Source organism: Phodopus roborovskii, unplaced genomic scaffold, assembly GCF_943737965.1.
Source record: "Phodopus roborovskii unplaced genomic scaffold, PHOROB, whole genome shotgun sequence".
NCBI classification, from domain to species: Eukaryota; Metazoa; Chordata; class Mammalia; order Rodentia; family Cricetidae; genus Phodopus; species Phodopus roborovskii.
The window spans coordinates 41150626-41425000 of record NW_026126517.1 but is presented as its reverse complement, the minus strand read 5'-3'; the positions used below and the strand labels follow the sequence as shown (position 1 = coordinate 41425000).

Here is a 274375-nt window from a genome sequence, read left to right as displayed (position 1 = left end):
CACCTGTGTACATTCACACAGAGGCCAGAGTAAAACTTTGGGTGTCTTTCTCTGTCATTCTTTGCCTCACTGATTCCAGACAGGGTTTCTCACTCAACCAGATCTCATCATTTTGGCTAGGCTGGCCAGCCAGAGAGCTCTCAGGATCTGTCTATTTCTATCCTTAATTCTGGGATCACAAATGTGCATTGCCATGTCCAGCTTTTTATGTGGGTTCTAGGGATTTGATCTCAGGTCATCATGCTCTACAGGTGACCTTAGCTACTAAGTCATAATATTTTTAGAGACAAGATCTTTTACTGACCAAGCAGGCTATGCTGGCTTCCACTAACCCTCAGAAATCCACCTGGTTGGGCCTCCCTGGTGCTGGGGTTGCAAATGTTGTGCCACTATGCCAGGTTTTTCACATGGGTTCTGGAGAGCAGATGCAGTTCCTCATGCTTATGTAGAAAGGCCTATACCTAAGGTGTTTAGGATTTTCACCATGAAGGCATAGATATATTGGATTGTATCGAATACTTGTCAGCAGCTTTTGCTTGCTTGTTTGTTGTTTTTGAGGCAGGGTTTCTCTGCATAGCCCTGGCTGTCTTGGAAATCACTCTGTAGACCAGGCTGTTCTGGAACTCATAGAAACCCACCTGCCTTTGCCTCCTGAGTGCTGGGATTAAAGATGTGCACCACCACTGCCCAGTTCAGCAGCTTTTGAGATAACTGTCTATATTTTGTTCCTAGTGCTGGAGGTTGAACCTCTTACCACTGAGATGTATTTTATAAGGAATTGATTTTTATTCTTCATCCTATTAGATGATTTGCATACACTGAGCCATCCTTCCAACCCTTGGATAAATTCAGCTTGATTGTAGTAAAGGATCTTTCTGTGTGCTGTAGAGCTCAAGTTGCTAGAATTGTATTGCTTTTGTACATATTTTGCATCTGTTCTTTAGGATATTGGTCTAGAGTTCTCTTTTCTGTTGTGAATAGAGATCCCAGAAAAAAAAATGCTTATATCTGCAGCCAACTGGTGACAAAGGCATAACGGAGTACATCAGAGAAAGGACAGAATTTCCAACAAATCAAAAAAGATCAGCTAGTGAAGCCTCTCTAATATGCTGTACAAAAACCAACTCAAAATAGATCAAAGTTCTGTTTTTATTTGTTTGGTTTTTGAGACAGGGTTTTTCTGTAGCTTTGGAGTCTGTTGTGAAACTCTCTCTGTAGACCAGGTGGACCCCGAACTCACAGAGCTCCACCTGCCTCTGTCTCCCCAGTGCTAGGATTAACGTGATGCTTCACCACCACCTGGCCTAGATCAAAGATCTAAATGTAAGATCTAAAACTGTGAAACTCCTAGAATAAACCATTGTTCAAGGTTTTGGTATAGAGCTGGGCATAGTGGCACAAGCCACATGGTTTTTGAAACCTCAAAGCTTGCCCCCAGTGACATATTTCCTCCACAAGGCCATACCTCCTAAAGCTACCCAAACAGTGTCTGTCACCAATTGGGGACAAAGTACTCAGATGCCTGAGAATATGGGGACATGTCATTCAAACCATCACATTCATATACATTAAAATAAGTTAGAAAAACATAAGCAAATAAACAAAAGTAAATGGCCAATAACTTCACAAAAAGAACTCAGTTTAATTAGCTACCAGGGAAAGGCAAAACTATACCATCACTCCAGTCAAATGGATATCAGAGAAAAATGCTGATGGCTATTTGGAGAAGAAATGCCAGAATGCAGCCTGCGGTCAAACTCTACCAACTGAACTATATTCCTAGTCCTCCAGTATTTATCTCTTATTGCCTTCATTTTGCACACATGCATGCATGCGAGTGTGTGCGTGTGTGTACACATATGCTTCTGTGAGTGCAAATGCCACAGTTTGTGTATGGAGGCCGGAGGACAACCTTTGGGAGTTGGCTCTCTCCTTCTACCATGTTAGTCCCCAGTTTGAACTCAGGCCACCTGGCTTGGAGGCAAGGACCAAGTAGCCCATGTATTTATTATCTGGAAAATTCTGGTAGTAAATATCTAGCAGGTGATTCCTACTTGACTTCACAGAAGCCCGAGGAGAAGCCACCTAGCTTAGGAGTGCTATCTTCAGAGCCTGTAACCCAACTAGAGAAAGAAAGTCAGTAGAATAGTATGGCATAAATAAAGCACTGACTCTTGAGTTAACTGTCACTGAATCCCAAAATGCTGCAGCAGGTGCTTTCTGGGCAAGGTCTGTCAAGGAAGGTTTTATCATTGCCATCTCACACCTGGGAAGACAGAGGAAGACTCAGGATATTGTAGAACCATGTCCAAACCCCTAAAACTAGCCGGGAGCAAAGGTGCAGCCAGGCTTGAAAGCTAATATGGGCGCCATTTTGCTTCTCCGCCTCTCTAGGGCAGCAATCACAAACACCATGTAGGCAAAAGTTCTGTTGGAGACTCATGTTATACTGACTGAAAATGGAAAGACTCAAGAGCCCCCACCTGTGCTGAAGAGAGGAAAAATAAAGCCAGGTCAGGTGACACAATTCTTCCCGAGTCACTGCCTCCCACAAGGTCTTGCTATATTGCCCAAGCTTCCTCAAAGTCTTATGCTCTGGCAGCCTCCTGCCTTGGCCTCCTCAGTGGGACCATGGTGTTTATCATCATGTATCTGCCTTTTTGTAAACTTGTGTTGTTGCTGCTGCTATGGAGACAGGTCTTACAGTGTAGCTAGCCTGGTTTCCAAGCTGCAACCTAGTGCTGGGAATAATGGTATGCACCATCATGCCCTGCTCAGATGTTGTTTGCTCCCCTCCCCCTTTTTTGGGATCTATCTATCAATCATCTATCTATCTATCTATCTATCTATCTATCTATCTATCTATCTATCTATCTATCATCTATCTTAAAGACAGGGTTTCTCTGGAAAGCCCTTTATATACCAAGGCCTTGAACTTAAGAGATCCACCTGCCTCTGCCTCTGCCTCCCAAGAGCTGGAATTAAAGGTGTGTGTTACCATTAGGCCCATCTGAATTTACTTATTTATTTTTGTTTTTTTGAGCCAGGGTTTCTCTGTGCAACCACCCTGACCATCTCTGTAGATCAGGCTGGCCTCAAACTCACAGAGGTCTGCCTGCCTCTGCCTCCTGGAATGCTGGGATTAAAGGTGTGTGCCACTATGCTTTTCTGGATTTATTTTTTGATTATGTGTGGGCTTGTCCATGTGAATGCAGGTACCTGAGGAGTAAAGAAGAGCTGAAGTTACAGCTGAAATCAGCTGCCTGATGTGGGGTCTCTGTTGGAGCAGTATATACTCTTAACCACTGAGTCAGCTCTCCATCCCCACTCCCGCCTTTCTTTTGAGGTACAAGGGATTGGGCTTCAGGTATAGTAGACAAGCACTTTATCACTGAGTCACATTCCCAGCCCTCAGTGAGAGGGCTTCATTTTATTTTTGTTAGACAGGGTTTTACTATGTAGCCTGGCTGGCCTTGTGCTAACCCTCCTGCTTCAGCCTGCCAAGTGCTGTGATTACAGTATCCCACACTCCACACCCTCACCAACCTGATAACACTCTTGAACATGAAGTGCAACAGAGATTGGCTTGGGAAGTGGGGCAGTGCTGGGGGTTAAGCCAGAGAGTTTACCACTAAGGATTGGTCCTATAGGAACATTTGTGGGTGGGAGGTGTAGCTTGTCCTGAGATCATACTCCTTCAACTTTTTCATGGCCTAACATAGGCTTGCTAAATATTTGGTGAATGAATGACATGCTTCCTTAAAGTTGCCTGGAGCTCTTTTCTTCATCCCCATCAGACTAGTGGGAGAGCTAATGCAAGTACCCAGCATGAGACAAGACCTCCCCTCTGGCAGGAGTGGTGAAAGGAATGAGGAGGAATGGACTGGAGTGCGGAGACAATTCAAAGCAGTTAACTGGCAAGGGCAACATCACAGAGCATTAGACTGAATCGTACATGGTAAAAGCCCTTTGCAAGTGTGCATGGATTTTTATGACCATGTGCTCCTTAACTAAGCCTACATAGACACCACACTTCACAGAACAGCTACGTGGTTTCAAGAACCAACCGGGCCAAGGAACTTCCTTGCAAAGGATGGCGCCTCCACCTGAGTAGATTGTTAAACAAGACCCCCTAACCAAGCTGCTTCTTCAAGGTGTGTGTGTGTGTGTGTGTGTGTGTGTGTGTGTTTGGCACTTGCTTGGGGCTTGGGTCTACTGTGTCAGTTGTTGCCCTAAATTTCTCTCTCAAGAACTCAAGTCTGGAAGACAGTTTAGAGATGACATGTTTCAGGAAGAACCAAACAGCAACCTTGACAATCCCAGTGCCCATGTCATACTGACACCTGTATTGGTCAGGATGGCTTGTTTTCTGAATGGCAAAGCCAGAGCAACAGATCTGTGTACAGCCAGACTGATGAGCACTTAAATCTCAACAGTTCCTGAAACCCCAGCAGCCCCCAAATGGAGCCACCCTGATGAGAGGATTCTCACATTGCTGTTGCTTTAATTCTGCCTGCTGTATTCAGTGAGTGGGTGGGGTCAGGGCAGAAGCTGTGGCCACCAGATGCCTTTAACACCTCCACTCATGCAGGCTAGTCAGAAGTCAGTCCAGGGTTAACTAAAATAAGGCAGTTTCTGCTGTGGTACCACAAATAGATGACATGCACATTATCACTAAGCTTAGTAACTGGAGTCTGATCCTGAGAACCCACATGTCAAAGACTCAGAACCAACGTCCAGAAGTTGCTCTCTCTCTGTCTCCACATGCACACCCACACAATAAATAAGTAAATGTAATAACAATAAGTTTTCTTTAGGGATGGACTAGGCCTAGCCAGTGACTTCTGGCTACAATCTCAATTCATTATTCAGATTCTGATGTGTCTCATATATATATAAAGACAGGGCTTTTCCAAGACTGAATAGTCCTAACTGGCCTGAAATTCACTATGTAGAGCAGGCTGGCTTCAATCTCACAGAGATATGCCTGCCCCTGTTTTCTGAGTGCTGCGAATATTTGTATTCTTAACTTTTATATACAAAAGATCCTAATATAGTTTACCCCATTTGTTCATGCTTTGTTTTATTCGTAACTACAGAGAAACTCTCTGTTCTGGACTTGCTGTGAAAAATCAGAATTGTTGGCTTGGGGATATAGCTCAGAGGCTGAGGACTTGCCTAATGTGCCATAGGCCCTGGATTTGCATCACAACTGGGAAAATAAGGATGACAAAACCTTCAAAATTGTCAAAGAAAAAAAAAAAATAACACTACACAGGGCTGGGATGGCTCAAAAGGTAAAGCTGTTCGCTGCCACACCTGATAACCTGGGTTCAGTCCCTGAGACTCACATGGTGGAAGGAGAGAAATGACTCCTACAGGTTGTCCTCTGACTTCCACACTCCTGTCATAGCACAAATAAGTATAATTTAAAAATTAAAGCATTATATTAAACTCTCTCAAAATGTTCAGACCCCCTATCAATTACCACTGGTATATTGCAGACACCCCCAGTTGCTCAGGGGTTAGCTGTTACTGCCTGGCTCCAAGCACCCTCAATCCTAGCATCTGGGCTGAGGGTTCCTGGGAACCTCGGGCAGGTACTGAGCAGCCCTCTGCACACCTCCCACTCAGTGCAGATGGTCAGTATTTGTACTGGAACTCCCACATAAGCCTGCACCTCAACCCTAACATCTCCCTTCATTATGAGCACATGACCTTGTGTATCAGTCACTTCACAGTCATGAGTCATCAAAGCAAAGTCTGTACAGATGGGGGAAGGAGACAGGGGGAAGAACACGCAAGTCAGCTCATTTCAGCAGCATCTTTATTGCAACCAAGAACCTGTAATAAAATGCAGCGAAACTAATGCTTAACATCACACGATTAAAAGCCATGGGGCTGAAAATGAGGAGACCCATATGCTTACTGGAGAGAGACATGCAGATCATGTACAGGTCAGCGCTGAAAACAGCAGGCACTTTATGTGCTATAATTAAAGACCCCCCCATTCCAATTTTGCTGAAAACAACCTCAATTTATATTAGGGTTACTTAAAACCAAACATGCAGACACAGCTGCTGTGTCTGCCAGGGACTTTTGTAACAACTGTCTAGAGCTGAGCACCTTCCTTGCACTAGCGGCTGGGAAGGCAGACAAGAGAGGAGGGGTGGGGCTGGAAGGGCAGGGGAGAGGGGGAGTGGGGTAGATGGTGGGTAGTGGGTGGTGGGGTGGCATTTCCAGTTCCCTTCCATCTGCTGGGAGAGGACCAGGCTGTGGCTCTAGTCTCACATCAAGTAGCTGTAAGATGGGCTCCTGGGCCTATGCAAGTACTCTGTGTCCCTATCTCCCATGACACCAAGGAAGACATTTATTGTAATAATTTTAGTTAACTTCAGAATGTTAGACGCTCATCAGAAGTACTGCTTCGTTAATATGCATGCTTAGCGTTGACTTAGGTAAAATTAACCATTTTTATGTGGTTTCCTTTAAAATGTTATATAGGAATATTAATAAATACTTCTTTAAAAAAAAACCCCGCCTTTCTTAAATGTTACATAACTACATCGAGGCAGGCCAAGGGTAGAGCCTGGTTCTGAGTACTAACCAACTGTGGGGTCTGGGGTGTTTTTCTCTCTAGAACAGTCTTCCCCTAGCAAAAGAGAACACTGGATTGGTTACGTTAGAGATTTGATCCAGCTGGGAAATTTATGGTTCTGTAACAATGTGGGCTCTGACTGGAATCATCCCACCTGCAGAGAGAACCCTGTGGTAAAGGCAGGAAACACCTGAACAAAAGCACACACATGCCCTCCGTGGCTCAGAGCTGTAAAGGGCTAGATGTGCATCATGACTGCATCTTCCTGTGTGAGGCTTTGGGAGAGTCAGGAATAGGAAAAGCCATTATCTCCCAGATAGAGTTACTTGCTCCTGCTTCTGCAAGAAGAGGTCAACAGTTATCACAGATGAGCAGTTTTCTTGGCTACTGTTTTGGGTTCTTAACAATCATCTGATGTAAAAGTCAGTCCATTCTTTACAGGACAGTTTCTTAAAGCAGTCTACAGTGACCTGACTAGAAGAACCCAGGAAGCTTCTTTGTCACCCACACAGACACAGCTCATGCTTCTGCAAGCAGGTTCAAGACTTCATTTCCTGATCTCAGGGTCCTGGATGAACCTCAGAGTCCTGCTGCTCTAAATGCTGAGTAGCTCTACCAGCTGCTGTGTGCCCTTGTCACTGAGCCTGTGAAAACCCCACTTAGATGTGTAATGAGTACTTTCTGGCTCCCATCAAACTTTTAGTTTCACGGACTCTTGCCTTTCTCATTGACATCCACAGTTAGAGGACAAACAGTTCTAGAGTGGCTTCTGATTGCTTCAACTAACCGATGTCTTCCACACCACTGTAGCTAAGCAAACCCAGTCAAGCCATCAGTATGCAAGTGAGCAAAGCACTTTCCCCCTTAGAGAAGTAGGATGACATTTAAATGACATGGTCATAAATGCATTCCTATGACAGCAGGAATGAAGGCAAGAAGAATCAAGGATAAGTGGAATTTTCTAAGGTTTGTTTGCATAAAGTAAGAGATGTCTTATTATGAAGCAAACTTAAGTGTGAGAGACTTCAAAAGGGTGGCTGAGAGCTACTTTATGTTACTTCTACTTAGAAAGTAAGAAGCAGCCCTTGGAGGCTAGCTGGTCCAGCAAATACCACCCTCAACAGTCAAGACAGATACTTAAGTCATTCATGAGGGAAATACTTTGTTGGGGATGGAAAGTTACCCAATCAGTTTAATTTAACTTTGAAAAATATAAACAAATTTTGGCACAAGAAAATGTCATAAGCATGAAAGTCAAAATAGATAGACATTAAGAAAAAATGAGGACTCTATCATACAGCATAAATACACAGCCAGCAAATAGCAGTCCTCTCTCCCCAAGGACAGAAGCCCATGGTCACCTGTTATTCCCAGGCTTTCTGAGCCGCCCACCCACCTCTGATGATGACTGTTATCATCCTCACTAACACAGAGTGCTCTTGGGAAAGGACAGGCTGTAGCAGGGAGAAAGAAACACAGCAAGTTTTCTTGGAGTGATTTTATAATTACTGTAACTTCCTAAACACTGAAGTTTGTGATTAAGAAGGGTCAAACCCACAGGTGCCTGACTCCAATGGGACCCACTAATACTGGAAACCCCTCAAGGGCAGATACCAACCAGCACTTGAAAGCTCATGTATTCCCTTCATAGTTAAGCAGGAAGGCTAAACCAGGAGAATGTCATGGCTGATTATAAGTCTGTTGATAGGCTTTCAACACTGACAACACCATGGTTTGTCAGGATTAGTTTACAGCAAAGAAGTGGTCTGGAAACTTTTTATTTTAAGCTAGCAATATTTAAATTACATTAAAATAAAAAGTTAGCTGGGTCATGATGGCGCACACCCCCTTTAATCTCAGCACTCAGAGGCAGAAGCAGGAGGATCTTGGTGAATTGGAGGCCAGCCTGGTCTACAGAGCAAGTTCCAGGACAGGCTCCAAAGCTACATAGAGAAACCCTGTCATGAGAAACCAAACAAAAAACAAACAAACAAACAAAAAAATTGGAGTTTAGATTTGTAAGGTTTCTAAAGTTGAAAGGAAAAATAACAAAAGCTGGAATTATAAAAGTACTCCTTTGAATGCTGACCAAGTAGCTGTGCTGGCAAAGTCTGACTTCCTGATTCTGGCTCCCAGCCACTCAGGGAGTTTACATTTACCTGGTTTTCTCATGAGTATCTCTGCTCAGTTCTTAAGCAGAGCCTCGCTGCCTCCTTTTCCCATCACTCCTTGGCCCAGGGTCTCCCCACTCCCACTGTAATCCTTCTACCTCCTGGAAACTCTGGAACATTTTAGTAAGGAAAGGCCAAATGAAAATGGGTACCATTACATTTTCAGAATACAAATGAATGCATACATTTTCTGCTCCTAAAAGGAGAAAAAAACTTGCCTGCTAATTTTCAAGCTCTTAAATAATTTGATTAAAAAAATTTTTTTTTTGCCTGTAATTGTCAACATTTTGAGACTTGTGATTAAATTCATGCTACATAGTTACTTGCCTTTATGTGAAAGGAAACCCCACTCCATCATATCATCAAAGAAAAAGGAGAATTACTTATACTAGATGCTGTTTAAATTGGTTAAAAACTTGTCAGAGCCCAAGTATCTTAGGAGGCCACTGAGTTATCCTTGAAAAATCATTAATGACTGGGAAAGTCATAAGCTTAATAGTAATTAGTTTGACATGCTGGATATACCCCAAGTAATGAAGCATAAGCTATTCAATTAGACATAAGTGCTATCAAATCCATAACTAGTCAGAGATCCTGGAATTGAACCAAACCAATCACTACTATCATCATATTTTAACAAACTCAGAAGTATACTGTAAAATCCACTAAATAAGTCCAAGAGGCTTATACTGCTAGTAAAAATGAAAGTAGGCTAGTGTGAATATGCAGTGCTGATGCCTTGCTTCTTTCAGTATCCTCATGGTACTGCTCAATCTCTTGGATATACGTCACTCAGTTCTGTATGCATGGTTAAGGTATTAGACTACTATCCATTAACTGCAGATTTCTGCATGGCACCAAATTTACTTTCAGAAGTAGATCTTACATGGCGGGTACCAAAGTACGATCATCCGTTCTTGTTTTCTCTATTGACTAACCCTCCTCGTTTGGTTAGACAGGGTACACCCGAGTTTTCACACATCAGAGTTATATCACTTTCAGAGCAGCAATCCGTGATCCAAGGTTCTCCTGAAGGTAGTGCAACAGGTGCAGTTCATAATGTTCTCCAGACTCGGGGACTCTGATGCTGTGCCTCTCCTGAGGGTAGATCTTCATAAAAAAGAGCAGAGTCAAGAAGACAGAGTTTAGTGATATTCCTCTTCGAAAAACTTTTTGGACATAGTAATGTATTTATTTATTGCTTTTTGAGACTGGCTCTCATGTAGCCCAGCTCAACTAAAATTCACCCTGCAGCCAAGGATAACCTCAAACTCCAGGATCTTCCTGTCTCTAGGCCCATGTGCCAGGATGCTTCCCAGAGATTTCTAACTGGATTATCACTATGGAACATAGTCTCTCTGTGGTACTACATTAATACATATTATCCTGTGGCTCTTCTTATGAATCTTTATACACCTAACCATAAGGATTCTTCAGTGGTTCATTGCCTGTGTGGTCTGTGGGCTTCCAAGAGTCCTTGAAACCCATTTCAAATGCCACACAAGTTCTAAATTACCTTTAACCCAGCATATGGAAGGTGGGAGGTGGAGGCAGGAGGATTATGAAATTAGGGCCAGCCTGACCCTACATCATGAAATCTTGTTTCAAAAAAACTAAAACAAACAACACATAGAAACTACGTTAAAAAATCTGTAGATACTGTTGGCCTTGAGTGTGCTTGTTCACTGGTTTGCTGTGCTGCTCTGACAAAGGAGAATTAATGAATTCAAGTGGTGGTGTCCTAGTGGGGCGTGTGGCAAGGCATTATATTATCCTGGAGCTATAATAGTCTCTAGCATATAGATGCAGTAAAAAAAGAAACATGCCACTTTCATTTAAGTGGTAGTAAAAATCAGAATTTTATAAACTAGAACCTTGAGGTAGACATCCCCCCCACCCCCAGACAAGGTTTCTCTGTGGCTTTGGAGCCTGTCCTGGAACTAGCTCTTTTAGACCAGGCTGGTCTCAAACTCACAGAGATCCTCCTGCCTCTGCCTCCCGAGTGCTGGGATTAAAGGTGTGTGCCACCACCACCTGGCAGGGGTAGACATCTTTTGGACCCTATGCTACATGATGTTTTAACCAGCAGCTACTTCACCTCAGTTGAATGAATTAGAATGTGGGACTATAAAAATATGAGCATGAGGGGCTGTCAAGATAGATAGCTCAGTGGTTAAAGAGCACTGGTTGCTTACTCTTCTGGAGGTTCTGGGTTCAGTTCCCAGCACCCATATGGCACCTCATAACAGTCTGAACTACAGTTTCAGGGGATCTGACACCTTCATACAGACATAAATGTAGGCAAAACACCAAAGCACATAAAATAAGAATAAGTAAGCCAGGTGTTGGTGGCGCACACCTTTAATCCCAGCATTCAGGAGGCAGAGATAGGTAAATCTTCTGTGAGTTCAAGGCCAGCCGGCTCTACAGAGCGAGTTCCAGGACAGGCTCCAAAGCTACAGAGAAACCCTGACTCAAAAAAGAAAGAAAGAAAGGAAAAAAAAAAAAAAAAAAGGCACGGGGCTTGTGACTATAATCCTACCACCCGGAAGGCAGAAACAGATGGATATCAGTGAGTTCATGGACAATCGAGTCTACATAATGAGTTCCAGGTCAGCCAGGGATATGGGGTGGAAGTGTGTGTGGGGTGTGGTAGACAAAAACAAAAACCAAAAATCCCAACTAACCAAATAACCAGCTCACCCCAAATACAATAAAAACAAAAATGTGATATAATAAAGAGTCAGCACTGGGAGTTGCTGATGTGGTATTTCCCATGTATCAATTCAAAACTAAAAATATTCATTTGATGTGTAATACATTAAATTTTTTTTTCAGATATTTTGTCTGGGTGTATGTATATGCAACAGGTGTATGCATGGTGCTTGAGATCAGAGGGCAGCATAAGACTCCCTAGAGCAGTGGTTCTCAACCTTCCTAATGCTATGACCCTTTGATACCGTTCCTCATTTTGTGGTGACCCCTCAACCACAAAATAATAGTAGTAATAATAATAATAACAACTATTATTATTTTCCAGACAGGGTTTCTCTGTGTAACAGTGCTAGCTGTCCTGAAACTTACTCTGTAGACCAGGCTGCCCCCCAAACTCACTGACATCTGCCTGCCTCTGCCTCCCAAGTGCTGGGATGAAAGATGTGTGCCACCACTGCCGGGTCATAAAATTATTTTTGTTGCTGCTCATAACTGTAATTTTGATATTGTTATGAATTGTAATGTAAATATCCGATATTCAGGGTATCTGATATTCAACCTCTCTGAAAGTGTCATTTGACTCCCCAAATGGGTCGTGACCTATACATTGAGAACTGCTGCCCTATAACTAGAGTTACAGATGGTTGTAAGCCATCATGTGGCTGCTGAAGAGTCACAGGTGCTCTAAACCCTGAACCATATCTTTAGCTCAAGGTGCAACAGACTTTAATGTGACAGAGCATGAAAATTTTATAAATATGGCTTTAGCTTTCTACAAAAGCTAGCTTGAGGACTAACTCGTTCTTCTCACTTCTTTACATATACTTACACCAAATTTTCTTCATGTATTTAATTCAAAATCTCTCTCTCTCTGTATGTGTGTGTATGTGCCATGTGTATGGAACTCTATGAGACCAGAAGAGGGTGCCAGATCCCCTGTAGCTTGAGTTACAGGCACTTGTAAGCCGTCTCACATGGTTTCTGGGAAGTGAACTAAGGTCCTTCCTTTGCAAGAGCAGCAAGAGCTCTTAACCACTGAGCCATCTGTCTAGTCTGTTTTCATATACTTTAGTCAAAACAACATAATACATCATACTGAATGCAGAAATGTGACTTCTAAAAAAGAATATTAATAAAAATAAAATAATAGTATTTTTATCAGGAAGTTGTTTTGGAATTTTCCCCCAAGATAAGTGTGATTTGTGTCAACATAATTTATTATTATTATTTCTTTATGTATTTTTTAAGATTTATGAAAATATACATATATATTTCTGCCTGCATGTGTGCCTACATGCCAGAAGAGGACACTGGATGTCATTACAGAGGGTTGTGAGCCACCATGTGGTTGTTGGGAATTAAACTCAGGACTTCTAGAAGAACAGACAGTGCTCTTAACCTCTGAGCTATTTCTCCAGTCCTATTATTGTTCCTTTATACCAAATATTTATCTCAGTTTTAATTCTCTATGAGCATCACCCCTTTTCTGGAACTGCTATGTAGCCCAGGTGAGCCAACTCCTGAATCCCTGCCTCAGCCTGCAAGTGTCACCATGCTCACCAACACCACAGAGAAAACCTACACAACAAGGCTTTGGGTTATGTAAAGGACTTCTGAGATCAAAAAGCTTGAAAACTGCTACTATAGACAAATATCTCACAATTTAACTGGGGAGAAATGTCAACTGAAACATCAAAAGGAAAGGTTGTAATTTCTCATTAACATGTAATCTTAAGGAATAAGGGGGACCAAGTAGCATGCATACTGGCATACCCACACACACTTGTTTTGGGGGGTAATGCATTTCACATAGCCTAGCCTCTAACTTGCTGTGTAGCTTGTGCTCCTGATCCTCCTGTCTCTACCTCCCAGGAGATGGGATTATAGGTATGTGACAGTATACCTGGCAAAAAAGCAGTTTCTCTTGAAACCATAAAAAAAAAAAAAAAAAAAAAAAAAAAAAAAAAAAAAAAATCTTTTTGCCCCCAAGACAAGGTCTTTCTGTATAACAGTCCTGGCTCTCTTGTAACCCACTCTATAAAGAAGGCTGGCCTCAAACTCATAGAGATATCCCTGTCTCTGCCTCCCAAGTGCTGGGATTAAAGGTGTGCACCACCAGAGCCCGACCTCTCAAAAATCTTTATTTATTTATTTATTCATTTATTTATTTATTTATTTATTTATTTAGCACATGGGAGCAATGAAGAAGGGTAATCCATTAGTTTTTATTCACATGACAATGTAAAAGAAAAGAGCAGTAAAAGATCTTGTAATCATGTCTTAAAAAAAAAAAAAAAAAAAAAAAAAAAATTCACCAGGCAGTGGTATTGAACGCCTTTAATCTCAGCACTCAGGAGGCAGAGGCAGAGGCAGAGGCAGAGGCAGATGGATCTCTGTGAGTTCAAGGGCAGCCTGGTCTATACAGTGAGTTCCAGGACAGGTTCCAAAGCACAAAGCAGTAAGAGAAATCCTATCTCAAAAAGCAAAACAAAACAAAACAAAAAGAGGTTTCTTTTGTATGTGTGTTCGTCTAAGTGTGTGTGTGTGTGTTTGTGTTTCCATACAAAAGTTCATGGAGACCAATAGAGGGTGTCAGATCTTCTGGAACTGTAGTTATAGGCAATTGTGAGTTGCTTGACTTGTCACCTCTCCAGCCCCACAATCAAGTCTCTGAAACCTCTTATAACAATAAGATCATGTAATCCCAGCACTCAGGAGGCAGAGGCAGGTAGATCTCTTGTGAGTTCAAGACCAGCGTGGTCTATAGAGTGAGTTCCAGGACAGACTCCAAAGCTACACAGAGAAACCTTATTTGAAAAACACAAAACAAAACAAGATCATGTAATATTTCCTCACCCACTAAAGGAAAGAATGGAAGCAAAAGAAGACAGGGAGTGGGTCCAGTGGCCACTTCCAGGTCTATAGGCTGAACAAACACAGACACATTAGCCATGCAATTGGATAGGCCCATGTTTCAGCCAGCCTTCAGTAGAATCTTAGTTTTTACCAAGACTAGTAACTATTCCTTTTACTTTATTGCTCTTGGGTAGAGTGAAGACATAGCTGGAAATAGCCTTATTCCTCATTTTGTTAGATTTCAGAGTAATCTTTCACTATTTACCACTACATTGAATTTGAAAATGTGAAATAACCCACCTGTAAGTCATATGGCTTTCCAGCCCTCACTAAAAAACTCAGCAATATACTGGTGTGTGCAAAATGAACATTCTCATCCAAGAACCCGTGTAAGAGGAGTAAGCGATTTGGTCTGGAGGAATAAAAATATTAGAAGATTAGGCAAGATAGCGGAAGAGCATTGGGGATGACAACTTAGCTCCTCTAAATTAACGACAGGTAATGTTTCTGTACTGTTAGGATGAGGACTCATTATTTCCAGTACTAAATCAGTAATATAGTAACCAGACACCACATGTAATAAAGAATGAAAAGAAAAGCATGTTCAGCTTCTAATTAGTATTTACTGCATGTTCCTAGAACATGTTTGTGAAAACAGTCACTGACATAGACACAACTACAGCCTTAATTTCTTTCAGTGTGAGCAAGTGCTTCATATATTATTTGTAAAGATAACATAAATAACCATAAAGACATTAAAAAACACTCCTCCTAAATACAGTATCTGAACTAGCTTTTAATTTGACTCTGAGTGACATCCATTCCACTCTAGCAGTTTAGCAGCTAGCGAAAGAACACATGTCTATACAATGGGGGATTTGGGCTAAATCCCCAGTACTGAGGGGGCAGAAATAGGAACTTTTTAAGTACTTATATAACTTTATAACTTATATAACATTAAACTTAGTTTTAGTTTCCAGTATTTAGTTTTTATCATCATTCTTAAAGCATGAACTTACTCTGAGGGAAACTTCTCCGCTTGCATGGCCACAGATCCTAAGTAATAGCCTTGTTCATTCTGGTCAGGGTGACCCATATAACGTTCCGTGTATCCTGTATCATAGAAGATCCACAAAGTGACTGGGGCCCCAGCAATAGCAACCTGCATATGACAAGAAGGATAGTCAGTTGTGTCCCAGAAAAGGCAGCTAGCAGAGAGAATTTCCAACGGCAAATGTATAAGCTAAAATTATCCTTGCAAGGCTCTAGCCCTTACTACTAGGCACACATCTCAGACATGCAGAAACCTGAAATCAGGTGCCAAGGTCACAAGTCTGATACTCTGTGAGTCAGTGAGCTTCATGTACCACAGGTATAACTCCCACCAACTCCTAAACCGGGGACAGTTGAAATACAAACTGTAAGTCTCTTTATCCAAAGAAGATACTGAATGAAAGTGTAAGGATGCCAGTGAGAACCAACCCCCACTGGGAAACAGGTGTGGCAACTGCCAATGCCATATAAAAAAGCTACTGTTTCACATTTTCTCCTTCCTTATTTTTGGATTTTCTCAAAACAGGGTTTCTCTGTGTAATAAATAGTCCTTAGTCCTGGATGTACTAAAATTCACTTTGTAGACCAGGTTGGCCTCAAACTCATTGAGATCTGCCTGCCTCTGCCTCCCAAATACTGCGATTAAAGGCAGATACCACCAACACCCAGTCAGCTTTTTTTTTTTCTTTCAACACAGAATTTAAAAGGATTGGACTATTTTTACGTAAAACATGCCTCATTTAAGGTTCCTACGTAGTTTTATATTTAGATATACTAATTAACTTTATTTTAAAGACAGTGTTTCTATTATGTAGCCCAGGCTTGCCTCAAGCTGGCAATCCTTCTGTTTCTCTGAAGTGGGTCCCAGGACTACATGCGTGTGCTGCCAATCCTGGCTACTTTGTTTCTAAAGATTACTTCTCATGAATAGGGAATGGTAGTGCATGCCTGTAATCCTAGCACTTAGAAGGTAGAGGCAGGAGGAGCAAAATCCAGGACCCTCTTCAGGCACACCAGAAGAGCCAGCAAAGCATGAAACCTTGTCTCAAAACAAAACCCCGAAACAAAAGATTAAAAAATTTCTCATTTAAAATAAAATCATATTACTGACATAAAACTTACTGTTCTTAAGCAGGGTGTGGTGCATACCTTTAGTCTAGCACTTGGGAGACAGAGGAAGAGGCAGGCAGATCTCTGAGTTTGAGACCAGCCTGGTTTACAGTAAGTTCCAGGACAGCCAGGATTGTTACACAGAGAAACCCTGTCTTGAAAGAGTAGGAAAAAAAATTTTTTTTTGTTTTTGTTTTTGTTTTACGAGACAGGATTTCTCTGTGTAGCTTTGGAGGCTGTCCTGTAAACTCACTCTGTAGACCAGGCTAGCCTCAAACTCGAGAGATCAGCCTGCCTCTGCCTCTCGAGTGCTGGGACTAAAGGCATGGGCCACCACCATCCCGTGCTGACAGCAGTTTTAAAAGCTATTTAACACTAAAGATACATTTTGCGTGCTGTAAAACATATAAAGCTGACATTCTACAATATTAACAACACCTGACCCTTCAGAAAATCATTTTCATGTGTCTTAAATTAACAGAGAATTCTGTCCAATTACAAAAACAAATACAATAGTAGCCACATACCCTGAAAATATCCGATCTCTGCATTAATGCCATCAGGGAGAGGTAGCCTCCATAGGACCAGCCATGGATACCGACACGATCCAAGTCAATGAAGTCATACTGAGACGCTAGGTACTGGAGTCCTTCCACTTGATCATCAATTTCTATTTGACCCTGTCAAAAATGGGAGATAGCTCACTGGCTCTTATATATAATAGTCTTAGAGAATTCTTTTAAAGCTGTTTCCGTGTTTCTTTTTTCAGATTAGAGTTTATTAACAACCGATACTCAACAATTTCCCTCAAGAAATTAAAAAAAAAAAAGCATTTATAGGTAAGGGCCTGCTGCTTCTGCTGCTACCCTGCTGTAGGGGGTTTAGTTTCCACATACTCATCAAGTTCTTTCCTGTCACTGCCCATACTGTCCCTATGGCTGCAGGGTGTCTCCCACACCATTTGTTCTGTTGTCTGCTAAGAGGCCAGCAACTTCCTTGTAACAAGCCTTCCTCTATCCAAAGTCAAAAATTCAGCCCCTTTGAGAGATTTATTAATTTTACTTCTCCTTTTAGCACTTAGTGCAATAAAGTGAAGGCCCAAACTTCCTTTCTCCCAGCATGATACTTCTAGCAAAACTCTGGATGTCCTAACCTACCAGTATCACCCAAGGTATCGCTTGGCCTGCCAGTGCACATAGTCTCACTTCACTGAGCCAAAACCAAAAAATAAAACAACAAAAAAACTTACATGAGAATACAACATAAGGTCAAAGAACTGGCTGTGGGAGCCCATCCCATGTCTTACTCAGCATGTCCAACACACTGGCAGGCACAGGACTGCCTACTGTGCAAAAGGAACATCGGACTGTCATCATTTCCCAAAGCAGCAGAAAGGACCTGGGGCATCTCTAAAAGGTAGCATTTAAAGCTTCCTGCAGAGAGAAAGAGGCTTGTCACAAGGAAGGAACTACCCAGTCGGTTTCCCTCTTCACAGAGGACAGAACAAATCTCAGTTATTCCTCAGTAGTATATGGGACTCTACAAACTAAACAAGCTGCCTCATGGCTAAGGTCAAAAATCAAACTGGAAAGGACATTTTTATGGAGAAGTGGCTGTACCTCAGCTCCTGGGAGATAAACAGGTAGATAGGAGTGAGGCTAATGTAAACCAAACGGTACCTCTTTCCCCACTGCTCAGTTGTAATACATTGTCCCTCACTCTGTCACTAAGGTCCTCCCCCAACTCAAACAAAGTGTAAGAAAATGAAAACATATGGAAATGAAAGTGTTCTATGCTCACACACCATTTTATATTTAAAGGCGCCTTCAAATTTAAGCCCTCGGTGACAGGATCCCCTGTTGTCTATCACCACAACCACATAACCCAGGGAGGCCAGGGTGTTCAGGCGGAAATACTTGACTCCTTTAAATCGATTGTTCACCAGCTGCACCTGGAAAAGCAACACATTTTCAGTGAAATTATGTGGCAGCATACAAACCATGAGAGGGACAGACACTGCAAAGGTTAGAAAGCTGAATGCACTTACTACTATCTTGCCTTTAAAATGTAAGTATGAAATGATTACATGTTTAAATTTACTCAAGTTTTTGCATGTTTATGCTGTTCTATGCTTAGTTTTACTCTCAAGCCTTCACAGCAAATACTGCACAACTGTAGACTTCATTCTAGCTTGGATAATTAAGATTTAAGTAAGGTAAGAGAGTTAATCTACCCCACAGAGAAAGTTGCTAAATTATATACTCTGAAGAGATATGCCATTCAAGTATCAGTGAAAAAGACAAATTAAGAACATTTTCCCTCACAACCTGTCTCTTCAGGAGTTGTAGCCAAGTGACAGTGGAAGATATAGATTTTTTGTTTTTGAGACAGCGCTGGCTGTCCTGGAACTTGCTCTGTAGGCCAGGCTGGCCTCAAACTCACAGCCTCTGCCTCTCGAGTGCTGGGATTAAAGGCATGCACCACCACTGCCTGGCAAGATGGAGCGTTTTAATGAACACTGTGATCAGCTCAGCTATCTTTTTCCTGTTAGACAAATTAGTGTAAAAGTATCATAATTTTAAAATTATTTTATCACCCCAGAGACTACACATTAAAGACACCGATGCATTTTGGTGCTTTATTAGAAATGGAGTTGTATCTAGTGAAAAGATGATTCAGTCACACCTAGCAAGTTCATGTTTCATAGCTCAGGGCACTCATGAAATGGTTGTCCCATGGGATCATGATGGAGCTGAGAACCTCCTGTCATCTAATGACAGTGCAGCTGGCGTGACATGGTACATTACTCCTGTGTTTGGGGTAATGTTATATAAACAAGCTACTGCACTGCCAGTGTTATGAAAGAGAGCACATGTAATTACACACTGAACAATGGCTGGTAACAGATGACTAGGTTACTGGTATATGTGTTTGTGTATGTGTATATCTGGCAAATGTGGCCCTGCACATGCTAGGCCTGAGCTACATCCTCAGGTCCCCTTTTACATCTATTTTTAGAGAGAGAGTCACTAAGTTGCCATGGTTGGAGTTGAATTTACTGAGTAGACGAGTCAGGTTTTGAACTTCGAATCCTGTCTCTATTTCCATCTCCCCTAAATCTGGGATTACAGGTGTACACCACCAAGTCCAGTTGATACGATATTGTAATCATTGTTTGTCGTGTCATCTTGCTAATGACAATGAAAAGAGTTTAGGGCCAGGTAGTGGTATGCACTTTTAATACGAGCACTTGGGAGCAGGAGCAGGGAAATCTCTGAATTCCAGGCCTGTTGTGGAATATTATTTTCAGATGTATTACATTTGTTTATGTTGTGGAACATTTATTTTAATGATACAAAGATGTGTTGCATTCTTTTATGCTGCATATGTGTAACTCTGTGAAGCCATGTTACTTTGCCTGTCTAAAACAACTGATTGGTCTAATAAAGAGCTGAACAGCCAGTAACAAGGCAGGAGAAAGGATAGGAGGGGCTGCTAGTCAGAAAGAATAAATAGGAAGAGAAATCTGAGAGGGGCAAGATCTAGGAGTAGGAGGAGAAGAGGACATTAGGGACCTGCCACCCAGCTACACAACAAGCCACAGAATAAGAAGAAAGGTACAGAGGATAAAAGTAAAAGTCCAGAGGCAAAGGGCAGATGGGATAATTTATTTATTCATTTTTAAAGATTTGTTTATTTATTTATTGTGTATGAAGTGTTCTGTCTGCATGTATTCCCTGCAGGCCAGCAGAGGGCACCAGATCTTATTACAGATGTGAGCCACCATATGGCTGCTGGGAATTGAACTCAGGACCTCTGGAAGAAAAATCAATGCTCTTAACCTCTGAGCCATCTCTCCAGCCCCAGATGGGATAATTAAAGTTAAGAAAATCTGGCTAAGCATGGGACTGACTCAGGCCCCCCTGAATATGGGTCTCAGCCAGAAGGACTGAGCAGTCTAAGAGACCTCAGACAGTGGAGCCAGGATGTATCCCTGGTGCACAAAAGGACTTTGCGAACATATCCCCCATGGAGGGATAACTGCCTTAATCTAGAGACAGGAGAGAAGCCCTAGTCCCTACTTCACAGGACCTGTCAGATCTACATGACCCCAACTGGATGGCATTCCCCTACATGTAGAATTGGGGTGGGGGGATGGGAGGGGAGGGTGGTTGGAGTGCATGTGAGAGGGCAGAGAGGGTAAAAGGGAGGGAAGGAGAGAGGGAGGGAAGGAGGGAGGGAGGGTGGAGAGATGGAGGGAGGGAGAGGGAACTGGGATAGACATGTAAAATAATAAATTAAAAACAAAAATGCTTTGACTCCAAAATTTAAGTTGAAGGACAAGTTACTGGGGAAAAGGATTTCTACTTTTGTTTCCACAGAAAATGAAAAGATGTGGATTCCTTCCAGACTAATGTGGTTTGATCACGCCAGACCGCCTGAAACAGAGTACAAGGTGATCCTACATTCAAAACAGCTGGACAAAGCAGCCCTACAGACTACAGCCAGGATTTCTGAATCTTCTTCGAATCCCCCACGACAGCGCCCCTTACCAGCAGGAAGTAGTTTGGAAAGAACGACGCCCAAATTCCCAAATATTGTGTATAAATGTTTGTTTTCATTTAATTGGACTTTGTTATATAAAATAAAATATATATATATATATATATAAAAGAAAAGCTGGCTAGAAACAAGGCAAGCTAAGGTCAGACATTTATAAGAAAGAATAAGCTTCCGGCCTAGGGAAATGTCTCAGCCGTTACAGGCTAGGCTCACAACCAAAATATAAGAAAAAGTTTCCATCTGTATTATTTGGGAGCTGGACGGTAGGCCCCCCAAAGAATAAAAAAACAACAACTACAGAGCAAGTTCCAGGATAGATAGGGTGACACAAAGAAACCTTGTCTTGAAAACAAAACAAACAAGATTTTTAGGGTTATTTGTGTACTTAGTCATGGTCTGAATAATTAGTATGCAGAAAGTCTTGGGCTCAGTGCCCAGGATCATACACACAAGATTCACATATAAAAACAACGTGGTTCCAGTGCAGCAGCCTTACCCATCTCCATGTTTGCTGCATGTCAGCACTGCATGAAGAAGTCCCACCAAGTGTGCCAGATATGTCTGTATAAGCATATACTCTGTGATGCCCGTACAATGATTAAATAGCCCACTGACATTTCCCAGAAAGTTTCTGAGCTGTAAAGCAACATGAGACTGTAATCAGCAGTGCTGAACACTAAGATAGATATTGAAAAGAAGCTCTAATAAAAATGAGAGGGACCCAGGCATGATGGCTCATGCCTTTAATCCCAAAGCTTGGGAGATAGAGGTAGGCAGATCTCTGTGAGTTTCAGGCCATCCTGGTCTATAAATCAAGTTCTAGGCCAGCCAGAGCTACACATTGAGGCCCTATCTTTAAAAAAAAAAAAAAAAAGACAGGGAGTAAGGGGTGGCTCAGTAGGTTAAAAAGCCTGCTGTGCAAGACTGATGACTTAAGTTTGATTTTTTGGAACCCATTAAAGGTAAAGAAAAATTTGTATGAAGTTGTTCTCTGACCTCCATATGCACTGTGGCACCTCCCTATATCATGTATGAACACATATAAATACAAAATAATGAGAGGGGATGGGAAGTTAAAGTGCACTGAGACCTGTAGTCTCAGCCACAGAGGAGGCTGAGGCATGAAGACCAATGGAGCCTGGGAGTTCTGGCTAGCCTGGGTAATAAAGCAAGACCTCCTCTCACAAACTAAAATTTAAAAAGAAGCCCTCAATAAAAGTGTATTTCATAAACCTATGCAACTATTACATTATTTTAAAAACAAACCAGGGAGAACTCTTTACTAAAGCAGCCATGCATTTCCTTGCCCATCATACCAAGGCATTGAGCTGGATTCCCTGGTAACTGTAGAGTCTCTGTATTTTCTCCATCACACAATTGCTACCATGTATCTGTATTTCCTGAAATGTTCATTCAAATCTTTAAAAACTCAGTTGTTAGCACACATAAGCAGCATTAACTGGACGTGGAGTTATTAATAACAAAGAGGATATGAAGTTGTGAAAGAGTCGGGGTGAGGGCACTAGAACAGAGGGGAAGAAGCAATGAGCAGTGGGTGGATATGGCCAAAGTACATTGTATAAATGTCTGGGGTTTTAAAGAAAAACATTATTTAAACAATTCAGTTACCAAGTTCTAAAGTTTCTCTATGCATCCTAAATGCAACTGCTTTACCAGATATAAATATTTACATAAAAGGCTCCAAGTTTTTGTGGAAACCTTAGGCAAGAAAGTTTTTCTTTTTCTTCTTTTTTTTTTTTTTTTTTTTTAGAAATTTTATTTATTTTGATTTTATGTGCACTGGTGGTGTTTTGCCTGCATGTATGTCTGTGTGAGGGTGTTGACCCTGGAACTGGAGTTACAGAAAGTTGTGAGCTGTCATATGGGTGCCTGGAAATGAACTCAGGTCCTCTGCAAAGTCAGAGCTCTTAACCTCTGAGACATCTCTCTAAATCTAGTTTTTTTTCTTTTTTCTTCTTTTTGGTTTTTCAAGACAGGATTTCTCTCTGTATAACTTTGGAGCCTGTCCTGGAATTTGCTCTGTAGACCAGGCTGGCCTCAAATTCAGAGATTCACCTGCTTTTATCCCAAATGTTGGGATTAAAGGCATGTGCCACGACTGTCTGGCTTAGATTCAGTTTTTAATTCTTTAAAAAAAAAAAATCTATTATTACTACTGTGGTGTATGCATGCATATACTAATTATCTGTGAATGCATCTGTGGGGGAAGGGACAATTTTGGGACTTGTTCTTATTCCACTGTGCTCAGGAATCTAACTTGGACTGTCAGGTTTGCATGGGCAGCAAAGTCATTTACCTGCTGATTTCTGGAACATCCCCAGCCCCCTTACCCCCCACCCCCAATTTCACCATGGAGACCAGGCTAGAGATCTACCTGCCAATACCTCCAGAGTGGTGCTGGAATCAAAAGGTATGTGCTGCCACACCAAGGCTATTAAAGGTTTTAAATTTTATGAAGTCTGATTTGCTAGTTTTTCTATTAAAATGCTGGAAAGAGCTGAGCATGGTTAAGTGGTGTGAGAGGGAAAGGGAGGGAGCAAGAGCCCATCCAGCCTATCTGTGTTCTCTGTGTCTTAACACTGCAGCCAAACTGTCCTTCCTGCTTCTAGTCTTACCCTCTATATAGTCTGTCTCTACAGGCAGAAACAGTGGTATTTCCAAAATGTACATGAGGTATGACGCCTGGCTTCTTCCTACTTCTATCATTAGCCTTCACCAAAAAAAATTTTTAAAAGCCAACTGCCACTTTGGCACTGGGGGTTGAACTTAACCTCACAGATGCCAGGCTAGTTTTCCACCAGTAAGCCGAGCCCTAGCCCAAGGTGGCCTCTGTGGCCTTTATGACCTTAGATGACATGGGCCTTGGGTGATCTGAGTCTACTGTGAGCTAAGTCCCATCCTACACCAATAGTATGAAGGGGTTCTTACTCCAGGGCCTTGTTTATTGTTCCTTCTGCCTGGGAAGAAGGCTTAACAGCACTAATTTCTTCTTTGTATATAGTATAGGACCTCTGCTACTATTTTGGGAACGAATGAATACAAAAGTTATTAGAGATCTGACACTCTCTTCTGAACTTTGCAGGTATCAGGCATGCACAGAGATACATGCAGACAAAAACACACATAAAATAAAAACTACCTAAAATATGTGTGTGTGTGTGTGTGTGTGTGTGTGTGTGTGTGTATGTATGTATGTATGTATGTATGTATGTATGTATATACTCACCTGGGGACCACCGTATATGAAGAGCACAGTGGGGTACTTCTTTCCAGGTTGTAGGTCATGAGGCTTATATAACATCCCATACAGTGTAAATCCAGTAGTACTTTCAAAAGAAAAGATTTCTGGAGGGGTATAGTCAGGAAGAGGACCTGTGGGTAGCAACAGAGCCTGTAAAGGAGTTCTCAGAGCATTCTGCAATCTGAAATCAAAGAAGGAAGTACTGAATCTCAGCTCTCCTCCCCAACAACTACTATCCCTCTCTCAGCTTATCAGTTTATTGCTTATCTAAGCAAAAAAAAAAAAAACCAGACATTTTTAAACAGAATAAATGAACCTCAAAATATCTTTTTCAGATTTAGACACATTGAATTTTGAATAATCTTTGGAGCCTAGGAAGTGTTTATACATGCGGAACTAAACAAATATCGAGTGCTAAGTTCAGTTTTCACTTATTGGTGGTTAAAGTACTCACCTGATCAGAAACAGGCATGCATTTCAAAAAAGTTGTGGATAGGGAACAAGAATCTTATATTTAACTTAGTCATTTTAGCCTGCTCACAGCAGGTGCTTAACATACACTTGTTTCTGATCAATTTAGCCACCACTGCCTGGCTAAATCTTCTTTAAAAATGTATTTATTTATTCATTTATTAATTATCTTTTTTGAGGCAGGGTCTTTCTACATTGCCTTGGCTGTCCCAGAACTTGATTTGTAAATTAGGCTGATCGTGAATTCTAGAGATCCACCTGCCTCAGTGCTAAAATTAAAGGGAGGCTAAGACTAAAGGGGGTACACTATGTTGTGTGTGTGTGCAGGTGTGAGTACTCATATTCCTATGCTGTGCACACTTAGGTGACAGCCAAAGAAAGACATCAGGTGTCCTGCCTCACCCATTTCTACCTTGTGGCCTCAAGCACTCCTTGTGTCGGAAGCTTGCACTTCTGCAAGGCTAATTGGTCATAATGTGCCTGGGCTCCACCTATGTCCTCCCCAGTGCTTAGTTACAGGCACACAGCTAACCTGGCTTTTATGTGGATGCCGATGATCTGAACCTAGGACTCCACAGTAGGAAAGTAACACTCTTACCCACAAAGCCATCTCCCCAACTCCACAGTAATCTCTTAGTTGAATAATGAGGAAAATATTTAACATGAAAATAGATCTGAGAATAAAGTGAGTTAAAAGACACCTAAAAAAGATCTACTTTCACATTCAAGAAACTGTAGTGTGGTCAAGCACTCAGGAGGCAGAGACAGGTGGATCTCTGTGAGTTTGAGGCCAGCCTAGTCTACAAAGCTAGTTCCAGGACAGCTAGGGCTGTTACACAGAGAAACACTGTCTCGACAAACCAAAACCAAAACAAAAAGTGGCAGGGGTGGGAGTGGGGATTGGAGAGATGATTTAGGAGCACTGACTTCTTTTCCAGAGGACTCGGGTTCGATTCCCAGTACCCACATGGCAGCTCACAGCTGTTTCTATCTCCAAGATCTGACATCCTCACACAGACATACACGTAGGCAAAATACCAGGGTAATGAATAAAAGTAAATAAATTATAAGAAAGAAAGAAAGAAATTGTAGGGGCTGGAAAGGTGATTCAATGGATAAAAGCACTTGCTACTCTTCTACAAGACCCAAGTTTAATTCCTAGCACCCACATCAGGTACCACAATTGCCTGTAACTCCAGCACCAAGGGATCTAACGTTCTCTTGTAGCCTCTATGGCACACATGTGGCCTTCACACCTACATGGTATGCCCGCGCGCGCGCGCGCGCGCGCACACACACACACACACACACACACACACACACAAATAAAAACTTAAAGAAAGATGGTGATAGATAATCTTGTCAGTTGTAAAAATTAACCTCTGGGCATGTCTGTGAGGGATTTTCTAGATTAGGTTAATTGAGGAAGACCCACTCTAACTGTGGATGATATGTTTTAGGCTTGGGTCCCTAATAGAATAAAAAGGAGAAGTAGACTGAGCTGGAAATCCATCTCTCTTTGCTTCCTGACTGGATGCAATGTGACTTCCTTCATTTTAGACTGTACTGTATACTCTAAGTCACGACAAACCTTTTCATAAGTTGCTTTTGTCAGCTCAACTTATAAAGCAACTAATACAGAAAACAAGCATTAAAAAATAGACCACATGCCTGAAATATTAGCACTTCCAAGGCCAAAGCAGGCTAGTTTGTGTTCCATAGTTAGGTCAAGTCTGGGCTACAGAATGAGAGCCTACTTTTGTACAGTGCTCTTTGCTCTCATGGTGAGGGAGTGAGCAGGCTACTGCAAAGACTTTGAAACTTAAAAGAAAGCAGCCAACTGGTTATTCCCTAAAGGATCATCCTCCATGCTCAAAGGGTCTTACTAAGTTTAGAATATGTTATCTGTTTTTTTGTTTTTTTTTTTAAAGACAGGGTTTCTCTGTATAGCTTTGCATGTCCTGGAACTCACTCTGTAGACCAACCGCCAACCAGGCTCTCCTTGAATTCACAAAGACCTATCTGCCTATGCCTGCTACCACCGCCCAGCTCTTAATCTGCTTTTTAAAAAGGCTTTCTAGACATGCTCCTGCTTAGATGAGAGGAAACCCAGCTCATTCAGCAGTTTATAGAACAGGAAATGACGTCCTCCTGAAGCTCACTAACTCAGGGACAGGCAAGGTTAAGCAATGGGAAGACAGCCTAAGAGACACAGACACAGGACACCAACCAGCACAGTACACTCTGATACCAATCTTAGTTAAGCCTGGGTTCAGGGGAAAGGGATACCTGCTGAATCCAAAATGGTGGCCCAAAATTCCTTTGTTTTATGAACTGGGTCATCTTCAGGACTGGAGAGTTTGTAGAGGGACACGCAGTGTGGATTCTTCTGGTTGCTATACTTACTTATAAAGAAGTCACAATGCTAGAGAAAAGAGAGACAACAACAGCTTTCCATAGGAAAGGCAAGGAAGGCTACCCATGGTTACACACACCAGTGCTGGAACAAGAGGGCAATGGGAATTTGACAACTGATGCAAACATGGTGCTTTTCCTAGACAAGGCTTCTGTGGGTCAATGTCACCACTTTTCACATTACTCAAAGGAATTGATGTGAACACAGGGCTTTTCTATGACAGGGTCTCTCCCAATCAGGAAAAAGTACCTGGCTGAGGCAGCAGGAGTGTGAGTAGCCTCGGTCAGTCAGCCTTACCACTTCACCAGGGTTTGCATAACTGGTCACATACAGGTGATGCTCCAAAGGAGAGTCTTTGGTGCCTTCAAAGTACACCAGCTTTCTGACTTCATCAACCCAGATCTGTAAAAATAACAGCACAAATCAGTACCAGCAGAGTGCTGACAATGCCAGCAACACATACACAGCCCCATCTCATACACAAGAACCTGACTCTTCTGACCAGGGTTTCTTTTGTTTTTACTTTGCTACTGATGACAATGTGATTGGTTTTGCTTATGGCTAATCAAATCTTGTTCAGAAGGTAAAAGGCTGAATCACCCACAATTGGGATAATGCCTTATAAGACTGCATTGTGTACTTCCCTTAAAATAAATAAGAGAATTATTTCCTTATAGTAATAATTCCTCAGGGGGAAATGCCCTATGTCACACCTCATTTTGCCCCTTGGAAGAAGTTAACTATTATTTCTCTCCTGAAGCTAGTGCAGTGTTAGCTTAGTACATTTTTTAGATCTTTTGTATAAATTTGCAATTTATCAGGTTGAGAAAAAACTAGAATCAACCAGCTTCATTAACAGTGTAGTTTATAAATAAGCAAGTGTAAGATTTATTTTAAGCATCAATACTAGATATAATACAGTGTTCACAGCCCTGGATAAGTTCTTTTAAGTTACTATCTAGAACTGAATTCACTTAATATTCTTGCCAAATTATAGTAATATAAATGTTTTTTATTGTTACTTTAAAAATATCCTACTAGCCTACTGAAAATTTTCTAGAATTCCAAATGTTTTATAGAGATTAAAAAAAGATTCTAAAAGTATTATAAATTTCTCTCTCTTTCTTACACACACACACACACACACACACACACACACACACCTTTCATTATTAACTCTTTAAAAGTAGATGCATCTATTCCTAAATGAACACAGTTGCTCTGAAAACAAACATTCAGGAACGTCTCCAGAAGGTCAGGCTGGTTTTACAGCGGAAGCAGCAGGGACGAGGTCTTTCTACACTGTCCTCACTGCCATCTGCAAGGCTCTTTACTTTGTTTCATGTAAGCACTTATATTCAATAGGATTACAGTCTCCAGGGATGCAGACCAGATTGCTGGGTCCTACCACCAGTTTCTGAGAAGAGTGGGTTGAGCGGAACCTGCATTTCTAGCATGGTCCTAAGCAATTTGCATGTTCCACCTGTGGTCTGGAACCACAATGAATATCCCCCTCAACAGTAAGAGTTACATGAGCTTAATTAAGCCTGAGAGCTGTATGTGGTTGTTGCTGTGGGAAGTCTGAGTGGAACAGCGTGACTTGTAAAAGCTGAGGTGAAAAGGGCAACAAAAATACAAAAAACAAAGGAAAGATACAGGAAAGTAGAGGAAGAATTTGAGAGGAACAAACACATCACAAAATTTAGTGTGGCTCAAAACACTCATGCCTATAGGGGTGAATAATAGAGTCATTTAGGTTGCCCAAATAAGGGCCTTTCTGCTTATGTGACTTTGGGATTTATGTCAGTATCATATAGTAGTTCTTAACTCCAATTCACTACAATTCACGGAATTACAAAAAATTTGTTTTGTGCCACAGCATGCATGTGGCAAACAGAGGACCATATGAGGGGGTCACATCTCTCCTTCTACTGTGTAGGTTCTAGGAATGCAACTCTGGCTGTGAGACTCAGCAGCAAGCAACTTTACCTGCTGAGACATCTTGACAGCTCAGGAAACAACATAAATGTGATTTTTGTTATTAGAACCTAGAACTCCACAATGAGATTTCTTCTCTCAGGCACTAGCAGTAGCATCTCAGGCCCAGCCAGAAGTAAAACAAACACACAAATAGTATTTGGATATGTAACTTGATAGCTATGTGAGACCCTAGTGAACTCAGACTTAAAAGGCTGGCTACAGTAAGACTTTATATTAATGTGCAGTTTTAGACTCTAGGATGCAGGCACTCAGGCCTGTGCTGAGGTAGCACATCATAGTGTCTTACCCACATCAGTCTAAGAAAAAATTCTTAGACAAAAAAACGGGGGATCAGAATTTGTGTTTGTGTGTATGCACGTGTTCATGTGTGTGCTCACATATGTTGAGGTGTGTGTTCATAAGTGTAAGCATATATGTTCACTGTGTGTGTGGGTTTAGTTAGAGGTGGGTGTTAGGCAGGCCTAGTATCATCCAGGCTCTGGAGAGTGGATCTTACGTCTTGAGCTTGCACTGCAGTCGCTTCCACAAACCAAGCCTCCGCCTCTTTATTCCACTTCTTTAATCACCTCAGAATCCATCAGTATTTCTAAAGATGTCAGAACATGTAATGCTCCCATAAATTTGATAAAATCATACTCAGTCCACCACTAGATCCTGGTGGCATACATCCATTTAACTGTATGAGCCAGAAGGAAGGGATTTCTAGAGATCAGGTGAAACCAAATGAAAGCAAAGGAAAGGCGCTGGTGAAAGGCAAAGGGTCTTCCGGTTAAGGCCTGCCTACCTGCCTGCTCTACAGAGTAAAGCTCAAGGCCAACCTGGGCAACTTTGCAAGAAAGACCTAGTCACAAGATAAAAATTCAAAAGTAGCTGGGATGTGGCTTAACACTAGAACACTCACCCAGCATTGCAGGCTGAGTCTGATCCCTAGTTTTGGCCAAAAATCTCAATGAATTGTTACAGAAAGCCACATGTTCTGAGCAAAGCTCTTCCCTATTAACTTTAGTTCAAAAAGCTTAAGTCTGTGAAATAAGGAAAAAACAAGTGAATGAAAGAAAATTTCTACCCTCAAGAATGCTAAATATAATTCCCTATGTAAAAACATGAACAGTCTATCAGGCCTAAAAATAATTTTCAGGTATATGCTAACTCACAACTTTTTAAATCCCTAAACATACAAATTGTTTCCTTACTAAATGGCAATAATACATTTGAAAATGGAGATCTTAGGCTGGAGTGATGGCTCAGTGGTTAAGGGCACTGGCTGCTCTTCCATGGTTCAATTCTCATTGAACCATGGCTCATGGCTCTCTTCTAGCTTCCATGGGCACTAGGTATGCATGTGGTGCACAGACATACATGCAGACAAAACAATCAAACACAAAAAATAAAATAAAATAATGGAAAACAGTACTCTTTAGTAACTGGAATGCATCTTATACCCATAAGTGAACTTTGTAATTTAAAATAAGATTTTTAAAAAATTTGTTCTAATTTTTTTTAAAGACAGGGCCTTACAATATAGCCCTCACAGAGATCCACCCTCCTCTGCTTCCCAAGTGCTGGAGGTAAAGGCGTATATCACCATACTCTGATTAAACTAAGATTCTCCCTTTGTAACAACTTGTATTCTTCTAGGCCCTAACTTAATATTGTAAAACACTGGGGTCCTACATACTTATATACATATACACCCCCCCACACCCCCATATATATATATTTTTTTTTTTTCATTTTTTTTTCCTGCACTGTATACACAGAGCAGAGGCTGACCAAACACATCAGTAGAATAAAGAGACATACATTAGATCCATGCCGACCAAGAACTTCCCATTCACCACTGGTAATTGCTATTTCTTCTTTGATAGGACACTTGAAATCACCTGAAGATGAATACAATCAAAATTTACTACTTTATTCCAGATCATAAACAAATGAAACAATGTAGAAAAGTTTTTTAAACTGTCTATTCCAAATAGCTACAATGAACATCAATGTTAGATTTGTGTTAATGAAAATGTTTTGGAACTAGATAAAGACAACAGTTGATAATATTGTACTAAATGGTATTGAGTGACCCAAACTTAGGTTCAATATCAGGATGGCTATTTAAAACAACAACAAAAAACCCACACCTGGGCATAGTGACACACCTTTAATCTCAGCACTTGGAAGGCAGAGACAGGCAGGTCTCAGTGAGTACAAGGCCAGCCTAGTCTACATAGTAAGTTCTCAGACAGCCAGAGCTATATAATGAGACCTTGTCTTCAGAAAATCAAGGAAAAATAATAAAGAAATAAATTCAAAAGTAAGAGCAATAAAACAAAAACATATAAAAGCAAGAAAACAGAAAATAACAAGTATTGTCAAGGATATAAAGAACTAAAACTTGGGGCTGGAGAGATGGCTCAGAGGTTAAGAGCACTGGCTGCTCTCCCAGAGGTCCTGAGTTCAATTTCCAGGAACCTTATGGTGGCTTACAGCCATCTATAATGAGATCTGGTGCACTCTTCTAGCATGCAAGAAAAAAACTAAAACTTGAGCTGGGTGTAGTGGTACATACCTGCAACCTCAGCACCTGGGGACTGAGAAAGGATTGTGGAGAATTGGAAGAAAACATGAACTACAGAGAGAAGCCCTGGCTTTAAGAAAACAAAAAACAAAACCAAAAACAAATCCAGGGGCCAGAGAGATGGCTCAGGCTCAGCAGTTAAGGACACTAGTTTTGCAGAGGACTTGAGTTTAGTTCCAAGAACCTACATGGTGGCTCATAACCACCTGTAACTCCAGTTCTAGGATATCTAACCTCTTCTCCTGATTTCTATAGGCACCAGGCATGCATGTGGTACACAGTCATATATGTAGACAAAATGTTCATACATATACAAATGAAAGAAATAAACCCATCCCCCAAATACAAACAAAAACAGAAAGAAACAAAAATCTTTGCATATTGCTATTAGGAATATAAAAAAGTATAGCCCTTACCACTGGTTTGCTAATGATGAAAAATTAGATAGAACATATGAGTCATGCATTGCACTTCTGGTAGCTATATGTACTTCTATTGGAAAACCAATAGAGGAACATATATAGTCATAGCAGTGTTACTCCACCAAAAGAATGGAAGCAACCCAGGTGTCCATCAAGAAACACTGTATAGGGGGCTGGAGAGATGCTTCAGTGGTTAAGAGAACTGGCTGCTCTTCCAGAGGTTCTGAGTTCAATTCCCAACCACCACATGGTGGCTCACAACCATTTATAGTGGGATCTGATGCCCTCTTTTGGCATCAGATAGAGCATATATAAAAAAAAAAAAAAAAAAATCGATAGAGCACTCATATACATAAAAAAAAAACACTGTACAAACAAATGTGACATATACTACAATGGAATATAGTCTTAAAAGATTTATTTTTATTGTATGTGTATGTGAGAATGCCTTCATGTATGTATCCATATGCATGTCTGATGTCCCTGGAAGACAGAAGGCAACATTGGATCCTCTGGAACTGGAGGTATGCAAGCTGCCATGTGGGTGCTGGGAAAAGAATCTGGGCTTTCTGGAAGAGCAGCAAGTCCTCTTAACCAATGAGCTATCACTCTAGTATTCCCACATAAGTTTTATTTTGCAAAGTTTTAAAAACCTAGTGTAGTGTGCAAATCTGAGGACAGCTAAGTTTGCATAATTAGTTCTTGACTAGCTAAAGCTACATAGGCAAAAGTGTCATAAAAATAGCTATTCCGATCACTCAGAAATTACCCACTATTAATAGCTTATTATGTATTCATTTGTTCAGCTTTTCACACGAAATTTGTATTTCAGTTAATATGTTTATTACATTTATTGAAAAAAGTCCTGGTGCTTATAAAGATTACAATGAAGACTAGTGAGCGTGGGTAAAGGTCCCTAACATCAGATCTGACATCCTGAGTTTGCTTCTTGCATCTTACACAGTGAAAGGACAGAAAAGACTCCCACAAGCTGTACTCTACCTGTATATGCTTGCTCTGGGATCAGTTATGCAAAACAAATAAAATATAAAACCATTAAATACATAAATAAGCAAGGCTTCTTACTTGGGGCAGGCAGTCCACCGCTGGATCGTTTATATTTGCTCTCCTTTAAAATGGATTTGATTTTATACAAATGACGGAAACCTGTTTTGCATTCAGAGGCAAAAATAAACTCTATTTCATCTTCATGAGTTTGAGGGAAAACATGAAAGATATCGTGGATCTGCAAAATGAACAGCTTAGTTTTACTATATGCATTAATAAATATACTACACATAGGCAACCAAATGAGAGAGGGATTACTTGAAACAAAGACAGTGGTTAGTGCTCGGGATATGGAACACTTACAATAATAGGTTTTGCCTGGGCTTTTTACATTTATTTTACTTTAAGACAAAGATTTCACACACTGAGAAGTAAATGTTTCCAAATGGAAGAAAGCAAAAGAACAACATGGCCAAGTCTGCTGCTTTCCAGCTCTGGGATCTCTGGAGCACATAAAACTTATGCGACGGTATAAATCTTATACACAAGGAAGGAAGAACAACATGCTTTACTTTTGTTTTCCAAAGTGAAGTATTCTAACAGTAGAAGACAAACAGATGTTCATCTGTTTTGGGTAAATCACAGGAAGCCTATTTTCAACTACAGAGAGACAGAGAAATGTTATTCTTTTATATCTAATTTTTATGTTAAAATGGAAAATGCAAAACTCAATTATGTGGCTTTGGAGGCTGTCCTGGAACTAGCTCTTGTAGACCAGGCTGGTCTTGAACTCACAGAGATCTGCCAGCCTCTGCCTCCTGAGTGCTGGGATTAATTAAAGGTATGCACCAGGTATAGTTTTTAACTTAAAAGGAAGTTTCTAGACACAGCTCTTGAAAGTTCTCTCAGAAGTGCAGAGGCTGAAGCCAAGGCTGTGGACCCTCTCTACCTGGTGGGTACAGGGCCATAGCTGCAGTTATTAGTGAGCTGTCACTTCAATGATATCTACTTTCTGCTACATATTCTTCATTCTGGAACCATCATTCCAACTCAAAGTGTTCACTGTTCCTTTCAATTTAAGGATGCATTTTGTTAGCTTGCTTTAGAACTTCACCTGCCTGAGTATCCTGAGAAAATACACACTCATGTTCAAGAAAAAGAAATGCATACATTTATCCAGATGTCTGTTGTTTCTTCATAGATGATCAGTGGTGTCACAGAGTCAGGCACTGACTCTATGAGTCTCTGCCTGTCCATGGCATCATCTTCTACTGGGATGAATAACTCAGGGGAGATCAGAACAATCTGTAGGTGAGTCTGGGAACGATCCAGTAGGATGGACCAGGCACTGTTCAAAGGAATAAGAAATCAGGAATGAAGCTAGCTCTCAGAAATGAGTAACCCTCTGTTCTCTCCTTTGTTAGCTATCAATTTTATTTTATATATTGTTTTAGTTTTTCGAGACAGGGTTTCTCTGTATAGCCTTGGTTGTCCTGGAACTCTCTCTGTAGAACAGCCTGGCCTTGAACTCAGAGAACCACCTGCTTCTACCTCCCAAGTACTAGGATTAAAAGGCATGTGCCACCACTACCTGACTTATTTTTCTTTTTAAAAATAGGGTTTCACTATGTGATCCTTGGCTGGCCTCGAACTCACCATGGAGATCAGGCTGACCTTGAACTCACAGAGATTTGTCTGCATCTGTTTGCTGAAAGCTAGGATTAAAGGCAAGAGACACCACACCCAACAATTATTCCTATAATCACAATACAATACACTTATGCGTATAGGACTGCAAATCTGTATGTTCATGGAGTTCAGGGGAAATGTCTGAGTGGAAATAATAGAGTGCCAATTTACTTGGGAAGGCAAAGCCTATAGCAAAGACATTCTAAAGCTCTGGATTCTAAATCAGTGGTAAGAAAGTGACAATTTAACATACGCACTATTTTCCCTCTGGAGTCCATCCAGCTCTGGCAATATATTCAACTCCTTCAAACAGAATCTCAAAAGGTTGAACCAGTTCTTTATCTATGACATCTATAATCTAGTAAGAAGAAAAGGGAATGGTTATAGAAGACAGAGAAAATAACATGCTCATTAATCCACTTATATCATTATCTTTTCAGATATCTTTGTACTTAAAAAGGAACAAAGTTGACAGTAAAGCCAGTAGTCAGTCAGGGTTTTCCTACTGGTACTTTCTACACCCAGGAAAATTCTAGGACAAGCACTGACATGATTTCAAAGTCTTCCTTTATACTAATAGAACCCTTGATATGAATGACAGGCTCAAATTTTGCTCACTTTAGGTCTAGAATCTAGACCTAAGTCCCTCCACTTCAGTCTAAAATATATTTGTGTAATATATGAAAAAAAAAAAAGGACTTGATAGACAAAATTTTTTCCTTTAAAAGTTTAGCAAGCTCAACTCAAAAGAAAAGTAATTTAAAAAAAAAAAAAATGGAGTAGGGCGGTGATGGTTCAGCCCTTTAGTCTCAGCACTCAGGAAGCAGAGGCAGGCAGACCTCTGTTGAGTTTGAGGCCAGCCTAGTCTACATAGCAAGTTCCAGGACATCCAGGGCTACACAAAGAAATCCTGTCTTGAAGCCTGCCCTCACCCCCAAAGGGGTTCTGAATAGGTAGTCCTTCAAAGATAAACATAGGAAGCATTAGCCACAGGGAAATGTACATTAAACTGCAATGCACTACTGCTTCTAAAAGGACAACTGTGACAAACAACATGGATAATCACAGTGCTAGGATGACGTGGAAAAACTAGAAACCTCATATACTGCTAGTGGGAATATAATTTTCAAGGCAGTCTGGTAGCTTCACCAAAGATTAAATAGAGCACTATCACATGACTCAACCACTTCCCAGGTTTACCTCAAAGAAACAAAAACATAAACCCTTACAAACACTTGCATATACATATTCCTAGCAGACTCTCTCCAACCTCTCCTCTTTGCTCCCTCTCAAATGACACAGTCCCATTATAAGAGAAAGCTGGTCTTAAACTTGTGATGCTCCTTGCCTCAGTCTCTATGTGTAGACATTGTTGCAGTAACAGGCATATGTCACTGTCTGGCTTCATGAGAGCTTTTCTGGTTTTTTTTTTTGTTTGTTTGTTTGTTTTGTTTCATTTTTGTCTTTTTCAATACAGGGTTTCTCTGTGTAACCACTCTGGCAGTACTAGAACTCACTTTGTAGACCAGACTGGCCTCAAACTCACAGAGATCCACCTGCCTCTGTCTCCCAAGTGCTGGGATTAAAGGTGTGAGTCAGCACTGCCTGGCAGCAGCTTTCCTTTTAAGAGAAAAAAAAAAAAAAAAATGCAGCAACCCAAATATCCATCAACTGATGAATAGGTATAAAATGTGGTATACTGCACAAAGAAATAAAATTCAGCAATAAAAAGAAAAAGAGGGGGCTGGAGAGATGGTTCAGTCAGTAAAGTGCATGCCTGGCAAACATGAAGATCTGAGTTTGGATTTCCAGTACCCTTATAAATGCCAGTGTACTGTGTACTGTGCTGTTTCAGCAGGAGGAACCCTGTAGCTTTCTGGCTAGCCAGCCAGTCTAGCTAATCAGCGAGTTCCAGGTGCAATGATAGACTATCTCAAAAAATAAAATGGAGGCCAAAGAGATGGCTCCATGGTAAAACAAAACAAAACAAAGCACTGGCTGCTCTTTCTAAGAATCCAGGTTCAATTCCCAGCACCCATGTGACATCATTGTAGCTATAGGATATCCAATGCCCTTTTCTAGCCACCAGGCACACATGTGGTACATAGTCAAACAGAAAAGCAAAATACCCCCACACAAAAAAAATTAAAGTAGGGATTGATCAAGAAAAACACTTGATATTGACCTCTGGTTCCCATGCATATACATTTACTGCCTCCACTCCACCCCAGCATGGGTGGAAGCAATAAATAACTGCAAAATAAATAACAGCAAAAATATCAAGAAATGAAGCACATGGGCCGGACATACAGCTCAGTAGTAGAATGGTAGCAAGATTGGGGCCCTGGGTTAGATCTTTCTAACAACACACACACAAATGCACAAAGTACCAATGCATGATGCAAATAGGTGAACCTTGAAAACATTAAACAAAGGAGCCGGACAACATATTGTATGATTTCATTCATATAAATGCTCAAAACAGGCAAGTCTAGTGTTGCCTAGAACTGGGGGATTATAGCAAAGGGGTGAAGTATTTCTCTTTGAGGTAATGACAAGGCTCTAAAACAGACTCTGGTTCCCCAACTGTGATTACATAAAAAGTGAATGAATTTTAAACTTTAATGAATGAGCTGTATTATACATAAATATTGTACATATCTCAGTAAAGCTGTATTTTTGTTTTTTGTTTGTTTTTTTTTTTTTAGTCTAAAACAAGGCATTAGTGGTATATGCCTTTAATCCCAGCAGTCCACTTGTGAGGCAGGGGCAGGCTAAACTCTGTGAGTGGGATGCCAGCCTGATCTACATAGAGAATTCCAGGACAGTCAAGGCTACGTAGAAAAATCCTGCTTTAGCCAGGCAGTGGTGGCGTACTCCTGTAATCCCAGCATTCAGGAGGCAGAGGCAGACGGATCTCTGTGAGTTCAAGGCCAGCCTGGTTTACAGAACTAGTTCCAGGACAAAAAAAAAAAAAAAAAAAACCTGTTTCAAAAAGAACAAACAACAACAAAACCCAATCAACCAAATAAATGTAAAACAAAACAAAACAAAAACCAACTTTTAAAAGGTCTAGAAAGAAAAATTTGACTTTTAAAAAATATTCAGCTGGGTGGTGGTGGCTCACGCCTTTAGTCCCAGAACTTGGGAGGCAGAGGCAGGCAATCTCTGTGAGTTCAAGACCAGCCTACTCTACAAGAGCTAGTTCCAGGACAGGCCCCAAAGCTACACAGAGAAACCCTGTCTTGAAAAACCAACCAACAAACCAACCAAACAAACTAAAACACTTTATTTAAGATTTATTTTTAGCCACACAGTGGTGGGACAAACATTTAATCCTAGCACTCAGGAGACAGAGGCAGGCAGATCTCTGTGAGTTCAAGGCCAGTCTGATCTACAGAGTGAGTTCCAGGATAGCAGGGCTACATGGAGAAATCCTGTCTCAAAAAACTAAATCCCCAACCCCTGGGGGAAAAAAAAAGACTTATTCTTAGGCATGTGTAATCATGGATCTATATGTGGGTATGTGCACTTGAATGTAGGTACCCATGGAAATCAGAAGAGAACATCAGATCCTCTGGAGATGGAGTTATAGATGGTAGCAAGCCTCCTGATCTAGGTGCCAGGCTTTTTAATGGTTGAGCTGCCCCCAAATCTGCATTTCAACTAATCTTGTGAGCATGTCCAAACGGAAAGCAGCAGTACAAGAGAAATATGGGTTATTCAATCTAGCACAGATGTGATAATGTACATGCAAAACAGAAGGTAAACTACTGTTTTACATTTTGCAAAGAGCAAAAAGTATTTGCATATGTGCAGAGGCCAGATGACTTGTGTTGCTCTTTAGAATTTTTTTCAATAGACAGAGTCTCTCATTGGTCTGGAGTTCAATAAGTAAGCTAGGCTGGTAGGCCGGAGACCCCAGGAATCTGTCTGTTTCCACTGTTGGGAATATAAGCACAAACTACAACAATCAGGTTTTTATGTGGGTTCTGGGGATTTAACACAGGTTCTTATATATCTCTCCCTGAAGGCCTAACATGAGTGTTTTCAAGGAAGAAACTAGATCAACCTGTAAATCATGAAGCACAAATGTCTCAGCAAGTTCAACAAATAGACAAATAAAATGTATCAAAGAGCTTCCTAGACCAGCTAGCCAAGGTACACTTACCCCTCCATCAGCATCGACAAGTATCTCTGACATCTTGAAAGTGACCTTTGGGTTTGCTGTGCCTTTAGAAAAAAGCATAAATGAATAATAATGTTCAGAATTACTCTAACTTCTTCCTTCAGATTGTAGTTAAGTTAGGAATACATTATATAGTTGGGGCTTTATTGTGCAAAAATTTTAGAACCTATCTCAAATTCATATGAGTAGCGAATAGTAAAGAGGCTAAAACTAGAGTCAGTATGAAAATCAAGGGAAGTTGTCTACTACTTCTGTATTGAAATGTTGCAAACAGCAAAAATGGACAAAAAAAAAAAAAAAAAAAAAAAAAAAAAACCAACAACAAACCCTAACCAACCAAACCAAAAAAAAAAAAAAAAAAAAAAAAAACCCATCTACTTAAAAACAAAATCATAAAAGTCTTTACAGGGAGTGATATTTTTTTGCCCATTTCCCAGTTTCCAAAAACAAAGATTCAAAAGCTATATTTAATGAACAAACAATCTCTATGAAAGCTGTTAATGATAAAGCTGACTATACATTTGAATGACTGCAGATTTTATTTTTGTTTTTGAGACAAGATTTCATCTTGTATCTCAGGCTAGCTGGAACTCCTAACAACCCTCCTACTGCCACAGGTTTCCAAGCACTGGGCCTATAAGTATGAGCTACCCCACTACAACTAGAGGAGGAAATGAATAATAAGAACAGTGGAACACAGTACCTGTTTTAGGATAGCGGAATGAATCTGCCCTTCTTGTTTCCAACATGGGGGATGTAACATGAATAATTTCCACCTCAGATTCATCATTTTCTTCATAGAGAATTCTAAGAATTTTACCACCACTAGGAGCTTAAAAGGAATTTAGGTATTGGAAATTTAGAATAATTATCACAGAATACTCATCATTCACTAGTCCCTTTAAAACTAGGTTTTTTACTGAAGGAATAATTCAGGCATACAATAGACCACTATTATGAATTAGTTGTGATGGATATTGAGTTCAGGTCCTTGAACATGATAGCCTAGTACTCTACCACTGGACTGCACTCTCAGACTGTGCTGCCTTCAAAACAAAAAATGTTAACTACATTTATTTATTCACTCTGTGTGTGTGTATGAGTGTGTGTGTGAGAGTACGTATATAGGGGCCTTATCAGTAGTTTACAGCTAAAAGTCTGAATAGTTCTTTAATGGAACATGAAAAATATCTATTTTGAAGTCATGTGAGATTTGGACATTTTATTTTATTTAGTTTTTCTTTTGGTTTTCCAAAACAGAGTTTCTCTGTAGCTTTGGAAACTGTCCTGGAACTAGCTCTTACAGATCAGGCTGGCCTCGAACTCACAGAGATCCACCTGCCTCTGCCTCCTAAGTGCTGGGATTGAAGGTGTGTGCCACCACTACCTGGCCACGGACATTTTATTTTAGAATATATTTTGCCACAATTATACAGAATAAGATTGTGATATAAATCATTCAACACAACCATGTTCTTTAGCATCTTCTAGAAAACATTATAAAGTTAATTGAATAACCCCTTTTTAAGGTGGGATGCATGTGAAGTTAGAGGACAAGTTTGAGAGTCAGTTTCCTCTTATACCATGTGAGTCCCTGGAAACTGAAGTCAGGTCATTGGGCAGGAGCAAGTGCCTTACCTGCTGAGCCAGCTCTATAGACCCAGTGCTACCTATGCATGAAAACTGCCTCATCTCCTCAACTGCAGGGTGACTTCAAATCCCTTTTACTAGGACTTAAAGTTTACCCTTTTGGGAGGAAAAAATATGTGCACATGTTTAAATACACACACACACACACAAACAAGAGAAGCATTTTGAAGGATTTTGACATAATTAAACATAGTATTTCCTATAAAATACTAAGAGTTTAATTGTATTAAATGGTTTATAGCAAAATCTTGTTCTGTATAATTATGGGAAAATGTCTACTTTTTAAAATAAAAGTCCAAATATAAGACATGGATTAAAATAGATATTTTTCATTGTCCTCTAAAGAAATGTTCAGGTCCCAGGTGGTGGTGGCACACGCCTTTAATCCCAACTCTCGGGAGGTAGAGGCATGTGGATCTCTGTAAATTGGAGCCTGGTCTACAGAGTAAATTTCAGGACAGCCAGGGCTACACAGAGAAACCCTGTCCTGCCTGTCTTGAAATCCCCCTTCCCTGCAAAAAAAAAAAAAAAAAAAAAAAAAAAAAAAGACAAAGTTCAGCTTGCTACCTGGCTGTAAACCAATAGCAATAGTGCCAATAGTGATATCATAAGATCTGTTAATGGGTCCTAACCAGCACTTAAGAACACCTGCTGCCCTTCCAGAGGACCCAGCTGGGACTCTAGCACCCATGTAGCATCTCACAACCAACTGTAATTCTACTTTCTAGGATCTGATAAGTTCTTCTGGCCATTGCAGGCTCAGACACACATGGCACACTTACATACATATAGGCAAACACATACACAAAATTAAGAGTAAATAAATCTTAAAGAATAAAAAAGGAGCTGGACAGTAGTAGGGGCAGTAGTAGTGCACGCCTTTAATCCCAGCACTTGGGAGGCAGAGGCAGGTGGATTTCTCTGAGTTTGAGGTTAGCCTGGTCTACAGGGTGAGTTCCAGGACTGGCTCCATAGCTACTGAGAAACCCAGTCTCAAAAAGAGAACAAAAAAGGAAAGAAAGTATTAAAGTACATAACACCTAAGAAATACTACTTCATAAATTGTGTTTCTAAGTTTGTCTATAAAATACATGTATATTTTATATTAGGCCACACGACTGTGAGTTTCTCACTGAGATGTGTTTAGACAGTGTGGGCCGCTGCTTTAAGGTTCTCAGTTACTTGTTCACACATTCTCATCTGTTCATGCAGATGCTACTCAATCATGTCATTATTGTGGACCTTGTTGTAAAGCTACTCAACCTTACATTGGCCAGCTTTCTAGACAAAAACTGGCAAGCAGCACCTGAGATGCTAAGGTAGAAGGGGGCGATAAGGCCTATATTTTCTGACTAGCCCCTAGTACGGTCTAATCTTCATCACTTTTTCATATACTTTCCAGCTTTACAGTCAGTACACTCAGCCAATTGACAGTCACAACCTTTAATACTTCAAGTGACCTGTGACCCACTACTAGAACTTACTTACTTCTTTCAGCTTGTGGACACCACCAGTAGCCTGAGTATCTATCAAATTCTTCTTGAAGAACAAAGGTAGCAACTCCAGCTGATCTGGGATCCTCTTCCATGTTGGCTAGCTCTGTACAAACAAAAAAGGCAAAATTATCCCCCAAACTCTTTTTTCTCAACAATAGACAAAGCAAAATGATTCCATCACTTCTAAAGAAAGGTAGCTTGATGGGGGATGTCCTTCTGTATGCTGTGAATATATGTTCTCTTATTGGTTGATGAATAAAGCTGTTTTAGCCAATACACAGGCAGGAAGTAGCCAGGCAGGAAATACAAGTGGGGTAACCAGACTAGAAGAATTCTAGGAAGAGGAATGCAGAGTCTTCAGGGAGACACCATGTGGATACTGGGAAGGTAGGACACCTGGGCATTACTGGTAAGCCAAGACCATGTGGAGACAAACAGATTAGTAGAAATGGGTTAATAATTGAGAGCTAACCAATAAGAAGCCTGAGCCATTGGCCTAACAGTTATAATTAATATAAGCCTCTGTGTGTTTATTTGGGACTGAACGGCCACGGGACCTGGCAGGACAAAAACTCCCATCTACAATAGCTGATTGTAGTACTCAACTGTGGAGTCAGAGAGATTGAATTCAAATCTGGGCTTCACCAATTACCTATTGTATGACCTTGGGCAAACTGTCTCATTCCATTGTGGCATGTCAGCAGTAGAGCTCAGTATATGTATGCTTGGCTCTAATACCCTCGGCACCTATAACTACCTAAACAAATAAATCACAAAGCCACTATTATGTAAGATTTTATATCATGCTTACAGTATAATTTGAATCATCAATGTTTTGACTTCTGTTAGTACTTAGCTCTTGTTTGTTAAGTAATAGTCCACTGATTCTATGAATTTGTGGGGTTTCTTTTCTTTTTTTTTTTTTTTAAGACAGTGGGGGTGGTTGAATAATAATGGTCCCCATAGGTTCACATTTTTGAATGCTTGGTCCCCAATCAGTGGAACCGTTTGGAAGGATTAGGAGGTATGGTCTTACTGAAGGAGATGTGTCACTGGGAGTGAGCTTCAAAGTTTCCAGATCCACTCCAGGCCCATTCCCTCTCTATCTGCAACTTGTGGATCAGATGTGAGCTCTCAGCTACTGCTCCAACACCATACCTGCCTGTCTTGCCTGTCCCCATATTTCCTTTCATGTTAACCATGCACTCATCCTCTGTAACTATAATTAAATGTTTCCTTTTCTAAGTTGCCTTGGTCATGGTATTTCATCACAGCTATAGAACAGTAACTAAGACAGACTGGGTCTTGCTATATGACAGGCCATGGCTGGCCTAGAACTATGTAGACCAAGCTAGCTTTCATCTCAAGAGACTGGCCTTCCTCTACCTCCTGAGTGCTGGAATTAAAGGTGTAGGCTACATGTTGGGTGATGCTATGCATCTTTCATCTATTCTTCTGCTGACATATGGGCTGGTTTTGGTTACTGTGAATAAAAATGATATGAATATTTATTTTTTTAAGTAAAACATTTATTCTTATTTTATGTGCATTGAACATTTATTCTTATTTTATGTGCATTGATGTGTTTTGCCTGCATGTATGTCTACATGAAAGTGTCAGATCTTAGAGTTACTATTGTGAATCAACATGTGCTGGGAATTGAACTCAGGACCTCTGGAAGAGCAGCCAGTGCTCTTAACCTCTGAGCCATCTCTCCTGTCTGAACATTTATTCTTGCACAATAATTTCCATGGACATGTGCTTTCATTTCTTTTGAGCAAATAACTTGGAATCAAGTGGCTGGTTAGTAGAGTGTGTTTAACTTTGTGGGGATGCATTTCTATTATTTTACACTCTTACCAACAGTTGGTGTTCTCAGTCTTTCTCACTTTTGCTTGTTTACTTACTTGGTGAGCAGTAATACATCACTATGGTTTCATTTTCTTTTTTAAAGACAGGCTCTTGCTATGCTGCCCAGGTTATTCTTAAACTCCAAGTAACCCTCCTATTTCAGCTTTCTAAGTGCTTGGATTATAGGTATATATTACTGTGCCCAGTACAGGTAAGATTTAATTTTCTTTTCTTTCTGTTTTTGTTTTTGCAAGACTGGGTTTCTCTGTGTAGCTTTGGTTGTCCTTGAACTTATTCTGTAGACCAGGCTAGCTTTGATCTGCCTGCCTCTGCCTCCCAAGTAAAGGGATTAAAGGCATGTGCCATTATATCCACTTTAATTTACCATTTTTGATCATCTGTATTCTACATAGTGTGAAGAACCAATACTCCCTTATCCAAAAAACTGAGTCAAGTATTTAGAATTCAGAGACTTTCATATAGTGTACATCTACAATGTATTATGTAACATCACCAGCAGCACAACTGGATAAACTGTAACCTAATACCCCAACATTCCAGCAGCAAACTGAAGGGAAGGCACGCTGAGCAGGGCAAATGTTATAAATACTCTCAAGTCAGTTCAGGTCAGGTTTTGCTACCAAATGAGTTTTAGTACCAAGCTGATGACAACACTGTATTCAGAACTTTCCGAAACATAGAATATTAGTAAAAGAGTCAAGAGCACAGCTGGGTTTCTTAGATCCTTTAACTACTGCAAACTACAATGCCAACTTTCTATCTATTCTGTTCCTTAAATGTGAGGACAGGTACCACTGCCTTGTATCTCTACTACTTATTATAAGTTACTTACTAACTGGATAACTGGTATTCACCTTGTCTTCTCAACAGAGGCTGAGCTTGGGGCTGGAACCAGTACATTTAAAATTCCTCTATCATACTGAGCAGAGAATAAACACACATGTACCCTGACAGATCAAATTCACTTTGGTCTTTCATCACAACCTACCATGACTAACTAACACATTGGCTAACCATGTTCCCTTCCTCCATCCCTTTCTATCAAAACAGACAATTCACAGCCCTTACTATGTATCAGCCACACTCTGAACATTAACTCATTAAGTCTTCCTGAAAATCCTGGAATTATATTCAGTTTGATGAGGTCAGAATTAATGAATGGTAGATCAATCTCAGATAACCTGGTTCTGTATTATTCTATATTCTCTTAACCACTACACTAATATTAGAAATAAAAAACATACCACATACCTACATGAATAGTAAAGAGTAAAAAACTATAACATCCTCCAGTACTTTCTATTTTAAATTTTTCCAATCTTCACAAATTCTCTGTGCCAAACAATTTTACAAAACAAAGAAAGACAGACATAGAGGTGCACACCTTTAATACCAGAACACTTGAGGGGTAGAAGCAGGAAGATTTCTAGAGTTCAAGGCCAGTCTGGTCTACATAGTGAGTTATGGGACAACCAGGGCTACAAAGAGAAAAACAGAGCCTGTCTCAAAAAGAATTTAAAATGCTTTATTTCTGACAGTTTTTGGGAGAGCTTTGCAGTAGCAGTTTCAAATACAGTAAGTGGTATAATGTATAATGTTTAGTGTTTGTTGACAGGATGAAAAGGGGCTTTCAGTTTTCAACAGACTTGTGATTCCAGTGATGGCAGCTACCAATCTTTGGTGTCATGACCTGTAGTATCCAAAACCCTTTATATCCAGTACAAACATAACAACCCAGTTCGACTACTGAAGACTTCCCCATTGACCCTCACCAGTACTAGACAACTGAGCACCTTTCTTGAAAGTACAGTTCCCTTTCTAGAACATTTTGCTAATATACAGACATCAGTTAAGGTCAGTGACATTGAGATCTGGGAAGTCTCCCCAACCACTGCTTCTCTTGATGCTCTATAGTACCCCACATTTGGCCTACTCTGTATTGTTATTATTGTTTATTTAGCTGCTTGATGGCCAGCATCACCTTATTCAATATGTACCCTTGCCATAGTTCTCCTTTACAATCACTTAAAGGTCGGTTCCCTTAAGATCCTGTTCAAATACCACAAGTTGCAAATGCTTAAGTCTCTTTACATAAAACACCATAGTGTTTCTGCAGAACCCAAGTGCATCCTCATGTAGACTTCAATGAGATTACTTGATTACACTCTAGACTATCCACACAATAAATAAATAAACCAATTTAAAATAAAATAAAAGGACAAGAATAGCAAAGATGTATTGTGGTGCTTGAAAAAGGCTGAGAAGTGAGTGGCATTATCTAAGGGGTGTGAACCATGTATTCTCTGTCCTCCATACCTTTCCATTTTTAAACAGAACTTAAAAATAAAGATCACCCAGTTTCCTTTAATTTCAAAATGGAAGCAAATGAAAACCAGCTTTCCACACATGTACCAACAAAGCCAGGCTGTAGAGCTCTGCCTTACCATTGTGCACATAGGTGATCCTCCGTTCTTCCCTGGTTACCAGGTTCGATATCCAGATATCGTTGCTGTGGATAAAAGCTATCCAGTCTGGATCAGCAGGGCATAATTTTGGATCCATCCGTATATTGGGACAACTAGTTTCCACTAAATTGGGTCGTAAAGGTTGTTGCTAGAAAAATAAACAACATTTTAAGGTAAGCTATCAGATTGACAAATACAAATTTGTTTTCCAGCTTCTTTTTTCCTGGAAGATAGATGGAAGTTCTAACTAAATTTACTTTCAGTTGGTTTAACTTATTAAGGACTCTTTTTAAATTAAAAAAAAAAAAAAAAAAAAAAAAAGAATGGAAAAGCTAAGGGTAACAGATAATAAACACTGTATTACACACAAACACAATGTAATAGTATTTTGTGAAGTTTGCAGCTCAGACTGTTTGCTGCTCAGACTGTTGTACAGGGTTTCTTTGTGTAGCCTGGCTGTCCTGAAACTCACTCTGTAGACCACCCTGGCCTCGGATTCATACAGATCTGCTTGCCCCTGCCTCCCCAGTGTTGGGATTAAAGGTGTATGCCACCAATGCCCAACTTACATAATAATAAATCTTTTTAAAAACTATTTTAAAAAGTGTAATGAGGCATGGTAAAATGGCTCAGCAGGTAAAAAGGCTCCTGCTGCTAAGACCAACAACCTGAATTCAGTCCCTGGGTCCTACATGTTAGAATAAGATAACAGAGTACTACTGCAAGTTGTCCTATGACCTATACACACCCTGTGGCATACATATATATACACATACACATCAATCAATCAATGAAATGTTTTTTGTTTTGTTTTGTTTTCAAGACAGGGTTTCTCTGTGGCTTTGGAGCCTATCCTGGAACTAGCTCTTGTAGACCAGGCTAGTCTCAAAACTCAAAGAGATCCGCCTGTCTCTGCCTCCCCAGTGCTGGGATTAAAGGTGTGCACCACCAGTGCCCCGTAAACTATCAACTCTTAAAATTAAAAATTAACATTAATTTCCTAGCTGGTGGGTAAACTGGCCCTTTTGGTTTGTTAATTTCCTTTCTGATTTGGGTACAAATTCTCTTTAGGACACCAAAACAGTTAACACAGAGTAACTGGAAATTACCGTAAATCCGTGTGGGCCTCCATCTTTGATATGGTAAATTCCACTGCCAGCTTGAAACAGGAATGTTCCACTTCCTGGGTGATAATCATAAGCTGCGATTCCAACGGTTCCGATTCGCTTTCTTTCTCTGAGTAGCTCTTCCTCTCGAGAATACATCCCATAGTCTAGTGTCGCCTAAAACAAAAGGAAAATCACCTATTCCAGTCCTCCCAGAACTAGTGTTTGCAGTTCACTGAAACTCTAGCATCTCTCTAGTACTTAAGCTGTACCAAGTCACTCAGAAGTTGCCAGCTACTTTAAGTAGATTAATCTCAGAAACTCTCCTGAAATTTTAAGGAAAGTGCCATTCAATCACTACTGCATACATTAGAAAACAAGAATAAAATCCATCCTCTTAGTCAACCATAGTCTAACCATAATTCAGTAGCTTTGCATGCAGTTAGTTGTAGAGCAGGGAATCGTCTCTCCAGCTGCCTTGGTAGGGACTGAACACAGCAGCTGAGCATATGCTAGACAAGCCCAGAGAATAGACTGCTGTGAGTGTGTGTGGTGGGTACTGGACAGCCTCAAACTTCTGATCTTCTGACATTTTGGCCCCCACACCTCCCAAGTACTAGGATTAAAGGCACAGGCAAGTTTCAGAAGGCAGAGGCAAGAGGATTGCCAGAAGTTTGAGGCCAGCCTGGTTTACATAGAAAGCTTCAAGACTAGTCAGGTATACACAATAAGACAGACCTTGCCTCAAAAATAAACCAAATAGGGCTGAAGAGATGGCTCAGTGTTTAAGAACATTTGTTGTTCTTTCAGAGGACCTGAGTTTGATTCCTGGCACCCACATCAGATGGCTCACAACTATTTGTAACTCCAGTTCCAGGGGATCCAATGCCCTCTTCTGCCACCTATGGGTACCAGTCATGTACATACATGCAGGCAAACATTCATTCCTGCAAACTAAAACATATCTAAAATATTTAAAATAAATGAAACTAAACACAAAACCCTTGAATTATAATATCCTATGGTTTTTAGATACAGGGAATTGGTTAATTTAAGGGTCACACATGTAAAAGTAATGAAATATTTTAATTCCTTTTCATTCACATCTACTTAAAATATAAAGCCTAGATGAATTTTTGCCCTGAAATAAATGAAGAAATATATACCAAATCATAGAATTAAGAATATTTGTTCCAACCTGAAAAAGGTCCAAAAGAGGCTTCCAAGAAAGCATTAAGACTGCTGCTCTGTTGATGGTCTTAGGGATTTCAGAATAAAATAGTGTATTTTCTCTGTTCTCACCAGACATGGCTATAAGAGAAAAAAAAAGCAACCAAAATCCACCACATAGTACTATTTTGTAATATTGTCCTTATTACAATAATCACAAATACATGTCTTCCATATATTACAATCTTTTCTATTCTAAAGGAACCAAAATGATGATATTGAGTAGGGTGTGCACATGCCTTATTCCTTGGAAATTTTCTTGAATAGAAACAATGTTTCAAGCTGGCATGGTAGGAAACACCTGTAATTTCAGAGCTCAGGAGGCAGAGGCAGGAGAATCTCAAGCTTGAGGCCAACCTGGGCTAACTGAAACCTTGTCTCAAAACAAAAACAAACAAACAAACAAAAAAAAAACCTAAGTAAAAAAAAAAAAAAAAAAACAACTAAGTAAGGAAAAGAACAACAAGCTCACCAAAGATTCTGTGGTGTCAAGGCACATATACGCCTACAATTTTAGCTCCCAGGAATGGCAGGATTACAAGTTAGAGTACAATTTGGGCAGATGAACAAAAAAATTAAGCACAACATAAACATAAAAACAGTTCCCCAAAGTGTCACAGAAAAATGCTTCATCCTGATAATAAAACTTTAAGATTTTTATTTGTACAGAGCAATGGTGGCACACACCTTAAATCTCAATACTTGGGAGGCAGAGGAGGCAGACCTCAGTGAGTTCAAGGCCAGCCTGGTCTACAGAGTGAGTTCCAGACTGTTACACAGAGAAACCCTGTCTTGAAAAAACAGAAAACAAAACAAAAAGATTTTTGTGAATGAGCATGCGTGCACACACTCATGCATAAATATGTACCACATGTGTGTAGATGCTCATCAAGATCCCTGGAGCTGAGTTACAGAAGGATGTGAAGTACCTGAAGATGTGGGTACTATGAATTGAACCTGGGTTCTACAGAAGAGCAGCAAGTATTCCTAACCTTACTTAACTCAGATTACTGAGTCACCTCTCCAGTCTTGATAACCAGATCCTAGTTCATGTAAAGACAAAACTTATTAAAGCATGTAAGATAACATAAGAGTTAAGACAACTTGTTTTTTATTTTATTGTTAGTTTTGCTAAATAACAGATGAGACTTCAGTGTAACTTTAGAATAGAAACTTTCTTCTTTCTTAACTTTATTTTCTTATCTAAATTGTACTTAGAAACAAAAAAGTTGAACTTAATTCCAGTTTTTCTTCATTATAAAGTTCTATGACTGTAACAATGTCTTTGGAGTTTCAAATAAAAGCATACTAGGTGGGTGGTGGTGGCCTATACTTTAATCCCAGCACTTGGGAGAGAGAGGCAGGCAGATATCTGTGAGTTTAAGGCCAACCTGGTCTACAGAGTGAGTTCCAGGACACCCAGGACTGTTAAACAGAGAAAAACAAAAAAAGAACCATAAGAGGGGCTGGTGTGGTGACACATGTCTTTAATCCTAGCACTTGGGCGGGAGAGGCAGAAACAGGCAGATCTCTTCAGTTCAAAGCCTGACAGGGAGACTGCACAGTGACACCCTGACAATAACAACAAAAGTACCACAACTGATTCGGTTTAAAACAATGAAAGCTGAATGGACTAAGGATGGGAGTATGCTAAACAGTTTACAGTTTGTCCTCATTTGACCATTCTCAAGGAAAGGCATTTCAAATTAGCTTCAGGAAGAATCAATTCTTGGCTTAACTCTGACTTTGTCAAAAAGATCGTGGTCAATTACCTGCTGCCCACAAGTAAAAATATAGTTAATGAGACGAATCAAAATTAATATAGCCACTGAACAGAAGTTCTTCAAATTAAAAGTGATTTTTTTTTCTTTAAAGGAAACAAGCCACATTTATTGAAATAGAGTCTAAATTACAGTTAGTCCTGACTTGAGGAAATGCCTTCTCTCGGAAAGTGTAACTTCATACTCACCAAGATAGTAGACCCTGTCTGAGTGAGGGCCATCTGGATCAGTTCTCTTCACAAACATAAAGTCATGCGGTGCCTTAGCCATCATGTAGCCATGATATTTTCTGGTATCAGCAAGCAGCTTTTTTAGCTGACTCCAAGAATATCGTTCTACATAAAACGGCTCCAGATTAGGTCGATCCTGTGATTCAATAGATCCTTCCTCACACTCTGCAGTTTCAAATATCTCAACACCCAGCTGTTCTGTTTCCATTGCTGCTGCCATGTTGCATTTTCCTAGAAAAACAAGGCAGAAGAAGCTGTCCACAGGTCTGTCTTGTATTTTACTATCGGGCTGTCTTGTATTTTACTATCGCAATGATAGGGCCAAAAAACCAAATAAATAAATAAACAAATAAACAAGCCACTTGGCGCAGCTGCTTTGAAACCTAATAAGAAAAGCTATACTGGTGTCCTCCACCCCCACCTCTGTGCTCAGTTCCAAAAAGTTTTTAAAAAATTGAGGTCATGTAATTTCACAGTGACTATAAATCCCTCCAGGGAACTTTTTATAAAAGGTTCTCCTTGGGTATCCTCTTGCCAAAATTCCTTTTCCTTTCCCACACTAGAAGGAAACAGGCCATGTGCCAGTTGGCTGCTACATTCTACCCCAGAGCACGTCAATACAGAAACTATGTGCCAAGGGAGGTAAGTGTTTTAGCATTTTAAAAAGTAACACTTTTAACAAATGCTGATTGATGTTTCTAAAATGTAACAAATTAGCATAGTAACAACATTGTTACAATGAACTCATAATTAGGGCAGTAACCTAAGAAAATACATTTGTTTTCTTTTACAGGCAAGGACTTCACAAATAACACTTACAAGCTGATATTCTGAACCTTCGGCTCCTCTGTACACACTATCAAGTACTTGTGGTACTTAGTGTTTTACTGATGATTACATGATCAGTCTTCCTGATTATGTAAGGTCTGTATCATTCAAAAAAGAAAAATATACTATCTTTAAGTGGCTTTATTTAGTTGAAGTAGTTAATGAAGAAAGCATATGGTATTCACATCAGCATTTTATAAGTGAACGCAATTACCAGTTGAATACCATAATTATTTAATAGCTTTGATAACTGATTGTACTTACCAGAAGATACACTTTCCCTCTTGATCTTTCTGATATTTAAACTAACATGAGCATGGTATAAGAGAAAAATAACCACTACAATAAAAATGCTATCATAAAACCATGTAGAGATGAAGCTCAGTGGTGGGTTCAATCCCAGTTCCACAGAAGAAAATAAACTACGCATGTAACCACATTACACATAATCATTAACTCCTCCAACAATCAATACATAGCTGTGTATTTAATGTGTCTTTCTTATAAAGCTCATCTTTGCAGGTTAACATCAATTCATGCAGAAGTATCTGCATCTAGCAAGATACCAGAGGGGGTGGGCTGTCAGTCCATCTAACTTGCATTACTGGAATGCAAAGGTGTTGAACTGTGCACAGGGGACATTTTATCATTTTCTTTATTACAGTGCATGATACTGTCACTTCGAACAGAACAATGACAAAGTAGAGTAGTTCAAATACCATCAGGTATAGTTGTAACACTCTCATCACTGAGCATCCAAGGTTTCATGGACGAAAATCTGGTAGCAAATTCAGCTTTTAGATCAACTGGGACACTGAGTTATCAAGTGGTAGGCAGTATGTGAAAGTGGTGGCTGTTGGCCTACCTGAAAGCTAATGGAGTCCTATTTTCAATCAAGTATATCAAAGGGCCTAGTTTCCTGATAGAGCAATGGACTAAAATTAAAAGAATCTATACTAATCTGACTCAGTTCTCTTCTGAGTGAAATCTCATTTCCCCTCCATCCCTTGCAAGTACAAGGCCGAGGAACAGAAGAGAGCAGCTCTGTGGACTTCCAGAGCCTTACTGCTCAGCTGGAGTCATTACCAACTTTAGAATCTTTCTTTGTAAAAACTTACATCAGTTCCTATTTAAAAACTGGGAATTTCTGAATGGACTGTGCTATTCACCTCCACATATGTACACACTATACAATTCAAATGACATCCTGCCAGTCTGTTCACAGTAAATATTTATTCTGCCCTTTCTACAACAAATATTGTGCAATTTCCAGAATTCCGCAACATTCTATATACAAATACATTCTCAAAATATGTGGCCTGAATTCCCTCAAACACAGTCTTGTCCATTTTCCCAGTACAGTAAACATACCTCACTGCCCCACCAACCTCTTCACCTATGGACCTTCCCTGGTGCCTACCTGATTGTATTTTCATCTGCTCAGACCTCTACTTTCAAAGAGATCATTTTCACCTGGCCCAACTTTAAGCACAGATCTCTCCGTTCATCCTCATCTCTTCTTACAGGAATCTTTCCTTTTCTCACCATCCAATCCTGCTTACCAAATAAGAGATTGTTGATCATTACAATGGACCACACGTGGCCAAAAAAAATCCCAAAATGATTATTTAACTGACAGACTTCTTTTTAGTGTAACATGTAATGACTGAATTATTTTGGATCTCCAACTTATCAAATCCCACGCAGGTCTTGAGTTCTCATTCCTCCTTCAGCCTCCTAAGTGTTAACAATTCCAGCCCTAAAATGACTTTTTTCCAGAAATGTATGGCTCAAATTGAACCTTTAAGTCCTAACAACAATGTAAGTCTTAAGGCCAAGACACATTAAAAAGAAAAATTAAGAGCTTGCACAATTGCAAGAGCTGGAGATGGCTCAGCAATTATAAGCAAGTAATACTGTTGGAGAGGCCCCAAGTTCGGTTCCTTGCACCTACTTCTGGCTGCTCACAATCACCTCTAAGACCAGTTCTAAGGGAGAATCCAACACCTCTGGTCTCTACAGGAATTGCACTTACATGTACATAACCTCACACATACACGCAATTGAAAATAAAGTTGACAATAAGTTGAAAATAAAATAAATGCAATGCCAATTGGAAAGCCTTGAAAGTGGCAGATTAATTTATTTTTAGGGCCAGGGATTTTTTTTAAAAGATAAAAACACCAGGTGGTGGCGAACACCTTTACTCCCAGCTTGAAGGAAGAGGTAGGTGGATCTATGTAAGTTCAAGGCCAGCCTGGTCTACAGAGTGAGTGCCAGGACAGGCTCCAAAGCTACACAGAGAAACCATGTCTTGAAAAACAAACAAACAAAAAGTAAAAGCATGTGTGGCAGAAGCCTGAGGATCCCCTGAAAGCCAGGAAAGTGTTGGCCCACTTGTAAAACCGGCATCCCTAATGCAGAAAGGGAGGGATAGATAGGATTGGCAGAAGTTGGAGGGTCAGCTAATCTGAAGTATGCTGCAACTGAGATTCTGCCTCAACAAAGTGTAGTTTGGGAGAACTGACTCCCAAAAGTTATCCTCCGATTTCCACATGATCCCCAAGACATGTGCCTGTAGAGCCGCGAGCACACACAACACAAAGATATAATTTATTTCTATGTGCCTATGTTCCTTTTACATGATACCATATTGAGTTGGTGAGAGAATTCAGTACAATAAAAAATGTGCATTAAAGGCAGAAAGGGAACCTGAACTTAATCATCTAAATTGTGTTCAATTGTCAGAGACAGGGTATCACTTTGTAGCCAAGGGCGGCCTTGAACTCAAGATCCTCGTCTCAGTCGCCCAAATGCTGGGGTACAGGTATGCACCAGCATATCCAGCTAGAATTTTTGACAAGGTAAAGAATGTCCTCTTCATTTTAAGTGCATTCCTTTTTGCCTTTTCTCTCCATATTACTGAGAATAAGTGAGATGGGTAGCTTTTCTGGAAAAATAATAACTAAGCCTCTTGATAATCTAGTTTAGAAAAAAATTGTGTATGATTACATCTTATTTGTTACCAGTTTAGACTCCAAGCTCCTTATTCCACATAGGTGATGGAAAATTGAGAAAAGCTATGTGGCAACAGGAGGATAGGTAAAAGAAAAAAGACAACAGCAACAGGCTAAGATTCAAGACACCCTCTCAAAGCACAAAGCCCCTCACTCAGAGAATGGTATGTTGGGTTAAAAACAGCTTTGTGATTCTTAAGGGTGTGGTTTACTGAAATGGCATCCTATAATTTTTACGGTAAGGGCCAATTAGACGTTCAAGCTCGGCACACCTCATTGGAGCCTAGCCACTTCACTCTTTGGCGTCTACAACTGAAAAAGTTTATCAGAGGCAAAGAGCTTGAAAGCTATGAATGAGGAAGGAGGAAAGGTGTGGTAAGGAATATGGCGAGGAAGGACAGTAGGAACACCAAGGCTTAGTTAAGAGTATAAGCAAGCTGGACGGGAAGGCCAGGACCGTGGTGCGAATGGATGGGTGGAACAGAATGGCAGCGAGACAGTGAGCGCGGAGGAATGGATCTAGAGTGAAGCAGGAGGGAGGAAGGAACACCGGCTGGGGAAAACCAGCGAGTCCGAAGGAAAATCCCATCCGCCACTGGCGGACCTCAGGCGAACCCCTTCGCCTTTGCAGACTTCCGTTTCCTCCTCGGTAAGCCCGGACCGTCCCCGGCATCCCAACCCGAGCCAGGCTCTATCAAGATAACGGACGTGCGAGTCCGAGCGGGCAGCAGCCAGCGTTCAGGGGCGCCTAGCGAACGTTGGCGGCCTCGCAATCCGAGTGCGCTTCCTCTTCCGGCCAGCGGGGCCCAGCCACCCGCTCGGCCCCACGGGAGCGGCCCGAGGGAGGCCGGCCGGAGCACCGCGGCCTCGCGGGCGCAGGGGCGGGAGAGCGGGCGGATACTGCACCTTCCCCCGGGCCCGCCCGGACCGTCCCGACGCGCTATGGAGCGGGCCTACGCCGCTTCATGCCGCGCCGCCTCCGCTCCCGTCCGGGCCACAGCAGCTTCCTCGGCGGCAGCACCGGCGGCACCCAGGCAGCGGACGAAGGGGCTTAAAGGCGGAGGCGACTGAGACGGCGGCAGAGGCCTCGGAACTTCCGGTTCCTGGAGCCCCGCCCTCCGACGGGGGCGGGGGAGGCTGGCGGCCGGACCAAGAAGGATGGATGACTCTAACCACTGCGCGCGACGGAGCCCAACAGCGCCACCGAGCGCTTGGAGGAGGTGCGCCAAGTAGAATGCCTGACTGGAGGGAAAATCTAAACAGAAAATCTCAAGAGGAATCAACAAGCGTTCACCCCACCTCACAGTTAATATTATCTATATTGTCTACTCAAAGTAGATAAACTCTCTGTTCACGGGCTGAAGAGATGGCTGAGCAGGTACAGGCACTTCTTACCAACTCTGGAGACCTGAGTTCAGTCTCTGGGACCCACAAGATTTCAGAAGAAGAAAACGGGCTCCTTCAGACTGTTATCCAGCCTCTACATAGCATGTCCTGCCTGCCTGCCCCCTCCCCCACTTACATTAAAGCGGGAAGCCCAAAAGCAAAAATTCCTGCCTTTTTGAGATGGCAAAGACAGAGAGGCTATAGCTTTGGAGACATCAGCAATACACAGTAATGGTGGGGGAAAACCTGAATTTGGATAGAGAAATTTAATTTGTCTTTAATGTAAAAGATCTTCAATAGACCATCCAGTCTTTTTTTTTTTTTTTAAGCCAGGATCTACCCTGTAAAATAGGTACAACAACATGTCACTTAGTTGCAATGAAAAGAGAACAATGTCTATAACACTGTTACATTAGAAAGGGAGAAATAAGGCCCAAGGGTAACTGTTATAGTCAGAGACAGATCCCTTGACCAACAATTTCTTTCCTAATCTACACTACATTAGCTAAGGGAAAGGGGTGGAAGTAGTTTAAGGACAGCTGGTAAAGTAGTAGGAGGAGACCAGATCAGAGGAGAGGCTAAACCACCACCCCCTACTCCACCCTCACCCCCATTTCTGTTACTATTGTGTGTGGGAGTTGTGTGTCATTGGGATTACTGTAATAGCACTAATGATCCACAATAGCACAATGTTACTGACCCACTGTAAGGTTAAATGAGTCTCCACTCAAGTTTTTTGATGTTGATCTCCCTGAAAGAAAGGACAGTGGTTTTCTCTAAGTATCCCTTAGAAAATTTCTGACCTCTGAGCAGTTTTAAGACTTTAACTACACACCCAATTCATTATCAAAATACTATGAGATATCTTGTACTTCATTCACACACATGGAGTCTCTATTATGTGCAGATACTATTCTCAATCCTGGACCTGCAAAAAAGGGAGGGAAAGGGACAAATTTCCTGACTTTTGTGCAGTTTGCATCCTCATAGTAAATTAGAAGACAGGCCTGGTACTACAGGCTGGCAACCCCAGTATTCAGAAAGTTGAGGCAGGAGGATTCTAAGTTCAAGACCTGTGTGAGTGACTTAAGTGAGAGTTAAACTCAAGAGTTTTTAGTTTTCAATTTATTTTCTCTCTTCTATACCATGGTTAACAGGAACAAACAAACCCTTACTTGGCTAGGAATGTAGCTCAGTGGTGGAAAGTGTGCTTAGCAGCAGGGTGTGGTGGCTTTCACCTGAAGCTCAACAGTTGGGAATCTTGACAGGAAGACGGCTGTGGATATGAGGCTACAGTGATGAAAGCCAGCCTGGTTTATATAGTGAACGTTAGACCAGAAAAGTGTGCTGCAGAGTGGGACCCTGTCTCATGGTCCTCTTCCTCTCCCCAAAGCAAGGTGCTTAGGCATGCAAACAACCCTCAAATTCTATGGAAGCTGTAGGGCATTGTCTCCTAATACAACATCTTGGCAACATCACTTGCACCCACACAGCTACAGAGCAAAGGGCCTAGCCAAAGCTTATCTGGGTCTTAGTAGAGAGGGTAGGAGGTTTGTAGGGAGTTCCTGGCAGTTTCCCCTGGGAAACTACTCACAAGATACCACCCTCTCCCCCCCCCCCCCCCCCGCAGTTTCCTATGACTTATGTGGCTTTCTTTCTCCCTTGCCACAAATATGAAAAGCATTTAATGCAGTCTAGAATCGGCTCTTCAGGGATGGGGTATCCCATAGCTCACATCTCACTTTTGTTTCAGTGTGCAGGTCAGGAACCCCAAGAAGTACTGGGCATGGTGGCCCACACCTTTAGTGGAAGCACTCAGGAGGCAGAGGCAGATGGATCTAGGTGAAGCTGGCCTGCTCTACAAACTGATTTACAGGACAGCCAGGGCTACAAAGAGAAACCCTGTTTCAAAACAACAACAACAAAACAAAACAAAAAGCCCAAAACAAACCAGAACCCTGAGAAGATGCCTGATACCTTTGTGCACCCTTCATCCAAACATGTGAGAGGCCAAGTCTAAAAGTATCTCATTGTTTTGTCTATTGGCATTGCCAAGTCTTGTTACGTGTGTTGACAAAGCTTAGCTGGCTTTGTGCCCCTGAAATCTTGGCACTGAACAGGAAAAGACAAGTTACCAAGAACATGAGGCATGAATGAGAGCACAGCAGGGAATGGGGGCTGAAGAGGTGGCTCAGCAGTTATGAACACTTAATGCTTTTGCAGAGGACCTGTGTTGGGTTACAATGGCTCCTGTAACTCTAGTTCCAGGGACTCTAATGCCCTCTCCTGGCCTCCATGGGCACCAGGGACTCACATAGTACGTATACATACATGCAGATAAACTCATACACATAAAAAAAAAAAAATCTCCTAAAAAAAAAAAAAAAACTTTAAAGATAGTACAACAGGGCTGGTACAGGTCCAACCCTGTGCAGACTGAAGTAAAGCACCACCTAGCGGGAAGATGTGAGTGGTCAGAATTGAGAGCTCTTCCTGTGGGATATGGGCCTCATCCTGGAGCCAGTGCCTGTTTGATTAAGTCTATCGTCTCGACTTGACAACTTTTCATTCTGGGCCTCTACCAGTGACCAAGATTAAGGAACCAGACTCCTGTAGTGAAGCAGACCTGGCTTCTAATGATGCACAAATTATGATACACGGGATGAGGATAAAATATGGGTTATATATTTTATTCTGGGAGAAGTCACTTACATGAGAAGTCAATGACCTGCAAGTTCCCCCTCCAAGGATCCACACCCAGGCTGCTCTCTGAAACCAGACCAGAACCAAGAGAGTGAGCTGGGGTCCGGGACCTCAGACCTAGCCTCCCACAGGTCACGTCCAAACCTGTGCCCATGCTCCAATGGGCATGGTCAATGCAACAGGTGCAGGCAGGGTGGATATCTCACTACAGGCTTCACATCCATGTTCTCCCTATAACAGTGATGTCAACCCTTTCTCGGTTTTCTCTCCCTCAACTGTAAAATGAGAACAGTAACACCATTCAGATGGACATCACTGAGTGAAATAATACACTGAGAGAATTAGAAATGTTTGTGCACAATGGGTATTCCATGTGTCTTCTGATTTATTAATGAGAGTGATGTGAGTGATACAGTAAAAACTTTTCCTTTGAGAAGGTGGAAATCACAAAGCCAGTCCTAGAGCCTAAACCATCCTCCTTGGAAGACCCTTCTGGATCCTGCACGTGTGTGTGTGTGTGTATTCTATCTTCATATATATATATATATATCAATATCATATATATATCTTCTATCATTCATCTATTATCTGCCTACCTACCTACTGCTTATTATCTATTTATCTGATTATTGTCTTGATTTATCATCTATCTAAAACCAAAACTCACAGAATCAAGGAATTGGAAATGATTTAAGAGATTATTCTGCTTACTTCTTGTTTTCTGTTTTATTTTGGTTCTGGAGATTGAATGAGAGGCCTCACGCATGCCTGACAAGCATACTACCATTAAACCATATCTCTAGCCCTGATATTTGCTTCATTATTTCCCACAAAAGGAAAGTGATCTGCTTAAAGACACAAAGCCACTTATTGGCAGTTTTCTGGTAGAACTCCCAAAATTAACCAACAATGTACAATGATATCAGGAGCTGTGGAATTAAGTTAGTTGGTAAAGTGGTCGCTATGCAAGCCTGGTGACCTGAGTTTGATCCCATGTATCTATATTAAAAAAGCCATGCTTTGGCAGCACACAAATGTAGTCCCAGAATTGGGGAGACAGAGGTAGGAGGATCCCTTGGCTACTCCCAGGTTCACTGGGAGATTCTGTCTGAAAATTAATTAACTGTTAATTAATTTGGTGGAACGCAATTGAGGAAGAGGCCTGATGTCTATCTCTGGCTTTCACATGCATACACTAACATGTGCATACACACTAAACACACACATGTTGCATACACAGTCACATGAACACACACATACTATACTGATCTCTTCCTAGATGTAGAACCCGACCAAGGACAATGCAATATAAAACATTGGGAACCGAGAGGCATGCTATTAGGCCTGCATGCAATCTTTCTAGCAACAAGAGTCAGTCTCCTAATTTGACTTGAGTCTAAACATACCTTCCAGACATAATTAAAAGACATATCAATAAGCTGCTAACCTGCCTATTGTTTTGTATTTGCATGTTATATGTGAGCAGAGAAATGTTTTCAAGCCACATGCATTTAAATTTCTTAGTTTTTCTATAGCTCAACTCAACCTGGACTTACATGACTCACTCATGTAGCAACAGAAAGCATAAATTTGGTCAATCATAGGTAAATCCTGTGCCATGTACATTATATTGGTAAATTTTCACCTGCCATTTGAGCTCCCTGAGAAGTTGACTATAGAAGTAGGGTTAACCCCTTCCCATTTCATAGCTAAACATGTTTATTTCAAAGTTCCTTGTCTGGGGATGGGTTGGCCTCTCTGACTCTGTTCTCAATGGAACAGTGTTTACTCTTGGACTTTTTTGCCCTTTCAGATATTTTGTCTTACACATGAAGTTGAATTTAATAAAAGGAGAATTTGCCATCTCTGCTCTTGGGTCCCACCATTACAACTCCAAAGGAACAACAGCTGCCTCTTACTAGCTCTCCAAATTGGGAAGGAGCAAACCCTCTGGTTCTAGTTTCCTTTCCCATTGCTGTGATAAAATATTCTGACAAAGGCTACTTAGGAGAGAAAGGGTTTAGCTCCCAATTCCAGGTTGCAGCCTGATGTAGCACAGGAAATTGACACAGCCTGTCCTATCACAGCCAAGTCAAGAGCAGAGAGAGATTGGATGCATGCATGCGGTACTCAGTTGGCTCTATCCCGTTCACACTGTCCAGGGCCCAGCCCACGAGGGTGCTGCCCAAATTCAGGGTGGGTCTTCCCACATCACTTAACTCCATTAGAAAAAATCCCACAATCCAGTCTAACACAATCCAGACAATTCCTCATTGGGACTCTCTTTCCCAGCAATTCTGGATTGTGTCAAGTGGACAGTAAAGTTATGTGTCACAGTTATACAGAAAGAAAAACAAACCAAAAGTTACTTCCTAGTGTCTTGCCTCTGTACAACGTCAATAGCATTAAATTTTTCAACAAGCCATAAACACTTTCAGTGTTGCTAGTTTTGAATTTGCTACTTTCCCAGCTATGGCTTTCTGCTAGGATACAGTACTACAACTGGATTGGTATTTTTTTTCCTTAACCTTATATGGTGTTTACAGACATTAGTACATCTTTCTTCCTTGAAATTATTTATTTAGACTAAAATCCACAAAAGGTAACAGTACAGATATTCTGTTTTCCTCAATATATATTGCAATGTTTCTTTGCAAAATGACTCTGCAAATTTAGATTTCCCATAGTTACATTAAGCATGGGTGTGCCAATTTCACCGAAGCTTTTCTAGCACTGGGTACTATTATCATCAACATTTTTTTTCTTTTTATCTGCCAGTAATCTTCAACAAGCATGTTTTAAGTATCTCCTCTCTGAAAGACATCATATTAAATATTTTAAGATGCCAAAGCAGGGCACTATTGGGGGAAATGATCATAAGCAGATAACGCGCACACTGAGAGCTGGCATTTACAGGAAACAGTGGCTACTAGGGACATAGCATGCACCAAACTTCAGTAACAAAACATGGGTTTTTCTCCTGCTTTTCTCTTTATAGTTAAGTTTTTGAATAGGTAACACTGTCATATATTTAAAAAAAATTGAGGAAGCCTGGGAGATGGCTCAATTTTAAAGTGCCTGCTGTACAAATATGTATACCTGAGATTGGACTTCTGGTACCTGCAAAAGCCAGGTGCAGTGGCACACATCTGTAAACTGGGTACTGAGCTAGTGGATGTGGGCAGATCACTGGAGCTTATTGACCAGTCAACATAGTCAGAGCAATGAGCTCCAGATTCAGTGAGAGACCTTGTTTCAAAAGATAAGGTGGAGAGTGGTTGAGGACACATATATGTTAACTTTTAGCCTCCACACAAATGGGAACACAACTCACATATATCTGCCACATTCTCCCTTACATATACCTACCTATATGAACATGTACACACACACACACACACACACACACACACACACACACACCAGCTTTAAGGTACAAAAAGGTATATGGTATCTGGGTGTTGATGGCACATGCCTTTAACCCTGGCACTTGGGAGGCAGAGGCAGGTGGATTTCTATGAGTTTAAGGCCACCCTGGTTTACTGATCGAGTTTCAGGACAGTTAAGGCTATGCAGAGAAACCCTGTTTTGAAAAATCAAAGGGAAAAAAAAGTACATGGTGAAATTTTTCCTCCTTCCTAGTCCATCAGGCATTCAGTTTCCTTCTCACCCCAAACTGAATACTTTCATGTATGTACTTACTAATGTTTTAAGATATGCAAACAGATACATGCCTTTTAGTCTGTATTTTACTCCTACTGCTGCTGCACTATTTATGCACAAATATTTGCTAACTGTCTCTGTTTGGCAATCATATAAGCAGCTAAGCGAACCAGAATTATCAGGTGGGAAGGAGAGAATATAAGGAAAAGGTCACACCCTACATGCAAGGCTGGTATGGACGGAGTCCTGTAGTCAGGTGGTGACAGCTCTATGATTTCCTTTGAACTATAATTGATAAACTGATCTTTCTGGTAAAGACTGGTTGCAGTACTCACCTGTAGGACCCTGCATGGACCCCTCCCCAGGCACCTTGATCAAGCCTGAAGCTGTTGGCTGGAATATCTTGCACCAGAGTAGTTCTTGGTACTCTTCTTGATTTGCTAACACACATCTGCTGGGAGAGGAACTAAGTCTGAGAATGTGCACGCTTGACCCTTGATTGTTTTCCACTGTGCTATAAGTCAGTATATAACCCACTCAGTCTCCTCAATAAATGGCATTTGGCATTCATCATTCCAGCTGCACGAATGACCCAATGTCTTGTCTTTTATTTCCATCTCTAGGCCTTCACCCAATTAGTGGAACAGATTGTAGCATGGGTGCTACAGTCACCCCTCTGGCACAGCTGGGTAGTTGTAGGTATGTGATCTGATTGTTCCCCATTAGATACTGAAGTTAATCCAGACAATTTCTATCCCTTGGTGGTTTAGACAGACAACCCTACTTTTGGTTATGGATACCTGGTTAGATAGTTCATGCATGAGTGAGACCCCAAATGGCTGGATTCAGCAGCTCCCTCAGACCTTCCTTTTTTTACTTCATGGTCTCATGCATCCCAGGCTAGTCTCAAATTCCAAATGTGCCCTTGAACTCCTTTTTTTGTTGTTTTATTTTTCAAGACAGGGTTTCTCTGTATTGCTTTGGAATGTGCTATCCTGGAACTTGCCCTATAGACCAGGCTTGTAGTGAGATATTCACTTTGCACCTGTGGACAAAAAATCCCAATTTTCTCATATACATTTTAATGCTTATTGTTGCCTTTCCCTATATGCATACCTTAAAACTTTAAAATTTTACATTGATGTTGATGTTTAAGTTTTCCACAAGAAATAATAACAATTCCTAACAACAATCTTTGAACTCTCTGGAAAGAAGATGGGGCCCCACTTCGACATTTCCACTTAACTCAACCTGATGCATCTGGACTACAAACATCACCATAAAACCGGTTTGAGACTGTTTTGCTCAAGACAACTCCTGACTAGCTAGCCATAAGGGTGCACCTTCTTATTACACCCTGGCCAGAGTTTCAGATAGAACTCCAGTCAAGCACTTTCTGCCACACAGAGACTAGCTACATATGTCACAGCTAGTCCTGTCCTGAAATTTTATTGCTAAAAATTTTCTTCCTACAGGATCCCATGGAGCAATCATCATCCCATTTCAGCATTAAGTAATCTTATCTTAGGGTTGGTTTTAGTTATTTAGGGTTGGGTATGGGAGTTGATGCTTAGACTCGGGTATCTCTTTTAGACAGGGGTAGGGTAAGATTGGGAAAGGTATGCTTTTAGATGGGATATAGGTAGATTAGCCTATCTTCTTGTGAATTACTTTAGTAATAGTGAGATATTAGTATTATATAGCTTACATTGTTATAGATTCTTATATGGTAACCTATGTAAATTTAAGTTTATATTCCCTTCCTGGAAGAATTGCATATTATATTTTGCAATACTGTGTAAAATCCTTCCATTTATGATGTTTTATGTACATTATCCTTACCATATTTTATGTATGTATACTTTTACTTATGTTCAAGACATTTAGTATTTTGATACAATTTAGGGTATTTTTATCAAGCTGCACTTTATAGTTCTACCTCTGGTCTAGACATTTCTACTCTACCACTGTTTTAGGGATTTATGTGCATAGTTATATTGCTTAGATATTTGTCCCTGCTTCACTCAGTGAAGTTTCAATCAGTCTTATAGCAAGGTTCCTGAGTATTATAGATTGTCTTCACCCATGTTTCCTATACCTATGAGATTAGTCAGACATAGATGCTTAATCTTCAAACACTTCCTAGACCTACAGAACATGGCATTTAACTGTTTTAATATTAGTACTCCATTGACATGAGACATTATTGCTCCTGACAGTACCATGCACTTTCCCGAAAATATAATGATGGACACTGTTGTTGCTCCTTCTGGAGTCCATCCTTGCTTTGGCTAATGGCCTCTTGGGCAAAGAACTGCCCCTACCTCGACCACTGATTTGGACCTGTGGTCCTGTGTGCTTGCAGGAGACAAACTTAGAAGACTGCTGAACCCTGCCAAGTCAAAGTAAGACAGCCTTTCTACCTCCCTGCCTTTGTTGTGGTCTGTTAGGTACTCTTGGCCTTAGCCAAAACTGGCTGTACCAATGCTACTGTGTGACCTTGGATGACTGTTCAGGTAGCCTGCTGTTTCTGTCCTCACTGCACCATGTGGAAGTTGCCCATCCGCACTTCCTGCCAACAGTAGTATTGTTATTTTCCTTCTCAGGTCTTTGATGAGGTTTAAGATTAAATTATCACAACTATTATTCTCTCTTCCTAGTTAGACATATTAGGTACTAGACTTAAGTTTTCCCAGCCTAGGACAACTCTATTGTAAACCCTGTTTTGCCTTCACCCTAGGACTAGACATGTAGGTCTTAAGTTTGTATGTTCTTGATTTTCCTTTTCTTTGAGCACACTTGTTATTCACTGTTTTGTATATAGTTTTGTTTCAAGCCTAAATCTTTTCTTTAGACTAAAAGGAGAATTGTAGTGAGATATTCACTTTATCTGTACCTGTGGCACAGACCACATCCATTGGGGGCGGGGACAGGGGAGGATTTTACCTGGGGGGAACTGAGTCTGAGGAAGAGGCTGGGGGGGGGTGAGGTGGGGAGCTCTCTTGCATGCAGTACAGGGACAGGAGAACATCAGGCATCCTTGGGACCAGGAACCTGCTGGTGTTCATCTGTCTATGTTGTAAGTTATTTCTCCCTGAATAAACATCTATTCGGCCTATCTGTTTTTCCTGATCTTTATTAAACCTCAATACAGGCTGGCTTTGAACTCAGAGATCTGCCTGCCTCTTCAAGGGCTGGGATCAAAGGCGAGGGCCACCAATGCCCGGCTGACCTTAAACTGTGATCCTCTTGTCTCCACCCACCCAAGTGCTAGGATTACATTGTGGTCACTAGGCCTGGGTTATATGGTTCTGGGGATCCAACTGAGGGCTTTGTGTATGCTGGGCAGGTGTTCTACCAAGCCACATCCCCATCTTCACCAGCTCTTTCTTAAAGTCCTTTAAGCATCAGAAGAGTCTGTAAAAAGGTGAACATCAAGGCCAGTCAGGATCTCTTGCCAACAGCAGGAAACTAGGTTTAGGCCTTGGCTTAGCCTTCATCAGTGTCAAGGACAAAATAAAAGCTTCCTGTGGGGTAATGACTGATCTCTGAGAAGAGAGACATGGCCCTAGGCCAAACAGGGATGAGGTGGCTGTGTCTAGAGGACACCCAGTCTTGTTTCTTTTTCATTTGACTGACTTTATCACAAACCCTTCGCCCCACCCCTCCTCAGCTTGTCACTGCCTTCATATTCCCCTCACTCTACCCCACCTCCTTGCATTTCATAGCTACTCTGGATGGTACTCTCTCCTCTATTTTCTTTATCTATATTCGTTTGTTTGCTCAGATTGGCCTTGAACTTAGTATGTAGCCAAGGATGACTCTGGACATCCCAATTGCCAACAAGTGTTCACTACTATTCCTGATTTATGTGGTGCTAGGGGTCAAATTCAGGGCTTTGTGCATGCTAGGCAAAACCTTTACCAACCAAGTTACAATCCTCTCTACTAAGCTGTCTGTCTTTCTCTATTGAATTCCCTGGAGAGATGGGTCCATAACAGCTATGCTTCTTTGCAAAAACAAAAGAAAAAACAAAACAACCATGCCCCAAAACAAACAAACAAAAAAACAAAACAAGCAAGAAACTAGACACAGATAACTATACTGCAGGGAGCTGGGGTTGCAGCAGAGTGCCTGTCTCATGTGTACATGGGTCCTTAGGGTTGAGCTTCAGCTCTGCTGAGATGTAGATGAAGAAATCGGAGGGAGGAAGATGATAATAAGACAGAGAGGAGGAGGAAAAAAATTGAAGAGCAATAAATCCAAGTGTCTTATCTGATGGACACAGAAATTCTGGCCCAGAGGTTATGTTATAGTACACCAGTGGTGGCCAACCCAGGATGACTCTGTGCCTTCCATTCATCCTAGCTTACAAACTAGCTAAAACAAAATGCATTTCATGTTTCAGTAACTTTCATCTTATAGGAAGTGGTCAGCAAATAAGTTTCAGTTTTCAAAAATGCCAAACTTATTGAAAATACCAAAAAAATATGGAGCAGTAGGATTTCCAAACATTTCCAGTAAATGTAAACTTATTGAAACTGTAAAACTGCTCATCAGTGTTTGTTAAACTAACCAGTTACCTTGTGACATAGTAATTCATGCCTCTAGAAGTGGATCTCTGAGTCAGAGGCCAGCCTGAACTACAGATGGAGTTCCATGACAGCCAGGCTGGGCTACACACACACACACACACACACACACACACACACACACACACACACACACCAGTGCTGGGATTAAAGGCATGCTGACCAGCTCCAATACCTTAATTTTAAAGTTCAAAGCTCACAGGATTACTGCTGTCCTTATCTTCTACCTGGCAGATTCAATCAACTGCCAACTAGTTTGCCAACTACCAGTTCCTTGGCAGAGAGAGGTCGCCTCTCTGGGTATGCATTTTATGGCCATGTAGTTGAATAAACTTTCTTGGCTCCTGTATGTCTGTGGGATGCAACCAAAGTACTTCTATGAAGCAAACAAAGAGTTGCCTAATCTAATCTTTGCACTTTTCTACCTCTCTCCTTCATTCCCCAGATCCCTCCACTTTTGCACCTGTACCCTCCCTGTGTTCCCACTGTCCTGCGCACATTGCTGATTCTGGCCATTTCTCCTCCCCTCCACACTTGGGCTCTCAAGGGTGTAACATCACATATCCACGGTTCTGGGTTCTGTTCTGACCTCCTACCTTTGTGAGTTCAGCACATTTGCATATTAACTTCTGTATGTTTTGTGTTATGCACTCACTGAGCTAAATGCTTCCTGGGAACACAGCTCAGCTGGGAAAGCAGCATTTCTGTGGCAACAGATGGAGGGCTGGGGAGATGACAGTTCAACAGGCAAAATGCTTGCCACACAAGCACTAGGACCTGAGCTTAATCCTCAGTACCTTTAAGACCCTGGCAAGGTGGATGCCGAGACAGGTAGATCCTTGGGACTAGCTAATGAGCCAGTCTAGCCTACTTGGCAAGCCCTGAATCAATGAGAGAGCCTGTCTCAAAAATGTGCAGCATGTAATCCCACCCTGGAAGCAGGAGGATCAAAAGTTTACAGCACTCCTCCTCTACAGAGTTTGGAAGAGAGTTTGGGTTAGAAGAGACCCTGCCTGAAAACAAAGACAACGTGGACATTCTTGAGAAATGTCACAGGGCTTGTCCTCTAGCCTACACATGTGTATTTGGATACACATACTCACACACAGGAGATGGGGGGTGGGGAATGTTTTCCATTATGTTTTTGTTGATTTTGGATGCAGATGAGACATTCAAGACATCCATTGGTGTTGTTTTTAGTTCAGGCTTTTTTCTCCCCCCACCCCCCCAGGTAGTCTTACTATGTAGCTCTAGGTACGAAGATCTGCCTACTTCTGACACCAAGCCTGGTCCCAGGCTTCCTGTTCACTGCCCAACAAACAGAATAGCCTTTTGTTATAAATAACTATATCAACTAGTAAGTAAAAGAAAGAAAAGAGGAAAGAAAGAAATCAGTTCCTTAGTCTTGCTAGCCACTTTCTGAGCGTTTAACAGCATCTTGTGACTAGTGGCCAGCAACACATCAAACATTGCTGACAAGTGTTTGTTTCATTAAGACCCAGGGGTCTGTACTGTCTGTGTGTGGCTTTGAAGCTCAGAGAGGGAGTGCACCTGTAATAACTTGGAAGGGTTTCCTGCACATAAGCCTCTTCCTACGCCGATCCGCCCTTTCATTTGTAGATTAGAGCCTCTCACTTTCACGCTCTTGTGTAAGGGCCTTTCCTGAAGGGCCTTAGGCGGTAAGCACAGAGCCACGAAGCCTCAGATCCCAAGGCCGCAGCGCCCGCCGCGGATCACGTGTCATGGCCTCTCGCGCCCCCCCCTTCAGTCCCGCCCCGCGCCCGCACCCTGGGCTCGCACCGCCTCCGCCCCTCCCCCGTCTTCACTGCGCAAGCGCGGGCCGCGAGCGTGGGGCATCTCGAGACAGCCAGGCTGCGGGCTGCGGAGCGTGGAGGTTTGCGGCCTGCGTTCGGCCAGCTCCAGCGGCTCACAGGTCAAAGTAACGAGGCGCAGCAAGCCGAGCCTCCCCGCTCCTCCGACTGCGTGGGCCATGGAGACTCAGGTGCTGACGCCGCACGTCTACTGGGCTCAGCGACACCGTGAGCTGTATCTGCGCGTGGAGCTGAGTGACGTGCAGGTAAAGGCCAGGCTGTGGGCTGCGCGCGGGATCGCGGCCCCTGGTACCCGCCGCCGGTCTTGGTTGTGTGCGCTCCTGCAGTGCGCCAGTGGGAGCCACGAGTGCGGTGTCCGGTCTCCTCCTGGGCTGCAGGTGCCGTCGGGGGTTCCGCGCGTGGCCCCGGCTTCCCCTTTGTTTCTGGCAGGCCCTCTCGGGAGCCGCAGCCAGGTCCTGGGGGCATGGCCGGCAGCTCGCGGGTTGTCCGAGGACCTCTGAGACATGGGATGAGCTCCGTGGGTCTGAGGTGCGGCGTGACAGTGGCCTCTTGGGCCGTGACTGGACGTCAGCACCGGCCTCTGAGGTCCATTCAGGGCGGCCCACTGACGTTCTCCAGGCCCGCCGCTGAGCTGTGGTGGGGGAGGCCAATCCCCCCAACCGTTCAGTGATGGAAATCTACACCCCTACCCCAAGGAAATGATTTCCATCTTGTAGGCTGTGACCTCAGCTTTGCGTAAAGAAATGGTCTTGTTACATTAAGCATAATTTTCATCTCATTTGCCTATTAATGCGAGCAGATCAAATCCCTGGGAACTTCCCTGTCTTTAACCAGATCATCCAGTATTCTGGTCTTCATGGAGCTAGTGGTTTGGGTCTGGAATGTTCTTTCTACAGTCATACTTAACCCTAGTCTCCTTGACATCCATGGTATTCTAACGTCCTTCCTTTCACCGACCGCCTCTTCTCAGAATTAGACACTTGTGTGGATTCATCAATCCAGCTGGCATATTTTCTTTCAGAGTCTAGGTACTGGGTGTTCAGTTGAGTCTAATCTTTGCTTCTGGAATGTAAATTGTTTTCCCTTGTAAGCGATGAATATTGACCAGAATGTCTGAGTAATCAGTAATATTACGTGGTGTGCCATTTAACGTGTTAAACCAACCTGAACTATGCTTTTCTATAATAGGATGAATAATTTTTCTCTTTGCCACAGGATTCTTTGCTAAAATAGAAAAAAATTTAATTTTAAAAAAATATATGTTTATTTTGGAGACAGTCTTGCTACATAGTTCTGGCTGACTTGGAACTCATGTAGACCAGGCTGGTCTTGAACTCAAAGAGATCCACTAGCCTCTGCCTCCTGAGTGCTGGGATTAAAGGCATTCGTCATGCATCACTATGTCCAGAGACACATGTTTGAAATATGTTAACAGTGAAATCTGTGAATGGATAGGAAAAGGTGAAATTTTCTTTTGGAGAACAAAGCCCCTCTTAAGAAATTTTGGGAAGAATAAGTTTCTCACCCCACATGGAGGTTTTATCTTCCTTCTGAGGCACCAATTAATTATTTCTTAAAACAGTCAATACTGTGTGCAAGATACTACAGATGTATGGAGATGAGTCAGACAAGCTCCATTTTTCCCAGGGCACAGGCAACTTTCCCAGGGTATTCCATCTACAAGGAAGCATATTACACAAACAGAAATGTCTACTCATGAGTATGTCTGTTGGTCGTGTTGTGGGTTGGTGTTGAAACAGGCCCCTGGCATTAGAGGAATTCGTTGCCTCTTTGATTGGGTTGGAGATGACTTCCAGAATGAGGTGGCTTGCTGTCTACTTGTTGCTGGGAGAACTTTCCGGAGAGCCCACCTGTAGATAAAGCCAAGTTCATTGTAACTATTCTCTTCAGATTCAGAGGGTGTTAAAACTGATTTTAGGATTTCAGCATTGGGAATGCAGATGGAAGAGGGAGCTCACTATAGCTTAGATGTTGTGGGCAGATCTGGAAAAAAAAAATGAGGGGAGATCAACACAAGAAGTAAACTCTTGAGAAATATCGTTCACTTGGGCCAACAGAGGACGGTGTCTGCTATTTTTTTGGTGGTGATGTGACCAAGTTTTTGTGTTTAGACAGTATTATGCATTAGGCTTTGCCTTACTTTGTTAAGGTTTCAGAGTATTCTTTTCAGAAGTTGTTATTCTGTGAGATAGTAATGTCCAGTAAGAGAATAGCCTGGTCTAGCTGTGGATTTAGTGGCTGTCAGGAGCAGCTTGTTTGTTTGTTTTCAGTTAATCTACTGAAGATGTGTTGAAATGAGCTCTAGCTCAGGGTTTGGCTCAAGATGAAGCAATTCATTTGCTCAGCATGGGCCATTTAAGGATACCCACTCTTGTTAGTCCTTAAGGTAGGTTCTGGGCTCTTGGGCAGCTAATACCTCTTTGCCTCTTACAGCATGTCCTACAGCTGATGAGTGAATTTCAAAGGGTTGAAAACTACATTCTAGTGTGTGTGCTGGGAGTGATCAGTTCTGCCCCTTCCCTCCTAGGACATAGTATCACAGTCCAGTTGTCACAGCAGTCTCTGGAATTGCAGAGTTTGTGACTGTTTAGAACCCACTGCTTTTGTTTTTGTTTGTTTGTTTGTTTTCCAGACACAGTTTCTCTGTGTAACAGCCCTGGCTGTCCTGGAACTAACTGTAGACCAGGCTGGCCTCCAACTCACTGAGATCTGCTTGCCTCTGCCTCCAGAGTGCTGGGATTAAAGGTGAGCACCACCACCATCTGGTTTAGAACCCAGTGCTTTTGTGTACAGTGACATTGTGCTTGAGTAGAGTGGTGGCAAAGAGGCAACAGGGGAATAGTGACTTCAGAATAGTGCTTCAGTTGAAGGGCAGCATTAATGGGCAGGTCTGTCTCCCCACCAGAGTTGTTAAAGCATGTGTTTATTTAACAAGGTTTCAGTTGTATGTGGACAGAATACATAGCTCAGTTTGAAAGACACCATTTTTGTCAGTGTCTGATGAGAAATCATTGAAAGTGTGAGATTAGGCCCCTTCCATTTGCTAGCCTCATTCTCTTCTTTTGCATAAGTGTGAATAATATCTAATTCACAGGGAGGGCCCTTGTGATGTTTGAATTGGGTTTAAAAGTGATTTGTAACCAGGGCCATGGTGGTGCACACCTTTATTCCCAGCATGGGGGAGGCAGAGGCAGGTGGATCTCTGTGAGTTCAAGGCCAGTCTTGTTTACAAATTGAGTTCCAGGACAGCCAGAGCTGTTACACAGAAAAACCCTGTCTTGAAAAATTAAAAACCAAAAAAGAAAAAAAAGAAGTAATTTGTAAGTCCTATTGTGCCACCCAAGCAGGTGAGGTTATATGATTGTGGTACTAATCTTAAACAGACACATAGAGCAGTAAAGCAGAATGTCATCTATTAGCAGACCAGTCCACATATGAAACCTCATCTTGTGGTCAAGATGGCTTTACACATTACTTGGAAAAGAATGAACCATTCAGAAAATTGGATTAGGAGAACTATTAATCCAAATGGGAAAAAGATTCCTATCTGTGTCATTCATAAAAATTATCTTCAAGTGGGTTAATGAACTGTGTAAAGTGCAGCTGCTGAAGAGAACCAGGGAGATTGTAGTATTAGACACGGAAGACCATCCTAAGAAAGAAAACATGTAAACCCTGAAGGAAAAGCTTGGTGAGTAAGGAGATACTTGCTGAAAATACCCTGGCAAATGACGAGCATCTTGTCTAAAGAGCAGAGTAAGAAAACAGATGTATTCTCTAGCAGAAAAAAGAGCAGATAATAAAAGCAGGTTAAAGAATGGCCAGGAACCCTGAAGTGATGCCTAATTTCAGTAATAATCAGGGGCTGTATGATGGGATGGTATTTTTTTCACATGAGATTGGAAAATACAGAAAGTATCTGACATTAGCAGCTGATGCTGTGAATGTTTGGGAGAGAGACATTAAACATTTTTGAGGGAGGGGATGGCTCTGGTGGCACACACCTTTAATTCCAGAATTTGGGGGGGCAGAGGCAGGTGCATATCTGTGAGTCTGAGGTCAGCCTTGCCCACATAGCAAGTTCCAGTTTAGCTAGAGCTACATAGTGAGACCTTGTCTCAAATTAAGAGGAAAAAAAATGTGTGTGTGTATGTGTGTGTGTGTGTAAGTTTGAGACACAGTACACATTTGGAGATCAGAGGACAACTTGCATAGTCAGCTCTCTCCTTCAATCATTTGGGTCTACGGGCCCAAACTTGTGCAATCAGACTTGGCTGAAAGCTTCTTTGCTCACTGAGATTTTATTCTGGCCAAAATGAGACACTTTTTTGTTGTTTTGCCGGCCCTCAGTGAGTCATTTCTAATATAGTTAGTGTGAATATTAATTGATAAAAATAAATTTGGCAATGTCTGGGTCTGGTTGGGTTGAAGATGTAGTTAAGTAATTACAACTGCACCAGTGTCTGTTTTGTTTCTTTTTAATCCACAAATAAAGCAGAATGCCAATGGATATTAGTTATGGATGGCAATGTCTGTTATAATTTTCAGTGTTTGGTTAATTGCTTGAAATATTTCACAGTAAAATTCAGAAACTCTAAACTGCTCATAATTTCAAAACAAAGTGGCAAACTTGGTCATTTGATTGATTCGGGTACAAGGAGGCTATGTACTAGGTATTTGGTGGAAACAGGTGATATAAATGTGGTATCTTCAGGTTGAGGTGAATGGACAGGGTACAGCTTACAAAGTAAAACTTTGGATAAGTGCTATGGAGAAAATACAGAATGCTGAAATTTTTAAATAAAGCAGTCAGGGAAGGCTTCATGGAGGAAATGATGTTTGAGCCAAGAAAAATTGGGAGGATAAAATTAGTTATGCAGGAGGCATGGAATAGGACCGGGTTCGTAGCTCAGAGGAAGAGTGTTCTTTGAATGCTTGCAAAGCCATGGGGTTGATTCCCCCTTGTCATGCATAAAAGTAGATAAATCAGTACAACCTGGGGGGGGGGTGGGGAGGAAGAAGACAGAGGTACAACAGCCTAACAAATGCACAGACTTAAAGACAGGCCTAGGACTTGGAGGGTTCTGGGGGAACAGAAAGGACATTAGTATGTGTGGGGTGTTGTAAGGAAAAGAGGGAAAGGGGATTGGAAGGTTTAAAAATGTAGGTCATGTAAAGTCTTGTTGTCATGGCAAGGAACTTGAATTTCTTTGTGAGAGCAATGGGAACTATTGAAGAGTTTTGAGCAGAAGGTTGACTCCCTCAGATCTGTATTTTGAAAATTACTCAGGGGCTTGCTGGTACCATACAGCAAGGGCCTATGTTTGCATCCAGCACTTTGTGTGTGTGTGTGTGTGTTTGTGTGTGTGTGTGTGTGTGTGTGTGTGTGTGTGTGTGTGTGTGTGTGTGTGTGTTTGTGTGTGTGTGTGTGTGTGTGTGTGTGTGTGTGTGTGTTGGGAGCTCTTTGCATCTGCCATATGGATTATAATGGGATAGATATGAAGTTACAAGGACATTCTCCTTCTTTTACACAGGGTGACATGACATGTAAACCAGGCTAGCCTTGGACTGGCTCCATAGCTGAGGATGACCTATCTTGTGCTTCTTTGCCTCTTGGAACTGGTGGTGGGATGTAAGCTTAGAAGGAAGAACCTGAAGAAGCTTGTAATTCACGAGGACTACTGTAGCCTCAGCAGTCAAGGAACAGCTCAAGGAGATAACACCTGAGCAGAAACCTTTATGTTAAAAAGGAGCATTGGTGACACACACCTTTAGTCCCAGCACTCGGCAGGCAGAGGCAGACAGAGGCAGGTGAATCTTTGTGAGTTTGAGACCAGCCTGGTCTACAGAGCTAGTTCTAGGACAGGCTCCAAAGCTATACAGACAGAGAAACCCTGTCTACAAACAAACAAACAAACAAACAAACAGCCATACAAGACCCAGCACTTGGGGAGCAGAGGCAGGTGGATCTAAGTTTGAGGTCTATAAAGGGAATTCCAGGACAGTCAGGGCTTCATAGAGAACCCCTGTCTCAAAATAACCCCCCCCAAAACAAACAAAACAAAAACCAAACAAACAAGCAAACAAAAACTTGTACAAGGAGGCTGGAGGCTTAGTGGTTAAGGGCACTGACTGCTTTTATAGAGGACTCAGGCTAAATTCCCAGCACTGACATGGTGGCTGTCCTAGTTAGAGTTACTATTTAGCTCACACTTCAGCATTGCTGCTTATTACTGAAGGAAGTCAGGACAGGAACTCAACCAGGGCAGGATACGGTAGGTAGGAACTGATGCAGAGGCCACCGAGGAGTACTGCTCACTGACTTGCTCCACCCAGGTTTCTTAGCCTGCTTTCTTATAGAATCCAGGACCACTAGCCCAGGGATGGCACCATCCACAATGGGCTGGGCCCTCCCCATCAATCAATCAAGAAAATGCCTTACAGCTGATCTGATGGAGGCATTTTTCCCAGTTGAGGCTCCCTCCTCTCAGATAATTCTAGCGTGTGTCAAGTTGACATAAAATTAGCCTGCACTGCAGCTCACAAATTGTGATTTCAGTTCCAAGTTCAGTACCATGTCTACTTCTGGCCTTTGCAGACATTAGAAATGAACATCGTGCATATGCACATACATGCAGGCAAAACACACATACACATAAGTTTTTTCTTTGCTTTTGGTTTTATTGAGACAGGGTTACTCTGTGTAGCCTTAACTATCCTGGAACCCACCAGGCTGGCCTCGAATTTAGAGATCCACCTGTATCAGCCTCCCAAATGCTGGATTAAAGGTGTAAACCACCACTGCCCAGCAAATTTTTAAAATAAGAAGCCATGCAAGGACTGGGGATGTCATACAGTGGTAAAGTACCTGCCCAGCATATTCAAGGTCCTGGGTTCTATTCCTGGCACTGAAAAAAAAAATGACCCTTGTGACATTGTAGGATTACTACACAGAGAGTTGTAGAGTTATTGGTAAATCTTTCCATGGAAAGCAGTAGCTGGTAAAAAATTCAGGACACCTTCTCAAGATGTGGAAGTAAATCTGGAGAGCCTGGACCAAGTCATTTTGGGTGTTCATGTCTCAGATTCCACCTGTATGGGTCCTCACCTCTGTGACTTCCTGCAGAATTGCTTTCTTGTTGCAGCTTCAGGCCTGCTACCTTAACTCTTCTACACAGGTTCTCATCACACACAGGCAAAACTAAATATCAGTGATGTGAGAAGAGAAGCCCTTTGTGTAAAGGCTCACTTAGTAGAGAGCTCATGAGCTGTCTGTGCTGTGTCAGAGGTTATGAAAATAGGTGTGTTGCTTTGCTTTCACTTCCTTGAGAGGGCTTAGGGATTTAGAGCCAAATAACAGGTCTCTGCTGTCAGCAAGGCAAGTCTAGAGGATCAGAGAAGCTACTAAACAATAACTCAAAAATGTGTTGGAACAAAGGTGAATGCTGGAGAGAAGCTGTTGGAGGTGAGGGGAAGAGAGGCATGAAAACCAATGTCCTGCAGGCATGGACACTTAGCTGTTTTAAGAGGAAGAAGCCAGGCAGTAGGGGCACACACCTTTAATCTCAGCACCTAGGAGTTAGAGGCAGGCGGATCTCTTCGAGCTGGAGGCCATCCTGATCTACAGAATGAGTTCCAGGACAGCAAAGGCTCCACAGAGAAACCCTGTCTCATAAAACCGAAAGAGGAGGGAGAGAGCAGTGAGGTTGTGAGCGCTGACTAACGTCAGCGCTCTGTGTATGACCTTCCAGCTAGTTCTCAGAATAATCTTGTTAAACTTTCCCTCCCTCCAGTGTGTGTGTGTGTGTGTGTGTGTGTGTGTGTGTGTGTGTGTGTGTGTGTGTGTGTGCAGGGCACATGTTTGGAGGCCAGGAGATAACCCAAGGAGTTGGTTTTCTCCTTGTACCATGTGGGCTCTAGGGATGAAACTCAGATCTTGGCTGTTAAGTACCCTTACTATAGCCCATGAGAAGTCTTTTTTTCTTTTTCTTTTTTCTGAGACTGGGTTTTTCTTTTTAGTCCTGGCTGTCCAGGAACTTGGTCTCTAGACTAGGCTGGCCTCAAACTCACAGAGATCAGCCTGCTTCCACCTCCTGAGTGCTGGGATTAAAGACTTGCACCACTACACCCAAGTATTCTTTACTATTTTAAAAATTAGAATGGTTGAAGGGTTGTGGATTTGAAGGTGAAAGAGAGAGGCAAATAAAAGTGATCAAAGTAGGTTATGAACCAAGATCTAGCTGATCTTTTGCTACTTTCTCTACCCATGTGTCTCTCATAAGCAAAGGCTTATTCATTTTTTTAGTGCACAAGGGCTGCCTTGTGAAAATTGGCCTTTCTGTTAAAAACAAAATAATCAAAAATATCAAAAACTCTTTGGGGCCAACATGGTCTACATAGCAAGTTCTAGACCACTCAAGGCTCAGTGATGAGACCCTGTGTGTGTGTGTGTGTGTGTGTGTGTGTGTGTGTGTGTGTGTGTTGGTAGTGGTGGTGGTGGTGGTGAACAACAACAAAATTCAAGAAGTCAGTAAATAAGTAGAAGTGGAATTGGAAACTCAGATAAACTCAGATATATATGGCTTTTGCCTTGAGTATGTTTGTATAGCTAAGTGAACTTGAACTTACATGATGGCAGCCCAACAAGGTGCAGGGCATTAGACTTTAAGATCAGAATGTAAAATCTCCCAGAGGCATGGAATGTACTTTCTCCCCTATAAACTGTCCTTTATATTAAAACTGAAGATCCATCAAAATTGTGACATGCCATGGAAGTCTTTCAGTCAGGCTAACTAGAAGTAAACTCACTTTACTTTCCTATCTCCCCAGTTGCCTGAACAGTGAGTAAAGTAGAAGAGAAGTTCTTGAGGAGTTAAAACTTGGCTTATAAAAGGTGATACAGCCCAGATTCACACAGTAAGGCCATCAGGAACATTTTATAACTTATGTTCAAGTAGTCTCAGTAGAGTTCTTCCATCCCTGGAAGAAGTAAGTGCAACAGGGGGTGGTGGCACACATCTTTAATCCCAGCATTTGGGAGACAGAGGCAATCTGATCTCTGTGAGATTGAGGCCAGCTTGATCTTCCAGGACAGCCAGGCCTACATAGACAAATCCTGTCTCAACAAATCAACCACCCACCCAGTCAATAGAGCAGCTCTGCCTAGCTCCTCTGTAGTGTAGCTATGCTGATATCATTTAAAAACCTTTAGGCAAATGTATCAGCTCATGATACAGGTTTCAGTGTACCAGGTAGCTACAACAATATTAAAGTTACATGCACCCAGTAACAGCCTTCTTATATGTAAGTTACATGCTCTAAAATTATTACTGTTACAGAGTCTCCTTTTCTCTCTCTTTCTCTTCCTGTTTTGAATTTTGAATCTGTTTCTGACACAAGCCTTTTAAATTATTATTTATTTGTTTTTTTTGAAATAGGGTTTCACTATGTAGTTGTAGTCCTGGCTGTCCTGGAATTCACTCTGTAGATCACCCAGGCTGGCCTCATACTCCCAGAGATCCACCTGTCTGTGCTTCCTGAGTGCTGGGATTAAAGGTGTGTGCCACCATACCTGGCTATATATGGTTTATGGTGTTTTCTCAGTGTGTATGTCTATGTACCACATGCATACATAGTTCTTGAGGAGGCCAGAAGAGGGTATCAGATCCCCTGGGACTGGAGTTATAGATGGTTGTGAATCACCATGTGAGTGCTGGGGATTGAACCAGGGTCCTCTGGAAGAGCTAGTGCTCCTAACTGCTGAGCCAATTCTCCAAGCCCTGTATAAGACTTTTGTAAACTGAAAGATACTCTTTTATGACCATCATCTTTGGAGAGGTTGAACAGTATGCTGCTGGGCAGGACCTGCTCTATTTTGGCTGAGTTAGCACCTGAAACTTCTGGCTCACAAACATGTTTAGTCACCTACTTAGCTTGGGTATGGCCTGGTATGTCAGCCTTGCTTAGACATATCTGTCTGCCTGAGGAGAAGAAATGAGGCCACCTAAGACTCTTTTGGTTCCCCCCAACCCAAGGGAATTTGGGAATGTGGAACATAAGGAAAGACTTAGTAGAAAAGTTACCTTTTAGGCATCCCAGAACTATATAGCCTCCCATGATAATATTTACATAGAAACCTGGGCTTGGGAATATAGCTCAGTAGTAGAGCACCCCCCATCCAGCATGCACTGTGCTCTGAGTTTGGTCTCTATCACTGAAAAATTCAAATAAAACAAAAAGTGCAAAGCATGCCTGATTCTCTTACTAATGACCCCCATACTCATACCCCAGAAATGTAGCCCCCCAACTTTTCAGTGGTTTGCATGAGAATGCAGTCATCCTTGCCATATTTAATGGAAGAGGTTACACATTTAGTCCAGTTTTTTTCTGGGATAAATATTTCTTTTCTCTCCTTCTCTGTTTTGGAAACACAATACCAGAAGATGAGGGTCCCAATCCCCAACACAGTTCCTACAAGTGAATTCTTGGGAGTGGGTCTGAAATTAGGATAGAGGTTGTTGTTGGTCTTGCATAATTGCAACAAGTCAAGGCAGGGTCATCATGTGTCCTCCGTATTTGGGGTATGTGTACTGAGCAGATACTCTGGTGTAAGCTGGGATCTTACGCTCCACTGTTGAGCTTGTGCCTTCAGATTTTCTGGAGATGTGGAGTACTGGGTACTGAGGGTAGTTGGAAGAGTGGTCAGGGCACAGGAATGCACTCAGGAAGTTGTATCTTGGTGTCCTGGTGCATAACTGCCTGTAGTCCAGTCTTGGATGAGGTTCTTTAGTTCTGTCTGTCCTCCCATCTCAGAGATTGCCCAGACTCTAGCCCCGCTGTGTGAAGTCTTTACTTCTACCCAGGAGGTCAAACCACTAAGGTTTGACATTCACTCAGCTTTCACTGCCCCCTTTTTCTTGCTGCTCTTTGTTCTGCACAAAGCATGCAGGTGCCCATTGATCTGGTGCCCGCTCTCCAGGCTCCTCTTTGCCTTGGTGGTTTTCTTTTATGAGTGACAGTGTACAAATAGCTGAGAATCGAGTAGAAAAGTAGATGTATCAGTTATGATACTTGGACAGAACCACCTCTCACATAGCCACCTTGAATTGTTGGTAGGAGATGGGCTTTTTTATCCACTGGAAAAAAGCTTTAGTTTTACTTTAGAAGGTGTTCATTAAGCACTTTCTGAGGGTAAATGAGAAACTGGAACATTTTGAGCCTGATCCTCTTTTGCAGTTGGAAGCTGAGGGAATGTGGAGCCTGAGGCTGTTAGAACCACAACAGTGTGTTTCGTGTTGACTCTGTTGTGAGCCCAGCCCTGTTGCAATTGTCTTCTTTGTTTCGATACAAGGCTCCCCACCTTGGTGAAAGTGTTCCCAACCACCCTGCTCCCATTGTGTTTGTTCTCTTCTCAACTCAAATAACCCTTAACTGCAGGTCCATTCTCTCAGTCTTGTTCTTTCTCACAGGAAGTGACTCATCTGTTCCACTGGATCAGTGATGCAGCCTCATAGTCTGTCTGTTCCCCCATCTACCTCACATAGCCCCTTGCCTGCCTAGCCATCATCATAATGGACTGATTCATAGTCTGATCATTCTGCAGAGTTAGAGCTTTTCAGAGTCCTTGGAGGAGGCTGCAGACCCAGAAACCTGCAGAGATGTGAACAGATTCCCTCACTCTTAATGGGGAGACACAGAGTAGGAGGCCAGTCTCTAGGAAGAGGGGAGGAAGTCCCTGCTTTATCATAATTTCTCCACATTAAAATGTCTCTTGTGTTGCTGGTCTCTTTTCACAGAACCCTGCCATCAGCATCACGGAAAATGTGCTGCATTTCAAAGGTTAGTACTTTAGACTTTAGACCTCGGTATAAGTCACAAGGCATGGTGGTCGTTCTTCTAAAATTAAAAAAAAATGATTATTTTATCTCTCTATGATTTATTTATTTTGTTTTTGAAACAGGCTCTCTATGTAGATCAGGCTGGCTTTAAACTCAAGAGATCTGCTGCCTACCTCTGCCTCCAGAGTGCTGAGATTAAAGGCATGTGTCACCGCACTTTGCAGACACATTTATATTTTTAAAATTGTGTGTATATGTGTATGTTTCACCATGTAGGCCAGATGAGTGTGCCAAATCCCCTGGAACTGGAGTTACATATGGTTGTGAACAGACATGTGGATGCTTAGAACTGAACACTGTTCCTCTGCAAGAGAAGCAAACGCTATTTATAATTGCTAAGCTGTTTCCCCAGCCCCAGTATTTGTTTTTAAAAATCAGAGGATTTGGACCATCTAGCTGGCTCCTTTATAATCAAGTACTGCCACACATCAGTGATTGCATCTGTGACCCAAGCTGAAATAGAACCATTGACACAGTGCACAGACACACAAGTAGGCAACACTCATAGAATAAGTATTTAAACTTTCAGCTTACTTGGAAAAAAAAAGACAGACAACTTATTTATTACATGTGTGCTGAGTAATGTGGGGATCAATCCCAGGTCCTCCCACATCCTAAGCATGTACCCTGCCACTGAATGGTGCCCTCAGCCCAATAGAACATGTCTTTTCATTTCTTTTTGAGGCATGGTCTTGCTATTTAGTTCAGAATAGCCTTGAACTCTAGATCTTCTTGTCCCCAGACTCCTGGGTGCTGAATTATAGGCCTGAAAATTTCTTGCTGTTCTGATGGTCTCTGTTTCTAAGGATCTAGCCCATGTTTTCTCTATAGCTCTTGAGCAGGCTTCCTGTTGTCCCCAAAGATAATGGGCCTGTGTTCATTGTGTCCATGGGCAGCCAGTGGATGGGTCTCCTTACTTTCTTGCCATTCTAGTTTTCCAGAGTTGTTATTATTATTATTATTTTAAAGATGGCATCTCATGTAGCCTAGGCTGGTTACAAACTTGCTATGTAGTTGAGGATGAATATGAACTTCTGATCCTACTGTCTACCTCTTAAGTGATGTCACTACATATATGAGCCTCCATGCCTGGCTTCCTAGGGTTATTGGAAAATGGAATTTCCATTTTTACCTGCAATTTTACCCACCCACTTTCACAAAGCCAGTCTGGCTTTGTTCTGTTTTTTTTTTTTTTTTTTTTTTTTTTTTCAACAGGCTTTAGGGTTCAGTCTATGAGTTGTTCTTCTTTAAGAAATGTATGGTCTCAGAGTGTAATAGCCACTCACCAAATACGAGGCAGTTGTACTGAAATGGCCTGAGAAGGGAAGAGAAACTTGGAGGGAAGCAAGTAGAGAGCAGAAGGGGAGGGATGTCCCATGGGAGTCCTGGTCTATCTGTCACTGGCTCCTGCTTCATCATGTCCTGGCTCAGGGATGGAGTGGCCACCTCAGGGACTGTGTCCCCTCAGTTCTGCCCATCCTTTGCCCTGTTGCATTTGGGACTGCTAAAGGGCAGGCAGCTTCTGCTTTTATTTTATTATTTTATTTTATTTATTTTATTTAGTTGGTTTTTTAGATTAGCCATCTTTGAGATAGCTTAGCATTTCCACGTATCTGTAATTCTCTCATTCATCTTTCTCTCCCGCCTCTCCCAGTCTCTGCCGGTCTTTCTGCTTCTCCCTCCCTTCCCCTCTCTCTGATTTTGTCTTTGTCTCTGTCCTGGGGCTTGAACCTAGGGCCTGGTGCATGCTGGCATATACCCATGGACTCCGTATCCAAGTCCTGCAGCCTGCCTTGACACGGTCAGCTGGCACACACACCTGATTTCTCTAGCTTTTTCCTTCTTTCCTCCTTCTCTTTTTTTCCCCCCTGTTATTATACTAGGTGTTCTCAGACTGTATTAAGGTAGCATAAATAGTCCAAAACAGACCACAAGTAAACATACAGAATGCAAGTTTGCCTGTGGTTTGGCTTAACCATCTGTGGAGTTGCTCCATCCTCATGTTTCCATGATTCCATACTTTTGATGGAACCGTTGACTTTTACCTTTACTTTTACCTTTTTTTTTTTTTAATTTTGTGGCACTGGTGTTTGTTTGTCTTCATGTATGTTTGGGTGAGGATTTCAGGTCTTGGAGTTACAGACAGTTGTGAGCTGCCATGTGAGTGTTGGGAATTGAACACTGGTCCTCTGGAAGAGCAGTCAGTGAGTGCTCTTAACAACTGAGCCATCTCTCCAGCTCTTTGTCTTCTTTTTCTAAGCAATGTAGCAGGTTGATTTTTGGGTGGCTTTGTTCTGCTCAAATTCACAAACTCCACATTCTTTTCTTTGCAGCCCAGGGACATGGTGCCAAAGGAGACAATGTCTATGAATTTCACCTGGAGTTCTTAGACCTTGTGAAGCCAGAGGTATGCTTTCTGTTTTCTAATAGCCTTTCCATTTAGGAAATACATGCTAGTGTTAGTGAGACAAAGGGCAGGTTCTGAGGAGGAAGAGCAAAGGGGAGCGATACCATTCTATTTGGTTTTAGCTACAGAGGAATGGGAATTCGGGGAATGGGAGGGTGGGCTGGGCGGCATCTGGTTTGGGCCATTATTTGTGATGTGAACTTGCATTTTTTCTCATGTGTTAGAGGAAGGCTCAGTTGAAATCTCTACATCCTTCCCAGTTCTGGTGTTCTCTTATTTAGTGATGGAGAGTAGGATGACAGATGGCTGAAGCTCTCACCATGAATGAGGCTCTCATGAGACTCAGTCACTCTGCAGTAAGAATGAAGTAGCAGAAAGGATGAAGGTAGCTGTTCTTGGAAGAAAATGCTGGGAGTATAAAAGCAGTTTCCTTCTTTTAGCCTCAGAAAACTGATGATTCTGGATTCAGATTTCTTCTTGGGGGCTTGAGTTCATGAATCTCCTTGTGCAGGGGCTTTTTCTGAAAGAGCTCAAGTAGTCAGCCCTGGCATAGGGCCTGAGAACATGTCATGGGCCTGCCATGGAGACAGAGAAGCTAGAACAGAATCAGAAAAAGACACTGGTGCTCTTACCAGCTGTTCCTTGTAGCAGCCCTTGGACTCGAATACTCCCCATGTATCAAGACCCTGCAGAAGCAGAGCAGGAAGAGGGGGAAGCAGCTTCTCCATGGAACCACACCGATATGGTGCAGTCAGTGCATGGAAAAGGAGTTCTCACGCTTTCACCTTTTCTCACCTTCTCTTCTAGCCAGTGTACAGGCTGACCCAGAGGCAGGTGAACATCACAGTCCAGAAGAAGGTGAGTCAGTGGTGGGAGAGGCTCACCAAGCAGGAGAAACGCCCACTGTTTTTGGCCCCTGACTTTGATCGCTGGCTGGATGAATCTGATGCAGAAATGGAGCTGAGAGCCAAGGTGAGTAAGCATGCTAAGCCCTCATTTCTGAAGATGGAACTCATGAGGGTTTACACACTGACTTGGAGGCCTGGCAGCATGATTGTAGAGAACTCATCATGTAAGTGTGGTAGGCTGCTTCACTTAGGGTTTATATGGTGTTCACCCCAGAGCCAGGCTAAGGTGATGGTTTCTGTGGGGAGAGGTGAAATACCATTCTTATCACTGGCAAAGACACACAGAGTAAAAAGGCAGAGCACTGTTGGCCAAGGCAGCGCTCACCAGGGTGCCTCTCCACAGTCTTCACTACTCTTTAGGAGGAGGTCACTACATGGATCACACATGCTTTTAGAATAGGGACACGTGTTTCCATATCATTTGTTTGGGGAAATTTTTCTATGTGAAAAAATTCCTGTTCTCTCCCATTTCTTTATTCAGTCATTATTTTATGCTTAGGATTATAACCTAACACTGTTTCTGTTGATCAAATCATTCCAGCTTTGGTCATTGGAGGCTCTTTCATTTAACCTACTGTGTCTTTCAAAAAGCTTCACCAGTCTATACGGCCATACCACCCTGAACGGGCCCAGTCTCGTCAAAAAGCTTCACCATTGTAGGATTTTTTTCTTTTCTCTTCACTCTTTCTTACTTTCTGGCACTCTATAACCTACCCCAAGTATAGCTTATATATTCTTTGCTTCAGTCCTAGAATCACTATTTCTTTAAGGAGCTGTCCTTTTTTTTTTTTTTTTTGTAATCACTTTATGTGTATTTTGTCTGCATATAGGTCTGTGTGCACAGAGTCCAGAAGAGAGCATCAGATCCCCTGGAACTGGAGTTACAAATGGTTTTGAGTCACTGCATGGGTGCTGGAAATCTAACCCAAGTCCTCTGGAAGAGTAGTCAGTGCTCTTAACTACTGAGCCATCTCTTTAGTCAAAGCTGTGATATTTTTGGAGAGTGATATTAGCAGATCAGCTGACAGTGAGGAAATACAGGTGTGCTTACTCACACATACACATACTTAGAAATACAGCTTTTGTCTGATTGTATATGAAGCTAAACGTAAGTTTACACTGAAGTTGGACATGATCTTAGCTTCTGAAAAAACAAACAAACTCACCTTATACTAGAAATATAGAAGTCTTAAAGGGTGCTGGAGAGATGGCTCAGTGGTTAAAAACAAGTATTGCTCTTGTAGAGGATCTGGGTTCTGTTTCCGGCATCCACATCAGATGGCTAACAACCCCCTCTAACTTCAGCTGGTGCCCTCTTCTGGCCTCCTCTGGCACCTGCATTACATGGACACACACACACACACACACACACACACACACACACACACAGACAGACACACACACACACACACACGTATACCTAATTAAAAGTAAATAAATAAAATGTTAAAAAAAAAAGTCTGAAATGGCATTTCCCACCTTCAGCTGCTGTTCCCTTGGTGCTCTAACAAGTCTACAAAGGGTGTCTTTTACAGATGTAGGGTGTACGATTGCCCCAGGTAGTCTGGAAACTAGCCAATTAGCTATTGGTTGAGTAAGAATCCTGTCCTGACGGTGAAAACTGTGATCTGGGACAGTCTCCTCAGCAGAGCATGGAACACAGTGGGAGGAGATGGCCTGAGGTGTCAGCTCTTTGACAGCACTTAGCTTTTTGTAAGCATACAGAAATTCTAACTTGTATTCTTGGATGTCTAAAATTCTAGGAGGAAGAACGCCTAAATAAACTCAGACTAGAAAGTGAAGGCTCACCTGAAAGTAAGTGCTTGAAGGTGGCTACCAGTTAACTTGTGATGGATTTGGGGGGTGGTGGGGATGGCAGGCCAGGAGAATGGGGAATTCACCCTGATGAATGCTTGGGTGAATCTATGTTTAATTTTAAAGCTATGAACCCACACTAAAGCCTCACCTTAAAGATGTTTCCTTTCTGTTTGGGACTAGCCTTGTCTGAGTAAACCAAGGCTAATGTAGCAGCCAAGAACCTTGGTCTCCTGGACCAACGGACTAGGGGCAGATGGCACCCAAACCTGCAGCCTGGTTTCTCCTTTCACTTGAAGTCTGAAGGGCTGGGCCATAGATGTTTATGGTTATCAGCTCTCAAGATGGAAAGTGTTTGCACGTGTGTCTGTTTACCATGTTGTAGGGTGCCTGAAGAAGGCAGAAGAAGGTATTGTATCCTGAAACTGGAGTTAGAGCTAGTTGTGAGCTTCAGTGTGGGTGCTGGGAACTAAACCAGGGTCCTCTACAATAGTAGCAAGTAGTCTCAACCACTGAGCTGGCTCTCTTCAGAGTTGTTGTTGTCTCACTTTGTAGCCCTAGCTGGCCTGGAATTCAATATTTAGACCTGGCTGGTCTTGAACTCATAGAGATCCGCCTGCCTCTGCCTCCTGAGTGCGCTTGCCTACTGCCTTTTTCCCCTGCCTAACGTACCTTCCCTCCCTCCCTCCTTCCCTCCCTTCCTTTTTGTGCCTGTAAATTTTCAGAAGATGTCCTTCGAAAAGCTGTGGCTTTCCAACCAGTTGTAAGCTCTTAGAGGCATTTATGCTTTCACTGACTTCCTGTCCCCATAATGCTATTTGTGGTGTCTGGCACACTGTTCAGCCAGGACTGGCTACATGAATATATGACCAAATGTCAAAATTATGTTTTTCATTTATTGTTTCTATTATGTGAGCTAGTTTCATCTACACGATCTTAAAAAAAAAAAAAAAAATCCAAAGAAGAGGAACCTGTAGATTATGTTAACTAGAGTAAGAGCTGAAGGGAACTTTATTTCCCTATATTCATTGCCAGGGTTGGTGCTTTTCTGAGCTGACCAAGTCTATGAAAGGAAGCCACACATTGGCTGGCAATGTTCAACATGTTGTCTTTAGAGGCTAGGGAGATGTGGGCCAGACATTTGTGTGGTAACTTAGAACCACCCAGGTGAAAGAAAGGGTTGGAGTTACAGAGCCTCTCTCCGGGTTGTATTGAGTAATTCACTTCCCTACATTGCTTTTTCAGCCCTTACAAGCTTGAAGAAAGGGTACCTGTTCATGTATAACCTTGTGCAGCTTCTGGGCTTCTCCTGGATCTTTGTCAACCTGACAGTACGGTTCTTTATTTTAGGAAAAGGTAAGTATGAAATTTCTGAGGTAGCTGTCTCTGCCTTTGACAGGACTTGTTCTCCCTGCCCTTCCCTGTGAGCCCACAGTGCTCACTTCCCAGTTCCTCGTGAGACAGGCTTACTGGAGCAGCCCTAAAGACTTCACTGCTGCCAATGTGCTCTATGGAGACAAGCTAGGTGACTTCTGATGTGTCATGCATGGCATTAAGTTAGAAATTCCCCACATGTCTTTATCAGTGAGGAATTTCTGTGGAATATTCAGTAGTGTGATATTGTAAAGCATATAGACAGAGTTAACAATAGCATGGAACAACACTTAATGAGACACTAAAATTAATACATAAATTGTTTTTTCTTGTTTGATCATAACCATATAAAAGAGGAAGAAACCAGACCAGCTTGCACACTGGCACACTCAAAAAGATTAGAATGCAGTTTTCCAAGAGCTTGAATGCAGATGGTTTAAAAGTTCAATTTCTTTTGTAAAGTAGGTATGGGGAAAATATAACTATAATAGAAAGTGTAAACTGTTTGAAAAGAAAAATGAATTCTTGTAGAGTATCCTTCTGTTTGGCCCTGGGTTTTCCATCTGTAGTTCATGACAGTCGAGCTGTTTAGCTGGGGAGTCTGTTGAAAGAGGAGGAACTGTGAGTTGTTTTTCCAGCCCCTAACACTGGCCTTTGCATACACAGTGGCAGGCAAGGAAAGCCACATGCCCAAGGGCTTACAGTTGCCTGTGACTGGAGGCCTCTATGAAATCACACCAGAGAATGAAGAAGTCTCAGATCTCTCTGTTATTAGGATGACTTTATCAGAAGCCACAGGGACCTTTAGATACGTAAATGCTTCTTGCCTTGTTCAATCTAAGATGGTGGGTGAATTCTGTGTGTTCTTGGTAAGACTGCTGGTTACATACAGGCCTTGCAAGATGGCTCATAAGGTAAGGGTGCTTACTGCCTATCCTGAAAATCTAGCTCTACTACCAGACAGAGAGAAATGATCTCAGCAATTGTCCTCTGACAATCACATTACATGCCCTGGCATGTGTGCAGCAATACATGACACATGCATGCATGCATGCATGCTAAATGTCAAAGAGTATTTTGTTTGTTTCAAGACAGGGTTTCTCTGTGTATCCCTGGCTGTCCTGGAACTACTCACTCTGTAGACCAGGCTGTCCTCAAACTCAGAGATACTCCTAAGTGCTGGGGATTAAAGGCGTGCTCCACCATTGCCCAGTTCTTTCTTTTCTTTTTTGTTGTTGGGGTTTGGTTTTGGTTTCATTGGGAGCACTTGGAGATATTTGTGTTGTTGCAGTGATTTAGGGGTGCTATGTGTGTTCAGTAGGCAGAGGTCAGGAATCTCCCACTTTCTGCAATATGCAATACAAAGGATGGTTCTGCCTAGAATCAGTGGTGCTTGGTTGAGAAGTGCTACAAGGAAGAATACAGAAACAGCATACCTAGGCAGGGCAGGTATGAAGACAGGCCTCCCAGAAAGTGCTGCCCATGTGCCAGCCTCATGCAAGCACTAGGGGCCATTTTGAATTTTATCACATAATTTACTGGAATGTTCTGTACTCTGAGAATTTAGACTATTTATAGAGAAATGCACTTAGAAATATTTCAGAGGTCAACCTTGTATTAGTAAGACCTTTAAAACCATTGTTTTCTTTTTGTTCTTGTTCCTCTTTTTTTTTTTTTTGGTTTTTCAAGTTAGGGTTTCCCTGGGTAGCTTTGAAGCGTGTCCTGGAACTATCTCTTATAGACCAGGCTGCCCTCAAACTCAGAGAAATTCTTCTGCCTCTGCCCCCCAAGTGCCGGGACTAAAGGCTTATGCCACCAATGGCTGGCCCATTATTTCTTTTTAGTTAGGATAGATTCTCAGGAAGCTAAGAATTATTAAACCTAAAGCTACAAACACAGTTAAGGCTCTTGAAATCTAATTTTAAGGATTTTATTTTTAGGGACTGGAGAAATGACTCAGTGGTTAAGAGCACTGACTGTTCTTCCAGAGGACCTGGGTTTGATGCCCAACAGCCACACAGCAGCTCACAACTGTCTGTAAGTTCAGTTCCAGGTGATCAGATGCCCTCTTCTGGTCTCCTATGGTACCAGGCATACAAGTGATGCACAGACATACATGCAGGCCAAACTACCAAACATTAAGAAATGATAATGATAATAATTAACTTTAAGGTTTCATTTTTAAAAATGTGTATGTGTGCATGCATGTGCACATATGTGCAAGTGAATGTAGGTGCCCTTGGAGGCCAGAAGAGAGAGATGGATCTCCTGGAGTTGGAGTTATAAGTGGTTGTGAGCTTATATGTGTTTCTAACTGCTGAGCCATCGCTGTAGCCTTCTTGAAACCTAATTTTAGTCAATGCTTTTACCTCTGCATCTATGTGTAATTGAAGTTTTCATTGTCTATATAATATGGAAGAGGTAAACAATCTAGAAAGAATGACCATTTTGTCTTGTACATTGCTTTTTTTTTTTTTTTTTTTTTTTTCAATAGATAGTAAAAGAATGAAATCGAGGCATGCTGTTTCCTTTGTTTAACCAGAGGGGCCATGGGGTCTTTGTGTTCACCTTCTAGAGATAGAGGGAGCTCTTTCTTCTGGGAGTCCTGAAGCCTGTCCTGGCTTAGGATAGAAGCATGAACCTGACTCCATGTCTGTTTTCTCTCCCAAGTTCTTTTCCTGTAAGGCATGCTCTAGTTTGAGAACTGCTTCTGCTAGGACTCAACAGTGGACTGACCGGTCATGTATGCTTATGCCCTAGAGTCCTTCTACGACACGTTCCACACTGTGGCTGACATGATGTATTTCTGCCAGATGCTGGCGCTAGTGGAAACCCTCAATGCCGCAATTGGTGTCACAAGTTCCCCAGTGCTGCCTTCTCTCATCCAGGTATTGAAAATTTGAATGTGAGAGTAAGGAACGAAAGCTTTCAGAATGTATCCAGTAGATAGGTCATAATTTGCCGTTTCAGTTATTAAACATATTTATTTACATAGAATGGCACTATTTTATTTCAGCATGCAGGAAAACTTATTTATTTATTTATTTATTTATTTATTTATTTATTTATTTTTAAAGTCAGGGTCTCTCTAGTCCTGGCTGTCCTAAAATATACTATGTCTATTCTTGAACTCAGAGATCCCGGGGAGCAGGGAGGAGTTTCCTTGTTGCTCTTTGAGGAAAGATTAAAGAATGAGGCCCAGTACTTAGCTGAAGTGGTTTGATGGAAAACATTTTCTGTGTAAAGTAATCATGATCACTAGACTTAAATGTGTTTACAAGGCTTTGCAAAAACACTAAAGAGAATTCTTTTTGAGGAAACTTGGCAGATTAGGTGGTGGAGGAACGTGTAGACACAGGAAGGAAATGCCCACTTTGAGGTGAAGCCACTGGAAAATGAAGTGACTTTGGTCATGCGGAGCTGGGCTGGACACACATCTGCAAATCCACAGAACTTAACCACGTCAGTTTTAAGTGTCAGAAGATATAGAGAATGTGAAGTATAGAAGTGAGAGCCCTCATCAGCAGAGACTCCAAAGAAAGCCGCTTGTGTCTGAAGTGTTGGTCCTTCCAGAGGAGGGACTGTTTGTGAGCTGCCCTGGTGGCTCAAGCCTGTAACCCCAGCACTTGGGTGATTAAGGCAGGAGGGTTTGAGGTATAATGCTAGCCTAGAGTGGCTGGTGAGACCTGTCTCAACAAAACAAAAGACCCAGAAGGATCTGTGATAGAAATTCTTGTCTCCTAGCTATTTGCATGATCCTAAGGTTACACACCTTAATGTGACCCCCAACTGCTGCTACCCTCAGACTCCTAAAGAGGCAAACAGACCTCTTCTGTTGAAATTACCTTTGGTTAAGAACATCTTACAGAGGATCTGAGTTTGGTTCTCAGTACCTACACTGGGTTGCCCACCTACCTTTGATTCCAGCTCCAGGGGATCTTGTGCCTCTAGCCTCTGAGAGCACCTTCATTCATATACACATTGTTAAAAATAAAATCAATCTTTAAAAAAGTCTTTGTCAAGCCTCAAAGAATTTACAGATTTGTTTCCAAAAAAATTGAGAGGCTTCCAAACAAAGATTATAAAACCTAAGAAACAAGACATTGTGTGCAAGAAACAGCAGACTATTGGACACAGCCACAGGAACTGCAGCTATGAGAGTTGTTATGTGCAAAATAGAAATTCATATGGCCCAGTATATCTTTAATCCCAGCATTTGGGAGGCAGAGGCAGGTGGATCTCTGAGTTCAAGGCCAGCTTGGTCTACAGAGCTAATTCTAGGACAGCTAAGGCTACATAAGAAAACTCTGTCTTGAAAAATAAAGGAAAAAGAAAACATTCATATATAAAGAGAACTTGGCTACTTGGGCTGGAAGTAAGAAAGTAAAAAATGGAAGGGAAGCAGATTTGAAAAGAAGGTTAATAGAAATTCTATTAATGAAAATGTAGTGGTCAATGGTTATTTAATAATTTTAGAAGTATATTAGACTCAGCTGTAGAGAAAATTAATGAACAAGTTGCATACAGGAAGGAACAGAGGACATAAAGTAGCAGACATAGTTTTATTATAAAACTCAATATTATAAGGATGTTCTCATACTTACTGACACATTAAATTCAGTTCCAATAAAGAATGTTTGGAATGTGCTGAGAAAAAAATTGTAAAGCTTTGTAAAAAGGTGAATCTTAGCATTGTTTATAATAAGGACAAGTGCAGGCATCCTAGATGCCTCTTGATGGCTAAATGGAAAAGGAAAACATGGTGTTTAATTCAGTCTCACAACTAAAGAAAATAGCCCCCATGACAGGGTTTCTCTGTTTAGCCATGGCTGTCCTGGAACTCACTCTGTAGACCAGGCTGACCTTAAACTCACAGAGATCCACCTGCCTCTGCCTCCTGAGTGCTGGGATTAAAGGTGTGTGCACCACCACCTGGGATTCTAAGGGAAATTTTGATATATGCTACAACAGGGGTTGATCATTTTCCTTACATGATATATTTAGAATACTAAAAAAATCAGACAGAAAGTAGAATGCTGGTTGCAAAAGGTTGGAGGGATGGAGGGTCACTGTTTGATGAGTCACAGTGTCAGTTTTACAAATGAAAAGTTCTGGAGATGGACTGTAGCGGTGTGTGTACAACATGGTGAATGTATTTGATACCATTGAAGTGTGTGTGGTTACCATAAGGTCAAGTGTGGTAGCACATGGCTTTATACCACATGGCTTTAGTCCCAGCACTCAGGAGGTAGGGGCAGGTAGGTCTCTGTGAGTTCCAGGCCATCCAGGACTACATAGTATAACCTTGCCATAAACAAACAAACAAACAAATGGTTAAATGTGACTGGGTGTGGTGGTACCTTCTTGTACTTCAGCTACTCTAGAGTTAAAGAGTTTGGGAGATATAGAAGCAAGTTACAGAGTAATACATATAGCACGAATTCTAAAAAGCTAAATGATAGGCTCATGAGGGTGGAAGAGATGGCTCAGAGGTCAGCAGTGCTTGGTTTGGTTTCTAGTACCTATGTTAGGTGGCTCACAACTGTCTGTAACTCTAGCTCTAAAATATTCAATTCTGCCTCTGGCTGCCACAGGCACCCAGATAGAAGTCACACACACACACACACACACACACACACACACACACACACACACACACTGTAAAAATTTCCATGAAATAGCCTATTATGTAGCACACAACACAAGCAGTAGGCTGTATAGACAAGCAATGGGATAATGAGCATGGGACAACATTACATATAATGTAGCAGTTGTGGATTTGTAATGTTCTGTTCCTAACTGTGGGGTTGTGTAAGCACCAATGTTCATTGGCAGAATCCTTTATATTGTGCTTATGTGCATGTGTGTGTGCCTTTAATACTGGAGAAACGGAGAATAACTCAATGTTCTATGGGTCTACTAAACTTGCTTAGGAAATATTAAGTTACACAGAGCAGAATTTAGCTAAAGGAATGCTCCTGGTTCTCTTATCAGGAATAGCATGATTCTGCCAGCCATGCAGGATGACCCTGGGTAACAGCTGTCTAGAAAAGCAGCCCTTATTTGTCTGGACACAACTCTGACAGTATTTTACATTGGAAATCCTTCCTATTTATCCAAACAACAAACTTTGGAATTTCTGTCTCTGTGAGACATGTTTAATTGCTCAAACTGTAACTTGGGTCCCTAAAACTATAAGCTGGTCCCAATGGGTAAAAGCTCCAAGCCTAACAAATTGCATGGTAAGACAAAACTGACTCCTACAAGCATACTCTTTTACACACACACACACACACACACACACACCCACACACACACCCCAAAACATTAAAAAGACTTTAAAAAGGGCCTATCTGTAGGTACATGCATGCACACACTGTAGATATGCAGACAGATACATAGGTATATGCACATACAGATACACACAATATTTAAGTTTTCTCTTTTGGGTCTTTTTAATAGTTTCTTGGAAGAAATTTTATTCTGTTTATCATCTTCGGCACCATGGAAGAAATGCAAAACAAAGCTGTGGTTTTCTTTGTGTTTTATTCATGGAGCACAATTGAAATTTTCAGGTGGGTAGAAATGCTTGCCCTTCTCTGGAGTGGATGTTGTTGCCTTGCTTGGAAGTTTCATTTGGTTTGGGACTAGGATTATACATGTAAGAATTGTAGCTACAACAGCAAGCCCTGCATTGATTAGAGCCCAGGCTGTAGGGAACAAAGAGATCCACAGAATGAAAGACCCATCTGACTACAACTTCAAGGCCTCACTATTGTGTTGGAAAGACCCAAGGCCCATCCACGAGGGAAATACTTGAAAAGGCTGGAGGGGCACAAGGTTGAAGCAGCAATCCAGGTGGATGGGGTTAGTTAAGAAAGCCTTCCTGAGGAGGCATGGTGAGCTCTAACTCAAAAGTACTCAAGTCTTGAGCTTAGCAATTTTTCTTTTCACTCCGAATTGTCAGTAAAAAAATACCCTTTTAGAGAAATTGATGTAATTTCAGTGGCACACACTTGTAATTTCAGAACTCAAAGGCTGAGGCAGGACTGCTACGAATTTAAGATAAAAAACAAAACAAAAATTTATTCACTTGTGTTCCTTTTTTAACCACACCATCCAGTGTTTGCTTTCCCCACTGAATCATGCAGTCAGGCTTTTGCAGATTGCTTCCTCAGCACTAGGTTTGTGTAGTGAGTTTGACAGACTTCATAGTGCAGTAGAAAAGGGCATTGCTGCTTGAACCATTCTGACCTGTGCCTCTGGGTCTGTACCCTCAGGCTTGCTGGATGCGAAGAGTTGAAACAGGCTCAAAGTCCTTGACTTTAAACATTTCCTATTTAGGAAAAGAATGAATTTCTTGTGACATTTCTTTTTTTAAAAAAATTCAGGGTCTTATTACATAGATCAGGCTATCCTTGAACTCAAAAGAGATCTGCTTGCTGCTACCTCCTCTGAGCTGGGACTAAAGGCATGTGCTATCATGACTAGTGTGATGTCTCTTTAAATTTGGGCTGATTCTTGATCAGAGGTTTTTGTATAATTTTTTAGGACCATTCATTTATTCAGAGGCAGAGTTTGGCACTAGGAACATAGTTGAGTACTAGGAATAAAGCCAATTAGGTTCTGAGCATCCAGCATGTAGCTGAACAAAGAGGGTTCCTTGAAGAGTACACTGAGCCTGCCAGTAGAGCTCACATCCTTTGTGGAGTTGGAATAGAGTCTGATGGGAGTTTGTGAATAGCTAACCCAGGATTGTAATTCTGTTCCGAAGCCACAGGCTGCAGGAAGCAAACTCTTTGGTATTTGTGAATGCTTGTCTAGGGTCGAATTCAGAACCTGCAGTGGCTCTTATCACTGAACTTTGTTCTCCATAGGTACCCCTTCTACATGCTTTCCTGCATTGATATGGACTGGAAGGTGCTCACGTGGCTCCGTTACACTGTGTGGATTCCCTTATACCCGCTGGGATGCTTGTCAGAAGGTATTTTTAGAACCTTTGGTCTTATAGTGTAGCTCCCAGCGGTGCCCACAGGATTAAAAGGCTGGTTTTCTGCTTCTGCCAGCCCTGGCCTACTCAGGGTGATGTTAAGACTGTGCAGGGAAATGTCTTTCTGATGTCTTCCACTTTTTGCACTGTTCCAAGACAAGGTTTGGAAGCAGGGTACTCATGTGCTACCTGCTCTTTATTCACACGATATTCTGAGTACTCCAATGTGAGATCTTACTAGTAACTTCATTTTATCCTGACAACCTCCTAATAAGTGGATCTGGCAGGATCATCCCCCCCCCCCCCACATACACACACACACACACACACACACACACACACTATCGGTGAGGAAAAAGTCCAGTGCTAGGCCCCTTCTCATGAGTTTCTATTGGCAGCTTTGGGGCAATGAGAGAGAGGTCAAGAGAAGAGGAAACATGTCCTGAAGCCTCAGGCTGGCTGAGCTGCTGGAGGCCGTTGCTTCATGCACCTGTTGTTCTGTCTTTTTCCAGCTGTAGCAGTGATCCAGTCCATTCCAGTATTCAACGAATCAGGAAGGTTCAGTTTTACTTTGCCATCTCCAGTGAAGATGAAAGTCAGATTTTCCTTCTTCCTTCAGGTTTATCTTGTAATGTTGTTCTTAGGTAAGTAGTGACTATGTAAACACATTTCTGTCTTGTTTTAGACAGGAGAGCCAAGCAGTTCAGTTTTCAGCATCCTTGTTAAAATTCTACTTGAAAAAGTGGTGGGGGGAAAGGGTTTTTCTTTTTGTTTTTTTTTTTTTTTTTAAACCAGGCTGGCCTTGAATTCACAGAGATCCGCCTGCCTCTACCTCCCACGTCCTGGGATTAGAGGCGTGTGCCACACAGGCGATAGGGGAAGGTTTTCTTTGTGAAAAAAAACTGGGTAGGAGAGGATGCCGCATGTGGAGATCTTTTCTCTCAGGTCAACAGTAGCTGAACTGTGACTGTTCTTGGCCACTGGGAGTCTGTCCTAGATATGGATAGCAGGGAAATAGTCTTGATGGGTGGCCAAGGAACTCTTCTAGAGCAATAGGAGACCAAAACTATACTGCCTATATTATGACCTCCTTGGAGGCTAGCAGGGCTGCTTAAGCACAGGAATTTGAGACAAGTTTCAATAAAATATTGAAATAGAGCCCCTGTCACACTTACTTGAGTAGCGCATTAATTCCTCATCCACACATTAAGAGGTGGAAATATAAGTCGGGCAGTAGTGGCAGAGGTGAGAAGATCTCTGAGTTTGAGGCTGTGAGTGAAATCCAAAATTCATAATTTCAGGTCTTAACCAGGTAGTGTATGTTCATAGGTCAAGGAATTTTTTATACCCCATTCTTTCACAGTAAGACTGTGAAGTGTTTTTATCCCTGTTATACAAATGAGGAAACTGAAGTAAGGCTAAGCTGCAGAACTTACGCACTGGTAAAGCAGAACTAAAACTTGACTCTGAAACCATTTCCTCACTTCCAGACTGCTGCTTACTAAACGTGTTCTTAAACAGCCTTGCAGTTTTTGGTTTGGGCATTTATGAACTACATAAGGGGAAAAACAGGCAAAAAAAAAAAAAAAAAAAAAAAAAATCTTGAACTTAATTATTTATGGAGGGATAAACTGTGTTGATGAGCATACCAATATTAAAGTGCCTCAAAAAACGATAGCCAGCCAGCTGAATAGATTATAGGTATGATACAAAGCCCAGAAGTTGTTTACTGTACGGGATTTATTCTGGTCTAAACCTGAATGGCAGAGCATGAGGAATGATGCTGTAAATGCCAGAGGAAGGGTTGGGACACCCAGTAGTGGGCTCTTAAGATGTATCTGAGCAATACATTTAGTGCTGTGAGGCAGGGAACAAACTACGGATACCTCCACTTCTAGTTACAATGACATTTCTAATCAGTGTTTTTTTTTTTTTTCTTTTTGCAGGGTTATATATTAATTTTCGTCACCTTTATAAACAGCGCAGGCGACGATATGGACAAAAAAAGAAAAAGCTCCACTAAAGAGAAATTTGGTAGCTTCATGCTGGTTTGAGCTCAATCTATGATTCTTACTGTTTTACCTTCTTGTACTGATGTAAAAGTTATTATTATTATTATTATTTTTTAAAGTAAGGCTATCTGCTTTCCCCAGTAACATTCCTGAATTTGCTGTATTCTATCTTAGTGTTGTACTTGCATGACATGAATTTCTGGTATCTGACAACAGTTTATTCCTGTGTATTTAATGACAGTGAGCTGGCCCCACCTTCTCCTGTCAGCCCCCTCTTCCCTACAGGTACTGTCCATCTTTGCAGTTAGGACTTGGTCTTTCTGCTATTGCTTGTGAAAAACAAACAAACAAACAAAAAAACAAGACTACATTTCTCCATTGAAGATGTCAAAGGTGACCCAGGCAGGACCTAATATTTATCATACCCAAGGGGTTATTCAAGTAGGGGGTAGAACTGACTTTTTGAAAATCAGGTAAACTTGATCAATGATTAAACATTTTTGAGTTAGAGGAGGGCTGGAGAACACTTTGTATTTGATGTCTTTTGGCCTAAAGACATTCATTATGACAGCACTTACCAACATGGGCATTGAAGAGGCAGAGTGATTTAAAGAAAGAATCAGAACCTGGGAACACCATGAATACTTCACTCCTACTATAAATCAGAACTGTCTGCAACACTGGAGAAAGAGGGAGCATTACTTGCAAAAACACTGACATTTTAAGTTCCAAATGTGAATGAATGGCTGCAGGGTCAGAAAGGGACATAACTTTGGGAGCTAGACAGGAACCAGCTGTTATAATGGAGCCTGTGGCAAATGCAAACAGACACACCTACAAGCTGTCTTGGTCTGTATACACAGTCTACAACTCTTGGACTAGCTCAGTCCATTTACTTATGTATTTCTCTGAGTGATTGGTGACACTACTTTTTTGAACTTCAAATTCCTGTGTTTTTTTTGTTTTTGTTTTTTTAAAACCTGTGTGCAGTAGGAACTTGAGCTAGGAAATCACCTGGATTCCTGCAGGAAACCCCACAAAAGGGGAACTGAACAAAATCTAGACCTTAGGGTTGGCCACTGTATAAGACATTGTCAGTCTCTCTACATTCCATGTAAACTAAGTGACGAGGTAACCCTAGTCACAAGAGCTTAAGGGGTAGCAATGGCTAGATCTGCCACTCCCTATGTTCTTGGGGAAAGGAGACTTGTGTTGTCTCAATAAGCACAAAGTGGATTGGCATTAAACTGGCTTGTTTGACAAACCTCATCTCACTGAAGAGTATTTTCCAGGTCTGCAGCTCTGTCAACGTTTGTTGGTATTGCTTTCTGGCATTCCTTCCACTGACTGTGGGAGTGACCAGGCAGGTCAGATTTGCAGTCAACTGTGCCGCATCTTTGTGCAAAATCCCATGTTCTAGTTGCTGTTAGCATCCCCTTTGTTGCTATCTGAGAAAGTGAAAGATTGTGTATTTCTATTAAAACATTTACAGTCAAAATCCTAATAATTTGTGCTTAAAGATTATTTAATCTAATGGTTTTCAAATGAATAAAGTCTTTGTGTGGGCAAAGTATTGCATAGTACTTCAGCATGCTAAAAAAGTGGCGTTTGTGGTTGAAGCCCAAGGTAGTGCTGAAGGCAGTCACAAAGCAGCTGGGTGAGTACTGCAGAGACAGTGCTCTCTCAGAACCACTGGCCAGAACCAGGCTGAGGTGCAAATCCTGATTATTGACAGGAACTAGGAAGTTAATATGGAACCCAAGAAATGTCAAGACTTGGGAATCTTGACATTTTGGAAGCTGAATTATATTCAAGGGATAAGATAGAGCAAAACAACGTATTTCTGAATGAAATAATTTTATAGAAAATCATTTAATTTTCATTTAAAAACATGAACAGGAGTGATTTTACACAGATGTAGTTACCATCTAAAAATTTGTACCTTGAGATACAGCAGAAGCACCTAAGCATTGCCACTGTATTTTAACAAGTTCTAAGAAAACAATTTGGAACTCAGTGGCATCAGGTTTGTACTTAGGCAAGTTCTAGATGCCTGGATTGCTCATCCTAAGCACAATAGTTTAATAATGTCCTTATTTATAATTGACGTAAACCTGTAAAAAAAGCTGCTTTCTGGACGCGGGAAGGCCCTTGTGGGCAGGCTTCCTGAGGGTGGCAGCGGAGCTCTGTCTTCATCTGTCCAAGCTTCTCAGGAGCTGTACTCAACATGGAACAAAAGCTGTTTCTGGACTTAATGACTGAGCCCCCACACAGCTAATGTTAAAACCCCAGATGACCACTCTTCATATTTTTCTCAGACTGCAGTAGACACATTCAAATGGCAATGCTGTTTCTGAGACAGCTCAAGGTCCTTGGGTGGCTATTTGGAGCTGAATGAGTGGGAAAGGTTTTAACACTAAACCATTTTCAGACAAAATGAACAGAGAAGGAAAGCTCCAGAGGTCAGTGTCACATTCGTTCAGTGCTGCTCCCTGAGAAGTCTGTATGCAGGGGTGTGATGTTGTGGTCATATGCAGCATACTCAGAGGTGCCAGTGCTGGCCAGCTTGAGCTGCTGGGCAGCATGGGTAAGCTGGAATGCGGCATCTGGGTGAGCCGTGTCAGGTAGCAGGGTGCACTCCCTCTCCAGCATGTCTGCCACTCCTTTAAGCAGGTCCAGGAAACCAAAGGCTAAGGCAGCTTTTCGTAACCTGTTCAGCTCCTGAAACAGATGGACAGTTTTCTTCACACAATTCCCAAGCACTCTGCTTAAAGTCACTTCTTTTTGACCCTCAACATGGGAAGAAGCACTTCTTTACACAAGAACCAGGGACAACAGTGTGATGTATAACTGACAAGAGGTGTCTGCAGTGTGCTCAGCAGTTAGAGTAGTCAGCAAGCTGATCACAGTTAATGCTCAGTTATGTCAATCAGAGAAAGCACCTTGCATACAGCATTCATACCGATTCTGGGGACTAGTTTCAGTCTGTTAATCAGGCATGGAAAAGGCTTGTTCCAAGACTCAGGCTCAAAGCCTGGTATCTCTCTGATGTGGACTTGGAGTGTGAGTGACAGCGAATACATTTGCAGGGGACAGACCAGAGAAATACAAAGTGCCTCATTAACCAGTAGGACATGTTGTAGGCAAGCTGGATAGCTGTGGTCTCAGAGGCCTTGTTCATGCAGGGAGGAGACCCCCTTCCTCATCTACTTGAGGAACTGAAGCAGCCAATTGCCAGGAACCCTTTCTATGTCTCAGACATGTACCGGTTATACTGTATCTGGGAAGACGAATGACTACCTCAATATGCTAGCATGCCATCTTGAACAGAATACCAGTCATCATGTATACAAACTTAGAAATGGGCTGCAGCTGTAGAGAGGTCAAGGGCCTACATGGATTACAGTTTTGGGGGGTCTTAAAAGCTTTCTGGTTGAATTCTGATTAAAACTATTTTATCCAATGTCCACAGTTGCTAGTAAGTAGGTTTAAAGACAATAGCAATACAGGCAGTAAGATGATACCCAGACCAGGTAGGGTTGTTCTCCAGAAGAGATGCTCATCTGAGGGTACATGTTTTGGCTACATGTCTGGTGCACTCAGAGGGTGTCAAATCCTCTGGATCCAGAGTTACAGATGGCAATGAGCCACTGGGAGTTGAACCTTGGTCCTTTAGAATAGAAAGTGCTGTTTAACTTCTGAACTATCTCTCCAGCTCTTATATACTTTATTTTAAAATTAACAGGCTAGGGTCCATCTCACACTGCACTTAATCTAATTCAGCCTAGCTCCAAAAGGACAAGGGGTATGTGAGTGAGTCTGACCAGAGCTCTCTGAGTAACAGGCCAGCCTGATCTACATAGCAAGCTATCTAGAGACCCTGTGAGTCTAAATGTCCTCACTCTATCACATTCCTTGTCACTTTAGTCCCTTCTGCAGTGTGGTTCTGGATTAGCTAGGAATGATTATAAAGCACATCCACTTCCTAATACTATGTTGGTTGGTCATTCCTTGGAGGTGTCTGTTGAGCAGTACGAATGTTCTGGGAAAGTTCCTAAGAGTCACATGCAGTGCTTGCCTGGGTTAACCCAGGTCTCTTCAAGCTGCTTGCCTGAGCCACTCACAGCAGCCTCCTACTGCACAGGGCTGGGTCATTTAAGCACTTCAACTGGACTGTGAGAGAGGAACAGATCAGCCACTCTTGATTTCACTGATGGGAAAACAGATGCAGTAGTACCTCACTGAAATTTCGTGGTGCACATTAATACTTCTACCCCCAAAGTATACCACTAATCATTGATGATGGCATATCCCCTCAGTACACCTTTTATTACTAATAGTTCTGCCAGTCTCACCTTATAGAATGTCTGTGTTTTTTCAGGGAGCTTCCTTGCATTTCTTAAGATCTTCTGTACATCTGTCTATGAGGCATAAAAATAATTCAACATTAGAATTCTGTGGCTTTGAAAAACAAATCACCCCAGTAGCTTTAAGTGTTTAGAGGCATGGAAATAAGAATAGACTTAGTGTCAACATAAATGAATATTCCTTCTGAGATGATGTTAGTAGTCTGTTCAACAGTGGCAAAAACATCTTCCTCCTTTAAAAGGCTTGATGGTATTAACTCAATTCTCATAGAAATAGACCCAGTACACCCACATATCTGTGGTTAGATCATTGGTGGGAAATAATAACTGCTGTTGAGATAACTGAATGAGGGCTGGAGAGATGGCTCAGCTGTTAAAGGCTAGGCCATACATACATACATATATACATATATATATGAGATAACTAAGTGAGTGCACAGAGAGAGAGAGAGAGAGAGAGAGAGAGAGAGAGAGAGAGAGAGAGAGAGAGAGACACTCAGCTCTAGATGGGGCTGAAGAGATGGCTCAGTGGTCAAAGCACATGGGTTGCTTGTCTAGAACTCAGGGCTAAAATAAAGCAATTCAGTCAAAGTTCTGAGCCTCCTGACCAGGAGGAAGTGCTTGCTGGGGTCAGAGATAGAGAAGGAAGGATCGAAGGATCTCAGGGAAGAGGCCACAGCCCTCTTACTCAAGGCAGCATTTCTTTGGAAGATCTCAAGGAGCCAACACAGTCAACAGAAGACTCTTCTCAGTGAACCCAGGTTAGAGTAACTTTTACAAGTAAAAAAGGTACCCAAAGGAAAGGGGTTTCCCAAGTGATGTTATGAATAGAAATAAGTCACTGTGTCTGTGGGAAGAGAAAGCCCTGAGTGCCTTGCCTGAATGCAGCATTCCTAGATAGTCATTATAACTCCCTAGGGAACTGATTTGTGAATTATAATGTAATATGGCTGGAGTCACCTGGGAGGGCACAACCATTAGGGGAACTGAGGGACCCTGGCCTTTCTCTGGTCTGTTTTGCCTCTTGGCCAAAAGATAAACAATTTTGCTCCTTCATCAATTTCTGCCATGATAATGCCCCAAACTCTGGAGACTCCCAAACCATGAGCCCAAACAAACCTTTTTTGTTTATAAACTGAACACACACACTCATGGTTTGGGTTTTACTGTAGGGATAAAAGAAATAACCAGAAGATGTAGGCCTTTTTGAACACTGTGGTAGGGAACTTTCTGCTAGGGAACTTTCCCCTGAGAAGCCCCACCCACACTTGGGTCTATCTGATATTTTGTAACTTTTAGAGAAGCCCACACTCATGCTCTTAGGCCTGTATTTCCTTTATGCATACACACCCCTTTCTGTAACCCTCAAGCCTATACTAAAATTATTAAACCCTAACTCCGCTTCACTAAAAAAACAAACAAGCATAACAGCCAGGTAAAGGCCTTTAATCCCAGCAATCAGGAGGCAGAGGCTGGGAGATCTTTATTTTAGGCCAGCTTAGTTTACAGAGCTAGTTCTTGGACAGCTAAGGCTACAAGGAGTAAGACCCTGTCTCACCCTGCACCCCAAGGAAAGAACCCACTGCCTTAGAATGTGAAGACTTTTAAACTAAATCCAAATGCTGGCCCATGAGCCCCCACCCCTAACTATTAGATCTACTAGCAGTTGATCCCCATTTGGTGAGGGAGAATTAGTTTTCTTAAGGGACATGGCCCCAGTAAGTTAGTCATGTTTGGCTACATAGCTCTGCATCCATGTGTGATGTGGGCAGCACCAATTGGATTTGGTAGGTTATATTTTTAAGATAAAAAAAAAAAAAAAGAATTTATAAAGGAGATATGTTGGGGGAGGGCCTGGGAGGAGTTGGAAAGGAAAGGGGTGGGAGTGATCAAAATACATTGTACTGATATTCAAAATTCTCAAAAAATATTTTTAAAAATCCAGTGCTGACAAATGAGGTGTGATGGCTTGTGTCTGTAATCCCAGCATTTAGGAAGTGATGCAGGAGGATTAGCTGTTCAAGGCCAGCCTGGACTGTATGAAACTGTTGCAAAAATACAAAATACAATATAAATAAAAGTAAAATCCAGTGCTGGGAAAATATGCTTCTCTGGAAATGTTGCCATGCTTCCTGTTATTAGACAAGAAAATCCACTTAAGCCATTTGCCACTTTTTTGACCACAGTAGCAGGAAGTTCAGAACCAAAGTCCTCAAATGCAATTACCATTTTGCCTTTGGTTCCAGGCACAACTGTTTCCATTCTTTCTCTGGTTTTGTTATTGCTCTCAACTTGGTAAAGAATGATTTTGTTATATATGTGTCTCACTGTAGGCCATCTAATATCCTTTTGGGAAATAAGGGCAGACATTAGAGGTAAATTAATTACATAGTATCAAAGGAGAGAAAAATCAAACTTCTGCTGCCCCCAGCAGAAAGCAGTGTGAACACTCATTACCTGCAGGCCACTGGGTTTGATCCAGACAGTCACATTCTGGGCATAACTGCGTTTGTTTTTGGGCTGCAGGGGGAATGGGCTCTTGTTGTCATCCTCCCCATAAGGGTTTTCTTTAGCATCTTAAAGAAAAAGACAATTCTGAAAACGACACCTGGCAAACACAATTACATTTCCATTTAGGCAATTAGCTTTTTGAATCACTCCATCATTATTCAAGAAATTACATTAACTTCAGTCACGTTGGGGAACCTGTTCTCAATAGGCAAGTCACTGAACTAGGAGATAGATAATCAGTGGGGGCCCGGCTAAGTGAAAACCAGCTTAATGTCCTTAAAGAAATTAGCTTCACATTCGTTTTACACATAAAAGCCAAGAAGGCAACACAAGCACACACACTGGGAAAATTCATGCAGTTCTATATTTTAGCCAAGAATGCTTTACCCAAACATTCTATGGTTCAGAAACATCTATATCTGTGCTAACATCACAGCAACCAGCCCCTGAACACCTGACTCAGAACTCAAAAAAAAAAATTTTTTTTTTGAGGCAGGGTTTCTCTGTGTAGCCCTGGCTGTCCTGAAACTCACAGAGACCCACCTGCCTCTGCCTCCTGAGTGCTGGGACTAAAGGCATGCACCACCACCGTCAGGCTAGAACTCAATTTTATATGTTCTTTAATTTTAAATTTAAGTAGTCTCGTGTGGCTAGTGGCTATAGAGTCACACAACATATAGTTGAGGCAGGGAAAAAAAATGCTCGAGTCATATAGTGCAAGACCTTGTTTCAAAACACTAACACACACACACAGACATTTTTGACAGCCAAATTCCTTAAAGCCACTGCAGTTCTGTAGTATACAGATCAAAGGGATTTGAGTATTTGGTCCTGCTTCCTGAGGCAATGGAAATGCCACAAATCTACAAAACACACTTATACCTAGACGTTTCCTTTGCCTTTTTTAAAACCATGGTTTGTGCTGGACAGAGCAAGAAATCTTTCCTACCAGTTCTGGAAGCTTAAGTAAGTCTTTTGTCCAAATAATTTGAAAACTGAAATTAGGCCAATTTGTCAAACTGAGCCCAATCCCTTTCCCCCTCCAAGGCAAGGTTTCTCTGTGCAGCCCTGGCTGTCCTGAAACTTGCTCTGAAGACCAGGCTGGCCTCAAACTCAGAGATCTGCCTGTTTCTACCCTCACCCCTCACCAGTTCTAGGATTAAAGGTATGGGCTTCGATGCCCAGCTGAGCCCCAAATTCTTTTCTTTCTTTTTTTAAAAATTCTCTCATATATTACATCCCAATCACAGTTTCCCTTCCCTCTTCTCCCAGTTCCCCTCCATCCCCTGCCCCAACTCCCCTCTCTTCTAGATCTACTCCTCCCGTTTCTCTTCAGAAAAGAGCAGGCCTCCCAGGTATACCAACCAACATGGCATAACAAGTTGCAACAAGACTAGGCATCTCCCCATGTATTAAAGCTGGTTGAGGCAACTAAGTAGGAGGAAAGGGCCCCAAAAACGGGCAAAAAAGTCAGACAACCTCTGCTCCCACTGTGAGCCTCCAATTCTTTATTCCTGATTTGGTCATTAATCAAAATACCTTGCAGGTGAGGTGACTCACACCTGCTAACACAGCACTCTGTAGACTAAAGTAGGACTGCTGTGAACCTCAAAACCAACCAGCCAACTAACCAACACCTTAATACTGGACCACAGTACCTCCATCAACTCTCTTCTACTCTACCAAAAACACCACTCCAACTTTTCAGATGTATTTCCATTAATACTTATCAATATATAAACCCCTTTAAGTCAGGCCAAAGCCCCTTAGTCCTGTCCAACTCAACATCCTTATTTCCAACTCCTTGTCCTCATTCATGATCATTGCCTGCCTTGCACAGAATGCTCTCCTGCGCCCATTTATCATTTATTCATCACCCACAGCCAAGATCTCTGTATATAACACATACTGTGCTAGGAATTGGCAAGTACATGCTTACTGTGTATCATGTACTTTACACAGACTTTTCTGTTGAGGTCTGAAGGGAAATGTTCCCTGGGGAACCTTTTGGACAGGATGAAAAATAAAAAAGTCTGGGTTCTATGGGAATGGGACTTGAGGGTTACAGGCTAATTCTACCAGCTTCAACTCTACTTCCTGACCCTCAGTGCCAAAATGAACTCCAGCTGTCGTAGTTGCTTCATCATCATGGAGTGCATCCTCTAAAACCTAAGCCAGAACAAACCTCCCTTACACTGCTTCTGTCTGGTATTCTATCCGTGATGAAAACTACTACACTGCCTCAACAGCCTTCAAAGTAGGCCTTAATTGTCAGTTGTAACCATACCAATCCCAATCTGACATTATACAGAATAGCTGTTGCTAAAATTCTTTTCTTTGGGGAGCTGTAAACAATGCTTCATTCTGTCCTAAAGTTCCACATAACAGACCAAAGTTCAAATCCACCTAAATTCACCCTGGGTAACTAGTATGTTTACTGATCTTACAGAGTGTAGTGAAGAGGTTACTTATAGGAGCGTAGGAGTTCCCCTGCAGCAAAAGGCCAAACTAGTGTATGTTGGCTTTCACATAGCTACATAGATGAAGCCCCTCCTTTAATCCTTTCCTACTTACATACTCTAGCCCATCCCTGGAGGCCACATGCATAAAACTGGTGTGTGTGTGTGTGTGTTGGGGATCAGGGGGCAGATATTCAGATGAGAGTCCCATGACCTCTCTGCCCCTCATTTCATGAAGGAAGGTCATCAATCACAGTTGGGATGACCTTTTTTCAAGTGGACACAGCTGAACCCCATGAAGATGGTGGCAGTTTGGCTGGGAGAACAGTCCGGTACAACACTAGTTCAATAAATGCTAGGTTTCTTTAGTCCCACTAAAGAGGAGAAAAACCACACCAATACAAAACAACTGAGCTACAGCACCAGCCCTGGAGTGCAAATTTTATTTTTATCTCCTAACTGCTATCCCATTACTCCTCAGCTGTGGCTGCCCAGTATCTGCAGAATAGTCATTTCAGAGAAGGCTTATTAGGCTCTAACCATGGCAATCTCTAACCTACCATCTGCCTGTCCTGCTCTGCTCAGAGTGCTACAGTTTCTTCCCTTCCAACAGGTATTTAACAGCCCTTTCTTTATCTTCAAAACTCAGCCAGTGTGCTTCTGCCCTGTGAAGATTTCCTGAGTCACAAACAGATGATCTGATCACCTTGCTCTCCTGACTGACCTGACCTCATGCTGTCTGTTGAGTCCACTTCCCAACAGACTTTGAAAACTCCTGCTACCTTTTTACCCACATGGCACAGAACTGACAGATGTCTCTGACTTGGAAATGGAATCAACAGGGTCAAGGGTAAGTATACAGTTGGTAGGCTGAGGACAAAGGCTTCAAACAAAAGGAGCAGCAAAGTAGGGAGGAGGAACAGTGTAAGCAGTGAGAAGTAGGAGACAATAGTCTCTGTACATATACTGTGCTTGATGCTGACGACAGCCGAGAACTGGAAATAAAACATGCAAATGTGAGGGACACCAGTTGAGACTTAAGGGACAGATCTGGAGTCTGAACCCACTGTAGATGAAGAAAGAACCAAGAAAAGAGCACAAACAACAGGAGAAAAGAAAGAACATTTTGGAAACTGAGGCAAGAGGAAGACAAGGTGACAAGAAGTAGAAAAGCTGTCAGAAACAAGCCAGACAGAAATCAGCAACACCTCTGAAGTCAAAAGAAAAGCGTTTCCAGAAGGAAAAGGACTCCATGGCCTAAGAGTGACTGATTATACACAAACTATACACAAAGGAAAAGCATGGAGTTTTCCATTCAGAGCAACTAACGAAACTACTTGTCAATATAAATATATATAATATTCAATATAAATATAGACAAAAATACATTAGTCAATATAAATATTTGTTTTCTATGAGCTGAGAAAGTTGGATATGAGCCTCAAACACTTTGAGGCCCTTCATGTATGCACCCAGAATCAGAGAGCTCAGGCATGCTCCAACAACACTCAAAGACATTCAGAACAGCACAGAGACAACAAGTCAAATAAGTATATACACAGTTGGGTTATACCTGAAATGGGACCCAACTGTGCCATTTTCCCCAGCCATGGGAGAGGTTCTGGGCCTGGCTCAAAGAGAGACATCATGAGGTTTGATTTTTTCTTGCTGTCAGCTTGTGAGTAGAGCATTCCATGCCATTCAGGACTAGTTGGAGAGAAGATGGAAGAATGGAATGTCAAACATAGGTCTGTCAAGTTAACGAAGTCTGGGTTCTCCTTTCCTGGAGACACAGATTTAAGTTTTTAAGTCAGGCATATTTCTTAACAAAATCAAATCTTTTTTGTTTGCTTGTTTTTGGAGACAGGGTTTCTCTGTATTGCTTTGGAACCTGTCCTGGAACTCGCTCTGTAGACCACACTCGCCTTAAACTCACAGAGATCCACCTGCCTCTGCCTCCCGAGTGCTGGGATTAAAGGTGTGGGTCACCACTGCCTGGCACCAAAGCCAAATCTTAAACCCCAAACTACACATAGTATTTCCAATTCCCTGAGATACACATTAGTCTGACAAAACTGCAAGAAAAAACTTGCAAAGCACAGGCAGCTCCTGAAAGGGCCCTAGGTGATTCTTTTATTCAGGGTCAACAGTAGCTTGGGTTCTAATAAATAGATCAGGTAGCTATTAAGGGCACCTGTTGCACTTGCCAAGGACCAGGGTTTGGTTCTGAGCACCCATGTTTGGCAGCTCACAACCCCTTGTAACTCCAGTTCCAGGATTTGACCTTCATGGGCACCTACACTCACCTCTACACAAACACATGCACATGTACACAATTAAAAATAAAATAAACCTAAGAAAGAAAATATCTGTATTCTTCCTTTTGGAATTTTCACTCAAGCACAGATGGAGACATGCTTCCTGTGATTGATTTTAACCTTTAACCTTTTGTATCTCAATCCATGACCAAAAGGCTACCTCCTCTTTTCCAATAGGTGATACAGGAAGGGAAGCAGAAAGCTGTGCAGATTTCATGACTACAGAAAACATGAAAGCTAGTTCTTTCCTTACCGGGAAGTAATTCAACAGAGTGGCTGCACTAGTCCTGGATTAAGCATGAGGTTAGAGCTCTGGCTCTTCAGTTTTTGATCTTTGTGACCTTGGGCAATTTCCTCTGTCTCCTTGCCTCATGAAGTGTTGGGATGACATTAATTAACATACATGACATACTCAGGAGGAATGCCTGGCATATGGCAAATGTTCAATGTTAGCAGCATCTTTCTCCCCATTTAGTGCTATCTTCTCATTTATAGACGAGGAACCTGGGTCCTAAGGTATTAAATAAGTTACCAGAGTCCTATAATCAAAACATAGGCAAGCCAGAGAGGATTTAAAAATAGGAAAACTTGACAAGTATGGTTGGTATAGCTGTAGTTCCAGGACTTTGGAGGCTGAGGCAGATGGATCATGGATGTGAGACTAGCTTGGGCCATACAACAAAATCCTCTCTCAAAAAATACAGTAACTATATGAATTAAAAAATTAAGAGGAAAACAGAGAAAGCATATATCATAAAACCAATGTAATTACAAAGGTCATTCACACTTTTAGGGATGATAAAAGAGAAGGTAATAGAGGTAGGAGGGGTATGGCCACGAGAGGAAAAGGTGACCAGGATCTTCCATTTCTTTAATTAATGTCCGTGAAACATTCTACCTGCAGTTCCCTTTGGGTCAACCAAATACAAATGAAAACTTCCTACCCTAGTTGTACAATTGCCACCATTCCTTCTACTTTCAGGCTACCATGGAGCAGTACACAGAAGTTGGGTATTTTGCCAGCGATCTGATTGGCTGAATTTTCATCTTCATTGTCATCAGTGATGCCAGTACCCACCTCATCACCTTCTGTAAAACAGGTGAGTGAGAGATTAGCTACAAAACTCTAAACTCTTGACTGTTTCTTGTCTTGAAGGGAAGAACACATGGAGGTGTAAAAGGAATAACAAGTTAGAAAACCACACTTTTCCATAAATGTTCATATGAAACTTTTCAAATAATATATTAATTCCATGTATATGAAACCATACAGAACAGGCAACCTACCGAGAAAAGGGGTATTAGGATCCATGGTTAAGAGGGTCTCTTTGGTGGACGATAGGAAGGTTCAGAAATGTATAGTGATGATGGCTATGCAAACTCTGTAAATACTCTTTGAAAAGACACTACTTCGGCCAGGTGTGATGCCATACACCTCTAATCCCAGCACTTGGGAGGCAGAGACAGGCAAATCTGTAAATTTGGGGCCAGCCTGGTTTACAAAATAAGTTCTAGGACAGTCAGGGTTGTCACATAGAGAAATCCTGTCTTGAAAAACTAATCAAGGCATTACCTTAACTATATTTTTTCTTTAAAAAAAAAAAAAAAAACACACACACATGTACGTGCCCATGTGCATATGTGCACATCTGTGGAGGCCAGAGGGCAATCTCAAGTGTGATTTTCAGAAATGCATCCACTCTGAGCAGGTTTTTAATTTGCTTGGAGCTCACTAACCAGGCTACAAAGGCTGGCCAATGAGTCTCAGAGCGCCTCCTGTCTTGCTCCTTAGCTTGGAATTACAAGCTTTTGCCACCCCATCTGGATTTTTCTCTTTAAAACATTACTGATTTGTTTATTGAGACTGACCTTCCCCAGGGTAGCTGGCCTGCAAGTTTGTACCCACTCAGCTTTTTTACATAGGAAACTGAACTTAGATCTCCATGCTTGCAAAGCAAGTACTTTATCAACTATACTATAAAGCATTAACAGAACATATGATTCAGGAGGTAGAAATTGGACTTGCTACATATATTTCTTGAAGAGAACTGGTAAATATAAGATAGATGGTCAGCTTAGAACACAGAAAATGAACAATTTCAAAAAGTTTAAGGTTGGCGTATTTCAGAGGGATGCTGAATTTGGGGACACAACTTTATAGTTCTTAGTGAGGCATAATCTGCAATGAAGCCTCACAATGGGAGTCACAATGCATTCAATAACATTCGTATCATATTTCTAACATGGTTGGCAGTAGCAGAACAAAGCAGGTCTGTCCTTGTCCTTTCCCTTTCTTTCTCTGTTCCTATTAGGAAAACCTTGGATGGGGATCCCAGAGCTGTCACCTCTAAAAAGACCTTTCACCATGAGCCCACAAACCAGTGCACAATGTAATTTGTTAAAAGTTTCTAGTGTAAGGCAGCATGTTATCTAGTCTGGGATCTGAGGCAACACTAAAATCTAGTTCATTTCTTTTCCTTTAAATTGTGTAGTGGACCAGCTTATCAAGTAACACTGAAGAATGACTAGAGAACATGATGCTTCGTGTGAACCAAAGGCATGAGGGGAGAACTCACCTTTGTTAAGTGCTATAGGCAAGACCAAATGCCTGGACAAAACTGGGGGGCTTGAAATGTCAGCTATATCAATAAAGCCCACTATTTCCAAATCTATAAGAGAGGAATCAACACAGGATTATTCACAATAGGGCAACTACATTGTTGTTTATGTATTAGAGTCTATAAACATTGTTTTAAGGCAAAGATTTTAAACCTGGGAAAATTGTTAAGCTTTTCTGAGGATCATGAATAATTCCCAATTTAAGTAGCTCAAACAATAATGACTCTTTTACTTAATGAATTCAAGTTTAAAAAAAAAACCCGGTAAACTTTATTTTTATTAGTCTAGTACCTTAACCAGGGCAAAAGCTTAAAGGTCAAATTCCTCTGTTTAATCAAGGGTAGGACATGGGGTGGAAAATAAAGCCATCACTTTAAGAACATTTTGGGATGAGGAGATGGGCCTAGTGGTTATAAGTGCCTAAGCATGAAGACTCCAGTTGGAGTCTTCCCCAGCACTTCCATAAAACTAAAACTAAAACTAACAAACCCAGGGCATAACTGATGTGCCTTTAACTCCTGGATTGGGGGATGTTGCAGAGGGATCCTGGGAGACTGCTGGCCAGCCAGCAGAACCAATGAAATGAAAGCTTCTAGTTTAGTGAGACCCTGTCTCAAGGTATTAGGCAGGGAATGCTAGAGAAGATCCCCAATGTCTTTCTCTGGCCTCTGATACACCAGCATGGGTACATGTCCCTGCATACTTATGTGTATAAACCACACCCACACACAAAAGAACATTTCCTTGAGAAAAAAATCTATTCCATACAAAATCAACATGATAACAATTTCTTCCCTTAATAGTAGCTATACTACAGCCCCAAATTATTTCCTGAAAACCTAAAACAAATAAAAGTTCCTGGTGGTATGGGACTTTAACCCTAGTACCCAGGAAGCAGAGATTGGTGGATATCTGTGAGTTCAAAAGGTAGGTCTGGTTTACGTGGTGAGTTCTAGGCCAGTCAGAACTACTTAGTGATACCCTGTCTCAAAACTAAAATAAAAATAAATAAATAAAATTAACAGAATTTGTTTATTTTGTTTTTCAAGACAGGGTTTCATTGTGTAGCCCTAGCTGCCCTAGAACTCATGTTGTAGATCAAGCTGGTCTCAAACTCGGAGATCTGCCTGTTTCTGCCTCCCAGTGCTAGGATTAAAGACATGGGCCACCTACCACCACTAGCTAAACTGAATTTTTAATAAAATGTTTGATTATATAAGTAATTAACACAAAACTTTGAAAACACTAAAAAGTGTAAAGAAAATAGACTCTCACTATTCTTTATAGAAGAAAACCTCTAACAGTATTTGAGTTGTTTTAGAATTTTTCTTCTATGTTCAGTACAGCCATTTTAGCAAAACAATTTAAAAATATCAGAATCATGCCAAGTAATCACTCCTCTTCTAATACACGAGGCCTACTTCCCTGGAGACCTGCTGTCAGCACCTTCCTAGCTAGGCATCTTATAGCTGACAGCTTTCACTTGAATAGAAAAGGACACTTTAGTGATCTAGGTAGAAATTACACAAGTACCTTAAGAATAAAAGTTTATATTGGAAAAAAAAAACAAATATTCAAATAAAGGGCAGGAAGGAAGTAGAATTTAATTGGTTTGAAGGCAAGAAAACATTAGGTGTGGTTTAATATACTGTCACAATTAACCCACATGGGTATGTTAGGTCCAGACAGCCAAATGCTAAAGGCACAAAAGCAAAAAAGTCTGCTCAAAGGCTTTTATTCTGAAATTTCTATACCCTAAACAACAAACACTCATTTACTACACACTTATTTTTAATCCTTTATTGGCTGGGCAATTACCCATGGAACATTTAGTAAATATTAAACTATATTAGACCAGGTATCCACAAGACTGACAGTGGTAATCTCCATCCCTAAGAGCTTTGGCATGCACTCAACACTCAAGGAGTCCTCCAACCAATGGGAGACAATTCTCTTTCCTGCCTGCCACTTTTTACAATTCAAGGTTGTTAAATTCAGCTAAGCATGGCATCAACAAACATGTACTAATCAAAGCAGTAGGATGCAAAGGCTTTTTGTTTTAGTTGTAATGCTAATCTCATTATTTTTACTAAGAATCATCTCAGGTGGCTAAAATAGCTCAGTTGGGAGAACACTAGACCAAAGAAACACCTTATCATTTTAAGTCAATCTGGCCATTATTTGTAACTCTAGTAACATATAATTATAGGGACCAGAGATTGGAGATTAACTCAAGATCTCACCATAAAAGACAATAACCTGCCACCTCTTAGGTAAGATAAAGATCATAGGAAAATTAAGAAGGAAAGTTTCAAAAAAGTTACCTGTGTTAATGACTTTAGGGATAGGATCAATTTCTTCATCTATAACAAAAGGCTCTGGCCTGGGGAAGACTTGTACATCAGCTGTTAGGTGGCCACACTTGAGAACAGCATGGAAAGGTGTGTATGCCAGATCTATCAGCTTTCTAGAATGTTATAGGAACAGTGATATGACACATATACAAAAAAAATCTTTAAAGATTCAGGTTTTGTTATTCTTTCCCATTGATTGTAAGACCAAACCTGAGTATTTGTGACACAGAATACAAGCTGACATCTGTAATAAGATTTCAGTTCAGAGAAGGCCCAAACAATTTAAACTTTGAAACTGATGAGCCATTATAACAAAGTCAGTTTTGCAAGTATTATAGACTTAGTCATGCCTAACTGAAAAACTAGTGAACTTTTTACTACTTCTAATAATTTTATCTGAAAAACTGGCCCCTGAGGAAAATTAAATCACACAATCAGCAATAATAAAATAGATATTCTTCCTGGCTGTCATGCTACAGTCTGGATTAACTATAAAGGTGAAAAAACTTTACACGTACACTCACCCAAACATAGACTGTACATTTTTCAAACACAAGGGGCCATCAATAGTAAAAATTTGCCCTTCACCATTGTTTAAGTCTATGAGTCGTTCAAGGCATTCCAAGGAATCAGTGCTCTGAAGCTGCAAAGTAAAAGAGATGACCCCTTTAACATGGCACAAATTAACAACCACTCAGTACACCAAGGCTAACACTATCATGACACCAGCAGGAAATGACTAAGATGATTTCTGTAACAGAAAGTGACAAAGAAATAACTAAAATTTAACTCAAAGCTATAAAAGAATAAAGTAATAAAGAAATGATACCAGTAGCACCACTTCAGACAGGAGAATCATAAACCACCCCAAAGAAGCCTGGCTAGCCTTTCCATTAAGGTGTTTCTAACAGTTTGGCAAAAACCATTATCTATAGTTTTCCTTTTGAGACAGATTATGTAGACTATGTAGCCCTGGCTGACCTGGAATTTGCTATGAATACTGGGCTGGCTTCAAACTCAGAGATCCATTTGCCTCTCATTTATATTTTATAATAGAGAAAAAAAAATGGAGAAAAGTGAAATAGCTTTTTCAAATGGCAAAACTAGGGAGTCTAGCATTTAATAAAACACGTCTGAGATTAACATTATTTTACCCAGAAAATTAAAAGCACACACACTCTTTCAACATTTCTGCTGGAATGGATATGAGAATTCCTGGATAAAAGACATAATTAACAACCCCCAAAATCCCTGAATCTTCCCCAACCCACCAGCAAGAAGAAAGACAACCCCAACTCTGTTCCCAAGTTGGGTACCTCTGAATGTCAATGAGCATTTGACATGCAGTCTTTTCAAATTATGACCAGCCTCAGTTGAAACCAGTGGAGACAATGTTACAGTATATATATAGCATTCATCAAATATATCAACCAAGAGATCAAGTCCTAAAGTTTAATCAAACTAAAAAGAGCTGAGTAAAAAATATTACCTCCTCCAAGTTTGCCATGCACATGACATATAACTTAGATGGGAAAGGAAAGGGGAGTGGAAATCTGTTGCTCTCACTTCTTTGATTCTGAGTAGCTAGGGAATGTCGAAGTGAGCCTCTGCCAATGCCAAGACAGCCATCAGTCACCAGAACCACCTGTTTGTAAAGACAGGAGACGTGTACATTAAATATTATATTTATTATTTTCTTCCTTTTTCTTTAAGCAGCTCTACTATTGCTAGAAAGAAGCATGAGAAGGCTCTGTGGGGTGATAGAAACATTGTTTTATACATGAATAAATATCTTTTATTTTTTGAGAGGTTCAGATATATGAGTATTTTGATCATATCCACTCTCTCACTCTCCTCCATTTCTCTCCCGGCTAACCCCAAAACATTCAACTTTATTTTCTCTTTCTCTTCTGTGTTTTTTAAAGTCACCTGTTGAGTACAATTAGTGCTACCTTTATTCATGAGTGGGGGCCACCCCCTAGGGCATAGCAACCTTCAAGGGGCCACACCTCCAAGGAAAAGTTACTTTCCTTCACTCAGTAGTCACCAACTGACAGTATCTCCTCAGCCTCATGTACCCCTCCTTGATACACAATGGAATTTTTACTAGCTTGACCTTGTGCAGGTGACTATAGCCACTGTAAATTCATCAGTGGGATAGCAGGTCATGTCCAGAAAACAGCATTTCACAGCACTCCTCCCTATCTTCCAGCTCTTAACATTCTTTCTTCAGCCTCTCCCCAGAGTTTCCTGAACCTGGAGTGAGAGGTAGGTTGGAAACTTATCTTCATTAAAGTGGTGTTTACATAGGTATATGCATTTGTGAAGTCAATGAAATGTATACCTAAAATGTATATACTTTATTTCATTTAATTATTATTACTTTTTTTTTTTTTTTTTTTAAAGCCAGGGCCTCACATTTTAGCGCTGGCTTGCTTGGAATTCACTATGTAGACCTGCTGGCTTCTAACTCACAGAGATCTGCCAGCCTCTGCCTCCTGTGTATCACATTCAACTCTAATTATTTTTTGAATCTACCTTTGAGCATTTAAAGGAAAAAAGCAATCATAGCTAATTTTCATTTAATAGATAAAGAATTAGTACTTAAGGTATTGGTATAAGAAATGGTAAGACACATTGATATGTGTCCCTAAAGAAACAGTCCCAAACTCTGAATTTTGCTACTTTATTTTAAAGATGATAAATTCTATTACTGGTTAGCTAAAAAGACAACTACTTTATAAACATATCTGATACTGTTATTTGTCCTATTAACTGTAAAAATATTTGCCAGGCCATTTTGACAGCAGCGAACAAAACGCACGTTTAACTTGTAATTTGAAAAGGCCAATAAAATAGATGTGAATATGGTATTTGTTTCCCGGCTGCTTCAGGGTGATAGTGAAACCCTGGTGGACTTCCTAATCATCCCAAAGGAAGACTAATTTGGTTCTCCTTAGCCTGGTATATGGCTGTACCACTTGGAATACCCACACTGGCACTGATTTCTACCATAAACTGCAGAATGGAAGTTCCCTGGATGGATCTCATCTTTTGGGAAGACAGCTGACTACTAACTTCTTCTAGGAACCAACAATGTCTAAATAGTGTGAGTTACTTCCTTATACTAGCTTTTATAGATGCTGTTGTGGGCGTTCATACACATATGCATTACATGTGTATGTGGAGGAGGTCAGAGGACACCTTTATAGCATCCGTTCTTTCTTTTCATCTTTACACGGGTTCTGTGAATTGAACTCAGGTGCCAGGCTTTTAAAGCATAAGCATCTCACCCACTGAGCCATCCTACCAACTGTAGATGCTGTTTTTATGACCAATTACATGCAATGCCAAGATGAAATACTTTACTCAGACAATGAAGGTACAATCCAGCTGTTCAAAAGGTTGGTCAAAAAGTTCCACACTTAAATAAATTATATATTAACTGGTTATAAAATTACCAAAAACTATCATTTCTTATATAGTACTTTGGATCTTATACACTTAGCAAGTCTCAATGAACACAGTTTATCTCCAATTCTGGCTCTACTTTTCCCTCTTAAAAAACAAAACAAAACCTAAACAAAACAAAAGGTATCCATATGGTACAAGGGTCTAGGTATTAAAATCAGTCCTGAGCCTTCTGCTCACAGAACAAATAGAACCTGCTACCAGTTCAGAAGATATTGACAAAAAAACTTCATGTGTTCAGTTTATTAATAGAAAAATCAGATATTCACTTGAATATTCCAGGCATGCACACGGTACACAGACATCCATACAGGCAAAGGAAATGATGCCTGTAAAGTTATTGTCTAACTGTTTTCCTGAAAAGCATTAATCAAAAGGCATTTGTTGTCTTCTTAAAGATTTGTTTTTATTTTTTTATGTGTATGTCTGAGTGTCTACATGTATATACATGCATCACAGGTGTGTCTCATGCCAGAGGAGGATAATAAGAGCGCATCCATCCATTCATCAGATCCCCTGGAGCTTGAGTTACAGACAGTTGTGAGTTGCATTGTGGGTGCCAGAAGCCACACCCAAGACCTCTGCACAAACAGCAAGTGTTTTTAACTGTGCCATCTCACTAGCTCCATTTGCTGTTTTCATTAACAAGTGCTTACTAAAGTTCTTTGACTGAACTGTCTAAAGTAATGGAAGGTTTTTATGAACCTAAGAATTCAAAACAGAGTGGTTTTACACTGCAGTAAAAATTAAAGTTTCTTTAAATTTTATTTATTTATTTGGCTTCTCAAGACAGGGTGTCTGTGTGTAGCTTTGGAGCCTGTCCTGGAACTTGCTTTGTAGAACAGGTTGGCCTCAAACTCACAGTGACTGGCCTGCCTTTTCCCAAATGTTGGGTTTAAAGGAGTGCACCACCACTGCCTGGCTTTTTTTTTTTTTTTTTTTCTTTCTTCAAAGTTTGACTTGATATAATTTTCATGCAGGAAAACTGGTCAGTTTTAGTACACATTCTGAACACTGCATTTAATTATGTAAACATCCCCACAGTCTAGAGATCAGGCACTTCTACATTCTCTTCTAAGTCTTTGCAATCAACTCCTAGCCTTCCTTCACTGCCAAACAACTTTAATAATAACTCTTAATTATTTTTCATTATTTTTTTATTTTATGTGTATGAGTGTTTTGCCTCTATGTATGTCTGTGCATCATATGTATGCCTAGGTGCCCAAGGAAGGCAGAAGAGGGTATCAGATCCCCCAAGACTAGAGTTACAGATGGTGAGGAGCTGTACTGATGTTTACAATTCTACCACTCAAAATTACAATTACCTTTTCCAGGGAGTGCAGTTCTTATACTCCACTGCTAGCCCTTTGTCTCTTCTACAAATGGTACTAGTTTGTACACAGCTGATTTACTTTGCTTTCCTTGAGGCACAGTTCTGTTGCTTCATGAGCACATTAGCACAATGTGGATTACATTAGGGTGGTGAACTAGGGTGATTCAGAGCCTTTTTCAAATAACAATGGTGTAACATATAGTTTCTAGAATGATGAAGCTGTGTCATCTGCTGATGAAATAAGCTAAAAAAAAAAAAAAAAAAAAAATCAAAGCAGGTGATGCTTTTAACTTAAGGTGATGAGAAAGAATAGATCGTTACCTGGCAAGGAATTGCTCCGCCCCATTCTTGCTGGACAATATTGCAAACACCAACTAATGCAGACTCCAAGCAGGTCTTGTCATAATCATCCATGTTACTCAGTGCTTCCTTGTAGAATAAAACATAACAAATGCTTACTGTTCTTTATTGTTATTAGAAAACAAATTATTCAAAGTATATATGCTCCACAGGGTACACTAAGCCTCTGAGAGCCCCAAAGCACAGGTTCTTTAAAGAGAAACAATGAGACAGATTCTTCTCAACTATAAAGAATAATTAAATTAGCTTTCTTTATTCTGTCCTCTTATTAGGTGAAAGTGGGCAGTCCCAAGCCTGTGTTTAAGTGGACTTGGAGGAAAATACTGAAGACAAGAACTAAAACACATCACAAAATGACAACTGTATCAAACATTAACCACATTTTTTGTATGGGGGGGTTTTGGTTTTTTGAGACAAAGTTTTTCTGTGTGCCCCTGGCTGTCCTGGAACTTGCTCTGTAGATCAAGCTGTTCCCGGAGTCAGAGATCCACTTGCCTCTACCTCCCGAGTACTAGGATTAAAGGTGTGCGCCACCACCACCTGGCCATTAATTATAGCTTAAACACCATTTCCAGCACTTATGAACATTTGATCATGATGCCACTGCCTCTTTTAAACAAGGAAATCAAGGTACAGAAAAATTAAGTGACTTTCTCATGATGAGACGTGGCAGAGCCTGCATCTGAATCCAAAAGTCTGACTTCAGGGTCCAGATCTTAATTACAACTTCTCAATTCCATATACAGCAATTCTCTATTTCAGAACTTCTGAATATCAGAATTGTTAAGCTTAATCACTTGTAAGAAGTCAATAAAAGCCAGGCATGGTGGTGCATGCCTGTAATACCAGTACTCAAGAGGCTGAGGAAGATTGAGAATTGGAGGTCTGCCTGAAACAAATTTTCAAATCCCCTCAAAGTAATCTATTACATTTGTAAATAAAACAGAATAAAATAAAATGGGATCTAAAAAAGGAACACCTTAACAAAAATGTTCTCCTTACATATATTCTTAAAATATTCATTTTGTGTGTGTTTGTGTATGTGAATGTGCACCACATACATGCAGGAGCCCTCAGAAGTCAGAAGAGGTGTCAAAGTTCCTGAAACGAGTTAGACAGTTGTGAGCTGCAAGAGCAGTTAAGTGCTATTAAGCACTCTTAACTGCTTAGCTATTTCTCCAGCCTTCTTTCCATACACACGGAATATATATATACATATATATTATTTTTTTTTAAAATTCAAGCTAATTGATCCTTGTTTCCTAACTTGCCTAACTATCATTTAAACTATAATTCTACAAACACAGACTACTCACTGGGGGCAAGGTATTATGGTAAGCATTTCTGGAAATATTAATGATTTAAAGATGTCAGAAAGTAAATTATTTAGCATACAATAGAAAAGCCTTGAAGATAATAGCTACTGGCCAAGGTCTAAAAAGTGTACCTTGGACCTGGCGATGGTGGCACATGCCTTTAATCCTAGCACTCAGGAAGCAGAGGCAGTCAGATCTCTGTTGGTTCAAGGCCAGCCTGGCCTATAGACTGAATTCCAGGACAGCCAGGGCTACACAAAGAAACTCTGTCTCAACTCAAAGGCATTTGTCAGGGAGTAAATTTTTGAATTTTTATAATAATGATTTTTTAAAAAATGAGGATGGACTACTTTTCAGTTCCTTAAGTTTTATGGGAAGGCAGGAAGGTGTGAAGTTTAGACATAAAGATGCTGAATTTTAGTACACAGAGCACTATTGTCAGATTTCAGTAAACCAAGAGAAGAAAATAAAGCATATTTCTATCTCATGGCTCTGCCAGAGGAAAGCTAAGACCTCGTGAATCTTGTTTTCACTTATAGATTGCATCCTTACACACTCATGAAATAATAAAGTTCTAAAGTCAGTCCACAATCACAGTACTATTGCTCTCCCAGTAAATATGGGCTCCGCCAAAATGTACCTACAATTATTGATTTCCTGTGAGTACCTGTAGGGTGTTGTAATCTCTTGTGAAGGGGACCATCAGTTCCCAAAGTGATGAAAAAACCACCAGTGCTGTAAATTCAAGCTTGTAGTTTGTGGCCATGTGTTCAAATAGCATCGTCAAGCCATGGGCAGCCAGGTGCTTCCGCTGGTATTCCTCAGACCCCTCAACAGACACAGGTCGGGTCATGGAAAGGGACACATCCATTACCACCACAGTGGGCATAATGGAACAGAGAGCCAGCTACAAACAGAGAAATGCTGTGGAAACAAATAAGGTCTTGCATATCCTGGGAAGGATATTTTTTTTTCAATGCAATCATCCAATTTCCTAGAAATAAATGGAGGTTAGCCCCTAAAAATTAAAGGAGTAGAGCAAGAAGACTAGTTCAAATCAAAGACATTAAATGCAGCAATACATTAAACTCAGGAAGTCCCTGACTCCACACATTACAGTTTTACACAATTTTTTTCTTTCTTTCTTTCTTTCTTTATATATATATATATATATATATATATATATATATATATATACACACACACACATATATATGTGTATATATATATATATATATTCTTATTTTACATATAGATCCCAGTTCCCTCTCCCTCCCTTCCTCCCATGCCCCCCAACTTCCCAACCTTTCCCATTCCTCCCACAGGGAGGGTGATGCCTTCCAGGAGGGATCATCAAAATCTGTCAAGTAATTTGGAGTAGGGCCTAGGCCCTCCCTTCTGCTTCTAGGCTAAGGGAATATCACTCCATAAGGAATGAGCTCCCAAAGCCTTTTGTACACCAGGGATACATCCTGGTTCCACTGTCAGAGGTCCCTTAGACTTCCCAGGCCTTCTAACCGAGACCCATGTTCAGGGGGTCTGAGTCAGTACAATGCTGGTTTCCCAGCTATCAGTCTGGGGTCCATGAGCTCCCCCTTGTTCAAGTCAGCTGTCTCTGTGGGTTTCTGTAGCTTGGTCTTGACTCCTTTTCTTATCACTCCTCCCTCTCTGCAACTGGATTCCAGGAGTTCGGCTCAGTGTTTAGCTGTGAGTGTCTGTTTCTGTTTCTATCAGCTACTAGATGAGGGCTCTGTGATGGCATTTATCCAAACACCTGAGAGGTAGATTTGTGAGTTCAAGGCCAGTTTGGATTACATAGTGAGTTCCAAAACAGCCAGGGCTATATAGTAAGACTGTGTCTCAAACAATAAAAACTTATAATTACATTGTAAGCCATAGTTGCACATGACTGTAATCCCTGCCTCAGGAGGTGGAGACAGGAAGATCAGAATTCTAAGGTCATTATTAGCTACTAAGGTGTTTGAGCCCAGTCTGAGATATATGAAGAAAATCACATTGTATATATTATACACAATTAGGGAAGACTCAGCAGTTTCAAATTTAGTGTTCACTAATTTAACAGCAGGCTGACTTCCAGTTAGGTACATGCCCAACTATAAATATGTGACATTCTAGAATTCCTTTTGTAAGTAGGGTGCTGGAAAACTCAGCACATACTGGGTCTTGGAAACAATGTTATATGTAAGGGTTAAGGACTCAGAGCAAACAGGAAAAGCCTTTTTATCACATAATGGTCATAGATACATCTCAAATACTGTAACATTTCATGTATCCAATACCAATAAAGTTAATCCAGAGAAAAGAATTACTTTTCCAGACTCTCCTAGGCATCCAAAATGTCAAGACAGTCTGAAAGTATGTTTCTGTGTGAGTGTAAGTAATGTAGGAGCAGGTGCCTGTACAGTCTAGAAGGGGGTGTTGAATTCCCTGGAGCTGGAGTTACAGGTGGTTGTAAGGCAATTAATGTGGGTGCTGAGAACTAAACTCAGGTCCTCCAGAAGTGCTCTTAGCCCATCAATCACTCCAGTCCCTGCTCTCTCTGCCTCATTAAACAATGTGTGTTAAACATATTTGCCCAGCACATCACTGCCTTGCTTTGCAACATACTAGCATTTTTCTAAATCCATACTACAAAACTCTTTTCTGAGAAGAAGCTCCAAGAAAAATGAGTTTAGAACTGTTATCAGTGAGCTAAGGGCTTACTAATGTCTACTCAGAGCTACATTTGGCACATAGTAGGTGCTCAACAAATATCTGACCATAACTAATGAATTACCCCTAATCACAACACATAACATTAATTCCTTGGCAAAATATAATTTTTAGCAAAACACCAGGGATTCCTGCACTTTGTTCAGGTATAGTTTATCCAGCTCTCGTGGTCACATTTATGCATGGAGGCTTTTATGCTTTTTAAAAGTTGAAGATCATGGAGAACACTGCCCTCACCTCTTAAGAGAATGGGAAATGGTTTACTTGGATCAGGTATCAACAAGCACTTCCAGTCCATGAAATCTGATGTTAGCACTGTAATGGGTGACCTTCTCTGAAGACACCTGAGAAGCTGGCTCTTTCTCCTGACTGATAAACTTGTGTCAGGTCCCAAGTGTACGTCCTCAGCTGTGGCCAACTTGTGGCAATCCAATTTTGTACTCTGGTTGTAAGCACGTGATAAACGAAAGAACGGGACGTCCCTGAAGGTTGGTTCTCTCAAATGGTCTGGACCTAGTTAAATATTTTTAAAAAAATTTTATACATACATGTATGTATGTTAAACCTCCCCCCACTAGCGTGGTATTTAGAGACAACACGATGAATTTCCAACTTGGATTGTCTCTCACCTTCAAGTTTTCCCCATCTTTCCAATAGGTAACATTTTACAAAGTTTCGTTTAACTAAGGGTTTTCTCCTGGACAGTCTATTCACGGTGATAACACCCTCGTCACCTGCCTGCTTTAAAAGCTATCAACTATATTTATAGTTCTTCCTTGAAGGGGATAATTAGCCCGTTCACAGTAATTTGATTCTCAGGAGTCTCCCTCCCAAAACGTGATTCCACTTCCCTAAGAGTCCCTCTGAGTTCTTTGAATGAATGGCCCGAAATACAGCATCCTTCATTTGTACTACAACTGGAGAATGGACTTTTATCTTTAAAACGAGCACCAAACAAGTGTTGGGGAAAGTGGAGACGGAACTCTCAGGGGCCAGGGACGGAAGTCTGTCAGGGAAGAGGGAACACGGCAGGCCTGGCCGGGCGCTGAGGACCCGGGCCACACAAGGGAGGCCGGGAGCAGGCCCTGGAGCCTCGCCCAGAGACCGGCCACCCCGCGTAGGCCGCAGCGAAGGCCCGTCGCCCGCCCGCTGCTGTTTCTCCTTCACCCGTCTCCCTTAACCACAACCAACAACGAAACACAACCCTCAACAAGCTGCTTACCCGGAGCTCATCCCCAGCCTCGGTCCGTCCGCTTAAACCTTCCGCCCGCGCGCCGGAACTTAAGGGCGGGGCTTCCAGACCGCGGGAGCCGGGGCTGTAGCACGGCCCGGACGCTAAGGGGCGCGCCTTCCCCGCCCCTTGTCCACAGAACCCAATTCCCGCTGAGGCGGAGCCTTGCAGGTTCCTGGCCCATCCCTCTTCTTACCCCATTCACTGCGTGCTCCCCCTATTTACCCCCACCTCGCTTTCTCTGTATACATCCCTCCACCCCCAGCCAGTCTCTGACACTTTCTGTCTAGACTTTCTCTTCAAAATTCTCAAGCGCCTCCCCTGCACAGTAGACAGAATGCTCTTCCTACTCTTAAAAACTGCAATTCCCGGCTGAGAGCTCAGCCTGTAAGCACCTGGTTGATAAGAGCTGTGACACAGGCTTTGAAAGGTTGAGTGGTTTGGTCATAGAAAGGGGAAGTCACATACTGAGCTGCTCTCAGGACTAGGTTTTAGGGCTCACTGGGAGTTCTAGATAACCAGTTTTCCAGAGGTACTTGTGGAAATGTAGTCTTCTGTACCCTGTGAACTGAATTGGAATTTCATGGTTTGTTCACTACGTTCTCAAGATGAGTTTTTCTTCTACAAAGAGAAGGATAAGTACTAAGTACAGAAAAAGTGAAAAGAAAGGGAGAGGGCCCATTTCTCTTTTCCATTCTTCCCTAGTCTCTCACACATCGGTGCTAGCCCATATCCTTTATCTTCCTTCCAAGTGCCTCTAGCCTGGCCCCAACCCACTTTTATTTTCCAGTAAAAAATAGTATTTTATTCCTCCCCCTCCAACCTACCCCCAGCAACCCCAGTACACTTTCCCCCTCTTATTCCCGCGGCAATGCTACAATCAGAAAAAATTAAGTTTCGGGGGGCAGGAATAGGAGGAGGGAGGGATATGGGTAAAAACAGTCAAATCACAATAGGAATTTCCCTGAATAGGTTAATTCCCCTTAGTCATCCTCTGCGCCCTCATCTTCAGGCTCTCGTTTTCGCTTCTGACTCCTTTCCTCTTCACCAGAATTTTCATCTTCCTCATCATCCACTTCTCCATCATTATAACCTTCTTTATCCTCCTCTTCTCCACTCACGTCCTCTTCCTCCCCTTCTTCCTCCTCATCCTCTTCCAGTAGCTGAGCATATTCATCATTCCTCATCATCCTCATCTTCCTCGTCGTCATCCTTCACGTAGCCTTCAACATTGGAGTCAGGAGCCTCCTTGTCCCTGTAGTAGCCATCGAGGTACGTGACCTGGGGCAGGAGCTTGAACACATTTTCTCTGTAGTTATTCAGGTTGGTCACCTCGCAGTTAAACAGGTCTAGGCTTTTGAGATTCTCTAACTTCTTCAGTGGCTCTATTGTGCTGAGGTCTTTTATTTTGTTGCCACTTAAATTTAGATGCTTAAGGTTCGAACATTTTTCTGCCAATACTTCCAGGTCCCCTGAGATTCTGTTATCGCTTAGTTCAAGCTTCTTGAGTTTCTCAATGAAGGTGAGGCCTATGTTGATTGTACTTAAGAATTCTTCAAAATTATCTGTGAGGCCTTTGATTTTGCCTTCAATTGACCGACAGTTGTCCAGGAAGAGTTCTTTCACATCAGAGGGCATCCTGTTCCGCAGCTCTAAATGAATCCATTTGTTCATATCCATCTCTTACGCTCTCGTTCTCTCGCTCTCTGCAGAGGATTCTGCACCAGTGGAATTCAATCAATAAACCCCGAACCCAGGGCTGCGCGTTTTAGGACTTTGAAGGCTCAACCAGCTCCGCTCGGTTTTCTCCCAACCCACTCTTTAAAAACAAACCTGAACTAAACTATTTAAGAAATTTTCTGGAGGCGGAGATGTAGCTCAAGTGGTAGAGTGCTTGCTTAGTCTGCACAGGAGTCCTGCACAAACTCTTCTGCAATCCCAGCACTCAAGAAACAAAGGCAAGGTGATCAGAAATTCAACTACATATGGACTTCTTTTAGTTTACATGAAAACTCATCTTTAAAAAAATCCGGCATGGTGTTACATACATCTTTAATCTCAGCGCTTGGGGGGCAGAACACACGGATCTCTGGTTTCCAGGACAGCCTAGTCTACACGTTGAGTTCAGGCTAGCCAGGGATACATAGTGAGACTCTCCCCCCAAAAAAGAAAAAGATGAGAGACACACATAAAGATGGAGGAATAGCATAACAAGCCCCCCCCCACCCAGTTTTTACTGTTAGCTTAATCTTCAGTCTCATTTACATCTCAACCTACCTCTTTCCGACATAATACTTTGGTAGAGATTCCAGATATATCATTTAGTTCAGAAACATTTTGGTATCTATCTCTAAAACATAAGAACTTTGTTTCTTATTCTCTCTCTCTCTCTCTCTCTCTCTCTCTCTCTCTCTCTCTCTCTCTCTGTGTGTGTGGTGTGCATGTTTTTATGAGTGTATGTGGAGTTGAGGCCCACAGACGAAGTCAGGAATCTTCCTCAGTTGCTCTCCACTTTATTTATTTATTGTTTTTTGAGGCATAATCTCTCAGTCAAGCACAGAGCTCATCTTTTGCCTAGTCTGCTGAGGCAGCTTGTTCAGGGGGATCCCATCTTGATCTTACAGAGGAGAGGAGGCTGCAGAGGCCAACAGAGGGCGTCAGATCCCGTGGGACTGGCATTACAGATGGTTGTGAGCAACATGTGGATGTTGAGAACCAATGACTGTCCTCTGGAAGACCAACCAGTGTACTTAACCACTGAACCACCTCTCCAGATCCCCCAAAATAAGAACTTAAAAAAAAAAAAAGCACAAGTATACTACTGCTATCAAATTAAAAATAACAATATATCTCTAATATCCTTAAGCCAGCTTTCAAATATTCAGTAATCTCATTCATTTCATTTTTTTAAAATGTTTTGTTTCTTTGGACCATGATCTGATTAATACTAAGCACTGAAATCTCTGTGCGTGTACATGTTTGTGTGTGAGTGCACATATAGGTGGAGGTCAGAGGTTGACTTAGGATATTTCCCTCAGTTGCCCTCCATGTAGTTATTTTGAGATGGTGTCACTCACTGAACCTAGAGCTCACTGGTTGGCAAGACTGGCTGATTAATGAGTTCCCAGAATACATTTACCTGTTGCTGTCTCTCCAGTTTTGGAGTTACAGACTTGAATTATCATTGTGTTTTTATATGGGTGCTGGGGGGTCCAAATCTGGGTCCTCACATTTGTGCAGCAAGCACTTATCTACCCAACCCCCAAACATTGAAATTGTTGCTATGCCTCCGGAGACTCTAAATTCTAGGTTTCCCCTGTGTCTCTTTTCCTGTACAACGTGCTTAACGAAGAAACTGTGGCCTCTTTCTTTTAATTGCTCTCAAATCCTCTTTCAGTCTTTTTCAGAGCATTTGAGAAAGTGACAAAGCTTCTCTCTATTCCAAAGTCATAGAAAGACTCACCGAACAAAGAAAAGCTTTTATACGTTTTTCAGTTCCAATGAACTTCTCTGCTTTGCAAACAGGAGCTTGCCTTATCCACCACTGGATGATGGCTCCATCCCCTCCCCCAGTTTCATGTGATGCTGGATACGGAAAGAAAACAGGCAGGAAGTAGAGGGATCTCTGAGAGGTAAAGTCAAAGGGAAAAGCAGAGAAAATCAGTGGATACCACATTTCTATAAGAAAAAGAACTGAATTTCTTTCCTCAGGACACTCTTTTTTGAAAAATCTTAAAGCCTACATTTTTTTGAACTTTTTTGTTTGTTTTTATTATTTTTTCTTATTTTACATATCATTCCCAGTTCCCTCTCCCTCCCATCCTCCTATGCTCCCCATCCCATTCTCTACCCACTCTCCCAGGAAGGGAGGGACCATCAAAATTTGTCAAGTCATTTGGAGTAGGGCCTAGGCTCTCTCTGGTGTCACTAGGCTAAGGGAGTATCCTTCCATAGGGAATGTGTTCAGGGGTTCTGGGTCAGTTCTATGCTGGTTTCTCAGCTATCAGTCTGGGGTCCATGAGCTCCCCCTTGTTCAGGTCAGCTGTCTCTGTGGATTTCTGCAGCCTGGTCTTGACCCCTTTGGAAATTTGGAGCCCTTCTGGCCTTCTCCAGCACTAACACACTTCAGGAGCCCATTCCCCGTGGAGGGATACTCCTTTAGCTTAAAGACACAGGGGAGGGCCTAGGCTCTGCCCCAAATGATTTGACAGACTTTGATGATCACTAATGGAAGGCTTCACCCTCCTTGGGGAGTGGATGGGGGGATGGGATGGGGGTCTGTGGGGAGGGACATGGGAGGATGGGAGGGAACTGGGATCGATATGTAAAATAAGAAAAAAAGTCTTTAAAAATTTTAAAGCAAAATAAAACTGTTTTTAAAGATTTATTTATTTTATCTTATGTGTATGAGCATTTAGCCTTCATGTATTTGTGCACCAGGAGCCTGCCTGGTACCTCCAGAGGTCAGAAGGGACATCAGATCTTCTGGGACTAGTGGTTTTGAGCCACCATGTGGATGCTGGGAAATGAACCTAGGTTCTTTGCAAGAGCAGCTACAGTTCTTAACCATTGAGCCATCTCTTCAGTCTCTCTATTGTTTGAGGCCATCTCACTATATAGCCTTGGCGGGCCTGCAACTCACTCTGTAGAGCAGGAGGGTCTAGAACTCACAGAGATCTTCCTGCCTCTGCCTCTTGAGTACTGAGATAATAGGTGTAAGCCACCATGCTTGATACTTACGTTTTCTTTTCTGTTTTTAAAGATTTATTTATTGTGCACTGTGTTCTGCCCGCATGTATGTCTCCACCCCAGAAGATGGCATCAGATCTCACTACAGATGATTGTGAGCTACCATGTGGTTGCTGGGGATTTAACTCAGGACCTCTGAAAGAGCAGCCAGTGCTCTTAACCTCTGAGCCATCTCTCCAGCCTGACACCTACTGTTAAAATAATTAATGCCTATGGGGAAAATTTAAAGTTTCAAAATAAATATTCTTAGCAATAACCACACGTGTCTCCCTGCCTCAGGTATGCTGCTGCCACTGACAGAAAGACAATGTGCCCGAGAAGGGTTTACTTTTGTTCATTCTCCATCTGTTCTTATGTAATCTTTGCAAAATTGTCTGTATGTGTGCATGTTTATGTGTGTATTTACACATGACTATATATGAGCACTATGAACAATGCTTTCTAACTAGACAAAACAATGCCATATATACTGTTGTGCACTTTGCATTAATTAATTAATATGTTGGGCACTTGCTTCATTCCTGTTTCTTGCTGAATATAATTGACTGGAAGTTGTAAGTTGTGCTGCCATGTATCTAACCAGATGTCTTCAGATTACAATTACTGTGATGAAACACCATGACAAAAACAACTCAAGGATATGGGTCTCAGCCAGAAGGTCTGAGCAGTCTAAGAGACCTCAGACAGTGGAGCCAGGATGTATCCCTGGTGCACAAAAGGACTTTGCAAACATATCCCCCATGGAGGGATAACTGCCTTATTCTAGAGATAGGAGAGAAGCCCTAGTCCCTACTTCACAGGACCTGTCAGATCTACATGACCCCAACTGGATGGCATTCCCCTACATATTGTATTGTGGTGGGGGGTTGGGAGGGGAGGGTGTTTAGAGTGCATGGGAGAGGGTAGAGAGGGCAAAAGGGAGGGAAGGAGGGAGGGAGGGCTTGGGGGGAGGGAGGGAGGGAGGGAGAGGGAACTGGGATCGACATGTAAAATAAAAAAAAAAAAAAAAAAAAATGCTTTGACTCCAAAATTTAAGTTGAAGAACAAGTTACTGGGGAAAAGTATTTCTATTTTTGTTTCCACAGAAAATGAAAAGATGTGGATTCCTTCCAGACTAATGTGGTTTGATCACACCAGACCGCCTGAAACAGAGTACAAGCTGATCCTACATTCCAAACAGCTGGACAAAACAGCCCTACAGACTACAGCTAGGATATCTGAATCTTCTTCGAATCCCCCAAGACAGCGCCCCTTACCAGCAGGAAGTAGTTTGGAAAGAACGACGCCCAAATTCCCAAATATTGTGTATAAATGTTTGTTTTCATTTAATTGGACTTTGTTATATAAAATTAAATAAAAAATACTCTATATGCAAAAAAAAAAAAAAAAAAAAAAAACAACTCAAGGGGGAAAATGTTTATTTGGCTTACCCTTCCATATCCGTAGCCCTGAAGGCATCTGGAGGCAGGAGCTGATGCAGAGGCCATGGAGGGGTGCTGTTTATTGGCTTGCACCACATGGCTTTCATAGCCTGCTTTCTTATAGAACCCAGGACCACCAGTCCCAGGATGGCCCCACCCACAATGGACTGGGCTCTCCTACATCAATCACTAATTAAGAAAATGCCACACAGGCTTGTCTACAGACCTATTCTGGAGGCATTTTCTCAAACGAGGCTCCCTCTCTAATTTGGTCAAGTTGACACAATACTAGGCAGCACACAATGTTTTTACATTTTAATTTTTGTGGGCTAGTGAGATGGCTCTGTGGGTAAAAGGCTCTTGCCAATAAACCCAGCAACCTGAGTACAATCTTCAGGACCCCCATGGTTGAAAAAGAGAACAGATTCTCACAGTTGCCCTCTGACCTCTACAAATATGCTACAACACTCTTGTGCCCTCACACATACAAACAAATAAATAGATGTATATTAAATTTTTGCATTTTTATTTATTTTAATTATGTGTATGCATATCAATGTGTGGGTACCTGAATGTACCACAAAGGCCAGAGGAGATGCCCCTGGAGCTAGCATTACAGGTAGTCAGTAACCAGTTGCAACATAGCTGCTTGAAATCGAACTCCGGTTCTCTGTGATGACAATACTCTCTCTAAACTGATAAACATCTCTTCATCCCCAATTTTAAATCCCTACATACAATAACATTAAAGAAAAATAATCCAGATGCCCAAGGCACCATGGTCTGACTGATGTGTATGCTTTTCCTTGGCTTCCCTCACTGTAATCTCGGGAATCTTGTCTCCCTGGAACCCCAGGGTGCACGGCTCTAGGAAACTTGTTCTGGTCAGACTCATTACTTTGTTAGTGGGTACACAGTGCCTTTTAATATGTGTGAGTGGTTTGACACTGGGGATCTCTCAGGGTGTCATTCGTCCTCTGGAACACATCCTGGGCAATCTCCACTAATGCTGACTAGAGCTGCTAGAAGTCATTTTTATCGTCCAGGCTTAAAGGCATTTGAAATTGCAGCTCTTGATAAACTGTGTCCACTCCCCACAGGGTGATTGATTATACAGTTGGGAATCTGTCTTAGTTACTGTTCTACTGCTGTGAAGACACCATGACCAAGGCAACTCAGAAAAGAGTTTATTGGGGGCTTATAGTTTCAGAGCGTTGGCTAGAGCCCGTGATGACAGATCATGGCAAGGAGCATGGCAGGTGTCACACAGGCATGATGCTGGAGCAGTAGCTGAGAGTTTAGATCCACAAGCAAAATGGGGGATGTGGGGGGAGCGCTAACTGGGAAATATCAAAGCCCCACCCCCACAACCAGTGGCATACCCCCCTCCAATAATGCCACACCTCATCATCCTTCCTAAACAGTTCCACCAACTGGGGACCAAGCATTCAAACGTGAGCCTATGGGGGCTGTTCTCATTCAAACCATCACACCATCAATTCCTGGGGTAGACTTAGATAAATAACCTTGCCCACATCAGCTCCCTCCTCTATTCTAGCAGAGGGTAGGAAAGGACAAGGAGAAAGATGCTTTCAAGCACAAGGAGATACCCCTTGCTGCCCTGTCAGGCAGTGAAACCCTGGCTTCTTTCCCCAGCTAGTGAGGTTATTGTGAGTTTACTGTGAGGGTCAGAGCCATGGGCCTTTGCTGTCCTGCCACCTTGTCCCAGAGGACAAAATGAGGTAACTGTAGAGCAGAGTGGGTGAACTTCCCCTCCTCAGAGGTACTTGTTTTCCGAAAGACCATAAAACCTTTTTGAGTATGCACTTTTCTCTCTGCCTAGGTCAGGCCATGAGCCCTGTGGTATACTTTTTTGTCTTTTGAGATAGTTTATCACTGCATGACCCAGGCCTTCAACTCACTATGGAACCAGGGTTGACTTCAAACTCCTGATCCTCCTGTTTTCATCTCCCTAATACTAGAATTATAGGCATGCACCTGGTTGGGATATAAATTTTTTTGTCTCAAAATAAATATACTAGGGTGGTAAGCATTGCTCTGAGCTCTGAGGATTCAGCAATAGGTAAGTCAGGCAAGGTCCTGTCTTCTTGGAGCTCTTATGCCATTAAGAGAGGCAGGCACTGATCAGACTAACAAGTATATAATACACAGAGTTGTAATAATGGAATGCATGGGGATCTGCTGCCCTCTGACATCTGTCTACAATCCCTAGCAGCCAGTACATCCTGCAAGCTCTACAAGGAGAGTAATAACAATTGAAGCACCAGGCATTGTGAACACATTTTACATGTTATTGCTTAATCCTCAGGACAACCCTATCGATCAGGTAGTGTCATTATCATCCTCCTCCTACAGATGGGAGCTCTACTTATAGCTCTGCCCAGAGTAGTCAGTTCAAGCTCCCGGGGCTAGCACACATGATTACTGCATTCCTAGGTGAACAGCAAATGTTCCTGTGGCTCATTGATTTTCAAAAGGTGTTTCAATTCCATGAGACTAAGACAGAAGAACTGGAGTCATCTCTATCAAGTAGGAAGTTGAAGATATGACAGGAAGGAATCTCTTTTCTGGGGGGGGGGTTCTTCTCCACTGAATGCTCTGTGTTGTGTAAGTAACACTTTAAGATAGAAGTTTCCAGAAGAGAAAAAGAAACCACTCCATCAATTGTATTCTCTTCTTTGACTCTGTGGGCCAGATGGAATATTGAAGATAGGAAAAGTTAGTCTCGTTCTGCCTTTGGTGGCATAAAAGTGAAGTAGTGACTGTCAAAGGTCACCTTCCTTCATGGCCATCCAGTGTCACTGCAGGACAGAGATCTATCTAGCTCTTTCAGCAGCGACAGTGCCACTGCAGGGTTTGACAGAGGAAGCAGCTTACCTTTCACTCTTCTGGGCTACTCAGGGTGACGTAGGGCAGAGGTGAGACGGGGAGGGATTGCCTGCTATTTCAGATTAAAGCAGAAGCTACTCATGTACTTGTAGAAAACAAGGAAAGGAAGGGCAGACAGTCAGCAAACACCAGGCAGGTTTAGCTGAAAAGTTCACATGGCTGCAGGCATGTGGGCTAGAGATGCAAGAGGCCCCAGGAGCCAATATCTTAGGTACCTTGTGATGTCCCTGCATGATTCCCGAGGATTCCCTTTTGGCTTAATAAAATACATTCCACTTACAAAGTGCTTTCAAGCTTGCAAAGTATTTTCTTTTTTTGTTGTTCCAGTCCCTCAGTTTCAACTCTGGTTTTCACACTCTCCCTAAGCATAGGTAGGGTGGGTGTTCTTGTGTTCACATGTACACTTAGATAATGGCTAGACTCATAGAGTGGAGGCTGGTGCTGATTGATATCTTCTGATCTCTTAAGCCCCAGGCACTTTCCCTTGGTTTCTTCAGAGAACTTTCTGCTCCTGTCCATGTCTTTTCTCCCACCTAAGCATGGAAGCCCTAGATGGCCTCCAATTGCCATAGCTTACTAATAAATTTATAAAGTACCAACACTGGCTCTAGGGGGTCCCATAGAAAGCCTATTCTGTGTCTCTGGTAAAAGGTCTACCCCCTTAGGCTTCTTCTGAGGCACTGGGACCCAGAACTTGTACAGTGCCCCATAAGCTTCTTAGAGGAGGCTGGTATTAGGCAGGATTGGATATTCTTCCCCTGACATGCCCTTCATACTCGACCCTAGAGAGCTGGGGATAGGAGAATGGGGTGTTCCCGATGGTCCAGCTTCAGACCCACTCTCCGAGACCCTGGATTCTGATAAGTTTCCAGAACTTAGAAGACACAGATGTCGAGGTCTGAAGGTAAATGGTGCGCTTAGGTAGGAGGGTTCAGCCGGGTGTCAGCTCAGCCCGCCTCCGCATGCACAGGGTAAGGAGAGAGCCCCACCAGACACTTTGTAGGAAGAGCATGTGGGATGGCTGCAAAGTGCTGAGTTCAAAGCAAGGGGCAGGGTGCTAGAGGGAGACAGGGAAGGTCAGGGTAACCTAGGACAAAGGAAGAAGCTTACTTATTCCCACCACTTTGATGGTTCTACTTTTATACTGTAGGCTAGCACACTGGCACTTCCAGTTAGTGTGGTTTACAAAAAGACTGGGAGATTCACTGCAGGCTCATGTCTGGGTCCCTTAGAGCTGTGTGAAGTTAAGTGAATCACTTCTCCTCTAGGTGTCTTTGTGCCTCACAGGGAGTTATAGTGGACAGAACCTATCTGTTACTCAGTCCACTTCAGATACACTACTATTCTTCACAAGCCAGGCATTTCTAGTAATTGTTGTATAATGTAGTTAGGCACAGGCTAGAGATTTAATGGGTGTTTGTAGGGCCTGGGTCTCAAGGCCCTTTATAAAATAAGGTTTCTCTGTGGGTCTTTCCTCCTGCATCCTTGTGTAAAGCTAACCCCAAGAGCTCTTGATTCTGTCTAATGCTTTTCATAGAAATTTGTGTGTTCGGTCTCTCAGAATTCCTGTAACCTAAATATCATTACTATTTACATGGGCAATAGCCTTACAATTAAATTAAATTTAAATGTGCTGAGATGTAATTCAGGTGGTAGAATGCTTGCCTGGCATACATGAAGCTCTGGGTTCTATCCCACAAAATCACACAAAATCGACACGGTGGCACAGGCCTATAATTTTAGCACTTGGAAGATGAAGGCAGGAGGGGAAGTTTAAGTCATCCTTGCCTACATATTGTGTTCAAAGCCAGCATGGGCTGCATGAAACCCTGTCTCAAAAAATTACATTTAAATTGGCTGTAGTGGTACTCGTCTTTAATCCCAGCACTCGGGAGGTAAAGGAAGGTGGATATCTGTGAGTTCAAGGCCAGTCTGGTTTATAGACAGTCCTCAGCAGCCAGAGCTACACAGAGAAATCCTGTCTTGAAAAACAAAACAAAACAAACAAGAATTATGTTTAAAATGTTACAAGGTAAAGCAATCTAGGTGAATGTACAGTGAAAACTAAGTCTCCCTTTGACCAGTGGTCCTCAGTTTCCCTTCCGTTGATGTCCTTCCAGAGCTCAATTTTGCATGACCAACACATATCCATGTCACAGCTGAGGCACTAGGTCAGCTTACCCAGGGAAACACAGCTGGCAGGCAGCAGAGCTGAGAGTCCCGGCCTTTGGCTCCATTCTCGTTTCTCTCCCACCATCGCACACCATGCTGCAAGAAGCGCCCTGACTTTTAAGCTTTGTCCTGTCTGGATGAGACAGCATAAGCATTTTAAAAGAGTCCCAAACACATCCCAGCCCCCTTCCCCAACATACATGAACACACAGAGCCATAATTAACTAATATCCATGGCGATGCCACTCACTGCTTTCTCTTGCTATCTATACTTTAAAGTCATGCCTCCCTAGCTCCTTCTTACCTTGGAGAAGCTGAGATCTGTGGCTTGGGCCCCAGTTATGGATGACTGAGCTCCCAGTAGTGTAGGCTTGGACCTGATGGGTACAGGGGACTCTTTGCAGGAAACCCAAGAGACAGAAGAATCCACAAAGCCCACCTGATCTCAGTCAGAACCCTGGATGGCTGGCATGTTCACAGAGTGGGAGTACTCTCTCCTGAGAGTATTGCACACTGGAATGGAGTGCAGGCGTGGTTAGCTCCTGCAGAACAAGATCTACCACCACACGGCTCTCTCTGTGCTACTTTTTGTTTCTGGGACACTTTTCTATGTGGGAGTTCTAGATCACAAAAGAAGGCAATTGATTTCTTTTCCTCTCTAGGTTTGTGGATACCGCCTGGCTGGGTGTCATGGAGAAATCTTTCCTGATTGCCAACATGAATCCCAGAATAACCTCTGCCTCTTCCTGGGCAGAATGAAAGACCAACTGTAACCAGGCATAACTGGCTATCATGGGGAAACTGATCAGGATTGGGACACAGGAGAGGCGGTTATTCCGACGACCAAAGAGGCTTCATTGGAGTCGCCTCCTTTTCCTCCTGGGAATGTTGATCATCGGTTCCACCTATCAGCACCTGAGGAGACCCCAGAACTCCTCCTCAATGTGGAAAAAAGCCTCTTCCCAGCAGCCTATTAAACTGGCCAGCAGGGACCTCCCCAGTGATGAGATGGCAGTGGTGGGAAGTGACCCTCCAGAGGCTAGCTCGGAAGTGGATGGTGAAATGCTGGCACCCCAAAACACAGTGATCAGGGATGAAGCAACACCTAGCATAACAATGGATGACACCCCCAACCCACCCAGAACAACCAAGATCACTCCAACATCACCAAAGAATACTTATGGTCCTATAGCTGCTGGCACAGAGAGAAAAAAGGAAAACCCTCCACCCACATCTAGCAGGGTATCAAACCACTTCATCTCAATGTCAGGCAGAGAGAAAATAAAAAGCTATTCCCCAATAATCAGGGGAGAAAGGAGGAACTCCACCCCAACTCACTCCAGGGAAAAGGGAAGGAAGTATACCCCATCCCCAGCGGGTGCACCATCTGCTACCACCCCCATATCCACAGAGAAAGACAGCAAAACCATGGCAACCTATAGGCTATTGGAGACCAAACCTCCTGAGAGAACAGTGGAAGAAACCACTGCAGCTTCTCTCAAGAGAGTGGTTCCGAACACCCAGATTTTCTTAACACGTGAAGTAGAAACAGCTCTCTTGACTTCTCCAAGTTTGGTGGAAGAGAACACCTTGGGTAGTGCTAGAAGAGAGGAACAAAACAGCTCTACCAGTCCCCAGGGAGTATTCCCACAGCAAACTCCAGCCACCTCTGAGAAGCAAGTGACAATAAGAGCCAGGATGGGTAATAACCCAGCAACCATCGGAGCTTCGACTGCTGCCTGGAGAATTAACAATCCCTTGTCCAGAACCAGCGCACCAACCATTAGAATTGCTCCAGCCACCAACAGGGAACTGGCAAAGAGACCATCCACAGCACACAGTGCCCCAGTAACTCCCAAAGTCAAGGCAATCCTGACCACACAGGTCCACCGCTGTGTGGTCATGGAGCCAGTCACAGCGGTACCCATGACCCCATCTGCAAGCATAACAAACATTCTGTTCCCAGGGACACCCAGCCCCAGTCCCTCAACTTTACCACCTGGCTGGCCAAAACTCCACGCCAAGGCAGAGTACCCCCCAGATCTGTTCAGTGTAGAGGATCGGCGACAGGGCTGGGTGGCGCTGCACATCTTCGGCATGATGTATGTGTTTGTGGCCTTGGCCATTGTGTGTGATGAATACTTTGTTCCAGCCCTGGGAGTCATCACAGACAAGCTGCAGATCTCTGAGGATGTGGCAGGAGCCACGTTCATGGCTGCTGGAGGCTCAGCTCCTGAGCTGTTCACCTCTCTCATCGGTGTCTTTATTTCCCACAGCAATGTGGGTATTGGTACCATTGTGGGCTCTGCTGTGTTCAACATCCTTTTTGTTATTGGCACCTGTGCCCTTTTCTCCCGGGAGATCCTCAATCTCACCTGGTGGCCCTTGTTCCGGGATGTTTCCTTCTACATCCTTGACTTGTCCATGCTCATTGTCTTCTTCCTGGATAGTCTCATTGCCTGGTGGGAGAGCCTGTTGCTGCTGCTGGCCTATGCCCTCTATGTGTTCACCATGAAATGGAACAAGCAGATTGAGCTTTGGGTAAAAGAGCAGCTCAGCAGGAGGCCAGTAGCCAAGGTCATGGCCCTAGGGGACCTCAGCAAGGTAAGGCAATCTGGCTCCAGCTTTCCTAGGTCTCTTTGGTGTGGAAGGCCAGGGGGAGCTAAGGACAAAGAGTAGGAAGAGCTGCTCTGCTTCCTTGGCTGTTGTTCATTTGTTTACAGCATGCCTAAGCCCTATAATTAGCAAGTGTGTGGCTCTTCTCCAATGGTTATGATTTTGAGCCTTGTTTTCAGAAAAGAAATCAATCTAGAGCTCTTTTGTCTTAAATACGTTGCATGATTCAGTGACTTGAAAGACAACATCCTATCGGGGAGGTCAACTCCGAAAACAAATCCTAAATAGGGACCCCTTTCTTTCCTATTCCTGGGGGGTAAGTTTGGGTACAGAGTGGCTCATAGCCTATCTCTGGTCTTAGAGAGGCTGCTGGTGGGAGCAGAATTTTGCGTGCAAAGAGCATAAGACTTAGCTACTTAATCCTGAGCAGTTTTGATGAGTGGGCAGGATGGCTAACAACTTCAGCAACCGGAGGAGGCAAGAGATTAAATTGCTTCCTTTAGAATTTTTGAAATAATGGTCTTCTGTTGAGAGCATGGAACCAAGAGCTGGATCCCCTGGGTTCTAATCCGATGCCCATTTTCAATTAATGGTGTGACCTGGAAGGGTCTCTTCTCAACTCTTTCCCAGTTTCCAGGGGAAATGACAGGTCAGGTTATCACCAAAAGGTCCTGCCTAATGCCAACATTTATGATGATGACTGAGTCCAAATGAGTTCAGTTCTGGCAAGACTCAGCACAGAGGTTACTCATGTGACCTGCTCAACCATTTACTGTTTACTTGGGGCACAGAAAGGGGGGCAGGGGGGAGTGCTGCTCTGAGTCACATGGCCCTTTGGGGTCAGAACTGGAGAGGTGCAGCCCCCTGACTACCTAATCACCCCCAATTTCCTGCCAGGCTGCTGCTCTAAAGCCATGGGCTTAAAGGGACTGTGATTCCTTGTTGCATAATTTAAGCTGAGAAAGCAGGAATCTCATAGGACAGAAATCACTCTGGAGCCTTGCATCTGAGAGAAAATCCCTGGTGTGTATCAGGGCAGCAGAGTTCTAAACTCCTCCTACTCACCTCCTGGTTCTTTGTAGTAACTCTGTTCTCACTGAAACTCAGCACACCCTGAAACTTCTGCACTAAGCAAGGCCATCCAAGCAAAGCTTGCTAAGCATGTGAGGCAAAACCCATGATTTTAAAAGTATTTGTCTTACTTAAGAGGCTGCCCAAGACCTAGATGCAGTTCTTTATCAACCAGTAAGCAGGGATTGATTCCAACTGTTTGCTTACTTTGTGTCGAAGCTAATTCAGTATTGACAGTATTATTAAAGAAAAGTTGAATTACTAACTATACTTGATGGTAAATCCAACAGTATTTAAATAGAATGCTTACTCTGGACTTTTTAAAAAAATAATGCCCACCATGTAAGAATAAGTAACTCAAGAACTACAGCCATTTAAAAATTGTGTGTGTGTGTGTGTGTGTGTGTGTGTGTGTGTGTGTGTATGTGTGTGTGTGTTCCATTCTGGGATGAATTTTAGCTATAGAGAGAGTGAGCTACCTTCCTTTGTGTCTAAATTTAACTGTTCAAAATCTTTGATCTGATCAGAGGGATGTAAGCTGTAGTATATTTCACTGACAGTGTTTGAGGACAAGCCACTGCATTGAATCCATGAAGCAATTCTGCAGTTCTTTGGTTTTGTTTTTGAGACAGGATTTCTCTGTATTGCTTAGGAACCTGTCCTGGAACTCACTCTATAGACCAGGCTGGCTGTCCTCAAACTCAAGAGCCCTGCCTCTGCCTCCCAACTGGTATTAAAGTCGTGTACTACCAACAATGCCCATCCATACTGGTTTTCAATGTTTGTGGTTCAATGTTAAGCCTGCTCCCGCCCTGCAAAGTGTTTTCCCTTACCTATGATTTTTCTTTTTTTTTTTTAAAACAACTTCTTCCCTACTTTCTACTCCTTATCACTGGACTGTGGCTCTCCTGGATCAATGGGTCCCTTAGTTAAACTTCTATGGAGAAGTCAGGGGCCAGAGAAACTGGGCTTCCTCAATCAGCCATGGCTCTGAAATAGAGGAACTCAGAGAGAATTGAGCAAAGCAGGCTGGGAGCCATGGAGCAGAGCTGGTGAGGTGAAGTCCTCCAGGCCAGAGCATCTTGGGAAGTAGGAGCCAGGCAAGGAGAGAAATACAGTGGGAAACAAAAGTGTCCTTTTCCTTCCTCTGAGTGACAGCGATATCAGCTTCATCAGTGCCACTGAGTGGGAAAGTGATTGTTTCCCTAAGTCTGAGCCCTGAGTCTTAGTCTGGAAGTGTTTGGCTAAGTCTCTTCAGGAATGCCAACAGTTCAGGGACTTCAGTTTACTGACAGGTAGGAGCCAAGAAAGGAATTCAAGCATTTCAACAATTTCTCCCTCTCTCTTTTGATTTTTTGAAACAGGGTTTCTCTGTGTAGCCCTAGTTGTCCTGGAGCTTGCTCTCTAGACCAAGCTGGCCTCAACTTCAGAGAGATCCACCACTTCTGCCTCCCGAGTGCTGGGAGTAGATGCATACACCTCCACTGCCTGGCAACAATTTCTTATTAAATGCTAAAAAACTAGACTGTAATCTGTATCTTACATATGAGGAGACAGGGGTACAGAGTGGGCACTTAACCTGCCCAAAGTCACACAGCTAGTCAGTGATACTTAGTGATGACAGTAAACCAGTATATTTGAGTTTTAACTTAGGTGCCTTGTTAACTATCTCCTGCTCCATGAGCAAGTTAAGGCAACTCTATAAACCATTTTATTAAGTACCTGGATGAAAAGCAGTGTGAGGAATAAAGTTAACTTCAAGGAATAGAAACCTGTGCTGGAGCCTTAAATCATGTTGCTGTTCATGTAACCCTTTTATTGCTGTGAATGGGGTGAAGACAGCTCAGGCAATGGCAGACTCTTTCTGCTAAGGGCAGGCACTAAAAACTTCTTGCTTTGCAAGCCATACCCCCTCACAGTTCAATGCCCTCCCTATAGCTAGAAAGTTAAAAAGCTACACAGTACAAGTAAATAGCTACACAGTGAATAGTAGGAGTGGCTACATGGTTTTCCTCTCCCAACAGAAGGCCTTGAGCATTCCTCCAACAGGTGCAGCCAGGTTTCTGAGCTGGGCAATATTTTAATTTTATGAATGTCACATTCTGTCTGGAATATCTCAAATCAGAATGAAGGGCTTTCTTGGGGGTCATGATTCTAACAAAAATACATTTAAGACCATTTCCAGAAAAAAAATATGTGGTATTGGCCACACACACACATACACCTTTAGTTTTTATATATTTACATCTATTTATTGTGTCTGTGACAAGCTTCCACATGCCACAGCATATGTGTGGAGGTCAGAGGAGTTGGCTCTCTATCATGAGCATCCTAGGAAATAAACCTCAGGTCATCAGGCTTCCAAGCCATCTCAGCAGCCCTTGTATAGTATTTTAGAGTGTCTCTTTTGGCACTATCTGAAAAATTTCAAAGCTAAAACCACCTAAGACAACATCATCAGATTCACATTGGCTGGTATAAGGTGCCTTTTGTGATCCCAGTAAGGCAAAGGTAAATGCTTGCATGGCTATCAACAGTCTCACTTAGCTCTCTTTGAAGCTTTATGCTGAGTGTTGAAGCTCTCCATATATCATTTCTGGCCCCAGATGACAAATCTCTGTATAGTCACAGAGAGCCAGCATTCATCAGAAAGCTCACTGGCATCCAAGGATGATGCCTTCATCATGTGGAGTGAGTGAGGAGCTCAGCCAGAAGGACCATCCATGGACTGAAGAGCAGCCTACGGAGCGCCAATGGCAAACAAGGGCATAAGGATGAGTCCTTATGGAAAACCCGTCTCTACACTCTACACCAAAGAATTCCTCAGGATGTGAGGTTCTAGGGAAAAGTCCTGAATACAACTGTGGCCTATTTTCTCCCCAGCAGGAATTTTCCTACTCAACCGGCAAGACTACACATAGACAAGACAGGCACACCTGTTGAAGCTGGACTTCCTATTTCTTGCCAGAGTCGATATCTAGCTTGCAGGGTCATATCAGTGGCTTGTATGGCCAGCTGCTTGCTGTAGAGATGGGAGGCTATGGACAAGAAACAGCCATCTTCCTACTTCTATGGGTCCCACCCATATTAGGCTTCACAGAAGCCACTATGCTACAAAAGAGCTCATGTTGGCCAGGCTGAGGAATGGCCTTCAACTGTTTAACTGGTCATTGGCTTCCTTCTAATCGTCAGGAAAAGATGGAAGGAGTCTCTCTCTCTCTCTCTCTCTCTCTCTCTCTCTCTCTCTCTCTCTCTCTCTCTCTCTCTCCCATTGCTATAGTTCACCCTGGCCTCAAACACTAATCCCAGTAGAATCCTGTCTTTGTATCATTAGTTCCCTGGCATGGGGCTGCAGCTTTGTGGCAGAGTTGCTTGCCTAGCATGTGCCTTTCCCTAATAACTGGATAAAGCTTTTCAAGTCCCCCTACCCGATAGTAGCAGCAGGTGACAAAACAAATGCATGAGAAACAAATATTAATAACACAGTAAAAACATCTGCATGAGGCAAGTCCCACTGCTTCCTGTTTCCACAAATACGTGTGTGCCTGTAGCTGAAGTGTTATAGGCACTCATACAGCACAGCAACATTTTCTCCTATGGAGCGTGATGGGATTAAGTACCAAATTAATATCCATGGTGTTCTACAAAGAATAGCATGCATTCTACATGCTCTGCCACCTGAACTAATTGGAAAATAAACCCCACAAGTAACTGTTTAGTGAGGGAATGGACAATGAATGAGAGTCAAGAAGAGAATTGCAGAGTGAGGAGCACTGTGAAGGAGATGCACAGTGGCAGGGTGGTGGGGGCCTTTGCTGGGGGGGGCAGGGGAGGTTTTTGGGGAGAGAAGTCTGAAGAGTGAGCTACAGTATAGAACTGGGCAAGCATCCCTGGAGGAAGGAAGAGCATTTGCAAAGGCCTCGGGCTGAAAGGACCTGACACAGCATTGTGGTTAGTGGGAAAGGCAGGGAGAGGGTACAGGGCATCACTGGGGAGGCCTGGGAATTGGATACTGAGTTTGCGTTTCATTTGAGGTACAATAAAGGATTAGCAAAGTCCTGTTTTAGAAGTCACTCTAAAGTCACTGTGTAGAAAACAAATTATAGGTGCACAGTAATGGAAGTAGGAGTAGCAGCGTGCCTGGTTGGGAGCTATTTGGAGCACCCAGTTGTCTAGCTGTGTGCGTGTGTTTACACATGCATGCATGTGGTCTCCACTGGACAAATCTAAAATTTGTAACACTTTACAACTCTTTTCCTTGGCATAGCTGAATTTTCAGCATCATTATGTTTGCACTTTTTGAATCATTACCAAATAAGGGTTATTTGAATACAAACACTGTAAAATGAGGACAATCTGATAACTAGGATAATTACTAAATGACTGATGACATGGATACACTGAACACAGAGATGATTCATGTCCCAGGCAGGATGGTCAGGGACAGCCTGAAAATACATCAATGCAATTTAGAGGTTAAAATTTGTTTGTTACTGTAACTTTCCACCAACTAGCTTAGGACCACCATTGATGCAGGATACTGAAACCAAATAGAGTCACATTACATATGCACAGATGTCCTGGAGAAGTTATCTCTGCACTAGGTGATGAGGGAGGGCAGGAGAAGTCAGGGATGGAGTTGAGCTTTTGGCATGAGTGGAGAATGAATGGTGGTGCTAGTCACAGAGACAGAGAAGTCTGGAGGGAAAATGGGCTCAGGAAACTCAGGAGCGCTGCTCTGGTGTGGTGGTCTGGGCGCTTCCATTACTGCCCAGGAGGCAGTTGGATACATGAGTCTGAAGATGGAGCATTGGTGAGGAGTGAATTTGTGAGTCACTAACCAATGTTTTGGAGGATCAAAGCTCTGTGAAGGAGAGAAAAAGTAGGCCCTGAAAGATACACACCACACACTTAGTCTTCAACACTAGTTCATAAATTAACCCATTTAATCTATGTTCTGTCAGGTGGCTCATTACCTCATCTTTCATTACTGCCATGAGTCTGGCTGGTGACTCCACCCAGAATCCTCTCTGTCTCTGGAAGTCCTGTCTACCCTCTTCCTTACCAAGCTATTGGTCATTCAACTCTTTATTAAACCAATCATATGTTCACACAGTATAAAGGAATATTTCATAGCAGCGTGTTGAAATAGTACTTTTAGAGGACGGCAGCCATAGCTCAGTGGTAGAGCACTTGTCTGACATATTTGATCTCTAACACAGTAACATTGACAAACTTTGGATGTGAGGAAGCATTGGAAAAAGTCACAGGTTAGGTGTGGTCACACATGCCTTTTATCCTAGCATTTAGGAGGCGGAGGCAAGCAAATCTCTGTGAGTTCCAGGCCAGTCAGGGATGCATAATGAGACTTTGTCTCAAAAAAACAAAACAAAACAAAACAAGGTTGAGTGGTGATTAGGCACACATTTAATTCCAGTACTGGCATACCTCACAGGTGGATCTCTGTGAGTTTGAAGCCAGCCTGGTCTACAGAGTGAGTTCCAAGACAGCCAAGGCTACACAGAGAAACCCTGTCTTAACAAACAAACAAAACAATCCCTTCCCCCCAAAAGTTGTTTGTTGTGCTGCACTATGGGCGGTCAGGAGGCGGGTACAGAGGAAACTCAGCTCTCCGAGGGGACAGTGTGGCTTCTAGAATACAATGTGGGACACAATGTGATTTGCTTGGAAACTCATTGTGCTGAGGGGGTGAAGAATACACCTGAAGAGGAACAAATCTAGACTCAAGGATTTTGTGGGCAGGAAAGTGGAGTCCAAACTGAGCTGCCTGAGGCCATTTGTAACTCCAGTTTCAGGGGATCCAATTCTGGTTCCAAGGATTCCCCTTTTGGCCTCTTGAGCACCAGGTATGCATTAAGTACAGATACATATATGTAGGCAAAACACTCATTCATATTAAACAACTTTTTTTTTTAAAAAAGGTTGACATGAAAGTCTGTTGATCTGAGTTTGATTCCTGGAACCCACAAAAAGTGGAAAGAGAATCAACTCTACAAAGTTGTCTTCTGACTTTCACACATGTGCATGTGTACGTCCGCACAGACACACACACACGCACACGCACTCTGTTGCATGTGACTCTCCCATTACAAGCTTGTATTTGAGCCCCCACACAAAACAATAATAAACAAAGCACGATAATTTAAAGGAAGGAAATGGCTGAGAGTTGTGTATGTGTGTAACCTCAGCATTCAAGGCGGTCCAGGGCTGGATAGCAAGACCATGCATCTCTCTGTGAAGGCTTCAAAGCTAGAAGTGAATGCTGGGACTGCCCATGAACACATAGAGAAGTATTTTAGCTTGGATAAGGCTGAGCAGCACAGTCATTAGAGGCATAGGGCATAGTCATTAAAGTATCATAGGGCAAAGGTCAGTCCCTTGGCTCTCTGGGGGCAGTCCCCAAAGTAGCATGTCCCTCCACTCTAGAGGACTCAATGGGAGAAGGCTGGATATGATGAATGGCGAGAGGGGTGGGACAATGGCAGCTAGTGCTGTGTGAAGCCTCTTTTTTCTCAATAAACTTACAGGTGTGACATGAAAAGGTTAGGGGACCTTATTAAAATACACATCTTCCTCCTTCACACCCAGTTTGGTTATTTCAGCTCTGTTTTATTCACTTACATGCCGGTTCTTTAACAGTGAGTATCGGACACTCAAGCCTTCCCCACCCTTCAAAGTCCTCACATTCTACCCACTGCAGGAAGCCTTCCTGGCCCACCTCACACAGCAGCATATCTATGGCTCTTTTATTGTGACCCATGCTCTGTTTTGCCTTGTATCTGTGTGATATGTCTCCATTCCTTTCTGAACACAGACTCCGTGCCCTAAATATCTTTTCTCCCTGTAACCACCAACAGAGTCCCTCATAATAGCATGTGCTCAGTATAAGAGTGGGTGGCCTGTGTTAAGGTGGTATTTGCTATATTTTCAGAGCCCAACTGAGAACGAAGCTGTTCTGTTTCTGGGTGGGCCTTGCTGGCCAATGAGGGAAGCAGAGGGATGTAAAGATAGTCACTGGGGCAACTGTTAATAACCTTGGTGCCTAAAGATAGCACCAGAGGCCACCTGGGATTATGTATATACCCTCCTTACCATTGTTGAGAGCCACAGGTCAGAGCACCAGAAATAGCTACATCATAAGTTCACTGCATGGTAAAAACAAACAAACATAGAATCTAGTGGATGGTGGTTTACTTCCATCAAGCACTCTATAAAGGAGGCTGAGGTAGGAGGATCACCACTAATTCAAGACCAGTCTGGACTGTATAGTGAGTTCTAGGCTAGTCTGGGTTGTTAGATAATGCACCTATATCTATTAGTAGATAAATGATTGGATTTGAGTTGAATAGACAATTCATGTATCATTCAAATGGCATTCCAAGACTATGATTCTAATGGGCTCTATGTTACATCATCTTGGGTGTGTAGGGTGGTCTCAACCCTCGGCAGGATGTCCCACTGCTTCCCTAAGGCATACACACTTATCTGACTCCAAAGCAAGATTTTGAAATCACAAGATGTGCCATTTCTGTCCAACTTTCAAGGGGAGGGCTGTTTTAGCAGCAGTAGTAGGGGAGGGGTGCAGCTAAAGGGGTCATGGAGAAAGCTTTGTACCAGAAACCACCCTCAATTTTCTGAGGAGGAACAAAAGATTCAGGTTAGCAGAGAGGCATAGGGAAGACATCTGTGGTATAGGGAAAGGGCATAAACATAGAGGGGTAGAAGTAGATGAAGTGAATCTATCCTTTTAATTAATATATTGCATCTTAACCATATCTGTTCACACATAAAGAAATTAGGGGAAATGGTAGGACAAAAAAGAATAGGTAGAGAGGACAGTGACATTTAAATGGAGTGAGGAGCGAGGAGCCAAAGCAGGACCAACAGGAGCCTGGGATGCCTTTTCAGGCATGTGACACATTGGAGCCAAAGGGTAGCAGGCATGTTGAAACATTTGGTGAAGATAGATTAGCTCCAGGGGTGTTTCTGGTTTGCACCAGCAGCTTCCCCAGAGAGAGGGGCAGGTAGGGCCAAAGAAGGAGGGTCTCTCCTTGACATGTGTGATTCATCTCTTGATCTTTGCTCCCCTCTGCAGCCCAGTGGTGGTGCCATTGAGGAAAATGAGCCAGAGGATAACAAGAAGCTCAAGGTGGGTGTATGAAGCTTACCCTGTGGAGACATTTCAGGGTCCCAGTTTGAGCAGGGATATTGTGGAATCTTGACACAAGTGGGGATATCTCAGGGTCTCAGCATATGTCTGCACACTAGGATGCTGTGGTCCTGATGCTGTGGAACCCAGTTGATCCAGGGAGGCCTGGGAGGTTCCTGGGAGCTACCAAGGTCAGCCAGGCTGTGTGGTGAGGGCCTCTTATTCCACACAGTGCTGGCTTGGGAACTATCTCTTTAACATCACGGTTCACTCTGTCCTGAGCCTCCTGCATAACCTTGGGTTCTATGTTTACAAGATGCAGTTTAGACTAGACTCAAGTCACACTTTTCCAGTTCCAACGTTGATTGATAAAAGTTCACTTACTGGTGGCTTTAGCATACCCAGAACTAAGGAACTAGGGGAAAGTTCTTGAGCTGGCAGGACCTATGGTTTTTGAAAGACTAGCTTAAGGCACTGTGTGGAAGGAGTTATGGGAACTTTGATAGAAGGCAGAGCAGGTGGTGGTGGCGGTTGGGGCTTGGGGGCGCTGAAAATTCCTCTCTCCAAAGAAAACCTCCAAGTCCATTGTAGTGGCTACAGCCACTAGGTGGAGTAAGAGTTCAGCTGGAACGGGATCCAGAGGGCGAAGAGGGTGTCTAGGGGTAATCTTTCGGTATTTCTTTGTGTCGCTTTGAACAAGTACGTGTCACATCTGCATGCAATACAGGTCTGTGTACTTCAGTACCTCCAAAGATCTCTGAGCACCAGAGTGTAAAGGCAAAGTGGGCTCACAATCAGTAACACTGGGCTGCTAGTTTGACTTGCTCCCTGCTTGACCTTGGACATACCACCCACCCACCCCCTTTTTGTGCTTCCTTTCCTGTCGATGGGGTTCCCAGTGTTGCTTATCCCTGGGCATGGGGCAATTACAGAACACGGTCAGACATGATGTGCAGACTGTAAAGGGCTGTACCTGGTGTAGCAGCCTGCCTTATGTGGATAAGGGTGTGTTTCTAGAAAAGGTTGCTTGTGGTGGGTAAGGTGCAAACCTTCCCATAATATGGTACCACTGATCCATATGACCTGTTCCCTGTGGAGGCTGTGGGACTCATGCACGATGTAGAAGGAGCTGGTCCTGGAGGAACCAAAGGAAGAACGAGAGAGTTGGAGGCGAAGGAAGCAGCTGCTCAGTGCGCGGGGTGGGGTGGGGGACCCCTCTCTCTAGTCTCTGAGGGAAGGAGGCAGGTTGGCAAGGAGACCCTCCTGCAGCTCCTCCCCTGACCTGGGCAGGTCCCCACTGAGGCCTGTGCGGCTCTCCCCTTGCTCAGCTTCCGTCTGTGCTGACCCGAGGGAGCAGCTCGGCCTCACTACACAACAGCATCATCCGCAGCACCATCTACCACCTCATGCTCCACAGCCTGGACCCCCTGGGGGAAGGTAAGCAAGGCCTCCTCAGACCTGTTGATCTGCCCCTCATGTGCCTCCCTTCCAGCTACTGGAAAGAATCTTGGACTTGCAAATGGTAGTGACAGTGGGCTGGGCTGGGAGGGCAGAGTTATTAGAAGATAGTGTGTGAAAGCCAGATAGTCTGGACAACATAAGACCTGGGCTCACCAAAAGAGGGCCACATGAGACATGATTACTAGGGTCCTCAATATGCACTGTTTCCCTGCCCTGTGTCCCTGTCTGTAAAGTGAAGGGCCTTATCCACAGCCAGGACACAAATGCTATGTGGCCTATTTGGATCTGTGTTGGGTCCGATCCAATGTCTCACAGGTTGACTGGCCAGGGATGCTTCAGGGGACACCACCTCCACAGCCTTGAGGCATTTCTCTTTGCTTTGGATTCAGCTCTGGAGTCCTAGGAAGCTTGCCCCTCCTTCTAGCCAGGAGTCTTAAAGGACACTCTAGAAGATGTCACAGCCACTTTTGGGGAGCAGAATGCAGTGTTTGAGATGCTGAAGTTGAACTTGACAAATAATGACAGCAGTGGAGAGCCCCATTGTCCACCTTACCAAGTCCTGTCATCTGTCTTCCTCTCACTTCCCCAGAGCACTATCCCATATATCTCTTACACCCTACTGACTGCCTCTCAGGAGCTCTCCTGCTCCCTGTAGACCCTGTCCCCCCCTTTCTGGGTCTCTGGCGCAGAACTAAGCCTAAGCAGGAGGCCCACCAGGAAAAAGCTAGTTTTGGGCAAAGCCATGGCAGGCAGTGAGGCAAGAAAGCCTGAATATGGCACAAAATAATGAGCCTCAGGGAGACCCCTGACTGAGTTTCTGGTTAGGATCTCAGACTTTCATAGGGCCCTGATCTACCCCGTCAGACACAATATGGGGTGCTATGTGTTTAAAAGTATGCTATACTGGGAAAAGCAGTGTCAAGAACAAGGTGGGGCTGGAGAGGTGGCTCAGCTATTAAGAGCACTGGTTGCTCTTCCAGAGAACCTGGGTTCAATTTCTAGCACCCACATGGCAGCTCATAACTGTCTGTAACTCCAGTTCCAGAGGATCTGACACCCACACACAGGCATCCATGCAGGCAAAATATCAACACACACATAACGTTAAAAATAAAAAAAGAAAGAAAGAAAAAGAAATTCTTCAAGATGGGGCTTGGCAACAAAGCACCTCTGAGGAATGAGCAGACTGGTGCAGCCTCAGGTCTAAAGTCTGGGATGGACCTGGCCTGGCTTCCAAAAGAACTCTAAGTCATGCCCAGCCACTCCAAGCAGAACCACAGACTCTAGCCGAGCCCCGGAAACAAAGAACTTCTCCTGAATGGACTGTGGGGCTCCCAGACCCGGCCACCTTTGTAAGCATCAGCTGCCAGCTGGCCTACTTGTCCTAACAGGATTATGTGGTGTTCGGGCCAGGCTGAGGTCACAGGAGATTGGCACTAAGGAGATGATCCAGCCATGCTGGGTGGGGAGAGGGCACTCAAGGGAACAATGACAGGGGAGACCTGATATATGGACTGTGGGTGTGGTAAGCCAGGAACCCCCCTTGTTTCCACCCTTTCCACGTGGAGCTTTCTAGATCCAGCTTTCTCCACAGATGTTCCCTGTCCTCTGAATGCTCACTTCCCCAGAGTGGTGTTTTCCTACCCCTGGGTCTCATACTTCTCTTGTGCTCCCAGTTAGAGGTGTGTGTGTGTGTGTGTGTGTGTGTGTATGTGTGTGTATGTATGTGTGTGTGTGTATGTGTGTGTGTGTGTGAGAGAGAGACAGAGAGAGAGACACACACACACACACACACAGAGAGAGAGAGAGAGAGAGAGAGAGAGAGAGAGAGAGAGAGAGAGAGAGAGAGAGCGCAGCAGCAGCAGCAATAACCTGGGAAATGAGAGAGTGGGGCAAATGATGAGGGTTGTGAGTTCCGGCCAGCAGTCAGCTGATGTACCAGGGCCAGGATGGGAATCCCAGAATGCCCTTCTTTGATGGTGGTGATTGTCTGTTCATCAGGATATTATAGCTCATGATTAGTGCCTAAAGGGCCCTGGGCATTTGGATCGAGGAGGCAGAGTTGTTCTGAAGTCTTGGAAACTCCAGAAAGATCAGCTGGGTGCCAGGATAACTGAGGGACCAAAGGGGTCATAGCAGTGACTCTGCAAATGGCATTTACTACCAAAGCAGCAGCAGCAGAATGACTCTGAGGGCTTAGGACACAGGTAGCAAGGAGGAAATGCCAGGACGGTTTTTCTATTTCTGCCTATCCTGGATCCAGGCAGAGTTTTTATTCCATCTATCTAACTTCCCAGACTGTACTTTCCGTGCAGTCTGACTGCGCTCCCTCCCCATTAGATGATCTCCAGGGTGTCCCAACTCAAACCCTCTGCAATGCTGGGCATTTTCACCACAGAACTGTTTCCAGGGTGGAAAGCTGCTGGCCACTACTGCTATCAGATCACCATCATCATTACAGCTAAAAGGTAACACAGTGACATCTAGGGGCTGTTTTAAATCCAGTCCTGCATAACTTCATCAACCATCTACAACTACTCTGGAAGGCTTTACAGACGAAGTGTCTGAGGGACGGAGAGGCTGAGGGGTCAGCCAGCTGGGCCATTGCTATGGTGCAGCTGGTGTATGCCTGAAGCGTGGGGGAAGCACTGCAGCAGCCAGGCGCGTTGTCTCCCGGATCATGTCAGTGCTCCGAGTGTGTCATGGTGTTGTCATTGGCAGACGACACACAGGCTTCCCAAGCAACCTGGAGAGAGCTAGCCTGCATTTAGAACAGAAACCATGTGACCTTTACTTCACATGCCCATTTGCACCATTGTCCTGCCTGCCCTACCCATCCTTCATGGCACACAGCTGACAGGGGGCCACTTAAGCTCCTGCTTCTCAGCCCATCCCTTTTTCTTCTCTATGTCAAAGTTATTAATGTGAAGTCCTTTGAGTGTCTCCTGGCACAGTTAATATGGGGGGGTGGCCCCCTATTATTTTTCTCTCCTGGAAATCAGGGTAGTTATTCTGTTGCCTGCCACTATAGTAGCAGTCTCCAGTAAAATCTGACCCAATAAAATGTGACACCCACTTGGAATCTTAGTGTCTGGGATCAGAAAGGTAAGGCTGAAGCTTGATCCCTTCCCCCTTCTGTCGGCAAAGGGAAGGCTCATGGGCAACAGGGTCTCTAGAGCAGCCCACATACAATGTGTTGTCCTGGCTTCTAGGAGACCTGTGACAAGTGAGCTGCAAGGGACCTTACGGATCATCGAGTCCAAGAGTGGCAAAAACAGCCTCTCTGCCATCATTTCTCCACTCTCGGCCCATCATGGATATCACTGACCTTGGCAGGGACTCTCCTACTAAGTTGGGGTTAGATACTCCAAATAAGCCATCACTTCAGGTCATGAAGGAAATGCATCTTGCAGGCTGGTTCCCAATCCAGCCATATGTTTATCAGAGAGGAAATAGGAGGAGCAATTTGTCCTAGGTCATAGCCAGTTAGTGATGGTGGGGTACCAGGGGTAGGCCTTGAGAGCTCAGACCCAGACACCAAAGGCCTAGACCAGCCTTCCCTGCCCTGTCACCACCGGGCAGTGCAGGATCCTGACTGGACACTGAGGTCCTAGATAAGGTGTCTTCTTTCTCCTTCACAGCCTGCCCCTCCAAGGACAATCAGGAGAGTTTGAATCAGGAGGCCAGAGCCCATCCCCAGACCAAAGCAGAGAGCAGTCCTGACGGTGAGAGGATGGCCAGACTGGCCACTGGCCAGTTTTCTTCTGCCACACCTCCTGTCACAGCCAGTGTAGAGCTGACACGGAGGCACATGCCAGTCAGTTTCACTCAGGTTCTTCCTTCAGTGATGTTTTTCTGCCAGCAAGGGAAGAACAGGGGGCACTCATGTCTCACATCTTATTCCCTCTTCCCGTGACTTCTACACAAGGACATTGTTGCTGTGAGTACTATGAAATGAGAAACCCTACTGCAGGAAGGTGTCTTGGAGCCCAGTGACAGAAGCCTAGCATCTGTTGGCAGCCATGACCAAGAAAGTAGGACAGCAATTGCTGCATGGGCTCTGCATACCAGGTTTACCCACCTTACTCAGAAACTCATAGAGGGAGCCAAGCAGCCACCATTCTTTCTATTCCACAGCCCAGGAAACCAAGATTCAGAGAGATCAAGTGAACTGCCCAAAGTCACACAGCCAAGACATGGTTAGCTTGTAGCTAACCTGAACATAACAGATTTTTCCAAGCTCCCTTCTATGCAGTTCCTATCCATGGCCTCAGAGCCTTTGAACTCAGTGGGATTCTTTCAAAGGATCAGCCCACCCTGCTCCCTGGCCACAGTCCAGGAAATGACCATTAACACAGGGGGGATGCTTCTCAGATGCCCTTAATATTCAGGGGACAGAGTAAGCAGTTCCTAAACAAGCTTCCTTAGCCCCTCAAGTCAAATGCCCTGTAGTTTCTCCCACCTGTCTCTGCAGCTGCTCTCAACCTGCTCCACTCTCACCTAACCCGTGTTTGTCCTTTAAGAGGAGGAGCCAGCCCAGCTCCCTGCGGTCACAGTCACTCCAGCCCCTGCTCCAGACGTCAAGGGAGATCAGGAGGAGGATCCAGGCTGCCAGGTAGGTGCCCAGCCTCTGAACAGCTGGAGGATTTCAGAGGTCAACGAAGGGCTTTCTGGCCAAAATACTTCCTACTTGAAGGCCTGAAATTCCAATTAACGAACCATGCCCCTTTTCTGAAATCATTTGAAAAATGCTCACACTTTCCAACCAAGAAAGTTCAACACTCCAGCATGACGTGTGTGTGTGTGTGTGTGTGTGTGTGTGTGTGTGTGTGTATGTGTGTGTATATATATATATATATATATATATATATATATATATATATGCTGTAAGAATATAAGGAATTGTTAGTGTGTCAGCAAAGCAGACAGAGACTGAGACCAGGCTGTCCCAGACCACCAGTGGCTTGAAGTGCAGTAAGAGAGCTGCTGGGTAAGAGACTTTGGCATGACCCAAAGCTCTTCACTGCTGCTGTGCCTGTCTCATTTGTAGTCTGCATTGCCCTGACAGCCTCTTCTTCCCTTATTCTCAGACCAAGTGGAATTTGTCCCCACACTTTCTTACCATGAGTCTTGCTTATAGAGCTCGCTCTCTCTCTCTCTCTCTCTCTCCCTCCCTCCCTCCCTCCCTCCCTCCCTCCCTCCCTCCCTCCCTCCCTCCCTCTCTCTCTCTCTCTCTCTCTCTCTCTCTCTCTCTCTCCCCAGAGTCCTTCTCCCTCCACCATCCCCAGATAGCCTTGTCTGGCCTAGTATGGTTAAAAAGCTCCCTTGACAGTGAGGCGTCCATGATGTACCAGAATCCAAATGCCCATGGGATTCTGTGCCTGACATGGGGCTTCCATAACTGCCTCCTTGTTTTCTGAGCTTCCTCTACTTCCCTGACCCGATGGTGAGGTTCCTGAGGGCAGGACCCAAGTCTGAACCATTTTTGCCTCCACCCCAGAGGGAAACATCCTGCCTGGCATATGTTGTGGCCAATATAGGTTGAGTGACTGGCAGTAAACAGTTATTTAGGTCCATGTACCAGCCCTGCTTTTCACACTTAACATCCAGAAGCACACTTTTCTCTCATCCACAGTCTAGCAATTTTAGAACTCAGTCTCTACGTGTGTGAGCACCAAGCAGGCCCACTATAGTCAGGTCATGTGAAAAGGAACAAGAGAATGTAGAAGCATCTGAGCCTCGGCCCAGAAAATGAAGCTGAGTCTCAGAAGGAGCTGAGTCGAGGTCCAAGAAAACCTCCATTTGCCACCTTTCCTCCCTGTTTTCACCATGTGCAGACTCTATGACTGGCTTCAACCCTAAACTACCAGCCCAGCCCTCCAGTCCACAGGGACCAACCAGTCACCAGCTTCTACTCTTAGAATGTGTTCAACTTAAGTCGCAGGTCAGGGATCTGGTGCACAGCCAGGCAACTGTGGCCCTGGGAAAGAATGGGATACCTTCACTACAACACAGAAGGGAGCTGCTGTTCACCTGGACTATCAGGCCTGCCCTCCCTCCCTCCTTCCCTCCCTCCCTCCCTTCCTCCCTCCCTCCCTTCCTCCCTCCCTCCCTCCCTTCCTCCCTCCCTCCCTCCCTCCCTCCCATCTTTTTTCTTCTGTGTAGTCCCGGCTGTCTTGGAACTTTCTCTGTAGACCAAGCTAGCCATGAACTCAAAGACCCACTTGCCTCTGCCTCCCAAATGGGATTAAAGACATGTGCCACCACTGCCTGGTTGAGGCATGCATTTCTAATAAGATCCCCCAAGATAACAATTTTGGGAGCCAGAGAAGGAGGTATAGCTGGGTGGTCTCATCCTGATGACTTGAATGAACTGCTCCCTCCAGAAAGCCTGCTCCTGATGGGGTCAGAGGAGGGTGGCAGACAGATTTTAGATAGATCTTTTCACTCTTCATTCCTAATTCAGAGCCCAGGCATCCCCACTTTGCTTCTTCATCTGATCCTCAACTCTGATTGCATATTAGGATAAAATGGAAAACATTAAAAAGTTGTTCCCTGTCTACCCATTGAGTCAGCATCCCCAGGGCAGGTCCTCCAGCATCCTGGCTTAAGAAGTTTCCAGACAAGCCAGGCATGGTGGAGCATGCATTTAATCCCAGCACTCAAGAGGCAGAGGCAAGCAGTTCTCTGTGAGTTAAAGACCATCCTGGTCTTCATAGTGAGTTCCATGCCAGCCAGGACTGCACAGGGAGACCCTGTCTCAAAAAGCTGGGGAAAAACGTTTCCAGGAGATTTCTATATGCAATAGAGTTGAGAATCACTGAAAGTCCTTTGGAGGGTTATTACGACCTTTGCTGTAAGTGCCATGTTTACTTCTTAAGTGCAGGGGTCCTTGCTCAAGGGAATAGATTACTATGTTACTGATTAGTTTCAGATCTAATTGGGGACCATCAGAATTAGTGGTTTTTAGTTTTTAGTCAAAGCTCTACAGATAAATACACCAGAATAATAAGCATGGGAACTATGGGTATGAACTTTCATCTCAGATGTTCGAAGGCAATTGATACATATATAGAGTTAGAAAATCTGCATTTCCAAAAAGTCCCAAGATAACAAATTTGAGAGCTAGGGGCCCTTCAGCCATGGGATGTTAGTGGTAAAGAGGCTGAGGATTAAACTATAGCTATTCAAATTCCAATACCATTATACACAAACTGTGGACCATGGGCAAATCTACCCATCTCCACTCTCCACTCTTGTTTCGTCACTAGTAGTCAGATACATACATACATACATACATACATACATACATACATACATGGGTCCATGAAATATAGCAACTGCTATTATTATGAAGTCATTTACTAATATGCCTTACATGTGAAAATGTGTAATAAATAGGTATAATTATCTTACACATTCAATGTAAGAGTTGGGGAGTTTAGTAGACTTAGCAAGGTGTTGTGTCTGACAAAGCATATCAGGCCATGTTAGACAATGTGGAAGGAAGCCTAGTATATTAGAAAAGTGGCGGGGGGTTGTCTTGTTCCAGCATGTATAGGTTCTGTGTCCAGTTTTGGATGCTCCACTCATGGTTTGGCTAATTAGAACAAATTCATCTAACTGTGGCAGTCTCTATGTCATAGCATGCTGGGTGCTGGAGAACCCAGAAACCTTCAACTCATGAAGGGGCTGGCCTGTGGAAGAGTACTTAGGCTTGTTTCACATGTCTCCAAAGAATAAAGTGTATTTGGTGGTGGAGCTTTGATACAAATATTGACTTCAAACCAGCCAATGCTGTGAAAGGTGGCAGATGCTGCTGAAGGTGGTGAGTGCTCCAACCTTGAAAACCGAGCAAATAAAAGCTGGATGACCTGGGTAGGAATGTTGTGATTGCAAGTTTGCTGCATCTTTGCACCAGTTTTCTCCTCTGAATATTTAACTGTTCAGATGCTCTGAAAACACCAAAACAAAACTAGGGAGCAAATGGGATACAAATCAGGCAGGGCTGTTACCATACATTAATCTGTTGTCTTTGGATTGCAGGAAGAAGTGGGTGAGGTTGACAGAACAGGAGCTACGACAGGTGAAGAGGGTGAAACTCAACCAGGCGAAAAGGAAACTGAGGCAGAAGGAAAAGAAGATGATCAAGAAGGGGAAACTGAGGCAGAAGGAAAAGAAGATGATCAAGAAGGGGAAACTGAGGCAGAAGGAAAAGTTGTCGAACATGAGGGGGAAACCGAGGCAGAAGGAAAAGAAGATGAACTTGAAGGGGAAACTGAGGCAGAAGGAAAAGAAGATGAAGCAGAAACTGAGGCAGAAGGAAAAGAAGATGAACTTGAAGGGGAAACTGAGGCAGAAGGAAAAGAAGATGAAGCAGAAACTGAGGCAGAAGGAAAAGAAGATGAACTTGAAGGGGAGACTGAGGCAGAAGGAAAAGTTGTTGAACATGAGGGGGAAACTGAGGCAGAAGGAAAAGAAGATGAACTTAAAGGGGAAACTGAGGCAGAAGGAAAAGAAGATGAAGCAGAAACTGAGGCAGAAAGAAAAGATGATGATCAAGAAGGGGAAACTGAGGCAGAAGGAAAAGTTGTTGAACATGAGGGGGAAACTGAGGCAGAAGGAAAAGAAAATGAACTTGAAGGGGAGACTGAGGCAGAAGGAAAAGAAGATGAACTCGAAGGGGAGACTGAGGCAGAAGGAAAAGAAGATGAACTCGAAGGGGAGACTGAGGCAGAAGGAAAAGAAGATGAACTCGAAGGAGAAGGTGAAATCCAAGTTGATGACACAGAGGTAAAAGATGGTGAAGGTGAAACAGAAGCCAATGCTGAAAATCAGTGTGAGACCACCCAAGATGAAAAAAATGCAGATGATGAAGGGGGAAGTGATGGAGGGGATAGTGGAGAAGAGGAAGATGATGAAGAGGAGGAAGAGGAGGAAGAAGAGGAAGAAGAGGAGGAGGAAAATGAGGAGCCTCTGTCCTTGGAATGGCCTGAGAGTAGGCAGAAGCAGGCCATTTACCTCTTTCTCCTGCCTATTGTGTTCCCACTGTGGCTGACAGTCCCCGATGTACGGAGGCAGGTAAGAGTGCCTAGCTGTGTCTCAAACTGCCCTTCCTGAGACAGACTTAGGTACTGGGAAGAAGGCTGGGGAACCTAGCTAAGTAGACTTCACCCATTAGGATATGGGGTAGGGCTGTAGCTCTGCAAGGAATAGTGTGCCATATCTATGAGTCAGAAGTTGGAGACCTCAGGTGTGTCTTATGTCTGCCACTACGAGCAGTATGAACCAGTCCCTCCTTTACAATCTCAGCATTCTGGTCTTAGTATGGCAACTACGGCCTTGTACCCATCCATAGTTCATAGAGGTAGTCTGAAAACCCAGGGTGATAATGCTATTTTGCCACAATCATTCTCTCTTATGTAGATTAAAGTCTAATATAGTCCACCTGAAGTCCAGAAAGGAATGGGGAAGGTGCAAAAGTCAAATTCAAGTACTTCTCTGGGTCTGATTCTAGAGCAAGCTCATAGCTCTCTCTAGCCTGGTTCTATTGAATGCCTGTTAGACAGGCTAGCCCCCCACCACCCCCATCTCCTTACTGATCAGCTCCAGGGGCTCCTTGGGGAAAGGGCCATTGCTTCATGCAGACCTTTCCTGTTCTTCCTCATTATTACCGATCCACTAGACATCATCACATTTTGGAGCTCCTTCAGAGAGGGAGCCAAAGATCAGCCTCTGCAACTAATTTCTCTTCCCTTTACATCTCCAACAGGAGTCCAGGAAGTTTTTTGTCATTACCTTTCTGGGATCCATTATCTGGATAGCCATGTTCTCATACCTCATGGTATGGTGGGCTCACCAGGTGAGTGAACAGTAGTTCAGTCCTCCATCAGCAAATCCTAGGATTTGCTGATGCATTTCCAGTGTCCAGGCCTATCAAGATCCAGTGTACTTGTGGTTTCCATGCTGTTTGTAAAGGCCTTCAAAGTAGGCATTTATTCCATGGACTGTTTTCCAAATGTGGCTTTCTTATTTTAACTGGTATTCAGCTGTATCATGGCACAGGAGGTCCTTCACATCCAGATTCCAGTGGACCAGGCTGGCCTGACCTCCCCATCTCCAACCTGGTGAAATATCTTCCTTCACTTGATTGATTTAGTTGGGTCTGCTTGCTAGCATTGTGCAGTTGCTGCCTGAGTATCAAGAGATTTTGTGTTCTGCCCAAAACAGCACTTACCACAGAGCTGTGATTGCAAGCTTTTGTCTAGGCTAAACACATGAACAATAGTGCCCAAACTTCTATCTACATCCTGGCCTAGCTCCCAGGATGCATTGCATAAGTCACATGTCCAGAGATGAAATGTTGACAGAGTAGACTATTGGAGGGGCAGTTCTCTAGGCATGCAGAGTTGTTGCAGTTGGGATGACAGTGAAGGGCAGCTCTTGTGTCATTAGGCGTTTAGTACCCTCAGTGAAGAGCTGTGTGACTACCTGGAGCCTAGAACAGGAGCCTGGCTCTTTCTCACCAGCCCCATCCCCATTCCTCTCTTGCAGAGGGCATGTGCAGAATCTTCTTGTCAAATATTGTGTCACTGGTGCTGTGAACCCTCAGATTTTCCATCTGGTGTTGCCATGGTTCCTCATCACTGTTGCTGTCTCTTATCAGGTCGGTGAAACCATTGGGATTTCAGAAGAGATTATGGGTTTGACAATCCTAGCAGCAGGCACTTCAATTCCTGACCTCATCACCAGTGTGATCGTTGCCCGGAAAGGCCTGGGAGACATGGCCGTGTCAAGCTCAGTGGGCAGCAACATATTTGATATCACAGTAGGGTGAGTGATAATATTAGTTTCTAAGGCATCTTCAGAGCAACTGAAAACTGCATTGGTTCAGTTGGCTGGTTTTCTACTTCATTCATTATAGATGCAACAAAAGGGCATTTGTATATACAATGAAATACCTTCCCTTCATTCACCATGGCCTGAAATGTAACTGACTGGAACTTACAGATGAATTGAGAAGTGAGGTTCATTAATTCCATTTCCCAATACAGTAAATACTGCTCTTCAAGGAGGTAAAGAAGGAAGGGTCTGGAAGGAGCTGTTTCAATCCTTCATCTTCACATCTGGGCTCCTGCTAGCTCAGAGGCTTTAAATAGCCTTTTGTATAAACAAGAACTAACCATCCTCCTGTGTTACTGCTCCCTCCCTGCTCCTGGTCTCCCAAGGTGTCAGAGCACCTGGGCTGCTTTCATTTCCCTGGTCATGTCTTGGATTTGATTATTTTGCTTGGAATTTATGTATGTGGATGTTAGGGAGGGGCAGTGGGTGGTGTAGGCATCAGAAAGATCTGATCACTAAAGAATATTTATCCTGAGGTAGTTCTTAATCATAAGAACTGAGAAATTAGTCACACATTGACTAGGGTTAGTCCTATATATCACTAAGCTTGTGGGGGTGGGACTCAGACCAGGACATTTTTTTTTTTTTTTTGAGATGGGATCATACTGGTGCAGGCTATACTCAAACTAAGGATCCTTCTGTCTCAGTGCCTGGTACTGTGCTAACATGCCTAGCTCGGAGTACATGTTTTAACCCAGCCTCTCAGCAATAAGCCTTGAACCCTTTGCCAAGTAATTTTGTTTCCCTATCCTGCATTTCCTCATCAGTGAACTGGTTAATAATTTCTGCTTTACTTCACCTTGTATGTGTGAAAAGTAAGAACTCTGTAAACATTAAAACACTAATCAAGCACCTGGCATATTATAAACAGCCAGTGTTCACACTGTTTGTCTTTTGCAGCTTACCTGTCCCCTGGCTCCTCTTCTCTCTCATCAACACCCTGCAGCCTGTTCCAGTCAGCAGCAATGGCCTGTTCTGTGCAATTGTCTTGCTGTTTCTCATGCTCCTGTTTGTGATCTTCTCAATCGCATCATGTAAATGGAGAATGAACAAGATCCTTGGCTTCACAATGTTCCTTCTTTACTTTGTATTCTTGGTAATCAGTGTGATGTTAGAAGATCGAATCATATCCTGTCCTGTATCTGTCTGACTCAGTCACTGATGCTCAAGATGGACATAGACCAGAAGACCATGCCAGAAGCTACTGTCCCTCTTGCCATACCAGTCAAAGAAAGGACATGATCAGGAATGTGAACTGGACAGCCTAGATTCTCTGAAGTGACTGTCATTGTGTTGGAGGCTTCTCTTTGCAAATACCTGCATTTCCTGGTGGATTAAGAACATTACCTTGGAAGGGAGACTTCCTATCACTCAGGTCTGCACCTCTCACAAAATCAGCAGGAGGGCCCCTGCAGCCAGAGGACTTTCCAAATGAGACCTTGGTTAAGGCTGGTACAGCAGAAATAAGACAAGCATTCTTTCTCGAAATTCCCTGGTCACTCCTGAAGAGCCTCTGGACCAGGGATGTAGGTGTTGAAGGCTAGCTCTCCTGGTCACAGCCCCAAACACGTACTGCCATGTGCTATTCCTCTTGGTGCAAATGTTTAGTCACGCCAGGTCTGCAGTTGTTATAAGTTCAGCTAATGAGTTTAAGGAGCTAAGGCTACAGAGGGGCAGTAATAAATTTATCACTCTTCTCTATAGTCCTGTAAGATGCAAGCCACTGTTTTCTATGTTAAAAGGAAGCTTCTATTGTTGCATTTCTGAAAAATGAGATTAAAACAATAAATAGCCTAAGAAATGGAAGTGTATAAATTGCCTTGACCTGAAGGCAGAGATTTGAGAAAGAAACCTACTCTTAGGGCTATTTAAAAATAGGTACTTACTGGAAAATCCATGTTTGCTTTTTGTCTCCATCAGACATTCTGACACAGCTTCCCTGCTGCCCTTCAAGCATTTTCTTGTCCAGGAGTGACAACTGTCACTAAAGAGTCAAGGGGATGTATTTGCAGAGAGCACAAGCTGGCTTAAAGAAATCTAGGGCTCAGTGCTATGTTTGTATGTCAATCTAGACATGACTCCAGACCAAGACTAGTCCTGTGTATACTTTATCAGCTGATCTTAAGACAATTTACCAAGGAGAAATTTCAAAAATGCTTAGCACAATGATGACATAGTGAGAAAGAAAAGAGTAACGCTTGCTATGCAGACTAGGCTGGCCATGAACGCAAAGAGATCTACCTGCCCCTGCCTCCTGCATGCTGGGATTAAAAGTATGGCCACTACACTTGGCTGAGTATTTATTTTTAAGGTTACAAAGGACACTAAAAAAGTTAAGGTTAAATATTTTCTATGAAATTTCATATGCTTGCATATTAAATACCATTGGTTGCTGCTTTTATTAGCATCAGGCTGAGGAGAATGTTAGAAATAAAATTTTCTTATCATTGGTTTCAGAGTACAAGGAGCTTAAGCATCTGCAGATTATGTTTAAGTCATAAACATCAGAATGATGTAATGGTAATATGTTGGAAGACAGTAGGACAGATATGAAGTAAAAACAATGGATTATTCTGGAGTTGGAGGGTGAAGGTATTTAAGTATTCATCTTTTAAGATGGCTGTACTTCTTCAAGGTTCCCATTTTTTGGAAATAACTTTAATTAAATTTCAATGAAAACTGTGAATCCATTTGTATTTTATTTTACAAACATGTATGGATTCACCTATCTTTAGGCCAACTGGTCAGAAAACTCAGTAAGAAGACTGACAAAGAATACAATATGCTCAAATTCTATACTCTGTGTGTGTGTGTGTGTGAATGTGCTCATACATGTACATGCATGTAAGCATGGAAGTGAACACTGGGTGTCTTTTTAAATCATTTTCTACCATTTTTGATATGGGCTCTCTCACTGAGTCTGAAACTCACCCATTAGGCTAGACAGGCTCCTTGTTTCTCTTCATCCCCAGACTGGGATTACAGGTATCTGTCTTTTATGTGGGTGGTGGAAGATCAAATTCAGTCCTTAACGCTTGCTATATGAACAGTTCACCTGCTGAGCCAACTCCTTCCCAGCCCCTCAAGTTTCATATTCTTAATCACCTGCATTCCTGGTATAACTTTTTTTGTGGGGCCTGCGCAGGCCACTGCTGAATAGGAAAGAACAATCCCAAGGAAAGGAAGGCTAATACTCAAACCCTAGGCACTGACCTGTTGTTAGCAGTCAGCTCCAGCTTGCCTCAAGGATGTCACCATGCCAATAGTCAAAGGTCTGATGCTCAACAGGCTGAGTGGTGGACAGTGAGATAGTCCACAATTATAAAATCATTTGATAATTAAAACTAACTAGAATGATCTTACATTCTTTCCCCAAAGCAGCACAATTTCTGGCATTTCCCTTTGCCCACAAAGGAAGTTCCAACCACTTCATATTGTGACAGGAAAGTACAAAAAGAAAAGTTGGGTTTCTTGCAGATGAGTGGGGAGGTGCTGGGTGAGGGGAAATACTTTTGGTACAAAGAAAACATAACTTTAATTAGTATGTTTTTTTTAACTAACATATATGTGGGCTTGTGAGTATATGCCACATGTATGTGGGTGACTCAAAAGTCAGAAAAGGGGTCAGATCCTTTGTAGCTGGAGTTACAGGCAGTTGTGTGCTTTCTGATGTGGGTGCTGGCAACTGAATTTGAGTCATCTGGAAAAGCAGTAAATACTTTTAACCACTGACTCTCTCCAGTCTCAAAACACTTAAGTTTTTTTTTTTCTTTTTCTCTTCCATAATACATTTTTAAATCCTAGTGATTAAATCCAGGGCCCCTGTCATGATAGGCCAGTGGTTGTCAACCTTCCTAATGCTGCAAGCCTTTAATATAGTTCCTCATGTTGTGGTGACCCCCAACCATAAAATTAGTTTTCATTGGTACTTCATAACTGTAATTGTGCTACTGTTATGAATCATAACATAATTATCTTGTGTTTTCTCATGGTCTTAGGCAACTCATGTGAAAGGGCATTTGACCCCCAAAGGGTCTTGACGCACATGCCTAGAACCACTGTGTTAGGCAAAGGCAGCACCACAGGGTTGTATCTCTTAGGATGTTGTGTGTGTGCATATGTGTGTGCTAAGGGGTATGTGTGTGTGTTCGCACACATGACCGCACCTGTATAAGTCACAAGAGGGTGTTGCATCTCCTAGACCTGAAGTGGGTGCCCCTTGATGTGGACACTGGGGTCTGAATTCAGGCTCTCCAGAAGAGAAGTAAGCACTCTTGACTGCTGAGCCGTCTCTCCAGCCCCAATCTGTATAACTTCTAAAAGAACCAATTAAATTTGTGTTATATATTTATAAAGCTACCACAACTTACTAAAAGCATGCCTTTTAAAAAGAGATAAACCAGTATGCTAACACACCAAGATAGTGTTGAGATGGACCTTTCACTTGATAGCAAACAATCTGTAGACATACTGAAGCAAATTCTACCTCATTCTTTGAGCCTAGAAGTCTGAGCTGTGGCAGGTGGAGTGTGAGCTGGCAACAGTGCCTGCAGGCTGTCATCTTCTTCCTGCAGCGGCAGTTCCTTGATATCCTAGCAACAGATTTGGGCCATATTCCTAAAAATATGAAGCACTTCCTGATTAAATGGGTTAAAATTTTATGTAATCAATGAAAATAGACCGATCTGAAATTTTTGAAAATTACTGTTTTAAAATAGCTGCTATATATATATATATATAGAACATAATACTGTAATGTCACCAACAGATATAAAAATGGTTTTAATTGTTTCTTTTTTTAAAACAACACTGTATCAGAATTTTTGTTTACTTAACTGAGTTCTGAGGGGGCAGGAACTGGAATTTATGTTGAAAGTACAGTTTGGTAGGTAAATGGAAATAATTGGTTGCCCTTATCAGCAGGTACAGCCTATAAGTGTTCTGGGGCTGGTCCCTATGAAGAAAAAGGGCTCTCTGTGCAAGCCTGCCCATCCCTAAAGGGTAACTAGAGCCTGGCAGGATATCTGTGCCCAAGTTAGCCTGCACAGCCAAAGGTATATTTCTGGTCTTCAGGTCCTTCTCTGCAATTAGTGAGTAAAACCTGAAAATGTTCCTTTGTAGACTAGTCTACCAGTTGCTACATTAAAAGAAAATCATTTGGAAATAACTATATAAAGAGGAAGTCATCTAACAAACAGTAGGAACTTTCTCAGCAGAGTCTGTCTGCCTCTGAGTGTGAGTATATGCACAGACATCAGACTTACACAATTCCTATACAGATGAGTGCCCTGCTAGCCTTTGGGGCTAGCAAAGGAAGGAAGTATGAGGTGTGTGGGAGGTTGATAAGACTCCAAGTCCTGAGGATGTTGATGTCCATGAAGGTAGGCAGCTGCTAGAGTTCAGTTCACACAGGGCTTCGTACTGAATCTAAACAGGATAAACACACTAGCCACAGCACCAGGCCAAGATCTCCCAAGTCTGCTTGTTCTTTCTCTTCTCTGACATGAAGTGCCTAAAAGCAGACTTTAAATTATGGTGGAAGAAATAAAATGCTGAACTACTGCCTATTTTTAAAGAAGTATTTTCTTTTCTAAGTTATTTAAAATACAATGAAAGCGATATACAGGATTAGCTAACACTTGTTAGTTGTATCAATAAATAATAATTATCATCATGAAGTAAAAATAAGTATTTATTGCCTAAAATGCTGAACCAACATTTTTAGGGTCATTTCTCTATATACAAAAATGAGAAAACACACTAGACAACCTTATTACAGATAAGTTGATAGTTTTGGGATTTAAAGGTTTAAAAAAAGAGTTAAGAAAAAAGACAAAATCAGAAAATGAATAGCTATGTACTATGACATCTGGCAACAGGAGGAAAATGTTGAATATTTAAAGAAGTATGTACATATACAAAATAACATTCGGACCTAATGAGAGTCTTAAGCAAACTATAATAGCAAAAGCATGGTTTATTTGACACAATTTAAATATAAGCTAAACTAAGAATGAAAAATAAGGACTTAAGATAGTGGAGGACATTGCTCTCTGATGCTATTGGTCACAATTTTCCAAGATGTATGTTTAATAAAAAACTGAAAAACAGCTTATATTAAATTGTTTCAGAAGATGATCCTTATTTTAGTTTTCTTTGAACAGGACTGAGTTCTTTTCCATGTTTTAGATATTATTTTTAAAAAATTGTCTTCATACATTTCCTGGAGATTAAAAGCAGGAGAAACACAACTTTATTCTGAGACAGAAAACGAAACACAGGGTAAAGCCAGGAGACAGAAATCATGCTCAGCTTTCTGAGTGAGTATGAAGAGCTGCTTTGTCTCTGTCAGACAAACTATTTCCTACACAGTTTGCATTATAGAAATTGTAGGGAACAGTGCAAGCTGTTCTCATAAGGGAAGAAAAAAGAAAACACAGACGAGAACCCAAATCCTGTTTTTAGGGATATTTACCACCAGTGCCGACAGCCTCCTCTCTCAAATAGTCTTAGCTTCCAATGACTTGGAGAATGTGAAACTGTAAAGCAGAGTGAAGCTGGAGTGGATCCGACCCAAGCGAGCAGTAGGGACGTGTGCATAGCACCAGTATTTTCAAGTAATTAAGTTCAGCCTCCAACCAACTGAACTCAAAATTCACATTTTATGCTCTCTCCACAACCTGCCAGAGGGCAGAAGCCGTGAAATGCTTCAGCCTGGATACTCAGTGGTGGCAGGAACTGAAAGGCAACTTTTCTGTGACTGAACTGGTGGGTCTCAGGGTTCTAAGGTATTTCCAGGTCAAGCATCATGCCTGTTGGCTTTAAACACCAAGTTTGGGAGCATCCTCTTTTCTCTTCTTTTTAAAATTGCTGGCCTTCCTTTATGAATGACAAACTTTGCAAATGTACATACATACACGGAAAAGACATGAATAAGTTTAAAGAACAAAGGATGCTTTTTCCTATGAGAAATTATTCAAAGAAATTGATCTTAGAAATAATATAACTAAAATACATTTAAAAATCAATTTAATACTCATGGTGTTTGAACATTGAATTTATTGTCTGATTATGTATATAGTTCTACATTTTAGACTCTATGAACTTCAGATTCTGAAGCTTGTTGAAAAAGCTAAGTTCCTCAATATGGGATTTTTTTCCTGGCTGTACTTTTAGATGGTTTCTATTTTTCTGCTTTCAAAAAATACTTTGAATCTCTCTCTATACATATTAACAGAATACTCCCTTAAATCATATTTCAGATACATATTTTATAGTACAATTGCTTTATACCCAAAATTTTGGGTGAAATTTGGAAGAATCAGTTGTCAATCATATTTTCCCTATGTAAGTTTTCATATAGAATATTAAAATTTAAGTTGATATTTGGATTGTGATCTAGTTTCCCTGGGTACTGTTTGCGTCTACTCGCAGTGGAGGAGACTGGACCATGGCATAGGCACCCTGTCTGGCACTCCCTGCACAGGGCTCATGCCCTGCCTTCCATCACTCACTCTCAGCGGTCAGACTTAGGGGTGCTAGCATGCAATCCAAGGAGGACACTGACACCAGCACTGACATGTTAAAATTCACTCTCTCAAGTAATAAAAAAAATATATAGGTAGATATACATATAGAGATCTGTAGCTGTGCTAATTACTTCAAAGAGCAGAGACAAAGAAAATAAACACTTGTTTCATAAGTTTAAATTCATTTTAAGTTTGCTATATTAAATTTAAAAATTAAAAAAATATCAACTTACTATAAACAATTTAAAATATGTATAATATAACTTCACGGCCAAAACATTTGAGCAGTCCATGAAAACAGGAGATGCTTTGAGCTTACATTTCTGCTTAGGTTCCATACATGATTTTTCTACTTGTCTCTTTCATGAGACACCATAAAACAGTTGTCTAATCTTGTGGCAACCAAGTTTTTAAGGAGACTTTCTCATCACAAAGTACTTAATTACTTTACAGGGGAGCTAAAGAAGAAAGAACTGGGAAATAAGTGGCTCTCTCCCTATCTGTCACTGTTCTCTTTGTACATAAGTGACCTCAAATTTCCAATCCATTTACAAATTCATTCTCAAAAAGTGAAGTTTAGAGTCTAAAAGTGTTACTCTGTACACGGACTATACAATATATATTGGATTTATACAAATACACACACGTTTTAAAGGTAAGGTTCTCCAAAGGTTTTTCGGCATTCCATCACCCCTGTACTTGGTGGCCTGTCACAGTTATGTGTACTCTTGACTTGACTAGGTGTGAGACGATCATATGCCATCTTGTACTCTTTGTCAAATGCATCTGCAAAATGATATTAAGAAATAAAGAAGAATGATTGACACTGACCACACTCAAGTTGCTATAATATAATCAAAAATTATGGGGACAAAGAATATGTTTCAAGGGTACTTCTGTCAAACACAGGTTCACAAATATTGAGCCTAAAGAAGGGGAGCCTTAGAGTACCAAGCATTTCAGAGGTAGGTACCACAGATCAAACATCAGTGCTAAAAACCATTGAATATCATACACACATTCTTGTAATTTGCTTTTCATGTTCAATTAAACAGTAAGAATAAGCAATGGAGCAAAGCCCCTTGCCACGGTCCAGCAGTCAAGGTACTGCAGAAGCTAAGGCAGGAAGATCATCAACTCAAGGCTTGCCTGGACTACAGAATAAGATCAAGAAGAACCTGACTCAAAGAATCAAGTGTGCTGGGAATACAGCTCTGTAGCAGCACATTTGCCTTGCATTGCATGCCTGAAGCTCTAGGTTCAATTCTGAGCACTGAGAAAAAGAAAAAGAAAAAAAAAATCATAGTAATTTTCCCTAACAAAACAAGATTAAGAAAAAAATGGATCCATGATTTCTTTACCTTTAAAAAAAATTTTTTTAACAGTTAAATTTTAGTGTCAAGCGGTGGTGGGTGGTGGTGCACACACTTGGTAGCCAGAGACAGGCAGATCTCTGAGTTGGAGGCCAACCTGGTCTACAGAACAGCAAGGGCTACACAGAAACTTTGTTTTGGGGAAAAAAAAAAAAAAAAGAGTAAAGTCCTGAATATGCTCTGGAGTTCTACTGGATAGAAAATAAAGGGATGGTAAACACAAGCTAATGCTTTTTCTTGGTACCCTTCCTGTCTATTAGTTAAAAGGCTAGCTCAAAGAATGCATTTTTATTTTCTCAGGTTCTAGTAACTCCCCCAGTGGCTCCAGTGATTAAAACCCACTTGACACTCTGGTTTTCCTAATCAGTTTATCAGGTATTTTCCCTGTAGTCATGCCTATTTCTAGACTCTATTTGGTCCCACTGACTTTCCTACCTGTCTGTATTGGCCATACTATAGTGATGTGGGCTTCCGCAGGGGAAATCCAACTAATCTTTAAATATTTCATGACTATTCTTTTTTTGTCACATAAACTATATAAATTTGAGATATTCAGATTTAGCCTAAGCTGACCCTGATTAAACTTATAGTCCTCCTGTCTGAGACTCCAAAAGTGCACTATCATGTTTTGCTCATCAATGTTTATTCATGAATAGTATCCTATCTGAAAAAATATGCCCATTTTGTTTCTCCACTTCTCAGGCAAAACATGTTTGGACTTTCCCCATTTGGTTCATGCAGAAGCTCTGAGTTCATGCCTTCAGTTATCATGGACATCTATGTACAAGCAGGACTGCTGGGCCATACAGAGGATACATAGAACAGCTTCTGGTGTCTACAACAGTTTACATTCCCACCAGCACCATATGGGAGCCCCCATTTTTCACATCATTTTCTGTTTTTTCTAGAAGTTGTAAAGTAGTAACTACTTGTGTGTGTTTTTTTGTTTGTTTTTGACTTGCATTTCATAAATGAATAAAGATACTGAATATCTTTCAGTCAATCTGTACATCTCCTTTTGGAGAAATGTTCAAATCCTTTGCCAAGTGTTTTTTTTTTTTTAATTTTGTTTTTTTAAAGACAGAGTTTCTATGTGTAGCTTTGGAGCCTTTCCTGTAACTAACTTTGTAGATCAGGCTGGCCTCAAACTCATAGAGATCTTCCTGCCTCTGCCTCCCTAGTGCTGGGAATATGTGTGCCACCACCTCCCAGCCTTTGCTGGATTATTTACTTTTGTTAAGTTATGGTCTTTGTTCATGTCATAGTGGATGACTGTATAACCCTGCACATATAAGCAGCATTAATTGGACTTAGTGTGCCATTAAAAAAAGACTTTTATAAAATTGGGAGGAACTATCTTTTCAATCCTTTTACCTTTCTATTATTCATAACGTGTCTCTTGAATAAGGCCTATTGTTGGATTATATTTTTTAAAAATCCATTTTTCTAATCTGTCTTTTAATCAACTTATATTTAGTATAATCCCTGATTAAGAAGGATTTGTATTTGTAATTTTGATAGTTTTCCTTACATGTTTTTTTCCCCTTAAGGTTAACCAGATATTTCCTACTATACCATTTCAATGTCTTTACTGTTTCTTTTACTACTTTTGATTCCTGCTAATCTCTGTACAATTGTTTTTCCAATTAAATATGAAAATCATTTGTCAAATTTATTTTTAAGTCTCCAATGTTTCAACTCATTAAAATAAAAAGCAAATAAATGTTCACAGCACTTTGTTCAAAGTCTCCTGCATGTAATTTGAAACCTCTTTCTAGTGGGAAGGGTTTTTTTTTACAAATACTAGACTCAATCCAGTCTGTTTTCTCTAGCCTTTTCCATTACTATCTCTTGATTTTTAATGTTCATATTTCTATTGGAACTCATCCAAAATTTTCGAACTTTATTTCAACTAGGTGACTAACAATTTCCAAAGAACAGTGCTCCTTGATATAATTTTTTTAAATATTTATTTTGGAGGACTGTAAAGCTGGAGAGGTAGCTCAGCTATTAAAAGTGCCTGTTGCCATCGTAAGGACTGGAGTTCAGAACCCAGAACCCATGAGGTGGCTCACATAAAGATTTATTTTATTTCTATTTACGTATATGTATTGTGTGACTGTATGTATATGACTGTGCTTGTGTACCTGTGTGTGGGTGATCATGGGGGCTAGAAGAGGGCACTGGATCCCCTGGAGCTCGAGTGACAGGTAGTTATAAGTTACTTGACATGGGTGCTGGGAACTGAACTCTAGTCGTCTGGGAGAGCAGCAAGTGCTCTTCACTGTGAGCCATCCCTCTAGCCTCTGACTGTATTTATTTAGATCATATTTTCAAAGGTTTATTATTGTTGTTATTATTATGATGAATAAGTACAAGTGTGTGTTATGATGTGCACATATAGATATCAGAGGATACTTTTTGAGAGTCAGTTTTCTCCTTCCACAGTGGGGTCAAGGATTAAACTCAGGTCGTTATGCTTGGCATGGCAAGTGCTTCTACCTACTGAGTATCATGCCAGCTCTTACACTTAGTTTCTAACAAAGATTCTAAACATTGACCTCTATATGACTTAATTCATATCTACATAGTTTTAAATTTATATCTATCTATTTATTGTGTGTGTACATGTATGCACATGAGTTATGGTGTGTGTACATAAGTTACAGAACAACTTGCAGGACGTGGCTATCTCCTTCTATCATGTGTTTTCCAGAGCTCAAACTCAGGTAATCGGTCAAATTTAATGTCCTTAGTGATATGACACAATACTGAAAATTTGAGAATGAGGTTAAGTTGCTTAGCCTCCTGGATCCTTAATATCTTAGTTAACATACAACTGTGTATAACTGGTTATAGGACCACTCTTACAGAAACTTGTAGAAAATTAGATAATGCATCGAGAGACTCACTATAGTATGAGGCCTAAGAGATATCAGCTTACTATTTACCCTCATGATACAATCCATGACTAAATTATCTTTTACATTAGCTAAAAACCAACCAACCAACCAACCAACCAACTAAACACACAAAAACAAAGGTGGGGCTGGAGAGATAGTGGGCAGCAGTGAAGAGGGCTACTGCTCTTGCAGAGGATCTGAGTTTGGTTTCCAGAACCCATGTTGGGTGGCTTACAACTGCTTGTAAATCCAGGTTTATGGGTCCGATATCCTTTTCTGGCCCCCAAAGTTACTTACATTCAAACCCACATACAGATAAATGCATTTAAAAACAATACATCTTAAGGAGATGCTAAAAAGCGCTTGGCGTTGGTGGCGCCTTTAATCCCAGCACAGAGGCAGAGGCAGAGGCAGAGGCAGGTGGATCTCTGTGGGTTCAAGGCCAGCCTGGTCTATAAGAGCTAGTTCCAGGACAGGCTCTAAAGTCACAGAAAAACCCTGTCTCAAAAACAAAAAACAAAAACCAAACAACAACAACAAAAAACAAAAACAAAAAACCCCCAAAAACAAAAACAAAAAAAAAACAACCCCAAAAACCCAAAACAAAAAAAGAGATGCTAAAAATAAAAGAACCATTTTTTCTAATAAGACAATGCCATGATATAAATTAAGACCACTAATGAAAACCCTTTAAAAACTACAGTATGTTATATAACTATATTATTTATGATAATGAGTTACCTATATCAATGTTTTCTCTTCCCAGTGCCACAAGTGAGAGAAATAGTATTTCTCTATATAAACTCCTGTGGGCCAAAAAAACATGGAAACATGTTAAGAATCCTTAAAACTTCTATGTTCTCTTTTATGCTACATAAGTATAAGGATGATGGAACAAACAGGATGCATCTGGTTAGACAACTCATTCGAGATAGAGACTTACCTCTGTCTTTTAAAATGTGGACACTTATTCAGTGTCTCTAAAATCTGACTCATGGGTCCATAGACATCATTCATTTTAATGCTTTTCACCATACTTTTCAACAGTTCCTGGTTAAATGAGTTATCACTTTTTTGTAATAAATGGACCATTGGATACTTTTGAGCTATAAAAGAATAAAAGAGCAGATAAAGGAGATGTTCTTTGTAGAAGGGAGAAATAAACCAAACAGAAACTAACAAGTATTAAAAACAAATTAAAGGCAATAGGTAAAGGAATATAAGTTTAAAAAATAAAAGAAATTAAATAGGAAAGTAAGACAAATAATGATTAAAAAAAAATAGACCTGTGGCCTCAAACTGACAGCAACTAAAAGTAGTTTTCCTTAATACAGCTCTCCTAAGGAAAGTCTGCATCAGCAGCCAGGAATGGAAACAAAAAATAAGCAAAAGAAGAAACTGGGACAAGCAATGTTCTTCAAGCTGAACTGTATAAAACACAAGCAAGCCCTTCACCACATACAGAGCAGCCCTTCCAAACAAAACCCGCAGCACTAATAAATCAGTTAATACTCACTCTCAAACAAAAGAGTGCGGTTCTGACCTGAAAGACAAAAACCACAGTGCTATAGATGTCAATTATACATGCGGAGGCATTTTAAAGTAAGAGGATATAACTCTCCTGAAGTCAGAATTCTATGGCATCACTTACTGTGGGCATTCCAGAGGATGTACAGGGGTTGCCCTGGATCCTGATGTAATTTCATGTTGTCCCATAACATCTGTATTAAAACATATTTACTATCTTCGGACATACAGTGGCGGGGAATCTGTGTTGCGAAATAAGAATTTATTACTGACCCTTAAATAATTTTGTAAATATTTTATAAAGTCTGTCTTAGTAAGGTTCTATTGCTGTGATAAAACATCATGACTAAAAGCAACTTGGGGAAGAAAGGATATTTCAGCTTACAACTGCATCACTGAAGGAAGTCAGGGCAGGGATTCATAGGAGGAACCTGAAGGCAGGAACTGAAGCAGAAGCCATTGAGGAATATTGCTTACTGACTGGTTCCCCATGGCTTGCTTAGCCTGCTTACTTATAGCACCCAGGACCACCCACAGTAGGCTTGGCCTTCCTCATGCCCACCACTAATTTAAAAAAAAATACACCAAGGGCTTGTCCAAAGGCCAGTCTAATAAGGGCATTTTGTCAATGGAGGTTCCATCTTCCTAAACAACTCTAGCTTGTGTCAAGTTGATGTAAAACTACATACCACAAAGCCTCATAAAAAAATTTAAAGATAAAAACATAGGAGAGAAAAAAAGAACAGAAAATTACTTATTTTTACACATTTGATACACTGAAGGAAGATTTGTTGAGGTTAGAGGCTACTGATCTCTAAGCAGCAGATTAATAAGACACTTGAGGCAAGTGAGATGGAACATCAAATGGAGCTAATCTGAAGAGTCCACCGGAAAATAAATCCAGCAGGCCTGTTCCCTCCACTCACTATTTCTCAGTTTAAGACCTTTCACAGCCAAGAAAATTATGGATGAATTAATATCTGTTACTCATCCATGATGTACTAGAAAAAAACAACCAAAGCATATGCATGGTCACAGACATGAAGTACAAGGGAGAAGACAAAAACTTCCTGAGCTTAGAGACTGCACACTTAGTTGTCCTTCCTAAGAAAAGGTAAAAATATCCTTGTAAAACAACAAACCAGCTGGGTGATGGTGGTACACGCCTTTAATCACAGCACTCAGGAGGCAAAGGCAGGTGGATCTCTGTTAAGTTCGAGGCTAGCCTGGTCTACAGAGCGAGTTCCAGAACAACCTCCAAAGCTACATAGAGAAACCCTGTCTAGAAAAAACCAAAACCAAAACCAAACCAAACCAAACCAACCAACCAAACAAACAAACAAATCAAAAAACCAAAAAAACAAACAAAAACAACGTATTAGGACTGGATAGATGGTTCAGTGGGTTAAGTGCCTGGTACACAAGTGTGACAACCTAAGTTCAAATCATTAGAACACATGTAAAAGTTGGATACAGTAATGTGAATGTCTATAATACCAGTGCCCCCATGAGAAGATGGGAGGTGGCAACCAGAGAATTCCTAGGATCTTGTGGACTGGCAAGCCTGTAGTACACAGCAGAAAAACAATAAAAAGATCCTGTTTCCAAACAAGGTGGAAGGTAAGTGCTACAGAATGCATCTGGGTACTTACATACCCAGATAAAACAAAACTAACAACCACATAGAAATATAAATGTAAAATGGCCAAAGATGCATCCCAGTGGTGGAGGCCTTGCTTAAGGAGTATGAAGCCCTGGTTGTGAGCCTCAGCATGATTTTTTAAAACCTAATTAAATAAATAAATGAGCACAATAAGATTCAGAGAGAGAGAATGATGAGAATGGCAGTGCATACTTGCAATATGAAGCAGACACCCTCCTGAAAGTGGTTGTCTTTCTTATATTTGAAAGAGGTATGGGAGTACTAACTAAAAAACCTTTACTATAAGAGTAATTTCTGTATTATTCTTCAAGGGATAACAAAACTCAGTCATGTTTGAGTGATTTTGGGAAGGTTAAAACCACAACTGCATCACCATTGCTGGTTTGCAAATCTAACCTAAAGACAGTTCTGTTATGTGATGATTCAGATGGTAGTGAAAATACCAAACATAAAAATAAGCCTTACTTGGTGCAATTAGGGATATGCAAACAGTATGATGATGATAGCAGCATCGCCTTTTAAATTTACTCTCATACCTTTGAATACTTGTTACAATGCTCAGAAGAAAGAATCAATCCAGGCAAATTACTGGGCAAGTCGAGCCGTCTAAAATACCACACCAAGTTCCAAAAGACAATTGGATGATGGTCCACAAAGTCTGCCACTGTTATTGCATGGTCACCTTCATTTTCCAGTAAACTCTCAAGTTCCTTCCACACCACTAAGGGACTAAGGTATGGGACAGTGACAGGATCTGGACTTGGAAGGTGCCATTCTAACCCTAAAGAATCCTGTTGAATAAAATCACATAGAACAAATGTAAGAATGAGGATGCATTACTATTTTAAATTTAAAGCTTTAAAATGTCTGTGATTTTCATGTATAGAAAGATAACAGAACTGTATCATGGAATGAGACTCTTTGTGACAATAATATAATTGAAGCTAATAATGTTCTTTGGGACAAAGGTTATAAGACTATGTAAATGATCAGTTTACAAATGAGAAAAACTCTCAAATACATACTGTAGCTCCTTGTAAAGTTGCTGGCAGGCTGCCTGTAGGGATGAGCTTCTGTTCTCCAGGATCGTCCTTATCCAAGGGGCCACAAGTACTAATGCTCCTGGCCATTGGGAAGAGTGGGCATTTCGACACAACTGTTTTCGATCTATGAGCAGGGATCTGAATACTTCGAGCACAGGGATTTTCCTGCAGTTTAGATTTGCTTGGACATTAAAAAAAAATCTTATCAGTGTCTAGACTTTATTTCACCTCATCTTATTCCATATCATCTTATCTAGAAAAACCATCCTGTTCTTTTTACAATCAGAGCTAGACAAAGCAAAATAAATAACAGAAAATGTGCTATCCAATCACCAACTAGTAAATAAAATATATTTTAAGCACTGTGGCAATTGAACCAAATTTCCTTTATATCAAACTTTCAATATTCAAGGTTTATTTCATTTATTCAAAATGTTTAGTGAGAAGATTTCACATAGATAGCATCATGCCTACTCCTTGAATGTTCACAGTAGAGAAAATGAATACATATTCTTTGAGGACAGAAAGAGAGAGAGAGAGAAGAACATGGAACATAAGGAATATATAATGAGAGAAGGTAAATACAGACTTTGTGTTTTATAGTCTTATGATCAAATGGGTCGTGTTTAGCCTTGGCAATAGTACACAGGCATTTTCTTTCTCTGTACATGCAGCTGACAACATGGCTTCACTTATTTGGCTACATATGGAGAATCTGGCACTTTTGCAAAAGAGAGCCAAGTTTCTACATTTAAATATAGATTACTTATATTGGATTGCTATATATGCTTTTAATTTTATAGATCTATATCAGCTCCAAGTTTTCTTACACTACTAAATATTCATAAGCAGAAAATTAAATATTCTAAAATAGAAGTTAGTATTAGTTCCTGAAAAGATGGAGGAAATCTGGTGACTATAAATTTCAAGTATACTACAGATTTTTTTTCATCTTTAAATACTGGCAGTTGATCATGGTGGCACACATCTATAATATCAGCACTTGGGAGGTGGAAGTAGGAGGATAAGGGTGTTCATGGTCATTCTCAATTACATAGCAAGTTAAAGGCCAATCAGGGTTACACAAGATCTTGTCTCAAAACAAACAAACAAAACAGAAGCAAAATACTGGTAATACTTTAACTTTGGAGGGTCATAAAGTTTAACATACAAACATTTAGACTTAAACAGTTATGACATTAGAGCACTTTAATATCACTTTAATTAGGGAATGAGGATTTAAGATAATGAGGGGCTGAAGGGAGGGGGAGTTAAGAGTATTTGCTGCTTTTGCAGAAGTCCTGGGATCAGTTTCCAGCCTCCACATGGTGGTTCACAACCATCCCTAATTCTAGTTTCTGAGGGCATGAAGCCCTCTTCTGGACTCTATGGGTACTGCATGAATATTCTGACCTTAGATACATGCAGATATAACTCCCGTACACATAAAATACATACATATAAAATATAAATAAATAAAATCTTTTTAAAAGGTTAAGATAATAAATTTATTTTTCACAGAAATCTGTCCATCCGTCCGTCCGTCCGTCCGTCCGTCCGTCCGTCCATCCATCCATCCATCCATCCATCCGAAGCAAGGTCTTGATATATAGACTAGATCATCTTTAAACATCATTTCTCTACCAGTTGAATGATGAGTTACAGAATGTACATTCTTTTTACAGAAACTTAAACCTTAAAATGGTCATTTTTTTCTGTCCCATGTCTACAGCATGTATAATATATATGTAATTACATTCTCTACACTCATACTTACTTATTTAGATCAAAATTCCCTTGAACGGAGAGAGTGGATGTGTCAAGACCAGAGGCTGACACTGAAATGCAAGACTGCCTTGTTTGATTTGAGAAGGAGGATGCAAAGTGCATGGTTTCTGTAGATGAGCTGGGCTTCAAGAAATATCTACAATGTGAATCAAGGACATTTTGAAAAAAGAGGTATTTTAGGAACAATATCCTTAAGCATAAAAACAGAAAGGGCATATTTTTACCTTCCGGGTCTCCTTAAATCTCTGATTTCAACATTCAGAAAGGGTAAGAAAAGATTGCCACAAAATGGGCATGTAGTATTGAGATTTGAATCATCTGCTGTCCAGCCAGCCATGATTTCCTCATCATGGACAAGACAATCACATGTTCTACACCGAGAACAACTTGAGATGAGAACCTAGGGAAGAGAATATTTTACTAAGCAAGCTGGTCTGTGTATATTTCAAATTAAAACCTACTTTAGCTAAGAAGTCCATTGGAAAATTAAAGCTCACAAAGATTCTGACATTAATCAAAAGTTTTCAGCATGTATAGCCACATATTGTATATTATGACAAAGCCAATATGGTACTGTAATGCTGCTATTGTAGTTCATAAAACAAATCCCTGCAGCCATATAAATGTAAACTCCATATCAGTGCTATTATTTATTTCCCAACTGAACCCAAATTTCTTCATGTAAAATTAGTGTGAAAAGGAAACACGTTCAACAAAATATCTGGAAGTAATATTTTACAAAAAAGGGGACGTTTTTAAAGTATAAAAATATAACTTTTCATTGTAAGAAAATGAGAAATCCTCATTTTCATTTGTCAAACTGACAAAGAATGAAAACCATGATGGAAGTTGACAACGAAGCCAAACTGTTTCCACACTTTCAAGTTTGTTTGCATAACAAAATTGGTCATGTTTATGATGTAAAACAAATGTTCAAAGAGAATGTATGTATAGCAAGCTATAGATACAAATGTTGAAAATTAAAATGTTTTTATATGTTGACAAATTTCCAATAAGCATGGAACTGTCCTAATAAACTAGCATGACATCAATGACTTGAAATAACAGGTATCAAAAAACCTTGAATGAAGCTGTGCAGTGGTGGCACATGCCTTTAATTCCAACACTTAGAAGGCAGAGATAGGCAGCTCTCTTTGAGTTGGAAGCCAGCCTGGTCTACAGAGTGAGTTTTCAGGATAGTCAGGGCTACACAGAGAAACCCTGTCTCCAAAAACCAAACAACCAAGCAAACAAAAACAAAAACAAAAACAAAAAACCCTACAACTTGGATGTAATACACTTTCTGAAATTTCAGATGATACATACTCAACTTTTATCACTCCATCAACGACCATCAACGCTAAAGAAATGTGAATTTTATAAGGCAGTATACAAAGGTGCTCTCATGAGAAAAACAGAACAGTACCTCCATTGCATAGTTCTGGAAGATATGTGTAGTACTGGTATTGAGGGAAGATGCAGTTTCTGACTTTCCAGGTAAGGCAAATTTTGACAGGGATCCTGATTGAAAAAATAAAGAGAAAATCATGAAAACTTGGGAGGAACAATGTAAGAATCATTTCTTTTATAAATTCTGATAAAACATTAACTTGTTCAACTGAACATGCCAAAAGTAATTTAGAAAAACCAAATCAATAATGAGAAAGACTCCTTCCTTCCTCCCTCCCTCCCTCCCTCCACCCCTCCCTCTCTTCCTTCTTTTTCTTTTCTTTCTTTGTTTCTGTTTTTTAAAATTTATTTTATATAACCAAGTCCATTTAAATGAAAACAAACATTTATAGACAATATTTGGGAATTTGGGCGTTGTTCTTTCCAAACTACTTCCTGCTGGTAAGGGGCGCTGTCATGGGGGATTCGAAGAAGATTCAGAGTTTGTTTCTGTTTAACAGTCCTTGCTGTCCTAGAACTGGCTATGTAGGCCTGTCTGGCATCAAGCTCACAAAGATCCACATGCCACTGCCTTCAGAGTGTTGGGATTAAAGGGTTGCACCACCACTACCCAACTAAAAAAAGTCCTTTTCAAAAAAAAAAAAAAAAAAAAAAAAGGTGTAAACTACCAGCCCAGGGGATAGTAAAACATGATCAAGAATTCTCAACCTCATTTTGACAACAGAATAATAAACAACAGACAATAAAAACTAAGTTGAAGTGTGTTCCTCACAGCAAAACATAGAAGTTGGTCAACATGCCTAGTCAATGCATTTCTCTCTCTCTGTTTTGTACGCATGTGTGCGCACGCGTGTGTGTGTACACACCTGTGTACAGGTACTCTAGTGATCACAAGCAATTTATGTGTGGAGGTCATGGGACAACTTGTGGAGTCAGTTCTCTCCTTTCACCATATGGGCCTTGGGGATGCAACTCAGGTCATCTGGCTTGGCAACAAGCACCTTTACTCACTGAGCCATCTCAGCAGCTTCAACATATTTTGTCATTGACAAGACCAAGGGAAAACAGGTAACTTCATATCAGTTACCAAAAATGGAAAATACATGTATCTGTGAAAGGAACTTGGAAATACTACTTCAAGGACTGGGAATCATCTCATAAAGATACATTGGTTTTTAAAAAAAAAAGGGTACAAATATGTTGTGGCATTATTCAGGCTTGAAACTTAATGCTCAGCAGCAGGCAGTGGTTACAATAAACTGATATAGCCACATGATGAACTAAGCCACTGTGAAATGGATGAGCTGTATTCACTAGTAACGACTTGGGACACCATGACAGTCTGGTAAGAGAAAGAAACCATGGGTGGTTTAGTGCATGTTACCTTTTGAGTTTCAAAAGCAGTAAAGATATATAAAAATACCTGTATTTATATTTTAAGTGAAAAAATAAACGAAAAGTGAGAAAAACAGTTACTTCTAGAACAGAAACAATGTGACGGGATAGGGCAGAAAGCAGACTTCTCTGAAAATGACCTGTTTTCCCCTTATTTTTATTTTTTTTTGTTTGCCATACAAATCTTTTAAGATAGAAAAAAAAAAACAACTAAATCACAAAGAAAAATCATGAAAATCAACAGCATGACAAAAACTGGTCAAACCTTCTAAGGAGGCAGAGCTTCCCAGGCTTGTGCGGCTGATGTCAATTCCCTTGGTCCCTGAAGTGGCACTGCTTTCTTGGGAGGAAGTGGCTCCTTCCAGCTCATGGCAGACATCTTCATCTGTCAAAGAGGTAGATTCAGAATCCTGGGCTCCCACTGAAGAAAGACTGGTACGATCAGAACTTTGATCCTAAGAACACAATTATAAGCTTAATTTCTTTCACATTTAAAGTTAATTATTTAAAAGTCACTTCTTAGATAGAAACAACTACCTACCACCTTCTACCCAGATGGTCAACATCACAACTTCTGCAAGAAAAACAACCAGTTTCACAAAAGTATACTACTCTGGATAAATATGTTTGAGATGAACTCTCTCTATTTGTGTTTGCACTGTGTTAAGGTGTACATTGTGTTTAAGTATGTATGTGTGTGCATTTTGTTTAGGTGTTGGTACATATGTACAGCCCAGAGGAAATCTTAAGTTCCTCAGCAGCTGTCCACACTTTTTTGACATAGGGTTTCTCACTGGCCTGGAGCTTGCCAAGTAGGCCAGATTAGATGGCCAATGAGCCCCAAGGATCTTTGATTCTCTATTGCTATCACAAGCACAAGACATTGCAGGTGGCCTTTTAAGAAATATTTATTTAACGAAATACTTTATTTATATTTATGTGTATGGCTATTTTGTTTGCATGCATGTCTGTGCAAAGTGTGCATTCGGAACCCATGGAGGCCAGAAAAGGGCATCATATCACCTGGAACTAGAGTTACAGACAGGTGAACCTCCATGTGGATACTGTGAACCTAACTGAGGTCCTCTCTAAGAGCAGCGAGTGCACTTAATCACTGAACCATCTCTCCAGGCTACTGATCTTCATTGTTGATTCATGAATTACTTAGAACTTTGGATTTTTTGACATCATACTTATTAATAATTTTAGTTGGATTCTATTGTGGTTAGAAAATACACTTTTATAAAAAACTTACTGAGATAAAATTTACATGTTATATATAAAACATTCATAAAATAATTTCACAAAAATTGACTTCAAAAATTCAAGAAAATTTCCTGCTAAGATTTTAGAACTCAGTTAAGTTCAAATAAAACTTTTTAGATGTTTTGTGGGGAAGAGAATATTTGCATATCACAGAAAAAGTATGGAGGTCAGAGGATGACTTGAGGGTGTCAGTTCCCCCTCTTACCATAGAGTCCCAGGGATTGAACTCAGGTCCTCAGACTTGGTAGAGAGTGTGTCAGCCTTTTGAGCCATCCTACCACCAGCCCTGACTGAATGAAATTATGAAGTCATATATTGAAAATCCTATAATGTCACAATTTTTGTGTTGAGTTATTATAATCGCTTTAAGGAATTTAGGAGGTCAAAAGGCAGCCTTTATGTTGGCAACTGTTTATAACTTGTTTCTTCCTTTCTGGAGATCCGATTTTTCTTTGTAGTACCATTTTTCTCATCTGGACTCCCTAAGCACAGCTCACAGAACAAACCTGTTTCCCATTCACACTTTCCTTTTCTGTGAGTGGCCCTATTCTACCTTAGCTTGTGGAGAGGATTTTCACTGGATAGGGACTGCAATAGAATGCCTTTTCTTCCAACATGTTAAAGATGCTTTCTCAATGAATCTTCCCTTTATGGCCATTCAGTTATTTTTCTTAAATACTTTTAAGTATTAAAAAATTGACTTGTTTTCTTATAGATGGTTTTGGTTGTTAGCATTTTGCTTGATATATTTCAAAACATTATCTATTATTATTTTGGTGGTCTGTAGCATGGTTCATGTGTAGAGGTCAGAGAGTAACTGTGTAGTCAGTTCTCTCCTTCACCTTTATATGTTCTGGGAACTGAACTCAGTTACTAGACTTGTGCAAGTGCCTTTGCTGGCAATGAGCAATCTCAGTGGCCCCAGATGTGGTTTTAAATCTCTCCTTTTGTAGTGTGCTGTGTCATGTCTGTAAATTTGTATCTTTTTGCAAATTTGGTAAGCTACAGTATTACTAATTCAAATATCTTTTCTTCAACCATCATTTTCCTCAATCCTTTTTGAAATATCAACTATACCTATCCTACTTACACCTTTCCTATTATCTAATAAGTCTCTAAGTCTCTGTGCATGTTTTAAAAACTGGCTTATAGTTTAGTTTGTGTGTGCTTTGTTTGCATGCTTGTATATGTGTCATGTGTACACAGTGCTTACAGAGGTCAAAAAGGGCATTGGATCCTTTGGGACTGGAGTTCTAGACAGTTGTGAGCTACCATGTGGATAGTAGGAACTGAACCCAGATCTGCAAGAGTAACAAGTGTTTATCTGCTAAGGCATCTCGCCAGCCCCATAATCTATGCATTTTTATAGTATTTTTTCTGTTATCTACATTCTGCTCTTGTGTTTATTTCACAATGAGTTTATTTCAAGATAAGCAAGCAATTTACCATTGAGTTATAGCCCGTTTCTGTTTTGTCTGGATCTCTGTCTCTGTCTCTCTCACAAATACAACAGGGTTTATCTATATAACTTCAGTTGTTTTCTTTTCTTTATTTAATTTTGGATTTCCAAGACAGGGTTTCTCTGTATAGACCTAGCTGTCCTGGAACTAGCTCTTGTAGACTAGGATTGATGAGAGATGTCATTCTGTAAATATGTTTCTCTCATTGGTGAGTGAATAAAGCAATGGTGGCCAATAGGGAAGCAAGATAAGTGGGACTACGAGAGGTGGAGGATTCTGGGAAACACAGAATAGAGTTTCAATGTGATCTCAGGAAGAGAGGACATGTGACTCTGGCATTCTCAGTAAGATAAGACCATGTAGAAATACGTAAGTAATTATGTGTTAATAATTTAGACAGAGCTAGCCAATATGAAAAGCTAGCAACCTGCCAACAGTTTCATAATATAGTGTCTATGTGTTCATTTGGGGCTGACATGGCTATGGGACCAGGCTGGCGGGAAAGTACTTGTAACACAGGATGGCCTTGACAGGTGATTCACCTGCCTCTGCCTCCTGAGTACTGAGATTAAAGGTGTATGCCACCACCGCTGGCCAGTTGTTTTCTTCTTCTTCTTTTTTTAATTTTTATTTTTCTTATTTTACATATTGATCCCAGTTCCCTCTCCCTCCCTCCTGCCAGTTGTTTTCTTATAGCTGGCTTTGGTTGTTAGTTTGCCTATGATATGTACAGAAATGCTTTTCACGAAGGTCAGAGAACAACTTCCCTTAGCCTAAGCCTAAGGAAAATTCTTCCTCAGACTGGTCACTGGAACTAAAAGGTGTGCAGCACTATGTCCAGCTTTTCAGTTCTTTACATCATACTTTTTGAAAGTCCCTCACAGCCCAGGTTAGCAATGAACTCACTATGTAATGTAGCAGAGAACTGGATTACTATGTAATGTAATGGAGAACTACATTCCTCTGACTCTGTATTCCAAGTGCTGGGATTACAGGCACATGCCACCATGTCCATCTATATTCTTATTCTTATTATTATATTATTATTTTCATTTCATCTTGGATATTGTGAGTAACTTTGCACAGCATGGGTACTATTATAATATTTTGGGGAATATGGATGCTTTTGTTTTAGTAGTCAATAGTAAATTATATTTAGGCTATGTTCTTTGTGTTTTGTAGGTAGAGTTTTAACTCAGGCTTCTCTGTTAGTCTGCATCTATCATATGTGTAAATCAAGGGTTAAGCTGAGACTTGAATGGTTCTCCCTTCAAACTCCTAGTCCACACAGGCCTTCTTTCATGTTTCTTTTGTGCATAAAATATTTGTTCTCCTATGATTTTAGTTTTAGAGCTACTATGGTCCACTGTAACTACCCTTGGGGCAAGGAGGTATGGGAAGCAAAACAAAAACTTATCTGTGTCGAGGTCCTTCCTCTAACTCCATCTATTCTTATTTACTTTGTAGAATTTTCAGTTGCTTTTATATTTTGTCTGGAGTTTTTGTAATCATTAAGGGGATTCAGAGTGGACTAAAATGGCCTCATGTTAATCACAGTGGGTCCAAACTATTACCTGAAGTTTTGAAAAATATTTTTTTCTAGGCTTGTGGATGAGTGCATATAAAGGCTAGAGGACAATCTTGAGTATTGCTCCCCAAGTGTCAAGAACCTTAAAATATATACATGTGTGGTATGAACACATGAGTGCAGGTTCCTGAATAGGCCAAAAGTAGCAGATCTGCCTGAAGCTGGAGTTACAGGTGGTTGTGAGACACCTGATGTGGGGTTCACTTGTTTGTTGTTGTGTTGTATTTATTTTGAGACAGGGTCTTTGTGCTGGCTAGTTGTTTTTTCTTTTCTTTTCTTTTTTTTTCTTTTTCAACTATACAAACCACTGTCATCTGGGATAAAATGCTAACTCAAAGAAAACTCCTTGACAAAGGGGACAAACTGGCTGCCTATAATGTTGATTGACATAGCAGGAAAGTGGGCCCAGATTTATCATCAGGTAGATTCAATAACTAAAATAGTTCTATATTGTGACGGGGTACTTGGCCTGCTTGATACAAAACAAAAAAAGTGTTATATGGCTTTGGGGATTGAATTTTGGGCCTCATGTATGCTGGGTAAGAGTTCTACCAATGAGCTTAATCCTCGGCTGTAGGCATATGCCTATCAATGTTGAGGAACCTGTTCAACAAAGTTCTCCCTTTTGGCAACTCATAGATTCTAGCTCTTCTCACCATGGAACTCTTAAGAACTCTTTTTAAAGAGGCTGTCTAAATATCTGTCTTGGGAATATCAGTATTTGGGAAATGTACATCCTCACCCCTTGCAGTATTTGCCCTCTCTAACCTTGCCTAAGGCAATCAATCCTGCATTGCTTTTAGACCTTGCAATGATTTTCCCTAAAGGAGATGCCAGGCAAGACAATTCAGATACTTCTCCAATGGCCACCAACTGTTGCCTCTAGATGTAACTAGACATAAGTCTAAGCAGGCTTCTAGAAGTGAGATATAAATTGTGATCTATGAGGAAGTGAGGTACACCACTGAAAAATAAGCACTCAAGTGGGAGTCTGTGGAATGTTTGGAATGGACTTTAAGGGTGTAGGATAACAGAAAGAACCTAAAAACAGGATTAGACTTAATTTATCAGTATGGACCCATGGATCAGAGACTCTGGGTTTAGTATGAAAGCTCAAACAGTTAAGAAAGTTGCAGTCAGTATTTGTCAAAAGATAGCCTGCTTATAAAGGAATTGGCAGTCCCTGATATCCCTTGACTTAGTATTGATGAAGGGATTTTAAGGCTGAGTAAAACTAAAATGCTGGAATGAATTTCTGGTTTGAACATAATATACCCTGATGGTAAGGCCCATAAGACATGCCTTTGTTTAATACTACAAGACACAAGATGGTGACAGAGGAACATGTGAAGAACTTTGTTATTGATTTTCTTATGCCAGACCTTATGGTGAGAGATGTGGCTGTTCCACTGGGTAAATTAAACACAATAGGTCTAACTGGACTACAAATGGCATGGGCCACGTGGCGACACTGGCTTTCCAAAGGCCAGGTGACAAAACCTTCTGGATACTTAAAGCCCTCAAGTTTTAAATTTTGTTTCCTCTTCCTCTCGTCTTCATTTATTTACCCCCTCTCCTCTCAAAGATGGCAACTTTATGCTTGATGCCCACAATTAATAAAAATGCCTTCTGGGGAAAATGAATATTGCTTTAGCTCCTTCCTTCTTTTCTCTTTCTGGAATCTTGCCTTTCTGTTTTCTAATTGTGACAGTTCTCTGATAATTATAAGCACATACTTTCCATACTTCATCTATGTTTTTGTTCTTGGGAGAAACACAAATTTGGCAGAAGTTACTTCATCCTAATCAGGAAGAGATAGCATATGCCTAGTTAGTAATTTTTGGAAACATTGGACACTGAGAAAAAGGTACATTCTGAAGGAAATACCTAAATTCAGATCTTTCATATAACAAGTAAATATTCCAGGTTAAAAACAACATTGTCTTGGGGCTGGAGAGATGGCTTACTGTCTAAGAGCACTTACTGCTCTTGCAGAGCACCTGAGTTTGGTTCGCAGCATCTATGTGGCAGCTCACAACTGTCTATTATCTACAGATTCTAGGAATCCTATACCCTCTCCTAACCTCTGAAGACACTTGCATATAGATGGTGCACATGAACTCACATAGGCACATAACATGCATGACAATTAAAATAAATCTTTAAAAAGGCCCCATCTTTTATAAACTGTATTTAAGGAGAATGGTTAAACAGATACACTCATAAGTAAGCTTTCAGTAGTGGTAATGGTAGAGGCAGTTTAAGAAAAGAAAAGCAGCAAATACCAACAAACCTACCTTTGATGACGTGTACATGGTGAACTTTGAGTACCATTTACTTGCTTTCTCTGCAACTCCCTTCCCTGCAGAGAACACACTGTGCCTTAGAACATCTAGTTTAGGTACTAGCAGTGTATCTAAGTTAAATGAAGGTGATGAATGGGCTAGTGTTTCTTGAGTTCCTTCCCTAAATGGACAAGTGGGTGAAAAGGCTGGTGAAGACCACAGTCTATCCCTTGGTCTCTCCTCACTTTTGGTATAACTTTTAGATTTGGTAAGTCTCACTGGTCTAGGAGAATTTGGAGGCAGGCTTGATCTTCTGCAGGCCTTGACCAATGTTGGACTTTTCTTATTGGCTAACTTATCATCACATGCTCTTTGTAAATCAATGCTTGGTGTACGACTTGTCAAAGGACTACTCATGTTATTCATATACATCTCAATTTCTTCAGCTAAATTGCGCCTAGCAGATGGTGTTGAAATGCTTTTGTTATCATCTTCATCCTCTTCTTCTTCCACCTTCTGCTTCTGTTCAGTCTCAGCAACCAAGAGAGAGAGGGGATCAAATCCTGTTACAACATCTGTTTTTTCAGAAGGTTTTACTGAAAAGCTACTGTTCATCCGTTGAAGCCTCTTGGGATTTTGTACAGTGACAAATCCCACTTTTGATCCATCTGTTTCGGTGTCTAAATCTTCTAAGTCAAAAATAACAGGAGAATCCACTTTATCCAAGCAGTTAGAACCATCAAAAGGTGTGTCATCATCACTAGATTCCTTTTCTAGGCTGTCTCTTTTTGATTTTACAGGTGGCTTTCCAATATCAAGACTATTTGGTCTTGTGCTTTTTGAGATAACATTTGAAAGAATTTTTGCATCAGCTCCTAATTTTTCAACCATATCTCCAGGGTTTGTTTCCTGGTTAATTCTATTCAGCATAAATCCCATTAGAACCCCACCACTAAGATTGCGGTTCCTATTTCCCCAGGCCATTTGCTGCTGCAAATGAGATTCATCGTCACTTTTATGTCTTTTCCTGAAGCATCTGCTTTGCATGTTTTGTGTTTCATTTGTATCCTCAAGAGATGGCATTAAGAGCAGCTCAGGTGTACTTTCTGAAAAACAAGAAATGTGCTTTCAGCCATGAAAATGTACTATGCAAATATGTCATCTTAAATATTTAAAATACTAGTAGTGTGGATGATAACAGTGGGTGCTCACTGGCTGCCTGGTACTCGGTAGGCCCCACTCTAGGCAGTTTACTGCTACTGTTGGTATAAACATTCCAACACTCAGTGCAGATAAAACAGACTGCAGGGAAATAAACTATTTAGTCAAAGTTACCCTGTTCTTAAGTAACAAGACTCAATTCAAATTCAGATTTGTCTAATAAGAAAGGCTATGCTTCTAGCCATTAGAAAAAACTTATCAATTAAGATTTACAGTTTAACAGAAATAAATTAATACTAAGTTAAGTAACAGCTGTACAATTGTAACTATGCTGTATGAATTTGAAAGTCTAAGCCATTACCTTATTAAAATGTAAAACAAGCCCCAAACATCAAATCAAACCTATAACTATATTCATTTTATCCACAAGTAAAATTATATTTTAATCTTCAAATCTTTGTTTGACTATACATGTAATTAATTTTACCTTTGTTTTAATACAGTAATTGCTGTATTGTAATATGTAAATATTTTAAAAAGAAAAACATGGATTTTTTGGCTTCTATTTTGTGACACTGTCTCACTAAGTAGCCTGGGCTGCTTGAAGCATACTAAGTAGGCCAGGTGGACCAAAACTCACAGAGAATCAGCAGTCTCTGCCTCCCAAATGCTGGGATTAAAGGTATATGCCACCAGAGCCATGAGTATTAGTTTCTTAAACTATCTGAAGGACTATCTACTTTGTCTCTGAATAATCAGGAACTACCTTATACTACAAAAGCATATGGTTCATTTAAAAATTCCCTAGGTGTATGGTCCCCTCAGACTCTGTATTCCACCCCCCTCCATTTTTTTTTTAACATACTTTCCCTTCTGTAAGTCCCAACAGTAAAAACTCAAAAGGCAGCATTTAGGCTGCAGGTGTGCCCTTATACTTTGTTATAATAAAACCTTGAGCAAATATATTATGATACACAAAACCCAAGCTCCTAAGTTTTACTAGGATAGGGCACAAATATATTCTAATAGATAATTCTATCTAATAGATAATAGTGCATTAATATATTTAAAAAATACATAGTCACTGGGACCAGTGAAGCGGCTCAGTGAGTAAGGACGTCTGTCACCAAATCTGATCACCTGAGTTCAATCCCTGGGACTCAGAAGGTAAAGAGAACGGTCTTTCACAAGTTGTTTCCTTACCTACACACATGGCTGTAGCACAAATACAAACTAAAATGTCATTTTAAAACATTTAAAAATACATATTTAGTAGACACAGATACAATTCATTCTGCATTAGTCAAAGTGTACTATTCAACTTACCCTCACACCCTCCAGTTATTTTATCAGCAGTGTTGTTATTTGCACTGCTGAGGCGAACTATAGTTGAAGAACTTTGGTAACTGAGAGTAGGAAGGCAATCAGCACTTCCTTTTGTACTCTCATTCTCTGACACTATAAAGATGAAAATAAAAATGTTAAGGAAATTAAAATTTACATTGCAGAATGTACAAAGAAAAATTTTTAGTCTTACATATTTCAAAACGAAAATTGGTGATAAGAATGTACTAACTGCTTCTCTACACACCTGTCAACAAAAACTAAGTCATTCCACTTATAGGCCATCAAGTTTGGATTAAATGACTAAGAACTGGTTATAATAAGGCTCACAAAGAAATTTATATTTTCTCTTTGGATGTAAAAGACAGATATGGGCTGGGAAGAAAATGGAAAATATAACTCACAATTCACCAATAAACTTTAAATAAAGATATTTGCTTGGCTGAAACCTCCAGCTTGCCCCAGCATGATCTGGAAAGCCCCAATCTTTTCTTTTTTCAAACCCTGCCCACACAGAGAGTCTCCAAACAAAGGCTCTAAAAAGCCCAGTTCTGAATTCTTGGCAGTACTGCAGCTTCCTCCCCTAAAGTTGCCAGCCACCAAAGGCTCTGCCTAACACAGTCATCTTTTGACCATATTTAGGCATAAACACATCATCACCCCTCCTTACCTACAATCTATATAATCTCCCTACTTAAGTTCGGATGTACGACTTCTCCAGTCTAAGTCTCTGGAACCAAAGAAACCACCTGGGAGTTGTTTGCTCAAATAAACCTGTTGTTATATTTTTTCAGTTTGGCTTGATCTGGCTTACTGCATTTGTGGAGAAACCTATTATGTGGGGAGGGGCAGAAAACCCATTAGCAATGTGCTGACTAGTTTTATGTCAACTTGACACAAGCTAGAGTCATCAGAGAAGAGGGAGCCTCAACTGAGAAAATGCCTCCAAAAGATCAGTTGTAGGCAAGCCTGTAGGACATTTTCTTAATTAGTAATTGATGTGGGAGGGCCCAGCCTACTGTGCATGGAGGGATCCCTGGGTTGATTCTATAAGAAACAAGCCCGAAAAAAAAACAAACAAAGCAAAAAAAGAAACAAGCCCAAGAGGCCATAAGGAGCAAGGCAATGAGCACCATTTTTATACTGCCTCTGTATCATTCCTGCCTCCAGGTTCCTGCCCTGTTGAGTTACTGTTGTGTCTTCCATCAATGAACTGTGATTGGGATATGTAAGCCAAATATCCTACCCAAGTAGCTTTTGATCATGGTGCTCCATCCCAGTAATAGTAGACATAACTTACACAGGTAATTATTAAGCCTCAGAAAAAGAGTTCTGTTATTTTTTTAAAGATATTTCTACTATGAGTATTTTAATATGAGTTACACAGCATGCACATTTCCTTCAGAAAGTTTTTGGGTGAAAGTATCAGGTGGTAAAGAGGGATCAGTGAGAAAAAAGATAATCAGAACAGAAAGATGGGAGGAAAACTAGTACTTTTATACTTAAAAGTTATTTGTATTTTCTATGTATATAAGTTCACAATTTTACATAATATCAACTTAATATTCAATACCTACAAGAACTAGAATCACTTCCTTTTTTTTCTTTTTCCCCTTGAACATCTTCAGCAGATATACCCTCTTTCCTAACATCGTCCTTAGATAATGAATTGTATCCAAGATCAGACCGGCCACCTGAGCAAAAACAGAAACAAATACTATACTGCTTATCATAAACTTTTTTTGAGACTATATTCTAAACAAATGTAATGATCAGACAGAACATTGATCAACCATAAAAAGTTCCTAGGCCAACACAACACCTTGAATGAACACTCCTGGCTACTGTCTTGAGTGACAGACTCCAATAGTGGTCTTACTGTTGTCTGACAGGGGTGGGTTGGGGGTTAGGGTGGGGAGATGAGGTAGGGACTGTGACAGCATATCACACAGGTAAGTGGTGATGGACAACCAACTTACACTGAGAGGCCTGCTGGCCAATCCCTACAAAACCTATTGTAAATTTCTTTGGTGAAACCAACTAGAATGAGGTGCCTGCCACACATTAGCTTTATGATTTCCTTATTCTGTTAGCTACCCAGCACCCACATTAATTCATGGAACAAAGGAAAAATTTTAAATAACTTTACTTTTGGTTCCACATTGCAGCCATATATATAATTTGTTTATCTATTTATATACTTTGTAGGTACCCAAACCAGACAAATTAGTTAACCTTCACTCAAGTCTTTCTAGGAAGAAAGGCTAGGGCCTCATATAGTCTAGACTAGTTGGCCTCAAAGAGATTCACCTGCCTATGCCTCCAGAGTGGTTGGGGTAAATGTGTGTGCTACTACATATGGTCTGAGTTCTAAGCAATGGAGAAGAGAAATGTGCAAACAGGCACACATGTAGGTCACAAAAACACAATGTCTCATAATTTGGCAAAGAGTCAGGATCCTTTAATTTAACTGATAAGTAATTTTTCTCAACACCCAACCAAATAATTATAGAACTGCACCCAATTACAAATATATAGGAATGAGAAAAAAATAGTGTGTTCTGAATAGTAGGGATGCATGATTTTAAGTAAGTATAATTTCTTGTTCTCAGAACTGTAAAACATAAAGCTATGCTTATGAGACTACAAATAAAAGTTTTCAAACTTGTAAAGAATTCTAAAGAGGTTATATTCCACAACTGACCTCATGTGATAGATCATACCAAGTCAGGCCCACATCATAGACACTACACGAAATGAGCATAAGGCTGTGTATAAGCTCTACATGGAACATGAATGTCTTGACTCTCACATCCCATGTAGCGCATTACACATTAGCAAACACTACAACTCTAAAACAATCTGAATCCAGAACAGTCCTTTGCATAACAGTCAACTTTTTAAAAAAAATTCCTAGCTAGCACTAGCAGTAGAACCCAGAAAATATCCAGCATTTTTTTTTTTTGAGACAGGGTTTCTCTGTAGTTTTGGAGCATGTCCTAGAACTTGCTTTGTAGACCAGGCTGGCCTTGAACTCACAGATATCTGCTTGCCTCTGACTCCTGAGTGCCTGAGTGCTGGGATTAAAGGCATACATCACCACCACCTGACTTAATATTCAGCATTTTAAAGCACTTAAAATTTTCTAAAAATACAAACTATAATCAATTAGTTTTTAAGAAAGCAAACCATATGCATACTTTATCATTCTTTAATTACCTGTGAGATCTCTCTGTGAATGTTTCTTTAAAGCTCTTTTGAACTGTGAAACTCCTAAAACAACATTTCTTACTTTTGTCCAAAGAAAATAGCCACTGCGACTTCTTGAAGGCCATGTACTTTCCAAAACAGCCTATTCATTAAAAAAATGTATAATTAGTAAGGCAATTTTTATAAATGAACATACACTGGCTTCTGAATCAAGCTAAAGAAGATAAAAGTAGATTGTTTAACATGATAGAAAACAAAAATGTCTTAATTTATGAAATATACTCAACATTCTAAAACAAATATTTGTTATTTTTTGGCACTAAACTAATGTGGTGCAATGACAAAACAGTACTTTTCATTAAATCAAAATAACTACCTTATTGTAATACCCATAAGTGATTGCATTGGGGTCAATACCAGCTTTCTGCATTTCAAAAAGCACTCGAACTGCAAGCACAGGCTGGTCATACTGTCCACAGAGCTGCATGAGAATTCGGTAGCACACCTGCAACACAAGTTGAGAGGTGAACAGAAACACTCTCATGAACATAAGTCTAAAAGAAAACAACACATTTTTGGAGCACATGTTATCACCTCATCAGGTGGATCCATCTTCTTCAGCTGCATTTTTTTAAGCACATCATATGCTGTTTTCAGAGCCCTGACTTTGGAATGGCAAACCTTCACATAAGCTGGGAGACAAATAAACCACAATCCGTAACAGTGACGCAGCAGACACCTAGACCACATCTGAGGGATAGAAGAATACCTCTTCGCAATCTTATGGGCTGATTTGATTTCCTAGAAAGACATCCAAGGTAGCATCCTTATTTAATTGAATGATGAACACAGAAAGACACATGCTTTTGTTAAACCTGTCTATAACATATTTTTAAGTCTCCTCTTGAATTCGTATCATACATAAAATAAAGTTCTAGGTCAGATTACTACAAACTATATCCTGAATGCATTAAGCGCCTCATCATCTGCTTAAGGTTGCATCTGGGTAGTAGAGGTTATCAAGGGAGGATGAGCATCAGGTTACTTCCTGTCTACTTGAACATGTGATGAATGCGTTTTCAAAGCACCTGCTTTGTTCTTCTGAACATGGGAGAAGGGCTACGAGGACTGCTGGGTTTTGAAGGCAGCTTGTTCTTTCGTGCTTGTAGAAATCCTTCAGGCCTCTCAAATAAATTGTTCCTGAGAACTGGAAATCCATTATAGCTGTTTCAGAGAAGAAGAAATAGCTTTTCAATCACAGATAGATTGCTACTAGCTAGAAGAATTATGACCAAATAACTTATTAACTTAGAATTTAACTATATTTCTCTACCAGATTATAATATATACTCAACAAATATTTTTAATTATTATTTTTATAAACATAGACCCAATATATATAGAAGAGAAAACACATTTTAATGAACTTGATATCAAATTACAAAGCAACCCCAGCAAACTTTTAAAAATTAGTGTTCATATAAATACATAGAAACTATTTTTTGCATATATTCCTGGTGGTAAATGGCTCATGGAATCAATATTCTTTCAAACAAGACAGCCAACAATGCTGTTGTTTTTGATTAAGACATTTATACTCTCTCTTTAAAAGATGGAAACAGCAGCTGTAGGTGTAACCTATCAGCACAGTGAGTCAGGTCCTCACATTATCTTGATTGGCTTATCAGGTTAGCTAGTGAGTTTAGGACCTCACTTTTGGAAGAAAGAAAAACAAACTGTGATTCAATGAATATTGCAGATATGAAATAGTTCTATATTAATCTCTTACAAAATGTCTAAATTAACAACAATGTCAACAATTCTGAAATCTCATGTTTTAAAAATTCATCAAAAATGAATAGTTTAAAATTTATATCATATAAATTACAACAACAGATAATGAAGCTAAATTACATTTATCATCTCTTTGTAAATCAGCTACATTAACCAACCTCTATGTGGTAATAAAGAAGGGGTAGGAGTGAGGAAATTGGTGTTAGTAAAAAGTAAAAACCAAAATATATAATAAAAGTACTACATGTGAGTGTTGTCTGGCCTACTAATTTAACCAATAACCAGGGATACTTAATAGAGTTAGAGATCTATCCAAGCTTATGAAAAATTTTATTTTTTTCTGATTATGCAACAAAACTTAATAGTGGATGTGGGATGGGCTTGCTTATCTGTAAAGCTTGTAGTTTTGAAAACACCACTGTCCTTAGAAAGCTATGCCACAGATGATGGATTGCTTCTCTGTCAATCACATACACCGTGTTACCTGTACTGTAATGGGGGCTCTTCACCATTAGGTAGATGGGGGATCTCGGGTGGTGTTACAAAAACAGTATGTTCACTTTTGAAAGATGCATCCAGTTCTATAAGTCGAACTTCACCACTCTTGTCCATATCCACCTGAAGGAATTTAAAAATGCATTTAACTCACATTGGTTAGGCAAGGATTCATTCATAGGGGAATGGTTAATTGAATATATCATTTCCATCAATGTCTACTAAAGAACTAATTTTAAAAAGTTCCTTAGAGCCCGATGTGGTGAAGTACAATCTAATTCCAGCACTTGGGGCAGAGGCAGGAGGAGCTCTGTGAATTTGAGGCCAGTCTGGTCTACAGAGAGAGTGCTAGACAGACAGGGCTGTTACACAGGAAAAAAAAACCTGCTCTAAAAACAAAACAAAACAGTGCCTTAACTGGCTGAGCCATCTTGATAGCCTTATTTCTAATTGTGTGTGTGTGTGTGTGTGTGTGTGTGTGTGTGTGTGTGTGTGTGTTTATTTACTTACTTACTTTGAGACAGGGTCTTACTATGTAGCCCTGGCTGGCTTGGAACTCGTAAGATTTTCTGGTCTCTGCTTCTCAAGAACTGAGATAAAAGGTTTATATAACCATGCCCAGTTGTCTATTTCTAATTATTTTTAAAAAGGAGTGTGATTTATGTTTGTTATTTATTCTTTTGTAAACACAAAACCCCACAATTATCAAAATGTTAAATGTGAGTGATAGTATCACTGGCAATTAGTTATCTTATTCTCTATATTATTTCTTTTTCAATTAAAATAATGAATATTAGTGTTTTGTATTATTTGATTTTTGAAAATCTCAAAGTAATTATTGTTAGAGCAATCTTGTTGGAGGATATTTAAAAATCTGTTGGTATAAAAGAGGCTAACTTTCTATTTTCAGCTTGTCAAAACCACTTGTAAGCTGCCAAATGGAAGCTCTGCTGAGCCTGCCTGCTTTTCTGAGTTCTAACTCAGGAAAATAGAACTTTAATTTTTCTTTCTATCATTTTCTTTTGAATACCAGCCAAAATCCTAGGCATACTTCTTCTGACATTTTAGGCTTTCTTATTCTTATTCTGAAGTCCCTTCTCCCCCTTTGCCATACAGCTGCTTGCCAAGATCCACCATTCCTAGATCCCAACTCACAAGGCATGGCTTTCTTTCTTCTATCCCCCACCCCAAGAGCTGCCAAGATTTACAGATTGCTTGCTCTTACCTTTTCCCTCCCAAAACCTAATGAAACTGTCCTCGAGTTTATTTCTGTAGCCTGGAGAGGAGACTTCTATGTTATCATCAGCAAGGATACAATGAATATAAAAAGCTAGATGAGCACATAACCTAATAGAGCACACAACACTGATTTGCTTGTTTTTGTGGTGCTGAGGACTGAACCAGAGTCTTATATATAGACAAGCAATCTACCACTAAGTTACAAATCTAACCTGATATAGCAATTTTTAGAAAGGAAGATGTGTTCAAACATTTCTACTGTATTCTTATTTTAGGAAAATAACAAAATGTGAAAAAACATCTATTAGTTCTAAGAATATTTTAGTAGGTTTACAATAGAAGTAACTAGAAGTAATGCATATGTCAAACAATAGGTAAATAAAGGTGAGTAAATTCACTGGATGAAGTATATGGTAACTGATAATGAACATAACAATTATATGGCTTTCTGCTTGAATAAAACCATTACAATACCTTCACTGCTTCTTAAAAATCCCACCAGAATGACAGTAAGGAGGTTAGAAGTAAAAAAATCAAGACAAAATGAACTGGAGGGGACAACAGCAGCGCTGGGGTTTAAACACTGAGATGGCACTGGAGAAAGGAAGCATGGGAATGCCAAAATATAAGCTGTTTAGTTCTGCAATGCTTCAGCTATGTTAGTCCTAAAAAGTGCTATATGTGAGCTAGAGAGATGGCTCTGTGGGTAAACTGCCTGTCACACAAGCATGAGGATCCAAGTTCAGATCCCCAGCAGCAAAGTAAAAGATGGATATGGAGCCACACATCTGTAATTCTAGTGCTGGAGAGGTGATGACAGGAGGACCCTGGAACTCAGAGGTCAGTTAGTTTAGCCAATCACTGGGTTCTAGGTTCAGTGAGAACACACACACACACACACACACACACACACACACACACACACACACACACACACACACGCCACTATGCACTTGAAGTTGGAATAAAGGGAAGACTGAAGCAACAGTATTAGATTAGTCCCTTCATTTAAGGACTCCCAGATCCATGGCACAACCCAAGAGTTAGGATACTACCTGTCATCAATGATGGGAAAGGGCTAAGCTTTTGTTGTTTGTTTTTCAGGGTGAATCAGAGGGACTTTACATTTATGAACAATAGGGGAGCTGAGGTAATCAAAAAATAAGATAATGCAGGAAGAAAAAAACCTTTAAAACAATCATAACAAATAAGCCCAATTCAGGAAGTAAGAACAAGGAAGGTGTTACATTAAAAAAGAAACAATCAGTAAGTATCTATAGAAATTGCAAACACAGCATCAGAAGTAAAAGTGTAAGCCCTAGAAAATTAAATTGAAGAAATCAGTCAAAAAGTAGAAGAGGGGCAATTAGCAGGGCCTAAGTGTTCTGAAGAGGGAAGCAGAAAAAGGGAGACTAATTAGGGAGAGAGGAGAAAATAAGTACAGATGAAGTAGGGAGGAGTATAAGTAACAGTAGGGATACCTGAATAAGTCATAAAGAATCATAACTATCCATCTAAAATACTCTAATATACTTAAGTTGCTGTACAAATATACATATATAGTTAAAATGAAAATTTCCCACATTGGCTAACAATGTTACTGCTAAGAGCCATACACCACCTAACAAAATTCCAACACCAGGCATGAGATACCCTCCTTTGAGTTGTTGGTCAGGGTTATCTAAGACACTCACAAAACATTATAGGTTATTGCTATTGCCCTTGGTTGTTCTCTAGAGATGGAAGATAAGTCCCTATTGCTGAAAATATTTTGAACAAAGGTCCTAGAAGCCTAGAGCTGGATACAACCTGAAAGCCTCCTCTCTGAGGACTGGCTATCATGGTATCAGAAGGAGTTATGCAAGCTTCCAAAGGAGGGAAGCAACCAACAGTCCTACTCAACTGTGATACCTATGAACCCAATAATGACCAGCATAAGATAATGCAAGGGATGTAATAGTTGCATGCATATATTAGCAGTAACCAACAGCTCTCTAATTGTAGTTAAGACCCACAAACAAGAGGGAAATTATGCCTTGTATTGGAAACTGAGGCAAGTATACAAAGCTGGTGAAGTCATGGTCTTTGGAGGAGAACCTGCAACCTTCACATTATTAAATCAGCATAATCCCTAATTACCTTCTAAATATTAGTTCTTACATCCACAGATAAGCATAGTTCCCATTGCCCAGAAAGGAAACCTTTCTTTGCAATAGACAGAGACCATTATAAAAAACTACCACTGTTCAAAATACTACACATCTACAGTGCAGTTCCTGAACCCAAGGCTCAGAGATCATCATGGAAGAGTGGGTGTGGGTAGAAAGACTATACAGGCCAGAGGAACAGAGAGCTTGTTGTGAGACTGTGTCTCCTAGAAATGTCAGGAGCTATACCCATGAAATCTCACCAACATGGCTTACTAAACATGACCAGAATGAGAACACACTATTCCCCCCCCCAAAAAAGGTGGTATTTTTGATGTGATATAATGGAAGTGGGGAAGCTCACAACAAACAACAGGCAACTAAGGAAAGTTGAGAAAAGGAGAAATAGCCTTCCTGAGAGAAGAGGACTAATTCGTTATCCAATACCAAATGGTCAGCCCTAAAAACATGCATATACAACTGACATAAGGACGGAGCAGGTTGTAATTATGTATTTAGAACACACAAACACCACCACCACCATCAATTAAAGAAAAAGTAACACAAATTTGAAAGAAATCAGGGGATATACATGGGCAAGTATAGAGGACAGGGAAGGGGTAAATGATATAATTAAATTATAATCTCTCTCTATTTTCTTAAAGTAGAAAGACAGAAAATAAGATGAAAAGGGAAAAATTAAGATGATCAGGCTAGTGGATGGGGTGGTGAAAGACTCAGTTTTTTTAAGGGGATGGCAACTGTGGGCATATGGGCAACACAAATTGGACTTGGTATATATATTTTCTTTCCTTCTTGTTCTCCTTCTCATTCTCCTTCGTGTGTGTGTGTGTTGGGGAGGTCATAAGGGAGGAGGTAGGAAGTGAATATGATTGGGGAATTATGTGAAATTCCCAAATTGGTTCAATAAATATATTTGTTGTGGGGGGGAGAGAATCTGGCTAGGAGGGTCAACATTCAAATGAGAGACAGACAGAGAGAAACAGAGACAGAGAGACAGAGAATGGAACAAGATGGAAGAAACATTTCTAGAAGTGAAGGAAGTTTAATTCTAAAGTATCTACATACAACCAATTCACTGAATAAAGAAATATCTACATAAGACATATTCCCTCATTCCCTGAAACTCTCGGATATCAAGGAACTTAGAGGTGTCCTGATTTAAAAAAAAAATCAATGTCTAGAAATCAAGACAGTATTAGAATTCTTGCCAATACCTCACCGGCAGTGAAAGACAATGTAGCAATGAATTTCAAATACTAATCCAATCAAGTTAGCAATCAAATTGAAAAGAAGGCATTTCAGATAGGCTTCAGTAAGTCTTTACTAAGAAGCAGTTGAAAGCAGGGCATTTAGCTCCAACAAGATGTTAATTCAATTACCAAAGTACTGGAGGAGGAAAATTATAGATGATGGAACTAGAAGGCAGTCAGTTCATATTTTAAAACAAGACAGAATATTCCAACAAAAATTTTTTAACACTTAAATGGATAACTTGATGTGAAAGAGTGTTTCATTCTTTGTAAATTTCCAAATGAATTCGTAACAGACAGAAGACAAAAGCAGAACAACTGTTCACTTCCAGGAGAGTAAAGTAGCGTGCTTCTGTATTTCTCAGCACTACAAAATCAAACATAGTTTGAAACTTGAACCAATAGATTCAATTACTTGGTAAGACATTACATGTAAAAAAATGCCCTTTACGTGTACATTTAAAAATTGCATTTTATTACAAATATAGTAACACTATAAATCTTATAGTCTTCAGCTGGACATCTCTGTCTTTGCAAAGTACAGTGATACCTGTCTCAATTGAGAGAAAAAGAAATCCAACATCCATGGCAGGATAAAATTAAGGTATTTTCATATTCTCTTTAATAATTCTTCCAGAAGACATTGGTATGCTCAGAAAATACTGTAAATGAGCACTTGAAAAACCAAGAAAAGCATCTTAGCTGACTATCAGCTACACACTGCCCTTGGCCAAGTACCTTCTTACAGGAACAGACTGCATGGATTTAAAATTAATGAAGAACAAGGACATATGGCTCTTAGATTCGTTATAAATGAAATGCAAATAACTCTTATATATTGTTTTTATTATTTCTATTCAGCATTACTCATTTTTTTTTCATTTCAAAATTGAGTCAGATGTTTCAGTTTGGATATGCTAAGATCAAAAAAGGAATATGTCAGATTTACATTCAAGCACAGGCATGGGTGGTGGAGGGAATTAATACATATCTAATTCATTTATTTTTCCATAGCTGAGCTTCCAGAGGTAAAAGGATTATTCACAATATTCTGAAAATGCTTAAAGATGTAGCTTGGTCTGTTTGTAAGGCCCATAGCAGTGAGATCAGGATCTATCTCTGATGCTTAGGTGGCCTTTGGGAACCTGTTCCCCATGCTGGATTACCTTTCTCAGCCTTGCTGCAGGGGGTAGAGCTCTGCCCTATCTCAACTTGATGGGCCATGCCTTGTACAAGCTCATGGGAGGCCTGCCCCTTTTTAAATGAAGCAGAGTGGATGGGGAGGTGGATAGATGGGAATGGGGGAGGGGAGGGAGTGAGAGGAGAGGGGGAAGGGGAAATTGTAGTCGGTATGTAAAGTAAGTGAAAAATATTAATTAAATAAAATAAAATTTAAAAAGTATTTATTGAGTTTTTATGCTAGTGTTCTTAGTGGGGTATAAGACTATGAAAGGCAGGAACACTGCACTTAAAATTTTAGGGAGCTTTGTTCCATAACACCAGAGACAACTAACCTCTGTTCCAGATACACATGAAGCTTATTAAAATACACATTAGACCTTGTGATACTTTTCCTCCAACAAAGTATACCTTGAATTATAACAAATCAAATACAAAAACTATGTTTTATCATAGTAATTCTAGGGATTTCATTAGTTTGTTTTTGTTGAGCTCTGTTACTAAGCTATACCCCATCACAGCTCTCAGCTTTGATTTCCTGCCTAGTCAGAAAGATTTTTAAGTATATTAGTTCAATATATGTATATAAGAAATCTTTCATAGGATCTAGACTTTTGAAATAGGTTATAAAAAAACATGTGGCAATGTAAACTCAGGTCCTTTGCAAGAGAAGTAAGTGCTCTCAACCATTGAGCCATCTTTCAGCCCCTTGGAATTAATATTTCAAAAGGAATTGTTCAAATATCCACTACAGTAATTCCCATCACATAAATCTCAAGTGACCTACAGAAAACCCTAGATAATTTAAGTATTAACTACCTGTACTGAGAGATCTCCTTAGGACAAACTGTCCTAGAAATGGAGTAAAATTACAAGTCTTACACAGCTTACAATATTAGTAAGTATCTCATTAGACCATGTGAAATTACAGTGTAAATTTAACTAAAACACAGACTTGTGAATAAAATACAATGAATGGGTTAAAAGAAAACAATTCTTGTACAAAAAGTAAAAATTCTCCCTCTTAGACTGCTAACTGGAATCTTATAATGTAGTTAGTGTCCCTAAGTGGGTTAAGGAACTTATTCACTACTGCATGTTATTAGTTAAGCCTAGACCACTAATTTGGTCTCATATGATTCAGTAGCTTGGCATGGGAATATACAGATTCATGTCATTGTTCATAAATGAAGTACATACATATGGCCAGTGGAGACCTGGTACCATATGGGTAATCCCTCTCTCTTACATGTGTATACAGTTATTTCTGTTAAAAATGATCTAGAGAAAAATTTATAGCCATGCTCTCCTATTTCTGTCAACACTTTTTTATAAGGCATGATTAAAATATTTATTAAACTATTGAAAAATGTGCTGGAGAGAGATGGCTCATCAGTTAACTGCACTTTCCTGTTTTGCAGAGGACAGGAGTTCAATTTCAACTCCCAGAATCCAAATGGGTGGCTCACAAATCCACAGAAGATGGAACTGTGGCAGTTAATGTCAGCTTTCAACTTAACAGAATCTAGAATCATCTGAAAGATGGGCCTCTAGGTATGTCTGTGAGTGGTTATCTCGATTAATTAAGGTGGGAAGATCCATACCACAATGGGTAGCACCATTCCTTAGGCAGAGGATGCTGGACTGTGTAAGAGAAAGCAAGCTGAGAACCATATGCATATATTCATTGTCCTTGTTTTCTGATTACGGAGCAGCTGTCTCAAGTTCCTGATGCCTTGACTCGAAATGAATAATATGAGTTAAAATAGCCCCTTTACCTCTTAAGTAGCTTTTGTCAAAGTATCTATCCTAGTAGCAGGAAAAGAAACAAAGATAACATCTTGTAGGAACACATGATATTGTGTTCTATTATTTATGATGTTCACTTTGATGACTTAATTTTAATGTGGTATCTGCCAGGCTTTCCTACTATACAGTCCAATTCCTATTTATATTGTAGGGAGGTACAGTAACTATATTTAGATCTCAAGATCTCACTTCTTATAAGACTTTGAATTATCAATAGATGTCTACATAGACTCATGATTTCCTTTTTTTTTTTTTGTTTTTGTTTTTTTTTTTTGTTTGTTTTGTTTTGTTTTTTTGGTCTTTCCTAGACAGGGTTTCTCTATGTAGCTTTGAGGCCTGGAACTTGCTCTGTAGACCAGGCTAGCCTCAAACTCAGAGATCCACCTGCTTTTGCTTCCTGAGTACTGGAATTACAGGTGTGTTCCACCATCACCCTGCCTATGATTTCCTATTTATTCAACAGGTTAATTATTTGTTACTAACATTTGATACTTGAATTGTCTCAGAAAAACTTCAGATAGGTTCTGTCCAAGTTTTATATGCCTCTATCATTTCTGGGGTAATTTCCTACTTCCTAATACAGGATACTCTAAATCTGTAACCAATCATTTCCCCAAAGAGTCCTGATGGCTTTTGAAATCTAGAAGACAAAGTCTATGCATATTACACCACACTGTTATTAAAGTGACTGCTCCCAGATTCTCTCTATATATACATAGAAAGCTACAGAATATATGTATATGTGCACAAATATATGCACTTTGCCTATAGGTATTTGTATCTTTGTCTATCATTGAAAACTAATAGTAAATTCCCAAATTCAGGGTTTATTCTACTTCTCTCTAAGTTTGTATGTATACATTTCCTGACCACGAGAATCTTCATCTTTTGAATACATTTATTTATTTGAGCATTTCCCTGTCTTTATGTATCATTTTCCCCCTTTTCACTGCTCTGCTCCCATGTAGATGACTTCTTTACCTTAACTTGACAAGCCTGTATATATTGAATTTCATGCCTACTATGCATGAAACGCATCTCATTTATCTAAGTCAAAGTCTAACATCCCATGCCATACCCAACCCCTACTCTGTTGACTTTGTGTAGGCTCCTGAGCTTCACACCACCATCACCATTATACTCTTCTTATTCTGGTTAAGTTCTAATATCCTGAGGCTGACTACTCTAGGAAGGATGTTCTTTTCTCCTTGTTCTGAGTCTGATGTCATGCTAGATCTCTTCGAAGCTCTTTGCTTATGGCTGGGGCTCAGGTCCCTATCCTAGGGAACTGGACCTTCCTCACCCTACTTAAGATTAGACTGTGTTATGGACCACTGTTCTGTTTCCTTTGTTTCCAGCATGAACCCAGCTCTATCTCACCTAATAATAGAAGAACTGAACAAAAACTGGACAGTTTTCATGTATGGATTCAAAATAGAATTAACATAAAGTATAAATTCACTCTCAGTGTAAATATAGTTACATGACACCTATTATGCTATGCCCTCTATTCTTAGCTTGGGATAACTGAGTATGCTGGAGGTATATGGGCTTAGAAAAATGTCCTACTCTATAAGTGCAAAGATGAGTTAGGAACTTAATTTTAACCTTGCTATGATAAAATCCTTACAAAACCTCTTTAAGAGGCATGCTCTCGGGGCTGGAAAGATGACTCAGTGGTTAAAAGCACTTACTGCTTTTACAGAGGACTTGAGTTTGATTCCCAGCATCTAGGTCAGGTAGCAAACAACGGTCTACAATTCCAATTCCAGGGGATCCAATGTCCTCTTCTGGCCTCTCCAGGCACTGCACTTATGTATACACCCCCCCACACACACATATGCATATAATCAATCAGTAATATTTTTTAAAATCTAAAAAAAGGAAGTGTGCTTCAAGGAAGATGTCTCAGCAGATAAAAATGCTTGCTACACAAGCTTAACAACCTGATTCTATCTCTAGAACCCATAGAGGAAGGAGAGAATTGACTCTCAAAAGTTGTTTTCTGCCCTCCATTTGTGTGTGTACATGCTCACAAACATACACACACTACTAGTAATAAATAAAAAATAATAGAAGTATGTGCTACAATTTCTAGCAGGCTCCCCAAACTTTTATTGTGGTCAAATTAAAATAAAAGTGTTTTAGATTTTTTGTCACAAGCTACAAATAGAAACAATAACACAGTATTTATAGCAGTCACACAAAATAAGCCAGGGCACTGTAGACTACAGTAGACTACTTACTTTATCTACACAATCATCAAAAAAAGCCAGGCTTGCATCTTTATCGCTGACAAAAGAACATTCCTCAATGAAGCGAATAAACATTTGTGTTTTGGTCATCATGTTATAGAATTTTTGATGTGATCGATCCCGGCTTCTTAAGAAAGCTATTCGATATAAATAGATAATGTGAGAACAAATTCAGAAAAATTTTCTCCTAGAAGAAACTTGATCAACAATGTTATATATATTCTCATTTTGTTCTCTTCCTTACAGAAAAACAAAGCAAAATTTAAGCTCCTTGATAAATGGGGGAAAAAAAATAGGAGAAATAATAGAAAAGTGACACACACAGACAGTTCAAGCTTTCACCCAGAATTCCTTCACTGTCTTGATGACTACATTAAACTCTAGTATGTCTCAATTTCTGCAATTACTATTTTTGCACAATATTTTTTATGTTGTGTGAATGCTTTCTCTGCCCCTTTCTCCCTCCCCCCCCCCCGCCCGGATACTAAAGTTTTAACTAAATTCTTTTACTCTATTACTTTCTAATTGCTCATGTTCTTGAGCTATGAAAGAAGTGGCCATGCCTCTTTTTTCATGGTTGTATTCCTTTTGTTTACTAGTATATAATAAATGTCCAGCATTTCATGGCATTGAGTACATACTTATTAGATGAATTTCTCTTTCAAATATTAAATACTACAAGATAAAGCAAATATATACCACAAAACTAATTGTACTCTAGGCTTCTCAATTTCATTTTCCCCCTTTGTTGTACAGACAGAAAATAATAGTTATAAAGCAGGCTGAAATAAAATAAATGAGGCTGTTCAAGCCTGTAGGTAAACATCCCAGGGGTTCCTCAGATCCCAGTACTGCCTGGCAGCCCTGAAAACTGAAGTCATCGATACTGCAACAAGTATGTGACACGGCAAAGTGGAATTAATCACACTCAAGAGGTTCTGTAGTTTTCAGACAGTTTCTTCTCTATCCTTTTACTAGGATTCCAGTTAACGTACCAGACAATTTGGATAGAAATGGATCATCAGAGCTGGATCTCACACACTCCTCAGAGAGGATATGCGCTTTGTTAAATATGAACTATTAATTCAGAGAACAAATGATTTGTCACAAGTTTAAGCTCAACAACATGAAAGTTATAAAATTATATCATCACTCACCTTGAAGAGCAAAAAGAGAGGTGGCATCTGTCGCTGTCTCAGATGGGGCTTGTGTGATTGGCCGTAAGTATGATCTATAACCTTTTAAAATAGAGGCCATGAAAAACAAGAATGCCTCCTGGATTTCCAAATCTATCATGTGCAGCCTTTTTCCAGAATTAAAATCATAATCATTCATTGCTAAGTCCATTAGTCCATCATCTCTCGGTCTCTGCTGCACTGTTAAGAAATACAGGGTTTGAATTTTGAAGTTCATGACAAATATAGCCCACACAGATTTTAATGCAAATTTATCTTTTTTTCAAAAGTGCTCATATAACCACAACTCTCTATACCACGTCATAGTAGGCAAACCTCAAGAAAACCTCTACCATTTTAAGGCTCTGTTGAGCATATTTTATCTAAGTTGCACACAAAATTATTTCTGCAAATCTATCATCAGAATAAGTTTATGGTCTAACAAAACTATATATGTATGTGTGTATTTATGTGTATACACACACTAGTAAAGAAAGTTCCTCACAACCATAACACTAGATACATGTAATACAAAGTCCTTTCCACCCTTTTTTTCCCATAAACTACAAGTATCTACCAGGTAAAAATAGAAGAATTAAAAAAAAAAGTCACTTCCTAGACAACTCAATGATAAAGCCAATAGGTAGCAAGGAATAAACTGATGTTAGAGAAGCCTAGCTGAATCCTGATCCTATCTCCTGACTAAGGTCTAGTAGACATCAGCCTAGTAGATATCAGAGATCCTCTCAATTACAGGAGAAACTGGGAAGCACACTGAAGAGAAATGGTGGAGGAAGGCATTAACATGTCTGAGGCACTCATGAGGACTCCTGAACAAAAATAAAATCAGGGACCATTTGACAATGTTAAGTACAACTTTTTAAAAAAAATTTGTTTGTTTTACTCTGTATGTTTTGCTTGCATGTATGTATGTGGGCAGGCTGTTGGATCTCCCAGAACTGGGATTACAGATGGTGTGAGCAACCATATAGTGCTGCAACTCAAAACTGGATCCTCTTGCTATAAAGAAAATTATTTACAAAACAGGTGAAATCTGGGCTGGACAGGGCTTAGTGGTTGAGTGTTTATTGTACATACATGAGGGCCTATATTTGGATCCCTACCCACATAAAAGCCAGGCATAGTGGCATGCATCTGTAACCTCGTGCTGGAGGAAAAGAGAAAGATACATGAAGATCTCAGGGTTTCAATGGCTAAACAGTTTAGCCAAAATGGCAAATGCCAGGTTCACTGTGAGAACTTATCACAAAAGGTAAAGTGGGCAGTGATAGAGGAAGACCTTAACATGTACACAACAGGTGAATGCATTTATATACACACCAAAACAAAAACAAGCCATGGTAAAACTTGGTCATGTCTGGAGATTAGGGTGCTCAATGTTACTTTCCTGAGTTTCATAATTGTTTTGGGATTATGTGAAAGAATGAATGTCCTGTTGGTAAGAAATGTACTCCATTTAGATGTAATAGTGCTCCTTTCAAGGGTCAAGACAAAAGTTCCTAACTGATTAAAACTTTTTAAGATATGAGGAACAGTTGATTGTCTACACTATCAGTATTACTTAAACACCTATAGTGTTAAGCTTTAAGAGTAGTTCATAGGACTAGGGAGGAGGCTCAGTGGGTGAAAGCCCTTGGAATGCAAACCTGACAATCTTGAGTTTGGATCTCTAGAGCACACATAAAAAGCCAGATGGAGTAGCCTGCCTCAGTGATCCCAATGCTCCTACCAGGGGAAGCAGAGAGAGGAGAACCTGGAGTATGAAGGGCAGTGGCAAACAAAGAGAAAGCCTGACTCAAACAGGATGGAAAGCAAGGACTAATTCCTGAAAGTTGCCCTTTAACTTTCACATACATGGCTAGAGCAAATGAGCAACTGCACATGTACACATGTCATCCACACAAACTATACACAAGCACATATACACACAAATTGAAAAAGATAAGTTGGAGAGTAATCAAGGAATACACATAACATCAACCTGAGGCCTCCACATGTGCGCGCGCGCGAACACACACACACACACACACACACACACACACCATTTTTAAAAAGCAGAAATCTTGTTCTTGGTAGCCATGGCTATCTTTTCTATATTCTGTCCTTCACTAGAGCTGAATAGACTCCTTAATTGAGTTTAGTGATTTACATACTGCTACAATAGCCATTAGACTTTGCATGTATCCGAAGGGGTAACAGCACTTTTAGAAAGCAAACTATTTAGATAACAAAACTATGTAAACAATTTATTGAGTCCATAAGATTAAATTTTACTCCATTTTATAGCTTTAAAAAAATCCCAATACTTTCTAGATACCCTGGAATTGGCCAGTTGCTTTTAAACTTACTTTATAAACACTGTCTTTTCTACTCTATTTCAAACTATATTCTAAGTATCTTGAATCTTTGCAGGTATAGGCTATTTCCTGTGTTTACATTTCATAATAAATACATGAGAACCATATATGTTGCCACATCACCACTGACCACATTTCACAAAATAAGTATTAAACCACAGACACTGAATGAACCATTGTGACAATATTGAGAGATTTCAAGAAATAAAGCCTAATACTTATCAGTAATTCTGGATCATTGTCAAAATATGTTCTTGCATAAGGTTTTTCCTAAAACATTTCACATCCTAAAAATTAATTTTCATTTTGATTAATTTCTTTGTTTTAGCAAATGGCACACGGTTTCAGATAGACGTTAGGTGAAGATCTGACTTCACTGACATCAGCATTTTTTAAATGTACTTTAAATCATTTATCTTAGACTTCTAGAACTTTCTATCTCATATATGAAGAAAATATACCAGTGGTAATCCTTATTTCTTCATGTTATTTCAGTAATGGCAACATTCAAGAAAATAACCACTTTAATGTTTTTTTGGATTTTATTATCCTATGATGGTCTTATGAAGCCCTAAAAGTTGTAAAATGCTTATTTATAAATCACTTGTTTGGCTTCTAACAAATTTTGCTTTAATGTTTAATGTTTATTTGCCTTAAAGACTATAAATACTTTCCTTCCTTCCTTTTTCTTTCTTCCTTTCTTTTTCTTTTATTTTCTTCTTCTTCTTCTTCTTTTTTTTTTTTTGAGACAGGGTCTTACTATGTAGTTCTGACTAGAACTCACTGTGTAGACCAGGCTGGCCTGGAGCTGCCTGCTTCTGCCTCCAAGAGTTAAGATTAAAAAGGTATGTGCCACCAGTCCCAGCTATAAACATTTTCTTTAACATTTTAGAGATAGGTTCTTGCTGTGTAGTTCTGACTGGTGTATAAAGGCTGGCCTTAGCAACCTTGTTGCCTCTGCCTCCAGAGTGGGGTTACAGGCTTCTGTCAAAATGTCAGACTAAAATAGTTTTGTTTTGCTTTGTTTTTTAAGATAAGGTCTTATCCAGTAGCTTAGCTGGCCTGGAACTTATTATGTAGCTCATGCTGGCCTTGAAGTTTTGGTGATTATCCTGCCTCAGTTTCCAAAGTGCTTTGATTACATGTGTGAGTCATAATATCCAGCTACAACTTTCTTTAAAATAAAATGAGTATCAGTTAAAGTAATATACTCACTTTAACAGCATAGTTATAAAAACTGGTATTTATTCAGAGCAGATGGGTCCTGAGCGAGGATGACATGCAAACATTCCCTATTTTCTTATCCCCTATATTTCCTTAGTTAAACAAGAAAAATAATTCAGGCAAAGTCAGTCATTTTCTCAGATTAAGTTATATCCCTTAAGTAGATTATCCACTTACATTTTGCCAATTGTTGGTGCAAATTATTCAGTGTATTCATCAGATTTTTACATGGCTTCTTTGGAAGAATCTTCCAGGCTACATTCTTTTTGTCACCAGTTCTGAGATTAAATGACAACACCAATACATTTGTTACATGGACTTTTGGAGGGGTATATTCCTGCCTTATTATACATGAAGGGAAAAGAGCCGTTGAACAAAAAAAAAAAAAAAAAAAAAAAAAAAAGAAGGAAAGAAAAGGAAAAAAGGAACATATTCAGAATAGTCAGACTAATGGAGAAATTGGACAGAGGCATATTGGGGTAGTAACTACATAAATTAATTTGCATGCGGGTGAATCCTCTACTTAATATACTTCAGAATTTACAAATTTACAGTTATGTCTGTACAGTATCTATTACATTTTGTGGGGATCATGCTCATCACAGAGGCATTACGAGGTGATCTAGAGTCTTCTCTTTCATGTGTTAGGGCTTAAGACACCCAAACAGCAGGAAAATCTTAACTGTAACAGTTTTTCCTAATAGAAGAAAATGTATCAATGAATATTTCCAATGAACCTATAATCTACCTTATTAAAACACATTGTTTCTTGTTTTCAAAAGTATAAATAAAAATTATTTTGGGTTTTGTTTTTCAGGAAAGAAATATTTTAAAATATTAAAGCCATTGAACAAAGTAAAACATTACAAAACATTTTATAACTTTAAAAGAGGTTATCTACTATAAACTAACATATCTGTCCAGAAAAGGAGTCTACAATCTCTTTTATTATAGCCATCACAACACAGGTGGTCTCTTAATATGGGCCAGAAGGTATAGGGAACCATAAAGCTTTTGAACTTAACTATACTTTTGTTTAGTCTACCTCTTATTTACTCAATCTTTTTTTTTTCATTTAAAAAGTAATGAATACTCACTTTGAAAATTGAAATAGAAAAAAGAAAACCCAACAAGTTCTATGCACAAAAGATCATACAAGTAGGTAGGTGGTAGAATTTCTCAAGCTATTATTTAATTTTTAAATGCCCCCCCAAACTTCTCAGAGGACAAATATCATTTTTGAAAATAAGCAAAAAGAATAGACAAGAATGCTTAAACTTATAAATGATAATAAATAAATAAAGGCAGAACAGGGTTAAATTGCAGATGTTCTACTGTGGAAGAATAGTTTTTAAATTTATAATGTCACTAAGATTATGGTACAGAAAGATTACAATGTAGAAACTTTTTACATCACTGTCTTGATAAAATCTTGCCAAACAGTATCCCTCTGCATCATCATTCACTGCATGCAAATCTGTCTTAAGAGTTTGAGGACCTCAGAAAAAAGACATTTATTTGTTTGCCCTTTTGTTACCAATCTATAGGAGAAGGCATTCAAGATATGTTTTTGGCATAGATAGATAGAAAAATATCTAATTGTCATTTACTCTCCTAATTTCCTCCTCTTGCCATGGATATTGTTTCTGAGAAATGTGGCCAGGTAGAAAAGCTTTACCTAGCTTTTCTCTGAGTTTTTATCTCTTGACAGCCTTCTTCATTTTTACTCATGGTGTTTACCATGAACAAGATTTGTATTACACAAACAGTTACCTTATTATTAGTGGCAGAGGTCTTAGTGTCACAGTGAGAGATCCAAAGTTTAAAAACCAAGTGCTAGCCAGGCATTGGTGGCACATGCCTTTAGTCCTAGTCCAGCCTGATCTACAGAGCTAGTTCCAGGACTGTCTCCAAAGCTACAGAGAAACCCTGTCTCAAAAAAAAAAAAAAAAAAAAAGTGCTGACAGTAAGTTATATGTCCCTTTAACTGCTTAAAAAGCTAAGCTCGTGCTTCCTTATCTGTCAGAAGAATTGTGAAATTATTAAGTTACTACCCCTTCTTCATAAATTCCTTGATATTCTGCAGTTAATCTGCATTGTAGATACCTGGAACAGTAAAGGAAAATAAAAATCCTATACTTGGGATTTGCTTTTTTTTTTTTTTTTTTTCTCCAAACTTCAGGTTGGAGTTTCAGAACTCTTGATGAAGGAAAGCAGAGAGCTTTAGTTCACTTGTAGGGTCTTCCCAAGGCTTGGAAGGGAGATACTATTGAAGAAAGAATCAAGTGAAAACAACTTATCATCTTACTCTTCAATTAATTAATGACAAAAGTAGAAAGAAAGTACCGAGTAAGAGTACTATTATTGCTGTTGTTGAGACAGGATCTCACTAAGTAGCCTTGGCTGGTCTGGAACTCACTCTGTAGACCAGGCTGGCCTTGAACTCAGAGATCTGCTTGCCTTTGCAACCTGAATGCAGGGATTAAAGGTATTTGCTAGAAAAGATTAGTTCAACAAATTACAAGAGGGAAATTTTACATACCATAATAAATACAGTGTATACTTATAGCACTTAGTTCACTTTTACAAATTACTTTCTCAGCTAATGTTTATCAAGTGAAAAAGCAAAGGACTAGTTTGCTGTTTCAAAGAATGAAACATTCCTGCTAAAGAACCCAGTGTTGCTTATAAAAAAAAAAAAACAAAAACAAAAAACTTTGCTTTTGGTAATCCCATATTAAAAAGGCCTTCATATATAAAATATGCCCATATTTTATTGATTTATATTTTTATGAATAAAAGCTTTTTGACTGTGCATATATTTCCAAACAAAATATTTCTTCCAACTTTTCTAATAGTTTAAGCAACTGAGGTTCTGATACATGGCAAAGATGAGGAGTCAATCTAAAATTCTGGAATTAAATGGAAAGGCTTTATGGCATAATTCCAGTACCAAAACATGGAAAGACTAGGAGTAAACCATAGTGACATAGCACATGCTTAGCCTGCATGAGCTCTGGGTTCATTCCCCAATACCAGTTAGTAAATAAAGGAAATCCTGTTTCATATCTCCTTATTAAATTCAAAACTAAACTAGCTTTTGTGATTTGCCAATGAACTAAATAATAGTTACTATAACCAGATCCTGTGGATGCCATCTTGTTGCATCCATTTCTTCCTTACTGGCTGATGAAAAATTAATCTGAAGATGTGGGTACAAAGAAATTATAAAACATTTTAAAAGATATGTTCTTAGACTATAAACAGGGAAAATTATGTATAAACTTAAAGATTATTTAAAATTTTCAATATGCCAATTTTGCTATGATACACTAGCATTTGAAAGTGTTAGGCTAGAAATAATAATGAAGTATCAATAGAGAAATAGTGTTTTAATTCAATTGTGATTGAGTCTCCTAGACTTATCTGACAAAGAAACTTTAAAAAAACTATTGTGGTGTCCCGGCAGTGGTGGCACACGCCTTTATTCCCAGCACTGGGAAGGCAGAGGCAGATGGATCTCTGTGAATTCAAGACCATTTCTCAATCACCATCTGTAAAGATTTATTTTTATTTTATATGTATATGTGCAATGTTCTGTGCAGTGTCCACAGTGGCCAGAAGAGAGCATCAAATCCCCTGAAACTGAGTTACAGGAGTTGCCATGTGGGTGCTGAGAACTGAATCCATGTGCTATGCAGAGCAGCAAGTGCTCTTAACCACTGAGCCATCTCTCCAGCCCCCAACTTCTTCTATTTCTGCCTTGATTCCCCTTGTGGTAAAAGAGAGTGTGAGTGTGAGTGTGAGTGTGTGTGTGTGTGTGTGTGTGTGTGTGTGTGAGTGTGCGCGCGCGTGCGAGATAAGTTTTTAAGTAAGCATATGATTATGTTTCTTAAATATTTAAAGCCTGAGGATTAAAAGTATATTTTTCTTTCCAATAAAACATTTAACATCCTAAATATACTCTAATGAAGCATAGCAAGAACTGACAAGGAGATGGTAATGACTCCAAATACAATATATCTCAAGAGAACACTATTCAGAAATTATAAACTACAAATTCACATGTAGATATGATGAACTTACAAAGTCTTAGGTGTAAATTTTAAAGTGTACTTACTGAGAAATGGTATTGGTATCTAGGTCAACACAACTGACATCTGGTGGAGGGTCATAAAGGTCAAAGTATCTTGAATCAATGCCTACTATGAATGGACATGGCGCACTGAGGACATCTGCCAGAGCCAGTGGGCAGAGAGGAACATATGGGCATGGCCAGTGGAAAGGGAAAATCATCTTGGATAAACAAAGAATGGGAGGATATTAATTAATCATTTTGACATTGACACATAACTTATCAGCACATACACAAATTTATCTTTAAAATTATTACCTAAAGTTTCACATTTGAGAGTGAATTAAATAATTATAACTAAAATTAAAACCACTACTTTCTGAAATATAGTTAAGCAATAAATACTCCAAATTACATGGATAAATTAAGTTTAAACTGCCTGTAGGAAATGGATACTTACGGACACTAATGCTTCTGTCACACTAGTAAGTACAGAGGGCCGTAGGGAATGGATGAGGATTTTATGTTCTGTTACAGCAAACACCAGTAGTGTCACAGCATTTTCAGGGCCAAGATTCTGAAGTAGTGTTGAAAACTTTCCACCACTGTCAATACAATCAAAAATACACACTAAAACAAAACAACAACAACAAAAAACCAAACCTAATACAACAACAAAAAACTGATCAAACTCTTAATTATCTAGAATAGTGGGGCTGTGCATATTTAATTTGTTACTATGGTTCCTGGGCATGGAAAACACAGTATCACAAACAATATGAAAAATGCAATTGTATGAGTTTCCAAAGCCTTGCATTTTTCAGCACTGCATTCAATATGGAAAATGAGAAGTCTTCTGCCTGTTTTCTTTTTTCTTTCATTATTATTGTTGGGACACAGTCTGGCTATGCAGCCCAGGCTGGTCTCCAATTATATATCTTGTCTTGGCCTCCTAAGTGCTAGGATAACAGATACTCACTACATACACAGATATACACCTGCATATCTGCCTCATTTTATGTAAAAAGACCTGCCCACATTCATAATGCCCCCTCAAAAGAATTCAATTAGTTAAAAGAATGCTTGGTTAGAAGCCAATCCTTTTTTTTTTTTTTTTTTTGCCTGTTTCTTTTGAGTAAGGGTCTCACTATATATTTGGCTGTCCTGGAGCTCACTATGCAGACCACTATGCAGTTCTTGAACTCATAGATACCTGTCTACCTCACACTCATAAGTCTTGGCATTTTTTAAAGGTGTGCATCACCATGCCTGACTATAATGAAAGGTTTTTATTATGGTACTTCTTTCACTGTGATTATCAGGAAAGCATGCCTTTTCAGGACTGTCTTCCTTAAGTAAATACTAATATTAAAGCTTGGATTTATGAACAGAAACTCCACATTATTACAATGAAAATAGCACTAGGAAATCAAGAGCCACAAAATGGTGAGATACATCTGCAAAGCAAATTAATAAAAACAAACTTAGATGTTCTATCTAGGAAGAAAATACTAGACTAAGTAAAATACTAACTAATGACCATTTTCCTTATATAATTCTAAATAACTGGTTTCACTTGATTAAATTTTTGTGATGAAACAAGACTAATAATAAGGATTTTTTGAAACAAAACATGACCACAAAAACTTATGTTCAAAGCAAAGTTATTCACAGTAGACAAAATATAGAGGCTTCCTAATAGATAAACAGATATATAAAATGTAGTATATTCATACAATGAAACAGTAGCTGGAATAAAAGGAATAAGGTGTCAATAAATGCTATAACATGAATGAATCTAGAAACATGTTCAGTGAAGGAAGTCAGAAAGAAAAAAGACTAAATATAGTATCACTTCATTTATATGAAATTTACAAGACACAAACCAGAAAAGGAGATTAAGAGGTGCCTATGCTATGTGTGCTTGTGGGGTGTCTCTGTGTGTATATTTGTGTTTTCATTCCAGAGTGCATGTGTTTGAGCACATATGTGTAGGGACAGACAGAATGAAGGTTAACAGCAAAGAACACAGGGCTTGTTTTATAGGATAAGTAATGTGTTCTAAATTTTATTACAATAATACCTGCAGAATTCTGTGACTAAAATCACTGACTTATACACTTTACTTAGATTAATTTTGTAGTGTGGAATTATATCTCTGTTACCTCAATGAAGTCCTTTTGGCAATTTAGAATAATTTGTAATTTGTGTGTCTGTTTTATTTTCAGCTTAGGTAAGAGCTTGGAAAACACTTGTCACTCTGGGCTAAGGGATAATGATGAAATCATCTGTAATTCTTACAAAATTAATGTCAAAGATGGCAGCTGGTCTCCCTAAGGTATGTGTAATATAATAGTTTAATTATGCTATAAATATTTCTGACAGAAAAATACTATAGCTAATTAAATTTCCAGAAATGATACTATAGGGAAAGCATATTTTGTAACATCTCTGAACTTTTAGAATGATGAAATATGTTCTGTTTAATAAGCATTTTTTATTTTGGATTAAATTTAAAATTGTATTTGGTTAGGTGGTGGCAGCATATGACTTTAATCCCAGCCCTTGGAAAGCAGGGGAAGGCAAATCTCTGAGTTCTAGGCCAGTCTGATCTACAGAGTGAGTTCCAGGACAGCTAGGGCTACACAGAGAAAGGCTGTATCGAAAAAAAAAATGTATTTGGATGTACTTCTATTAGAGGACAATTAAAGCTAAAAATGATTGCTTTCATAGTTTACATATATTCCTAATTATGGTTCCATAAGTACTTGACAATAAGAATACACATGAATACCAAGCATTATTGTAAAAGCTTTTTTTTCTTTTGCAAAAACTATAACCCCAATATTAAGAAAAAAATAATCAGCTAAGAAAGTTACATGAAAAGTACTTGATCCTGAAGGGCAGAGACTGCATCTTCGGGATGCTGCAACCACAAACCAAAAGAGAGAGCCAGCCCCTCTTCCTTAAAAGGGGTCACAGCTACACACTTGAAGCCACACCCTAAGGTGCAGCCACCACCCCAAGTCCACTGATGGAACAAGATACCACTATAAGTACTTCCACCAATATTTGAAATTTTAGCTAGGAAAGACAATGTACATACACATTACTTTAGTTCATACTAGATTTAGAGAAATAATTAGGGCTAGAGAGATGGCTGAGTGGTTAAGAATGCCTGTTGCTCTTCCAGAGTACCTGAGTTCAGTTCCCAGCATCCATATTAGAAAGCTCACAACTACCTGTAAGTCACTTCCAAGAAAACAAGCACCTTCTTCTGGGTTCTGCTGGCAAATGAATGGATGTGGGAACATGTACACACAGATTTAGAAAAACAAACAGAAATGAAGCTTTACTTGCCTTAATGGAAGAGGTGAAGAAACAGGCTGACTGAGAATCAAATTATCATGTGGTGATAACTGGAAGATTTAAAACAAAGCATTTGAAATAAAGACATGGGATTATGATGCTAACCACAAAGTTTCCCAGATCACCAGTGTAAGAGCAGTTAGTATCAGTTGGACTCACTAAAGTATGTCCTAACCTCTGGCCCCTTCCAACAACCTCTTACTCTGAATCCTATCTATGTCTTCATCTTTTCCCTAGTTCTATTTTAACAAATTTATGTTAACAGGTTAAATTATTTAATCAATACCATTCATTTAGGGTCAGTAAATAAAAACATGGGCTATTTGCTCTGTAATCAGTCTAATGGAATATAACCATGTGATTTTTCTCTCATACTCTAATTTTGTGCTGTAACAGCAGAGCTGATCTCCTGCGAAAGAGAATAGATAACATGCAAAGATTAAAAATAATGTAATTAATTTCATCTGCATTTCAAACTTATGCATATTTCTACACATCATTTGCCAAATGATTTCTAATACTAATAATACAACCTCTGGGTTGCAGTGACCAGTAACACACATAGTGATAACACATGAAAATATTTTCTTTATATTATGATTAAATAGGCAATCTAAATTATCAAGACTTCAAACAAGATATAACAAAAGAGAAGAGATGCATTCAACTGTGAAAACATTTATAGTAATTTAAATTTCCATGTGGCAATAAAGACACTGCATTTCCTCCATCCTGCAATATATAAACATACAACTATTCCTGATAACTATTCTGATACATTTACCAACTATACGATCATCAAGGGCACAAACTTTCCAATATTCAGAAATAATTTGGTGGGAATAATTCCTTGCATACTTTTTGTTTTTCTTGAGACAGACTCACTATGCAGATAAGGTTGGCCTGGAAGTGACTAAGTAGTCCAAACTGAAATCAAACTCTCAGCCCTGTTGCCTCTACCTCCCAAGTGTTGGGATTATACGAGTGCACCAAAAGTCCCCTTCTGAGATAGAGTTAATAAAGTATCAGGGCCTGAATCCCAACATGCAAAAACATCTGGTTTTCTCCAGGGCTCATTCTACTTTCTGCATTTAGTTGTTAGTCTTGTTACATACTGACAGAGTCCTCATATGGAAGAACCTTACCTGAACTAAAATCCGTGGCCTCTGAGGAGATGGAAAAGGAACTTTATGCATAAAATGAGAAATATGCCTTAAAAACAAACCAGAAACAAAATCAAGCTCATTAAGGTGCACTTAAACTCCAAAGTCCCTAGTACTGTGAAAACAAATTAACAATGAAAACTTGTTTGCTTGCATCATTAAAGTTGTCTCTGCCTAAATCCAATAACCTTATGGTTTTGGTTGTGAGCCTAGCCTTTAATGGCTAAGCAATCTCTCCAGCCCAAGTAACTTTATGTTAATAGCTTGTATTTTTAGTTGTCTCAAAACCATGTTTCCTTCTCCCAAAGTAGGTAATAATCAACATTACAAAAGAAGCTAATTATTAATTTTGTAGTTTATTTTTAATTGCTCATGTTTTGTGACATAACTATTTAAGGTGCTAATAAAAATATGAATGAGTTTAAATCCTTGTAAACGATGAATAAGTTCAATGAAGTGGTGCATACCTATAGTCCCAGCTATTTGAAAGGCTGAGGATCATTTGAGACCAGGAGTTCAAGACAGCTTGAGCAAAAACACAGACTACCCCATCTCAATAAGCTTTCCATTTAGTAATGGAAAAAATGTGTATCAATGAGGTTTTTGTTTGTTTTGCTTTTTGTTTGTTTGTGGTGACAGAGATCAAACCCCAAACCTTGCACATGCCAGCAAATATTCTCTCACTGAACTACATCACTTGGATTCTAGGGATATGATCTTGCTATAGAGGCCAGGCTGGCCTTGAACTTGTAATTCCCCTGTCTCTGCCTCCTGAGCACCAGCATTAAAGTCATGTAATAATCAATAAGTTTAGTTTTGAACACAACAATAAATCTTGCAAAAGAATATCTGACTTAATATACTTGAAATAGTAAATATTTGATTCTGGGGCATATTTAGGATATTCTGTGATAAGGGGTAATTACTCATAGAGCATTACTATACAAAAGAAGGTGGCCATCTTGATTTTACAAAAGTACTTATAGCACTGTGTTATGAATGAATTGGCTATTGTCTTTTCAATCAAAACACCATTTTTACTTGGAAGATGATGGGCAAGTTTTTAAGCTTATCCAGTGTTGGCTATTCAATACATATTTTCCACATAAAAATGATCAAAGTGCTATTATTTCAAGAAAAAACTTTGATAAAATTTGATAATAATTAAATTCAAACTTTCAAATGAAAAGTAAGAATTTGTCACCATGAACCTGAAAGCTTTCTAATAACCAAACTTTTCTGAAAACAGGGAATGTTGCTAGGAAGAACACATGTCATGCATGTGTAAGGCCCTGGTTTAATCTCTAGTACCACAATAAACTTTACTAAAAAACAAAACACCTTTTTGGGCTAGATCAGGACCCACAAGATGGAGGAAAGAGAACAGACTCCTTCCTGCAAGTCCTCTGACCTCCACATGTGCACCATGGCAAGGACATGTCAATAGGTGCACACACACACTAGATATATAAATAGATAGCATTTTTCTGATGCTATATGTAGTGACATTAACAACTACAATTTTCTTATATTGAGGGAGATAGCTGACTACATTTCAAATATGTGTTTACCTCAGTAAACCACTGCTGTCCAAAAGACCAATACACAGTATTACAAGATCATGCATGAGTCAATGTTCGGTCAAGACTGAGAGACTTTCAGATTTTAATAGAACACAGAAGGAAACGTTATTGCTTAGATTTCATATTCTGCATTATATTAATTTAAAAAAAACTATCACTTGCCAAGCTTTGGTATAGTGTCAAATAATAATATTCACAATCCTAAAACTACTACTTAAGTGCCCTCCCTTTTCTGTTACATATGTGTATGAGGTCAGATTTTCTTCATATACCTCAACTAGAACAATTACTGCATAAGACTGAATACAGAACCATGAAAGAGAACTCAGTAGAGTTCAATTAGCCAAGACATTACAGACTTAAAAAAAAATGTAAACACTCACTCTTCTCATTAACTTTTTGTTTTAAAAAAGTTACTTTTTGTTTTAAAAAAAATTACTTTTTGAAGAAATGTTTAATCATGTAACCAGCTTATTAATTTTAAATAAATTATAAATGAGTTTTAATTTTTGCTGCAATAAGATGTCTGTACTGAAAGATATAACACACAAAGAAAAGCTCACTGAGTTCTCATAAAATTTTAAAAGGATTCTAACACTAAAATATTTGAGAAGTGCTAGTTTTTTTTAACAGTACAAATGAAAGTAGGAAAGAACACAGGATAATTAGAGAGCATTATTACATTTATGAATTATCATAAAAATGGCAACTGTGTTACTTCCCAACTGTCATCAGTCAGAAAATTCTGCCATCTGGCTGAGAAGATAGATAGCTTGAAGAATAGGATCAGGGTATGATTATGAGCCTCCAAAGACAAAAGTCAAATCTACAGTGGTATTTATAGCTCCTCTGCATTATGTCCTACTGCATGAAACATTACAAAATTTTAGTGTTTTATGTAAATCATTAAAATTACAAAACAAAAATAGAACATCTACCCGATTTTTCTTTTAAATTCATGATATATAAACATAGGACTATTCTAAAGGTCCATAGTACATCAAATTATAAATAGTTTAAGAGTTTTAATATTTTCAGGCTGGGGATAGGGCTTAATGACAAAGCGCTTACATGGCATGTGTAAGGCTCTGGATTTGATTTCCAGCACTTCAAGAAAACCTAGTTCCACTATTTCACTAACTAGCAGCTGCAAACTTCCTAACAATAACATACACATGTATATTCCAAATAACTCACTTCAAAATAAATTAAAACATTCACTGACAGAAATAAAAATGCTTAAAATAACAAGACTACAAAAATATAATGATGGTGACTTACATAAATAACTGAACATTTTTCTCAACTCTCAAGAAACACAATTTACATATAAAATTTACATAATTACAAGTTTAAATATATCATAGAAAGGGCTGACAAATTTTCTTGAACAGGGTCTCTCTACACAGCCCTGGCTGTCCTGGAACTCACCATGTTGATCAGGCTGACCTGAAACTCACAGAAATGTGTCATCATGCCCACCTAAGAGTGCCAAATTTTAAATCATGAAACTTCTAACTTACTTTTCAATTGGAAGGGCATGAGGTCCAGAGATGGAATAACGATACAGAAAAGTCAGAAACTTTCTGAATGCATCAAAAAAAGGCCAATGAGAAAGAAGACAGATGCATTTGTTAGTGTGAATTGTTCTAGAACTATCAGACTTTCCATCCACCAGAGATGTTAAACCCAGAAGAAGTCTCTGTTTTTCTGTAAGATTTTCCTCAGAGTATGGTTCATAAAACTGAATAGCAGCACCATAGACCTGTAAAACAAGAAATATATTTAATAAATATACTTGCATAATTTATTTAAAGTACATCATCAGTTTAATATTTAGTGGATGCTTTCTATGGGTAGGAAAGGCACCAGGGACTAGGAACACAGTGGTAAAATCAATCTTGCTCTTCTTAAAAAAAAAAATACAGGGTCTCCTAGGCTGGCTTCAAACTTGCAATCTTCTGCTTCAGCCTCCTGAGTACTGGGTTTAACCACCCCTGCTTCTGCTTTCTTGGTACATCTGCTAACTATATAATAATATCTTCATGTGTACTTATTATTAAAATAGGTATTTTGATTAAACTATATTTTTAAAATAAAGAGTAGAAGCAACTAAGCCTTGGCATAGTGACTAATACCTATAATCTTAGCACTCAGGAGGCAGAAGACCTAAGCAAGTTTAAAAGCAACCTGGTCTACATAGAAAGATGCTATCTCAAACCAATGACAAAGACAAAAGCCAACAAAAACAAAAAAACAACAAAGCAAATATATCAATATTTTATAAGAAATGTGAAAATTATTTAGTAGGAAAGTGAGACAAATTTGAACTGTGAATAATTCACTGAATTTTCCTATCCACAAAATGAAAAAGCTGGTCTAGATGATTCCAAGCTCCCTTCCAACTACAACTCTATAATTCCATGGTGGAATAGAGTTAAGCAATAGAGCACTCACCTATCAAGTGCAAGGTTTGATCCCCAAAGTAACAAAAAGCCTATTCCAAACATGTTATATTTCATAACGTCTTTGACATTATTTAGCTTTTCTATCACAGAAAATGATCAGTGAGGGATCAACATGTGATGATGAGAAGTCTTCAATAACATTTAAAACACAGCCAAAAAGCAAACACTCAGGAGGATGGGAAAACTCTCCGTTCCTGTCTCTGAATATAGTAAATTCAACCAAGTAGAAGAAATATGTGTTACTAGTTGATTTAGTCAGGTTTACTATTGTTTCTTGAAGATGTGAAGCTTATGACTTAAAAAGGTACAAGAAATTAGCAAATATCACTAATTAAATACACCATACCTTTTCAGCTGAGGCTCCAGTCAACACAAAAGTAGAGAACACAGGAAGAGGGTATTTGCTATTTGGTGGCCAGCATTCAATAGTTGCACCCATTGGTAAACAAAACAGGGGAACAGATTCTGGTAGTGAAAATGACTCGTAATCTTCTTGAGGATATCTGCAAATTAGACCTATGATAGCCATGGGAAATATTAGGTCACTGTCTCTTGAATGTGTTTTTTTAAGTTGAATGACAATAAAATGCTTTCTTATTTCACACATTTAGATGTTAATCTGCAAAGATTATTACCTATTAAATTGTTTAGTATTTATCAAACTTCATCTACAAAGCATAGATTTGAAGTAATAAGAAAAAAAACCCTCTAAAAATAAACATACCCCTAAAATTGGCCTTATGCCATACTACCTTAAGCATATATTTAAAATTTTCAAAATGGCTATTTTCATATATCTACTTTATCACTCTTATTAACTATCCTCTGAAGCCTTTTTATACATTATATATGAAATATATAATGTCTGTATATAAATATATATTTATATCATCAATTTATAATAAATATATATAAAATCTCCTAAAGGAGTCTAAGTGTAAGTTCTTACATGAATGAAAGACAACTAACAAAAGAGTAGACATAGATTTAAAATACCATTAGAATGGTGTTACCTCAAACTCACCTTCTGAATAATTCTAAATTATCCCCTAATTTATATCTAAATTATACACACATAAGCGTTTCAAGTAACCCAGGGTTTCATGAAAATGGAATAGATATCTTTCACTGAGCACACCCTAGAAACAGAGCTTTATACTGAATATTGTTGGGTTAGAAATAGAAAACAGTTTTCATGACCATGAAGTCTTTAAAGTCAGGTAGAAATCATCACTGGTCATGCCATAAAAACAAAAAGATAAACTAGGAATCTGAACACCGGGCTCTATTGCTAATGTCTCTAATTCTCAACAAACAAGACTCAGGTTCTTTTCATCTGTAAGGCTAGATGAACTAGATAAACTAAGGTTCTTCTAATCACTGCCAGCCAGCCAGTGGGGTCCCCTGAGGACCACAGTTAACTGTGTTCTAGTGTCTCAGGTCATGATGCAACATGCAGTTGTAAAGTAGAACAGAAATACTGATGAGCTGTAGGCCCTGGAAAGTCAAAAGGAGTAAAGAATCAAAGACTCTAATTTTAAAAGGCTGAATCTGTTATCTTGTAAGTAAGATGAATATGTTTAACATTCTGAGGTCTCTTAAAATTGAAAACTTGAACTATGAATCATAACATTGCAAATTAGTTTTAATATTGTTCATTATCATGAAATACAACCATTAAATTTAACTAAATTGATATAAATATTAGAGGAGCATCACTTTCATACTTTACACAGGTTTAAAAATTAAAGAGAAATGCCATGTACTCAAGTTACTTAAACTCGAGGCTTAAAAAAAAAAAAATCTCACCTTCTTTTCATGCAGCATCCAAAACTTAAAGATAAAATGAGACTCAAGAGACAGGAATTCAAGTATTGACACTAACTCATCCTACCATGGCACACAGCCTGGTTACAGGCAGATTTTGTCTTTAACCTTGTAGACCTCACAATATGTTTCTACATAAATAACCCCCCCCAAATTATACTTACCTGCTTTGTAAGATACAGTGTTAGTCTTTGCCACTGATTTTTTATAGCATAAGTACACTGCAGATCCCAACTGAAGAGAGAAGAGAAATTAGCACTCAATTTTAAAAAGCTGTCCGATAAGTATTAGCTACCATGTAGTAACAGATTGCACCTGCTAGCTATTTTCAATCTGTTACTTTGTTCGCATTTATTAAAATCACTGCCTACTTTTCTTTCAAAAGATCTGACAATTCCCCTCTTCCAGGTAGTGTGAAAAATTGACCTTTCAAAATAAAACTAAATCACAAAAACTTAGACTTTATTCTAGGTCCCAAATTTGGACAGAAGTATCAACAACCATTCTTTGGTCACTGGTTGAAAAGTAAGAAAATAACCATATACATTTTTTTCTATGATCTTTTTTAAAAAGAAAGCTTAAGACAAATTTAGCAACTAGACACAATTTTTAAAAGCTCTTCTCTAAACATTAAATGCATAAAAGGATTAAGTAGTAATTAAAGGAGTAATTGATAATATATGACATTTATACATCATTTGTTATTATTGTAGGCATTATCCCAAGTTCTTTCTAAAACTAATGCCTATGTAGAAAAAACTCATCACTTTATCCCTTGTCTATAAATGAGGAAACTGAGGCACAAATAGTAAAGGAATTTGTCCATTATACACATCTGGGATTCAAACTCAAGCAGGTTGGATAGAGTCTATGCTGACCATGCTGTTAACAATGCGTCTTTATTCTCTGCAGAGGAGAATGCATGCTCTGTGGCAATAGAGAGACTACTGTCTCAGCAGGAAAAAAGAAATGCATTTTGGTTTTAGTTTCAATGGCAAAAGTTTAGCTAAAACACCTTGATTAGTTAATGAGACGTAGAAACAGTTCTAATGACAATGTCAATTACTTACACCCACAAAATAAATAAATACACCCAGAAAATAAAACTTGCAAATGGGAAAATACCAAGTATCTGTAAGCTTGTATAGGGTTGCTAAAATATCAGATTAAATCTGAAACGTTGTATGCTAGATCCCATATTCATGAAAGAATTCAAAAACATTTTTTGCCCTCACCAGTACTGCTGCTGCTGCTACTACAACTACTATACTTTAAAAACTATTTGTGAGCCAAATGTGGTGGCTTGTGTTTATAATCTCAGCACTTGGGAAAGTGAGTGAGGCAAGAGGATCACAGTGAGTTGGAGGCTAGTCTGGATACCTAGTGAGGTCCAGGCCAGGCTGAGCTACAGAATAATATCTTGTCTCACCCCTGGACCTCCCAACCCCAAAATTCTATTTACTATCATGATTTTCTTTTTCTATTATAATCTCTTCAACAGCTATATAATATTGCTAAATCACAATAATCTGGAAGGAAATTTTCTATTTATGATTAGTTACAGTAAAAATGGTCATTTAATTAGTGGTGACATACCTATAGATCAATTCTTTTAAGATAAAGTTATATATTGTCAGTAAACATTTTTCATATAGTTTCTTAAAGAATTGGCTCAGTATGACTTTGCATTAACTATCAAAGGGATCCACTGATAATGCCATTAAACAACCTAATATCTGTAAGGTGTTTGTATGTTCTGGGAAATTAAAATTGAAAACTGGTGATTAAAAGTTCAATTCTTAACAAAGTTAAAAATTGACAAGAACAAAATTAAAGTTTTCTTGACACTAATCTTGGATATGAACATATGCTCTGATCCAAAAATTATATGGCACAACAGGGCATGAGCAGGTAGTACAATGCTCAGCTCTTGATTCTGCAGTTTTTTGTTTGTTTGTTTGCTTTGTTTTTCGAGACAGGGTTTCACTGTGTAATATCCCTGACTGTCCTGGAACTCACTCTGTAGACCAGGCTGGCCTCAAACTCAGAGATCCACCTGCCTCTGCCTTCCAAGTGCTGGAATTATAATGGTATTCGTTACCACCACTTGGCCTTGGTTCTACAGTTTTATAACCTGGATCTGAGTCTTGCTTCACCAACTTATTGAAGGTGTGTGTATGAGAAAAGAACCACACTTTTGATTCTCAAATTCACTTCTTTATAAAATAGGGGTAAAATACCTACTGAGGTCACTGCCAGGAGTGAAGAAATATTTAGACTACCAATAGAAACAAGACAGTAAATACAACTTACTTTACATAAAATTTAGTTATGTCAACAGCTTCCTTCCAATACTAAAAATCAAAATTTCAATTTTTTGTTTCTTTCTTAATTTAACTTTATTAACATTTTTTATTTATTTTACATATTGATCAGGTTCCCCTCCCTCCTCTCCTCAGCCTCCTATGGGCTTGAACAAAGCATGGCACATCAAGGTGAGGCAGGACCAAGCTCCTCCCCTTCAATGTCTTATAGTAGAAGACAGAACAAATTATAGAAAATCCATCCAATGCAGCAATCTGCATTAAAAATTGCTATTTTCACTAGACCTCCCTTATCCACACATTCACTTTTCAAAGTTCAGTTGCCTGTGGCTGCAGTGATATTTTATTTGTGCTCTAACAAATAAAGCTTGCCTGAAGATCAGAGGGTGGAGCTAGCCACTAGTTAAACCACAGGTCCAGGCACTGGTGGCACACACCTTTGATCTCAGCACTTGGGATCTCATGACTTTAATCACAGCACTAAGGAGGTGGAGACAGGAAGTGATATGCCTGGGCAGACAGAGAAGTAACAGGCAGGAGGAGACAGGAGCTCTTCCTTTCGGTCTGAGGGTTTCATAGAGGTAAGAAAGAACTTTAGTGGCTGGCTGCTTTACGTCTCTCATCATTCAGCTTTCACTGCCTAAAATATCTGACTGTGGGATTTTATTATTAAGACCAATCAGATTAGTGCTATATGTGACCAATTTAGTCATATTGACTTCTTTCTTGCTACCCCAGCTTTCCTGGATCTCCCTTAAGTCCCAAATTCATGCCCTCTTGTTTGTCTTTTTTTTTTTTTTTTTATCTTTCTTCTTCTTTTTTTAAAGTAACTCCAATTAGTACTCCCTATATGTGCATGAGTGTAGGGGCATCCACTGGAGCATGGGCAACCTACCAGTGGCCACACTTTCAAAGAACACTTACTCTCAGAGTTGGAGAGATGGTTCAACAATTAGGAGCACTGGCTAATCTTCTAAAGGACTCAAATTCAATCCCCAACAAACATGGCAGTTCACAACTATTTGTAATTCCATCCCCAGGGGATTCAATGGTGCATCCATGGACACCAAACACACAGATGTACATGCAGTTAAAATACCCATAAATTTTAAACAAAAGCAGAAAAGTTATTCTCATTCCCCCAGCAACCATCAAGTGGACACCAAGCACACAGATGTACATGCAGTTAAAACATCCATAAATACTAAACAAAAACAGAAAGTTACTCTCATTCTGCCAATAGATCTTCAATTAGACATGGGACCTTGTCAGCACCTCCCCCATCAATTTAGAATTTTTAACCTGCATGACACTTGTGATGGGGACTTGCACTATCCTGTTCCATCCTGCCTAGAACATGAATCATCCCTTTGTTCAGAATATATATGCACCATTTGCTATCTGCCCATTACTCACTCAGCAGCAACAGCAGTGCCTGTGTTTGAGAAGCCCTCACCATGCTTAACAATGGCTCCAACATATCAGAGTAGTGATGTTGGCTATTGTTATCCTGCTTTGTCATATTTCATTATTAGGTACTGTTGCTAATGTCTTACCATGCCTTATGAATAATTTAAATTTTATTATAAACATACACACACGAAAAAGCATAGTATATTTATGATTATTTGAAAAACCAGGGGAAGGGTCAGAGAGATGCTCAGCAGTTAAGAGCACATACTTTTCTTGCAGAGACCTTAGCAATTACATCAGGCAAGCCTGTAACTCCAGCTCCAAAGGTCCAAAGCTTCTGACCTTTGTGGGCACTTGTACTCATATGCACATACCCAAACAAGACAAACATACACATATTAAAGATAAACACGAGTATCCAGTGCTCTTACCCTTAGTCATCTCTCCAGTCCCTAATTCTACTTTCAATTATTTGTTCTTCCACTGTTATCTTAATAAATATTCATATAAAAAGGCATAGGGTTGATCAAAGCTGCATCACTGGTAATATAGAAAACAAGCAATAACTTGTTTTATTGCCCTATATTTATAGTTTCTAGAATAGCCTGTAATTACTTAAAGACAGTAGAAAGTTATATAAATTAACATAGATGAGTAGTAAAAAAGCTTGTGTTGTATAGAAATTACACACACACACACACACACACACACACACACACACACACACACACACGACTAGGAGTGGTACCACACGCCTTTAATCCCAGCATTTGGGAGGCAGAGGCAGGTAACTGATCTTTATGAGTTCAATGAGTTCAGCCTGGTTTACATAGTGAGACCTGTCTCAAAGAAAACCAAATTAATAAGTAAATATAACTTTTTAAAGATTATTCTGGGTTGGATCAGGCTTATGACACTGAAGTAGTTAGGAGGTGATCCAAGTTCAATGTATGTTTTGAAATTAGAGTCAACAGAGTTTATAGAACACAGTAAGTTAAAAAAAAAAAGGTTCACATTTCTCTGAAGTTTGTGAGTCTAAGTAAGTTTGAGTGAAATTTCCATTTATTAGATAAGCAAGACTGTAGCAATAAGAAGGTCTGAAAAAGTACACCAAGATTTTATTGCAGATCATGTTAAATGTGAGGTGCTGTATTAGGTACAATAGCTAACAAGAGACAATAAATTAAAGGGTCTTGTCAGACACAGAAATTTAGAAGTCACCCACACATTGTTAAACAATAAGATCAACAAAGGAGTAAGCTTTGGTTGTGAAGATGAATGCACGAGGACTGAACCCTGGCACTCCATTGCTCAGGAAGCTGGGAGACAGAAAGGGAATGACTGGTGAGGTGAGAGGGGAAAGAGTCAAGTACATAGGACAGTGGATCATCTCTTCTTGTCACTGTAGACAGGGGAAAAAAATCACCATCTAGACCAAAACCTAAACAATTGAGATGAAGAACTGACCACTGGATTCAGTAACAAGAAAAGTATTGGGATTGTGCAGTCAAAAACTTAACTGGAAAGAGCCAAAGTGAAGAGTGGGAAAAAAATATACTCAACTCACTTTTGCAGAGGATGGGGTTACAAGGTCTCAAGAAGCTCAGAGTGGCTTTTAACTTGCCATGTGGACAATGATGATCTTGAATTTCTGATCCTCCTGCCTCAATTCCCGAGTGCTATAATTATAGGCATGTTCCACCACACCCAGTTTATGCAGCTCGGGGAATGGAATCAAAGCCTTATGCATGTTTGGCAACCATTATACCAACTCAGCTATGTCCCCTCCATCCCCAAGCTATACTCCACCCCTCTTATCCTCAACCATAAACTCAGATGTTGAAACTTTTTACAGTAAAGAATGGTGGATTTACAGTAAAAGAATATGGATTTAAAAACTTTTATAAAGACCTTGCAACCAGTTTTGCATGCACCTAACAGATATGGTAAACAAAAAAATAAGGAAGACTGCCAAAGTCATGTCCTTAGAGCTGTGTATGCATGGGATCCAGCATGCAAAGATGGGGACAGGGAGGCAGTCATGGCATTAATTTACCAATTTTGTAGTAACACTGAAAGTTACTTAAGTTAGATAGGAAGAAGGGGAAAGGGGAAGAGAAGTAGGACAAAGCTTCTTACACAATTTTTTGTGAAAGTACAACTAAGTACTTTCTAAAACAATAAATTATCCAACATCCATAAAAAAACCTATTTTTTCAGATGTTATACTATTTTGTTTTCAAGAAAAGAGTTACAATTATGTTCTTTTTCACTGGTGAGTGGCTAATTTGTATTAGTGCTAAGGAATTGACTCACCATACTATTGTTGAGATTCTTGTCAACCTTGCAGAATGTGTGTGGTGGACTTTCTCCTTTACTGGGTATAATAATGCATATGTCTGTGACAGCCAGAGTGTTCTGAGTCATGTTTTCAGAGGCTCTTCGGTAAGTGATGTAGATTCTTTGTGATGAGGTACTGCCACTAATATTGGCAGGTCGTCCATAGGGGGTACTCTGAATAATCTCACAGCCCTGTTTTAATCTTTCTTTCCAGTCATATAATACCCTAAAACATAAAATTTTAAAAAGTAAGCACACAAAGTTCCCTCAAACCTGAAAGATAACACACTCGAGTATCATGAATGCATTCTAAAACGTACCACTGTGTAAATTGTGTGTGTTGGTACACACTAATGATTCCAGTGCTCAGGAAAAGGAGGCTGGAGGATCAGAAATTCAATATCATCCTTGGCTACATAACAAGTTCAAAGCCATAGCTACCTGGGAGTCTGTCATAATCTCCATCTTCTGCAAAAAAGAGCTGGGTATATTCTGTCCCCAGAATATACTTTGACTCTTTCCAGTTAAGTTTTTTGTAGTTGTTTAGATTTGATTTTTGGGTTTTCAAAACAAGGTTTCTCTGTGTAGCCCTGGGTGTCCTAGAACTGCTCTGTAGACCAGGCTGGCCTCAAACTCTGAGATCCCACCTGCCTCTGCCTCTGTTTCCCAAGTGCTGTGATAAAAGGTATGTGTCACCACTTCCCAGATTCCAGTTAAGTTTTTTTCTTATCTACACCCTACAACTTATTTAAAGACTAAATTGTACAACCTTATACTAAAGAACAACTGTTTCCCTATTAAAACCTAAGTAAAGCTTTGTGCTTATTAATATAACAGAGTGGCAATAATTAAATACAAGGACACTTAATGTTCAGCATTCCATTTAGTTATTTATTAGTATATTTACTTACCTATGATCCATAAAAACAAGCACATTCTATGGGAAATGTAACTCTAATACTTTCAATAAAGGTTTCTAAACATAAAGGAGTTAAAAAACGTCTTAATTATTTAAAATGCTACTGCTAATTGTATTACCTTAGGCAGCGTTTAACCTCCCTGAACCTGACACTACTTACTTATAAATCAAAACATGGGCCAGTGGGTAAAGATACTGGTCACAAAACTTGACAGTCTGAGTTAGATCTTGCAACATACATGGTAGAACACAGCAGAAGGGTGGGGGTGGGAGAAGGAGGGAAGACAGACAAATTAAATAAATTTTAAAAATTTTTCCCTAGTTTCAAAGATACTACAATGAGAGGTATATCATAAAGAGTGGACAGGAAGAGAGAGCTGGCTCAGTGGTTAAGAGCACTTGACTGTTCCTCCAGAGGACATGAGTTCAATTCCCAGTACCCACTTGATGGCTCATACCTATCTACTCACTGCAGAGGATCTGATGCACTCCTCTGGCCTCCCTGGGCACTGGCACGCAGGTGGTACACAAATATACATGATGACAAAACATGTATACACATAAAATAAAATTTTTAAATGGAGAAAATATTTGTAAATCATATACCTAATGAAGGTCTGCATTAATAATTTGGAATGAACCCTATAGTTCATCAATAAACCCAAATAAGAAACAGGTAAAAGGGGCTGGAGAGATGGCTCAGTGGTTAAGAAATGAGTAAAAGAGCTAAACAGACATTTCTCAAATGATACTTGATAATAAACACATGGAAAGACATTCAATATCATCAGTAAACACAAGAATGTAAATTAAAATCACAATGAGATTCTATTTCATATTTAATAATACTAATATAATAAAATAGAAATATGAATTATCATACAGATTGTGAAAAAAATCAGAACCCCCACACCCTGTTGGTAGGAATGTGCAGTGTTTGTAAAACTGCTTTAGAAAATATTCTGGGAGTTCCTCCAAAGGTTAAATAGAGAATTATCATATGATTCAGCAATTCCACTCCTAAGTGTATACACAAAACAACAAAAACATGTCTACATAAATAATTGTACATGAATAATCATAAAAGCATTATTAATAATAGTCTCAAAGTATAAGCCACAAATATCCATCAAATGGTAACAAGATAAATCACAGTGTGGCTATATGTTGGAATATTATTTGGTCATATAAAAGTGTAAGATACCAGTACATACTATAACATGTATGACGCTTAAAAACATGTTAAGTGAAAAAGGCCAATCAACAAGGCATATCCAGTACAATTCTATTTACATAAAATATCCCAAATAGGCAACTCTATAGAGAAAGGAAAAAAGCTGTAGCTGCCTGAAGCTGAGGTTAAAGAAATTGGATAGTACACATTAATGAGGACAGGATTTCTTTCTGACATGATGGAAGTATACTAAAATATGTTGTGGTGATAGCTGTATGCCTCTGACTATACTGAATTATATGCTTCAAATGGCTAAGATCACACAGTACATAATTATATCTCAATGAGGTTGTTATAAATAGAAAAGAGCCCCCAAATCAAATATAGTAGGGCTGTAATTTACCCCAAGATCCTTATTTGATACATGGTTAAGCATCCATCTATAATTGTGTATGTGTACCTGGTACCCTCTGAAAATATACTTACTCTCCTTTGTATCAAACAGGAAGGTAAGCACTAGGACTCGCAGGACAAAGGGAGGATGACAGAGTGAATATAGAATTCTGGGTATGCAGTGCTTTATTTTTTAATTCCACCCCCTTTTAGTGGGTAGTAGGGACCCACTAAATAGAGAATAGGTTCATTATGTAGCCAAGCCTAGCATGAAACATAACAATCTCCCTGCCCCAGCCTGTCAAGTGCCAGGATTATAGGCATATGGACTATACCCAAGCAAATGTGTCTGGTTCTAAAGCTACCATACCACTATTAATGACCAAAACTAACAGTTAATTTTGAAATCTACAAAGCATATAATTTGGATTAATAACAGTAATTCATTAAAAAAAATACTTACCCCAAATCTGTAAGTGGAGGTTTATCCCTCCCTCTTTTATAGCAAAGGTAAATCTGGGGTCCCACAAGACTTCCATTATTGAGATCTGCTGACAATCCAGTTGGGGTAACGTCAATACAAGTGTAGTCCCGTGGCACCTCCTCCCCAAGGGATTTGATGATAACAGAAACATCTGTGATGGGTTCTTTTGGTTTAGCCACTTTGTGACAGGCATCATTGAAGTGAATTTCCTCTTCAAGAGGCTTGGAAATGTCAGTTAAGCCTGCTACAACAAAATAGTCAGCAACACGAGGCCCCTTGTCTTCAATCATCTTCCATTACCAAGTTTACATCTAAATGAAAAATAAAAGATCTTACTCTACAATCGGCCAAGTCAAAATACAAATCCATAAAGAATGTAAGTCCTGTTTGCACTAGCATTAGATATTTTACTCATATAAGTGAAAAACATGTCTTTTTTAAAAATTAGACAATCTTTAGCATTTTTATTATAACTAATGCAGGAATCCAAGTCTGGTATCATGGAAACCTAGATCACTGAAGTAGATAACAACAACAACAACAAAAACCCAGCCCTTTAAATATATAGATGAGCCTTTAAAGTATAATGGAAGTTCCCATCATAACAAAATGCTGAGGAGACTGAAAGCCAGAATTCAATCTATAAGTTAATGTTGGGTCAGATAATCTGCCATCTCCTCATTTCTTCTCAATAATCAAGGGGTTGTGCTTAGGCATTACAAGGACAGGGTCAGGGTATCGGAATCAAATTCAGACAAGGAACTGGAATGGTAACAGTTATATAAAGCCAAAGCCCCACATGACTAGACTCTTAGCTAAAGAGTGAATTTTAAAACCTCTCCATACTGGGCGAGGCTGTAGCTCAGTGGTAGAGCAAGTTTGAGGTCATAGGTTCAACCCCAAGCACTGAAACAAGACACTATTATCCAACAATGAAGTTGGCTTCAATGTCTCCCTGGCTTGTGCTGCAGTTAAGATTCTGGAGCTTGAACTTAAGCCATTTATTTTTAAGGTTCCAGGAAGCTCCAACTGAGAAACATATGAAAATATTATGAGATTAGTGATATCCCTGGGGGAGCAAATGCAAACCAGCTCTTGAGGCTACACCTTAAGGCCAGGTTTCCACAGAAAAGGCCCACCTAAAGATGAGCTCTTATTCAAAACCACAAAACATACAAGGAAAAATGCAGCACAAATGAGTCTCAGCAGATACAACAAACAAGAACTCAAATAAAAGAGCACAACACTCTTAAACTAAAAAGACAAATATAGTCATATGTCTACAAGCCTTTAAGAGTACAACCTCCTTTAGCTGACTGCAATCACTTAAATTTTCTTTTCTTCTTTAGGCTGATATGCCTTTAGCATTGTCATCACTTGTAAAACACTGTTACAGGGGGAAAAGTTCTATTTAAAACAACATGAGTCTCTTGTCAGTCTTGGTTATAATAAAAGAATAAAGGCAAACAAGAAAAAGACTCCAAGGACAAAATTAGGCATGCATATGCCATAATCCTGTTTTTTTCACAGTTACCATATATATTATAAGGGGTACACAAATGATGATAGCATATATTTCATATATATATGGAAAAGTTAATATTAAGATATCCACAAAAACTTTTTTTAGCTACTTAACAACTAGAAAAACTCTACAACATGCTCTAAAAACTATAAATAACCTTCCCTGAAGGAATTTGTGTCACACATCAAAGTAAAACCTAGACTGAGCTGAGGAGGTGGCTCAGTGAGTAAAGTACCTGCTGTGTAAGCATGAGGACCTGAATTTAGATCCCCAGCATCCATGTAAAAGCTGGTGGTGCTTAGGGGGAAGCTATAACAAGAGTAGATCCCTATGTAGATCCAGGTGAGCTCCAGGTTTAGTGAGAAACCCTTTGTCAAAACATGAGGTGGAGACTAATAGAGGAAGACCTTGGACATTGACCTCTAGCTTGCATGTCAGTACACACTTGTGAATGTATTCATGCTTACAGACACACAAACACACAGTCACACATAAAAGCTACACACACACACTCCTTCTATACTAAGATGTAAACTTCTCTTCCTGTTTGTTTTGGTTTTTTTTTTTTTTTTTTTTTGGTCGGTGAGAATTGATCCTAGGGCCCTTTATGTGCCAGGGAAGTGGTCTAGCATGAGCCTTTAGCCTCAGACAGTAAATTTCTTTACATTAACTTTTGGAAACTGGGGATCACAAAAAACATGCACTTTTAAGCCAAAGGTTCTCCAGATAATACCTGAAATGTTATTAATTTGAAGTAACAATACTACATCATTTATCAATAATTATTTGATAATTCTTTGTTCAAAACGTTATAGAAAACTTTAGGAACTTACTCATAAGATTAGAATGATTAGGATCTGGCAAGGTGGCTCAGGGGGTAGAAGCACTTAGTGCCAAGCCTGATTACCTCAATTCAATTCCTGGGATCCAAATGATGGAAGGAGAGAACTGACTCCCACAAATTGTCCTCTAGTATCCACTTACATGCCACAGCATGGGTGTACTACATATGTACAGATACACACAAATAAAATATAAAGAAGACAAAATGCTTATAGGCCTCTTTTATACAGTAGGGAGAAGAGCACCAGATGAAGGTGATCAAATATACTTTAAGAAATTCTTTAAAAATTAATAAAAATATTGTATTAAAATTTATTATGTCTGCTTAGATAGAATTTTACGTATTTTAAAAATGATTTAAGCATATGATAGCACCTTCAGAGGTTTTTCTTTCTTGTTTTTTCCCCTCTGAGACAGGGTCTCACTATATAGCTTTAACTGTCCTAGAACTTATTATGTAGAACAGGCTGGCCTTGAACTCACAGAGATCCACCTGCCTCTGTTTCCCAAGTGCTGAAATTAAAAGTTTGCACCACTATTCTCTGCCCAGAATGTTTTCATACAAGATATACTTGTACATCAGTAAATCCAAGACCAGGCTAAGTAGTCTAATATCCTAAAGTGCTAGGGATAGAAGCCAGAATCTTGCAAATAACAAGGCAAGCATTCTACTATTAAGATGGATACATTGCCCAGCCCCAGTATTTCACTTTAAGTGGAATCTCTTTCCCTTGAAAATAGGAAACAAGAAGGATGCATGTTCAAAACATAATTAAACTGGAAAACCATTATGAGTAAGTAGGCTCTTACCCATTCAGCAACTAATGGAGCCTTGTTTGTTTTTTCTCCCTTTCAATCTCTGACCAATCCAGATGCTTCTTATTTCTTATCTCACTCCATTAGGTCAAAGCAGTAGAGCATCTGTTACCAAGACTACCTCTAAAGACAAGAAAAGGTGAGAGTGAAAATCTGAAGGAATGTTATAAACATATATATCATTATATACATATATATCATATATATACTAATATATAACATAAATTATATGTATAGTGATATATATGTAAAATTCTGAACATCTAAGTTTTACAAAATTAGTAACTACCAGTGTCTGGTATAATGACAGACATTTGTGACCCCAGCTTATAGGGGACAGAGGATAGTGAATGAGTTTGAGATCTGTCTAGGCTACTAAAAAATGTATCAACTACTAGTGAAATTTCCAGGTATGATATGATAATCACACACCCAGACTTACATATGAAAATGATCAGAAACACAAGGGGCCAGCTGATTAAATATAAGAAAATTTCTGCTAGATTTGAACTCACAAACCTCTTGCTTCATCTTCTCAGGTGCAGGGATTTCAGACTGTGCATTACACTCCCTTCCAAGAGACATCTTAAAACATCTTTCAATAAATTATTTTGTATTTTTGGTTGTGAGCTTAGCCTTTAACAGCTGAGCCATCTCTCCAGCCCTCAATGAATTAATTTATATCACCTGTTACTTAAAATTATCATATAATGAGTATATCACAAATTCTTAAAGCTCTGAAAAACTGAATTTTCATTGTTTAACGCAGAAAAAAGCCATCTGGAACAATCACAATGAAAAACAAAAACTACTCACACATTACCAAAGTTTCTGTTGGAAAATAGCAGCTCCCAACATGGGAATTCTTCAGGACTCGTGATTGAGAAATACTATATTGAAAAGAATAAGAAATAAGATTAAACTAATTCTAATAACATATCCCCTTAACATATCTGTGGATACTTAAAGATATACTACTAATAATTTTTAGATAAGTAACGGCTTATCCAAAAAACACATTTTAGTCAAGAATAGATACAGATTTGAGAAGAAATCAATCCATGGGAGTAAGAGAGAAAGCAGAATAACAAACAGAGCCAAAGTACATGTGTGGGAAAGCAAGGGAAGAGAAATAACTTTAAATGCCTGTTCCTAGGGCACTTGTGTATATTGTGTCATACAGAAGACAAAAATACCTGTTTAAGATAATTTAAAAGTAGTTCAGAAAAGTTCATATACATGTTATAAATAAGACCAATGTTCAAAAGATTTTTCCTTTATTATAAATATTTACAACTATCTTAATGTAATTAGCATATCAATCATTAATAACAGATACAACAGGAGCAGGATAAAAGAACCAAAGTTGGGTAGGAATGTTGCTCAGTGGTAGACCACTGACCCAGTCTACACAAGGTTCAGTTTCTAGTCCTACAGAAAAACAAACAAACAAACAAAAAACCCAAACCTCTGGTACAAACAACAAGCCATGCTGTTTATGACAGCATGCCACTGTCATACTTCCTTTAAATTGAGTTAGTTAGTGGGCTGTAGTTATGAATGAAGAAAAGGTGGTCTTGCTGATAAAGTTTTAGAATACACTAACACTGACTACATGGTTGCTGAGGGTAGTTTCTTAGCACTGGAAACACACATGAAAAGTGTTTTTAATCATTTGGGGGTCTAGCACCTCCCTCTTGACCCCAGTATCATGGGATGGTCCTCCTATACCCATCCTCTTAAGTCTTTTTTAATTAATAAAGACTAAAGACTAACAACCCTTTTGACTTTCCTCTGTCTACTAGGCCAGAGGGGTTGTGGCAGTGTGATTTCTCAGTGACTTCCTACACTGTTCCTTCCTCATCCTATGAATAAGTCTTTATCACTTAACCTCGGGGGTGGGGGTGGGGGGTGGGGGTGAGGGGTGAGGGGGAGAAGAACAGTTTCACTGGTTCATCAAATAAGGAAGGAAAACAAGCTAAAATGCAAATTTATATGTCCATCAAGAAGGGGAAAATTGTATCTTTAACCAATCTGGGCCATTGTCTAATGACAGAAACAGCAGAAGAAACAGATAAGAACAAGATTCAAATGACTCTTGGCAGGCAGAGGCAAGAGGATCTCTAAGTCCAACTTGGACTGTAGAATGAATTCAAAGCCAACTAAGGTTAGCTAGCTCTTTTCTCAAAATAAAATAAAAAATCATCTCTTAGTTGGTCAAGTCTACCAGTCTACCAATCTCTGCAGGAAGTGGGAGAGAATGAAATAAAGGACCTAAAGTGTTTTTTTCTTAGAAGGAAAGGTAAAAAGAACTAATCAGAAACAATGTAAGTGCATAATTTTGTGGCCTTTTGATTTTTATTGTTTGATTTTTTTTTAAAGACAATTTTCTACTATAGAGCTCAAGAGAGCCTTAAGTTTGAAATCCTTCTGCCTCAGTCTCCTAGTGCCTGGCATTACAGGTGCCACCATGCTTGCCACTGTTTTTACCTTTTGGACTACTAAAAGTGATCAAGATAAATGTATGTGGTTTTACATAGGATAGTACTCTACTTGAGGCTCACTGAACAGCTTCAAGCAACAAGTATGGAATGATATTGAAATACTTCTAACTCTTATTGTTCATGGGTAGCAAAGTTAACATAAATACTGACTTGGTCAAACTTTTAAAAAATCCAGTATATACAATTTGAGTTAAAATACTATATCTGTGATTTTTTTAAATACCGGATACGATATCAGCTTGTTTAGATATCATTATGAATGATGAGTGTGCCAAAACCAATTCAAAATAAATTTTCTTTTTAAAAAATTAATAATTTATTCTGTGTGTGTGTGTGTGTACATGCCACTGTGCATAAGTGGAGATCAAAGGACAACTCAAGGGAGTTGTCCATTTGTAATGGAGTCTCTCCATTACATGAGTTTCAGGGCTCACACTCTGGTTTTCAGGCTTGCTGTTACACTCTGAAGACATCTTACCAGACTCCCAAATTTATTTTCTGTCATTTGAATTCTTCAATATAGTAATAATCTGGTTTGACCATGACTTTATGTTCCACTAAATAATAATTGTATAATTAAAATAGCAGATATCAATTGTGCACTAGTGGCACATGCGTTTAATCCCAGCACTCAGGAGACAGAGACAGGTGGATCTCAGTGAGTTCAAAGCCAACATTATCTACAGAACTAGTTCCAGGACAGCCAGGGCTGTTACAGAGATCAACCTTGTCTGGAAAAACAGAAAAGAGAGAAAGAGAGCTGGAATTCCTTTCACTGAGTTTTTCCCATTAGCCTATCTTACACAACCATAACACAATGTCAGAATTCGGACATTGACACTGATAATAAGAACTTGTATTACCTAGGTTTGACTAATACTCATTTGTATATGTGTATATTTAAGTCTATGCAGACTTCATGCATACGTATCATGTACCTGTCATTAGTCAAGACACAATGTACTTTCAACACAAGGAGCACACATGTCATGGCACCCTCTCCTAACCACATACACTTTTCTTCAGACACCGCCTCCATCCCTACATACAGCTCATGAAAGTAAAAGATGCTTCCTAAACCAACAGTTCCTTACAAAAGATGTGCAGAAACAAACCAAAGTACAAGAACTTTGTACTTTGAAAGAACATGGCACATAGAATACTCTGTGGGTCACACTCAGTCAGTCAGGTTAGGGCCCATTCCTTTTGATCATCTAGCCATTCATAATGAAGACCAGCCTCCTCAGCTTTAAGATAAATATTCCCATTACAGAAAACTACAGACTGGAAACAGTCAACAAAAGATGCTACAGAACAGCTCCAGTGGGAACCAAGGTGTGAAAGAACTGCAGAAGTAATCTTCTGTTCCGGGGCAATTTAGCCCCTCGACTGGTAATTAGGTGAGAGAGGAAGTAACTAATATTGTCTTGGGAATATGGATCTGTTCTTGACAGAACAGGATCAGACTGAAAACACTAAGTTTTGATGTGGTCACTTGTCTCCAGACAGACTACAGACAACTCAAAGACTATGATTTCCATGTCTTCTACTATAGCAGAAACACATGGCAGGTGTTAGTAATGAGTGAGGTCAAAACAGTAGGGAACACAGGAAAGTGGAAACGTCACAGAATCATGAGATTTTAGAGTGAGGAGAGTCCATGGAGATTTTGTTTCAATTACTCTTTTTGTAATTAAAGAAATTTCATAATTACAGTATAGCAGCCTGCCTATAACCAAATAAATCAATTTATGATTTTTACTTTGGAGTTCTACTACACTATACTTCACATTCAAGGATGGAAGAGAAGAGGGTCCCTGAGGAAACTACTGCTTGTTAGTGAAGCTAGGCTTCAATAGTTAGTATATAAATGTTCAAGTTAAACATGACCCTCCCCCCCAAAAAAAGGAATGATTTAAAAAAGTAAGACCAGAAGAATTAAAAGATATGGGAAGAATTTGAGAGAGAGAGAGAGAGACAGAGAGAGAAGGCCAGTGAGATAGATGGCTCACAAGCTTAATGACTTGAATTCCACTGCCAGGACCCACATGGTAGAAGTAGAGAACTGACTTTCACAAGTTGTCCTCTGACCTCCACTCTAGGCCATGGCATGTGTGCACACAAATAAAATAAATAAAACAAAAATGTAATAAAGGTTTTTAAAAGGAATTAGGAAGAGGAACGAGGTTGTATAAAAGGGTAAAATAAAGGGCTGGAACATAGCTCTGCAGGGAGCGAGCACTTGACAACACACACAGCACTGGGTTAGATGCCCAGCACAATCTCAAAAAATAATTAATTAAATCATTAAAAAGACAAAAAGAGGAAGTGGAGAGGTGAAACATGACTACAGTAGTATGAGGAAAAGGCATGTAGGGAATTTTTAATGCTACACATATTCTCTTACGATTACTGAAATTTACTATTGCCACCATGAAATCCAGATTACTTACAAATAATAAAAGTCAGCTGCCATTCTTACACTGAAAGTCCATTTGCAACCATCACCGACTGTGAAATCCAAGTATCCTGGTGACAGCATGAAAAGGAAGTCTAATTTAAATTTCCTTTCTTGCACAGTCTTCTTTTACTTAATTTCCCCCTTGCACACTACCCCTACATCTCTAACTTTTTTACTTCCTCTTTGGATTAGCATCTGCATTTGCTAACTGGGGGTTAACGTGAACTGTCATCAACAGTGGAATGATCTGTTTCTCTCAGATACTACAGTATCTGGTCATTCCTCTTTTTACAGCTGTAAACAAACCACATAGAAACATGATTCTGACTTAAACATAAATTTAAAATTTTATCATTTGATCAGTGTTGAACATTTTAATTTCTTATCAATTTGTTACCATCCATTTACAAAGGTTTTAAGAATTTAAAAAACCCTTTCCATCCCCCGCAAATTGTAACAAACATGATATAAGAAACAGACATTGAGAATTCCCTTTCCCTTCTAGATATTGATTGATGTAACTTAAAATTTTTATATGGCCTGTTAGATTATTAAAAACTAAAACAAACACTTCAAACAGAAACCCAATCACTAAGAGCTAAGCATCTTATACATGCCTGTGATAGCAGTGTATTGGGGAGCAGAGAGAGGCAGAAGAAAGCCATCCCTGGCTAAATAGGGAGTCTGAGAACAGCTCGTGGTGCAAAAGTCCCTTTCTCACACACCAAAAAGAACAAAAATGGCAGGGAAGTGGTGGCACATGCCTTTAATCCCAGCACTCGGGGGCAGAGGCAGGTGGAACTCTGAGTTTGAGGCCAGCCTGATCTATAGAGCAAGTTCCAGGACAGCCAGGACTATTACACAGAGAAACCCTGTCTTGAAAAAACAAAGAGCAAAACAAAATCCTGAATTCCATCTCTAGGGTAAAGAAGGAAACTCCCATAAGCTTCCTCTGACCACTACAGATGCACTGTGTTATATGCACAAATAATGTTAAGAAGAAACAAAAGGGGGCTAGATAGATGGATCCATGGTTAAGAACGCTGGCTGTACCAGGTGGTGGTGGGTTATGCCTTTAATTCCAGCACTCAGGAGGCAGAAGCAGGCACATTTCTCTGATTTCTAGGCCAGCCTAATCTTCAAGGTGAGTTTCAAACCAGCCACCTATATAGTGAGACTTTGTCTCAAGAAAAGAGAGAAAGGGAGAAAGAAAAAAATGAAGGGAAAAAGACAGAGAAAGAAATTTTAAAGAAGTTGTAGGCATTTTTTCTAATTTATAAAGAAAAAAATTTTCACTAAAATTTTAAACTACTGATCTAAAGATTATAGCATATTTCTTTTACAAGATTCACAGAAACTCCTTTATATTCAGAATTTAAAGGGAAGGACCTTTAAGATCTTTTGGTTTGATCTCACCATTTGTCCAGAGAAAATTAAATTCCAGCAAGGCTAATTTGACATGTGCACAGTAGCACAAACCATCAGTAGCAGAGCAGGGCCTGAAGTTCCTTTTTCCCAGCTCTCTTGACACTGAAGTCTACTCAGATCAGCTTAGTAAGGACACAGACAAACAAAACCCTGCATTTTTTATTTCTTTACTTAGTGTGTGTATATAAGTATGTATATATGGGAGCGTGCTCATGCCACCTCACTCATGTGGAAGTCTAAGAACAACTAGTAGGAGTCAGTTCTTTCCTTTCACTGTGTGGGGCCTGGAGATTGACTCAGGCCAGCAAACTTGGAAGCAGGCACCTTTACCTGCTGAGCCACTCTGTCAGCCCAAAGGTAATTCTTCCTAAACATTCTCATGACCAGCTCAGCCTTAATCAAAGTATATCTGCTGGGCAATGGTGGTGCATGCCTGTAATCCCAGCAATTGGAAGGCAGAGACAGAGTTCAAGGCCAGCCTGATCTATTGAGCTAGTTACAAGACAGTTTCCAAAGCTACAGAGAAAAACTTGTCTTGAACCATGTGCCCCAAAACAAGACAACAAAGTATATCTATGAAACTAATAACAAGACTAACATAAGACAAATACCAGCTACTCTAATAAAGTAGTCTCAAATTTGTATTACCAGTCATGACTTTGCACTAAGATCCAAAATGACCACTTCTTGATTCTTACCTTTGTATCTGTTTTGAAATCCTTCACTTTAAGTCCAAGCCCACTTCCCTGTCAGCATGTACACTTGTACTCTTACAGTCTCTAGACTCCCTATAGGAGCCCTTATCTGTTGGGAGGTGTGGTTGGGGGTAGGCTGGGGGAAGGTCAGGGGGACATGGGAGAAGGGGAGGGAGAACTTTGGTTGAAATATAAAATGAAATTTAAAATATAATAAAAGTATATACATTAAACTTGGAATATTTATGATACAGTCTCTCCTTCCTTAACTTTCTTTTTCACTTTAGTATTTTTACTCTCCAGCAGAGAGAGAGAGAGAGAGAGTGGAGAGAGAGAGAGAGAGAGAGAGAGAGAGAGAGAGAGAGAGAGAGAGAGAGAGAGAGTGTAATTTTTGAGGCAGGGTCTTGTCCTGGAACTTGCTATGTACACAAAGTTGGACCTTAACTCACAGACAGCTGCCTGCCTTTATCTCCTAAAAGCTGGGATTAATGGTGCATACCGCTATTCTCAGCTATTATCCAGCATATTACATATTTTATTTGCTTATTTTTTCATTCTTTACACAAGATTGTCAAAGTTTTTTGAGGTTTGGGAGTTTTCTGCTGTATACCATTGGCAACAGTGCCTGATGAACAGCATCCAATATTTGTTGAATGGATAAATAAACAAACCATGATAGCTGTAATTAAAGGGGTAATTTTAAAATGTGGCAAATCATGAATATCATGTAGCAAGCAAAACTATGAAATAGAAATGTAATGAAAATTTAGTGTTGAATAAGGACAGTTAAAAACCAGAAGAGAATCCAAAGCAAAACAGCACTGATATGAATTAAAATATCCAAAGATATTTTAGTGATATTATGGCCATGTTAGGATGGATACTTGAGAGAGAAAGCTAATGGAGATGCAGGGAACAAAGAAATTTAAAATTAAATCAGAGCCCCCAACAGGTCCATGATAGAAACATAATATGAAAGGAGAACCATGATTAAACCCATCCCTACAGTTGAGCACTCTCACCCACTTCCATCCTAAGAGATACTAGATTTAACAAGCATCCAAACACAATGAACTTGAGCAGAGTCATTTCAATAAGTGTTATTGTGAGGGAAGTCCAACTGGGATGAGATGAAGACAATGGGAAGTAAGTAAGCACAGTCATCTTAGGAGGCGTTCTAACGGGAAAGGGGGAGGGGAATGGAGTGGAAACTGGTTCCTGACACAGAGCCCTCTTTCCAGCCCCTCGGGTTTCCTTTTATAGTCATCATCTCTCTGTCCTTCATTCCCATTTTACACTCTCCTGAGAAAGTGTGAAAGGACAGAATCCAAAGCAAAGGGTCTGATCTTAGAGGCCAAGTTCTATCTCATGATAAAAATGTGTTATCCACAATAAAATATATAACAACCTTTTTTGTATATGTACATTTTTAAAGATAAATGATGTGGGCTCTTAACCTTTTCAGAGTCATGAACAGCTCTAGAAGATCTAATAAATGCTAGAAATTTCATTCTAAAATACACAAAAATGTATATTTTAAAATACACATTAAACCCAACACAGAACTTGAGGTTCACTTAGCCTTGTTCCCCAATTTAGTCCATGTGCAGGCCTGTTTTGTTTTTATTATTTTGATTTTTTTGTATGTATAAGAGTGTTTTGATTTATGTATGTACACGAAACATGTGTAAGCCGGGTGCTACAGAAGTGTCAGAAGAGGACATCCTCAAACGGGCATGAGGGATGCTTGTAAGCTATCACGTCAATGCTTGGAACCAAACAACAGTCCTCTGCAAGAGCAACAAGTGTTTTTAAGTCCTGAGCCATCTCTCCAGCCCCATTTTCATTCTTTTTAATTAAAGGTAACAAACATAAAGAAATTATAACTGCAAGAATCCTCATTATCCATTATAAATATCTTCAGTGTAAAAAACACAGTACTGCCAGAAACAGAAAGCCCCTCCAGTTTTTCTGGAGAACCACCATTTGGAATTCTAATACTGGATTTCTTTCATTGTGAACATTATAAAAAAGGAACATGAAAGGATTGACACAATCTACACTGGGGTGGTATGGGTCTGGCTTGCTTTTTTACCTTACATTGTTCTTGAGAATCAGCCACAGCTGTTCTGTGTAGCAGTAGGTTGTTTGTTTTCACATCTGTATGTTTTTCATCTTAATGACAATTTTTTTAAAAAAAAATTCTTGTTAGTGGACAACTGGTTTGTTTCCAGTGTGATTACAAAGTTGGATAGAAATCACTGTCTATGTCCTTTGACACATAAATGCATACTTAAACAGAAGAATGAGATCACTAGCATAGGGGTATATGCATGTTCAACTTTGATAATACCAGTTTTCCAAAGTGGGTATAGTAAAACCTTATATTTGACAGATGAGGCAGTTTAGAAATGGATAAAAACTAATTTTCTAATATAGCAGTTGTATGTTCTAGAATCATCTGAGCAGAATTCAAATCCCAGTTCACCCAGTATTGGACTGCCAGGCAAACCAAAGCTTCTGCTCACACACTACATAAGGGGGCAAGTAAGGGACCTTAGATAATTAGATACCCAGAAATGTGGGGCTGGCTTTGCTTGTTCTTTGCTTACTTTATGGCTTTGCACTGATTTGGGTTTCAGTAATAACAGTGACCACTTGAATGCTTGATGGTGAAAGGCTTAGAGATCCAGTGTCATGGCTCTGGCTTGAACTCACTGATCAGATGACTGCTAAAATGGACAGGTGCCAGTTTTACTTCTCACTGTCCATACCTGAGCTAGCCCTTTCCTCTACTTAGAGAACCTGACAAGTGTGTCTGGAAAGAAAGTGGGCTCTAGAACCAATCATAGAAACTTAACCAATCACAAGGCCAGATACTTGTTTGGCATACTTTGGGAACAAGCACACTGGCTGGTCAATTAAATGCATTCATACAGAACTTAAATATAGAGCCAGCACTGCAAGAACAGGTTAGAAACCATTCTTAGGATTCTTTGGGTCATATATGCATATGAGTTGGCAGTATTTCCCCCACAAGAAGGAGACCCTATCTCAAAAAGCAAGCAAACAAACAAACAAGCATAGCACATATAAATATAACTCACACTGAGATCAACAATAAATAGGACCTCCTGAAATTGAAAAGCTTCTGTACAGCAAAGGACAAGACAAAACGGCAGCCCACAGAATGGGAAAAGATATTCACCAACCCCACATCTGACAGAGGGCTGATTTCCACAATATACAAAAAACTCAAGAAGCTGGTTACCAAAACACCAAATAATCCAATTAAAAAGTGGGGTACAGAACTGAACAGAGGAATCTAAAATGGCTGAAAGTGCTCAACATCCTTAGCCATCAGGGAAATGCAAATCAAAACTACTCTGAGATACCATCTTACTCCTATCAGAATGGCTAAAATAAAAAATAGCAAAGACAGTTTATGCTGGAGAGGATGTGGAGAAAGAGGTACACGCCTCCATTGCTGGTGGGAGTACAGACTCATACACCCACTTTGAAAATCAGTATGGTGGTTCATCAGGAAAATGGGAATCAGTCTACCACAAGATCCAGCAATTCCCCTCTTAGGCATATACCCAAAAGATGCACATTCATACAACAAGGAAATCTGTTCAACTATGTTCATAGCAGCACTATTTGTAATAGCCAGAACCTAGAAGCAACCTAGATGCCCCTCAACTGAAAAATGGATAGAGAAAATGTGGTACATTTGCACAATGGAGTACTACTCAGTGGAAAAAAACTATGTAATCTTGAAATTCACAGGCAAATGGATGGAGCTAGAAGAAACCATTCTGAGTGAGGTAACGCAGTCATAAAAAGATAAATGTGGCATGTACTCACTCATATATGTTTTTTAGACATAGAGCAAATGATTACCAGCCTACAAATCCACACCTCCAGAGAAGCTGGGAAACAAGGAGGACCCTAAGAGTACCATACATGGTCCCCCAGAGAAGAGGAAAAGGACAAGATCTCCTGAGCAAATTGGGAGCATGGGGGGAGAGGAGAGGGAGTTAGGAGAAAGAGAAGGGAAGAAGAGGAGGAGAGAGGAGGGCATGAGGGAACAAGAAAATTGAGTCAGGGAAAGAAACAGAGGAAAGCAAGAAAAGAGATACCATAATAGAGGGAGCCATTATAGGTTTAAAGAGAAATCTGGCACTAGGTAAATGTCCAGAGATCTACAAGGATGACCCCAACTAACAATCGGAGCAATAGTGGAGAGGCTACCTTAAATGCCCTTCCCCAATAATGAGACTAATGACTACCTTATATGATATCCTAGAGCCTTCATCCAGTAGCTGATGGAAGCAGAAGCTGACACCCACAGCTAAACAGAGCCAAACTCCTGGAATCCAGTTGCAGAGAGGGAGCAGTGATTGGGAGCCCATTCCACATAGAGGGATACTCTCTCAGCCTAGACACATGGGGGGAGGGCCTAGGCCCTGCTCAAATGACTTTGAAGATTCCTCCATGGAAATCCTCTCAGTATATATTATCTTCAGAAGGTATATATCATTACATTAGGTATACATCACTTTCACCATTACTTGTTCCCACCTTCCTCAACATTTACTTTGATATGAACTATGCTCTCTATAAATTTTATGAGTTCTCCCATTTTCAGTCTACCTCCTAGTCTATAAAAGTCTATGGGTGAACAGGAAACGTAATTGTAAAAGGAAATGAACAAACCAATCAACCAACTACTAGAAAATTCTGAGTAAAGACTCTAAAAGGAAGCTATCGGTGACATCTTATTCTCAAAGATGGCATAAAGCTAGAGAACTAATAGTCTGAGTATTCTAAAATCTACAACTGTCTTTTCAAAAGGGCCCTAATTACTGACATGAGAAGGACAGGCTTGAAAACAAGTTTTAATTTCAGTTCCATTAAATTAAATGGTGTAAAACTTCACTTGAGTTTTATTGTATAGAATTCCCTTTACATAACTCCAGGTACTTCTGCAAATTCAAATTCAGCTCCTCCCACCAGTACACTCACATCAAATGGTCAGCTCCAGGGAATGAGTCTTGCTCTGTGCTTTCCCTAAGAAAGACTGCCATTTTCTAGTCTTGGGCTTCAAAATATACTATATACACGTTATATGATTATTACACTAATACTGTGAGAAGATGTTTGAACATCCACTCTTCTCCACAGGAGTGTGAATTCTCTGAGAGTAAAAAAAATAATACTGTTCTACCTTGTTTTAGCAAGTCTTTGGCATTACATAGGCAGTAAGTAAACTCTTGCTAAATAAGGAATATCATACCTGAAAGATAGCTCAATGGTAGAGTACCTGCCTAGAATGTTTTTGATTCACTCCTTAGCACTGGAGTTTAAAAAAAAAGTCATTATTAAAGCCAGACCAGACACAGAGGGACACCACTAAGGGGGAGTCTAATCTGGAGACTAGCCTGGGTTACATAATAAGTCTAAGGACAGCCTGAGCTACATAGTAAGACTAATAACTCTGAGATGCTTTTTAGAAGTTAATATATTAAAGATGGTATATGTTAATATATAGGTATTCATAGAATGAGTTAAATTACAAATTCTATACACAGAAGCTAAAAGTGTACTTCTACCTCCACTGGGAGAAATGTTCATGACTTTCATAATAATCACCTATGAATAGGGAATGAAAGAATTTTAAGGTTTTTTTTTGGTAATATATAAAGACACTGAGAGCTTTCTTTTAATTTCACTTAAAATTAATTTTATTCTTCATCATCTAGTATTCTTTTGTAACCACCAGCTTTTAGGATGTCTATTTGTTGGACAAACCTGTCTTTGGGAAGCTGTATGTCCTATCCTATTCCACAAACTAGGGCTGAGAGTTGTGTTCAGTGAAACCTTGGTTTGCCATAGCTGACTAGACCAGGCAGAAAATACTTGCCTCATACTAGATTTCCTCTTAGAGATCACAGAAGCATGAGACAATATATGAATTTAGAAGTCAGAAGACAGTCTGACAAAGAGACACAACAGGCTTTTAATCTCAGCACTGGTAGGCAGAGGCAGATGGATTAATATCAGCTGAAGGCCAATCTGGTCCCAGGCTAGCCAAGTTAGGGAGAACTTGTCTCAAAACAACAAAAGTCAAAAGACATATCTAGCCACACAAAATGGTGGAAGACAAAATGCAGAGAAAAAAATAAAGTGAACAAGTAGGGAGCATGGGAATCATGCTGGTCCAGAGTGCAAGACAGAGTGCCTGACTACTGGAGAGGGTCAAGCTCCTGGTCACAAGCTTTTTTGGAGGTTTGGCTGTTCAATCACTAGATGCCTTGCAATCCCAAGGATCCTTGTCATTAATTCCTATTTTGAGTGAGTTAGTTTGAATTTTGTTTCTACTGCCTACAAACAAAAGAAAACTGATCAAATAACAACCTCCAAAACCCTAAAACAAGTCATGGGCATGCTGTCTTACTCTTGTAATCCCAGAATTCATGAGGGAGAGGCAGGAAGATTATTCCAAATTTAAAACAGCCTGAACTATTAGGCAGTCTTCAGGACAGTCAGAGCTACATAGTAAAGACCTTGCCTCTTAAAAGGAGACAAGAAATATTAAAATAATAGTTAATCAGAAAAAGAAAGGAGTATTATTTTTCAAAATGTCTATGAAACTAGAAACTTCAACCATGCCTTAGCCTAAAAGAATGAAAAGTATTTATCAATGATAACAGGTTCAAACAACAGCCCATGGATCCAGCTTCACTGAAATTATTGCCAACACAGCAACATGAATAAATACTATTACAAAGCTCAATGATAACACACTTGCCTAGCAAGTCCACGTATCCAGGTTCAATCCCCACACTACATTTTTAAAAATACATATTTAAATAAAATATTATTACAAAGTTCTGACATCCAGGAAAAATTGAAGATGGAAGGATAGGGAATATCTTATAACTTATTTGAACCAGAGAGAGAGAGGAAGGGAGGGAGGGAGGAAGGGAAGGAGGAGGATGGAAAGAGGGAGGGAGGGAGAGAGAGAAAAAGAGAGAGTTTTAATTCCTCAGACAGTGTCTCACTATATAGGTCAAGCTAGCCTAGAACTCATCATCTTCCTGCCTCAGCCTTCATGTGCCACCACATCAACTCAAATTATTTTTTTTTAAAGATTTATTTATTGTGTTTACAATGCTCTGTTTACATGTCTGCTTCAACACCAGAAGAGGGCACCAGACCTAATTACAGATGGCTGTGAGCCACCATGTGGTTGCTGGGAATTGAACTCAGGACCTTTGGAAGAGTAACCAGTCCTCTTAACCTCTGAGCCATCTCTCCAGCCCCTCAAATTATTTTTTACAAAAAAATAATATTACTTAACTATAATCTTGACTAAAAAAGGAATGAGGGTCAACTTTTCTGTTGATAAGAGCCAGTTCTACTTAACAAACCAAAATATAATTTCAGTTTTCCCTATTCACATCCATTCTCTTAAAACATGATACTTAAGAGTCTTCAACTAGGGGCTGGAAAGATGGCTCAGAGGTTAAGAGTGCAGACTGTTCTTTCAGAGGTCCTGAGTTCAATTACCAGCAACCACATGGTGGCTCACAACCATCTGCCCTGCAGGCAGATATGCAGACAGAACACTGTATATGTAATAAAAATAAGTAAATAAATTTTTAAAACAGAATCTTCAACTAAAATATTCAATGCTAAGACAATGATCTTCTAAAAAAGCAGTTCCCAATACAGACTACAGCCAGGATTTCTGAATCTTCTTCGAATCCCCCATGACAGTGCCCCATGACAGCACCCCTTACCAGCAGGAAGTAGTTTGGAAAGAACAACGCCCAAATTCCCAAATATTGTGTATAAATGTTTGTTTTCGTTTAATTGGACTTTGTTATATAAAATAAATTTTTTTAAAAAAGCAGTTCCCAATACCACAATCATATGGTATTAGCTTCTAACACAACTGATACATTAATTTCCAAATTAATTTGATAACAGTAACAACTTTCCTTTAGAAACTTAAAATTTTTAAGAAAAAAATCTAGTTTCTATAACAACAATTTTCAAATGGATACTGAAAAAGAATGAATAACAGTAATTTTGTACTATTCCTATGTTGTTCAAAAGAAGACAAACTTACTTTCATATAATCAAAATAGTGAAACAGAAAAACCTATAAATTTAACAGCAAACTTGGAGATAAAAATGAAACAAACAGGACTTCTATAAATTTGCCAAGATTATACAGATGGTTTTGGTATTCAGAACAAAATAAGGAATGCTAAGCTAAGGTAAAAGAAAAGGATTCTGAAATAATAAAATGGCTGTAAGTAAACAAATCTTTATCGTTTGCAAGAATGAAAAAAGACAGGGTACTAATCATTTCTAATGTCTTATATTACCTCTGGAAAGTGATTACTGAAATTACATCTGGCTGAAATAGTCTGATAACTCATTTTAAAACAAATGTTTTAAAACATTTGGAACATTTAAAACATTTAAACATTAAAACATTTAAAACAAATGGAAGCATAGTGGACATGTCTGGATCAGAAGTACAATGTTTTACTCTCATTTTACCTATTTGTTCAGCCACCTCAGACCTTAATCCATATCTGGAAAAGTTGGTTAAATGCCAAACAGACTAAATGAAGCTTACAAGTAAATGGTATTTCTAGAGTTCTAGCAGAACTACTAAGCAAAGCACGCTGAATTTTAAATAAGCAACCAATTATGTAGTATAATTAAGAAATGTTAATTATCATCAATGTCAATTTCACATGTGTGGCAAGATGCCAAATGTTGCAGTTGCTATAAAAAGGGGACTTAGACTCAACTTTTCAGGACATTCTGAAAAGTTAGAAATGTTATCTTTCACTGTAAGATCCAGATTTCCTTAATGTGTTCCTTCACTTGATAATTCAAAACCTAATGACTGAAACGGACACATAAATTAAAATACTCTAAAGTCAATAATAGTTAGATTATTCACTAGGTACAAGACATTGTTTCAAACATTTTATTTGCATTACCAAACTTAAGTGTCACAACTTTATAAATGCATCCCTTTCCCAATTTCACATGGGAGAAAACTAAGGGACAAAGAAACAGAAGCAGGTTCTAATCCCATGCCCACTGACTTGGGTACTCATCTTGGTACACCCTCTCATACTACAATAACTAATCCAACAAATTCTTTTTAAAATTACATTTATTTGTTTATCTTATGTATGTGTATGTGTGTTACAGTAGAGGTCAGTAGACTACCTTGTAGAGTTAGTTCTTTCTAAAGCGCAGGTCCTAGGCAGTCAAACTTGGGTTGTCAGAACTTGGCAGCAATCACCCTTTATCTACTGAGCCATCTTTCTGGATCCTCCACAAATTCTCATTGAATGACTTCTCTGGAGCTTGAAATATAACAAAGTAATTATGGATTATTTCATGAGGCATCCAATAATCCATATCTGAGAGGTCTGTCTGGAGTAAGTAATAAGGCCCTAACTGATTCTTAAAGGATATAAAGTACTTAAACAGACAAAATAAAAATGAAGGGAAAAATGACAGTATTCCAGGCAGAAGGACCACAGCAGCAATACAACACTCCAGAAATAACACATATATTCAAGGAAACGTCAGGATGTAGTGCTATAAGGTTGGACTGGAAATGGAAAGTAGAAATTATAAGAGTTAAGATTACAGAGCCAGACAAAGGCCAAATCATGGAGAATTTTAATGACATGGTAAGGAATGCTGGTTTCATCCAGTTGACAAGTGAGGGATTTTCAATTGGTGTTTTAGACATACCATTCTAGCAATTCTGAAAGAGTGAATTTCAGGAAGACAAAACTGGAAATAAGTGAAAAGAAAACAGTTCCTAATAAGGAAAGCATTGGAATAAGGATACTGTGGAAGTTTCTGATTCAAAATGATTTAATTGACAGAGAGATGGTTCTGTCAACCAAGGCTCCTGCCACCTATCTGAAGGCCTGAGTTAAAAACCTAGGAACCATAGACAGAAGAAGAGAACTAACTCCAGCAAGTTGTACACTGATCTTATCATATTTGAGCACATGCATGTTCCTATAAACACACACACACACACACACACACACACACACACAGAGAGAGAGAGAGAGAGAGAGAGAGAGAGAGAGATAAAGAAAGAAGTATAATAATAATTGTATCAAAAAGATTTACCAAATAAGTTGAGTGCAATGGCAGGAGGATCAGGAGTTAACTAGTCTACAAAGTGAGTTAGATGCTGGCCTGGGACACATGTACTCAGGTAAATTTCAGCAGGGTGGTAATGGCTCACACTTTTAATCCCAGCACTCCAGAGACAAGAGACAGGCAGATCTCCGTGAGTCTGAAGCCAGTCTAGTACACACAGTGAGTTCTAGGACAGCCAAAGCTACACAGAGAAACTCTGTCTCAAAAATAATAAATAAGTAAGTAAACAGAAATTTTAGTGAATACATGGATATAAAAAATGAGAGTGAAAGATAAGAAGGACTTGTATACAATTACTAAAAGCCTTTCCCTTGAATTATGAAGTCAACAGCGGTCCATGGTATCTCTGAAATACAACAAAATAAGTGAAAGGAAAACTTTATGAAAGTAAGTTCATCTTGGATAAGTTTGAGAAGATGACAAGTTAGATAAGGCTTTGCAATCCTAATCCAAACCATTTCAAGAAGCTAAAAACATCGAAAAAAGGGAGAAGGAAGGGAAGGAGGGAAAGAGGGAGGGAGAGAGAGAGGAAGGGAGGGGAGGGAAGGGAAGGAAGGGAAGGGAAAAAGAAAAATGGGCCTAACATCTGTTAATATCCTGAAAATATTTTAAAATAAGCAAAACAATCTTTTTCAAATGAGCAAGAAAAAGGCCAAATAGAAAATATGTAAAGAAGTGGTGGCTGGGGAGATGGTTCAGCAGGTAAGAGTGCTAGGTGATTAACCATGAGGGCCAGAGTTCAGATACTAGAAGCACATAACAAGCCAGACATCCCATACATACCTGTAACTCCAGTCTAAGGGGAATAGAAACAGAAAAATCAATGGGGCTTACCTAGCCAAGAAAACACAATTCCTGGGTTCAAGAGACCTGCCTCAAAGAATTAGGCAGTGTCAGAAAAGGACACCTCACAACCTCTTCTGAACTGAATTTGCAAACAGCTGCACCCTCTTACACACTCAAAGGTACACTCACAGAGACACATAAAAAACACAATCTTTTTTGTTTGTTTATGTTTTTTGAGACATGGTTCCTCTGTGTAACCTTGGTTGTCCTGGAATTCACTCTGCCTCAAACTCACAGAGATCTGCCTGCCTCTGCCTCCCAAGTGCTGTGATTAAAGGCATGTGCCATCACTGCCTGGCCAACAAATCTATTTTTAAGAAAAGAAAAAACGTAAAATATAGGTACACACAAATTATCTGAGGTGACCAAAAATTAGAGTACTAAAAAACATGAAGAAAAATAAACACGGGACAAAAGTCAAATCATCAAGCAGACTAGCAGAAACCAAAACCTAACACTTGGAAAGGATATACAGAAAGAGAAATACACCTTGATTGTCAAAATCTTATAAATAATTTTAAAAGGGAAAAACACCTCAATCCTAGGACTCAGCAATTTCTTTCTTGACATCTATTCTTTTTTTTTTTTTTTTTTTTTTTTTTTTAAAGCTCTGGCTGTCCTGGAACTCACAAAGGTATGCCTGCCTCTGCCTCCTGAGTGTTGGGATTAAAGGCATATACCACTATGTCCAGCTGACATAGTTTGTCTTAATTACTGTTCTATTGCCATGACAAGGGCAAATTGCAAAACATGGCATTTAATTGGGATCTCACAGTTCCAGAGAGTTAGAATCCGTGTTCATCATGGCAGGGAGTATGGCCACAGGCAGGTGTGGTGCTAGAACAGTAACTGAGAGCTTACATCTGATCCACAAGCACAAAACAGAATGAGAGAAAAGCTAACTGGGAATGGCATGGGCTTTTTTTGAGACCTAAAAAAAAATCCCCAATGACATACCTTCTCCAACAAGGCCACAACTCCTAATCTTTCCCAAACAGTTCCACCAACTATGGATCAAGTCTTCAAATATATGAGCCTTTGGCAGTCATTCTCAGTTGAACTACCAAATACTTTTTTTCAAGTTTACATAAATAAATTCATTTAATTTTTTATAAAAATCTTATAAAATGGGCATTTCTATTGATTCTATTTGATAGGATAAGGGCACTAAAGATGAATGAAGCTTAAATAACTATAAAACCATCAAATAGTAAAGTCAAGATTCAAGTCAAGGGGGCTGGAGAGAGGGCTCAGCAGTACTTACTGCCCTCATAGAGGACCTGAGTTCAGTTCCCAATACTCATTCTGTGGCTCATAACTATCTGTAATTCCAGTACCAGGGGAGCCAATGCCCTCTTCTGAAGTCTGCAGGCATCAGGCATGCACTTAGTGCATAGTTAAACATGCAATCCAAACAGTCATTCTCATAAATACAATTTAAATATTTTCCCAAAGGTTCAAACCATGTAAGTATGGCCCTAATTCACACTTTATTTTTCTTATTAAAATTTCAGGTTAACATTCAAAGTACTGGGTTTCATCATGGCATTTTTTCATACAGATGTCATTATACTTTGTTCTCAGCACTCACAGTAGATCTGCATGTGGTGGTGCTATAGTATATAACTGCAGCCTGGGGAGGGAGGGACAGTGAGATCAGTAGTTCAAGGCCAGCAGTCTTCCTTTGAGCCTGATCTACATGAGGCCTTGTCCAACGCTACATTCATTATATGGGTTAGAGAGTGCGAAGGAGATGGAGAGGAATGAAACTTGAGGGAACAAAAAAGACAACAACTTCATATAAGGTATAAAGTTTCTATACTGCTCTTTTAGAATTCAGTGTGATAACTGTGATATACATAGTTCTTTTATATTAAATATATATCTGAAGCAAAAATGTCAACATTTTATGTAGGCATGTGGGTGTGTACTACATATTTTGGTAATTGGGTTTATTTTTAAAACTTTTCAAGAAGAAAAATGTCTCATCTACAAAACAACACTTGCAGTTAGTTGGGCATGACAGCCATATCTATAATCACAGCTGTCTGGAAGAGGAGGCAAGAAGCTGGAACACTCAAGGGACAAACTGTTTCTAAAAGCAGTAAGAGAGCTGGAGAGGTAGTTCATTGGGTACACAGTACCCAGACATAAGGAACATAGTTTTGAACCCCAGTACCCACATAAAAAGACTGGGTGAAGTGACACAGATCTGTTCCCCCCAATGCTGGATGGGTGGCAGAGAAAAGCTGATCTCAGGAACTCAGTAGTCACAGAGTCTAACAAATTGGGGGCTCTGGGTTCACTGAGAGAACCTGTCTCAATAAATAAAGTGACTGAGGAAGCTATCTGATGCCCACTTCTAGCCTCCTAACACACTAACACACACACACACACACACACACAAAATCAAACAAAAGTTACCACAGGTTAAAAATAAATTTCTGATCTCCATATTTCAGGTTTTACTTAAAAAACACTCTTTGACAAGAATGTATCTGAATGTATCTGACCAAAAATGTATCTGAAAAATGAGTGTCTAGAACTCAAAACCGTTTCCCACTAGGAAAGTTACAAAAGGATATGAATACCAGAAAAAAAAAAAAATCCCATGGAGCACTAGCAGTGTGGCAGGAAAAGCAGGGGAATACATGTACTGATGGCCCCAAAAGCAAACAAAGCTTCTCAGGCAGGGTTGGAGGGCAGAAGTCATGTTTTATTCACCTTTGTATCCTCAGGAACTAGCAAAATATTGGTATCTCTTAAACATCCCAATGCTGTTGCCTAACAACTAATAAAGTAATGAGGAAAAACTGAGTTCATTATCAATAGGTGGCACTGTCAACATAGAGCAGTTTGGTGCTAAAAGTAAAAATAACCCAGAAGGTAATGTACACACATGCAATCCATAGACATAAAAATGAACTCAAGGTCGGCACTGACAACTCACCCAAATAGCTGGGAGAGTTCATACACAACATTCTGCTAACAAGAAGGCAATTTCCTTGTTGAAGCAATAGCACTTTACATTTTCAATATTTTCTAACTCTTTAATGTCACTTTGTGATTATAAGAACAGTAGTTTAGCTGAATGTGGTGACATATATCTATAATGTCAGCACTAACATGGTTGAGGCTGGAGGATTTCAAATGCCAGGACAAAATATTGTCTAAAATATGAAGCATTACACTGTTCTTTCAGACTCCAAAGTAATATCGATGATATATAGTAATACAGTATAGCTGGATTCCCTTCAACCCACCCCACCAATTCTACTGAATAGAAAGCCAATTGGGGATAAAGGAAAAGAAAGAAAGGAAGGAAGGAAGGATGCTTGATTTACTTTTTCTCTAGTATCTCCTTCTTCTACCTATGACAGAAAAGGGTAAATACTGAAAAGACAGGTCTCTGACATGGGAGAAAACAGAAATAGCAAGTCTATTTTCCTGCTGGACTTACTTATGTTTTCTGCTTACAATTACAAGACACCAGTATAAACAAGAACGAAAGACCTGTAACATAACAAGCAACTATCTTTAGTAATGGTTATGAAAAACTAGGCTTCCCATAAGCAGAAGGCTTAAGAATATACAAACAACTAGAGTTAATATAGTTTGTATCACACAGAAAGAAAATATTGTTTTCTTTTTTGTTATGTTTACTGTTTTCAGAATGAATTAATATGATGGATCTGTTCCTTCCTTCATATAACTTCCCAACTATACTAAATAGTATTCAAGTTGTCAGAAATGGGACAATAGTTCCAGGAACTTAAGAATAAATAATTACTCAAACCAGTGGTAATTCCTGTGGAAGAGCTCAAATCACCACCAGGTTCCTAGCTAAGAGAGCCAGTACAGACAGAAAAGCTATACCACTTCACCAAACTACAAAAATGTAAACTTGTGCACTTAAGCTTGAAATGCAAGCCAAAATTTGCTCCTTTTTATCCCCAATATTAGGCTGGTGTCAAGATCAATTAACTTCCCTCACAAGCACATTCTTTCAACATTCCACAGTGAAGTAGGTCTGTGTTTAATCATTCGGAAAAAAAGAGAATTATGTAACACATATAGAATGATGATGGTAACTATATGTTATTCTAGACTCTTGCTGGGAGCTGCAGTTCAAAGGAAGTTTGTGAAAACGAAAAGCTGCCTCAAGTATCTTCCCCCAAACAAAACAATCACCATAAAAGAAATGAAATACAATCTTATTTTACATTCAACTAGGGTTCAAATATATCAGAAATTCTATTCACTTTTTCAAAAACTGTATCCCAGAACTACTACAAACATAAACTGAACAACTTGCCCAAGAATCCTTACTTATTAACCAATCTTAAGTCCCCCAGAGACTCCTTTTTATAATAATCTCAAATGCACTACAATAGCTTAGTGTAACCTGGGCTACGATGTTTACAGGTGTCTCCACGTCCTTCCCCCAAGGAAAGACAAGGTAGAATGTGTTAGGCAGAAAATAGAGGCTGTGTATATACACTAAACAAACGCTTGTAATCGTGTAATACTGTCTCTTTTACGCCTGGACTATCCTTTCTATTCATGTCTAATACATTTAAAAGAATAATATTCACAGAGTGACACAATTTCTGCCTTCCCGTGTCTCTGGCTGGCTGACACCCGCTTTCCCCTCAAATAAATACAAGCCTGTTGATGGATGCCTGTCCCGCTTTGCAAACAAGAAATAACTGTCCTGTAAGACAAATAAAAACCCTCTCTATGGCTCCGAGGCCAACCACACTTCTGAATGAAAAGCAGACTGGAGCAACAACAGCCAAATCTCCCAGTATGTCCTGTCATTTAAAAGCACCATAATGAAGAGATATCGCTGCGACCCAATTTTAGGTCACAAGCCCTTTTTTTTTTTTAACCCTTCTCTTTTCTCCCCCTTACACTCTAGAAAGAGATAGACTTCAAAAGGAGTGATGATGACCAAGAATTGCACACACATCTAGTAAAGGGGAAAAAAAAAAAAAACTGTCCAACTTGGACGCTGGCCGGGCTCACGTGGAACCTGAGTCCCGGCTGGGCCCTGGCATCGGGCTGAGCAGCTGAACAGCCGCGGGAAAGCAGCCCCCGCCGCGGGTTTGAAACCTGGAGCAGGTGGGATTCCAGGAAGCCACCTTACATAACGGGCTTGTCAAAATCCCAGCTTCAGGACCTCCCTCCCCCTGGTCCGCCCCCGCCCCATCACCCCAACAACAACAGCCCCAGGTCAGCACCGAACGGCCAGTCTGTAAGGAGACCCCAGAGCCTCGCGCGCGTCCCCACACCGAGGCGCGGGAACGCTCTCATCAGCGTCTCGCCATCCTCCCGGACGGCCGGAGCCCCCTCCAAGCAGCTGCCCGCGCCTAGCGGCCCTCCGAGTCCTATCGCCCTGCTCGGCGTCCCCCTTGCCAGTCACCTCCTCAGGGCCGTGACAGCTCCCCACGCCACCGATGCCCACGACGCCTCCCCCGCCACTCACCTCCCCGCCGGCCCCCGCGCGAGCGCCGGGAAGAGCCCGAAGCGCGGGGTCCGATCCCTTCACGCGCGGCGGGCGGGACACGAGGGGGCTGAAAGCTGCGGCGCTTGCAGCCCGCTTAGCTCATCCCCCGGCCCGGCGCTCCGCCCTGCCGTCTCAGTCAGACGGGACTCCCCCTCCCCGCGCGGTCGCCACTGCCTCCGCCTCCTTCCTCAGCGCCAGCCGCCAAGCCCGCCGCGGTCGGCGCCATCTTGGGAGTGACGGAAAAGGCAAGGAGGCGGGGTCTGTGGCATCGAAGACCAATCACAGGCCGAGTCTGACCCAAGGGGCAGGAGAGGGCTGGCTGAGGGGGTGGGCCGTGGGGGAGGGGGCTAAGGAGGAACCCCCGCAAGTGGGCGGGCCGGGCCCGGCTGGCTCGTGACGCGGGGTGTAGTTGGGGAAACGCGTCGTGGTTCCCTTTCTGGTAGGGAGATCCCGAGCCCCCGGCGAGTGTGTACAAGGCGTACTGTACCTTCCTCTTTCACCATCCCAAGGCACAAGGATCCAGCTCTGGCCAACAACCAGTTTCTTCCTCCCCTGCACAGCACGCAGTCCTAGCCTGCTGGAGCTTGGTGCAGCGGTCTGAGCTGAGAACCGCCCACCAGAGTCACTCGGATTCTGCAGGAAACCCCCTGAGCAGTTAGCAACCACCAGTAGCTTTCAGTCCCGAGACAGAAGATCAGGGGAAATTCAGTGGGGTTCTCTGAAAAGCGCCTTGATAAAACACCTATTGTTGACTGAATGGGTGTCCATTACATCGATTAATTGGATATGGCCTACTTAAACCAGACTACGGCTCCACCGTTAATGGCTATTGGCAGGTTGCCTTTGAAAAATGAGGATAATAAAGGTTGATTACCTCTATAGGGTTACTCAGAAATGCTATAATGTATGCCTAAAAGTATTGAATAATGTTAGCTGTTATTCCAAGGACAAATGAAAGAAGAAATAGACCTTTAAAAAAAATCTCTCTAGGTCCAAGGTAATCTATGCAAAGCAAGCTTCACCTTTTTACTAACCGCGCTTATGGTTTTATTTTATACCAGCAAAGAGAACACAATAGTCAGGGAACCAGAAAGGTCTGCTTTCAGGAACTTGCAGTCTAATAGGGGAAGCACAACGAAAAACATACTTTACACTTGGAGAAGAAACGTGAAGGTTACAGGAAGAATTCTGGGTAGAAAATAACAAGATGGTTTTTGAAACCAGAGAGGGCAAGGTATGCCCATCTGATGAAATCAGTGGAGGGAGAAAGGCCCTGGAGAATTGGGTAAAGAAAAAAGATTGCGCACAGAACCTGCAATAGGGAGGGGCTTGGCTTTTAGAACTGAGTGTAATACGTGTTGCTGGGAAATGTGTTTTGCCTGAAGAAGCCTTACATTAGACCGGTGAAGGGAGTTGAGTGCTCAGTTGTACAAAGCCTAGAAAGATATAGAAACAAGACCGGCTTTGATTCTAAGTGCAGGCTGAAGCCTCTGAATGGTAAATAATGAGCAAAGGAGTGAGGATTAAATCGTTCATCATCATGCCTGGCTTGATACAATTTATTTTTAAGCATGTTATATATTATTTTGTTATAAGGTATAGTTATCTGTACAGATCAATGTATTTGATATCTTTTTAATTCTTTTTTTATTGATTTCAGGTAGTAATCCATGTTAGTCAGTCTTGTCATTTCTGCCCAATACGTAATGTTTGATACTATAATCCCAAATGTATTTTAATAAGTATTTTTCCTTTGTTTATATTTAATATCCACCACATGCATGCAATGCCTGAGGAGACCAAATAAAAACTGAAATCTTTTTAACTTGGTTGGATCCTTCCTCCCTGCTGCCAATGTTTTTTAACTCCACTGTGAGGACATGGCTATCTGCTAGTCAATGGTTACTAGAGACAATCTTTATCATAAAGGGATACAAATAAATTTTTGAGGAAGACGGATATGTCACTATCTTGATTGCATTGATGGTCACAGATATATACATATGTCAAAATTATTAAGTTGCACCTCTAAATATGTATATCCTTTAGATTTCAATAGTACTACTTAAAAGCTTTTACTTTTTTACATTTTCTTCTAAGATAAGGCCATGAGGTAGCTCAAGCTGGTGTCAAACCCATTGCAATTCTCCTGCCTCCACCTTCAAGTGCTGGGATTACATGGTTGTGCCACCACACCCATTTTATTTTGTAATGGCAAGCACTTTAGCAACTGAGCAATGTTCTCTGTTTCAAACAAACTTTTGTTAAACAAACTATTTAAAGGTTCAGTTGATAACTCCTGTTTTTTCCCCATTGTCCATAAACTTAGCCATTAATTGGTTTGATAGTTGTGAAACATGCCCAGTCATTTCCCCTTTAAAGAGTATCTTAGCATATTATATTATCAGCAGTACAAAGTACTTTCAGTTGAGATATAGATATATCCATCCACATTATAGAATTCTAGTTAAAATGTCATAAACATATAATTGCAAGAATAGCTTGTAGCACGTGATTCTTTAAAAGTTGGGATGGAGAGAAAGTTCAGTTGTTAAGGTGCTTACCATGAAAGAATGAAGTCCTGAATTCAGCCCCCAGAAACCATGTTTTAAAAATCTGGACACAGTGGCTGTGCTAGTTTTTGCCTACTTGATACAAGTTAGAGTCATCTGAGAAGGACTCTCAATTGAGAAAATGCCTACATTAGATTGACCTTTAAGCAAAACTATATGGCATATTCCTGATTAGTAGTGATGAGAGAGAGTCCAGGTTTAATACGAAAGCAGCTGAGTGAACCATGGAGAGGAAGCTAGTAAGCAACATTTCTCTGTAGTTCTGCTTCCAGGTTCCTTCTTGAGTTCCTATCCTGACCTCCCTCATGGTGAACTGTGATGTGGAAGTATAAGATGAACTATCCTCCCCCGGTTGGTTTTGGCTAGCATTTTATCACAGCAACAGAAAGGAAACTAGAATTTCGTCATAGCCTTTGTAATCTCAGCACTGGGGAGATAGAAAGAGGTATTTGTGTGTATGTTGCATATGTGTGGCCAGTATATGCATATGTGTGTGGCTAGGCCAGAGGTTAACTACAGTATCATTCCTCGGGTGTTGGCCACATTTTTTTAAGTTTATTATATATATATAAAAAAGTTACTGATTGGCTGTAGTGCATACCTTTAATCTCAGCACTCAGGAGGCAGAGGCAGGTGGATCTCTGTGAGCCCAAGGCCAGCCTGCTTTACAGAACTAGTTCTATAACAGCCAAAGCTACATTAAGAAACCCTGTCTCAAAAAATAAAACAAAGAAAGAAAGAAAAAAGAAAACCAACAAAAAAGAAAGTTGCAAATAAAATAGCAGGGGTTCTTATTGGACTGGAGTTCCCAAATAGCAGGGATTCAACCATTTATGCTTCTCCAGTACTGGGAATACAAGCACATGGCATTATACCTGGTGTCTTAGTTAGGGTTTCTATTGCTGTAATGAACACCATGACAAAAGCAAGTTGGGAAGGAAAGGGTTTATTCAGTGTATACTTCCATATCACTCTTCATCATCAAAGGAAGTCAAGACAGGAACTCAAACAGGGCCGGGAACCTAGAAGCAAGAGCTGATGCAGAGGTCACAGAGGGGTGCTGCTTGCTGGCTTGCTCCACGTGGCTTGCTCAACCTTCTCTCTTATAGAATCCAGGACCACCATCCCAGGGGTGGCATCATCCACAACCGGTAGGGTCTGCCCTCATCAATCACTAACTAAGAAAATACTCGACAGGCTAGCACACAGCCAGATCTCATGGAAGCATTTTCTCAATAGAGGTTCCCTCCTATTAGATGAATATAAATTGTGTCAAGTTGACATAGATCTAGCCAATACACCTGGATTTTTTTATGGGACTACTGCAGATCAAACTCAGTTTCTCATACTTGAGCAATAAAAACTTTTACCTACTGAGATGTCTATCTTGCCCCATAACTTCTGTCTCTTGGAAAGCAAATTATAACAAAAGGTAGCAGAGGCTCAGGTGTAACTGAAGAGTATTTGCTTATCATACAGGAAACTCTGTGCTTGATCTCAAATACTTTTTAAAATAACATGTTTTACTATATGTTATATGTATAGGCGCTTTGTCCAGATGTGTGTTTGTGCACTATGTTCATGTCTGGTGTCTGCAGAGATCAGAAGAGGGCATTGAATCCCCTGGTATTGGAGTTACTGATGCTTATGAGCTACACTGTGGGTGTTCAGAGGACACTCCTTTGTCCTCTGGAAAAGCAACATGTGTTCAACCACTGAGCCTTCTCTTCAACCTCTCAAGTACTTTTTAAGATATTATAAGTAAAAATTTCTGCTGCTTTAAGCAAACGAAAGTGATAGAAAACCAATAAGGAACACTTGACTGTGTGTTTAGAAAGTACCTTCAAGTACTTCAGAGCCCTTAACAGTCAGATCTCAAGTCCTGGCAACATTCCAGGCACATGTCACTACAATCACAGCTAAATAAACTCACGGCCCAAATGTGTCTTCGACAAAAGGGCCTAACAATATAGACATGAGCCAGATAGAAAAATGTGGCTTGTAAATTTCAGCCCCATGCCATTTCTGAAATGATGTCATCCCTTTACACCTGGAACTCTATCTGGCTGTTTCTAAGAAGTTATTTTAAAACACTGTAGTTCAAATGATGCATGAAAGAAAAACGATGAAAGCAGTAACCATTTATAGCACTGGGAGCACAAGCTGTTTTACAGCCTAGTCCTGTCCACCTGTTAAATTTGGTACTTTAATTGCTCTGCCAGACTTTTCCATGGCTTTTTAAATGAAAACCTGTAGCCTTAAAGTAATCCTTGATATCTGTGCCACAGGGCTTCCTCGTGGGTGTGAAAACCTTCCAGCAGCCATTTATGAGCTTTCACAAACTCTTTGGATGACTTCCAAAGCAGAACCCACATTTGCCAAATTGTATTCATTGTGAAACAGTGTTAGAGTGACATTGCCATGTATTTAACCCACAAGCTGAAATGTATTAGTTACATGATCCTAACAGCAATTTATTTCTTTAAGCAGACTGATCTGGTGCAATTCATTTTGAAATACAATGTATCTAACAATTTTTAAAAATAACAGTAAAATATGTTATAATAGTAATGACCAATTCTAGGACTGGTGAGATGGCTCAGCCACTAAAGGCACCTGCCAAAAAGCTTCCTGATCTGAGTTGGATCATTAGGACTGACATGGTAGAAGGAAAGAACAAGCTCCTCCCCCCAACCAAAGTTGTATATACACACACACACACACACACACAAAGTGTAATAAAAAATTAAAAAGAAATCATCAACTCTAAACCTGATCTTAAGAGAAATAACCAAGAACAGGAGGTTCTGTAGCAGTCTGGGCCACTGGTGTCCCTGCCCATGGGTGGCCATCTGAGGCATCATCTTTGACTCAGCACTTTTTCAGTTTTGAAAATTACCTCTTTTCAACATTCTCAAATGAGTAATTTCACCTCTTCCAACAATGTCTCATAAATGCAGTTTTGACTTTTGGAATTGTCTTCAAGATAAAGTTCTTCCTAAGTACCATGTTCTCATCTGTGCCCCCTGACAATATTTTTCTACTTTTTAACATATTCACCTCAGCCAGTGTTTACTCCAAATACTGTGCAAAACACAGAAGGAACATGGTGGTTCATAAATAGGCACACCCAAGATGCAAAAGGCATGTTCCTCGTCAAGGAACTTTAATAATAGTCAGACTGTGACAATGTGCACACTAAGCAGACTCATTCATTTCTGTGGAAGCCCAGGGGATTGAATAGTGAAGACTGAAAATGGAGGAAAGTGACATTTGAGCCAATCCTGACAAGTCTTTCTTAGACCTTCTATAAAGCTGAGGGCATTGTGGTGCTTGGAGCTGAGGGCGGGTTGAAGTAGAAAGGACAGGTTTCTCTTTGAATTTTTACAACAAACACAAAACCTGAAAGAGATGCTCATAAAAGACTCCAGCACTCGGCTGTCTTTGGGAGTGGCCAGAGGTCCAAGTCATTTAGAAGGATGGATATCTGTGCTGACTTGCAGGAAATATGAGTCAGCGCTTCTCATCTGCTCAGCACAAGAGGTGCAGCCTGGAGATTTGGAAAACACCAGGCTGAACAAATCAAACACCAACTTGCTTTCTTTTTATTGACTGGTCCAGACACACATCCTGCAAAAAAAAAAAAAAAAAAAAAAAAGGACAAGGGGGACACTCTTTTATTGTCACAGCTGAAGGAAAACTGCCAGAAAAGGGAAACACCTGTAATTCAAAAGAATGGACTTGGGGGAGGGGGCAGCTCCTGTTTTATACATAGTTCCTTAGGTTGGGAGACACATCTTAAATCTGCATTTCTCCCCTACATGTTAGTATTATATAATGAACTATCTCCTGCTACTTCAGTCAAAAGTGCCCCCGGAAGTCAACATTTTCAAAGGAACTCATTATTTTTGTCCCAAACCTGTCATTCCTATATTTTGGAATTATGGGCTAGGCATGGTAGCAGACACCTTTAATCCCAGCACTAGAAAGGCAGAGGCAGGAAGATCTTTGTGAGTTAGAGGTCACTATATAGCATGATCTATATAGTGAGTTCTAAAATGGCCAGGGATTTATAGAGATTGTTTCAGGAAGAAAAAATAAATATTATAGGCTGGAGAGATGGCTCAGTGGTTAAGAGCACCTGTTGCTCTTGCAGAGGATCTGGGTTCAGTTCCCAACATCCACATGGTGGATCACAATAGTTTTTGACTCCAGCTCTAGGGGGTGGGGGATGGCACCCTCTTTTGATCTCCATGGATATCAGGAATGTGTGTGGTATGCATGAATGCATACATACATACATGCAGGCAAAACACTCAAACAAATAAACCTAAAACATCTTGACTAAACCTGAAACATCTTATTTGTGTGTGATATCTGTAGTGAGGGACACAAGCACAAAGGGGGTGCACATGTGAACATCAGAGAACAACTCTGTGGGGTATGCCCTTTCCTAGGGCTCCAGGGCTCAAACTCTTACCATCAGGCTTGTATGGCAAGCACTTGTGCACAAGGACCCATCTCACTGGCACCCCTGTCTTATATTTTGAGACAGGCAGGGTCTCTCAATGAACCTGGAGATTGCCAATTGGCTGAAATTGGTTAGGGATCTCCTGGGATTCTCCTGTCTCTGCCTCCTCAATGCTGCTTTTACATGTATTTCCCACTGCATGGCTGTGGAGGTCTGGCTGATGTCCTCATGCTTGAGTGGAACCACTTTACCAACTGAGCCATCTCCCCAGTACCTGTATTCTCTAATTTCTCGAATGGTACCCTCTATGTACCTCCTCACAGAAGTTAAAACTTTTTGAGTCATCATTTTCCCTTCATGCCTATTCTCATTCAATGTTAGGGATTGAGCCCAGGGCTTCACAGATGTTAGCTAAACACTCCACCAACTGAACTACATCCTTAGCCATCAACGTCTGATCTTGAAGTTATCCAAGAGGGGTGAGGGTGGGGGTTGAATAATAATGGCCTCCATAGGCTCATATATTTGAGTGCTTTGTCCCCAGTGGGTGGAACTGTTTGGAGAGGATTGGGAGGTGTAGCTTTGTTAATGGAGGTGTATCACTAGGGTTAGGTTTTGAGACTGCAAAAGCCTTTACCACTCCCAATTCTCTCTCTCTCTCTCTCTCTCTCTCTCTCTCTCTCTCTCTCCCTGTCTCTGTCTCTATTTCTATATCTATCTATCTATCTCTCTGACCAGATATAAGCTATAAGCTCCATGCCTCCTGCCTCCTGCCATCTTCTCTGCCACGATGGTCACAGATCCTAAGCCATGAACCCCAAATTAAATACTTTCTTTTAAAATTGCCTTGGCTGTGGTGTTTTGTCATGGCAATAGAAAAGTAACTAAAACACAGTGCCAGGCATTAAGCTACTCCCTCTTCTCCACTGCTTCTCCCTAGGGTGATGGAGCATCTCTCATTCAGAACACCATCACACAAACAGCACAAGGTCCTTGACAGACTGGAAGCATTTAACCCTCTGCTACCTGTAAGAGCACTTTAGGCAAGCTCAGTTTATGGCATAAGCCTATGTTCCTGTCATTCAGGGGCCTGAGGCAGGAAGGTTGTGATTTTAAGGCCAATCTAAGTCACATAATGAAACATTGCATCAAAAATAAAACAAAACAAAACAAAAACAAAAGAAGTACCGCATTCCTCTTCCCACACATATGAGTATGAAGTCAGTTGTATCAATGGTAAAATTCATCCAGAAGGAGAAACTCTCACAATTAGCTTATTCAAGATTTAGAGGATAGAGGATAGAAAGATGGCTCAGAGATTAGCTGTTCTTGCAGGTCTAAATTCAACTCCCAAAACAGACACTGGGCAGCTGACAAAGGCCTGTAACCCAGCTCCAAGGGATCTGACACCCTTTTCTGGCCTACATGGATACTTGCACACATGTGACATACACTCACAGAGACACACACACATGCACACACACCAATAAATAAATAAGTTTTTCAAAGATTTGGAGAATAACAGATATTTAAGCTTAGAAAGGTCTCCAAAGCCCCTTCTGTATCAACTTTTCTGATAACTAAATAACCCCTAGGTTATTTTAGGCTTTCAAGTGTGAGCATCACTTAACTGTTTGCCAAAAGTGCACAGCCTTCCTCTATGTTTCATTCAGAATCCTGCAAGTTTTCATGTTTGCAATATTGTAATCGCTTTAACAGCATCTGTAATTTAATAAATATCACTTTGTTGAATTAATAGACTTTAGACATTATATTTATGCAGCTAATACTCTGTGATAATAACTTACAGAGCTTAAAATTATGTTAAGGGACTAGTGATGTGCCTTGGTTGGTAGAATGCTTGTCCAGTTTGCACAGGACCCTGGGATCAGTCCTCACAACTGCATCAAGTCAGACCTGGTGGTGCCTACCTGCAATTCCAGCATGTGGGAGGTGGAGTCAGGAGGATCAAAGATTCAGGGTCATCCTTGGGTATGAAACAAATTGGAGGCCTACTTGGTCTACATGAGACTGTCTCAAAAAAAAAAATGTATGTTTACAGGGAAAGAGAATTGTGCTAGACAGGTTAGGCCTTTAATCCCACCACTTGGGAGGCAGAGGCAGGCAGATCTCTGAGTTCAAGGCCAGCCTGGTCTGCACTGTGAGTCCTAGGACAGCCAGGGCTATTACATAAAGAAAAACTGTCTCAAAAACAAACAAACAAACAAAAACAGAGAGAGAGAGAAAGAGAGAGAGAGGAGAGTTAGCTTTCATCTGAAAGTATTGGTACTAGATAGAAAAGAAGGTGGTAATGATAGGACAGTGTTGTCCCAACTGCCATGTACCTGCATGGAAGTGACGCTGTCTGGAAGGCAATAGACAGTAAGCTGAAGAACAGCCGCCACAAAGTGCTTCTTCACATTAGGCTGAAGAGAGCTATGATGACACTGGCCACATTTAGCTAATAAGCTAATATTTAATATTTATGTATTAAAAGGGAATTGGGCAGATAATGGCTCCATGAAAAGAGACAAGAAATTTATTCTTCCATTTCAAATTATCTCATAAAGTAAAGCTGAGAAGAACTGATGATAGGGCTGACAAGATGACTCAATGGAAGAAAGTGCTTGTTGAGCAAGCCTGAAAGCCTGAATTTCATCCCTGGAGTACATGGGAATGTGGAAGGAGAGAACCAACTCCACAATGTTCTCCGGCCTCCAGACAGGTGCCATAGCAGACACACCCATGTGTACACATATCACACACTCACACACACACATTTTAATTTTTAAAAAGAAGTACTAAAGATAGTGAAAAGAAAATTCGTTCAAGGGGACTGAGTTGGCTCATTCAGTAAAATATTGTCATGCAAGCACAAGGGCCTGAGTTCAGTCCCTAGCACCCACATAAAAACTAGGTGATAAGCTTTAGGTTCACTGAGAGACTTCTCCAAAAAATAAGGTGGAGAGCAATTGAAGTCAACCATGGTTTTCTCTTTCCCCTCTCTCTCTTTCTCTTCCTCTCTCTCCCCCCCCCCCCACACACACACTGGTTTTCCCAAAAGACAACCTCAAGGCTGGGGTTTAAGTAACTTGTATAGCAGTTGGACAATGGTAAGGCACAGTGGATTATATTCTAGGGAAATTGAGGTGAGCAGGCAACAGAAAATTACTTCAAATTCATCATCCAACCCACATAAGTTGATTTCTTGTTTCTCTGCTCCAGAGTATAGAATTTTCATGCAGAAATAAATCTCAGAGAGTAGCAAATGACGACTTCAATGTTAAGACAGTGACCCCTTTGGGACTTCTTCAAAGTCATAGACATGCAACTGTGTGAAAAGAGCTAGAGCCAGGCTCCACTTCTCAGATCTAGAGTGCTTAGTTCTCTACATTTCACGTACACCAATCAGGTCTGGGAATGCAGGTTCAGTTTCCCTTTGAAGGAAGATTGATAAATAGGAAAAACCTTAGTTTTGGCAGGGAAAATTTGAGCTCAGAAAAGTAACGTAAATTTTTCCAAGTCATCTGACAGATGGTAAGCTCAGGGCTCATCTGTACAGGAGGATCCAAATGTCTCTGGGCATAGAAATCCCTCCTTCCACCCACCTGTATTTTACTTTAACCTGTTATGTACAATGTATGCTGCTAGGTGCTAGAGAAAAGATTGTAAGATGAACAGATTCATTTTTGCAAGATGAGATTTCTATGCTACAAGATTGAAAATTGAATGATACCTGATTATCAGGGAAACACTCATATCTTCTTGTTGGTTGAAAGGCTAGTAAGAAGTTAAGTCTACTATAGTATTGAAACTTTGGTTTATTTTTCCCTTTTTCTATTTATTTACTTATAGACAGGATCTCATGCCTGGCCTCAAACTCACTATGTGGTTGAGCCTGGCCTTGAACTTCTGACCCTCTGGCCTCCCAACTGCTAAAATTACAGAAATGGAACAGAAAATATCAGATCAATGAGCTATTATATGTGTGTGTATACGTAAACATACAGACTCCAATCTGTATCTACATCTGTCTCTCTCCATATATATATATATAATATATATACATATATACATACATACACACACACACACACACTCATATATATATATGTATAAAACTGTGATGTGCTACCTAAATTCTCCTTCTCTAGGACTGAAGCATGTATTCTTCCAGCTGCCAAGAGTATCAGCAGCCACTAGATTTTATCTAGGTCCTTCTGTAGGACTCTCCAAGGAAAAAGCTACTTGCCTCAGGTCATGTTCTCCTCCTGGTTGTAGCTGTATCCAGTAACTGGCAGATAGGTATATAAAGGCCTGATCCCTTCTTCAGTTCTCATTAATCTGAAGAATTCATGCCAGTTTATGCAAGATCAGTTGAGGCCATCTGCTATTGCCAGTAGCCTGACTCCTCCCCCTTCCCATTCTTGCTACCTTTTCACCTCCATGGTTGCCTATTCTAGGGGACTTCTCAATAAACATTCTGCATACAAATAAATTGTTTTATTATGTTAACCGTGTGTGTGTGTATGTGTGTGTGTGTGTGTGTGTGTGTGTGTGTGTGTGTGTGTGTGTGGACACCTTGTCATTCTCTCGTACCACCTAGGACCTGGGAACCGAATTCAGTCTGTCAGGTTTGGTGGCAAACACCTTAACTAGAGATGAGTCATCTCTCCATGGTCCCTACCCTCCTCCCCATGCCCGTTTGTTTGGGGGTTGTTTGTTTGTAGACAAGGTCTTACTATGTATCCCTGGGTGGCCTTGAACTCACTACGTAGACCAGATTGGCCTAAAACTCAAAAGAGATCTGCCTGTCTCTGCCTCTTGAGTACTGGGACTAAAGGTAAACATCACCACAGCCAGCCTTTTTACTACATTTAAAATTTTCATTTGTGTGTGTGTGAGTGAGTGGACACATATGTCATGGTATACATGTGGAGATCAGGGGAGAACTTGTGGAAGTCCATTTTTTTCTTTCACTATGTGGGTCTCAGAGATGGAACTCAAATCATCAGGGTTTAAAGGCAAGCCCTCTTGATGGCCCTGCTCTTTGAATATTTTGATTAATGCACACATTCAAGGAAAAACAGAATTTTAGAATGTTAGTCCTACCTATGAAAACAATCAATAAAAATAAATCATCATACTTAGAGATTGTAATTTATTTTTAATGAACTATAATACTGCAAAAATAGTTGTATAGTGATGATAAGAAGGGGATTCCAAAGACCCAGAGAAGTTTAATCATATTTGGAATATTTTAGAAATCCAGATGAGGCTGGGTGGTGGTGGTGCACGTTTTTAATCCCAGCATTTTAGTCTCAGTATTTGGGAAGCAGAAACTGATGGATCTCTGTGAATTTAAGACCAGCCTGGTCCATAGAGTGAGTTCCAGAACAGCCTCCAAAGATACTCATAAAAGCCCTATCTTGACAAAAATAAAAATAAAAAATTTAAAAAAAAAAAAGATGAGCACATCTTAAATCCAGAACTCAGAACTCAGGAGGCAGAGGCAAATGGATCTATGAGCCTGGATTACATGAAACCTTGTCAGGAAATTAAAAAAAAAAAACATAAGTATAAGAAGCAAGGTTTCATTTATTCCATTTGATTGCCCAACTTTCAGCTGAGCAGAATTTTGTTTCAAGGCCCTCTTGTTGCAAAAACTTACAATGTAGTTGTGACTGTTGTTTCTATTGTGACCAGAAAGGCCAGTGAAGGAAAAAAACGGGGTGGGTGTTAGAGAAAGGATGCTCTGTGTAACTTCAAGGTCTTCAGCAGATAACTAATTTTGAAACAAGATGAATAAACACTGAAGCAGTGGGAGCTTTTACAACGAATGAGCCTTCCTCAGTTTCAGAGAAACTGGGAGAAGGGCAAGGAACTGTCCAAATGAACTATTTCATCTTTGTATTTTGAGAGTTGTGACAACTAAGCAAGTGACATTTGAGCATCATTTACCCAGTGGCTCTACAGTCTCCTGGGATTTCTGGGTTTGAGAGGGACCTTTACTTACTCCTGAGTAAGAACGGGAGGCAGGAAATCTAGCCAATAATCCAATTGTCTTATGTCAAGGTCATTGCTGGTTGATTGAGGAAAAGGAATATCCGTGGAATTTCCTTTGCACATGCCTATTTGTGTGGATATATTTAGTCATCTGAATGCTTCTGGTAGTGATGATAAACAACGTACTTAAGAATTGGGACAATTATTCACAAGATGAATACAAGCAATGCAATGAAGAATCTGTGAAGTCCTACAGACCTTTGTAATTTGTTTATAGTTTTAAAGAGGGTTGCAGGTTAAGATATAGCTGGAGTTGTGTTTGGAATGCAAGGGAGGAAGTTAACAGAAAACCAAAGGAAGGTCAATCATTGTCACATTGTCATGAGCTACTTTTTTTTTTTTTTTTTTTTTTTTTTTTGAGACAGGTTTCTCTATGTAGCGCTGGCTGTCCTGAAATTCAAATCACTTTGTGGACCAGGCTGGCCTTGAACTCACAAAGACTGCCTCTGCCTCCCAAGTTCTGGCATTAAAGGCATGCGCCACTACACCCAACTGTGAGCTACTTTCTTGCCAGGCCTTCTGATTAAATCCTTACCCGCGGCAAAAAATAAAATAAAATCTATCATCTGTTCCCTCTAAAGTAATAAATTTTTAAAATATTATTTTTATGAGTGTTTTGCCTGCCTGTGTGTATGTGCATCATATACCTGTGTGGTGCTCAAGGGGGCCTGAAGAGGGATTCCCCTGGACTGGAACAACATGGGAGTTGTGAGCCACTAAGCATGTGCTGAGGATGCAACCCCAGGTTTTCTAGAACAGCAGAGCCATCTTCTTCCTCCCCTTCCCCACTATATAGGCTTTCTTTTAAAAAGCCCTTGTGAAAAGTTTGTTAAGGGCGTCTGCATGATTCTTAGGTGGGGGGGGGAAGCTCTGTAGCTTCTCCTTTCAAAGAGTGGAACTAGGAAGGTCCTTCTACGCCCCCACACACAGGAAATTCCTGGGAACCATAAGCTAGACATACAAAAGTGTGGTCCTTCCTCAAATTGTATATCACCAGCATCTCCCCTGCTCTTCACAGATCTCAGTCTACAGCTGTGTAACATCTGC

The 274375-nt window shown here is 40.4% G+C and overlaps 5 protein-coding genes and 1 pseudogene across 12 annotated transcripts; 2 read left to right on the top strand and 4 right to left on the bottom strand.

Moving 5' to 3' along the window:
* Positions 1-5810: 5810 nt before the first annotated feature.
* Dpp8 (dipeptidyl peptidase 8) lies at positions 5811-55827 on the bottom strand. 5 transcript variants are annotated; one of them, XM_051197758.1, is made up of 21 exons: positions 55678-55827; positions 53175-53308; positions 50885-51157; positions 48884-48996; positions 47689-47862; positions 46559-46727; positions 42235-42345; positions 39800-39928; positions 39079-39140; positions 35165-35265; positions 34389-34566; positions 33297-33456; positions 31020-31099; positions 27465-27617; positions 27089-27224; positions 24314-24459; positions 18308-18454; positions 17031-17183; positions 15360-15502; positions 14641-14752; positions 5811-9879 (listed from the first exon to the last, which is right to left on the bottom strand). In XM_051197758.1, the coding sequence occupies exons 2-21, from the start codon at positions 53188-53190 to the stop codon at positions 9757-9759; spliced, it is 2679 nt and encodes an 892-aa protein (XP_051053715.1). In that variant the 5' UTR covers positions 53191-53308; positions 55678-55827; the 3' UTR covers positions 5811-9756. The 5 variants fall into 5 exon arrangements, 4 of the variants coding, with proteins under 4 accessions (XP_051053715.1, XP_051053717.1, XP_051053716.1 ...); XM_051197760.1 differs by lacking the exon at positions 55678-55827 and adding an exon at positions 55480-55621; XM_051197759.1 differs by lacking the exon at positions 55678-55827 and adding an exon at positions 55376-55519.
* A 13104-nt stretch (positions 55828-68931) lies between these two features.
* Positions 68932-98878, top strand: Hacd3 (3-hydroxyacyl-CoA dehydratase 3). The gene is made up of 11 exons (XM_051197769.1): positions 68932-69192; positions 80764-80806; positions 83199-83272; positions 84080-84244; positions 85944-85995; positions 87241-87351; positions 90130-90257; positions 93832-93944; positions 95247-95353; positions 95872-96003; positions 97306-98878. The coding sequence occupies exons 1-11, from the start codon at positions 69106-69108 to the stop codon at positions 97380-97382; spliced, it is 1089 nt and encodes a 362-aa protein (XP_051053726.1). The 5' UTR covers positions 68932-69105; the 3' UTR covers positions 97383-98878.
* Positions 98879-99227: 349 nt separating this feature from the next.
* Positions 99228-124494, bottom strand: Ints14 (integrator complex subunit 14). 4 transcript variants are annotated; one of them, XM_051197766.1, is made up of 12 exons: positions 124435-124494; positions 121147-121403; positions 119125-119232; positions 115489-115644; positions 114524-114642; positions 113970-114112; positions 111603-111695; positions 109971-110115; positions 108282-108415; positions 104196-104314; positions 101727-101792; positions 99228-100092 (listed from the first exon to the last, which is right to left on the bottom strand). In XM_051197766.1, exons 2-12 carry the CDS (start codon positions 121366-121368, stop codon positions 99841-99843), a joined length of 1557 nt encoding a protein of 518 aa, XP_051053723.1. In that variant the 5' UTR covers positions 121369-121403; positions 124435-124494; the 3' UTR covers positions 99228-99840. The 4 variants fall into 4 exon arrangements, with proteins under 4 accessions (XP_051053723.1, XP_051053722.1, XP_051053725.1 ...); XM_051197765.1 differs by lacking the exon at positions 124435-124494 and adding an exon at positions 123450-123637; XM_051197768.1 differs by lacking the exon at positions 124435-124494 and having other exon boundaries at positions 119125-119228; positions 121147-121295.
* Positions 124495-125426: 932 nt separating this feature from the next.
* Positions 125427-126130, bottom strand: LOC127231888 (acidic leucine-rich nuclear phosphoprotein 32 family member A-like; annotated as a pseudogene).
* A 10319-nt stretch (positions 126131-136449) lies between these two features.
* Positions 136450-161081, top strand: Slc24a1 (solute carrier family 24 member 1). Its single transcript, XM_051197757.1, has 10 exons — positions 136450-138299; positions 147499-147552; positions 148881-148989; positions 152655-152738; positions 153537-153628; positions 157060-157108; positions 157580-158094; positions 158786-158875; positions 159680-159846; positions 160816-161081. Exons 1-10 carry the CDS (start codon positions 136488-136490, stop codon positions 161063-161065), a joined length of 3222 nt encoding a protein of 1073 aa, XP_051053714.1. The 5' UTR covers positions 136450-136487; the 3' UTR covers positions 161066-161081.
* A 4508-nt stretch (positions 161082-165589) lies between these two features.
* Positions 165590-260450, bottom strand: Dennd4a (DENN domain containing 4A). Its single transcript, XM_051197774.1, has 34 exons — positions 260198-260450; positions 237362-237435; positions 236540-236668; positions 233341-233672; positions 230368-230617; positions 224479-224548; positions 222834-223003; positions 221543-221784; positions 218419-218485; positions 217265-217323; positions 214365-214509; positions 213950-214125; positions 210007-210107; positions 206210-206428; positions 205044-205189; positions 195139-195272; positions 193949-194084; positions 193455-193661; positions 193237-193365; positions 192870-193002; positions 191228-191344; positions 189633-189764; positions 187158-188251; positions 180812-181001; positions 179168-179262; positions 177966-178141; positions 177731-177877; positions 175936-176134; positions 175447-175701; positions 173372-173489; positions 173237-173263; positions 172664-172826; positions 172462-172526; positions 165590-168230 (listed from the first exon to the last, which is right to left on the bottom strand). Exons 4-34 carry the CDS (start codon positions 233649-233651, stop codon positions 168094-168096), a joined length of 5610 nt encoding a protein of 1869 aa, XP_051053731.1. The 5' UTR covers positions 233652-233672; positions 236540-236668; positions 237362-237435; positions 260198-260450; the 3' UTR covers positions 165590-168093.
* Positions 260451-274375: the final 13925 nt, after the last annotated feature.

Bases quoted from the DNA above. Each gene is read 5' to 3' on its own strand.
- Dpp8 (XM_051197758.1), bottom strand. The intron at 47,863-48,883 runs GTTGGAACAAAT...CTTTTGTTTTAG, and splicing joins CTCTTTTGGACCTTTTTCAG to GCGACACTAGACTATGGGAT. The intron at 18,455-24,313 runs GTGAGTATATAC...TTGCTTTTCCAG, and splicing joins TCATATACGGTGGTCCCCAG to GTGCAGCTGGTGAACAATCG.
- Hacd3 (XM_051197769.1), top strand. From the start codon at position 69,106: ATGGAGACTCAGGTGCTGACGCCGCACGTCTACTGGGCTCAGCGACAC. The intron at 84,245-85,943 runs GTGAGTAAGCAT...CTAAAATTCTAG, and splicing joins AAATGGAGCTGAGAGCCAAG to GAGGAAGAACGCCTAAATAA. The intron at 93,945-95,246 runs GTGGGTAGAAAT...TGTTCTCCATAG, and splicing joins AGCACAATTGAAATTTTCAG to GTACCCCTTCTACATGCTTT.
- Ints14 (XM_051197766.1), bottom strand. From the start codon at position 121,368: ATGCCCACTGTGGTGGTAATGGATGTGTCCCTTTCCATGACCCGACCT. The intron at 110,116-111,602 runs GTGAGTTCTCCC...CCTGTTTTACAG, and splicing joins GCCTATAGCACTTAACAAAG to AAGGTGATGAGGTGGGTACT. The intron at 104,315-108,281 runs GTATAACCCAAC...TTTTTCTTTAAG, and splicing joins ACAGTTGGGTCCCATTTCAG to ATGCTAAAGAAAACCCTTAT.
- Slc24a1 (XM_051197757.1), top strand. From the start codon at position 136,488: ATGGGGAAACTGATCAGGATTGGGACACAGGAGAGGCGGTTATTCCGA. The intron at 138,300-147,498 runs GTAAGGCAATCT...TCCCCTCTGCAG, and splicing joins CCCTAGGGGACCTCAGCAAG to CCCAGTGGTGGTGCCATTGA. The intron at 158,876-159,679 runs GTGAGTGAACAG...GTCTCTTATCAG, and splicing joins TGGTATGGTGGGCTCACCAG to GTCGGTGAAACCATTGGGAT.
- Dennd4a (XM_051197774.1), bottom strand. From the start codon at position 233,651: ATGATTGAAGACAAGGGGCCTCGTGTTGCTGACTATTTTGTTGTAGCA. The intron at 214,510-217,264 runs GCAAGTAAAGCT...TTGTATTGACAG, and splicing joins TCTTCACCTCTTCCATTAAG to TGGTGGAAAGTTTTCAACAC. The intron at 179,263-180,811 runs GTTTGACCAGTT...TTTTTCAATCAG, and splicing joins AAGCTCTGCCTCCTTAGAAG to GATCCCTGTCAAAATTTGCC.